The 288,358-nt window shown below is 42.6% G+C and overlaps 2 protein-coding genes across 12 annotated transcripts in view; one reads left to right on the plus strand and one right to left on the minus strand.

The window, feature by feature from the left end:
* The first annotated feature begins 20,729 nt into the window (after nt 1-20,729).
* On the plus strand, nt 20,730-205,128 carry LOC306806498 (uncharacterized protein). 5 transcript variants are annotated; one of them, XM_079315311.1, is made up of 36 exons: nt 20,730-20,944; nt 32,843-32,977; nt 33,564-33,673; nt 35,069-35,173; nt 120,294-120,416; nt 138,791-138,913; nt 145,643-145,768; nt 149,528-149,650; nt 152,254-152,376; nt 154,920-155,057; nt 158,208-158,330; nt 159,198-159,320; nt 160,261-160,419; nt 162,627-162,758; nt 165,259-165,387; nt 166,067-166,195; nt 167,163-167,297; nt 168,238-168,372; nt 168,816-168,941; nt 169,254-169,385; nt 174,826-174,954; nt 180,488-180,616; nt 186,181-186,309; nt 187,929-188,057; nt 188,550-188,675; nt 189,602-189,730; nt 190,659-190,787; nt 191,876-192,007; nt 196,857-196,985; nt 197,841-197,966; nt 198,380-198,508; nt 200,645-200,776; nt 201,056-201,184; nt 201,860-201,985; nt 204,488-204,616; nt 205,015-205,128. In XM_079315311.1, the coding sequence occupies exons 1-36, from the start codon at nt 20,802-20,804 to the stop codon at nt 205,092-205,094; spliced, it is 4,584 nt and encodes a 1,527-aa protein (XP_079171437.1). In that variant the 5' UTR covers nt 20,730-20,801; the 3' UTR covers nt 205,095-205,128. The 5 variants fall into 5 exon arrangements, 3 of the variants coding, with proteins under 3 accessions (XP_079171437.1, XP_079171436.1, XP_079171438.1); XM_079315310.1 differs by having other exon boundaries at nt 20,758-20,944; nt 200,648-200,776; XM_079315312.1 differs by lacking the exon at nt 204,488-204,616 and having other exon boundaries at nt 20,758-20,944.
* Nucleotides 205,129-242,422: 37,294 nt separating this feature from the next.
* The window catches only part of MECOM (MDS1 and EVI1 complex locus), a 321,765-nt gene continuing 275,829 nt past the window's right edge, over nt 242,423-288,358 (minus strand). For 2 of the 7 annotated variants that reach the window (XM_079315320.1, XM_079315324.1), the window contains 15 exons: nt 287,896-288,030; nt 277,752-277,854; nt 275,801-276,017; nt 273,513-273,660; nt 272,351-272,507; nt 266,049-267,408; nt 263,881-263,968; nt 261,146-261,172; nt 253,688-253,854; nt 251,396-251,473; nt 249,521-249,690; nt 248,308-248,452; nt 245,351-245,587; nt 244,633-244,819; nt 242,423-243,726 (listed from right to left, as the gene is read on the minus strand). In XM_079315320.1, the coding sequence (XP_079171446.1) occupies nt 243,595-243,726; nt 244,633-244,819; nt 245,351-245,587; nt 248,308-248,452; nt 249,521-249,690; nt 251,396-251,473; nt 253,688-253,854; nt 261,146-261,172; nt 263,881-263,968; nt 266,049-267,408; nt 272,351-272,507; nt 273,513-273,660; nt 275,801-276,017; nt 277,752-277,854; nt 287,896-288,030 (3,351 nt within the window). In that variant the 3' untranslated portion in view covers nt 242,423-243,594. The remainder of the gene's footprint in view (nt 243,727-244,632; nt 244,820-245,350; nt 245,588-248,307; nt 248,453-249,520; nt 249,691-251,395; nt 251,474-253,687; nt 253,855-261,145; nt 261,173-263,880; nt 263,969-266,048; nt 267,409-272,350; nt 272,508-273,512; nt 273,661-275,800; nt 276,018-277,751; nt 277,855-287,895; nt 288,031-288,358) is intronic. The other 5 variants (XM_079315321.1, XM_079315325.1, XM_079315326.1 and 2 more) reach the window with 5 other exon arrangements.

Here is a 288,358-nt window from a genome sequence, read left to right on the forward strand (position 1 = left end):
CAGGTTTATTCCCTTTTTTGAAGGGAAGAGCTAAACCCCTGACTTTAATGAGCCTCACACTGTTAGCATGTGCTTTTCAGAGCTCACTCCAAAGCCCATGCAGATATAACATGATATTTGATATATTCATGTGAATGCAGCACACATCTGAAAACTTCAGGGGTCTCAGGGGCTGGATGACACTCCTGAGTGTCCCTTCTTGAGAAAAAAATCATTCTAGAAGAGCAAGAGTTGGTTTACACTTGATGTTTGGCATATTAACCTCAGAGGATGCTCTACATCAGCCTCACTTGGGTTGAGGGTCCCTGCAAGTGTCCAAATCCAGTTTGGACAGGGCTTGGAGCAACCTGGGATAGTGGAAGGTGTCCCTGCCCATGGCAGGGGTGGAACTGGATGGGCTTTAAGGCATCTTCCAAACCAAACCATTTTAGGATTCTGTGATAAACCTGTAAGGGGCAGATGTTCAACACTTTGTTATGCAGGATTTCCTCTGGCAATAGCAACCACTCTTTAAGGTGCCAAGGCTGTTACCACTGGTCACAGCTTTTGCATGTAAACATAAAAAACTGCAGAGTGCAAAGCCACAGTCTAATGAGCATCTTTGGGTTTTTTTTCACTCATGAAACTCTGCAGTTCATCCAGGGTAGAGCAGTCCCATATAACAGGAACTTCACCCAAGGGATCTGGCCATAGGTCTTGAAATCCCTGGAAATCTTTGTACTGCCTGGGCCCCAGACCCTCTCATTATAAACCAGATCCAGAACATGCATCCAACCTTTCTATCCTGTTTCCATGCCACAGTGCTTTGTTGGCACACAATTTAAATCCCTTTCACCTCAAATTCTCCTTGACTAAAAGAAACATTGAACTGGGACCTTGTTTTTAAAAACAGCCAAGCAGAGGAGACTCTGTGCTCAGTCCCAGCCAGGCCTTTGTGACCTGAGCTGCTTTCCACACCAACATCTCCTATGGGAACAGTGCATGGATAACACCTTCCCCAGAGGTGACACATCCAAGTTACAGCCCTCTGAGTCTGCAGAGGGAGAGTTCAGCCATGGATTCTCCACTTTCTGGGCACAGGTTCCCAGATAAGCAATGGCTGCCCCATCCCTGGAAGTGTCCCAGGCCAGTCTGGATGGGATTTGGAGCAATCTGGGATGGTGGAAGGTGTCCCTGCCCATGGTAGGGGGTGGAACAACTCCAACTCAAACTATTCTGTGATCCTTTTCTATGGCTCTAAGACTAAAATATTCCACACTTTGGGACTGTTTTGAAAAGTCTTGTTGTCATCCCAAGCCAGGTGGGGACTGTACTGTAAATCTCCATTTCTTTGGAGATTGGGGGAAGAGTTTCTTCCTTTAAATAATGAGCTGCTATCACTGAAACAACCAACCAGGAATGTGCTCCTGCCAATTTAAGTTATTTTTCTTTGCACCTAAAGATTGAGTCTGGAAAAAATGGGATTTTTTTTATGTTTTACTTTGATCATGCTGCCTCTCTGTCCAATATCTTATAAATTCCTTTTGCCTTGAAGTTTATGTGGACTTTACTTTGAGACCATATTTACCCCTGAGATCACGACTCCGTAGTTGAATGGAACTTGGAAAAGGGATTAGAAAATACAGGGTATGAGCACATGTGTAAAATGTTCAGTAAAGAACTTTTAACTGGTGCTTCTCCATCCCTTAGAGCCTCTCCAGAAGTGGCCAACAATGCTGATACACTGAAGAGGATGATGAGGGAAACAAAGAGAGAAACAAAAGGAAGAGGCAAAGAGGTTGACTGATGATCCCCAGCTCATTAGTAAACTTTTTAAAAGGAGGGAAACACACCAAAAATTCCTCACTCCAAGCTCCCTGGTGTGTGCTATTTTTTAAGTTCCTCCTAGAATGCAGCTGCCTTTTGGACAAAGGCCACTTATGTTTTGCCACATTTTAGGATTCTGATTCCTATTCATCATCAGGAAGCTTGTCCAAGCTTTTTTAGGAACCTCCGTGGGGATTGAGGGCTGTGTGACCTTAAACTTCATCTCTCCATGACAATGAGCACCACAAAAGTAAACGGCTGGAGTACATTTGTGACAGTATTTGCACAAACAAATCCAGCAAATCCTTCTGGGGTTCTTAGTAACCTCTCAAATGCTGAATAATAAATAAGTCCTTTGAAGTGAGTACATAATCCTTTTTTGGGTTTTTTTTCAGTGAAATATGACTTCATGTTTTAGCCATGACAGGGAAGCCTCTGTATGTAAATCACCTTGTGCTGATGAGGTTTTGTTTTACTTTATAATGAGGAGAGAAATGCTGACTGAAGTGCAGCCGTGTTCTACATTAAAAAGGAGCAGTATATTTGTTAGCCAGATTTAACACCTTGTAACAAGAACACCCAGTGACAGAAATATTTCTTGCAAGTTCAGCCTGGTGGGAAAATGCTGAGGTGTTCTGGCTCTCGATTTGCACAGCACAGTTCTACTTTCTGCAGGTATGGGTACTGCTAAGATGGGGTGGTTGCTCCTAAAACTATTCAGGTGTGGTCCCAATGTTCATTTTACATTATTTTTATTCATTACAGCCTAGGGATGGCACTGACACTTGCACATCTCAGCAAATACAGGGGCTGGACCCGAGTGGGAGTTGGTTTCCCTTCCAGCAAGTGACAGGATGAGAGGAAACAGCCCCATGCTGCACAAGGGGAGGTTTAAACTCGATATTAGGGAACATTTCTTCATGGAAAGGGTTGCCAAGCAGTGGAGCAGGCTGCCCAGAGCAGTGGTGGAGTCATCATCCCTGGGAATGTTCAAAGACTGTGTGGATGTGGCACTCCAGGACAGGGTTTAATGGTGAACACTGTGGTGGTGCTGGCTTGGCACTGGATTTAATGACCTCAGAGATCTTTTCCAACCTCAAAGAGTCCATGGCTTAATGATCCCTGGCTGGAAAAAGCTTCTCCAGTCCATCTGGTGCTTCTCTCTGACACAAGGGGTTTTTTTACACAGTTCATCTCTTCTCTACCATTCAGGCAGGGTCAGTTCGAGATTTTTTTTCTTCCTGCTTATTCTTCTCCTTCGATGATCTTTAACCCGGAATTATTTAAATTTCTCTTCTATTTACACTCTAATATTCCTCAGCATCACCAGCCCTCGTTGGGTAACTCTGAGAATTTTGTTTTATGTGTCTGTTCAGTGACATTTCGGACTTAATGCAGGGCCAGGACCTTGGGTGTTGTTCCTGCGGGGAACAGGAGCCTCACAGACGCCCTTCAGTCCCGAATTCCAGTTCCAGAGGAGGAGGGAAGCTGGGACCTGGCGCTTTCCTGGGATCCCCGCGCCCGGTGCCTTTTCGGGATGCGACCGCCAGGTGCCACCAGATCCCTGATGCTGGGGGACATCCCGGCAATTCCCGCTTTTCCCGGCCATTCGCACTTTTCCGGCCATTCCCGCTTGGCCGAGGATTCCACATCACCCGAGCATCCCCGCACCTCCCGACATCCCCGCATTTCCCGACTATTCCCGCATTTCCCGACTATTCCCGCATCTCCCGACTATTCCCGCACCTCCCGATTATTCCTGCATCTCCCGACTATTCCCGCATCTCCCGACTATTCCCGCACCTCCCGACCATTCCCGCACCTCCTGGCTATTCCCGTTTTTCCGACCATTCCCGCACCTCCCGATTATTCCTGCATCTCCCGACTATTCCCGCATCTCCCGACTATTCCCGCATCTCCTGATTATTCCCGCATTTCCCGACTATTCCCGCATCTCCCGACTATTCCCGCACCTCCCGACTATTCCCGCATCTCCGGACTATTCCCGCACTTCCCGATCATCCCCGCACTTCCTGGCTATTCCCGTTTTCCCGAGCATCCCCGCCTCTCCCGGCCATCCCTGCTTTTCCAAGCATTCCTACATCTCCCGGCCATTCCCACATATCCCAGCCAAAGCAGCCTGGGAGAGCCGGGTCTGGCCCGGAGAGGGAATGCTGGGCTGAGCACGGAGAGCTTTGCCTCCGCCTTTGTCTCCTTTTTGCCTGGCCAAACCAAGCCCTGGGAAGGTAAAACCACCTTGGTTTCCATTTCAGACTTAATAAAATGAAAATTCCCCAGAATGTGACTACAGAGATTGAGCTAAACTCCAAATATTAAACTTACTTAAAAAAAAAAAAAAAAAAAAGACAAACTGCTGGTTTCTGTTCCTCTCTCCACACACCTCCTGCGCCATTCCAGGTGTTTGAGGAACATCTGGAATTTTACAGGGCATAAAGAATTTGGCTACCAATAAAACCAGTGTTTCCTCCACAGAATAGTAAATACTGCACTCTTCTTCCACTCTTCTGCTCTCTTCAGCGAGAGTAGAATCCATTCAAGGAAAAGTTAGTTGGGAACACTTGTGTTTTATTTCAAAGGGGTCTTTTTATTCACCAGTTTTATCTCACAGCCAAAAAAAAGAAATGGAAAATAGAAAATAGGGGAAAAAAATCCTTGCCCAGTTTGTGGTGATTTCTTCACTGAGCTCAGAGATGTTCATTATGTCACAAAACATAAAACTGTGTTTGATAATGTTCACCTGAGCTTCCCATCATCTGATGCATTGATGTGGCCCTCAAATTAAACTGCTCTGAGCATCCCATCTCTGCTTCACTTTGGACATGTCACAAATTGCCTTTTCCTCCCCTGGAAATGAGGGATGGGAATTTTCTTCTCCCAACGTGTGGTTTATTTAAATTATAAAAATGTAATCTCCCACTGTGTATTTGTTTACAGCTGATTTGATTTCAATGGACATCCCTCAACATTAATATAATGGAAAAATATTTTCTGGGACTTTTAAAAATTGATTTTTTTTTTTCTGTCTATCAATTGTTGATAACATTCAGGAAAACTTTTCCAGAACTTTCAGGCAGCCTTCGCCAGAGGTTTGTGAAGTGTTTTGAGATCTGCAGGATGAACACTCAAAAGTGCCAAGTGAGATGATTAACAGTGGATGTTTCTTACCTTGAAACAATTCAGAGTTTCATTGGAAAAAAGTGTTTGTACCAGCTGATGGAAACTGGGGGCTTAAAAAACATTTTAATTCCCTTCTTCCCCCCTGTGCAGCTCTCATCCTGTTTTTCCTTGACCTGCTGTTGTCAGGGTGCTGGTGAGTTGCTTATTTTCAGTGCAAATTTCATTCACACAGCCCAAAGTCTGCACTGGAAGTGAAGCACTTTGGCTCATGCAGCCTCATTATTTTTCTCCTGGCACAAGTGGGGTTTTGCAAAGCTTAAATGAAACCAACCTGTCTTGCCTGCACTTGTTAGAAATGCTTACCTGGTACTGAGTTTGTGTACTTGGACTTGTACAAAAATATTGATGGCAAATTGGTTTCAAACTTATTGTAGCAGGGTTGCTGTGGCATCATAGGATTGTTTATATCTCAGAATTTCGCCCCTTAAGGTCCAGGTTTTATTTTACAACTAAAAATGCATCTGTTCATCTCTGCTAAATGGACTTTTTACTACTGCACAGCCCCACAATCACTGGGAACTGCTTAAACTGGAGGCCTCAGCCAGGGCCAGAAGAGGAGAGGAAAATGGAAATTTGTGTAAATGGGATTCTTCAGGGCAGCTCCAAATGGGGCTTTGGGTCACTCACTTTTCTCAGGAACAGCTTTTATAGGAGATGTTCGTGGAGGGAAAATCCTGGCAATCTTAAAACCATTGGAAACATGTTTTTCTTTTCAATGGACATCTGTTGTGCTGAAGACAAAACAGGGTTAGAAAATACTGATGACTCTGTGGCTCCAGATGATCTTCACTGCTTGTCCATCCCCAGAACAAATGAGATTTGTCAAAAGTCTTGCTGAGCATTAGTTAAGTGTTGATGTAAGTACAACAATCTGGAGTGTGCTTGGAGAAATCCCATCACAGCTCAGGGAAACGTCAGCCAAGGGCAGAGCATCCCCAGCAGCTCACCCTGCTAGAGGGGAGCTCCAAATTCTTAGGAGAAATTATAAATGCTTCTGGAATGCAACTTCTGCAGCTTTAATTTGTCATCTCTGAGCACGTGGGGCTCTGCTTGATTGGCAATGAAAAGCGAGTCCAATGTGCTGGACAAGGTCAGAGCATTTTAAGGCAGCAATTTCTTTCCTTGGTAACATGAGGCAGAGATGTTTCACCAGCAAAGTGGAGGTCGGGATGATTCAGGGTCAGATTTAAAAGTGCCAGCCTTGAAAGAGTGATAAACACAGAATTTTCCACTGTTCAACTGCTTTTACAGCTGATTACTCCACAGTGAGCACAGGTAGTCAGTAATCATAAAAAACCCTGCTACTTTTACACCTGAGGGGAGGAGAATGAGCTGGAAGTTTCTGTGAACACCCATTTTTTTTGGTATGCTGTAAACATGTCAGGAAAGCTCTTTGCAGGGTGATATTTTCCCTCTGGGGTCCACAAGTTGAAAACTGGCTGGGCTAGGTAGTGACAGTCTTTTTAGAGCTTCAGCACAAGTTGGACACAGTCCCTTATTCCAGATAAGAGGATAAGATTGTGGGCATTTTGCTTGTTAGAAGCAGGAGATTCACTCAGTGAGAATAATTCATGTTTCCTAAGCATGCCACATTTCTTTAATATGCCTTTTCTACAGGCAAAATGTGTCTGTGTCCTGTCCATCATCTGTCCAAGAAATGGGAAAATGAGTGACAGAAACTATTTGTTAAAAATGGTCTAAATTGTTCCACAAATGCTACAGGAAAGAAACATTCTTTATGTAGTCACACTGTGATCTATGCTTAAAGTGAAATATACTGGGGAAAAAAAACGTGGTCAATGGGCTTAAACGTGTTAAAGGGCTTTTATTTGCATGGATGATTCACTTTGCCAGCTCTGATTTATAAATCTGTGGATTCTGACTAAATATCCATTTGAATAGCATTTTCCTCTCATAACCACATACTAGAGCTGGAGTTTGCTCAGCAAAACTGTCACCCCCCCAGCTCCAAAGATCAGATCTTTCTCTGCATCCTGATCTGTCTAGGGCTTAATGGGAAGAAATTTGTTTTACATATCTAGAGATAATAAAACAAAATCACTGCAGAAGGGAACAGGTGGAAACATTCATGTTCTCTGATGTTTAGACTTGTATATCACAACAGCTAGTGATTTCTAGAGACTGATGGTTTATTATTAGTTTATTTCTCATAATTAGGCTGTCTGTGTGCTCACACGGACTTTGTGAGTCACATCTCAGCTCATTATCTTGGGAAACAGACCTATTATTTTTGAAAGCCATCCAGTCAATAAATTAGCTTGGAAGAAATGATAGTCCAAAACACCTTTTCAATAGATTGCTGTCATGCTTGGTTCCTATCAAAGGGAAGGCTGGATTTTTTGTCATGACATATGGATTAACTGAGCCTTTCCTGCTGTGAGAAAACAAAAGGCAATTGGTGATGCATGGAGCAAAAAAGATCTTAAAACAGAGACATCAACAAAGAAACACGACAGCATGAAAAGACAGAGTACAGTCTGCTGTCCACATTTACAAAGTCATCCTGCCTGCATCTTTTGCCTGGTTTTGCCTCAAACTAAGTGACAGTGTTTCTTCACTCCAGCATCTCAAACCCTGCACCCAGACAGGAGGGGGGAGATGTTAACCAGAGTTTTTTTGGCCTTGATGGTGCTTTCATGCTTGCTGTCGAGCCACAAGCAGCTCACCCAGAGTCAACAAGGAATAATTCTAATTATTGCAGCTCCTTTCTTTGCTCTGCCTTCCATTTGTTCTTCCACACTGCTGGGGCCATATCGAAATTTTAGTGGGATACAACAGAACAAGCTGACTGCCATATTTCCCCTCATTATTTATGCATGAATATGGCTTTTACCTGATATAATTGTTTTCCTTGTGTTTTATGCAGTTCTGATGTATTTAAATAGCTCATTACATAATGTTTAATGTGACTTTGTAATTGCCAATTACATCTTGATGCTGGATGTAGATATAATGCAGAGATTTAACACAGCTGGTTCTCATCTGCTGTGAGACAAAGGCTCTGTGCTGGATCAGCTCACATCCTCAGCAGATCATAAAATCACAGAATATCCTGGGCTGGAAGGGACTCACAGGGATCATCCAGTCCAACTCCTGGCCCTGCACAGACACCCCAACAATCCCACCCTGAGCATTGTCCAAAAACTCCTGGAGCTCCCAGGGGCTGTGCTGATTTCCTGGGGATCCTGCTCAGTGCCCCATCACCCTCTGGGGGAAGAACCTTTCCCTAATTCCCAACCTCAACCTGTCCTGGCACAGCCTCATGCCAGATCCTGGAGTCAGGGGTTGTTATATCATGGGTGAAAGAAAGCCCTTGTTTGACAGCAGCCATGAGCATTTTCTTCCTGAGTGCAGCTTCAGGAATTTTGTATTTCCTGATGTGACATTTAAAATTGAATCAAGTGAATCTTGATCATTATCTCATGTCCTTGCTCAGGTGTTCTGAATTGGTATTTTGGCTTTTACCCCTTAAGGATCTGAGCATTTTTATTTCAGTGTCTTTAGAAATAAATGCTTAGTATTTTCTTGGTTTTCAGAGAGCCAGATATTTTATCTACTATCTCTTTAAAAGTGTGTCACTTCTCTGAAATTCGGGCTATTTGTGTGAAAAATTATTCATCTATTGTGCAGTTGCTGTTTTTTTGACTATTGCTTTTAAGTGTGATTGATTCTCAAAGAACAGCTAATAGAGCTCTTTGCCCACTCTCCTCTTGTCATTGCTGGAGATAGAAAGAACCCTTTCAGTGAGAGAAACTATTGATTTTATTACACCTTGTACAGGCTGCCATCAAAACACAACCAGGGAGCTTGATCCTCCCCTTTTTAATCCCTGTTTTACATTGATAATTCCTCCAGCTCGTTTCTGTAGAAATGAGAGAGACTCACTCAACCTCTGCAGATGGAAGGCTTGGAGCTGCCATCCCTTAAAACACTCAGAAGAAAAGCATAAGGACTGTGGGGCTTGCACAGAAACCCTGAGAAGGCAGAATAAAATGGTCACATCTCTACTTTACCCACAGAGCCTTTAATTATTGATGAGCTCTACCTGCTTACATAACTCCCATAATGTAAACAGACCTGCACATCACACAGATTAATGGATTTGTCCTCAGGCCACCTTGGCAAGGCAGGGAGACTTAAAGGGAAATTTGAAATTAAAGCACAACCCCCCTGTGCCTTAAGACACAGAGGTGAAATGCAAGTGCTTTAATCCTGGCAGTGCAGTGAGAATTGCCAGCCCAAAGCTCACAATGGCCATGATTTTGGTCGTGATGTTTCCCTGATGCTTTTAACAATCTGTTCCAGCTTGTGTTCAGAAGTGCCTCTGTCAGAGCAGGGCTTTGCCTGCCCCTTGCTGACACCCCTCTGTGCTGCCTGAGATAACCTCTGCAGAAGTCATGGAGCCACTATTTATCCTCAGCAGGAATTATGCTGGAGGACACAGGTCTCTATTCCTGCCCAACAGTTCAAAAGAAAATACCTTCCTTCAGTGTTTCCTCTACTTCTGCCAGTCTTCACCTTTGGAGGCACCTGACAAAGGAGAAATTGGGATGAGAGATTGCTTATTTCTGGAAAAATGCTGAGAGGAAGAGGAAGCCAAGACAGGGTGGAGGTGCTTAGAGCAGGAGCAGAAGGCACTGAGCTGAAACAGAGGTAACTTGGCTTTGACCCCTCACCTAAAGCTTGCTAAATTATCAGTGATCACTCAATATAAAGATCAGGGCAACCCCAGACTGCAGAGCCCAAACAGACAGGAATTTGTTCATAACCCAGGATTTAAGGCTAAAGGAAACTGAGATTTAGGTCACATCTTTGTCCCTTATGTTTTCCTATGGGATAATCTCCATGGCTTCCTGGTGGTGATGCTGTGGATCCATTTCTCCCCTGCTCCAAGTTTAGGAACTGCATCTCTACTTTAGGGGCTAAACAGCCTGAAGTTATCTTTTTCAAAAAACACTTTACAACTCTTCTCATGACTCATTTCAGGTCACCTATGGGCCTTGGGAGCAAGAAAATAAACTCAATTCCCATAAACTTTTAATTCCTAAGCTGTCAGATTCTGGTTCTTATGCTGCATTTGCTGACCTTTCAGTAAGTAAAACCAAGCCTTAAGGACAGAATGGTTTATCAGTAAATAATGCATACCTGAATGATATCACTGCTGTGCTCAACACTTAAACAGACAAAATAGAAAAAACACCTTAAGTTTTAAAATTTTGGCTGCAACAGCCAAAATACATCCCAGCAGTTGGGAAGCAAATCCCATTTTTCACTGAATATAATGTACACAAAGAGAAACTGCTTTCAAAGTGGGTTTCAGTGCATTGATGCAATTCCCAGTAATAGGAGCAGTGTCCTGGGGCTGCTGCTTAGTTCAACACACACAGAGTGAAGTGACAGGGGAGGAGCACCTCAGCCTCAGAGCCATCCCCTTTTACCCACAGGGCATCCCCTTTATCCATATCATGCCCACACCAAGCTCTGCCTGTCAATTTTATATTGCCCTGGCCCAAATTATCAGCTATAACACTAATTGATGTTAAGTGAATGTTGTCTACCACACCAGCTTTATGAATTAAATGGATTAACTGCTTCTGTTGAATTTTCCTCTCATGAGTTCAGTACCAAAGCAGGGGAAATGCTGTTGCACAAAATGTTCTGCAGTTGTTTAGATCCACAAAATCAACTTTGTAATTGCTGGTCAATCCACAGCCTTTTTTCCCTGCATGCATCGTTGCTGGGGATAAAGAAAATTTAGGAGGGAACTTGCTGATGTGATAAAGATGTGATAGAAGCCTCTGACAGCCCTGCAGTGATAACCTTGAGCAGTAAATATGTGGTTAAAAAAGAAGCTGCTGCTACACTGAAAAGAAAGTTGGCACTTATTATTTTCTAATTCTAACTAAATTATAAAAACTGATACATTCCCAATGTCAGGGACACTGCAAACAAGCTCAGCCAGCAGGTTTGGATTTCCTGGGCACCTCTGCTGCACTCACCTGTGCTATCATGTTATGGGTGCATGCAAATTGACCTTTGCATGCAGCTGGCCTTTACATTTATTCAGCCTCTGGGTGTTCTGCTGTGATCTAAAAGACAAACACATCTCTCTGCTTAGAGAAAACATCATGGCATGCTCTGATGTTAGGGTTAGTTGACTATTTTTTGGTTGTTATTTAGATTAGCACAAGGCTGACCATCCCCAGGCATGGTGCAGGATTCTCTTGCACCCAGCCACAAACCAAGAGCATTATTCCCATTTCAAGGAGAAAAAGGCTTAATTCCTGGTAATCACTAAAAGTTAGTTAAATTTGCCTCCTCCAAAGCTGTTCCCTTCAGTCACTTGAGGCACAGACCTGTTTTGAGCACAGGAGTTACCAGAAGATCAGTGTTGTTCTTGTACCTGAGGCTGCAGCACACTTTGGGGATGTTGATAGGTTCAAAACTAAACAGCTGAAACCCAGCAAGGTGGGAGGGCTTGAAAGGCACTGCCTGGTGACCAAATCCAGTTCCCTGTTATCACATAAAAACGTATTTTAGAATTCTTTTAATGAATTTACAATTTTCTTCCATGCTATTTCCCAATTTTGCTGCTATGGCTTGCATTAGGCTATCCCAGACACCCAGTGCTCAAACACCTGTGTGGCTGCTTTGGGCTGGCTTGTTCTCTTCCCAGCCTTGTCTTTTACTGTGCCAACATTCCTGGGTGTCCCTGAAATTCATCCCATCCCGCCTCTCCTTCAGTGTGCTTTAAGAAAGCAATTCCTCTTTCCTCCCTCACCTCCATCCTGCTAGTTTAAACAAACCTTAGTTTTGCTCTAAACAGATCAAATTCCTTCTCTTTTCCTGGATGTTTGGTTCATCCTAATAGTGCTGCTCCATGTCTGTATCGTGTTGAATTCTCTTCTCCAGCTCCTGATTCAAAATTGGATGAGGTAGCTCAGAAGACCCCCCAGTAGGAGAAATTATTATTAGTCCCCAAGTGTGTCATCCAGCTTTTCATGGCTTTAGATTCCATCCATGTTGTCCATAGAATTCAGCCTCGAAGTAATCTTATTTTTCCAGCAGGAGATTCTTTTCCACAGCAAACTCCACAAGGCTGGGCCTATCTCTTGTGCCAGGGGCAAAGATATTGCTAATTTTTGCCTTGAGTCTCATCACTGGATGTTCATTAATGAGCTTCCCACAAGTGAACAATTCCCCTTTTGACACAACTCACCATTATATCCTCCTTAGCTTTTCCTGCACAGAGAACTGCTCGAGGTTAAACAAGTAATTTTCCACATCTAAGAAATGCTTTGCTGAAGTCTGTGTAGATCAGAATTTGCATCTAAAAAGTCAATAATAGAAGAAAAATGTTGGGTTAGTTTGGCAAGGTTTAGCTACATAAACTTTTCAGAACTTCACAGCGTTTCTATTAATCTTTAATTGTAGTAAACTTTAGATATATTTTTGATTTTTTGCACAAATTAGGAGGTCAAGTCTAAAAGCCTGCAACTGCTGACATTGCCTTTTCCCCCTGTATATCTAGGTACTTAATTTATTATTGTCTTGATACTTGAATTAATAAAACATGCCCAGTTTGCAGTACTCAGCCCAGCCAATGCTGATTTTCTTGGAGGGCAGGCTGCTTTTTGCACTGCTGTATTTCTTTTTTTGTGTAATTCTTTACAGCAGCGTGGGTTTCTCAGACACTTCCTGTGTAAGCCTTTGTAGGAAATGGGTTTTCTCCAGGAGTTAATCACAGAATTATGAGTTGGGGATTCCATCCCAACACCATTAATTGTTGCTGGATGTGGCAGTGGTGCTGTAGATAAAGAGCCACGCAGGCATGTGTGAAATATTTAATTGCCACTTGCCTACTGCAGCCCTGTGCTCGCTGCTTCCTGGAGCATGGGCAGCACAATTCCCACATGCACCATGATTTTATTTGCATTTAGCAACAAATACTGCTGATGCTAATATCTGCCTCCCTGAAGAATTTTAAGAGAAAGCTTATTAAACCATTTTCGGTTCATCAGCTCCCTGTGGACAGCAGTGTTTAAATCCTGCTGTAGAATATGTAAATATCCCTCTCTGTGTGCATGGCAGTATGGGGTTAACTCTGTGGATTAAAAGAGCTGTTCCAGGGCATGTAGAATTCCTTGAGAATAAAGGAAATTAAATACCTTTTCACATATCAGAATATCAGAATACTCTATGCTTCTTAGACATTCAGGATGAGGAAAACAGGATCTGTGTGTACAGCTAACTTTTAAATTGTTCATCTATTCTTTAAGGAGAACTTGATCATTAACATTTGAATATTGATTTTTCTTTTAAATCATGGACCCTGATGAGTAATTTTGGAATATCTTTAGCATGAGGCATTCCAGAGAAGTTCTGGCTGCCCCATCCCTGGAAGTGCTCAAGGCCAGGTTGGATGGAGCTTGGAGCAACTTGGGATGGTGGAACTGGATGATCTTTAAAGTGCCTTTCATCCCAAACTATTCTGTGATTCCCTTTTCTCACATCCTTTGTCTCAGACTAAAGCCAAACTAACTGGTGGTGTTTAAACCATATGTTCAGGCACCTGAGCTTGACCCATTTTGGCCAGGAATGAATCTGGATAAATTTTGGGGGTTGAAGATCACACAGATCATTCTTGTCTATGGACAGCAGACCCAGCAGGAAAGAAAGAAAACAAAACCCTTCTTTTTCTTTAAGATATAACAAAGTCATCCTAATATTAAAACATCTGTTTAGTTCTAAAACCATCTGAAAATCTGGGTCAGGTCTTGCAGTTGCCACTCACTCCAAATACACACTGCAGTCTGTGAGTGTCAATAGGGGAAAAACAACTACAAAATCTTAGATTTCTTTTCTTCTTAGATTTCAGTATCACCATTCCCATGAAATTCTTCTGGTTTCTGTTAATAGCTGAGAAATAGATTTATAGTAGGTGAACTGACAGCAGGAAAAAGCACAGACAAATGCTCCTTTATGCTACAGATAAAGCACCTTTCAAAGGCAATAAAAACATCAAGAATAAGGGAAAAAAAATCTCCTTTTTCATTTCATCCTTCCCTCCAAGCCACTACATTAATTAGCTCTCTGACTGATTACTCAGTCAAGGACTTAAAAGATCAATGGTGACAGTAGCCAGGCAGGTAATTTGGAGGAAAAACCAGTAAAGTAATGCTGCAATGTCTTTGGGAGAATGAAGTGTGGTCTAGTTGTGTCAGCAGAACAGACAGAGAGGGAAGGTACACACAGGAACACACTATTGAGTTTCAGTTCTGTGACAAATCACCTGGAAGTGTGTTCCTGGGATTTCATTAGCTCCTAATTGGAAGCAAACAAACAAAGCATTTATTCCTTTGAATTTTAATATTTTAAATATGAGACAAAGGAGGAAGCTCAGGCAGCATCTGAATCCACGAGCAATTCCAAAGGGATGGGGAAACTCTGAGGAAAATCCAACTTCTGAGCCCTTTTTTTCTTTGATTTATTTTGTGACTGCATTTTCAGTGATGTAGATGAGAGTTACCAGCTTGAACATCTAAAACCCAAATTTTGAGGGGGCTGCCTACCCCAGAGGATAAATTAGAATGATTGAAGTATCAGTGCTGGTTGGGGCTGGAGTTTTGCAGCTGAGGTTGCTGGAGTGTTGTTACTGCCTGGTTTGTGTGATTGACTTCATCCTTTTAGTATTGCCCTGGCACTCACTGAACTGTGCTATGAACCAACTGAAAAATTCATCAGGGCCAGCAAACCTCTTTTATCACATATTTCAATGGGGTTTTTGTTGTGGCTTTTTTTTTTTTTTTTTAATTTTATTTATTTGTTTCAATTTTTTTTAAAGGATAACTCTTGCTAATTTCCTGTCCTCAGGATGGATCAGGAATATTTGATAATCAGATTGTGTTGCTTACCTCTCATTGGCCAAGTCTCCAAGGGCTCTCATATCTCCTGACTTGATGAGCCTTCAAACACTCCTAACATAAATACCCCCAATTTGATTTCTCTGAATGGACAAGCAAGAAGATATTCTGCTTAATTTTTGAATGAGTTGCTTGTTCAGCTGCTTGCAGGTGGTGCTTTTTGTGGCCAAAAGGAGACCACTGTGAAAAAAAAATTGTTAAATACCGAATAAAATAGTTCCTCCTAAAAATTATTTAGTAATACACTGCTCTGCCAAAAAAAAAAATGAATTGCTCTAAAGTTTCTAAATGCTAATTCTTTCCTTTGTGTTGAGATGAGGCTGGAATACCTGCATTAAATTTGGAGTTGCATCTGGCTGTCACCTGTGTAGGTCAGAGAAGATGTGACTTGCCCCCTAATGTGTGATGTTAATTTGAATGTACACAAGCACACCAGATTAGCCACTCACTGGAGTGTCGTTATCCCAAATCCAGAAATAGATGAAAGCACTCCCAGTTGGTATTGCCTGCCAACATAAAACTTATTTTAGGATTATATTGTCAAGAGCCTGCTCTTACCAGAATTTTGGTTAACTAATGCTAAAGAGAAAAGCTCAGGAATGAGATCAGTGGTCTTTATAGAAGTAATTGTGGATGTGGGTAACGTTTTATTTTCCCAATCAGATGTAATAGGTCCCTACAGAAATATCCTCCTGACTTGAATATCAATGGGCTTCTCCTAATCATGTCAAAAAGAAATACTTTGTTTGAACATTTCTGCTGTTTGGAGAGACTGAGAGGAGTGAGGGAACCCCTTATTTCCCTCCAAACCCACCTGAAGGGATTTCCTGGTGAGGTGGGAGTCAGGCAAGTCCCAGTGACAGGACAAGAGGAAAAGGTCTTTAGTTTTGCCAGGGGAGGTTTAGAGTTGATATTAAGGAAAAACTATTCATGGAAAGGTGTTGCAAGCATTGGGACAAACTTCCCAGGGCAGTGGTGGGGTCTTTGTCCCTGGAAATGCTCACAAAGCCTGAAGATGTGGCACCTGAGGGCATGGTTTAGTGGTGGATGGAGTGGTGGTTCACTGTTGATTTTGATGACCTTAAAGGACTTTTCCAACCTTACCAACCCCGTGATTCTCTGATTCTACTGCTCTGGAGCTGGACTGTTCAGACCTTTTCTATTTTCCCCCCCTTCCAACCCTTCTTTCCCTCTCCTCTTAAGGAACATGAATGAAAACCTGAATTCCTGTCACAGTGGGAGAGTGCAGCTGGTGACTTGGGTTGGCTGGGGAAGGAGCAGGATGCTGACAGAAGATTCCCAAAGAATGGAAACCTACTGAACAAACATCCCCTGTCCCTCCCCATCCCCTGTGCTGGTCCTGCCAGGCAGTGTCCCAGTCCCCAGCTTGCTCAGACCCAGTTTTTCCTTACTCCTGGTGTCTGTGGATGGATCTGCTGCTGCCAAGTAATGGGAGAGAGGGTCAGAGGGCAGAAATGCTCAAAAAGATAGAAATGAAGCAGGAATTTCAATTCAAAGCTAATGGATGGGGTTCGGAGGCTGCTATTAGCAGAAATTATCACTCTGTTAATGTACTCCAGGCAGCATTTTTTACAGTTGAATATGGTGTTATTTTCCTAGTTATCCATTCCCTGACAAGTGCTTATAATCAAAGCTGTCTGTGAGCACTATTATCAGAAACTTACTATTATGTGCTGGAGGAAAAAAAATATCACAGGACGCTGCAGTGCCAGGAAACTATTGTAGGTTTTAAAGATCTACTGCAACACCAAGTATTTATTTATGTACTGCTTTTACCTCCTGTGGAAGAAAATAATTTTAACTTAATTTTCTTGTCTCCCCCAACTACTTTATAAAATGCACCTCCCAAAAGAAGTCCATAATTATGATTAACAACGTGGGCTAGATCCTCAGTTGCTGTAAATTAGCATTACCCCATTCCTTGCAGTGGAGCAAAGCCAATTCCTTGCAGCAGAGAAAGCTTCCAGTGCCCTTGGAATGCTGCTTTAACACTTTTAAGGGTATTAACAAACCTTCTTTAATGTGGTATTGTGCAGAATTTGTTCTGGTCATAACCAACTTCAAAAAAACAAGGATAAATCTGGCATCATGGTCCTAAAAGTCTTTAAAATTATCTTGTAAACAAAATTAATTCTTTCAATATATTCTGTTGATGAATTAAATCAATGAAACTGCTACTGCTCTGTCATGTGATGTGGCTTCAGAGAACAACTTTATTTTCTTCTTAATTTTCAGGTTGGCCATATAGTTAATAATATTACTGTAATTCTGGCACAGCTCTGAGAAGGAAGGAGCTCCAGTGAGACAGCACAGAAAGGAAGCAATTAACAACAAATGTTTATATCCATATCATTGACTACAAAACATGAAGGAAAAAATCCCCTGCCATAGGGATTTTGAGGTTTAAGGATATGAATAGGCAATGAAAATTTCCGCACTTTTCATTTAATAAATCCTCAATAATGATCAGATTAATTTGAGCATTTGAGTAATCATTTCTGAAAACATTCTCTGTTTTAGGCTGTTCTGCCATGCTTGGTGCTGATGAAAATGATGGTCCAAGGCTAAGATTAGTGAAGAAAAATGCAGAATTCCTGAGGATACACTGATAGACACTTAATATCTGAAACAGGTACTATCCTTGCAACTTACTCTTCCCAAATCTTCTCTCCTCAGCCTCCCCTCTTTTTCATCTTACACCTGGGAATTGAAGAAACAGAGTCCAAAAAGGGTTTTGGAGCAATCCTAAATCAGGGATACTGTGAAGACAAATGGTAAATGTCTGTTACCCCAGCTGCTAAGTTAATTACTGTAATGGGAAACATCTTGACAGAAGCATTGCATATGGTTATTAGCAATTAACCCACCACTCCAAAAATCACAATTCTGCTAATAACAGAACAGAGCTCAGCCTTCCTAATTACAATCTCTGCACGAAAATTTCTTTATATCAGAAGGGACTGTTAAATCCTGTAACTAGCTACAATTTAAAAAGACTGGCAATGGAGATACTGAGAATCAGACAGAAAAATGAAAATAGAACAGGATGGTGTGACACTGACTCAAAGTTTTGGGCAACACTCGTTCATGCTTGGGGATACACAACAACTGTCACAGCCTGTTTGTAGGAAATTACACATCAAAATTAAAATGCTAATGAGGGGGGAAATATGCTTTAAAGTGGAGAGGATGGGATGGAACATTGTGAGAGATACCAAATCTTTTACAGAATTCGTGATCTGGACAGTGTTGTAAATAATGTGCTGAATTTGGATTGCACTGGAATCTGACAGAACAATTTTCTGATCAACAAGAGAGGAGAATAATGCAATTTCATCCCTTAGAAAGTCCTTCACAACTATATGGAGGGCATGAGCTGTTTTTTTTTTCCCTAACCACTTGTACTCCAGGCAATTGCATCCCATTATAACTGCACAAAGCCACCAAGGGGAATTGGCATTTTACCTACTCTGTTCAAAAGCTGGTTTAGCTGAGCAAGAAGCAATTTAATTTATTCCTTTTCCCAGTCAGGAAGGGAGCTCTGGTCAACATGTCCACTGACTGCTTTGGTAGTGGCCAGGGTGTTGTTTGTAGATGCCAAGGCCAAAGATGCAGAACTAATAGCAAATTAATTTCAGGACAGCAGGAGCATGTCTGGTTGGTCATAGCAAGGATGTGGAATATAAAAAACTCACTAATGCTGTTTCCAGGGCTTTTTTTACCAGAGCCCAGTGTAAGATCTGCAATAGATGAGTCAGCTTCTACCTCTGTGTCAGGTCTGCAGGTTTAACTGACTTGGGATCCCAGCAGATCAATTATCTCAGGAGGCTTTGAAACTCCTTCCACCAATGCTGCAACTCTTCTCATGGGAATCATCCCATTAAAGCCAACAGCTCTGCAGGATATTCTCAATTAAAACACAGCAGAAGAGGAGAAACATCAGATAATATTTGTAAGAAGAACACTTTGCACTGAGTGGGTTGGCTTTGGAGTTGAGGACAATGTCAAGGACACAGCAGTTGAAGCTCCTGCCCAGAAAACAGGGATGTTTTACTCCAGAGTTTGGCTGCAGCTGCATTTTGCTGTGTGGCCCCCAGGCAAAGGTCTCATCTCTTAAATGTCCTTCACTCTGCATTTCTGTACCTCCCAGTTTGCATGTTGCTGGTCCATTACTCTTAACAACTGGGTATAATAAACGTTGTGTATGGTTTATAATGATCACATAAAGCTTTGAGAAACAACATTGAATAGGTTAAGTTCCTTAAGATGGAAAAAATTAAAGTATTTTTAAAGACCAATTTACCTCTCCTGAGGTTACAACTGAGGAATGAGATCCTTTGCTATTTTGCCATGATGAGATCCTGAAAATAATCCAGGCTGGGATGACATCACAGGACATAATGAACACTCAGCCTTGACATAATGAACATCTATTATTTTATGAAGAAAGATTTTCTGGGGTTTAAGAAATAAAATGATTAAAAAGTATGTGCTCAGTGGGAGGTAATGAGATTAGCTCAACACAAGGTCCTGTGGAGTTAAAACTACTCCAGACACAAGAGAGACTCAGCCATTCATTGGAAATTTCAGGGTGCAATTATTCTGCTCTAAGGCCAGATAAGGGCTGTGTGTTTTCTTCCCCATGAAAAAGAAATCAGTTGATAAAATCTCAAAGGGATCATGTCCATTCAAGCTTCAAAGCAATGAACAATATAAAACCAGTTTTCTTGTTATGAATGGCAAATGTTTACCTACTTCAGCAAAGGCCTTGGAAAATAAAAACCATACAGGAAACCACTTGTAAAGCGTGTGTAAAATGAGAAGTGGGTGTATCGTGTTACAGGGCTGAAAGGGAGATAAATTAATGCTCTGTAAAACAGAGGCTGACTCCTGACTGGTGAGGATGCTGGTGTACCCATCCAGTTGTTTCTGTCACAAATTTGTGCAGGAGAGCAGAGCAAGTGGAGACCAAGCCCATGCCATGGGAGAGGAAAGGAATCGCTGGTTTTAGCTCTGGCTGGCTCAGGGCCCATCTGCTGTTCACAGCCCAGTGCCTGGTTAGTCACAGCCCTCTGGAGAGAGGGAAACCGTGCTGGAATGGACTCGGAGACCTGCATTAGCTCATAAAACGCTTAAGGTGTGTTTTTCTCATTTTTTTATTCGCTGCTATGCACAGTTCCCTTTCCAGGTCAGTTGGTCTCCCTTCTCTCAGCAGTAAAGAGGAAAGAGTTGTGTTTTGACAGCAGTAAAGGTCTGGAGAGATCATAAAGATGAGAGGATGGTCTGGAGGACGGCAGGCAGCTCTGGGATTTAAACACCGCTCCTCAGCTCCCGGTTTTATGCTCTTGCTGTCACTAACTCTCAGCAGTAGCGGTGTTATCCCTCCCCCAAGATGTTAAACGCGTTTATTTTCACGGTTACCTCTCGGAAGTGCTCATATATGATTGCAGTGGAACAAAGAAGGACCAGAGGAAATAAGGAGCAGCCAAGATACGTGTCTGTCAGCGCAGCAGAACGCGCTTGGCATCCCGGCAGGGAGGGGAGAGCAGGGCTGGGGCCGGAGGATGCACATCCCTGCGTACGGACATTGCAAACACCCTCCCGCCTATCCTCTCCGCCTGTCTCCCCCTGGAGCTGCTCCCAGCGGGGATGCGAGCAGGAGGAGCTCCGTGAGCAGCGGGAACACAGCGCTATTCCCGAGGGGAGCTCCCGGGACCGGCAGCGCCGTGCGCTCCCCGCTGCGGGCGGGGCGGGGCGGGGATGGGGCCGGGCCGGGGATGGGGCCGGGCAGCGCGGCTGTGCCGCCGCTTTAAATGATTTGGGGGGCTGCTGATGCTGCTGCTGGCGGTGTTGCTGCTGCTCCAGCCGGCTCTCCATCCTGCATCCCCCGGCAGCGCCATGCGAGCCGGCCCGGCGCTGCTCTCCGTGCTGCTGGGCTGCGCTCTGGCCGCGGAGCCGCGGCTGCAGCGGGGCATGTGAGTGAGTCTGCGGGGCTGGACGGGGACAGCACGGCCGGGACACACTGCCTGTGGCCCTATGGGGAGGGTTCTGTCCCCCTCGGGCCCTCCGGGTTGGCAGGGAAAGTTTGGGTGGATGCGCTGTAACTCCGCGCGTCCCGCAGCGCTGCCCTGGATGGAGCGCCCGGAGAGGAGGGAGCGCTCGGCTCGGCTCTGCCGCGGAGGGAAAGCAGCTCCAGGGCTGCTCTGCCTTCACCTTCAACCTGGGGAGCTGAGTTTGAGCAGGACAAAGCTGTGGGCAACGGCTGGGCACGCATGGGAAGGGCAGGCAGGGAGCGCGGAGCATCCTCCGGCCGGAGCGCACAAAGAGCCGCACGTGTGCGGAGCGCTGCCCGAGGGGCTCTGCACGGCACGAGCAGCGAACGCCTTTTGTTGGGAATGCGCTGGAGAGCTTGTGTCCGGAGGTAGTTTTCTGGTCGGTTTCTGAAAGAGGCTAGCTGGCCGCATGCTTAAAATCTGTGGTTAAAGTTTTCGCGTGTGGAAATGGAATGTTGCTGGAAGCTGTTTCCTGCCTTGTGTACCTTTCTCCTCTTGTGTTTTAAGGAATGTTGTGCACCCCTGCTCCCCCCTCTCAAGGCGACCAGGCAATAGCCTTTTCAAATGTCTGTATATATCCTAATTTCTAGCATCTCTTATCTTCCTGGGGTTTATCTTCATCAACTTCATCCCACTCTTTCATAATTAATGTCTTGTATTTGCTTTCAGTTTAGTTCTTTCTTCTGTCTAAAAATTGAGATTTCCAAGCCTATTGCTCCCTGTCTTTCTGTGCAATACATATTTACACGGTATTTACCAGAAGTGCTTTTAAGGTGGTTTATATTACTCCATTTTGCTGGAGCATGAAGTATCCATCACAGTGCTTAGAGAAGTTAAGCTCATTCTGTGGTAAACATTTTTCTTTGTTAAAAGTGCCCTGCGTTTCTTCCAGGCATGCTTGGTGCTCTCTTTCTGAGCAATTACTCTATCAGGAGGAGGAATAGCATTGGCCTACATTAATCTGTTTGCATTTCACATCAGTAATAACTATGATTCTGCACTTTTGAAGATGGAGGTGCTGTTAACTGTGAATTGCTTCCAAACAGTTTTTGGTTGCTTTTACCTTTTTAAAGATTGTGTTGTTGGCAAATCGAGGCAACATTTCCCTCTGGAAATGATGCTGTGTGAGGATGTTGCTGCTGGGCTGGAGTCACTGGGAGCAGCAGTGCACTGTCAGCCAGCAGCAATCAGGAGCAGCCACCCAAACCCCCAGCCCTGTGTCAAAGCCTTGAGTGCTTTTCCCAAGAGTCATATTCCTGAAATTGCTGCTGTTCTTCCTGATTTTCCCAAGCAAGCATGAGTATTACTCTAAACTTTCTTGCTGTTTAGGGACTTTGCCTTTGGTGTAAGCAAAAATGCAAGATGTTACCACCCTTTAGGAGTGAGTCTGCCACCTTTCACCATGAAACAGTGACATGTCCAGGAGGATTCTTTTCATTAATCACCTTTTTCTAACAATTCTGGTTTGTTCTTTTGGCATTGGTCATCTGCAGTCAATGAAATCAGAATAGCAAATGTATCCCTTGGAACACACCATGCTGAGTGTGTTCTTTGCTGTTGTTTTGATTGAGATCTTATGTGGCTGAGGCTATACAGGATATTCTTCATAATTGTTTTCATTCTGTTGCTAACTTGAGTGTTTGCTCCTAGCTAGAAATGCAAGGGTCTCTGTAGATGTTGGTGTTCTGCTTTCAAGTCCCCTGAGGAGATTTAATGTAGAACAGATTACAGAATGATGAGATACTTCTATCAGCTGCTTTTCCATACAATTAGCCCTTGATGATCCTCTAATAGAACTTCAGAGAGCTCTGCAATGACCAGAGAACAGATATGCCATTTCATTGTAAAGCTTACTTGGGCCTCCAAATGAGGAATTAACCATGTCTCATGATAAAAAGCACATTTTTTAACACTTTGTAGTGAGCTCTCTAGCCCAAAACTGGGGTTTGTAAGAGAATTCAGGTGTGATGTGTGGTTATCTAGCATTGGGTTCATGTTCACCACTAGGCTTCAGAGAAATCCAGGGGCAGCCATAGGACAGTGCAGAAAGGGAACTCAGAGAAGAGGATTTGGTTTGCTGTCAGGAGTGGTAAATCCTCTCCTAGAGGAACATTCCCCTGGGAGTTTGAGCAGTGCAGATGTCTGCTCATAGTGATGCAGGACAGAGCAGAGGCAGGAGTGGTTATGAGGTATGAGCTGGGAACCCCCTTTGTGCAATAAATATCACTGTCAGAGTCAGGACTGGGACAGGGCTCAGGAATGGATTCCTCTGTTCCCAGGTGAGATGAGTGAGGACTTCTCTGGAAGAGTCAGGAGATAAGTTTTGTTCCTGTCAGCATTAAGCCCCTTGACTCACTCTGTGGATTTGCAGGTCCAGGATGACATCTAAAGGGGTTGGTTTGCTTTTAGAGGATCCAGTCTCAATCTTGCAATAAAACTGTTTTGCTTAGGGTTTTTCTTTACTGCTCACATGTTGTATCTGCATATTTTCACTTTATCCATTAGCAATCTGGCCTCATTCCAAGGAACACCTGGATGCAGAGCTGGATTCCTGGCTGAGTAACTTTTCCAGCTTCTTCAATTCTATGGGGCACTATCAGCTTTCTTGTGCTCCTCCTGATAAATCACATTCCCAAAAGTGAAATTTAGCATCCTCATGTCATCTGCATTTGCAAACCTGGAGTAAATTTGGCCCTTCTGCTGCACCAGCTGTTGGGTACAATGGCACAGGACTGGTTTTGCACCACTGCAAACAGATGTGGCTACAGACACTATTTTCAGGTGTCATAAAGAAAAACTCCTTTAAAGGTATAATTTAAAAAGGCATAGTCCACTCTTTTTTTTCTTTTTTTTCTCTTTTTTTTTTTTTTTTTTTTTTTTTTTGATGGAATGCATTTCAAGAATTAACTGCTGTCATGCAAAGCATTTCCATATGAGGAGATGCCTCTGAGTTGTGATTGTTACAGTGGAACAAATTGCATGTCAATTTGAATACTTGGAATGCAATGCAGAAAACAAAATGAGAAGTGTTTCAAGAAAGTATAGGAAGACAGAACTTAACTTGGAGTTGGAATTTTGTTATAATACTATCCAAATGATGTGAAAAGTAGATTGTATAATCATTTCTTGGTGAGAAATTATCTCAATGTATTAGCTGTTTAGCCAATATCCTTTATTTTCACCTCCAGTGATGTCAATTTGCAGGTGTGAGGAAAGCTTGTCTTCCTAGCATTAAATAAGGGCTTAAAGTACATTTACTTCTTTGAGCTAAACTGAATAATGTAGTGGAATCCCCTTCCATTTCCTTGGATGGGTTATCTTACACTTGAAGGTTTTATAGTTAAAAATATTTGGAGATTTTTCTGGTGAAAATAAGGACTTGGTTTGCTAGTGGTGCATTTAAATTTGTACCATAGCTTAATTTTGTATTAAATTTGTGCATCAAGTGAGGTTAAGCATTTCTCTCTAACCTTTGTTGAAGTGATGCTGGCAACTGAGAGAGTCATTGACAAATTTTGGTTTAGGCTGCTGAATTTTACTTAACTTGTTTTCAGCTGAAACCTCAAGCTCTTCTTCCCACTCCTGTCTGCTCAGAATCTGTGGGGTTGCAGTAAACCCTCACTACCCCTCCAGCTACTCCAGCCTTTGAGGCTTGGATAATGTGATTTTAGCAAACATGGTTTAGGTTTGTGGTGATTTCATCCCCTCATTTCCCCATCCCTGCCCCTCCAATCCTTTAATTTGCAGTTGAAGGCTGAGATGTTTCTCATCTTTGTGAATGTGAGCATCACACTCACAAAAAAAGTCATTTTAGCCTGTGCACTACAGGATGTTGCCACCAGATAGAGCTCATGCTGGTCAGCATTACAGCACAGAATCCCATTCCTCAAGACTTTGCACTTAAAGCTTCTGTTTCACAGTTCCTAGAGGAATATTAATTTTGAATTTAGTCTTTTAACAGATGGCAAAGTGCTTTTTCCTCTTTTTCTGCCCCAGTATATTCACTGTCAGGAGACTTGAAGTTAATGAATGAGTGTCATGGTGGTACTGTACTTTTCCTGATTTATGACATTTTCCTGCTCTTCAGGAGAAAAATGAGATCAAGACTTTGTCCTAAACTCTGAAATAACTGTAGAGATAGGATAATAGAATCTGATAGCTTGAAGTTGTTGCATTTATCAAAGATGAACTGTAAATATTTTCCAGTTTTAGAAATTCCTGGGTTTATATCAGAGGCATCATAAAATGGTTCTAAATCTCACAAGAGGTTTAGAAATTTTCTGCTCATAACCACAGTAGCTTGCACATACTGTGTGATTCTTAAATCTTCACATTCAAAATAAGAAAGTGAAAGGATATGTCCCTTCACTTTTAATGGGATTTGACTTTTCACATTATTCTCCAAAAATACACTCTAAAAGGAAAAAAGTTGTCAGGTTTCTTTAGGTATAATTTTTATGGAAAGTTGCTGTAATTTAGTTATTGATGCAATAGTTTAATGTGCTTGAAATGTGTTTTTTGAAGTGTTTCTTGGGAAAATTGCCTGGTTTTTGCCTTGAATTTTATTCTGCATTGTTTATATCTAGCACTGCCTGTTTTTCCTAGTTCTAGGCATGCCATGATCTAGGTATGACAGACTGTGGAATATTTTTAATAAATTTGAAGAAACTCCCTGGTGAGGAGGGATGAGATGATCTGTGGTGGCAGACCTGGTGTGGTGCTGACTTTTCAGCAGAACTTTAATGAAAGTGGCACTTTGGCTCCCAGAGGGTTAAAAGCCCATATTGCAGACTTGTGTTATTCACCAATTAAATACCTTCTCTCTTTGAACACAGTTAATAGATTTCCTTCCTCTGAAATTCAAACCTGTTATTGCTTACGTTCCCTCTCAAATCTATTGCTTTTAATTTATTTCTGAGGAGAAAGAAATTTCCTTTCATTACTGCGAAATCAAAGCATTCTAAAATGATGGACTGAACATATGTAGCTTGTGCTTTGGATCCCAGGCTAGCCTTGGTTTAAAACTAATCATTAATTGTTCCAGAGGGGAACTTGATATTTCTGCCTTTGGTGTGAGATGGTGGGAGCTTTACTGTGTGCACTGAGCTCCATTTCAGTGCCTCTGACCTGGGGATGAATATTTGTGTGTGGACAGGAGAATGTTGTCTAAGTCAGAGTGCTGACCCTTGTTTTAAATTCTTTAGTAAAAGCACCTTGTCTTCCCTTTGTAAGTCAGAGCAGAACTTGGCACAAAATCTTCTTTAGAAGAGATTGCCATGCCCAGATCATGTTTTTTATGTACACAGCCTAATTCAATATTGAAAATTTAGCATTATATCTGAGGATGTGCCTGAGAAGAGGCTTTAGGGGTGCTCTGTACTGTTTTTTAACAAAGAAATTCCCATACATGATGAAACAATTGGGTGTTTTGGACCAGGTCTAATCAGATTGGAATATTCCTCCATAGGAAATGAGTTTTTACACCTCAACCATCAGGAGACTCTTCAGTGGTTCCCTTCTGTTTTTAATTGCTGATGCTCTCCTTGCCTGGTCATGCACCATCAATGGTGAAAAATACAGCTATATAAACATCATATCTCTCATCTTTCTATTGCTTTTATCTTATAATTCTAAGTCAAAGCCTGTCCATCTCTCTCTGTGGAGTAACACTAGGAGCTCTGGGTTATTTAGAACCTCGGCATAAGTTTCTAATCCAAAAGATATAAATTAAGATTTTTTTTTTTTCCCCTTCTAGTTTTCCACTGCTGAGCACTAATCCACTAATGCATACATGTTAGTTTTTCTGTGGTTAAAATCAATTAAATATTTAGCTTAACCAAATTTTTTTAATGTTAAAACAAACAAATGAAAACCCCAAACCAAACAAAAGCCCTCAAAAACCAGACACTGGTATCACTGGTTTCAAGCTGAGGATTTAAGGGAGTAAAAAACTTGGAATATTTTAACACCTAAAATGTTGTCATGTAGGGATTTTTCTTACATATATTGCATACATTAGATGTAATCCTGTTTGTTTCAGTTTGACTGGAAGTTATATATTGCATGTTATTTTAAAAGTAAGCTGTAAAAAAAAGAAAAAAAAGGTTCTGCTTTGGAGCTGTTAAAATCTGGCAAGCACCAAAAAAGCAGTTAACAATTCCTGGATATGGTTGCAGAAATAGAACTGAGGGTCTCAGTACCTTCTAACTCATTTAATTGTCAAACAGTGTGGCACTTGCTGTAAACCAGAGGGAGCTTTCTCTCCTTGTGACAAAGTGGTGTGACACTTGGAGTGATTTTTATGTAAATCTTTTCAGATTTCCTGCTGAAAGCAGCTCAGGTGTGTGCACCTGGCAGATTTACTGGGGTTCCTGAGCTACACCCTCCTCTGCAGGGCATGGCCATGGGTGCAGTTCATGTGAAATTACACCTGGGGGTGGCTGCTGCTGCTCAGGGCATTTCCTCTCTGGTTTCACACTTTTCCATCCTCAGTTTACTCTGAATTTTGGACCCTTATCTGCTTTGTCTTAGCAATGAGTGCATGCCAACTGTTTCTTAGCCTCCTTTGTGTGATATCCCATATGGTTTTCTAATTAAGAGAGAGATCCTTGGGACACTGGTCCTTAAGTTTGTAAAGCTAAATGTTTGTGCTGCTTGGGGCTTTGCAGGCCTGGTCACTGCAGTGATGCTGGTGCTCCTCTGGATGTAGTAGACAAAAATATAAAACTGGATGTTGCTGGGGATTTAATCAGCATGATGCTAAAAGAAAAAAGAACATCACTCCCTGATTTTTAAAATGGGGAAAAAAACGTGGCTTGGCCAATCATGGTTAAATGATCTGGATGTGCATGTTTATCTTGTGCTTTTCTTGCCAACCAAAATAGATTGTTGTGTCCTGTGGGAGGGAGGAGGATGGTTAAGTAGAAGGTAAACGACAGGCACTGCACTTTGATAGCAGCAAGAACTAAAAATCTTATTGTTGTTATAATAGCTGAGTGTGTAATTAATCATCTCCTATTGATTTGCTCTTCATCTGGATGCAGGGCACAAGGGCTGAAGGAGCTCTCATGTTATTTAGCTGCCCCATCTAATGAAAGGGAGGATGTGAGGAAGACACAGCAGTGCATTAGTCACCTGTGGGATGAGGGCAGCCTTGTGTGGTGGACCTTCATCCACAGAGCCAGGGAACAGCAGTGATAATGAGACCTAATCTAAATGAGCTTGGTGCTTACAGCCCACCTCCCAGAGGGGCTATAAACATCACAAATATTGATACAGGATCAGGAGAGAGCAGGGATTGATTAGTGGTCAAGGGAGCAGGATGTTCTAATTGTCTCTGGTAGTGCTGATTAATTTTATCAGGGAAATGAGCCTTAAAATAGATTAAGGGTAGAAAGGGGAGCTTGGCAGTTGAAAAAATAAAAGCCTTTTCTGTCATTGTGGCCTTTGTGAATTATTAAGCAATATGTATTGAGAGACAAAATTTATGTATGTAAGTAAATATATATAACTTGTTCTTTGTACCTTTTGTTTCTCTGGCCTATTTCTTGATTTGACTTTTCTTTTTCTGTGTTCATATAAAATTTGTTTGGTTTATTTTCTCCTTCCCTTGAGATCATATAGATTGAAAACTTTCAATCAACATCTCTTTTGCATACAGCACCATGCTGCTGGCTCTTTCTTTTCTACAGTTTCTGCAGGGTGCCACCTTATCTTTCCAGAAGTCTTTTTTATTGGACAATGGTGATGTTTTGCTGGGATGTTGGAGGTGTCAGGGTATTCAGACAATTAACCTGAAAAGTTTCTAACCAAATCCTTTGTAGCAGTGTACAACTATTTTCAGATCAACTTCAGTGTATCTCTAGTGCAAAACCAGTTATCATCACAGCAGTGGAGAGTTTAGCCCTGACTGTAATCTTGGTTCCCTTAAGAAAACTCCTATTTGATCTTTTCAAACCAAAACTGAAAAAGCAGACTGGGATTTTCTAAACTTTTAGTTACAGCATAAAGGGAAGGAGCAGCAACCAATTAGTGTTTTGAAAATACAGAATTCCAGCAAGTCGCTCCCTGTGACAGGTTTCATCTATTGACTGATTTATGGGAAGATCAATAGTGTTCAGGCTGCAATTTCATCAGCTGAGGCAACACAGGCTGCAACATCTCATTTTTAGGGGGATGTTAACAGCCATCTGACTTAGTGTAGAAGGTGGTGACATTCACAGAATCTCTGTGGAAAGACCTGAAATCAGACAGCCAAATTCGTATTTGTTAATGTTTTGATTTAAAGTTTGTGCTGTTTGAAAGAAATCTTTAGGGATATCTTGATGTGTGTTTGCTCTCTTGCTGCTGTTAAATCTGCCTACCTTTGGCTTCTTGTATTGAGCTGGGAGAAGGGAGATGGGTAGAATGAGAGATTTGCTTTGGCATTCCAGGTGATGGGCAGAAAAAGAAAGTACCCCTATCACAGAGATATGATGGATCTTCACAAATGGAAGTGTCCAAGAAGAGCCTGGGATATTGGAAGATGTCCCTGCCCATGGCAGGGGGTTGGAACAGATCTTTAAGGTCCTTTCCAACTCAAAGCATTCTGTGATTTTGTGGTAGATCTATTCCTTTTCTTTTTAAAATTCCAAACACAGGAATGAGCTACATCCCGCCTGGAGATGCTTTTAATTTTCTCTGAACTTTTCCTGTTGTGCAGTGGTTCACAGGCTCCACAGCCATATGATTAGCCCAGGCTGCTTCAGCTCCGTGTTGGTCTAATTATCTGTTCATTAGCATCTCAAGTCTTGAGCTGGAAGTGTGTAGGGTGTCTTTGTTTAAAGGGCAATCTCCTAATGCAAATATTAAGAGAGCTTTCTGCCTTGCCCGAGTCAGACTGACAAGCTAATAATAGCCTTGGTGTTAGCCTTGGCTGGCACAGAGCACCAGTGCAAAAAGGTTTTAAGGGACTGGTGCATCAATCAAATAGTGGCCCATAATATGCCTTTTGAATCTTTTGCTTGTTTTAACACTTAAACTCCCATTAAGAAATATCTTCTGAATGCAAAGGGCACGGCAGTAAAATAGGAGCTGGTCTCTAACACACCCCTGCATCCACTTGGGGCTTCAGCTTAGTCCTGGAGGGCCTCTAATGAGCAGAGTCCCACTGAATTGTACCTTTGTAGCTGTAGCCTTGTTCCAGAAGCTGTTCTGAAGTTTAGGGTAAGGTACCAAGTGAGTCAGATGGCTCAAAACCAGTGTTGACTGTGTGTGTGGGCAGCTGTGAAGATGCTGAATTGTTGGAGAGGGCATGTTTGATTCCCAGCTTTGCCAGCACAGGATTACATGTTATGCAATTGCTGCAATTTAATTATAGTGTTTCAGCAGTTTTGATATCTGCCTTTAAATTATCCCAAGGGCATCAAGGAGGAATGGCTTACTTTGAATAAATCTTCATAAACACACGACTCTGCTGCTGGCTTGTTTTGTTCTGTGAGCGTCATTTGTTCCCATTAACCATATCCTAGAAGTCAATACTGCTATTCCTGGAAACATGGCAATATCACATGAGGAGGAACTTGTGGGATGGGCTCAGTGTGTCATTACAACAATTGTCAGCTCCTCTCTTTTATTTATGGAAGAGCGATGCATATGAATGTACCTTTATCTGGAAAGTTTTAGGCAATTCTAATAAAAGGAGATATGCATGAATTATCAGAACATGATGTTCTATTCACTGGAGGGAGAATCATTTTAAAAAGCCTGCTAAGTGAGGCATGGTTGCTAAGTAAGGCAGGGGTTTTATTAGACCAACTGACGTAATGGAAAGGAAAAAAAAAACAGGCAAAATTTTGGGCACAGGATCATCTTTGGATGGGAAACAAATGGGAGACTTTGTGCTAAGGATGGCTTGGGAACAATGGCTCTGAACTTCAGCTAAATATGTTAAATGGGGAGGTAATTCTGGAGGGAAGAGGTAGCTGGGACACAGGGGAAGGATTGCTAAGTGATGGAGATGGCATTGGCAATGTGAGGGAAGGCTGCTTTCATGGGGAATTTAAGGCAATCTGAAACTGGGCTGGGGCCATCTCCTGTTCTGCTTTGAGAGCTGGCACCCAGGACAGAGCTGAGGAATGGAAATACAGAGCAATATTGAGCCTGGACTGTGGTTTAGGAGGCTGGAGCTGATTGCTCTAATTGCTCTAAAGCCTGGGTGGGAGGAGCAGATATTCTAGTGTAGGAAAATAACTTCTGTCAAGGTCTGGTGTTCCAGAACAAATGGATATTCTACTTTTTTTTTTCCCCATGGTGATATAGGACAACCAGAGCTTACAGCTGTGGCCTTTCCTCTCCTGACTTCCTCCACAAGGGCTGCCTGAATTCCTGAGGGCTGTTTGGGCTGTGTTTAAATCTGCTCTGTTCCTCCTCCCAAAGTGTCCTTGCTGGGCAAAGCTCCTCTTCACCCTGAGGTGATGGCCCAGGTATTCCCTTGGGATCTGTGGTGCCTTTGGGTGGATGGACATCCTGTTTGGATGGATATCCCATTCTCCACGGGGCAATGACAGTGTTTCCACAGCACTGGGACCATTGTGGGTTTGATCCAGGCAGGGCTTCTGCCAATTGTTCAGCTCAGCACTAAAGCAGATCATGATTATAGTATTTTCTTCTGCACAGGCTTAATTTAATGATATTTGTAAACTACTTGAAGACCTGGGGATTAAAGATGTTCTCTTGCAAGCAAGGCTACCTTGTGTGGGGTTCAGGCTTATTAGGGAGCCTGAGACATGAAAAGCACCATAAACTCTGAATGAGATATTAACAATATGCAGTCTCAGTGATGATGACCAGCTGCCAGGCAGCTCTTGGGCTACTTATTAAACCCTCAGGTTTTCTAGCACAGGTTTGTGTTTCTACCTGTGAGGAGTGACAGAGGAAACAAGTGTGACAGGTTATTTGGTCACTCTCTAGCTTGAAGAGGGCTCAGACTGAAATTTGGGGAAGGATTTGTCTGCTAAATGGTGGTGTTGCCAGGGTGGGTATAGAAGTTCCTGTTCCCCCCTGTGTTTGAGTTATTGAGGTTTGGCTTGCAAAGCCTCACCAGGCTGTCTTGGGGAATTGGTGATTAAATTATTGCACTAATGATCTATAAAATACTCAAAAAAAACCCCAACAGTGAATTAATTTCATTCATGTCACAACAGGTTCCTGCCTTAAAAGATGACAAAACCCCTCGTGCTTTATGGCTTTAGTTTAGACCCTGAATTTTTGGTGCTGTTGTTTTCTGTCATGCACAGTTTCCTGATTTATACCAGGGCAAAGAAATCAGGATAAGGCAGACAAAATCTCTGCAAAGCCATCAGCATGTAACCTTTTTTTTGACCCTCCATACCTCCTGCATTCCTGCTATTTTTGTAACTCTGGCTAGGTAGCAGGATGAAGATCACATATCATCCTCCAAAGCAGCGCTTTTATTTTGGTCTTGTTATTTTAGGAATAATCAGCAGAGAACAAGGATACTTCCTCTTATGAATTTTGTGTGTTTCCCTGAGGGGGCTGATAGGGAGGGAGATTCTTACAGAATATACAATTTCCTTAGAAATGGTTTAGATAAATCTCATCTACCCTTGAATCTGTGCTAAATCTTTGATTGACTTGTGTGGAGCTTGAATTTCAGCACATTGTTCACATGCTGCCTTCTAAGGCTTGGAGCTGCAGTGTGTTCAAACACCAGTAAAAATTCTGTTTCCAACTGTTACACACAGCACAGTTTCATGTCTATTTCTCTAGATGTCTAAATTTGGTGTTAGAAATAAAAATTATCTTTTTCTTTGCCCCCAGGCCAAATGTGTGCCCAGTGCTGGAGCTGGCACTGGTGGGACACCAGGAGCCCTGCATTCAGTCCTTCAGCAGGATGGTGAAGATGTGGAAACAAGGCTGCACGAAGAGGAGGTGGTGTGTGAGCTATGAGAGAAGGTAATCTGTTATCTGCTCTTATAAATGGGTTTTGTTGCTAATCTTTCTGCAAGTTCTTCAACTTTTTTTCATCTGAAATGTGTGGTTATGGACATGGTGTCCTCCTGAGATTTTACTTGAGGTCTGTTATTACTGAGTAGAAAATGTGGCTTAGAATTCTTAGATTCAGAATTTTACACTGTCAGAAAATGTTCCTGTCTTGTTCTGGTTCAGGTGAAGCCCAGCTGTCAAGTCATTGACTTTGAAAAATTGAACTTCTTTCTATTTCTGTCACATGCTTAGAACTGATGGGAGATCTGACTGCCCCAACAGCTAAACCCAAAATGGATTGGAAAAAAAAAAATTACTCACCTTTGCCTAGCCTGAATACAAATTCTTCAAAATAATATGTGGACATAGCATATCAGAGCTATTGGATGCTATCAGGATGCAGTTTGCTATATTTGCTTCGTTTTTAACGAGAACTCCTGATGGAGGCTGAAAAAATGTCTCATAAATATGAGATATGAGTGCAGTGTGCTGCTGGTGAGGGGGAGTGAGTGGAATAGGAGTTGTGATTGCTCTCTTCAACTCCCTTTCCCCACAGGTCTGGCTACTACACAGTTTACAAGCAGGTGTACAGGATGGAGCAGCAGACTGTCTACAAGTGCTGCCCTGGCTGGGCTCAGCAGGACAATGAACCTGGCTGTCTGCACTGTGAGTTGGGACAAAAACTGGGACAAACCAAGAGGTGACACCCAGCTCTTGCCTTCCTGCTCAATCCCCACTTCTGCAGGGGTGGATTTTGGTTTTCTGTGGTTTATAACTGGGATTCTCCAGCGATGGAGAGATAAATGTCTTTTAAAAGTACAAAGCACTCATGTAAAAGTAGCAAATAGCTCTAATGTGAATCCACATGGTGACACAGTTGAGATTAGCAGCCTAAACTCTAATTGCAGTTGTTACAGCATTTTTGTGCCAGCCTGGCTTTGACAGGCCAACCACATTTAATGCTGTTGCCCAAATTATGCAGAGAAATCTGCTGTGAGACACTCATTTCTTGGGTGTAGCACTTGCTGTGGAGTCTGACTGGTTTTGGCATTTTCACTTCTGCTGTTGCCATTGGATCAGTTGTTTTTTTGCCCTGTGGTGCTCCATCTGATGAGAACCTGTTTCTATCACTAATTTCTAATCATCATTGGATGTTTTCGTAAAAGATGGAATTTAATTTGAATGATAAGGCAGAAGATGGCAACCTACTCAGTGTTTAGTTTTGTTAGTCAGTAAATGCATTTTCTATATGAAGGTTAGCATCTGTTCTTATTTATTTTTTAATCTTCATACCAACTTCAGGGCTGCATTTCAGAGAGCGTGCTTTTATGGTTGTCTCTTTGTAGTTAAAAAAAACAAAACCAAGCCTGAGAGGTATTCCTGTTAGTTTCAGCCTGAATCTACATATTTAGTGTGCACCTGTTTAGTTGTAAGAAGTCAAAAATATGTTTACAATCTGTGTTTTAATCTCTGGTGAAAAGGAGTTTAAGGTATGTGGGCACCAGTGGCAAAATGAAATTTTCTTCCTGAAAGAGCAGTGCAGACTTGCTTTGAATTCTTTAAAGTACCAAAGTGGTTGAATTACTCTTTTATATTTGATAGTCTTTGCAAGTTTGGCTCAAGCATGTGGAATTTAAGTTACTGTAAATAAAACTCTTCTGTGTTAGAGGAAGGGGAGAATTGTAATTCCCTCCACATATGTAATATCTGCCAGTGCATCAGTGGTTTTTAACCATTCCTGCATTATTGTCTGGCAGTTTTTCTTATTTTATTTTGGACTCAGGCAGTGCTTTGAGTCCTGTCCTCTGCCTCTGAAGCACCTTCAAGTTAAACTGCAATATCTAAGTCTTATTTTTATTAAATTTCTTCATATCAACAAGGTAGTTCCACCTATAATACCAAGTCCTGCTGCAGTCCAACCTTTGCCCTTAAATAAAAATCTGGGTTTCTTCTCATTTTGAAATTCATATTGCAACAGGAGTCTGTCAGAAAGGCAGTTCTGGAGGATCCTGGGCACAAAATCAGCTGAAATACCCTGTCCCATTCTGTTTGTGTGTCTAGTGCTCTGCACTGCTGGCACTTGCTTCAATGGAGGGAGATGCTCTGGGGAAGGATCCCAGGTGTGCCAGTGCCCTGCAGGATTCCAGGGTCCACGCTGCCAGTATGGTGAGTCCACTGGAAATTCTCTCAAGTGCACCTGGGGTTCAGATAAAATGCATCTTCAACGTGAATTGTTAATACAAGAATATTTTATCAGTGTTGACTTAAAATTTAAGATGCCTTTCCTGTAATTTTAAGTGGTTATTTGATAATTCTCTGATTTTTCCCCCCTTTTTTTTTTTCTGGTTTTGAATTTTAACAAGGCAACATGAAAATCTAATTTGATTGCTATCAGATGAGTGAGTGTCTGTGGTGTTTAATACCTGAATATCAGCAGTGATGTCCAGTGGAATATCTGTCAATTGCTTCTCAACTTGAATGCTCCTGTGGTGCTCTTCCTTCATTTCTCAGCCTTGCTTTTACCTTTGTGAGAGGAAATTCTGAGTCAAAGCAGGTGGGCAGCAGGTGAAGAATGCAGTAAATCAACCACTGTATTTGCTCATGGGATATTTTTTTTCCTAGTGCATCTCAAAATAGGAAGGTTTTAGAGCTCACTACCAAATGTTTCATAGTATTCCTGGAATAATATATGCAGCAATCTTTCATTTCACTGTTCTAGCACACTGTAGACTGACTTCCGTGTGACTTAGACTATCACCCACTCTCAATGAGAATCTTTTTTGTCTCACACACTGGCTCACAATTTGATAAACCCACAATGGGTTGTCTTGTAATTTAACACACTGTGTAAAGCTCTCCAAAATTACAGAACTGCATCCATTTGGTTCCTTTAGGAAGGCAAGAAAGTCATTCCTTTAGAGTAGGCTGTGATTGGGACAAAGGATTTCTTTTGTATTAGGCAAATGATAATTTCCTTTTCAACTGAAGCATATTGTGCTTTGTTCAAAGGAAGGCAGATTTTTTAAGTGTTTCTTTTTTTCCCTTTTAAATTCTAATATGTTCTTGTCCTCACCTGGCTTGTCTGTCAGGCAATGTGAGTGAGAAGAGCTATAACAATAAATAAAATGCAGAGCTGTTTACAATGGAGCTGCTGCTGCCTGCAGACAATATTAGCTCAGTGAAGCTGTGATTGGGTATTTCTTTACTGCCCACAGAAACAAGTTTGTGTGGGTGAGTTGAGAGGAGCCAGAATGACACCAAGGCAGGTTGGTTGTGATTAACTTACAGAAGAGCTGCTGTTTCAAGGTAAGCAGGATCACAATCTCCAAAAAGGCTTTATAATAAGCTTTTACCAAATGGAATGGAGCTCAGCAAATTATAAATTGTCCTTGCCATTACAAATTGTCTTTTGAGACTCCTTTTTTTTTTTTTTTTTCTTGGAGATACCTGTGGAACTGAGGCATTCCCAGCAGGCAGATTTGGTGGGTGCAGCTGTGGATAGCACAGGTCAGATTTTCAGGCAGAAATGAGATTTGTGCAGTCTCTATTTCACAGGTTGGTGACTGCAGCCACTGTAAAAACAATGAGAGGTGTCCTGCAGTCCTTGCTCTTTGCACTTGGGTGGAACTTTTATCTTTGGTCGTTTGTCTGCTTTCTATTGATTCCTGAGCTTTGAATGGAATTCCAGTAGTCATCATTTTCAGCTTTATACAGCAGCTGCTATCACAGCCTGGCAGGAGGAAGTTTATAAATTGAATTCTGAAGGGAAAAACCTTCTTTCAGGAAGAATGCTATGGACCATTCACCTGCCTAACAAAAGCAAGGTAATTTAGAGTGTAAGGCCTCTTAACTGTTGCAGGTGCCTCCAGGCAGGTTCTTCTGAGGTTTGTATCATATTTGTGCAAGCAAAAGGAAGGAGAAATCTACTGTGGGACTAACAGCCTCTAGTTTTCCTGGCTGATATTGGAATATTGCTCTTAAAGTAGTTTGGACTTAATGTGCCAGCATTAGTCAATACATTCTGGGCTTAAATAATCATTAAGCTTAGTCTTTCCCCTCCTCCATACTTGTCTGTGGGACCTTACTGTAAATTGGACAGGTTTCCTTCCATAACCCAAAAGTAAAAATGGGATCTGTTCCAGCAGCAGCTTTTCCCTTGAGGGTTCAGGAGAAGGGAGGGATGCCAGTTTGGCTTTGGAGCCCATTCTGTGACAGTGATTGTCAAAGCTGGTCTCAGGTGTGGTGGTGCTGTGTCCCAGGGTGTTGTGTCCCTGTGCCTGGGGACTGTCCCCAGCAGTGCCCAGGTGTCCCTCTCAGGGGAGGGACCACCAGCTGCTGCAGAAAGGTGCCCCTGGGGTGTTCTTGGTTGTAATCTTGCTTTCTGTCACTTCTGGTATTGTGGCCCCCTGACAGAGGGGGAACCACAGGCATTTCATAGCTGCACTTCAACTCATTTGAGCAAAATTGCTTCATGCATCCCATTTTATATCTGCCCCTCCCTTTTGCTTTTCTTCTCTGTTTCTGTCATCAATGCTGACAGCTGATTCTGAAATTCCACTTGTGCAGCAGCTCTCATGATCTCCTCACTGGGTGCTGTGAACTACAAACAGCAGACAAGAAATTAATATAAAAATATTACTAAATTCAGTTACTCTGAGAAGTAAATGAGAACCTGCATCTCAAGAATCTTCTAATCATTCCTCTTTCTGGTGTTTATATTTGCCTTTGAGATGGGGGGTAGGTCAAAAGTGATAAAAGGAAGTTTTGACCTGCAGAAAGTTTGTGATGGATCCTCTGGAATGACTGGAGTCAGCCCAGGGCCTCAGAGCATCTCAGCAGAGATGATTATTCACAATTGGCATGATAGCAGCTAATGACTTTTTAAAGGAGTCATGGGGTGTTTTTACAGCCTGGGACACGATTTATTCCTGATGTGATGCTGAAAGGGTCAGGGCTCCTGTAACAAACTTGATATAATTGTGCTTAGAAATGTGTTACTGCATCCCTTGTACACGTCACTCCATAGTTTTATTATTTTACCCACAGAAGCAGCAATGAAAACTTAGGAGAAAGATTTATGAGTGAAATGGTCGAGTTCTTCATGCAGCCATTGCAGGGACTGGGTAACAGATTGAGCTGTCTCGTGCATTGTCTGCTGCAATTTGTCTTCTAATAATAGACTTATATCAATTACAATGTAAACTTGCAAGCTGCATTTCTTTCCATTTTTTTTTAACTTGTTTGGAAGTTGTGATCCCCATTTGTCCCAGTGTAAGGGAGGGAAAACCTGTAACAAAAAAAAGAGAAGGCAAAAGCCAGTGCCAAGAATAAATTCTGCTGCAGTGCTGGTGTCATTGATATTCACTAGTTGTCCTGGTAATCTTGTTCAAGGCCTGGTAACCACCTGAGCTGGACATGGAAGTAAATTAATTTCATTTAGCTTGTTTAATTTAGCCCTGGGACTTTTACTGGGACATGCAGCCAGTGAAAACATTCCAAATTCTATAAACAAGGATGTATTTATTTACTCTTCGTGTACATGGAATTGCTCAGTGGAAAATGAGGAGTTACTTTTGACTCTTAAGAGTTTTGTCATCAATCTCAAGTTGTTGCTGGTTTCACCAAATGCCTCCTGATGGGTTTTTAAAGCAAAGTAAAAATCCAGAGTGAGAACTGAGCAGGCTTTATAATTTCTTGACTGATGCAAAATCTGAGCATGAATAATGTTTTGTAAGAGGCTCCCATCATTAAGAAAGAATAAGTACAATTGAGTCCATCTGAGACAATGGGTATAATTGGAAAATGTTTAAAAATAGGTGAGGAATGACCAGGGAAGACTTGTCAGGAAAGTCATCTCATGGTGACGTGGTGTTTGATCTCTTTAAAGAAAGCTGAATACAATATTCCAGTGTTTAACAGATAGTGTCAATAAATTCAATTTTTGCACCAATATTTGCTGTCACACAAGTGGAATTTTAAGTTCTTTTGCAGTGCCTGGTGCAGATCATTAAAGACTGCAGAAAGGCTCTTGAGAGGCAGTGTGCTCACCTGAGAAAAACTTTCTTTTCCACCTGCCACTGACCTTGGATATTTAGTGCAGTAACTTTTAGCAAATTACCCCACTCTGCCTGGGCTTTGTTGTACATGAAATGTTGCTAATGGTGGCTCATTCCTTTGTCAGGTGCTTTGAGACCCAAGTAATTAAGTGTAAGATAATGGCATTGGAATGTGTGTATAAAGGCAAAATGCACACTGCATGGGCAGCTAAATGAAATGCTTATGAGGGAGATATCCATCAGTTCATTGACTTGCTGTCAATCTCTGCCTTCACTCTGGTCACACACTATTAAGATATTGAACTATATAAAGATTCTGGTAAACAAAAAATGTCAGCACCTCCTAGACCAGGTAGATCAGAGTTTACACTATAAAACTGCTAAAAACAAAGGTGTGATTTTTTTTTTTTTTATTTCTTTTTTAAGCCATTGATTAAAATGGCAGGAATTCTGATATATCTTCTTGTAAATAAGAATAGTCTTTTCTTTCACTGTGAAAAAGAATTTTCTTCCATTTTCCTCTAGGAAATATTTCTTCCTGCAAAAAGCTGTTTGATTCAACTTCTGATTCATGTCCTGCCTGCCATCCTGGTTTCTTGTAGAGATGAAATTTTTATTCTTTGAGGCTGAAGACCTACACAAGCCTCACAGAGCAGTGTAAATCCATAAACCAGTGCTACAAATTTTCCTTCTTTAAAACAGAATTAGCAAGCTAAAAGTTCCCATGGATCTACTGCCCATAAGGATGTCTTCAGTTTTCTTTCCCACTCAAACTATAAAATGTTTAAATATTTGTGGGGGTAAGCTAGTTCTGATAGCTGGGCCCTCATTGTGCCAGGGGTTTTGGCATTTTGTTTTCATTTTTTGGCTATGAGTCCCCTGAAGTGTGACCCAAGACAACCTTTTTAACTTGAAAATTTGCTCATAGGGAGAGTGGAAAAGGATGGCACAGAAGATAATTTATGCTCAAATTGTTCTAGTTTGGTGCCTATAATATTTAAAGATACCAGGATTGGGGTTTTTTCCTGCTTTGGCATAGTCATTCTCCTGCTCCAAATGACTCAGTCTCATTAGTAAAATGCCAACCTGTCATGGCAAGGGAAGCAGAGATGACTGATGAGGCTGCTCAGGGTAGGAAGGAACCTTGTGATCACCCCCTGTCCTAGTGGGACTCTCAGTTCTGTTCTTCCTTTCTGGCTCCCAGGAGCAGAGATCCACCAGTGCTGTAGCTATTTTTTGACTGCCACTCTCCTCCTGTGACAGAGAAGCTCTGGCAGGCAGCCCATGGAAGGTGGGGATGCTCTTGGACCTTCCTGCAGCACTGAGGGAGCCCCAGCGAGCTCTTGACAGCTTGAGAGCATCCTGTGGGCTGGGAATGTGCTGCAATCACTTGCTCCTGCATTAGGGACTGAGGTAATGAGCCCTTTCTTAGCACTTGTCAAGGTAATAACAGTGCTGGGTGCACTTAGAGCCACCAAACCCCTTCCAAGGAGTCACTTTTGAAAACATGAGTATGTTTTGAGCAGCCAGCAGAGCTAACAAGGTGTGTTGATGTGTTCCATCTCATCAGAAGCTCAGAGCAGACTGTGGTTCTTCCTTTCTGTCAGTCCTGTGTGGAGCACACAGGAAACACGAGCAGCACAAGGCAATTTTGGATGGTGGGGTTTAAATTTAAGTGTTCACTTTGTAGGTGGCAGGTGGGTTGTGGCCAGCAGGCAATGCTTGATCTTATGCTAAAGATGTAGCCACTGCTCTAAACTCAGCCAGTTCTAGAGCAAATTGGTTTAATTCACTGAAAGAATAGGCAGTGTAGGTTTTAAACCTTAATTTTAATTGGTCACACTGCAAATGCAGAAACCCTTGATCTTGATGAAGTGATCTGAGAGCCAAGTAAATATTTTTTTTTGCTATAATTCTTTCTTACACTGAAGATTTCAGACATTTAAAGCTGTTTCAGGTGATTTTTATTCAGTACTGTGTTCTACTGCCCAGCATGCATTTGAAAAATACCCCTTATATAACTTTAGGTGGTTTTGGACTTAAAGCCTGACTTCAGTTGTCTGCACAACTCTGCCCTTGCTAAAACCAGTGTAAAATAAGAATGACCTTTTCAAATTTCCCCTCTCAGTATCTCATTTCATATGGAAGCAGGGAAAACCTGATGTCTTTTTCTTTCAGTTTCTAAATAGTTTATCCAATTTAGTGAGAATTTAGATGCAGTAAAGTCTTCAACTGCAGCCCTTTAGCTGATTCTGCCCTCCCTGGAGAGTTGGTCCTTCAGCACTCCAGTGACCTAATTGCCTTGAAATCCTGAGACACAAAGAGACACTGCTTGATTTTTATTTTTTTCAACATCTAAACCTTAGTGAAATGTATAAATTTCACACTAGATTTTTAAATCATTTAAAGAGAAGAAAAAAAGATTTTGAGTATTAAGAAAAAAAACCTGTTTCTAATCTACAATGTCATCCCCATCATGCAGGTCTATCAAAACAGTCCTCTCCTGACAGGGTTTGGTCTCATGCTGACACACCTTTCTGTAATCTGTCTCCTGTATTCTGGTGACAACTGACAGCTGTCCTGACACTTAGAACATAATGGGATCTGTGTATTTAAATTATAGACACATATAGCTACAAATCAATAGGAAGGTAACATTGGACCTCAATATAAAGTGTCACAAGTCTGGAGCTGATTAGAAACCCATGAGGAAGGTGAGTTGGGATGTTCTTTTGGGCAGAGATTTGCAGAAGACAAATGCAGTGCACAGACCACTGCAGGAGGTCCAAGCTATCTGTGATCTCTCAAGGAAAAAAGTTATGGCTGAGATAAAATGACATTATCTGTTCTGGTGATAACAGTTGATTCAGAGATTAACTCCAGTTGTGAGCAAGGCAGGATTCAAAAAACCAGAGAGCATGGCTTCCTCCAAACTTTCCATTCTTTCTTCTTTGCTTCCCTCCTCACACCCACCTGCTCTTTGCCAATGTTGGCCATGGAAACACCTTTCATCACCAGCAAGACACGAACCTCTCCAGGTGAAAAGCCCTTTGAAGCAGCCACTGAAAAGCTGTGAGGAATAAAAGCTTTGCTGCTCTAAAACGGGCAGGTAGAAATGCTGATTGAAAAATCATGCCTGGCTCTCTCCTGGCTATGACAGGATATAATCATCAGCCCATCCTGCTGAAAGCTCTGCAGTGCTGGGCTCCACTTGCCATTAGCAGCAGAGACAGGTAGACAGACAGCAGAGCTGGAGCTGCAAACAAATGTGTCAGGAGGAAATGAACCTCGGAATCAGCACTCAAGAGAGAGCTCACCCCTCTTGTCTTTGCCACAAAAGGCTGTTTGCACTGTGCTTGCTGCAAAAGGGAAAAGTAAAAAATCAAGAGGAGAGCTGCTGTCAGGCTGCTGGTGTTTGTTTGCTGTTGGTTGCAAGTCACAGCAGAGCTGAGTGCTGTGCAGGTACATTCCTCCCCACACACACACAAAAGGTGAATGAGCAGGCTTGGAGTCTCCAGGAACATCTGGGTTCTGTTTTGTGACACCTGCATGGCCTCTGTGTGGCTGGGGGCAGGTTTATTTGGGGTCCCAGCATGCTTCAGGGATTTGAGCTGGGTCACAATGGGTTTGGTCAGGTAATGCAGATGGTTTTAATTAGCCCAAGGTACCATGGCTAAGCTCTGCCAGCACCCAGTTCATGCAGTGCTCATCTAGCTCTGGGTTCAACCCAGATAATTAATAAAACATCTAGACAGCATGGAATTTTAACTGATTTGGCAGAATATCCAGCAGATTGCTACGTCTTTAAGAATGTTTTTGTTGTGTTTTGGTAGCTTTTCAGAGTGAAGTTGGAGATGGTGCATTTCATTGTCCTGTCTGCAGAGAGCTCTGCCCTTTTCCAGCCTTCCTGTGCTCTAGGTCAAACACTTCTGCTGCACTTCCCTTCCCATCCTCAAAAATCTTTGGACTGGTGTGTGTTTCCAAAGAGGTACAAACAGCAGGAGAACCCTTCACAAACAAAGCTTGGCTGGCTGTTGTTTTTCTCCTTCAGTGGTGTTAGTGCAGTGTGTCAGGGCTGATTGCTGCTCCTGCCATGAGATGTTCTTGAGGCATTGTCACTGCACTGTGTCCTGTGAAGGGGAGGGAGAGCAGCACTGCAGGGACTGGGACTGACAAAGTCACATTTGGGTAGCTAATTATTTTTTGCTGACCTAAACCCATTGACACACAGATATGGACAGAAAAGGGATACCTCTAAGAATGTGTGTATTTAGCTGTTCAGCCAGGACTGTGCCATAGGTTTAGAAGGGAGAACATCTTTTTACCTTCCACTGCACCAGGCTGCTCCAAGCCCTGTCCTTGAACACTCCCAGGAAGGAGGATCCACAACTTCTCTGGTCTGGTACCTCTAAATCTATTTTAAGCCAGGAACAATGGCCTTTAAAAATTATTTTAGCATCAGAGGAAAGCCGGTGGTGCCTGTCCTGGTTCCTTTCCAGCCCTTGTCTGCAATTCTCTCAGGCTGAGTCTGGGTATGTGCTTTATACCAGAGGCTGTGTTTTAAGGCTTAAGGGTGGATGTGTTAATGTATATCCTGCCACTTTTCCTACAGCAGACTCCTTCCATCCTGTGCCTTGTGTCTCCTTGGGTGTCCTCCCAGTGCTTTTATGGAAACAGCTATTTGTTATCAGCCATCATCCACCTAGAAATTTGTTTTCTCAGGTGTAATGACTGCGGCAGAATTCTTCAGCATAAATACTATTTTACAGTCATTTAACAGCATTTTCAGTGCTGATGTTTATTTCATCTAAAAGGGGCAAAAGAGTTAATTACATTGTGTAGAAAGGGAAGGCAGAATCTTGCCAGCAACCACGAGGCACTGCTGCTCACTTCGATAGAACTGAACTCACAGTAGTGGCAGCTGGATTTAATTATAAGTTTGCAACCCTGTGGTTTCAGCAGCAGCTGCTGAAGAATGGATAATGCAAGTAGCCTTCAAAGCCATTCACATTAGAGATAAAACCTTGTCATTCACTGAGACAGCTGACTGAACAAGTATTAAAATGAATAAAGATTTCCCCAGGGAGGTTGCAGGATGAGGTTTGTGTTTTTGTCTCGCTGGCTCTTGCTCAGATGTGTCAGACATGCAGGGTTTTATTCTGCTTCCACCCAAAAATATAAGGCTACTCACAAATAAAAGTCTTAGATTATCTAATCTGAGCACTGGTTGTGTGATTAACCTCAACAAGTTAGGAAGGAAATATTACTTACTGGATTTTTTTGTATTTCTGTGGCAATCTTTAGAAAGGACCATCTCTGCCTGGAACAGAGAGAAGGCTAAACATGTCCAAAAGATACCTTTAAAATTCACTTTGTCGTTTTATTCAATGATACATTAGTAACAGACTGCAGTAACTGAAATGCTATACAAAAGTATGTGACTACTGAATTTACATTTTCATTATTTTGGTGTTGATCTATTTCAGTTTTTATAAAATGGAAAATCAAAAGTTTTAAAGTGAATTTGAGCCTTGTAAAACTAAAACTAATAGCTAGAACCTCCAAAGGCAAACTAAAATATTCTCCAAGTCAGGCTGGAACAAAAACTTGACCTAAATGATTTTTCCAGCATAATTGGTCAGTTACTTCCTGAAATGACTTCCCATGCTCTCTCAGGTTTTGAGGTGATTTGGAATACTGGAAACCCTTTTCTGTTTTGTCTGTCATAAGATTTGCTATCCTCTGAAAATAGGTCCTGTTTGAGATTTTTTTGGTCCCATAAAAAGCTATGAAGGTTGGGTAAATTTCAGATTTGACTGTTTGAAAATGGACTCTTTAAGTGTCCTCTTAGGTCCTTACTATTTTCCCCCATTATAATGAAAGCACTGACTGACTCTGCTTAAAGGAAGTGCAGCTTTTATTTGTCTAGGCAGATATTTAATTTCTGCTTTGTCACATCTCCTGTGGAAGGAGAGACAGCTATGGATGAAGTGGTCCCTGGAGTCACTGGCCCTGTGATTCTTATTTCTTTCTTTTATTTTTGAGTGTCTTTATAATTCTTTTTCCTTTCCCCTCTTCATTTTTTTTCCATTCTTGCTACTTTCCAAACCTCAAGTTGTGACTTTAAACTTAACAGGAACTAAAGTTTAAGAACTTTATTTCAAAATTGTTTTCTGTTTCTTCAGGTACTTTGTAATAATCTAAGTATGCCAGAAGTTGAAAAGGCCAAATCTATTTCGTGACCACTTGGAATAAAAGTGGCTGCTCCTGTTTTTCAGACATTTGAGAGATTCTCATGGTGGTTCTGAAGTGGGGGAATTGGTGTCTGTGCTATCCTTTTCAAGAAAACTTATTTCTCACTGTTTCCTTTTTTGTAAAATCTAATTGCTTTTGCTTCACCAAGAATTCACAGGCAATTGCTTTTCTCACTGTTATCCATGCTGCAAGGGGAGCTTTTGTGTGCAGGGTTGCTGACCTGAATCTGTTTTTTCTCTGTAATCTCACTGTTTGGGAGCTCAGAGAGCTGACAGGAGTTAGGGGAGGCTGATCTGCTGCATGTCTGACATCGTTTCCTTCACATGTGAATACTGGAAATCCTCTTAGTATTAACATAATGTAACATGAGGGGAGAAATAGCCCATTCCATGGAGATTTTTATGGCTAGATTTTCACTTGTCCTTCCATCTTTCTTCCTACAGCTGCTCCAATCTGAGATGTACCTGCAGTGTGACTTTGATCCTTCCCCACTGACCCTTTGCAGATCTTACTCAGTCCTCTAGACTCATGTGCTGCAATTTGTTGTAAATAACCTAGAAGCTGTAAATGTAACTTTTTGGGGGATGGAGGGAAAAAAACCAGCTCAAACTGATGTTAAACTTCCTGAACATATTCTCATTTTGGATCTTGGTATCCTATGGAACATAGTCTTGAAATTGTGTGGTGAGTCTTGTTTAACTGGATATCCTTGTTTGCTTGTTGTGCTGCTGCTATAAATAGGGGCTGTTTATGTAAGTGATGTTTGCCAAGCTGAATCTGCAGTGCATCATTTCTGGATCCTTGTACAGCCAAAGAAATCAAGAGTTCAGTTAAATTCTCTCTTCCCCAATTTCTGTGTTTTGTGGTTAAAATCTTTCATGCACTAGAAGGTGGTACTGTGTGAATAGACCTGGGGACTGAATTTGGAATTATTTTCACACAGTCTCCACTTGTAGCAATCTTTCTTTGGTTTTATGTGTTGTGGGAAGCAACAGGAGGGAGAATGTGCTAACAGAGCAGATAAGAGAGAGATGTTCATCAGAGGGCAGACTTAATAACTGTGAAATAAGTGAATGCATTACAATGCTTGCTAAATTCTTTGCATGGAGGGCAAATTCACCTGTGGCATGACTGTGCAATTATACATTGATTGCAGCAGAGTTGTGCTTCACATCTCCAGAGAATTTTGCCACAATTTGTTTCACGTTCCACCTTTGTTCCAGCCAAGTAAACTCGAGACAGAAGAAAATTGCACAATGCATGGGGAAAAATGGAAAAGGAGAAACTGTGGGTGTAGCTCTGAGCGTTGTTCTCAACATCATCTTTGTATTGCAGGGAGCTTTGTGTGAGGATCCATTTATCCTGGCAGTTGTTCATTATCCTGCCAGCCCCTTGGCATTATCATTCATCCTGACAGGCACATAATAAAGCCAGGAGTTTCAGAGCTGATGAACAACTGTATCTGTGAATAAATACTTCAGGATTTTTGGGTTGGGGCAACTCATTCAGTTTCGCTGAAAACATTCTCTTGGTTTTGTCTCATTGTCACATGGAAATGGGATGGCAAACAGGTTCACCAAAACCTGAAATGCCATCACTCCTCTCATGGACTCTGGACAGCTTGCTGGAGGTGAAGGATAAAGCTAACTAGCAATTTAGACAAGTGTTTGAAAAGTAGCATAATTCATTCAAATATCACAGAAAGTTACAGTTATCCATTCAGAGCAGATCAAAGTCAGGTTTGGATGGCACCTGCCTCGTCTCATTTTTCTCAAAATTCCTGTGCATTCTTAGATAAGTATTTGTAATGTAAGGGTGCTGCCTTTATTTAAAAAAAAAATCAAACTAAACTTAAAAAGAACCCCAAAACACCAAAAAGGTGGCATGCTACAAGACTGGTTGGGTAATTTGTGAGCTTAGCACTTCAGAATTGTTACTGCAACCCAGAAATGGTTGTTTTCAATTCCTTGAGTCTTAAATAAGGAAGACTGTTAAATAAAAACAATTTAACTACCCCAAAATATCCAGACACCCATATTTGTGAAGTTTTAGGTGTACCTAAACATTTAGAAAAGGGAGATGCACAGATTAGAGTGGGGGAGAATGCATGGGAGAAGAACTGAGTGAGGTTAAATGTGCTCTGGCAAGGTCTTGGTGAACCAGGACTATTCTCTTAGTGCAAGTTCTCCTTATTAATTGGTATATTGCTCTCATGGCCTCTTCTTAAATGTTCATTTACATAAGCTTTCAAAAATGCAAATTCAATGCCAGTATCTCTTTCTTTTATTTTTAATAGACATATCAATGCATCAAGATGAAAGTGTATGTAGCAACAGCACATTCTATCCTAAAAATATCAAAATAAATTTAAAATATGCTCTCTGGGTAGCACTGTGCCTTGGGATTCAGGAGCAGAACATGCCTGTAGGTGATCCCAGAGTGTGTTACCTTGCACCCCCAGCCCTGGCTGCACTGCAGTTCCTTCTGTCTCTACAGTGCTCTGGGTATAATGCTGTGAGTTTTCTTTGCCCTTTACCTTGACACAGGTACTTAGTAACTATCACCTGATTTATTTTATTGGGCTTGTTCCTGTCCAATATCAAATTTCCTGACTTAGGAGTTTTAAGCAGGCCATATTTTTTGCTCTGTTGGGAGGCCCATATTTCTGTCACCATTTCAAAGGTTTTCTGTGTGGTCATTATTAACCTTGTTCAGTGCTTACAGCAAACCTGGGAGATTTTTAACTAGTGATGGTGAGGATCTCTTGCCTGCATAACACACTGGCTTGACAGATGTGCCAGTCTCTTCCTAATGTTGCTCTGATGTCTGTGTATTATTTGGTACCTTCTTTTTCCCTCTGCCTTCACTCAGAGTTTGGATTGAAGCATGAGAGACAAATTTTTGTGTTCAGACTCAGTTGTTTATTAATTATTATCTATAGTAGAGGGAGTGCTACAGCACTTCCAGCTAACAAGCTAAAAGTGAAAAAATAGAGGTGTATTTCACTTGTTACAAGGTCTTTTAAGGCCTAACTGTCCAATTAAAAGCTAACACCTATATTATTTATACTTTTGACCCAATGACCAAACACTTGTGGCTCACAGTGCAGCACTAATTATCCAACCAAAAACTACTACTTAAAACTTAGAAGAAGGAACAAGAAGGAAGAAGCCAACACCCAAAACCTCCATCTTGTCCCATACCTATCACTATATTCTAAAACTCCAAATTCCAAACCCTTCACCATGTGTGAAATTACACACTTCTATTCTAACTCCACAGCAGTGATTCCAGCTCCATCACTCAAATTTGGAAGCCTTCTCCAAGGCTTCAAATCAAAAGCAGTGTTCTCCTGGGGTCAGTGCCAGAAAATACAGAATGCACAAACCTCCCAGGCTTCAGGGTTCCAACAGCTGTGGGCTAAATTAATTGGTGACTTGCACAGCTTTGCTGCACTGAAGCTGGAGGACAAAGGATGGGGGGGTTGTGTTTATCCAGAAACCACATCAGTATCCATGTCTGAGAGTGTACACAGTCCTGGGGAAAAGAAAATAAACCTGTTTGAGGGCAGAGTGACTGGAGGTTCCTCTAGTGCTGTGTGTTTTCATCCCCCTTGAGGGACAGAGGGGTTCTGCTTTAGGCAGCACCTTCCTCAAGTCCCTTCCTTTCAGTGCCATTCAGGCTCACACTTCATCCAGTGCAGAGCTGTTTCTCACTTTCCTTCTGTGTTTGGTGCTGCAGGGTGTCAGTGTGAGCTGTGAGGCTCAGGGTGGCTGGCTGTGTGTGGTAGTCCCTGGGACAAGTTTGTTTCAGTCTCCTGGAAAGAGTTCCTTGTGATTTATTTATTGCACTGGAGTGTGAGTGGAGTGGTGCAGAACTTCTGCAGAGTTTTGTGAAGCACCTGGTCTGCTCCCCAAGCCAGGGAGGATTTTTTGCCTTGCTCTAAATCCTAAAGATTATCCCCAGCCCTTGGGATGGCAGTGATGGCTTTGGGTTGTATCCTACACAGCCAGAGGTCTGTGTTCCAAGGAGCTCTTGCCCCATCCCTGCTCTTACCCAGCCCAGCAGGAGCTGCTTGTGCTGCCTTTGGCCTCTCACACCCTCTCTCTAAAGGTTTGGTGTGGCAGATTTAAACTCTGCATCAGGCTCATTTTGCTTTTGTAGAGAAAATGAACTCTTAACCCCACTACCATGGGTCTGTCCTTGGTTTGTTCTGTGTCTGGGGCAAGCAGCTTCCAGACTTTCTCATCTTGCCCAGCTGTGAAGTACATATAGGAAATGTGGATGGTTTATTTATCTTAATAATTGCAAAGTCTTTTGAAGCCCTTGTAGAGAATTTCATCTGTATGGAGAAATACTCATTAAAAGCCTATTCAGGTCACAATGAAGGAAGTGAGATTCTGTGGTTTAAAAAAATACTAATTTCAAAATTCTCTTTAATGTAGTTGCTGCAATACTTTAAAACTGAGGAGGGTTATTGATTTAATGCACACAATATGATATTGTGCTGTTAGGCTTTTCTTTTGGTAGAAATTTGCTATTGATTGTTTTCACTTTGACCAGATAGTAATGAATAGTGAAGTAAGTCTACAAAAGTTGCCAATATAAAAAAAGATTTGAAAAGTTTCTTCCCATTTTTGATGTAGTGTTCTTGTAATGATCTCATTCTTTCTCATACTTAAGTAAATCATTGTTTGCATTTTCTTGAGAATAGATTTAAGCTTAAAATGCGAGTTTATATAAATGACAGTGCTCTGTGACTTGCTGTTACAATTCAGAGGCAGGAAAATGTGAATGTTGCAGATACTTGAAGGGATTTTGGCTGAAATTACCCTGACTTAGACTCTTTTCAGCCCTGCTGACTTTGAGGGAGGGATATGAGGCAGCAGAAGACTTGATGCACCATTAACCACACTAAAATAGAGAACCTTCTTGACTTGGGTACTTGCAGCTCAGACTGAAATCACTGGAAAGTTTAAATGAGAAACAATGCAAGTTCAGGTTGAGATGGGTGAACCTGAAACAAACTGCCCCAGCAGAATCTGTGAGAGACCAGGGGCAAAATGTTAAAATAGCACTTTATATACAATGGCTTTGTCTGGCAGGGTGCCTCCTGACTGCACACACCCTAAGCATGTTTGGAAGCTTCAATATTAGTAAAAGATGTGCTGTCACCATGGAGCAAATGAGAAATGATCACCTCCTGCTAGAAGTGGTTGGAGACCTCACACACGAGTTGTGGCTGGATCTCTCTGTCCAGGGACTCCAAGCTGGTGCCAGTCAGCAAGACAGAGTAAAAGTACATCCCAGTTCAGGTGGAGAGGATAAAGCACAGTCAGAGAGAGGAGAGGAGTTCTGACTCAGTGGATAGCAGTGCTAAGTGATGTGGAGTGGCAGTTCTGCAATTACGTGGATCTGGGACTATGCAGGCAGAGGGAATAGTCCTGGAGCCAGAGGAGAAATTTAGGAATAGATGCCAGAAAAACGGATGATTGTTTCATTTTTAATTCTTATTATTTATACCATTAATTTTTTATAGATTTTCTTTCCCCCCTGTCTGATGCCTGAAAGTTAGTGGTTTCTGCTATAAACTGAGGTTCTGGTCTTGGCAGTGAAATGCAGCTAGAGGATTTTGGCCGGTTGGCTTGCTTAACTCTGCCCATCTGTCATCAGATCCTCTGTTCTGTGGCAGAGAGAAACGGGGAGTTTGACTTCAGAGAGGCTTGTTATGCCTGGCATGTCACTGCTCGTGACAGATCTGATGTACTCGTGTAGCAATTAATGGTGCTGCAGCTTTTCTTTTGGCACCATCGTGCTCTGTGAGTTTTCATCATCCTGCACTGAGTTTGAAGGGAACAAAACACTGAATATTGGAGACAGCAAAGGCTGGGGTTGCAGATGCCTTTGGAAATAGTGTGAGAGAAGATGTGCTGTGGTGTAAGGCTGGCTGTGCGTCAGGATTTCTGTTCTGAGCTTGTTTTCAAGATCAGAGAGATGTTTTGTCTTCATCTCACCCTGATTTGGAACAGAGCAACAAAATTCAAGTGTTTATGGAGCAGAAGATCTCCCTTATTCTGCTCCAGGTCGAGAACTCCTGCACCTTTAGCAGAGCCCTGCCCTGGCAGGTGCTGAATAAACCTGCACTGTGCCTCCTTTTGGAGCCCTCCCAGGAATGAGGAGCCCTTCACCCACACAGCATCCCTGGCTCTGGGCAAGCCCTGCATCCCCAGAACATCCCAGGGCTGTGACTGATGGAAACCCCTGGGCTTTGGGGTCCATGGCCCCTCCAGATGGGCTCTCAGGGATCTCCAGCTGCTCTCTGAGCAGCTCTGCTCTCCATGAGCATATTCCTCCTCCATGTCTCACCAGAGCTGCTTCCAGCCCGTGTTTGCTGTGAGATACTTCACTGAATGATCTAAAAACTAAACAAGCTTGTTTTTCTTGGAAAGGTCTCAACAGCCTTTATTGTAAATTTAATTCTGCTGGTGTTTCTGGAAGATCTGATTGGCACAATCCACTGTGTTGGGCCTCTTCTCAGAGATGGGTCACAGGATGGGTTTAGTGCAGCATTAAAATCTCCTCAGCTGAGAACGTGACTGATTCTATTCTATTGTAAAGCTAGTAAAATAAAACAATAAGTTTAAACTACTTTGCCTCAGAATGAAACTCAGTATAAATATTTAGGCTAAAATATGAAATGTTTTACAGCATGATACAGTTTTCTGCATCTACTCACATAAAAGAAGGTAATAAAACAAAGATAAAAGATTATCTTCACCAAATGAAAAAAAAAATCCACAACGCTGATCTCACTTAAGCCTGTATAAATAATTACTCTGAATTAATTTTGGGTTTATGTTTATTCTGCAATGTGATTGTCTGACAGCTGTTTATATGCAGTTGTAGCTTTATAGCCTAATTCTGCTGCTGCTGATGTGAATGTCAAACTCTGCTTCCTTCAGTGGGAGGACAAGTGGACTCATTTGAAGAGTGAAACTTCAAGTTGTTACTTTATAAAAGTAAATTGTTACAAAGCCCCTTCCTGTCTGGGTTTTCAGTGACTAGAATGCGTTTTCCACATTTAAACTGTAACAAGTTAAAACTTGCATTATTATCTGTGCTGGTTTTAGTGACTATTACAGCATCTTTCCAAAGTGTTTTACAGGCATAACATTTCAGGATGTTGCTTGTTGTAGTTTTTAAACTGAAAAATGGCCTTCTAGAGCTGAGCTGTCCAAGTGCAGCTTGGCAGATGCTCTGCTGCAGACTTGGACCCATCCCACTTCACATCTTGTCAGTGGAGTTATTCCATATTGTGTTACAGATTCCTCATATAAATAACTCCACATCTCAAAGGGGCTGAAACAACAATTCTGGGCTGTGACTTTTCTGGTCTTTTATGCCTCTGCTGGCAGTGATGTGTGTGTGGGTCCTGACTCAGCTACTGCACTCTTCTGCCTGTTTTTTTTTTTATTTTTTCCCCTTCTTTTCCATTATTAATACCAGAGGATCCCTTAGGCACCTTAGCCTTGGTCTGCACACCCCATTTCTGGCCAGTTTTGGTCTTTCAGCCTGCAAGGCCTGGATCATCTGTGCTTTAGAAAAAGAATTACAGTAAATCTTTCATATGGGAAAAAGAGCTGCTCAGAGCTTGCACTTTCTTATTTTACTCCCTTTGCCTGTATTATGTGTGACAACTAAAGTACCCAGTCATAATCATTCCAAACCATCATTATTTAGATTATTTTTCCCAAAGGCTGTGTAATTCTTTCTGTTTCTCTGCTGTTGATAGGGATGGAAGGGACAGATTTTAGATGTGGCTTAGTCACTTTATCATTTGCATACCAACAAAAAACATTTACCTCCATTTTACCTCACCTTAAAAATCACCTTCTGCTATACAATAATCTAATATACAAAAATAAATACCTTTAAAAGACCTTGAAAAGCTGTTTATCTCCAGAGGTCTTTAAAAGTTAATTTTAATTATCAGTGCTGCATGTATTTTTACAGTGAGTATCCTTTGTAGAAGAAATATTTCTTTTAATGCCTTCTTTTGTGGATGGGGGGTGGGGCTCAAGATATATTTGTACCCTCTCAAAAAAAGGGTTTTACTGAAGTATATCTGCAGAAAGGTGGTGATGCCTGTCATTGAACTGAGTGATTGGTTGATTGATGTCTGTGGTTTTCAAAATTCATTTGAGGATATTCCTGTTTTTAAATAAGTCTTTCTGGTTTCACTAAAGAAGGAATGAGCTGCTTTTGAATGCATTGAGAAATTCCAAACAGTTTCTTGATTTTTTCTTTTTCCCAGCCACCAGTGTTACAATGTGGGAATCCTGGTTTATTCCAGTTTTCAGGATAGCCCAAGCCACTTTAGTAAAGTCAGAATTGCTTGTTCATAAATCTGGTGTGGGTTATTCATTCTCTTAATGAATATATAATTTTGAGGGGTATTTGTGCATGTCTATGTACACAGGTTATCAAAGGGTAAAGGGAAAAAAGGTCAATTCTGTAAATTTGTAGAGATTTTTAGCCAATCTTGAAGGCAATAATGCTGTTTTTCTGCTTTGCTTAGAAATGTTGTTGACATACACATACAAATAAACTCCAAGTTCAGTGTCCCTGAATAGTCTGGGCATTGTGAACACACACAAAGATATTCTTTAGGGGGAGCTTCTTCCTGGCTATGCTCCTTACAAATGCTCACAAGAAGAGCAGAACCTTTCCAAGACAAGCTTTTTTTCTGAGGATCTGTGTCTCAGCTGAAAGTCCTTTAGGAGTAATGCCTCTGCACTAGCCTGGATATTGAAATCTCAGCACCATTAGCTGGAGTGTCCCAATTACTTTAATTGACACAGACATATTTGAGGAGAGAGGCTGTTTCCAAGGTTACCAGGATTTGAATTACAGCATCACTTTTTAAAAAGAAAAGAAAAAAAAAAAGATAGAAGAAAACACCTTCCTTCAAAACTCCAGTCCTATTAAAAATCAAATAAATTGTAGTAAGAGTGGAGTAAGCTCTTCCCAGCCCTAGTAAATATGGTCCTAAAGCAAAATTATTCAATGTGTTATCTAATGCTGAGGCCACTTTGATTTGATTTATTCAAAAAGTACCAGTGTTATGACTAAATGCTCTTAAAGGATCAGTTTCTGGATCTTAGCTGCAGCCACTGGGGAATACTGTGAAACACTTTCTTCAGTGTCAGGTCCATGTGCATGTCTGGCACTGAAAGAAAACACATCTTCTCTCATCACCTCTTTTCAAGAGAAATGTGTTACAGTCAATAGAAATGAGAGCTGAGCCTTCAGCTCTGTTCTATATTAATGCTAAAAATGTTCATCTTATTATAAGTTGGCCTAATTCTAGAAATATCATGTCTTCCAAACACTTTCAAGTAATTCTTAAAAGTCCTCCCTGCTCTGTGATGCAACTCCTAGTTCCACTGCTGATTTCCAACATCTGTTTCACTTTAGTGGGAATTTCAAACACTTACCCTCAGTGTGCTGTGTGAAAATCTGAGAGTGTGATTTTATCCAGGTTCTCAGGGCCTAACACTGGGAATGGCAGCAGGAGGGGTGTGGGGTTTAGGCTGTCCTGAAAGAGAAAAGAGGTACAGGAAATGTTGATGCCTCAATTGTTCTTCTGCCACTTTATGGTGAATATTGCACTGTAATAACACAGAGCAAGGCTGTGCTGTCACAGCTGGAGCTCCTTGTTGTGTTGGTGGCTTTCCTGGAGCCACCTTCCACTCTGCCCTGCAGACCCTTCCCTCTTGCCCAGCTCACTCTCAGGCTTGGAAACCTGCAGAGGCTGCCAATGGTGGCTGTAAATGAGGACAAAACACTGGAAGGATGGAGGGAGAATGCAGCAGGGGAGAATCCATAAAATATACATTATTCTTTTTCCTCTGGCAGCCAGTTTTGCTTTTAGCTTTGGAGATGAGCACTGGGAATTGACTCAGCCAGTGCTGGAGCTGAGCACTTGCTGTTGTCTCCCCTTCTGTTGTCTTGTGGACTAAGTTGTGCTCAAAAGTTCAGGGGATCATTTTGTTCTTAATTCTGTATTTTCTGGGATGGTCTAATGCAGAAAGTCTCCCTGCCTGTAAGTTCAGCCAATTAACTTTCTGTGAACTCTCCTGCTAAATTTTCCTCCATTTCCATCACTGTAAATCAGGAGCAGCTTTACTGGCCCCAGTCTGAAGTCTCTCTATGTAATTGGGAGTGGAGAGTTTGAAAAGCAGTCTGCAGAAGGTTTAGTGGCAGAAATTCTCTAAAGAAAAGGAGCTGTTAGTCCTCCTGTGCTGATGCTACATTGAGCAGTAGCCTGTGTGTGTGGAACACAGCAGGTACCCTTAATTTACACCTCAGAGCCTCCTGGGGATGAGATACCTCCCACTGGCTCAGCTTTCTGGTTGAGCAGCTCCAATACCACTTAAAACCCATTGTAAAGGATGCTCTGGCACACCTGCACTCCCCAAATCCTCCCTGCACTCCCCAAATCCCACCTGCACTCCCCAAATCCCTGCCTGCCTGCAGCACAAAGCAGAGAAGGCACTGAGAGCCCCAGCCTGGTGAAAATCCATTGATAAGCACTTGGACATGGAGCCAGAGGAGTTCCATGAGAGTTCCAGAGCAATTCTGTAGCTGTGGTGAGTTTAAATACAGTTCAGCAAGGCACTGGAATCTCAGATCATCAGTCATCTGTGTGGATGGGACTGCAGTTGTTACAGGCAGGCTGTCCAGGGTCTGGAATACTCTGCTAAGGAACCTTTCTCAAGGCAGGTTCATAATCAATTTTTTTTTTTTTTATTTGAGTGAAACCAATTTTTTCTTACTGGAACAGACTGTAAGATCTGTGAATCTTATCCAGCAGATTTATTCATTTCAAGCCATTCTGGATTATGTCAGCTTTATTGAACTATAACCATTAAAGAAAATAAAAAGCTGCTCTCAGAGCCCAAGATCTTTTCATTAGAGAATTGGAGAATGGGTAAGAAGAGCTTAGGATGAATTTCCCTTCCAGTCCAGGTGTTTGCAAGAAATGATTTGTGGATGAATCCAAATTTCTGACTGTGTTTGGCCAGGAGAAGAGGCAACAACACCCTCTGAACAGCATAATGAAAATAAGGCATTTAATTTTTCAGTATTTTCATTAAGCAAAGCCTGCCAGTTCTAGCCATATGTGCCATCACTGTTTTAATCATACAAATGATACATACACAGAAATGATACACAACTCACACACTTGGAATTACTGAGTGTTCTTTATGCCACTTCTGTGAAAAATGGCCTTTTATTATAATCTTTTAGAGCTCTGAGTAGAGAATTGCATTCCTCAGTGCTGAACTGGGGTTTTTAGTGGCTGTGGCTTGTAGCAGGAGGGTTGTGTTGAGTTCTGGACACATGATGAGCACAAAGTCTGCAGAGACAAGGCTAACAAAGAAAAAAACCCATTTTCTTTGTGAAACCAAATCTACCATTAACATCTTCTACTGTATTTTTTCTTAATTTTAAAATTCACTCACCTCTTTCATTCTGTACAGAATTGAACACTTGAAATAAATGCATTGTAGATAAGGCCAGTTCCTTTGAGTGCATAGGTGCAGTGTTCTCCCAGTGCCTTTATTCTGCACCAGTGCTGGTTTGTGTGTGCTGGGCTGGCACCAGTGCAGCTCCAGCAGCAAGGAGATGTTTTGGGGATTCTGGAGGGGTGGTGGGTGCAAACTGGCTGTGGCAGCCTCACAGAAATGCCAGGTAGGTGCAGGAACCCTTTGTAGTCTCATTAAGAGCTGGCACAAATCCCATCTATGGAACCATCCTGTGCAGAATTCATGTAGTTGTGACTTAAATTGCAGAGAGGCCAAAAGAAAAAAAAACAAAAACCACAGAGTAAAGTTGCATTTTTTTTTCCCCCAAAAATACTGTGTAGAGATCTAATAGTAGGAACTTAAAAAGTGGTAAATTCTCAATGAAGTGCTTAGTTTGACCTTTTATTTAAGTATTGCCTTCATTATTGCCTTTTTGTAATAAATGTGGTTCTGTGTAACACACACATGTGTGTTCACCTCACTTTATTATCAGATCCATTCAGTCACCCTTGAGACACCTCCCCATGCCCAGCCTTGATTTTCTAATTCCAGTTATGCTAAAACCATTTTGGGGCATGGAGTGAGAACACAAACTTTTGTTTTATTCCTACCCATTGAAGAATGCCTTTAACACACTTTTCATCATTTATCTCCTCATTTATATTCAGCTGCTGTTCCAGGATTTGCCAGACTCAAAGGTTTTTCATTTTACTGTTTCTCTCCTTGTTTAAAAGAAAAAAAAAGATGTAGTAGTTGGTTGCATTTAATAATTGTCTGAGGGTGAAGTCATGGCTCCCTTAAAATTGATAGAAGAGCACTCATTGACTGTAATTAAAGTGAAATTTCCTATTGAAATCTGTTTTTAATTATGAAAACAAACCTTTCCCTTTTCTTTTTTTCCTTTGCCTCTCCTCTCTACTCGATGCTGTATCCCTGCTCACTTGTTCAAAATGCTCTTAGTTGCAATTTGTAGTAACAATAAGAAACTTTATTTCTTTTAAATGACCAATTTACGGGACCCACAGGGATCATCCGGTGCAGCTCCTGTCCCTGCACAGACACCCCAAGAATCCCATTCAGGGCATCCCTGGGAGTGTTTTCCAAAAACCCCTGGAGCTCTGGCAGCCTGTTTCCATTCCCTGGGGAGCCTGGGCAGCGCCAGCACCTCTGGGGGAAGAACCTTTTCTGATATCCACCCAAACCTGCCTGACAGAGCTCCAGACACTCCTTTGGGTCCAGTCCCTTGTTCCCAGAGAGAAGAGGTCAGTGCTTTTCCCTTCTCCTCCTCAAAAAGTTGTGGGTCCCTCCAAACCCTTCACTGTTTCCATAGCCCCACATATTCATTCAACTTTCCTGACTAATTCTTGTGCCTTTTGAAGAGGAGAAATCACCCTTCAAAAGCAGTTTTTGTTGCTGGCAGCAAGCAGAACGTGCTCAATGTCTGTTAAATGGATGTAGGATGCCTGTTCATCCCTGGAGTTGCTCCTGAGAGGAGATGCAAGTCCTGGCTGAAGGTATTAGAGTGCATGGAAGACTTTAAGATCTCACCCTAAATGTCTCACTGAGCACTCAGTTGTCCCACTGAAATTAAAAAGGAACTTAGCATTATGAATTTAGCACATGCTGGAAGTTCTGAAGCAGTTGGTGGAGTCAAAGCCTGTTGTAGAAATGTCCTGTTCTGCTTCCCCAGCAAAACCCTTTTGCTGCTTTCTTTGAAGGGCTGATTGTGGCTCCTACAGCCACCAGGAACTTGCAGAAACCCAAGAGCAGGATTTCCTAAATCTGTGCCCTGTCACAAAACCCAGTGTCTGCTTTAGGCAGCACTGTTGTGTGGCAAGCCCTGGGTTTGTGGGGCTTTTGTGAGGAGGGAATTGGATGTACAAGTTCCCCCATTGTTAGGTAACCTCAGCAACCAGCTCCTCTGACAGGGAACATGAAAGGGGCTCGTGTCTCCAGACATTGCCTTGCTGCACTTGCGTTTCTATAACAACTTGAGGAATCATTAATAAATTTGAAACACAGCTTCTCCCCCAAAGCGTTTCCTGCAGCAGAATGGGGGCTTGTGCTGGATTTCAAAGACAGCATCATGTCTACAATTTATTTTCAGAGTAAAATATATTTCTTTTTGAATCAGAATTGAGGAGATACACTGAATTAGAAAATCCCTGATGGCTCTAAAATTTGTCCGGTGGGTAGCTTGCTTAAACAAGTAATTATTTCTAACATCCTGTAAATTATTAACTCCTTTAAGATATGAACACATTCATCAGTTGAACTGTTCTTGTAATGTTTTTCCTTCCTATGTTATTTTTCCGCTTCTCTTGTATCTGGAGATTCAAAAATAACTGAAGATCTTGCAGGTTTATGCCCACTTATTTTTATTTTTAGATTTTTGTATTGCTCACCTCTTAGGATTTTTCAAAGATTGCTTCTGAGAAAATTCATTAATGATGCTTTTTTGAGATATGTATTTCATGGGATTATAAAAAGCAGCTTCTGAGCCCATTTCTTATAACCAATTTGTTCTTGGGGCTGTCGGTTAATTTGTCTGTTCCTCAGTTTCTGAAATAAAACTGAGCTTATCTTGTAATGAGATGTTTGACAACTGTTACACAGCTAACGAGAAGGAGAAAGTGTAGTCACAGAAAGAGCTTTAGAAACTTTGCTAACCTTGTGCATAATATAAATATATTACTTTTTTCAGAGGTTGTACCTCTGTGACTGCCATCCTTGGGAGTAAAAAAACCAAAGCCAGCATGTAGAAAACTGTTTCTCCTAGGTTTTATTTGTTGCATTGCCACCTGTAATCTCCCCAGAAAAATTACATTAAGCTAAGTGCTCAAAGAATTTATGCATATTGCAGCATCTCCTAGTTTGTGGTTTGACCTAATAATGCTACATCTGGTCACTGGTTATCCTTTACAGGACCTGATTTAGGGCTCTAATAAATATTGGCCAGTGCTCATAAGAACCTGACTTCCAGTTAAAGTTATTCTTCCAATTTAATTTTTGAGATAGTAGATCTCATTGCAGGTGCACAGGCCTCCCCAGTAATGGTAAAAAAAACATCCTTGCTGCAAATGGAATGTTCTGAAGAGCCTGTAATTATGTCAGAGGCTTGATCAATATTTATTTGCTGGGAGATGTGCTGTGGCTTTCTTGGTGGAGGGCTGGTGAGGTGATTTACCTTCTGCCAGAACGCGCCGAGCGCCGCCTCGTAAAACCAGATAAGACAGTTAATCTAAAAGTCCATTGTGGAATAACAAATGTTATTATTATGGCCTGTGCAGAGCAGCCCAGTGTGTTCCTAGAGAGCAGCCTGGATGATTCATGTGGTCCTTGTTTCCATTCCAGCTGTCTGGGATGAGTAATGGTGTGCTGGCCAGAGCAAGGGATTTTCACAGCTCCTCCTCTTCGTGCAGATCTGGTGCTCCACACCAGCTCGATCTGCTGTTAGTTGAATGTCTCAAATCTCTCCTTTCAGAGGGCAGAAATGCACTCAGGCTCTGCTGAGTGGAGTTGAGAGGAACTCTGCTAATTCTTAGTTCATTCAGGCTCGTTACTGAAATCAGCTCAGGATGCAGAGCCCAGCTCAGTCCAGTTGCATCTCTGTTGAATATAAAACACCAACTTGGAGCTGTCTCTTGTTTGCCCTATAATTTTCAGCCATTGACTCTGTTCTATGATGCCCTCAGGAGGTTATTAAGAAAGTAACTCATTATGGGAATCCAAAGTGTAGCGATAATCACTCGCCGTAAACTGCGTAATGGAAGAATTTTATAGATTGTTAAAGCTCATTTTAACATTCTTTATTTCATCTTCTGCTTTGGGTTAATGCAAAGACATTGCAGACAAAGAAGGGATGATTGCTGCTGGATTTGTGATCTTGGATCAGGGTGGATAGGAGGCAATGAACAGAAGCAGATGGTTCCTATTGGGCAAACAGGGTCAGGGAAATCAAATTAGTGTGTATTTGTACTCATTTTCTTGCAAAAAGTAAGAGCACCAGTCGTGATTTCAAGGTCTCTAGTGTGCTTTTACCAGATGCTTTCAGTGAGAAATTCTTTCTTTTTCTGGCAGTAGGATTAATGCACAGTGCCTGCCCAGCCACACTCTGTGTACTCCACAGTTAAAAACATTGCAAGAATAGAAAATATTGGTGATAAAACCATTTTAGCATAAGTAAGTGCATTATTCCTCATTGTGATATTGAAAAGGCTTGAGGTGGTTCACTAGAAAATAGAATACTTGTGTACAAACATGCAAAGAACTGACAAACACAGGTTGGGTGGGGACCAGAAGGAGAATGAGAAGGATGTTCCTTGTGATATGGGGAAAAAATACAGGAGCCATCAAACTCTACTGAAAGATGTGATTCTATAGATTTACTTCTTGTAGGGATAAAAAGCATTTTATTTTTTTATGGTATTTCACTTAAATGTCATTACAAAGGAGTTCAATTAGGGGTGAGGTCCTGAGATTGATGAAAACACAAAAGAATTTTGCTTCTCACTGCTTAAATGTAAAAGATGGTGGACAGGTAGAAAACTAATGATAATTTAGTATATTTATTGGGTTAGGTTGTGAGTTTTATTCATATCCACATCCTAATCTTAGCAGAGCTTTGTAGCAATAAAGTTCTTACAGAGGTTTTGATTTGGCTTTACTGAGGGAGAGTTGAGTCTCTGGTCCTGCAAGGTGAGAGATAATGTAAGACAATATGCAAGGAGAGTTGTTTGCTTTTATTTTTATCTTATGGGTAATGTAGGCTGACATCTTGATTGATGGGACAGAGCTGTTGGGGACCTTGGAAGGAAGGAAAGGTAAAAAATTAAATACTTGATGTTGCAGAGATGAAGGAGCAGCAGCAGAAAGTGCTGAGATCTGGCTGCAAATTCCACTTAGCCAGACTGGGGCTTTCCCAAGTCTGTATGGATATGAGCAAGGGAAATTGCAACACTTGGATTAAAAATAAAACCATAAAAGTGATGAGCAGAGTTGGAGGTCACTTCCCAGGACAGCAAGGAGGTGCCTGGTAGGCAAAAGAAGATGTGGCAGGAGCTTTTATTCTCTCCAAATAATACCTAGAGAGAAAACATGCAGCCCTGTTCTCCCCAGTGCAGTTAAGCCCTCAAAGGAGTTGGAGTCTCATTAAAACATCAAAACAATTTGTTAATTAGCTCCTCCATTCAAAAGTGCATGCAAGGAAATAATTGGAATACCTGGAATTTGAGTTTCTGTCGAAAAGCAGATTTAGAATTTTGTGTCTGAGTAAGACCAAGCAGTAAACCAGTGGCTGTTTTGAGCAAAACCATGGGAGAACTAGGAAAATACAGATGGAGTTGATAAACCAATTATCAAGCAGTTCATTTAAGTGGAAAAGTTACCCCAGGGACTGGCTGGATGTTAGTTTTCCTGACTGTCAAGTGCAGGCTCCCTCTTGTTACCTTCAGTAGGGTCTGTCCTCAGATTATTTTTTGACTTTTTAATATTTAATTATTTGGTTGTTAACAATTATTTTGCTCTCAATTTTTTCCCACCTTGTCAGTTTGAGAAAATTAATCAAATGCCTGACTGACAGTGACCAGAGATATAAATCTTTTGTGCTTCACTGTGGACTTTCTTTTGTATCTTCTTTTCTGAAGCCAAAACATGTTTAGCTTCAGACCCGTGTGGATGACACATTCCCTCTCCATAAGGATTCTTTATTTTCTTTATTTTGGAAGTCCACTGAGACTTCCAAATAAATTGAGTTGACCTGTGCAGCTCTGTGTTTGTCTCCTGCCTGACCCTCCCCCTGTACAGCCAGCAGGCAGATTGGAGTGAATATGATTATGCAGGCAAGAAAATCCTCTGGTTATAATTGCTTTTAATTGCTGATGCTTGACACTGTAAAGTGCCAATTCTCTCTCTTTTTTTTCTTTTCTTTTCTTTTCTTTTTTTTTTTTTTTTCCCAGAAATATTTTTTCTACAGGAACTTTTGTTTGAAATGGAGATCTGGATTATTGAGTGACTATGCCATGACTAGATCCTGCCTGCTATAATTAGTATCTAATTACAGATTTTGACTGCATGTCTTACACCCCGTTTATTCAGAAACAAATGCACCTTTTCTCTGCCTCAGGTGGAATGACTATCAGTGTTTTGTTATTCTGCCCTGTGATCATGCCCCCTGCACCAGGAGCTTTCCCTTTCATGTGCTGTTGGTAGGAAATTTGTCTCTGTCAGCAGCATTCCCTGGCTCTGCATACCCAAGGATGTGTCTCTGTTTTATCAGGTGCCTCAGAGCTGTGCTGTGCAGTGGGGGAAGTCTCAGAGCAGGAATTTGTCCAGCCATTTGGGTCAGGAGTCTCTTCCCTGGGCAGGATTTTCAACCCAGCATTAATGCAAACACTTGCAGACTGGAAGTGTGCTGGAGACAAGGGGGATGTTTATTAAAATACTTTGCCTGTGCAAGCTGTAGATAACAAACAACAATAACAATGCCATGTCTGATATGCAGCTGCCAGTAAACTGCTTTTTGTTGTTTGAAAAAGATGATCTAGATAACTCCTCACAAAAAACAGCAAGGATTTTCAGTTTAAAATTTATGTGTGCCCTATCATCCTCAGATTTGAATCACTAGTTAAATACCTGTAATTCTTTTTTGTCTGTGTTACAAGTAGTGGTACTTGCAGGACAGTTTTAATATCTGAAACTTAGGAAACAGTAATTTTAATGAAAAAACTATTTTTTTCTATAATAAGATACAGTTTTGTTCTCTCTCTGCATAGGCAGTGCTGAATTATTTTTCCTTTCAAACAGCCTCCTCTGAAGTAGAAGAAAATGTTAAGTACTTCAGATAGCTGGAGCAGAGACAGAGGTTGGGTGGAAATCTCTGCCAGTGCTGCCAGTGTTTCTGATATTTCCCTGGCACTTTGTTTACTGGATGGAAATATTTCATCACTGATATCTTCTTTCCCTCTTAGTCACAAAGAGGAGAATTGGACTTCATCCCTTTTAATCATGGTTAGTAGAACTAATACAAGGAGAGTCATGCAGAAGGCTGGTAAAGTTAGCACTTATTTTTTGAAGAAAAATGAACTTACATGTGTGGAAATAAAACTTTTTTCTCACCTTATCTTAATGTTTAATCATAGGCATTGCAGCTCCTATTTTCCCTGCCTGGTGCTTAAGGTTTTGATATGATAGTTCACTCTGTTCTACAAACTTGAAAGCTCAAGGAAATGCCTGTAAGCACATATTAATGATCCAGTTTTTCTGGATTAAATTCACTTACATCGTTCCAAAAAGAGGAGATAAGTTTGAACTGCTAAATCTGCCCAGCTTCTCTCTGGTGCAATGTTTTTGTGTTTCAGAGAGAGGGAAAGGGGGAGATTTGGCTTTATTTGAAATAAAATTACTGTCTAGGAAAACAGGGGTGCTTGGAGTTTTCATGTGAGGAGGAGCAGACTATTTTACTGAAATACCTTTACTGTTACAGGGGACAAAGTTTGAAGACTTCAGTAGTTGAATGCTGAATTTACAATACTAATTTAACCTATGTTTTTGTGCTAAGTGTTGTCTTAAGTGCATTTTAAACATTTGCATCAAGAAAGTGCTCACCAGAACCTTTCCATCATCCTTCAGAGTGAGTGCATCCTCCTAATTACCACCAAGAGAACCCATCAGCAACATTCAGAGTGCTCACAGCACAAATCCCAGGGATGACTAAAGCCCTGACTCTGCTGGTTCCACATTTTATTTATATTCCTTGTAAGCATGTGAGAAGAGAAACAGAACCATGTGGAACATCAGCTCTGGACCCTCCCATGTGTCCCAGAATGGGATGTTCCCTTCCAAGCTGTTGGACCACCAAATGTGCCTCAGTTCCTGGTGGAAATGTTTCCCAGCAGGGAGCTGCCTTTGTTCCCACTTCAGGCTTCCAATTTGTGTAAATTGGGGTTATTTTCAGCCTGGTGAGGTATTAGCTGTAATCTGGGTAAAACCCATTTAACTTTGGAACCAGTATTGGGAGAACAGGATTTATTTGACTGGGAACCATCATTATGTTCAGCATTGTAGAGTAAAATAAACCTCACAAATACTGGTTATCTTTATTCCTTGCCACTCTGTTACAAACAGTGGTGCTCTCAACACTACAGGTATTCAAAAGTTCAAAGGCTGTTTCACATTAAGCAGCCTTATTCTCTGAAAATGTATTCTTGTGCCATTACTGGAATCTCAGACCTCCCTGCTTGGTCATAAGTCCTCTAAGCCTCCATCACCTCTTTGCAACGATGCTTTTAATGAGACTCTGCAGTTCACATCTGGCTTTTACTACTGTGGATGTGTGACAGAACACAAAGGGTTCCTTGTTTAAAAATGAAGTCCTGAGGCTTGTAAGAAAGCAGTAGGAGTTGAAAGTGACTCTAAACAAAACCCACTTTAAATGGATTCAAGCCTATAAGAGTGTTTCTTGTATATCAAAGGCCTTAATTTCTTGTTTATGATAGGCAAAAACCATAGAGACCATTGCTCAGTATTGTTTTGTCCTGATTTCCACTGTATTAATACTTGGTTACTTTAGGGCAGCATCTATATTCCATAAATCTATTTATCCACAGAGAGCCAGTGGATATACATTCTCTGTTCAGGGAAGCACCTCTGTGTTGACACAGCACCAGGTTATTGGTGTCCTTTGGTGACAGATGATGGAAAATATTTGCAGAGGGAGCAGAACAACCTCCAGGAAGAGGGGAAGCTCCCAGGCAGGGCCAGTGAGGAGCAGAGAGGGGCAGCTCCAGGAGGGGCTGATGGATCCAAGCCAAAACCTCTGGTGCTCTGGAAAAGGGGAGAGAGCAGGAATTTGAGGGAGCAGCTTTTCATCTGGGATGGTGCAATGATGCTCAGGAGATAGGAAGATGCTGCTCAGCAGAGAAGGTGCCTGCACAAATCCCCTCTTTCAAAGTGCAGAAATCCATCAGCTCCAGGCATGGTTGGTAATTTTTATAACTCTCTGATAACCTTGGTTGGTAATTTTTATAACTTTCTGATAACCTTGGTTGGTAATTTTTACAACTCTCTGATAACCTTGCAGGGTTCTGCTGCATCTCTGGGGCAGTCAGGGGGCTGTGGCTGTAGCATTGTTTTGTGTGTTCTGTTTTGGAGAGTTCTTTTGGCTTTGCTGTTGTTGTTTCTCACCTCCTGCCTCTCCTTTCTGGTTTGTTTGAATTAATTCAGGATGGGGATGGTTTCTCATTGCTGTGAGCTCTCAGCTGTGTTAACTTGGAATTTCCCCCAGACTCTGTTGCTATTTTATTTTAGCTAATTTTGCTACTCTGCTCCTGGTACCTGAGCTAACATAGCACAAAGTGTGTGGGAAGTGCTGGAAATGGCAATTTGCTGTGCCATGTGGGCACCTTGCTTTTGTACAGGTTCTTACAGCTGAGACCTCTAAATGATACCATATTTTTGCTGCTTTCATATAGGCTGATTAAGATAAAGTCAGGTTGTGTCTCTTTGTGCTTTCCTTTGTCACTAATTGGACTTACTTCTCATCATTACTTACTTGATACAAAGAAATAAAAAGTGATTTAAATTAATGGCATGTGTAAAGCTGTGAGAATATGGTATAAATTCAGGGAAAATATAAAATTTGTAATTGTGAAGTTGTGTACAGTCTTACTCAGAGCACACTGAAAAATACAAACGAGAAAGCAAATCCCAGCTCAAGATTCGAAGAAAGTAACTTAAAAATATATTTTAAGGAATACTGACGTTAACTTCCTCAAGGATTTTATAAAAAAGGTTCATCTCTGGAGTAGATAAGCTCTGGTAGCTGATTAAGAGATTAAGTAATCAGGGGGAAAAAAAACCTCTTGGTTGGGCCACATACACTAATTTTGGTTAAGTTAATTTTTGAAGCTGGAAACCTAAAAAACAGTGCAGGGGAGGAAATGCTGTGACAAAGTGTATTCCTCCCCAGGAGGTTCCAGTTCAAAGGAGATCTCCAGAGCTTTTCTGTGGCTGCTGTGGGTGCCTGGAGTCCTGGGTCTCTCTTGGCCTCTCTGCTTTGTTTGCAGTGTGGGGCTGATAAGGGCCACATCTGTGAACATCTGTGAGAGAGCTGAAGGGATTTCTGGGGCAGGTACAGTGCACAGACTGCAAAATTCATCTTCAGCACAACAAGCTGCTCTGCCTGGGATTCAGGGCAGAGAGATGGAGAAACAATTTGTCAACAGGCTTGAACAAAGCCTGAACAAGTGAGCATCAATGCAAAACCCCAGTGCTTGTTTTCCACCTGCAGACACTGATGGGCTGTTCCTGGAGTGCTTGGCTGGGCTGTGGCCCTGCCCTGCTGCCAGCCTGACCTTGGCAGGGCTGGCTGTCCCAGCCCAGCTCCATCTGTGACTGAAAGCTCTGGGAAGCCTCTCTGTGCCCACAAGTGCTTACTCTGCTCATCCTCACTTTTCTGGTGTTTAACAGATGAGGTCCTGCAATTTTGTTTTCTTGGAAATGACATCGTGTTTCCTTTTTATTCCTGATTTACTCCTTGTATTTCTTGCCAGGAGAGGAAATTCAGAAGACGTGGTTTTCTAGAGCCAAAGCAATCCCTGTGGTTTGGCATCTGAATCTGTTCCAAAGCAAGAAAGGTCTACCCTCCCCTTTGGGTTTGGTCAGAATATTAAAAGATCTTCCAATCCAGGCAGAGAGAAACATTGTGAGAACAGTTAATTTGAGCAGATTTTTACAAATGCAGCTTGCCTTACTCTTCTGGTGCAAGCATGGATTTTATTATGCAAAATCTTTTTGGGTAATAAATGTCAGAGACTTCCAGTATACATTAAATTTTGTACTTCATTGGTATATTTATCAGGCAGCACAAGGTGCCATGGAAACATTTCCATCCTTTGTGAATCTCTGCTCCTGTTGTGCCATATTCTGTACCACTGGTGTTTCAGGGACTTTGGTGGCACATACACTTTGTACAAAATACTGCTCAGTGTGAGTGAGGTTAGTGTAATCTGTCCTTAAAATTCAAGATAAGGAGTTTCAGCACCTCCAAGTCCTGAATAGTTGCTTTTGTGTCATGCAGCGTGATGAGAAATGGAGCCCAGCAATTGAATGAAGGAAAGATCACCAAGGTCTAAGGGAAACAAATACAAGAAAAAATACTGTGCTGAACAAGCAGAGGGCTTTGCATTGAACAGGCACTGGAAACTTTATCTTCTGGGGGCAGATTGTGTGATCCTTGGTTATCTGCTCCAGAAGCAGAGAATACTTGGTCCAGGAAGATTTCTTTCCCCTCCCTTCAGTCTCTCATTATGTCCCCTGAATTTTGCCTGTTTAACCTTTCATGCTCACACAAGGTTGGAGCTTTGAGGGTTTTTATTTTGCTGCTCCCACAGAAGCTGCAGCACGAGGGAGGTGCAGAATGCAGCTTCACCTGCTGCAGCTCCCTGCCTCACCCAAAGTGCTGCAGAGGCACCAGAACTGCAGGGCTGGGTGCCAAATTGTCTTTGTCTGCCTCTGCTCTCTCAGGAATGAGTTACAGACATCAATACACTCATGGATTTTAAATGACAGACCCTGAGCACCCCATCTGCACCCGGCTCTGTTGTATAAACTGGGTCATGAGTGGCAGAAACAGAGGCACGTTGCAGTTCAGTGTTTGGGGATGTATTTCTTGGTGAAAAGAGCAATAATTAAGCCAAATTTCCCTATCTTAAGTTATTTTTGTGGCTCCTACATGTTGCTCTATGCAGGGTTTAACCCTTGCCATCAGAGAATCTGTTTTGATGGTAACCTGCTCCCTTTTCTGAAGGACAGGTGGCTCCTGGAGCTTGGCTTTTCAGAAATGCTGGCACCAAAACCATCTGGCATCTCACTTTGGGGTGTGTGAGCTTTGAAAATTAGACTTTTGGGGTTGTAAAATGTTGTTCACAGCCTTCAAAGTGGATTCATAGAATGGGTCAGGCTGGGTGACTGGTCCCAGTCCCTGCCCAGCAGGGTTATCCCAGAGCACAGGGCTGTGTCCAGCTGGCTCTGGAATATCTACAGGGAAACTCCACACCCTCTCTGGGCAAACTGTTTTTCTCAGCTCCAGAAAAGTAGTTTTTCATTTGCTGTGTGGCAGTGGTAAATAAGTGTTCAGTTGGAGTCAAGTGTAGTGGGGCATAAATGAGACCTTAAACCAAACCTGTCCAAAGGTAAAAGCTGAAATACAGATCCTCCCCCTCCAGATGAATGACACCATAAATTGAAACAAACCTGCACATGTGAATCCAGGGCTTCTTTACCCCTCTGTCTTCAGTTGAGTCTTTCCATTGCTACTTTGGGAGTCGATCAGGCTCTAATTGTCCCTGTAATGGAAAGTTGACCTCTTGACTGATTATTTTTCTTTTACTGAATTAATTTCTTTTTGTGTTTGAACAGAGAAGAGACTTTGCATGCCACTGAAGTTGACTCTGTTAAATAAGGTGAACTGATATTTTAAAATAACAGTGATGATGCTTCTCTTGCACTGGGATTAGATGTCCCCTGTAGGAACATTCTGGAACCATCCTGAGTGGAAATCAGTAGAGTCTTTCCATTAGCCACTAACCAAGGTCATACAAAAAATAAATACAATAGAATATATTAGAAATAAGTAGAATTTTTTCATGAAGCTTAAAAAGGATCAGCTATATCTTCAGGTACTTTTCTTTTATCTGCTTCTATAGCAGCTTGATAGAACTATTGGCTACAAAGAAACTAAAATATTTCTGTCTGTTCCAGCCAAGTATTTTCCAAAACTGAAGCATCTTAGACTGCTGTGGTTTTTCTGTTGAACCCTGACAAGCATGAAATTCGTTTGTTCTGATGCATGTATAGTTTTTATAAATTAATAACATTTTTAGTAATTATAAGTTAGCATTAGAAAAACACTCAAGATGAAATATTTTATGAATAACAGACTTCTATTGTGACTGTGTGGCATCTTGATACTTTAGGTAATATTGTTTTTATTGGGAATTCCAAGAGGTTGGGACCCATCCTTGTCTTTTATGAATTTTTGTATCCAAGGAGGGTTTAGAGGTCACCCACATCCTTGGGATGTCTTCTCTTTAGCTAAATCACAAGCATTGTTCTTTGAAAAGACCAGGAGCAGTAATGAGATGCTGCCTTCTTTCCAAAGAAATATGGAGCCTGGAAAGAAACTCTGTGGGGAAACCAAATGCAACCATCTAATATTTTATGAAGAATTATTTTTCCTCCAGGGTTACTATTTCATGTTTTTATTCTAATAGATCTTGTTAAACAATGAGGCAGGTAACTCTGTCCTTACTTTTAATGACTGCTTTCAAAAAAGTGCAGCTGTTCATCAAGTTAACTGCTTAATTATAGTTCCCTAGGCCATTTACAAATCTGCCCAGAAACAGTCTATCAGAATAGAGATTAATTGAAGTATATTTTTTTTGTCTGGGGAAAATTTGAAGTAATTTTGTTGTCTATAGAGAGTTTCAGGAAGTTTTCTCGATTTTCCCCTGGTTTTATGAGTGAGCTCACAGGTGAGGTGTCAGGGACTTGTGTTGGGGTTGTCATGTGTGACAGTTTTTTCCTCCAGCTCCAGACAGTCTGTCACTGTTTCTAAAACTCTACCTTTGCTGAGGAGCTGCTCCAAAGCCTGTATCTCAGATTTTCAATCAGCTCATGGCTGTGTGTTGGCTTCCTGCTGTGACTCAGAGGACCAAAAGAGCTTCCACTTCACTGATCAACAGGCTCTGATAATAAGGCAGAATGAAGAGACAGTGATTTTTCTTTGAACACCTAGCAAAAGTTGCTTCATTAAACCATCACCAGCACAAAAAAATACCTGTTCAAATTGGCAGTGCCTACCTGCTAAGAGGTTGGCATCCTGAACAACGTTTTCTATTTGATGTATATTCTGCTTTTCATCAGTGCCTGTGGGCTTTATGAAGTGTTTATGAACTCCTTTGCTTCTCTCCTTGTGAAAGTGCATTAACCTGCAGGCTGGAGTTCCTCAGTCATTACATCACATGCCAGTAGCCTTAGAGAAAACTGAAAGAGAACTTAAAAGATATTTTTCTCCTCTTGTGGTAGTGTGTGAAAGTCCTAATCCTGCTCAGGCTCCTGTTTTGCTGAGCAGTGTAAAGCTGCATAACAGAAGATAATTTATTTCCCAGATACAATAATAAGATAAATATAAACTTAACAGTAACAGGTGGAGGCAGCAGATTGAGGGAGCACAAGTTAATGATGATGTGGCTATAATTAAAGTATTAGCAGTGGATATTTTACAACAGCTGCTTTGTTGTCTGGAACAACCTCTCCAGCTAAAGTAACAATGATATAGGTGAGAATGTAGATTCTAATTAAAAACCTCCAAAAGGCATTGCCATCTTGTCATTAGTGCCAACTCACCCTACCATTTCCATGCACTCATTACTGGTTTATAACAATTACTGGACCTCTTCAAAATCTGGTCCAGAAGATGGATCTTATCACAGTTGCAGAGCATTTAATGCTGTAGTGAGATGGGGATTTGTTTCTCACCCAGGTTACTTTTGGCATATAATTTTGAAAAATTATATTAAAAAATTAAATGTTTGTTCTTTGGAGAGAAATTTTATTAAGGTTTAAACAATTATTTTAAGAATTGTCCATTCTTAGCCACATTCTTAGAGTCTATAATTTTAAAAATTGATGGGGAGACCAGGGGAGCTCCCACATCTGTAGAACCCTCACAAACAAGTGAAGATGATGCTGAAAGACAGACATCCACTTCATTTCTTGAAAAGCTTGGATATATGAGGCCTGATGGGGAAGAAAACCAAGCTCAACAATGACAAATGTCCCTACAAGTACATTGCAGCGTCTCAGTTTTGGCCAGATCTATGTCACTTAAGTTGTTTTAAGTAAATCAGCCAAAGAAAGTTAAGGTGTTGTGGCCATAAAAACAGGAGCAGCTCTAAAGGCAGTTCCCCCTTTGACAGAGACTGGATTTTCTTTCTGGCCATGCAAAATCCACAGTGATATTTTAGTTTAGATTTTGAAAGGTAACAGTGTAGGCAGCTCAGGATGAGGAGCACAGGAATAAGGGAGGTGAGTTCTGTGGTGCTCTTCCACTGCTGTTCTTCTCTGTGAAAAAGGCTGGTATAAAATTATGACACATAACAGGTTCATTATTGTAGTCCTTGCCCTCATTAAAGTCATCCTGGGAAGCTGCTACCTTGCCATTAAGAAGACAAGGGATATTTCAGTGTGGAAAGCACAGAATCTTGGAAAAGCTGGGAGAGTCTGTTCCCACCAGGAGGGAAATGCTTCTGTCCTCAACCCATGGATTTGTGTGTAATTAATGATTGGGACAAACACATCATGAGTAACTGACATAGTCATCATATCCCATCCTAAAACAGTGCCAGCTGCCAACCTGAGCTGGTGGAAGATGTCCCTGAATGTGGCAGGGGTTGGATCTCACACTCCTCCCAACCCCAGCCATTGTGAGATTCCAGGATTATTCCTGGAGCAGTGTAGGGGAGGTAGAGCTGTGATATACCCACTCCTTAGATTTTGCCTTGCTTCCAAGCAGTGCTGCCACAGGGATCTGCTGAAGGTGAGCTGGAGAAGCTGCTGGCATCAGTCTGAGCCAGCAGAGTCAGCAGGTGCTCATTAATCATCCTGACCTGCTCAGTCCTTGCAGCTCTTCCGTGGTTTCCAGGGCTCTCTGAGCTGCACCTTGTCCCTCTGCAAACAGAATTAAAGAAGCAGCTGCTCACAGAGAGCAATTTCCTGGGAGAAGAAGTATCTTAAGTGTGGAAATATATATATATATGTTTTTTTTCAGCACACAGTAGAAAAATAGTGTATTCAGGTCAACAATTCATTTGGAGAAATTTCTTGAAAAGGCAGTCTCCTTGGCTTTGAGTGGTGCAGCTTTGCAAGCACCACATTGTGCAGGGTAAGCTTGCAAGACCTCAAACATGTTGTCTTTGCTCAGCACATCACATGTATTAATAATTAAAGTTGGATTTCAAGGGACAACTGGGCTTTGATATGCAGCTCCTCTGCCTCCTCCCTCTTGTGTTCATTAGGGACCTTTGGAGTGAGAGGAAAAGGGAGAGATTTTCATTCCACTTTTGCTCTGCACAGTGAAAGGGCAGTTTTTGAACTGCAGTAACAAATTTATTTTTTCATTGGTCTTGCTGATTGGATTAGCAATACTGCTGGCTTTATTACCCCTGATTAAAGTCAGGGCACTGGGGATCTGACAAATGAATTCTGTCTGTAGTTCACCCAGCACACACTGTTTAATCCTGTTGATTGCAAGGCTTACCAAAATTGTTTAGTCACAAAGCTGGCTCTGTAAGTCAGCAAGGAGAAAAAAAGGTAAATAAAAGATGACTCAGGAGGAAATGTGTTTGCAAATTATATAGACTTATATAAGCTCTACTGAAAGTCCAGAAAATCAGAGTGCTAAAAAGTTAGAGCTCTGGGAGACCTTTCAGTCCTCTGGTCCGTGCCTGTACTGATGCTGGATGATTTTCTGTGCTGTACATCTTTTAAACATTACAGAAGGGAGATGATGTCTGAGTACTCTGCTCATGAAAATTACTCAGTGGTAAAACAAAAATAAGAGCAGTGCATATTTCACTGCTTTCTGTGTTCCTTGGACCTCAGATTCTCTAAGTGTAGAGGAATGATTACATTATTTTGCTTCCATAAACATTTTTTTTTCCATAAGACTGAATACAGTAATGGCTCTTTACTAACAAACAGTATTAGTGGCAGAAAAAATAGTAAGCTCCTATTTTTGGTTATAATTATCTATGGGGTTTGTGGTTTTCATTGTTCTCTAAATTCCTTGTCTGCAGCCCTTAATTCCTGCCACAGTTTTCAGGCTGCAGCCCTGCTTGTGCTGTCAAGCAATTAGGCAGAACGTGCCCAGATTTTGTGGTGATCCTTGTGCACTGCCAAGGTTTCTGCAGGGCACTGTTCAGCCTGCTAGCCCCTGCTTCTGGCTTCTGCTCTTTCACTGCAAGAGAGTCTGGTTTGGTGGAGTTTTTCAGAGTTTTGTTCTGCCAGCTTCTGGGAATTGTGAGGAGGAGAGACAGCTCCAAGCAGGGGCAGAAGAATAAAAAGCTTCTGGAGCAGTTGGATGCTGAGAGTGCAAGTTGTACAGCAGGGATGATGTGTTCTGTGACCTCTTAAGAAAAAGCCCATCTTAAAATAGCTTGTCAAAGCCTAGAGGGATATGATGAGCTTCACCTGAAAAAGTGAAGTTTGGAGTCCCTGCCATTCTGCAAGGGAAGGTCCTGACTGGTCATTCCTGTGTGGAGTGTGTTTGTGCTCCTGGAGTGAAAAATGGGAGGTGCATGAGAGCTTTTAAAGATTTGGTTGTTGGCCCTGCTCAGGATTGAGAGCTGCTCCTGACTTTTCAGTGTTGCTGCTTAATTCAGTACAGTAACATTGGAAATCTTCTGTTAGAAAACACTAAATTAGATTTTGACTGTAAATGGAGGTTATGTAAATGAGATGTGATAAATCAAAGTTGTTTTTTTTTTTTTTTATGGGTGTAATTTGTACTGAATAATCTTGGAATGAGTTTTGTGGATTTGGAAGGCGAATATTACAATTTCAATGTGGCAGAAATATGTTTTGGTGGGAATTAATTCCTGAGTAACAGAATTATGTTTATCTGCTCAGCCTCTCTTCTCTCCAAGGCTTATTCTCCTTCCCAGTTTTACATTTGGATAAAGTCCAAATGAGAGAACTCTGGGCTGCACTGCAGATCCCCAAGTAACTCAGGGAACCCAGTCCTGCTGCAATCCTTCTCTCTGCTGGAGCAGCTCATGGAAGTCTCTGAGCACACAAATAGAAGGATGATTTTTTTTTTTCCTCTAATCCTGTGACCTTTGGTGAGAAAGGATTCACAGATTCACAGAAACATTAAGGTTGGCAAAGACATCCAAAAATCACTGATTCCAACCTTATGTATTTACAATTTATTGTGTAGCTTGACCAGATGTGCAGACCAGAATCCCAGAAGGGACCAAAAATGCAGGAGAGTTTTCAGTGGAGCAGCTTCTCTTGGTGTTTGGGTTTGGGTCATGCTGTGGGGACAGGCTCTTCTGCCCCTCACTGTGTCCTCCTTGTTATCCTTTTCCCATTGCTTCTCCCTGTCATGTTTGGGGGCTTGGCTTTTGTATTTTTGTTAATAAATTGAAAATACACATTGGCATTCAAATCTTGTTAAATGATGTTTGGGTTGCCTCATAAAACAAGATAATTGTGCAATCACAAAATGGTTTAAACATCTGATTTGGATTAGAAACAAAAATGCTGTGTAATTGCTCTCTGAAACATGTAACTCACATGAAATGGATGTTATCAGGCAGATGTTCTTTAATTCACCAGCACACTCAGCATCTCTGGCTCCTGAGTGCCAGGATGAGTGAAACCTGCTCAGTGAGCTCAGTAATCCTCCCAGGTACAGCTCTGCACTGGCTCCTGGCAATCTCCTCAGGCACCTGGTGGTGCTGAACCAGTGCTCTGAGCCTGGGCTGCAGGACAGGAAAATGGTAAAAGTTTGGGAGCAGCACCTCTTACAACAACCCCCTGAAAATGGAGGAATTTTAGGTGGTATTGATGTGCAAAACCACTCACACTTGCTATGGAGCAACTTAGATAGAAACCTCTCAGCAAGATTATAAAGATTTTTAAAATCTGAATACTTTCAGGAGTTAAACTTTAAAACCCAGCTTAAGCTTTTGCTGTCCCAAAACTAAAACCACCCATTTTTGTGCATGCTTTCTCCTAGCTTGCAGACCTGTTCTGAAGTAAATTAAGAAACATCTCCTAGGGAAGGGCCACAAACCTCCCAAGTGAATGCCACCTCTTCCACCAACCTGAGAGCAAATTCCAGAGAAACTTTAGCCTTTAAGTAGTGTGTGAGGGGGCTGTTGAGAGGTCTGAAAGGATCATCCTGATAAAGTACAGCTCCAGCAGTGCTGAGATCTCTCTCCTGAGAGACTCTCAAGTGCTTGGAAGTTCTCAGTGGAGTAGGAAGTTAAAGATGGAAAAAATCTTTGCTAATCACAGTGTGTTTTGGTATTTCTGCTGTAAGTGGCTTTCCCCTTGTCCTGTTATGTGTTCTGCTGTTGCCAGGCTTTCAAGTCTTTCTTTAAACCCAGGTTGAGGCAGAATTTGGTTTTTTAGGTGGTGTGAGCAGGGATTGTTTCTTTCTGCATTGAGCAAAGGCCAAACCCTGGATGTAAAATGATCGTGGTAGGTTCTAAATTCAAAACTTGGTTCTCGTTGCCCTTTAATGATGTGTTAACCAGCTAAAACTGGGATGTTTAATCCCAGTTTAATCCCTGGGATGTCTAATCCCTTGAGGATTCAAATTAGACCCTTCTCCCAGCTCTCTGTTGCTGATTACTGGCAGATTTTTCCTTCTATCCTTTTGCCACTAATGTAAGAAGAAATTAATATCCTCAAACATAAACTCTTTCTACTGCATGGATGGGACCATATTCCTTCATTTTCTTTGGGGTAGCTCAGCTCCTAAAGGCATCATGCATGAGTGTCCAAAAAAGAGAAAGGCAGAAATGGTGACTGAGGTTTGCATTCCTCAGCATTCTGAATAATAGAGCTGGAGATGCTCTGAAGCAGCACAAAGATGTAGACATCCCTGTCTTCTGCAGAGAAGCTTCCAAGAATCCTCCAGGAGAACTATAAAATCCTGTTGCTGAATTAATTAATTGCTAGGAAAAGGAAGTTTAGGTCATAAAAGCAAATTAAAACCATAACCACCATACCACAAAGCACCTTCTAATTTTATCAGAAGCACTGATCGTATTTAGAAGCATTTATGGGATCATTTTTCAAGTAAAACTATGACAAACAGAGAAAAGAAGCCATGTGCAAGCAAGGCTTCCAAACTAATTTTAGGAGAATATAACAATGAGCAGATCCCAAGGTGCAGCATGAGACTGCAAAGGGATTGTAACTTGTGTAGTTGACAGTCTGAGAATCCATGTGCAGCCATCCTGAAATATTGTTAAATTAACTTAAAGTTGCCTCATGACAAAAATTGATTTTTTTTCCTCCTTATCAGACTTATCTTTCCTAGAGGAGAAAAAAAGCCATTATCATATTTGTTGCATTTAAAGTGTGCCTAGGCATGTGAAATCTAGTCCTTGGTTTAAAATGATCTAGGGATGGACACAAGTTTATTTTTGGTCAAAACTGAATTTTCCAGCTGCAATTTTGGTGGTTTTTTAGGGGTCTGCTCTGGCTGTGCTGGACAGATCTATTGAGGACAGCTGGGGCAGGAATGTTGAACTCCTGATTCTCAATTAACCTGCACAGGATCTGTGACACAGACAGGAGATCATGGAAATATGGGATTGCCTTGCAGGACCTGTTTAATTAAAAAAAAAATAAAAATACCATGTGCATTTTACTGGGGTAAAAGGGGAATATGACCTTTCCAGCAAATTTGGCAGTGAAATTGGGCCAAATCTCAGAAATGCTCTGTTTTGTGCAGAGTCACAGCTCAGAGCACTGGAGGTGGGAGCTGCAGGTTCTGTCCCTGGGCATCAGGTTTGGGGCTCCTTTAACATTCCCCACTGGCACAAGGTGAATTTCCCGGGTGTGAATCCCACCTCTGGAATCAGGCTGCACAACAGGAAGGTGCTTATGAATCTGTAGCAGCTGGAGGACTCTGATAATTTTGCAGCTGATTTTTCTGAGCTTCTTAGTGCCTGATGGATTGCCTTAGAAAGAACTTAGAATGTAAAGTTTAGTTTAAGCCACTCTGCTGGTTCCTTTACATTGTCTTCCTCTGGGGTAGAACTGAATTTGAGCACAGATTTGATGCACTTAATTCATGTGAGTTGTTGTGAGATTTGTGCAGTAAACTGTAAGTTACATATCAGTATTTAAAACTGTTCTATCCAGAAGCTGTTTCTAATTTGTTATTAAGAGTAGGAAGGATTCAGGAAGTAATTTTGATAGTAATATTGTGTGCTGTGATAAGGGAGTTACACTAATGAGGGCTGACTGAGATTCACTGATCTTGGAAAAGGCAGAGTTGATAATTATTTCAGAGAGAAGATGAAACCACTGAGGGGAAAATGGTTGGTGTGGTGAGAGCAATGTTCATGGGATCACTTTATAGAGGACCTCAGCATCCCTGCTGGAGGGTGGAGGGCTGGAAATGTGCTAGTGGGACAGGGGAAGGACAAGCAGCTGGTATTTGCCAAAGTAAATAGTAACAGAAATGAAATAGGTTGAGAAATAGAAATGAGGTTGTAGAGCCTGGGAGGACTTGAAAGCACAAACTGTGTTTGGGGTTTCTCCACTTGGGGAGAGCAGGGAGAGCTCTGAATGCACACACTGTGCAGGTGTCTGGCAGCTGCCAGGGAAGGTGGAATTTGGGATTTCACTGCAGGTAAAACAATAAAGGGAGTGTTTCAGCAAGGAGACTTTGGGCAAGACTGAAATGGGGGAAGGAGCCATGGTGCCAAAGCTCTGCACACTGGGGCAGATAATTCTCCCCTGGGAGCCCAGAGAGGCCTCTCAAACTCCCCCTTTCCTGCTGAAATGGAAAGATTTGTGTTTCCTTACCTCACAGCAGAACCTTGGTTGGAAATTAAGAGATTCTCATGCAATAACACAAACCTAGGACTGGAAGAAACTCCTGAGCCACTGACAGAATTTCCAGCTAGAGTGAGCAGATGTGTCTTATTAATCCCTCTATAAACTTGTTAAGCAATTGCTTTAAAAACCTTATGTTCTAGTATTTGTGTCTTCCTTTCAGATTTTACTGTCATTAAATATTTTTTTCATTGCTGTTTCTGGTAAACCATCTGGCAGTGGATGCAGATTTTGAGTTTTTCTAAGGTTTTCTTCAATTTCTCCTGTTGGGTTTGGGGTTTCTGGTTCAGTATCAGAGGTAACTGCAAAGAAATGAAGAATTGAGGGACTAAAGCACTGTTAATGCTTTCATTTTATGACCCATGTGCAGGCAACACTTATTTGAAGCACAGACTGAACTTTGACTGTCAAGATGGAAATTTTGCATTTTCATATGTGTTTAGTAAAACACACAGTTCAGAGCACAAAATATTTATAGATCTTGGACTTGTTGAGTCAAGTCCCTGCTTTTGATTTTTTTTTTTTTTTGAGGAAATAAAGTCAGATAAATGTGGGAAAGGCAGCAATAGGAGAGGTGAATTAGGATATCAGATTGGAAGGAGACCTCAAGAACCTTGTGATCCAACCTTCCATGGCAAAAAAAAAGCAAAATGCTGTGGTGGTGATTAACAGGAATATCAAATATGAGCAACTACAACATAAAATAGGAAGGAAAAAAATAATGGAGAACAACGAGGAAATTATGTTTGAAGATGGTATTTTGGTTGCTATGACATTTCTTTTAAAGGATATTCTGCTGTAAGTGAAATGCAAGAGATTTTTTAAAACTCAGGCAGAACTCTGGATGCTTTTGCACAATATTTTAGGACACGAGGTAGAACTTTCCATGGTGTGTTTTGCTGTTTATTTACATGTAACTAAACCTCAGTGCATCAGTTCTGGTTTTCAGAAAACAGATTTGTGGCATTAATGGAACACTCCTTGGTGCTGTCTCACTTTGTTGTATCTTGAATCCAATGGAAAGAGGAGGAATTAGCTGTGGTAGAAGACCTTAGGTCACATTTTCCCCCCTACAGGTTTGAGTGCAGTTCTTTCCCCTCCTTTTCTCTTTCTGGTTCAAGAGGAAGCAGAAATGGCTGCTGGTCTCATCTCATTTCTCACCTCATCTTTTAAGTGGCTATTTTATATGAGTTCATTCTTACTTGGGTTGGTGAAGGTCACGCTCCTCTCTGATGTCATTAACTGTGTGACTCTTCTGATCAACCTTCATTTCTGTAATGAATCTCAAAAATGCCAGTTGGAATATGGGATAAAGTCCTTTTGCTGTCCTCCTGTGTTTGCATGTTTGTTTTGTGGGGACTGTAATTACTCTCTCTGCTTTCTTTGTTTACAAGGTCAAGGTATGACCCGTTTCCACCTTGCCATTCTGGCTGGAATTGCAGCTCCAGCAGTTAAGGTTGATATTAGATATATCTGCTTCCCCTCCAACAGCTCTGAGAGCAGAGAAGCCAACTGAACACTGATATCAAGTTCTGTTGATGCCATTCTTTCTTCAGGCCACTTTGAGTCACTCTCCAGATAAACATTTCCATCCCAATAATTTGTATGTGGTTTCTATCAGCACAGTAAATTTTTGATGTATTTGTATTCCACTTAGATACATTTATTTGAGGCAGAATTGGCTATTAAAAAAAAGTATTTTTGTGCTTCAGGCTGCATCAGTTTGTTAAGCATCCTGTCTGCCGCTTGGATTTTGGATCCTCTCATCCCAACTAACTTGCAGACTGACACCAGACTTCCAAGAAAACCTTGGTGTGAGCTGTGCTGCCTCCACCCTGGGGCTGTGAGTTGTGCAGCTGATCCTCTGTATTTACAAAATGATCAATGTGAAAGAAGAGACATCCCTGTGGCAGCTGCTGCTGTTCTGGGTTCCTGGCCAGGATGGCAGCAGATGAGCACATCAGCATCCTCGGTGCCATACGGCCTGAGACTGCTGTGTCACACACCATGTGCCAGATGAGAGAGAATCATTTCAGCTGGGTGCTTAGGGAAGGCTGCTGGGTATTTTAGGTGCCTCTGTGTCCTCATCTTGACCCTTTCTCTGCAGTGTGTGTGCTCAGTTAAATCTTGTCAGCAGGAAGGTTTGTGACACAAACCCTTCCTTATATCGGATAAATTATTCTTGTGAGAATATTGCTCCAAGGATTGATTTTACCCTGTGTCCCCCTCTCACCATCTCTCCTTCCTGCTGGGAGCAGACTTTACATCCTGACATCCCCTTGAAGAAATGGCTGAATTAACTTTCTTTTGTGAGTCTTATCCTGTGAGGTAGACAAGGCTGGTGTTGTTGGTGGAGCTGCTTTCTAGTTAAGCGCTCGCATTTGATATCAAATGCCCCTTTTTAAATGCAAACAAACACATTCTGCCAAAATGAAAACAAAGCCTGTTAAGCAAAGACCAGGCACACAGGGCTTGCCTGGTGTTCAGAAGTTACTTTTTTTTTTTCCCACTGTGAACTCCTGTCAAAGCCTGGAATCCATGAAAGTAAAAAAGAGCCTTGATTCACTTCTCGTGCCCTTGGGGAATATAGATGGCAAAAAGATTTAAAATTCTGATCCAGCTGCTTTGGAAACATGGCATCTGAGATAAATCATTCTCACTCCACAGCAGCAAGAGAACTTTTGCACTGAAGTTATTCCTTTTGAACTTTGAGGGGTGTGCAACACCAGTGTCTGGAGCCAGTGGCACCAAAACCGCTGTCGCCTTCCTGATCCCAGCAGCTGCCAGGCTGCTGCTGTCCTCAGCTATTGATCACTTGACTGGAAAATGAGAAGATAATTAAGAGTCTGCAGTTTAATAGGGCATTGTTTAAAAAACAAGGAGAGGGCCTAGATGGAAAGGGTTCCTGGTGGAAATCACCTGGAGATTGCATGTTGCACTTAACTGCAGATTTGCCTCATAAATCTGAACACTTCTGTTCTGTATTGAGTGAATTTAGTGTCAGCAAATTTTAAAACTCTGTCTTAAGTGTCTAATGAATTTATAAGCCACTAGAGAAGATAGGATGCTTTGCTTGCAGCGTGGAGCTTAATTTGATATTCAAGGTCAGCACATCAAATTTCTTAATCAGGACCATAATGAGGAGAACATTCCTGCTCAAGCAAAGGAGCAACAAACAGCATCAGTGCAAAAAGGAGCATTTGCACAGCTGATAAACATGTTCTTGTTTTAGTCTCCTGTCAAAGTGAAACCAAAATTCTTGCATGCTCTTCCATTTAACTGGTGCATTAAAAACTTTCCAAGGGATTGGTAAATGGCTCTGAAACCACATCATCCCATTTTATTAGCAAGGTGACAGTGTTCTGCTGCCCTACATTTCAAATGGAAAATCTGAAGCCTTCCAGTCTTAATGCATTAAATGCTCTCATAAATTGGGGCACAGTAGAAGGAACTTTGAGGAGAACTCTGCAAAGGAGCTGGGAGCAGCTTTGGGGAATTAGTGAAGGTATTCTGTTTATATTAGCAAATGAAGATAAGAACTCCTCAGTTCTTTCTCAGCAGAGTTAAAATCTCAGTCCTTAGGCACTCTTTTCAATGGAAAAACACTCTGATGCTTTAATAATTTTATTTGTACAGCTGATAACAGGAATTGCTTCTGTCTTCACAAGCTGATGTCCAGGGGTTGAAGCAATAGTGCTCAAGTACAGCTGTTTTCTCTGAGTGCTTCAGGCATTTGACCTTCACTTTGCCCTTCAGCTGGGTGTTTTTGGCTCTGCATCTGCAGACAACACAAGAGGAATGTCCAGAATTATTTCAGGCTGAGATACTGTCAATATGTCATCAACTACAGCCCTACTGGGGAGTTTTAAAATTCCTTCCAACACATAATGGATATATCTGTTTAAACACTTCTTAAAATTCTGAGGAGACAGACAAATCCGGCAGAAAATCAATAGGGTGTTGCTAGTGGCTCTATTATTTATTAATTTCAGCTCCATCCAGGACTGCTAGGTGAATACCAAAGGCCAGGATTTTATTTTTTTTTAGTACATTATAAAGATAATATCTTATGGGGGGTGGGAGGATAATTTGAAAGTCTTTTATCAGATAAATATCTCCAGAGGGTCCATCAACTCAACTCCATTCCTTTTGAAGTCTGGGGTTCATTTTAGAGTAAAACCTGGGTATATAGACTAATATTTGCATGGATTTCTGTACAGTTACTTTTCTTCATAATGTTTTATTTTCTTTGAAATTAGAATATGTAACCTTTGGTGTGATCCTTGTGTCCATGATATTCTGTAATCTTTCTAGGAAATGAAGTGAAAAGTCTGGCATATAGAAATACTTCCTTTCCTTCACTGGACTATCTGGTGTGCCTTATAAATAAAGATTTAAGAAAAGCTGCTGCAGTAAGTATATTTATATTGGCAATAAATCTATTTTATCACAGGACAAGCTATTATTGCTCATCGTGGGTGTCCACTATAAATTGGCAATAGCTTGGGGCAGCTTCTAAATGGCAAATTGTGATTATGAAGGTATTAAAGCCAGGCACTTTCCTCAGAGTAAGTAGGTAGTGATGACTCCATCTGACTTGCAGATCTGCTTCCTGCAGGTATTAATGATCCAACCTGCTGATGGAAGGAGCTGAAATAGGTTCTGTTTGCTGACTAGCTCCTGGAAATGGAGCTTTTCCCAGGGCTAAGCAAATCCACCCATCCTTCTTGGGAAAGCTCTGATAGCAGGATCTTTCAGGGCCAGTAATATATTCAGCATAAAGAAGAAAATTGATGATGCTCTTAGATTCAAAATGAAATTGCTATGCTGTTGAAAACCAGTGTGAGGAAGCCAATAAATTGATCCAGATAAACCTAAAGATCTGGGAATGGGACAATTCTCCAGGACCATTGAAAAAAGTGCTGGTAGGAGGGGAGTGCATTCCTTTGCTGCAAAAATGTGCCACTAGGGAAAAAATCTGACAGGTTTTGTGGTTTTATCTTTCATTTCATTTTCAAATCTGAATTCTCTGCAGAGCCTGGCCAGCAGAACCCAAGGCTAGGAAGGGAAACTAAGTCTAGAAGTAAAAGCTGATTCTTCTGCTGTACTCCTAGGGCCATGCTGAGGTTTGCACTTCCCAGGACCATGGTGGCCATGCAAGTGCCCATTTGGGGGGAATTTAGGGCAGCTGGATCAGTCTGGGCATAACCAGCTCCCATTTTCTGCTGCTGTGGACCAGCCATGCCACGTTAATCCTTACAGATTTTTGGTTTTTTAGACTGCTGTTGTGTTTTCATTTCATACTGCCCAGTGCCCAGCTTCCATCTCCCTGCTCTCATCCAGGGATGGAGCCCAGGTGGCTGAAATGAGCTCCAGGGGAGTGGATGTGGCTCGTGGCTGCTCTTTACCCCAGGGCTGTGGGATTGATTCCCTTGCCCATATTTAAGTCAGTGGTAGGTGCCTGTTTCTGCTCACAAAGTGGTGATTAGTTATCACACTGAATTTCTAAAATGCTTCTTTGAGAACTCCCCAATGAGAGGAGGGCAAAGGATCAGTTTTCAGAGCAGGTTTCACATCCCTGGAAGCAGCTGGGATCCAGAACTTACAGCTCATCCTCACCCTGTGTTAGGGAATCTTGTGCAGGTACAGAAGTGGTAACCTCCTTTCTAGCAGTAATCAGGCTGTTAATTAATTGTTTCTACAACTGGAATTATCCTCCTGTAGCCATCTTAGAACCTTTGGCTTACATCACCCTTTTCCTTTTGCACATTGAGAATGAAAACAACTTTTTAGAAAGTTTTTCTGTCATTATAATAGACTAAAACATTTTATGGTAAAACCATAGCACAATTTTTTAATATTGCAGTTTAGAAGAAAACTTCTTATGAGGTTTTTATATTGTATTATTTCAATATTATTTCATTCCTCTTGTTGGTAATGTGCCATTCCCATTTTGGCTTCCATGCTTGATCTGTTCTTTGTAATGGGGGAATAAATTCTGTTTAGACAGTTTTATGCTCGTTGTAGGTTCTGTGACTTAAGATATAGAAATAGTTCAAACTATCTAAAACTAGTGGAATCTGATCCTGAACTGTGGAGTCAAAGTCAACAGTAAAAATGGTTTTATTCTAATTTGAAATAAAATCATAAAAAGCACATGTGATAGTAGCTTTTAGAACCCTCTTTGGAGTTTGAATCTCAGAGATGTTTTCTAGTATAATGAATCTAAATACTTTACTTCTATTCATGTGTTTGTATACATAAAATCCCCTTTAAATCATGTATGGATTAGGTCAAGTTCAGTCAAGGAAGAATCTTGGCCAAACACAGTAAATCATGAAGTCACACATGAAAAATAAGCTTTAATCCACTTAGCAGGTTCTCTGTACAAGAGCTGTGAACCATTTTATGCACTGAGTGATGGGGAGTGGATGTAGGACTCCTGTGGGAAATTTATGAGGGGATATTTGGGAGAAGGTATGTGCTGCAAAGGCAGGAAATCTCATTCTAGTATTTCTTTGTGCTTTTAACAATAATGTGTATTTTTGGGAGGTTTTGTAGGGTTTTTTTTGTTTTGTTTTTTTATTAATTCTATAGGTGATTTCTCTTTGCCAAGTGGACTGTGTAGCTGTCTAAGTCTAGTGCAGCTTATTGTTTCATTTGGAATTCCAATTTGCAATAGAAAGTAATTTCTTAATGTCAGATTTGAATTAGCATATTTTTCTGTAATATATTTGAACATGCAAATATTGAATTCTAGTTTATGGTATCAGAATACCTGCTAAATACACTTTTATCTTCCCCTTCACTAGAAAAGTCATTGTTACCTGAGATATATTACTTTTGTTGGAGACAGATATTTTTCATTTTCAATAATTTATTACGTATAAATCTTTGCTTATAACTTCATGAAGCCTTCAGGCTGGAGGTATTGTTGAAGAAGAGTTATAGAAGGCAATAATTTTTTATATGTTCCTAATAAATGGAACTAGGCCAGGTAAGGGTATAAAAAAGTCAATCTGCAAGAAGCAAAGACGTGAAGCCAGTGGATTGCATTTGTGTTCTCATCTGAATAAGAAGTAGTGGAAATGCTACAGAGAGATCAAGTAAAGTTTGTTGTGCATGTGGGTACAGAAAAAAACTCAGTGAAAGGCAAATTCTTATTGTGGCTGTTATTTCTTTCTTCCAAGGAGCCCACAAAGGGGCTGTGTCAATGGTTCTGTCCCAATACAGTTTGGTTTTCTTGGATTTCAGATCCAGAACAACATCTTAGATCTAAATTTGCAGCAGAATTGTGGATGTCATTTTTCACCAAATGCACTTGAAATTATTTATCTCTTGACTGTGTGAAGCTGGTTTTCCTCATACAAACCCATGCACTGGGATGGTTTTCATGTCCAACCTCACCATGTGCTGCCAGTGCCACCATTAAACCTGAACAGTGGCAGGGATAGAGCAGCCAGCATTATGGAGATTTGGGGTATAAAAATCCTGGTTTGTTCTAAATGGGAACGCAAGGAGTTGAAAAATTCAGGATTCTTACTAGTGGAAACGATGGTTTTCAGGTCATTGGGAAAAATATGTTTGTGTTTGTGCTAAAGAGGGCACATCCAGGTCAGCCTTGGCACAAACACAATTGGGAGCTGTGGGAGAGTTCAAGGCTCCTGGTGCTCAGGCATGGAAACAACATCATGAAAGAGTGAAAATAAAACTCCATCTGGATAATATTTTAGAAAAAAATAAAAAATTGCTAACTCTTCCAGATCTAACAACTCTTAGACAGAACCAGGGTGAGTAGGAGTGTGACCTTTCCCAGTGTGGGGATGTCTCTGTCTGTGTCTCCCCCAGTCAGGGCTTTGCTGTTGGGAGCAATGCTCAGCCTGAGACACTACCTGAAGGGAAAGATTAATGTGTCAGTGCTGGCTTAAGCTGTCAAGCACGTAATATTTTTTTTTTTTCTAAAAAAGTAATTACTAGTGAAGTAAAGGATGGGTTTAGGCATCCAGAGGTTTGAACTGACATGAAGTATTTGGTGCTACTATTCTAAGAGGTGATTTATTCTGGTGGGTCCAGAAGGCTGGGGCAATGAAAATATTTCTGGTTGTTTTTACTGCTTACCATGCATAAAATCCCTGAAAGAAGAGTATCTGAGCCATCCTGAAGAGTAATACTGGAAAGAAACCCAGGATGTGTGTTCCTTGCAGTTTGTATTCATCATCTCACTCCCATTGTTTTCTTTTTGTTCCTGGAAAATTCCAGTATACCATGAATAATATTTACTGCTAAAACACCCCAACACTTCCCCTGTGTTTTTAAAACTAGAAGCTGCAGGTCTGTAAATGAAGTGAACACAAGATTATTTGGCTGATTACCCATTTTCACAATGATAGGTTTCCTTGTTGTGTGTGAAAACTGGATGATGATGTTTGAGTCACGACTGCACCTTGGCAGCCTTTGAATTTGGATGTGCAGAGCTTTCCTTGAGGTAATATCAGAGCCTCGTGGCACAGAGCAGGAATTGATGGGACTGATCAGCCAGTGAACCCTGGGAGCTGGGAGAGGAATAGCAATGCCTTGCAGGAGCTGCAGTAATGAGCCAGGCTGTGTTTTACTCTGCTCTCCCAGGTGTGTGCAGCTCCAGGTTGTACAGACCAACTCTGTGCTGCACAGCAAAGGCCATCCTCACCTAACCCCAGAATTTCAGTTTTCATTCATCTCAAAGAGATCTATAAATGGAGAGGTTTTATGGGAGGTATAAATTCTCTTATATATATATTTTTTTTTCATGAATCTTCCTTCTGAGCAAAATCCCTGTGGTATTTGGAGTGTTGCTTTTGTGTTATTCCATACCAAGTTACAGGATGGTTTCTTGTATGTAACAAAACATGTGGCTTAACTTATACAGGTGTTTAAAAGAAAGAAGAGTTTCCTTCTGCTACATAGTCCTTAAACTAATAAAGTATAACCTGTTATGTATGGTTTAGTATTAATATACTTGTTTCTGAATTTGGCCATAGTATTTATTCTACTGAAAGAACTCTCTGCAAATAGCTGGCATCCAACAAGGGCTGCAAAATTCTCTTATTTTATTCCCTGTATTTTAGATTTCAAATGGTGCCTTTGCTTGTTTCTTGATATAAAACAATTCACCTGAAAAGCACCAGTCACTGCTGAGGTGCTTCTGAGGACTGTGATGCTCCAGGAGGTGCCTTCCAGCAGGGCTCACCTGGGCAGTGCTGATGTTTAGCTGATGGTTTCAGTCTGCTGAATGTGGAGCTGTGCTGGGATATTTCAGAAAATATTTCAGGATAAAACACCAAGTCTCACAGACCACGTTGAATGAGATGTTTTCTCGTGGCTTTCTCAATTCTTGTCAGTGAAAGTGTTTGTGGAAGTTTGATGTGAAAGCAGAAAATGGAGGGGGATTAATGAGATTGGTAACAGTTAAACTGAACGAGCTCATCTCTCTGCATGTTGTGTGACACATCAGTGCTGGTTTGCACAGAGCTTTGGCAATATGAGAAAAGTGGATGTTTAATCCTTCATTTCCTTGGTTTTTTCCTGCCCTCTACATGGAACTCCAGCCCTGGCAGCACTGCTAAGTTTGAATTTTTGTTGGTTAGAGCTAAGGTGAGGGGAAGGCTCAATGGGGAAGATCAATGGCAGCACTTTCACTGACTTCCATGGGGTGAGAAAACAGCACCCAGCCATCAGGATGGGGGAAGGAGTGATGGGCCATTACTGTTTGGATCTGAGGGGAGGTGGGAGTTAAAAGGGCCATGAAGTTTATGCATTATTGACAGAATACCCATAATGACTCCTTAGGAGCTATTACACAGTGATATGTGAAGGCCTTAGTTGGGGATGGTTTAATTTATGAATCATTTCTGTGATGGATTGCCTGCTCTGTCAGCCTGGCTGCTGCACTAACTCCGGGTTCTTAATTCATTATGGGAGATTTTATGCAAAGTAATTGCTGTACAACACCACTCTTCAGAATGAAATAAGGTGGCTGCTTTCCCCCCTCCTGCTGGTGAAAGCTTTTGTTCACATTCTGAGCAATGCCCCGTTTGTGAAGTATCATCTGGAAAAGCTTTGCAAGGCAGCAGCTCTGCTGAAGAAAGGAGTTCCTGAAATGGATAATTTTTTTTTGCACTTACAGGTCTAATCTTTCAGATTTCGGCTTCACTTCTGTCTAATGAAGTTAATTCTGGCAGAAGGAACATATTGAAATTCTTCCTTCAGAAATCCTCCAGGGGAATTCAGGGCTTGGTTCTGAAATATCAGGGGTGAAATTTAAAAAGGTCTTTTTATTATTTTGGTGGTTTTCCTGGCTCGTAATCTTTCTCTGCCTTTCTCTTCTTACTGCAAAATGAAGTTGCTCATGTCTCCTTATTTTAGAGAAAATGAAAAATTATTTTTTCAAGCAACACAAACTGAGATTTACAGTGTGTGGAGCCCCAAAAAATGTACAAGTGAGTTCTGAAGAATTAGACAAATTCTGTTCCCACCTGTAACACTTGGATTCTGTGACCCACATGCAAGTTTTGTCTTGGCAAATCTCAAAATAAACACAAACAGAGTTTAGAAGGGTGGAGCACCCCTCCTACAAGGAAGGGCTGGAGAATTTGGATTGTTCAGCCTGGAAAAGAGAAGCTTTAGGGTGACCTCATGGTGGCTGTGAAGGGGCTGCAGGAAAGATGGAGAGAGACTCCAAGGGCCTGGAGGGACAGGGAATGGCTTCCAAATGAAGGAGGGCAGGGTTAGATGGATTTTGGGAAGGAATTGTTCCCTGGGAGGGTGGGAGGGCTGGCACAGAGAAGCTGTGGCTGCCCCTGGCAGTGCCCAAGGCCAGGCTGGAGCAGCCTGGGACAGTGAGAGGTGTCCCTGCCATGGCAGGGGTGGCACTGGATGGTTTTTACAGTCCCTTCCAAGCTGTATTTTATTTTATAAAATAGCCCTTCCCAGCTCCTGCCTTCCCTGCAGGGCAGGGCAGCAGGGTGAGCTCCAAGTCCTGCTCTCCAAGAAGAGCTCATCCTCTACACACAGTGCAGGGAGGTTGGAATCAGCCCCAGAATAAAAGCTGGTTAATATGGTACATGCTTAATTTATTCTGCTCCTCAGGGGGTGAGTGGGGATTCATTTACTGAGCAAGAGCACAAACACAGAAATCCAAGGCATGGTTTTGATAGTTATTTTAAAAATCTTAATTCCTTCATTCTGCTTTCCTAATTCAAAGCAGGGATGGAATTGTACTATATTCTTCTGGGAAACACAAAAACGGATTCCTCTGGGGGAAAAAAATTCAAATTTGAATGTAAAAATAACTTGAGTGATCCTTTTTCTTTCCATTAATATGTCCTATTTTTGAAGCCTAGAGATGAAATCTTGTAAGATTCTCTCTTTTTTTTTTTTTTTTTCTTTTCCTTTCAAATAAATGGATGAATAACTTAAAAGTGCAGTCCCAGAAATCTTGTAAGAGGGTACAAGCACAAGATGGATGAGGTTAGCCTGACTGGCAAGTGTGCAGTTTACATGCTAATAGCAAGTAGGTTGTCCTGCAGGGGGAAAACACATTGCAAAGTGAGTTTGGAATGTTTATTAGTCCCAGCAAAGTGCAACACAGACAGCACAGATGATGTCAGAGGAATACTGTGCAGGAAATATCAGCCACAAGATCAGGCAATGTGTCTCATGGCCAAACCCCTTTGTTTTACCTGGGTCTGCAGACAGACATCACCCTCCTCATCCTCACCCAGGCTGGGTGCAGCCTCTGCCCAGGCTGTCCCGTGGCTCCAGAAATCAAGGGTGGGTAAGACCTGGTGCACAAACTCTAAGGCGACCCATACTTGGTTTCAGGGGCTGTGGGGTCTCCTCTCCAGGTCTGGTGCTCACTCCAGAGGTTCTGCTGCTCCCAGCAAAGTCTGCCTCAAGGGAAAGCTGACTGGGCAGTGCTGAGAGCCTTTGCACTGGGGGATGGGATGCCAAGCTTTCCTTCTGCTGGTGGGATTGAAATCTCACTGTCCTTTTTGTCATTGCTGTCAATTTGAGGGAGATTTTAAGGGGCTGGAAACAGAATGAAATTTATCCTGTCCTGATGCCTCACTTTCTTTTGTGGAAAGCACCTTGGTGTCACTGGCTGCAGCTTCCTTGTTTCCTTCCCCATTTTACACAACCTACAACCTACTAAAATCAAAATGGGATGAATTTATATTAATGCAATTTTAGCATGTGGAAGGGGATCACATTTTTTTAATGCTGTACCTACTTTTCTCTAAATGTTCTTCTTGAAGAAGAGAAGATTCAATTAATCTTCCTTTCCTTGGTTTTATACAAGAAACCCATCAAAAATATCCTGTAGTAATAATATATAATCAATATATAATATATTAATATATAATCAATAATCAATAATATCCTTCCAGTACCCACACTTCATTTTTTCTGTTTGTTGGGCAAACCATTTGAGTTTTCATTCAGCTCATTTCATTTTATTCAGTTAAAGGCTTACTCACATTCCTATTTGCCAAATTAGAATGGAAATTTCCAACAAACTATTGTGGTGTTATCAGATAACCAAAGGAAAAGCTGCCAGGAAGCAGGAGGAGTCTGTGATACCTGGTATTGAAAAAGGTTATTTTTGTGGTTCTTATCCTTGTTAGTATTTCTTCTGGTTGTGGATCTGATCATATTTATTTATCAGTGCAGGTGTAGCTCTCTGCACTAATTATTCCAATAAATCTTGTGTTTTGAGTCCCTTGAAGCTGGTGACAAATGTGGTGGACCAAGGAATCAGCACTTTGCTAGAGAAAATCCACTCCATGTCTTTGTGTTTTTGGTTTTGCCTCTGGGTACAGACAGAACAATATAAATCAAGGAAGGATGGACAAATAAAACCATCTTTTATACGATCAGTTGTTGACAATAATCTCAAACAAAACAAGCCACCTGCTCCAAATATGCTCCAAAATTCACTATCAGGGGCTTTCCAAGCTCAAACACTTAGAAAATAAAGAAATAAGGAAAGCCTTAAATTGGTACTTCACTATAGAAACAGAAAGCTCAAAAATTGGAAGACTCTAGCAAGTTTTAAAAAATAAAGCAATAAAATCAGATCCCTGCATGCCATTTATCCACACCCTTCCTCATTTGCATACTGGCAATCAAAATCCTCTGGATAGATTCTTTTAGACTATTTTTAAAAATTATTATTATTTTTTTCTGTTTTCCTAATTGCTATGTTTCCTTCTGGCATGTAACACGGGGTATTGACTTTTTTCTTTCCTCATACTTGAGGTGTAATAGTTTTCAGAGACATGCTTTTCTAGAAATATAAAATTTTGGGTAGTATATTTTTAAAGCTGATTTACTGTTTTTCTTTTATTAGCTTAAGGGTTAGAAGCTTTGGATAGATTTTAAAGTGTTTGATCTTTTTTCTTTTTTTTTCTTTCCTGTGAAGATGATAGTTATGGCAATCAGTGAGCTTTATCTTTCTGGGTTTTCTGCAAAATAAATATTTCTTTATGTGAAAATACAGTTTCACATTTTAAACAGGAGCAATTTCAGACCATACTTTAAAAAGTTTTGTAACAATGGTAATGGTGAAAGATAATCCTTAAAAAAATAATGTAAACTTCATTCTGTCCTTTTTCTCAGTGCAGATTTTACAGTTTGTAAGGAGAGAGCCAGTGTAATATCTGGGATTTGTAAATCAAAGCAGAAATTTGGGCATGCTTAGAATTGTGAGTGGATGTTGGTCATGGAGAGGGCTCATAAGAAAGGAAAATATTCTATTTACAGAGGTTTCATTCCTGTTTTTTCCTTGGACACTCCTCTGTTTGTGTTTAGGGCACACACCTGCTTTCCAGTTTCCAGAGGTTCATTCTGGGCTGCAGCAGATCCTGCTCTGGGTGCAGCTTTAGTGATTCCAGAGCTGCTCCCAAACCTGCCCCTGCCCCACTCCAGCCCCAGGGACAGGCTTGGACAGTCCCAAGCTGAGCATCTGAAAGTTCACTGCTTCTAATTCAGCAAGGGAAAACTGCTCTTTTTTTCTACTTAAAAATCAATTTTCTCCAGTTCCCTGCTTTGTTTCAGCACTGTGCCTGCTGGGGCTTGTCCCTGACTGTCTTGAGCTTCCCTGTTGTAACTGGAACATTTCTTTGCTTAATATTGAGCCCCTTTTCCCTCTTTTTACACTTTTCTTCTTTTTGTTTTCTGTCTGCTCAGCCCTCCCTGAATGTTCTTGTTATCCCTCCCCCAGGATGGAAGGACCAGAGGAGTTGATCACTGTAACAAGGCAACACCTCTCATCTTTTGGGTGTGGATAAATGACATTATATCCACAGCTGCTGGTATCTGTGGAATCTAAGGGACATGGCTAATCTGGGACACATCTAAAAGTGGCAGAGGTATTGCTCTCTCTTAAAAAAATTTGACTGTGATGAAGAATTATTTGTAAGAATGAATCCCATTCCCTTTTCCCAGTGAAAATGGGGAGAGTTTCTGTCCTGCCTCTTTGGAGAACATTTAACCATTCAATTAGCAAGTTCATCTGGAAGCATGTGAAAAAAGACACAAGAATCCTCTGGGCATGCTGAATGAATACCAATGTATTAATTAAAATCCACCTAAATATGTCAGTATTGTGCAGTTAGAGCCATATCATGGGGCCATCTTTTATCATAAAGTTCCACTGTACACAGACAGCTTTAGGTGTTTATCTTCCAAAAAGCACTTTATTTCTGGGATATGTGTAAAATTCTGGAAGGCTCCTGGGTTTATAAAAATGTCTCATTTCTGCAAAGAACCATATTGTCATTCCAGCAGGGAGATCTGCTGGGATGCCCCACGCTGGGCCTGGGTCTGTTTGGGTTTGTCCCTCTGGTCTCCCTTCTTTGTTTAAACTATGAAACAAGACAATGTAAACACGTGGCTGAAATAGCCAAACCCAAATGTAATCTGTTAATTTTGCTGCTTTGGGCTTGGGTTTGTCAAAATGCTCTGGAGTGCACGTTCCCAGGCTCCTCAGACTTTGAATCAGCAGATCTGCCCCTTTCTCCTCCCTCAATGCTCTGTCCCACCAGGCTCAGGTCTTGTTGTCACCTTATCTGCTTCCCTTTCACTTTCTTTTACTTTCTCCTGTTCTTTTTAATTATCCTCCCTTTTTCTCTAGAGAACTTCCTACTCAGCTTTTAAAAAATTGCTATTTTGGGGCCCCAAATCTGTGTGAACTTACAGCTAGAACAGATGCTCGTGCTTTGAGTCCATATTTCCCCTGACCACTATTATGAAAAAAACTAAAAGATACTAAAACCCAGGATTTCCCTACTGGCTACTGGCAGGAATCCAGGAGAAGGATTTTTTTGGGGGGAAAATTAGCAATTACTGCAAAGCTCATGCAAAATTCCAAGGGTGGTAGACCTCATGTAATAACCTGAGTTGTGACTTACAGTAGGTAGGAGGGTGTCATTTAAGGTGAAATTTGGTGCTGTGCAGAAAAATATATAAAACATGTTGGATTTTATAATAATTTAATATGAATATGTGCTGAAGGTGTTTAAGAGGTGTCTGGACCTGGCATGTAGGGACATGGCTTGGCAGTGCTGGGTGAAAGGTTGGACTTGATGACCTGAGAGGTGTTTTCCAACCCCAAAAGTGATGATTCTGTGGAAATCCAGTGGATCCTATGGGCAGGAGCTCCAGGACACACATTGAGTCACCAGTGGTTGTAATTAGTGCCACATCCCTTTGCTCCTTTGTCCCTTTGGTTCATGGTTCATGGGATAGAGAGCAGGGCACAGCTACAGGTGTTTCACCTGCCAGGGATGATCCTGCCTTGTCCCCTCTCCCTTTAAGCCCTTTGTGCCTCCTCTGTTGCTTTTTAAAGTTCATAAAGTTTTCCCATTCCATTTGCTGTTGCTAGGTGCTGGATTTTTTTTTCTTTTTTTTCTTTTTTTTTTTTTTTTTCCATTGTGCTTGTTATGAAGAAACCTTCAGCAGGCTAAGAATATTTTATAAGGTTAGAAAATGGTGTTAAATGTTAATTAGCAGTTGCATAATCCCAGGTGGCATCCTTTCACATGCACTCGTCAATTTTTAATGAGTGTCACTCGTGCACATCAAACTCAAAATTAGCTTTCTTTCCCAAGTACTCTGTTTGATTTTCACACTCACTTCCCCTCCCCTTCTCCTTTGATGTTACTGACACAATATTTCATGCTGGCATTTGCTTTGGTTTCATCTCCAATGCATATTGTCATGTAGCTAGTTAGTTATCTGCAACAGAGACACACACTCCTACCCGCAGGAGCGCCCTTCACACTGGCACAGGATGAGGCTTGACTTTTATTTTTCCCTTCTTAGGCACAGCCTCTTGTAGCTGCAATAAGGAAAACCTTTTGCAGAGGCATTCCAGGTTTTGATCTGAGGATTCTGAGTGCTGGAGCTGCTCTCTGAGCTTAGCTGGAGGTGCCCCTCACTGATCTGTTGTATCTGGGGGTAGATCATCCAAATTAAAATTTGGAGCAAAAAAAATCTCTGTGTACACTGGGAATTTGCCACCAGCTAAACACTAAAAAAGTTTCATTTCCAATTTTCTGCTAACTGGTAGGATAATCTCCCACTTTATCAGTGGATTGTGCTGCTATAAAAGCAAGACTGCTCAGAGGTGGAAGGGAGATTTTTATCCCAAAACCACCCTCAGTGGGGTGGTTTGGTTTCTCAGAGGGGTCAGGAATGGCAGTGCCCAAGCCCAGTGCAGGTTTGCAGGTGGAATAACCTGGTTCTTGCTGCTCTCAGGGGCAGTGCTGCCCAAACAGCTGGGCTGGAGGGGTGCACAGCTGGGCAGGGTGCAGAGCAAAGGGCAGCCAGGCTGGGATGATCCAGCTCCTCTGGAGTCCTTCCTCAGTGTAGCAGAGCTGGAAACTCAAATCTGTTTGGTGGCTTCACTGTAAATAATGGGCCAGCAGAACAGAAGCCCAGATAACTGAATTTTCACTGCTGATCATTTCCATTAGTCTTCTTGCTTGTTAAAAGCAAAACTCCATCCCCCTCCCTTTCCCCCTACAGCACAGCTTGGCCCTTAGCTTCTGATTTGATCATGGAAGTAATTTCACTTTGGTCTGCATTTTGCTTTGATTTTTATTTGTTAAGGAAAGAGTTCTTCTAAGCATTGGGATGATTTTGTTTTGTTAAATGGAGTTGTTAGCTCACTTGGCAGGAGGCTCTGTACAGACTTTGCTTTGATTTCCCCCAAGAATACCATGTGTTTGTAAAATATTGGCTTCTTGACACCACAGTGCCAGTGACCTCTCTTTCCAATGAACAAACTCAGCTTTAAATTATTTTTATTAATCAAGATTTTATCTCTTACCAGAGATTGACAGCTTTCCAAAACCTTTTTGACAGCTACTGATACATGCAAGAGGTGAACCAGAATTAATGACCAAGGGTTGGGGGGGCCTGATTCCTGCTGTTACTTCCCAAAATGTAGATGGGGGGGAAAGCTTGCTGATCCTCCTGTGCTTACACCAGCACAAATGAGATTAGAGCCCAGTCGTGTATCCAGGAAAATGAAAATGTCACGGCCATGACTTGTGTCCAACTTGTGGAATAAACAGATCAAGCAGGAGTAATTGCCTTTCTCTTTCCCTTCCTCTGCACACAGATACTTTCCACTGTCCTTTGATGATCTCCACAGAAAATGTAGATGATAATAAATATTTCCACACCCTTTGCTAGTTTGCAAGAGTAATGTAGCCACTTAGAGAGAAGAAAGTGGCAAGATAATTCACAAGGTGTTGAAGTGCCAAAACACCAGTCTATTTTCTGAAAGTCTAAAGCTTAAAATGTGGGGTTTGCTGTTTGAGGGTTTTTTTAATTTACTGTAGCAAAGAGGAAAAAAAAAACCACAACAACACAGTTTGGTTTTTCTGGTTTGAGCTTTTGGTGTGGTTTTTATTTATCCCAGAAATAGAGAGAATCCACAGTGCTGGCACTGTCCAAGGAGGCAGCAGTGATAAATCAGATGCTGCCACTCTGCCAAGTCCCTCAGTGCCATCCTCCAGTGCAAGCAAAGATACAAAACACTCAGCTGTGCCCACTGAAACATATTGTGCTTTCATCTTAGAGCTCTTACTGCACACGAGTCTTAAAAGATGCCTCTAATATCAATTAACCTGCTTTTGATCCTTTGTGACAAAAGGCAAGCTGTTGTCATAGGAATCTAGCCTGGCACTTCCAGCTGCTCCAGACTCATCTGGAAACTCAAATGCAGAGGACAGAAATGATCACTGAAGTTTTTCCCCAGTCTGGATCCGAAGGTGAATGTTGGAAATGTAACAAGGTCATTTGCTGTGGTGGGATTTGGAACCCCAATGGAATTTCCTAAAAGCTCTGAGCAGGGCACGCATTTCTTAGAACTCATTTTGGTTTTGTTTTGACTCTCCTTGTCACCCTTCAGGTTTTCATCCTTTCTTTTCAAGCCCTTTGGACTGTCCACTGAATCTTTGAAGAGCTAGGTACCATTAAAGAAGATGTGGTTTTCAGGCTGTTTTTGTTGGCACACTATCAGACAAATTATCAGCTGCTTCTGGAAGATCTCCAGTCATTTCATGTGCATTTGTGACCAGGCATGCACTGCCAGGCATTTGCCTCCTGAAAGCAGCTTATTCTTCTGTGTGTGCTGAGCCTTGTGCATCAGCCTTAGAATGCTGCCTGAAGAGCCTGGGAGAAAGCAGCAGAAAGGTGCTCTCAGTGCATTACTTCATGTCCTGTTTCCTGACTCATAATTAGGTATTTTTCAACACACATGCTATAATAAGTGAAACCTATTCATTTGGAGGGCAGGGGTTTTTCTTTTCTCCCCCTCCTTGCTTTGGAATTGTGATTTACTTAATGCAAGATACTCTGCTTTCCAAGAGACAGAAAATTGGTTGCTTCTGCCAATATTTGGAGTTACAAACCATTGCTTAAACTTTATGATGGCATTAATCCCAGTGTATAGATTGTTACTGTGGTTAAGGACTGTCTTATCAGCTTTAACAGCCCTTGGAGTTGCTTCAGGCCATTAAGCAACAAATTGTCTGTGAGAAATAATTTGTTGCATTTCTCCTACCTTGTTTTATAATGAAAGGTATTATATTTAATGTTATGCTTGCCTGGGTTCAGTTGTCACCCCCAGACAAAGCCACCAGCTCTTCAGTCTGTGTAACTGGCCAGTTATTCCCTCTCTTGGGAATACACCTTGGAGAAGGTGACGTGGATTTTAAAGTATTTTGGAATAATGACAGAGTTTGCTTGTGGAAATTCTGAGTCCAGCAATCCCATGGAATCTCTGTTCTTGTGGTTTGGTTTGTTTTTTAGCCCATGACAGGCAAATGCAGACATTTGATTATCTATTGGCATGTCAGTATTGAGTTTTATAAATTCACATGCTGGCTTAAAGAAAGTTGTGACAGAAGCAGGATGTCAAAAGACAGAATTACTGCAGAAATTGAACTATGGAATCAAGTTATTAAGTAAAATTAGAGATGTGATAAAACTGGAGTATGATATGAATGAAGACTGCGGAGATGTTTCATCATCTCACTTGCATTGTGCTAAATCCTTTTAAATCAAACTCTAATTGACTCTAAGCTCGTTCTTGGTGGGTTTTGTTCTCCATATTTACAGCTTGTTTTGCCAAAGAGAGGAATAAGGGCTTTTTCAGCCTTGATAAGATTCATTGTAGTTTAAAGGAGGAAGAAGCAAAGGCACAAATTCTCAAGGCACAAGAGGATGAACAGAACTTGCTTAGCACAGTAATATTGGCTCCCTGTGTGTGCTATTGGCAGCAAGGTCCCTCCTGCCCATAAAAACATTCCTGTCTCCATCCAGGCACTGGTGGAGCAAACACACTTCCCTTTAGCCAGACCTCACTCACTTTTTCTCAATTCATTCTGTGGGTTCATTAGAAAGAATTCAGTATCTCTGGAAATGCCCCAGGTGCATCTCTGAGGAAGGGCTGGGAGTAATGAACAATTACTCTGCCTTGCATCAAGGATCCACCTGCAGCTGGGAGATCACAGGGGTGGAAAATGCTGTGAGAAAAGCTAGGAAATGTGTTTGATGGTTCTTTCCTTCTTCCTGGACTGTCTCCTAGTCTGGCTCACTTTGAAATAAAGTCTGGATTCCAGCTCTGCTCCAGACAGGTGTTAGCATTTCACAGTTACTGCTTTGGGCAGGGTGATTTAAAAACCTGTTAAAAGCCTTTTCCTTGGACTGGAGGAGCCAGCAAACCCAAGGACAGTGCTGTAGAGAAAGCTGTGCATGAGTGAACTCCATTGATTTTGATGGAGCCACAGTGACTGACACCACCCAAGGAATCTGCCTGAAGGGAGAGGTGGATTGGATTTTTTTTTTTTTCTTATTACTTAGAGAATTGGGAAGGTTTTACATTCCAGTTAGCCCAGAAATGTGCAAATTTGTTGAAAGCTTTTGGTGACAAAGGGAACAGCAAGGATGTAATTTGACTCTGTGGAACTTACAAGCAGGAAGGTGAAAAATGGAGGGGTTTGATTTTCCTTTTAGGGGAATGTAAATCAGAAATAAGCACTGAAATCAGTGAGCTACACAATTTCAAAAAAAAGGAGAAAGCAAAAAGCAAGCCTGTCCCATTAGCATTTTACTTGTAAACTCAATGCATCTGATAAAAAATCATTTAGAAATAATAAACATGCCATTTTTGCAGTCACATTTCAGAGCAGAACCACACTTTGAGGGCTATAATTGTGACCTACATTTTGAATTATTTGATAAGGCTGACCCCCCATGATGATCTCAAATTAAAATCTTATAAATTACCACTTTCTGGCAAATAGGCTTGCTGTTATCATTTCACTCTGACATTTATTCTTTGCTATGGGTCACTGCTTTATTACTGTAAGAGCTTTTGGCCAAGTGCTGTTCCCAAAGCATAGAAAAGACGTTAAAGGTTAATTTCTTGCAAACTGTGAGAAAATGTTATGTCTCATTCATTTAGACTTGCATTACTGAATTTGCATTCTTTTTATAGTATGTGTATTAGTATGTAGCTAAAATCCCTCACAGCAAATCAACCAATAAATTGCACTGAATTGCAGAGCAGTAATGAATTGCTTGTCATTTGGTTCCTAACAACAATAACAAGAAAGTTTTTTATGCTCTTGGCCAGACAATTGACATGTTCTCTGGTGGGGTAACTCTGGACTTTTTGGAGCTCTGCCTGCAGAGAGCTTGGCCCAAAAGTTGCAAGTGCCATAAAAGTCCAATATCATGTTTTCATCTGAGTGTGCCTGGGGCTGTAGCCTTGCTATAAAAAATTATGATGATGAGAGCTTGTGTTTGGTTCCACTCTTCACTGGGTATTCGAATGGACAGGCAATTCCCTGGAAATTAGCAGCTGTACCTCAAAGGTAAAACCATTCCTGGTCAGCCAACACAAGAGCAGATGGGCTAATTCCCCCCAGGAAGAGCCCTGTGAAGTGTTTGTCCTGCATGTAAACAAGATTCATGTGGGATTTGGCACGGGGACTGTGTGTGGAGGATTTTTGGGATTTATCAGACCTGCTTTTCAGGTGGTGACAAGGCCAGAAGGCAGCAGGAGTGATCTGAATGTGCAATTGCCTCCTGAGTACAGTGTGTTCTTTGTGAGGGTTTCTTTTCTAAGGTATTAATGTCTCCCTTCCCAAAGGGAAATGCTGTGCAGGGAGCTGTGAATTGTCTCCACACTCAGCTGGTACCAAGGAGGAGCTGAGTGACTGTGATACCCTCATGTTGCCTGTGCAAGGATTTCCCTGGGGGACTGAAATTGTCCTTGGAAAACAGGGGGTGCAGCACAGGGGTGATGGCAGTGAAGCACCCACACACACCTGGATCCTTCAGTGTTACTCAGAGGAGTTTGGCTCTGAAGAGGAGGAGGGAGGGAAACACTGACACAGCTTTTTACCAGACAGAAATGATTAAAAAATGAATCATGGTTCTGCACTGATCACTGGGAGTTCCATGAAGAAGTAGGTTAATTAAGGTGTGGCCTGATTAAGTTACAGAAACTTTTTTTTGTGTCCTTGCCCTTTGGAGTCTGACACCTGCCAGCCTTTCCCTGGTGCAGGACAGGTGAGGTGTTTTGCACTCTGAGTCACTGAATATTCCACTTTTGCCTTGGTTGTTGACTTGTGTTAGCCAGTTGATTGTTGATTTTTGGGTTTGCATGCAGTTTCTGCTCAACATCAGGAAACATCTGTGGGATATCTCCCAAGGCTTTTGCCATTACTGCACCGTCTAGTCCTAATTCTCCCCAATTATTTTGGCAATCATGCAGTCTCCCTCTGCTGCCAAGTTTGGAGGCTTCAGTTAATAGCAAATTGTGTAACCTGTGTGTGAAGGAAACCTACACATGATAAAGGCAGAGCTTCCCTTTGTGCTGCATGACTCACGGTGCAGTCAGGGGAGGATGAGCTGTGTTGGGATCATGCAGGGTTTGCTTCGTGCCAGCTCCCAGTTACTCATCATTTTGGGGTCTCAGGGAGGCTCTCCCTGTGCCTGATACCAGTGTTTGATCCTGGTGGTGCTGGGGTTGACTTCCAGTGTGTTTTGCAGCAGTTCAGTGCCAGAAATTGAATTATTGCCTTATTCCTGGCACTGAATGAGGCTGACATGCAGGATAAAACCAGTGAAATGTTCTCTCTCAAGCTGTATTGTGCTGTGCTGATACACAACAGGGAGAACATACACAATATGTCCCCACATTCTACTCTTTCATGGCTTCACTAGGGTTAAGGTAGGAATTGGAGCTTTGTGTACGTCCCTATTTAACCATAAAATAAATCTGACCTTCTGGGTTTTTATTTTCTTCAGTGTGTAAGCATATTGTGTCTATGCCTTTATTCTGAGTTGGAGTTTTGAGTTAAGCTCTCTGATAGCTGTCAGTGAAGGATGTAGAGCCATGGTTATGAAATTCAATAAGCCACTGATATGATTATAATAGCCTCAGCAAATAGCTGTGACACTCAGCCCTCACAGAGCTCATTTTTTCATTCTCATTCTTACCTAAAGAAGTGCTAATGAGAACATTTTGGAGTGACTTCTATAACTTTTCTTTTCTTTCTTGGAGGTTTAGTTTGGATTTGTAAGACAGCCTTTTTTATGATTTTTTTTTTTTTAACGGGAACATCAGGGACTGCAGGGAGAAAAATGATAGAAACATGTTGGAGATGAAAATAGATCAGTATTTGGCACTTCATGCTGCTTAATTAGGAAAACATTTAGTTCTCTTTAATTTAATTATTTGGTTGATGTAAAGAACTGTAAGGATTTTGCCATTAAAGATCTCATTGTACATCAATATTCTCATTGATTTTTGGTGTAGTTTGGGATCATGCATGTTTTCTCCAGTGTATTCCTGGTGCAGATCCACAAGGTGTTGTATCTGTGCCAGTCTAATTGACAAAGGGCTCACCTGGTGGGACCTCCTGACCCCAGGAGATCCAGCTTGTGTGGATCAGGTATTTCCTTAAACTGCCTTAAGAGCTCAGCAGCTGAGAAAGGAAATATATTTGGTGATGGATCACCCAGTCCTAGTGCCATACCACAAACTGTGTTAAAGAATAATCAAAGAAAGTGCCTTGAGCTTAGAATTTAATCACTTTGATGACAAAATTATCAGTGCATGCTGAGTTGCCCGTGTCAGTTGTGTCAACTCTAAATTTGGAACTCACTCTCTTTAAGTAGCAATAGCAAATAATCCTTTTCTTAACCTTAGTGGTAATTAAATTTATCTGATTTAATTCTGATTGTTTTAAAGCTTTATCATATAAGTATTAATGCTAATTAATCAATTCTTTCATTGCTAAGGGGATACACAGTCTTACATCTGGAAGAAGTTGGGTTTCCTCATCTCCCTGCAGTCCTCAGCCCAAACTTGCTATGAGAGAAAAACTGTCTGGATTTAATTTTAAAAACAAATAATGAATGGAAAACCCCATCCAGCTCCTTTAATAAGTAAAAATAACTGATAAAGGATACTGATTGAAAACTAGTTTGTCATGAAGTATGTGATGGGAAGAAATGACTTTTTTCCCTAGAAATTAAATGTTATCAAGACCTTAAGCCAGGAGAAAGAGGATTTCTCTGTGCTGTGCAAGTCAGGCTGGTGACAATTGTCAGTTGAGTGAATTAAGGGGAATAATGAGTGTTTCCCCTCACTCTGTTCTGCTGCCTTGCTCTGCAGCTGCTCTCAGCCCCTTGCTGGGGATGTCTATTACCTGTTTCATTGTATGAATTTGTCTTCTAGGTAAACACATTTCTATTTTAAAAGGTGCAGAAATTGTGCCAAGTTACAACTAAATGGTCAAAATGTGCTCCCAGCTCTTGGTGTAGCTTTTGGCTCCTTGATTTGGTCTGTGTTTGGCTGCAGTAGATTTAAAAACAAAGTGAGGCAGTGGAAAATTAGGGAATATCCTACAATGGCATGGGCTGACCAGATGATGCAACAGGTTTTTTCCTGCTGTAAATCCTGCAATTGTACAAGTTTAAATTAAAAGGGAGATTTCAATTTACATGTTAAGTAGTGAGGATATAATTTGTAATTTCAAAATAAAAAAGCAGAAATACAGTATTAAACATAAGTATTCAGTGTTAAGGCTCCTGAGATGTTTGCCTAGGTTATTATTCTTCTAAGTTTAAATACACAGTAGCACTTTTGGAAAATCACTTGTACAGACATGCTATTTCTCTTTGGGTAATGATGATTTACCACCTCTTATTTTATCTTTTGGATGTCCAGGATAGTAGCATTGGCACACTGAAACTAAATCACATTTCTTATAACCTGTTTCATTCTCTTTAACAGCATTTGACAAGACAAAGAACAGTACATTTCCAAACTACAAAATACCCATATGTCCTTAGGAGAATATTATGAAACTAATGAGGCACATTTCAATAACTTCAGTCACGTACTCAAAGGAGGCAGAAGCAATATATTGGCTGCTGAAGTACTTATATAAGGAAAAAAATGTCACTTATTGTGTTGCAAGGACTTCATGACCATTTTATGGAGATTTCTGGACCCTGAGATTTAATAATCTTTTTGATTTGTCACTCCAGCGGAATGACTGCGCTCGTGAATTTACTCTAAATAAAATTTTCTAATCATCCTTAGGAAAATTAGAAATATATGGCAGATTAAGGAACCAGCCATTCATCTGCTGGGTTAAACGTACTAACATGAACTTAACAAGGGATGTCGTCTTTTAACACATGCAAAGGACCAAATTATCTGCTGAAAGACTGACATTATGTAAATGTAACATTTGCTGGACCTCTAAACCCTGTGATTAAATTACTGTCTAAATTATTCTGCAATATGAATGTCGCCTAGAAAAAGAAAAGCTGTAAAAGAGACGGCTGTGACATCTTCAGGGTTTGCAGCATTTCCATAATGAGCGTTTGAGATGAAGGGTTTGTACGTACAGCTCAAAATCTTTAATGAAATAAGGAGAAAGAAGGGGGAGGGTGTGATGTGAGGAAAAGTTACTCTGTAAAGAGGTGAATTTATCCTGGGGTTTCCACAAGAATTTGGTAGCTGAAGGAGCATGGCTCAATTAAGAGGGGAATTTAATCCACAAATCAAAACTTGTCACTGGAGAGATGCTTCCCCCACCTTCCTCTGTGGATGTGTTGGGTGATCAGTGGCAGGTAATCTGTTTTCACTTAGTACTGTGAGAGTGACACTTCTGTAAAACAGCAAAAAATAAAAAAAAGGGAAGAGTGTGCTGAGACTGGTATTGCAAGTAATTACAGCCCTGAAAGGCTGCGTGCAAATTGTTCCCTGCAAAAAGCCAGAACAACCCATCAGTTAACTTGCACTGTATCATTAACTCACGTAAATTGTCTTAACTCCTATTCCACTCATTCAAAAAATTAAGATCTAGCAGAACAAATGTGCTTCAGCAAATGGAGGAATTGAATGTTCTGTTAATTGGCTACTTGGGAAGCTGTGACAGCAACAGAGAGGGGCTGCACTTCAGCTGGGAGGTGAAATTACTGACAGCTCTTTTTTGGGTTACCTGGCACCAGAGCCCACAGTGATGAGAGCCAGCACTCCCCTGAAAACCCATAAAGGCCAGGGGTTTGCTCCTTTAGCATCTCTATGAAACCCCAGGAGTCCAGCACAGATGGAAAGCTGCAAAACTGAGATGCTCAGAGGAAGCCCTTGATATCCACCTTCACTGGCAGCTCAGGATTTCTGTAAATTCAGCTTTTTTTCTTTGGTGTAGCTTCTGCTCTTTGGTGGGGATCTTGTTCTTTCTCCTCTCTGTGCCTCTTTATTTCTCAGGGGAAGGATTTGGGGAGGACAGATGATGCTGTGGGAGGTGAGGGCAGATCTGAGACCTGAGAGAACACTGCTGCTCCCCTCTAATTGATAAATATCTAATAATGATGAAAGGAGACAAATACATGTCCATTTATCCAATGTGGGCTGTTACATTTCAGGGTTTGGAGAGGTTGGTTTGGGCTGCACTAAGGAAGACTGACAGGACAGTGGGGGGAGAAAAGACAGAATATTAACAAACCAGCATCAAGCAGACACTGGTTTTGTGTGTTTTCAGGTTCTGCCAACCAACTGAAACATCCAGAACAGACTATCTCCACAGCACTGTCCTCTAGTTTGAAGACACCTTGTTTTATTGTGCTGCTAGCTTTTCTTAAAATAGGCACTGCAATTTTTTTTTTTTTTTACCCCATAACAGCATCACCTTCCTATGGAGAATTTATTTTTTAGTATTTATTCACAGATAGATGCCTTTTATCAGAAAAGACAGTCAGTATGAGCAGTGCTGATTAATGTCAGTGGCTCAGCAGATTGATCTGGGGGGGTCCTTTTTCACATGGATTTTCACACCACTTTAATTTCTGATCAGTTTTGCCTCAAGGTTTGCTGTTTTCCTGAGGGAAGCTGCTCCAGATCTCCATCATCCTTTGTGATATTTTATAATTGAGAAGGCAGGTTCCAACAAATTCATCCTTGTTTTCTCAGCAGCTTGATGGGATTTTTGATTCTTTTTATGAATATTTGTGGTTGTAATGAACAGAAAATGTAGTGTGATCATTTTACCTGCAATGTTGCCTTTTCTCAGATAGCAGCAAAGTTTCCTCTCAGTCTTGTTTTCCTGAGAGCCTTGTTCCCTTCTTCTTTAATGTACCAAGTCCTGTGACAGGAGCAGCAGTTCTGTGTTTCAGACAGGACCTTTTCATCCAGATTCTGGGGAAATCAGGTGTCATTCTGGATTAGTTCATGTTTCCACAAGCCAGGCAATCATGCTGCTATTTCCAGATGAAACAAATTTTTCTCATTCCCACAGACAAGAAAACTCTCCTCTTCTCTCCATCACCTCCATGTGATTTTGTGCAGTGAAATCAAGATGGAAAAGGGTTTAATTGTGTGACTGTGTGGTGATGGTACCTGTTTCAGTGTAAACTGCCTCTTAAGTATCTATCTCTTTTTGCTAGAAGAAGATTTTTATTTTTTTTTCCACAAAAGAAACCTGCAGTTGTCTTTCTGGTTTCTTCATCCAAACCTTCCTGATGTGTGGGAAGAAAAACAGAAAAAAAGAATAATAAATGTACCAATAATCATAATCATAGATGAAACAATCTCAACTGACCCACCTCCCCAAACTATTTACAGATTCAACCAAAATGACATCTTAATGTTCAAATTTTCTTTTTATTTATATCTCCACTGGCCCTTACTAATGTAGCCTGGCCAGCACACAGATGGGAGAATGCTCTGCTGAGGGACTTACTGGTTGTAGCTTTTCTTCTTTTGAAGTGGAAATATGATTTTCTGTGAAACTGTCCTGAAATTACCTGCAGGATTTGCTTCACCTTTTGTTTGAAAAGGAAATATTTTGGGTTTTCCTCTTTCTGTTCCCTGTTTTGTCAGTGTCAGATAAATACATCTGAAAGCAGCCCCTGATCTGAGCAGTTCAGTTTGCAATTGAAAATATGAGGAAAATAGGAAAGCACAGAAATCAATGGTATGTGTACTCCTTGATTTTTTTTTTTAGTTTATTCATATTCTGAAGGAAATGAGTTACAAAGGTGAATAGCTGAGTTTAAATTCTTTGGGGGTGAGGGCTAGTCCTATATTTGATTAGCTCTGAAATATGTATTGCTTTTATTTATCCCTTAATCCCTGGTACCTGAGAATTTTGGTCACATCTGGCACAAACATAAGCAGTGCTTCAATTTCTTGCCATCCACCTTAAATTACCCCAGATTTACACTTGTGTAACTATAAACTGAACTTTTTCATTAATTTTTCAGCATTAAAAAGAAAAAGTAGGCTAAACTTCAGCTGTTGTAGATGAAGTATTTAGAATAATTTCCCAAAGCCCTTCATAAATGTGACATTGATTCATTGATATACAGACCATTAGCAGTTAGTCTCCTCTGTTCATCTATCATTTCAATTATCTCCAGACTTCCCCAGGGTCTTTGACAAATGGGAGACAATTTGCATTTTGTACATTAATGACCTTGGTGGAATTTGTAATTTTATTCCCCCCATCTTATAATTATACTTTAGCATTGGAGGGGAAAATCCCACAAAACTACACTGGTCCAGTTTTTAATTTAATTGGGAACATGGGACTGTGGAGGTGAGGGGAAAGGAAGAAATAAGGAAAATTAAATGTTTAAAAGTATTTTGCAGCCTGTGAAGAACTTTCACCTGGAGATGAAACAGGTTGTTGTAAATTAAGCTTGAGGTCTGTTTTACAGGGAATTGCTGCCTCTCTGGGTCACAGGCTTGGGGAGCAGTTAAGAACACAGCCCAAATCTTGGCCTAAAGAGATTTGTTGATCTTCTCCCAAACCAAGTGATTTCTTTCTGGAAAAGTTGTCTCTTGGTTCCTTTGATAATGCACAAAAAGAAAGTGATCCCTAAAAAGAGTAGGATGTAAAGGAAAAGGAGCTGTGTTTTAAGATGTGCAGAGGTCTATGGCATGGGTGGATGCTCAAGAATTTTAAAAATTTCCACTAATAATTTTGGGTTGGCCAATACTAACAAATTATCCTTCTTAGCTTTATGTTCTGCAGAAGTTTGCCCATGAAGTTAAGCTATTAATTTCCTTCTTTCCCATCTTTGAGCCTCTGGTCTTTTGCTCTAGTGGTGAAATAACCAAGTTTTAGCATTATCTGTGTTGGCCAACGTTCCCACTTTTCCTGTGTGTAAAAAAACAAATATGGTGAAATATTCACACATTATCTTTTTCACTGTTTGCTAATGGTCATAATGCAGGTATCCTGCAGAAGAGATACAGGGATTTAGTAAAATTGGGAGGTATAAGTATCCAGTAAAATTAATAATTTTACACTCCTGGGTGGGCAAAAGAGGCAGTGCAGTGTGGGCAGAAAAAGTGAAATTGATAACTAAAGGATCCTGCAATTAAGGAATAGTTTATGGTCTTGCTGCACTCATTCCTTCAGCAGAAAACTTGAGGCCAGCCAGCTGTCAGGGTTTTGGGGTGGTTTGTTGCTTTTTGAGCACAGCAGCTCCATCCCACGTGGGGCAGGCGATCGCTGCCTCCTCCAGGAATATCCTCCAGGTGTTAAACTCCCCGTTGCCAGCAGTAACAGCAGCGTGGGATCTGAGATAGCAGAGGCTCTGCCTTTCCCTTTGAACACGAAATCACTGCAGTCTCTCAGACAACATTAGGTGGTAACTGTTGGCAACAGCGGCGATGTTGGGAGCGACGTCTGTTTCTGGCTGCATTTCCAGAACCATCCATAACGCTGGGGTGGATGTACTTTGCTCATAGATCACACTTCCCCTCTGTGCGTCACAGTGAATTTGGCTGCCTCTTCCATGCAAAAAAGTAATTAGCCTGGCATGGATGTGAGGAATTTATTTTTTGATTGGAACTGAAGGGTGGAATTCTGAACGCGGAAACCTGAGCTGTGAACTGGCGTCGACCTGCGGCTGCAGTCCTGCCTTGCTGCTCGGGTTTGGGGGGTTTTATTCATAGAGATGGAAAGATCTTGGTTTTAATCAATGCTCAGGCCAGGCTGGGATGTGCTCAGGCCAGGCTGTTCAGCCTTGGATTCTCTGACGTGTGTTGTAGGGCTGTTTTTTCTGCCAGCTGAAGAGCAGGCAGCGCTGGGTTTGAAGAGCTTTGGTTAAATGAGATGCTCTGAGTGGTCTGTAAGAGTTAGCTAAAGATCAAGGTAAACATATTTATTGATTTACCTCCTCACTCTTCTGAAAACAGGACTCAGACTCCAAACAATACATGTGTCTGTGGAATATACTTGTCTTTGCCTAGGTTACGTGTGCTGCACACAAGTGTGTTCTGGATATGTGTTTATTTTTACACAGCCTTCTGGCTCTGTGTGAATTTTTCTCTCCCTAGTAGTGTTTGGCCATGGCTGTCTGTTTTTAATTTTTTGAACATTTTCAATCGATCCTTAAAGCATTGGATTTATTTCTAATACACATTCTGTTTAAGTGATTTAAATTTAAAACTTTGACCTTACAGTTTCTCAAAAAACCCAGAGTTTGTTATCCTAAACCAAACAATCTAATAGGAGTGTGGTGTGATGTAATATTTTACTATAGTACACATTTTGTTAATAGTGAGGAACATGAAAATATATGTCAGCTGTTTGCAGGGAGAGAGGTAGAGGAACACATGTTTTAAGGTGTAAAATGATCATATATATAAAGACCAAATCATGTAGTAACTTTCAAGTTTTAAATTATTTAAGCTGACGAGACGCTGATGTCTCACTGAAAACATGAATGCAAATTTCTCTTTGGTTATACCCCCTGAAAAAACAGGGTATGGTTTTCCATCAAGACCAGATGTCTGACATCCAGAGAGATTTAAAAGGCAAATTTAGCTTGTGTTGAGAACCAGAATGAGAAGTTTGTGTTACATGAAACTGACTCCTCCTGCTCTGGTACGAATTAATTTCAGCCATGCAGAATTAACAATTTCAGCCCTCTAATTCCTGCCTGTGATCACCTTTGACACTGGTCCATTGGAAAAACCTTGGGATCTCATATTTTTATGAGCAGAATTCCCGGGGTGTGAGGCTGAGCCTGCTCCCTGTGCTCAGGCAGCAGCTGCACGTGGTGAACACGTGTGAGCAGGAGCAGGAAGGTCCCAGGTTCAAATTCTGGTGTCAGGCTGGGGGAACTGGCTGCCAAACTGTTCCTTCTGCAGAGTGTCTGCCTTACCCCACCACGCTGATTTATTTGTTTTAGAGGAGTGTTCTGTGCTGTTCTGGTCTGCTGGGGAAGGCCCTGAGAAATCACAGCTGTGCTCTGCTCCTCATTGCTAATTTAACTGGAAAGAGAAAATCCTATTTCAGTTCTGTGCTTCGAGCTTGTCACTGGTGAAATCTGCATGAAACTTAATGGTTTGTACATCTCTCTTTTTTTCAAGCTTGATGTAACCCCATATTCCAGTTTAAATGCCCTGGTTGGATTCCTTAGTGGGAATTCCCTTTCTGTTAAAGGATGCTCACCTGGCTGCTGTTGCTGGTGAGCAGGATTCAGACCTCTCTGCAATATTTAGCTCCTGTTCAGCAGTAAATTCCATCTCTGCCTTTTCCAGGGCCTCCCTTCCAGCAGGAACAGTAGCAGTAATCACAGTAAGAAATAGTTAACGAGCACCCATTGGTGTCTGAGAAGTTGGAAGAATTCATAAGACAAATCAGGCAGTGGAGCCTCTGGGAATAATGACTTCCCTTGTGTTTCTTTGCAAATTAAACTGATGAAGATTTAATTTTTTTTTCTTCCCATGGGTTGCTTTGCCCTTGACACACAAGACTAGTTACTGGAAGGCACAGTGACTGTGCCTACACTTCTGCCTGTGTAAACTGAATAACCAGTTCCCATTTGTATCCCTCAAAAATGAGGGACCTGGCTGTGTGATTGTGTTTCAGCCACTCAGGAAATGATGACAGAAATGTTATTTTCTGCAGTAGGAAGTGGAGTGAGTTTACATTTAAAGTTATCACAGGATTTTTGTCAGGGCAGTGAGTAATTCTGCCCACAGAACTGCTAGAAAGATCCTCTAGGAATGGAAAACAAAAGATGGGAGAGAATATTCAGGAGGGTATGGAAAGGAAGAGAAATTTAATCCATTTCAGGTCATAGCAGAGGTTTGATCTAATCCTAGGCAGAGTTGATGATGAGCAAAGTTTCAGATTAGACTGGCAAGGACAACTATTAAGAAAAACAAGAAAAGAAAATGGGAACTTCCATTTAAATCTCCATAATTAATTCCTATTCTAAACTAGAAGCCAGCACACATCATCCTTTCTTTGCTGAGAAATTTTTTATATTCATTTCTGTTCATAATGGTTTGGGAACAGAAAAGAGAAGAAAGAAAAAAAGGTTTTCATTATTCATGTGAAAAATGAACTCATTTGCTCACATGCTTGGTTCTGGGGTTAATTATATTATGAAAAAGCACAGTTTGTAAGGAACTGGCTTATTACAATAGGAATGCCCTGAAATTTAAGCTGCCTAATTTGTCAGCTTGCTCAGGCCCCATACTGCTGGAACACTCAGCCTGTTTGTAAATGAAGCAGCAACTTCTGGGTTTGGGGCTGTGGTCCTGCACTGGTGCCTATGGGCAGGACATTTGACAAATTCTGTTTTGGGGGTTCCCCCATGGCAGCACCCCATGGCAGTGCTGGCCACTGCTGCATCAGGGACTGCTTTGGACCAGGGAGAGCTGCCCTGGTGTGGATTGAAGCACCAGAATTGGTTGTGGAGTGCTTCAGGTGCTCCTTTCCCACAGTGTTGCAGTGGACACTCCAGGATTTGAGACATTTATTCCACAAAAGGAAACATTCTCTTGCTCAGATTGATGAGATCTTCTGAGGACAGATTAAAGACAGGGACAAAGGTGTTCATTCCACCATGAACACTTATTTTATTCTACACTTACAACAGGATTTTTCTTTGTTGTCTTTTCTGCAGCCAGAAGGTAAAGCTGTGTTTTCTGTCCTTTCCCTGAGTGCTTGGAAGCTGATTTACAGATAAGTTGTTCTTGCAGCTCTTGGTTCCCTGTTCCTGCATCCTGCTGTCTCAAGCTCATCCTCTCACACTCCTGCTGTCACAAACTCAGATTGCTGCTGTACACAGATTTCTGAGTAATATCATAGCAGAGCTTCTCAACAATTCTCAACACTCCACTCAACTCTTTAGTATGCCACCACTGAATTGGTAGAATCTGACCCATCCTTACAGGTTTTACCTGGAACAAGCATTTATTTCTGTTTGAAATTGTTCATTCACCTTTCATCCTGGGGAGCCTCAAAGGCATCACCAAGGTGCACATCTATCTTTATCTCTTGTTTTGTTATTGCTCTGTTGGATCATTGCCTGCTCTTCATCAGACCTGACCATAAATTCCTTAAAAGTGCAGGTTGAGCAGAGTACACAAAGTGCTGCCTTTGCTTCCTTGCTGTTCCTTTTTTGATGCCAGTGCTGTGGTCTCTGAGCTTGTGTTTGGTCCTGAGGATGTTGGCACTGGCTAACCCATGGGTATCTTCAGGTTATTCATATTTTTATATGACATTGGCTGCCACTCTCCAGCTGTCTTGGCCTGAAAACCTCCATACATTTACATAGCCTTGATTTATTTGTTTTTTGGTTTTTTTTGCTCATGGAGAGCTGTAAAAATTACTTTAAACGTTAAGCTTTCAGAAATGACCCAGCACATTAGGTTTTTTTCTATATCCTTTTCAATTCAGTTCTGCTGACCTGATTTATACATGTTTACAGAAAGTTGGAGAAAGGGCAGAAGTTCATGTAAATTTTCTTGAGATCAAGAAATGAGAGTTGGGGATAATAGAAAATATTAGCAAAGAGCCAGCCTTAGCTCATGACCAAGTGCTTTACTGACTTCCTCCCCCAGGAAAGCAGAAGGGTGCAAGGGTGTCTGGAGTTCAAGGTGCATTTTGTGAACTCTCCTTTGAGCACCAGGACTTGGCTTGGCTGCAGTCAACTGTGGGGCTTGTGCTTGGGGTTTAGCACTCAAAACATCAATCCAGTTGCTAAGAGTCCTGAAGCCTCACTGATAGTCACTGCCTTGGAAATTATGTTTGAAGAGTGTTTACCTGCCTGCAAAAGTACTAAGGGCTTACATTGTGGAATCAGACTTGGAAAGTTCAAAGCCTTTCTGTGTTTGTGTGTGTGCATAACCAGCACTTGTCGGTGCTGGAAGTCAGGTACACTGCAAAGAGACTGCATTTCTAGGGCAAAAGCACTTGTAGACAAAAGCAAGGGCTTTTAAGGATGTCACTGCAGAGCCCTGAATTCTTTCTAAAAGGGTTCCATTTTGTGGCACAAAAAGCCAAAGCAGAAAGAAACTCATCTCGGCAGAGCTCTGATGTGGGGAAGGTGCTGTACAGCCAGCCAGGCTTTCTTTTATGTTTTGCTCATAACCATCATAGCAGGGAAAGGCAAACACTTGTCTAATTGGATAAAATATCTTTAATTGCAGCAGCAGTACTTGAGGTTTGGGCTGGCTGCATCAGCTCTGTTTGTAATCACAGCTCCAGCCACACTCCACAATCAGCGCCAATTGCTGCCAATTAGCATCCTAGGCTGGTGCTGCTTTATTCACATCTTCTGGGCTGTTTGGTTGCATTATTCATACCTTGCCTGGGAAAACAGAGTTTAAAAATGAGCACCATTACAGGGTTTCATTGTACTGTGATAGACCTTCTCCCAGCTCCAGCTCTTGGTTTAATTCTAGTCAGTGAACAGAGGAAAAACTTCAGGCATCATGTAGGTCCTGCTTTTCACTTCCAGGATATAGTTCCTGCTTGAATTTTAAAGAGAGATCAAACAAAGTCAAAGCTGATGTATTTTCATGTAACAGTTTGGTTTTGGAAGTTGTTGCAAAATGTCATCAATGTGCAGGACATTAGGAAGAAAAATTTTTAAAAGTGATCAGGCATTTATATGGTTATGGAGGACTGCCTGACCTGGGACAGAGATTTAAAAAAGACTTTTAAGTGCCAATTTCAGAACTGAGTGTGGTCTGTGGTGTAGGAGAGTGTGGGATGGAAGGGGCCATTCTGTCCCTGCAGAAGGTACAGAGTGTTCTCTGTAGTGGCACAGGGTGAGCTGCAGGTCCAGTCTAACACAGCAGCATGTGCCAGCATCTTGGGCTTTTGTGCCAGGGCTTTAAGACCTTATGGTTTCACCTATTTATACTTTGAGCCTGCATTTTCCCCCTAAAGGATTTTATTCTGACTTCAAAGGAATTCTTCGTAATGTGAGCAAGTGCAAATGATTGATGAATGTGTTTGTTTTATTCTCTTCAGATGATGATTTTAATAAGGAGAAATGAATGCTGTCTTAGTATGTTAACAAGGAGCTTTGTTTGCTTTTGGTTTTGCATCTAAGTTGAATTAAATAAGATTTTTTAGTGCCACAGTAAGAAAAGAAAGCAAACCATGCAGAGCCCCACATCCCTGGGGAACAAGGGCCACTCATTACATCACAAAATGCTTTCCACATATGAGAATGTGACATGGGGATAAAGAGGAATGAGTGCAGCAGTAATTTCTTTAATTAAAAAAAAAAAAGGGAAAAAGGAGGTGATAACTTGTGGAAGCAGCAGGACCACAGCTGCCAGCCCAGACAGTGGCAGTGATGGGTGTTAGCTGGGAGGTGACACTCCAGGAGCCTGTGCCAAACTCCCCGGTGAGTTTGCTGCACTAATCAGGCTCTTGTTAATAATGACTCAGATTTACGATACTTCATAACAGCCTGAGAAGAAATATTCATCCTGCTATTGACTTTGTGGGGGAAGAAAACCTAATAAAGCACTGAGAGTGCTTAATCAATACCCGGGCAGGGCTGAGCTGACTATCAGAACCAGCAGCTTTGTTTGCTATTCAGGCAGATAATTTATGGTTAGTGCTGGAAGTGATGTATGTAATTTATGTTTTAGAGACAATTACTGCTCAAAGACAACTGCTGCAAAGCTTTTTGCAGGAAACCAAGAAGAAGACAAATGCAGTCTTTGGGGTGTGAGTGTTGTGCTTGGCAGCCTGTCCAGTGTATTTGTACATTACAATATATTTATGTGTAATGTTGATATATGTCCATGTGTGCTCGTGTGAGCTGTGTTGCGTTGTAGCAGTGAGTGGCCTTTAAAGTTCAAATCAACTTTTGCAGGTTTCAGAATTTCTTAGACACATGGTTTTGGTTGCAGACCATCCAAGCTGTAATTAAAGGGGGGAAAAAAAGCAGTGTGTAAATCCTAACTTAATTTTTGGATCCTCAGAATTTTTTGAAAGTTCATTCAAATTATTTAGATGAATTTATGGGAAGTTGTCAAATGGCCATTGTGATTTGCAGACACTTGCCTATAATACCTCCTTGTAAAGCAAATTGTAAGATTATTGCAGTTCTACACTTTTGTATGCCAGGCACTCAGATATATTAAAGTCCATATATAGGAACATTTCAGATGCATATGATAAACTATATTTAGACTTTGATCTGAACCATTATGAGAGTTTGGTTTGGTTTATTTTGCCCAACAGCATTTGTGCTTTCTGAGTTAGGAATTTACATCTCTAAATTGCTGTGAAAGTCAATATAAGCTGCCAGTGCCTGTTGAGACAGGAATCAAACTGCTTTCTTAAGATATTTAACATTTAGATTCCTAAAATCAACCCATCTTCATCACAGTCTTCAGGAGAAGGTCCCAAGTGTTATTAATGAAATGTTGTCTTCCCTCTAAATAAATATTTTGTGGTGTCTGTGACCCCTGATTGAAGCAGGGTGTGTTACCCTAATGCTTTTAAACTAATCAAAATCACCTCCTCACTCCGTGCTGGTGGGCTTTGTTCAGGCAGGATTGCAATAACAATGGGAATGATTTTACAGATTTGATTCCCCTTCAGTGATTTATTCCAAGCCCAGGGAGTTCTGACACATGCTGGAGTCAGCGGCTCAGGGGTCAGGGCACGGGTCAGCCCCAGAGCTGGGCACCCAAATGGCAACTCTGCATGGGGCTGCCTTAAATAAGGAAAGGTGCTGCTCATATGCAGCTGATAAATACAGAAAGTGGGTTTTAAATACTGGGTGGCAGCTATGAGATTCCTTTTGTTATCTTAAAATTTAGTCTTTGTGTTAATGAAGACGGCATAAACTTGTATGGGGAAAATGAAAATCCCTTAGCTTGTAGGCAATGAGTTAACTGCTGTGTTCCACTGATCTAAACACACAAACTGTTGCCAAAATTAGGTGGTTTTTCACTCCATGGCTTTCCTGCTGCAGAGCTGAGCCACTGCTCTGTGCAGGTGATTTCTCCTTCCCCAGCTCTGTGCTCAGGGCAGGTTAATCCCTCAGTGGATTTTAGAGATGCTGAATTGAGGTCCAGGTGGAGACCCTGCAGAGCTGCAGCCCTCACCAACAGCTCAGTGGAGAGGAGATTTCTACCCCAGTGCCAATATGTATTTCTGCTTTTCACACTGATTTTTCTTCATCCGATTCCTACTTTTGAGAGCTAGTGATAAAACAAATCGCTGTGGTTGGATTTCAAACTGGAATTACCAATGAAAACCTCTTAGTCCGGTGTCTGTTTTTACATAAAGCCTTAATTTATTTCTAGGAAATCTGAAATCACCTACATTTTCATAAAACCTTAGTGAAGGGTTGTTTTCTCTGGAGCTGAGAATGCGTGACATTTTCAGATGGAATAGCATTAACAAGAAGAGAGAAGTGAAGGGATTGGAGTTGTCCTTCTCCATTTTAGCTCCTAGGCAGGGTTAATTGGGCAAAGGTGGTCTGCTTCATGAAAAAAGGTATGTTCCCTTCCATATCAAGTGCTTTGTAAGATTTTTGGAGAAAAGACACTTTTTCAGGTAGTTCTGTTCTGTAATACCACTAGTGCAGGGAGTGTGGGACATGGGCACATGTCAACAATCCACATTTTAACATACTACTGACTTTAAAATATATTGTGGAATATTTTTCCCCTCACATGTATGCTAGACAGATCATATATAAAGTTAATATCAAGTTAATCTAGATTCAAGGTGTTTTCAATTATTTTTCCCATGGCAAGATTGAAGGCTCACATCTAGAGTGTACCATGGATAATGTTTTTGTGTTGCAACATTGGCTCTATAAATAAATATGAAACATTGCAGTAGCAAACATCACATTTTTATTTTTTTCTGAGTTGCCTACAGCATGTCATTACAGATGGATTGATAGGCTTGATAACATTGAACTTTTGTCAGACCTAACGTGGCAGACTTGTTACGTGTCAGAAATTTTCTGTCATTTTTCTCACTATTCAAAAGGCAAAATATATTTGCAACCTTGAGTGACATTGAATATGGAAAGCAGACAGAAATTTATCATTTGACAGAATTGTTTTTGTTGAGTTTATTTTAACTTCCCCTTTTTTTCAGTGGCAAAGCTGTAATCAGATTTTAAAATCCTGACTATTCTGTTTTAGGAATGTGGAACAGCTGATTGAGGCTTGTAAAAGCTCTATGACCCGGCCTTTTACAAATGTAAAACACATTCTTTATTACTTCACATTCAGATCATTTATTTTTGTGCTTCTTTGGACTGGGGCAACATCTGACCTTTATTATGGAGTTGCAGCAAACAGCTTGACAGGGAACAGGCAGTGGGGAAGGTCTTGAACAGGAGACAGGACAGCAAAGGATGCAGATGCTTAGAGAGCAAATTTTCATAGCATTAGGGCTAAAACTCATAAGACTTATTCCTACTCACTGTATTCCTTCAGATGTAATTGCTCTCTAATAAAGCTGTATCCAAAAAATTGTTTTTGGTGTCTTAACTCAGGAATTAAACAACAGTTTATTATATGATGATTAGCTTTAAATAAGGTGTTTGTTTTTAAAGACAGATGGAGTTGGAAAGTCAGGTTTTGCAAGTATAACAGAATAAGTGGTGGGTTTCTGGTGTAAAAAGCAGCAAAGAAATGCATGAAAATATTTCATCAAAAGATGAAAACAAATATTAAGGAAATCTTGAAAAGCATTAAGAAAATGGGGTTAGAAGAATAAGGAAATGAGGCTTTCAGTCATACAACACCAATAGCTGGACCACAGAATTTTATGCTGAACAAGGAAGGAAGAGATTTTTTAATTGCTAACAGGAACACTCTGCAATCAAAGGAGAAACTTCCTCTGTATTAGCATGTAACAGCACTGTAACTTCCGAACGGATTATACCCTGGTGAAATCAAGGGGGTTATGATGAGCTCCTCAGCTAGAAAGGTTTTGTTCCAATATTTTGCTTCAAAATACAGGCACAGGTGTTAATAAATCAGGCTGCATATCCTAGACCACCTCACCCAGTCAATATTTTATGCCAGGAGGCCACGTAGCATCGTGGGCGCTAAAGAATAACGCGGTCCTTCCCTTAATTTTGTTTAATAAAAAATAATATAAAGAGCAAGGACATTTTATTAGTTTTCAATCCTGCTAGTACAAACAGCAGTGGAAGCTGTGGAGCTGGGGTATCATCCATGTTTATCACCACGAGGTGCCTGTGAGCTGGGGGGTGAATCCCTCGGAAGGGGATGCTGAGCGCTCGCTCGCGTGCCTCCCCCCAGTGCTTGGAGGAACACGGCCAAAATCTGTCTCCTGTCATATGTTCTCCCTGTTTCTTGCTGAGGAGAAGCGAGCAGACGCACGTTGTTATTTTGGTTTGGTTTTGGAGGGGAGGGAAGGGAAGGGGGGGAGTGTTTTTCTCAGAAGTTTCTGTTCCAATTGCGCTCGCGTGAAATCGAGAGGAGCCGCGCCGGCTTCACGCGGGTTAGGATTTGGTTTGTTGTGCAGCTCTGAGAGAATGAATTTTTATTTTATTTCTTTATAGCCTGCCAGTGTTTTCCAGGAGCACTGAGGACAAAGAAATTTTCATTTTGTCGGGCATTGCGTTGAATCTAAAGCTGAGATGGTTTTAGTGGGTTTGTGCCTCTTCAGCTACACTTCAGCAAACGTTGGTGTTTCAGGATACACTTTTCTTATAGCTTTTTAATAGGCTGAAACCTCCTCAAAAATTTCTTTTAACCTGTGGCTTTTAGCCAGGATCAGAAATGAACCAGTCAAGTGAAGCTTGAGCTCATCAAAGAGCTAACAAACCTTGGTAAATCTTAGTCTTTAGCACAGAAATGTTGCAGTTGAAAGGCTCTCGCCTCTCTTGGATGAATGCAAAATTCTTTTTATTATTATTTTTCTTTAAAAACTAATTAAATGTTTTTTTTAAAAGCCTCACTTCCCCTTTGGGAATGAGGAGTGCCACTAATACGAAGTAACTGCCTGTGGTTTTTGCAGTCATCATGATGCTTATCTTCTGCTGCTTAATCCTCCTCCTCCTGATCTTCCTGCTGTCTCACCTGAAAGCAACATGAGCTCCCTCCCAGTGCCAAAGACCTGTCAGATCTGTCACCTGCACCTTCATCCCTGGCTCTGCCACCAAGGAAGATCAAGACATTTGCCCAAAATTTGAAGCCAAGTCCCCACAAGCCCATTATTCTCACATGGGTCCATCCCTGCTTGTCCTTGCACTGCTGGATTGGGTGTGTGTTGGACATGAACTCTTCAAAGTGAAGGAGAAGGAATTTCCCACATCATTGAATAAATCACTGCAGCAAATACCTGCTGGGCTTCTTACATTTGTCATCCCCTTTGAAGAAATTTTCTATTTTTTAAATCACCTCCATACTGTCTGTTGTCTTTGCTCCTGCTCAGCAGAGCAGCACTGCTGGTCTGGTGGTTTCTATCATATTTCTTTGGAATTTCTTATGTAGGTTTTTTAAGTAGATATGTACGTGAATGTCTTTGCTATTGATTTTTTCTCTGCCACTGGCTGCCTATTTACTTATTTATTTCTTTCATTTAGTTCTTTAATGTTCTTCATTTGTAATGTGTAAAGTTCTATTTTGCATGCAGGAAAACACCAGCTCACAAGGTGAATGAGTCAGGTGTGTAGATAACAGCACCTGACAGAAAGCAGGACCATAATTGATTTAAAATCCTACCATCTTTCAGAGGCTTCTCATCTCTGTTACTGCTTCTAGAAGCAACCTAATACCCAAGTGAGGCTGCTGGAAATGACTGTATAGAGGTTGTTCCAGAGCTGGAAGTTGTCAAGCTGGGTAGAGCCTTCAGCCAGAGCCAGGTGAACTCTGCACTCACCTTGTGCATAAAGGGAGGAGGAAAATCCCACAGTTGCAACTCTTACAATCAGAGAATCTTTCAGGTTGAAAAGACCTCTAAGACCATTGAGACCAACCATTAACCCAGCACTGCCAATCTCACCACTAAGCCATGACCCCCAGTGTCACAAGGCTGGGCTTCAGGGTCTTAGAGGTGTTTCCCAGCTGTAATGATTTTATGATATCTGTCTTTTAAATCCCCCTAGGGATGGTGACTCCACCAGAATCCTTTCAATGAAGAAATGTTTTGTGATGTCCAATCTAAACCTCCCCTGGCACAGCCTGGTTGGGTGGAGGGGCTCAGCAGCCGAGCTGGGAGTCTCTGCTCCTGGGGTTGCTTCAGGGCCCTGAGCTGTTTATCTCAAAAACTCCCTCATTTTTTCACATCAGTCAGACATGACTGCTGCCAGATCTTCAGGTGCTGTGGTCAGTGGCCTCTCTTCACTGTTTGCTTGTGCTTTCTCTGGCAGATGTCAACGAGTGCAGCACGGAGAACGGGGGCTGCCACCACCGCTGCTGCAACACCATCGGCAGCTACCACTGCAAGTGTCCAGCTGGCCAGAAGCTGGGGGAGGATGGCAAATCCTGTGCAGGTAATGCTTTGTGCCATGTCTCAGTGCCATTAAAGAATCAGCAGACTTAGGATGGGGAAGGGAACGCTGGCTTTCATGTGGAGCCAGCTGAAGAGCCTGTGCTCAGAGTTGTCGAGAGTGCAGGTCTTCTCACGCCTGGATTATGAAGATGTAACTGTAAGAACACTTCAAAGGGTTGGGGTTTTGTTTTATTTTGTTGAAAAAATTGTTATCACTTAACCTGGATTGGCTGTGCCATGTTCTGATTATGGGATTTTCGTCATCAGTTTAAAAACTTGAAGAAAGTGTACATGCTTGGTGATATTTCATCTGTCTCTAAAGCAAAATGGTTCTTATCAGAAAATACACATACATTTTCACATTTCAATCACAATTCCACAGCTAGAGATTAACTGAATAAAAAAGGATTTAAAACCACATGCTATGTAAACCCATTTGTCTTTTTCCTCAGGGAAATTTAAGTCTAGTTAGTGCATGATAGGATAAAATTCATTCTTATGCAAAAACTTCTGTTAGAACACATAATGTATTATGGTCAGACTTCCTAAAGGTGCCCTGACAAGCAGAGTGGCTGTAAACAAGCCCAGATGATGTGCTGACCTGCAGTCACTGCATTTTGTGCATCATCAGGGGCTGCAGAAGGTCAGGTGTTGGGTACCAGGGTGTGCTGTACTGCAGCCAGGGCTGCTCCTTCCTCCTGAGCTCTCCCCTGGCACAGGTAACAGGGATGTGCTGCCACATGGTCTGGTGTGCTCTGCTGTGTGCCTGCATTGCACCTCCCCTGCATCTCAATGCTGCAGGAAATGCATCAGAGATTATATTTTTTTAATCTCAGGGCAGTTTTTCATTAACTGTATTATAATCTTTTCACAAGAAACTGTGTTCTATGGCTTTTTCCATTGCATAGTATCTCACAAATTCCTTTCTTCCAAGATTTCATTTTACTATTGTTCAGCTCCTTTTTAAGGTTTGTATAAAGCATTGTATTTCTTGCCTGTGGTCATATGATTTATCCTAACTTTATAATTTATTTGGCTGCACTCCTTTTTTTCTCTAAAAGATGATGGAATTATTTTCTATGGCAACCTATCAGTTGAGATCCACCTTGACAATGTAAATAAGTTGTAGATGGTTCTTTTATATTGATTGAAATATTTCATTATGGTCTTCCATATTTTCATTTTGGCTTTTGGAGAGCTCAACCCAGGAATATAATTTATGATTCACAGATCTTTGCTACTTTACCTCTCTTACCTTTTTTGGGGACTGACTGGCAATGTGCCCATGAGCCAGTGCACAGGTCTGTGCTTTGATGACTACTTACTGCTTTCAGTGCAAAAAAGTTGTCCAAATCCCAAGTTTTTGAAAGCAGGAGTCCTACTCATCATAATCTTTAGCATGCAGGAGTAATTTTTCCTTTAGACTAGTAGTATTTTAATAAGTTGATCAAATTAGTGTTCCCTCTGCACAATTCAATTCTTACAACATGCTTTAAATTCCAGCATTTGGACAGTCTTTAAAACTCCAACAGAGCTTAAGGTATTTGATTTTTGCACTATATTTTATCTGACCAGGAATTGCAGGGGAATATATTATTAGCTGTTTTGAAGCCATTTTTTTTTTAAATCTTTAGGCAAAAATGGCAAAACACACAAACTGGAAACACTCAAGCCATAGAACAGAGTGAATGTGGTGGTGTCACTAAACACACCTGAACTTTTGCAGAGGTGACAGGGACAGAATTTGGTGTGCTGACCTGCAAGGAGGCCAATTTCAGCCAACTTCTGGCCACCAGGTGTTACAATATGAGTAACTTAGTGGTTGGTTACTACATGAGGGAAAAGTGAGCTCCCAAACAAAACTCTGTGTGCTGCTGTCAGATCTTCCAGGGCATGAACTGGGGTTTCATTGATGCCTCTGCATTGCTCAAAGGAGTAATTTTTGCAAATAGGAGTAAAACAGCTCCTCACTCAGGTTAACCAGTGGTTTTAGAGGAATAAAGTTTATTGTAGTTCTGGGTTGTTCCATTCTTTTTTTTTGCTTTTATAGCATCATTGTGCTTTATGTTACCCCTTAGTCTAAACTCAGGCATTAAATAGATGTGCACCATTGTTCTGCTGCCATTATTTGTCTCATGGTTGGTTTTATTTCACTGGTGCCTGCAATGATCGATCAGTGTAGGGTTTTTTTTTTTTATAAGCCAAGGTACAAATAAGGTGTATTGTTAGCAAAGCAGCATGGAAGTAGCACAGACTTTATTCAGCAAGTCATTACTGCTGGAAAGATTGATTGTGTTTTTCAGAAACAAAATAGAGCATCCTTCTGACAAAAGGGAAAGATGTCAGGAAAGAGCTGTTGGGTTTTTAAAAATAGTTTTTTAGCCATTTGTAGCTGTTTAATGCTAAGGAAGGGAAAGTGGATAAAAATTCACTAAAGTGAACTGCTCAAGCATTGATGGGGGGTTGTGAGCAAGTTTTTTTGGAGACCCAAAGGCCTAATTTCACAGCTTGAACAAGCTGACAGCGCTCAACATCTCCACCTCCTAGGGTGTCAGAGGTGTGTGCAAGACACAAAGCTCCATGAATATGCACAAGACAACTGCATAAAATAGGTGAGATCATTTTAAAATAGTTATTGCTTTGATTAAACCTTCTCCTTCTTGGGTGATTCTGTGGCTGGTTGGACCCAGATGGGGAAGGGGATTGAGCAGCACAGCCTGGGACACCCCATGCTGTGGGGTCTCTCCTCATCCCAAGGGATATTTCCTGGCTATTTGTAGGTTCTTTTCTGGCTGTTTGGAGGTTCTTAAGGCAGGATATGTCATTCAGAGTTACAGAGTTTGTAAAATCTCACTTCACTTTGGTGAGGGATGCTCGTACCAAGAGGCAAGACGTGGTGAGCTGAAGGCCTGTGCATCTCCATAGAAATGCCAGCCAGAGCAGTGACCTGATTAGCCTTTCAAAACTAATTATCTCCATGTTGTACTGCAGCTTTCACTCTCCAGCCTTCACGCTCAGAGCTTCAGTTTGCTTCTCTGACAGGGAAATATTTCCTGGCAGCTCCTTGCACAGGCATTTCAGCTTGTGACAGAAAGCTCCTGCTTCCCTCCCGCTCCTCGTGTGCCTGATGGAAATGAGTGATGAGACAGGATTTGGCTTTAAATCACTGCACAAATAATGTGACAAATTAATACTTGACATTTACCAGTGTAGGACTGTCAGGCTGATGCTGTGCCCTGGGAGGTGCTCCTGGGGCAGCCTGGGCAGGGGCTGTGGCTGGGTTTGCTTAGAAAGGTGTGACCTGGCCTGAGGAAGGGAGAAAAAATGGGTGTGTGTCCAGTCCCCCCTTGTTTGTGGAGCAGAGGTGCCATTGTGTGAAATCCAGAGAGATCCTCATTTTGGATTTTATTCTGATGCGAAACGGTTCTACTCAGGCATCGCAAAATGCAGCAATGGTATTTTCTGAACATAAATACCATCTAAAATGGTATTTTAAATGGTAATTTTAAAGCTCAGCTGCTGGCACAAGTCCAGATCTGTAAGGGATGCTAAGGCTACAGCTACAAAAGCGTGTTTTCACACATGAATAAGCTGCAGAAGTCAAGTAGAAAAAGGTCGTGCCCTTATGTTAACCTTCTTTGGTAAACTGTCATTTCTTATTTATATTATTGTGCTCTCATCTGTCAAGGCAACTGAAGGAACTTAGAGACAAGTGAAGTCCTGTGATTAAGTGTTGATGAAAAGGAGCTCCTATTTTGTTGATTAGAGTGATATTGCAATCACTGTAAGCCCATCCCTGGGGGTTTTGGTCAAACCTTGAGCTCTGGCAGGTCTCCTGACCTTTGCCAGGGGGAATTTGGGAGCAGATCCTGCAGAGCCAGAGTGTGACTGTGCAGGGCCACCACTGGTTACCCCAGTAATGGAAGAGTCACTGGGGTCACTGCTGGAGCCTGATTCCAGGGCAGGGGGGACACTCCAACACCGTGTATTGCCCTGGAAGAGTTAATGATGGGCTAAAAGGAATATTGAGGGACATGTCTGAGAGCAAGAAAGGGTTTATTAATATGGTGACAGCATTTATTCAGTTAATAAGATCTGAGATGCAACTTATTCTTGTCAGATTCTCATTTTGTTGAAGAGAACAAAGGGTGATTCTGCATTTGGGCTGTTTTCCCTGCCCAACAAATCAATGTACAGATGTCTGCCATGTCCTGTGATAAAAAAACTGGAGGATATAATACCATGCACTTCAAGGGAAATGCCAAGGCATTTTTATTATATTTATTTCGTTTTTATTAAATCAGGAGAAGTGAGTCTACTGGAAGGATTCAGGATGCTTTTGCATTACCTTAGCTGTAAAAGTTGCATTTGATTCAACACACAGTGTTGGCAGGCCATGACACTGAGGTACTTATTGCCAGGAACACTTCAACAGAAGGAGAACAAGGAGAATATATTTTACAAAATTCAAAAAGTTCTTATTCCAGGTGCAACAAGTACCACACCAACTGAACTCAAATCTTACAGCACTCAAGTGAAGACACTCTTAGATGAGGTGAAGCCACCCAACCCTCTTAATCTTTCTCCCTTTCAAGACCTTGTCTTGAGACAAGGAAATAAATCCATTTGCAGGAATTGTGCCACAATTATCTCATTATCTGTAACTGAATTAATCTGTCCACCTAATATGAGGGGAATGGACAACTCTACCTCATCACCTCAGCAGGTCCTGGGTGAACCATCTTTAACTGAGGCATTTCAGGGCATTGGAATTTTACAGCAATTCTAAAAAGGAGAGAAAAAGAATAGGCAAAAGAAAAAAGCTTGTGAGAGGAGAGAAGGTGAAAGCTAAATTCTGATTTTTCCAAACCTGTTGGTGGTGGCTCTCAGTATCCTGGGACTTTAGCTTGGGTTTTCAGAGCTAAGTCAGATAACTTAAAGTATTTGTGTTTCAAACTATAAAAAACCCACAGTAATCTGCCAGGGGGGTTGAAGAGTAAATATTTTCTTCTCCATTAGTTTGTACATCCAGAATACTGGTATATGTCTTATATTTGAAGTGAATTCAACAAGAAGCAATGTCTGTTTTTACATTTAAATATTAATTATGATTGCTCCTACCTGTCAAATAATTATTTTTAGTCATGAGTAAAAAGCTTAATAACTGCTTTTGATTTCAGATCCCAGTTGGAAATTAAAAAAAAAAAAAAAGTGTTCTCCGACATCTCTTATTGAGGGAACTGTATTTACTGAGATTAAGGATTAATTGTGCATTATAAACACTGTTTGGCATTGTGCACTCTGTGAGACTTCTGTGATTTTCTGGAGACACTTGGATTTGGGCAGGGAGACTGTGATTTTTGTGTATGGCTGCAGAGAAGCTCCAGGCAGAAACTGCTGGAGTTGTTCTACATTTGCAAGCTTGATGGGGAATCTAATTTTATTTATACTCTCAAGTGATTTTTTTTTGGAATTCTCAATTTCAAGCATTTCCCTGAGAAGGAATGACAGCTGGAGGTTTTTCCTCTGACCTCCCTCGTGCTCTCCCATGCCGTGTTGGATCCGGCTGGGATCAATAGTTACACTCTCTCAGGAAAATTGTCTGCATTTGTCTGTTCCTGGTAGTTCTACAGCAAGAAAGACTCTCCAAATAACTAGCAAAAATGACAACATATTCCTAGTGAGGGAAACACTACCTTCAGCTCATTGGACTTTTAAAATTAATTGCCTGAGTGCTGATTCCTGGCAAGCCAAAGCAGGCAGGAACCTGAGCTGAATTTTGGGGGCTCATTCCAGGTCTGGGTTGTCCTCTTGCTTTTTGTGAGCCCTCCCCACAAAAACCACTCAGCTGCAAGAACCTTCTCAATCTTATTAAAATACATCATATACTAAACTCAGCAAATCCCAGCGATTTTTGTGTGTTTCTCTTCAGTCAGGGAAGGACACGTTGTTGAACAGACACTTCCCACCTGGTCCAGAGCATTTCTCTGTCGGTCAGGGCTGAGAAGAGACTCTGATGCTCTGATAATTGATTTACTGTTGAATTTTAATTGCCCTGGTTTAGTTTGTTCCTGATTCCTGCCTGGCTGTTGCTGAAGCCTCCCTGCTCCTCCCTCAAAACCCAACAAAGGCTGTGAGCTGAGCCCCCCAGTTTCTCACATCTGCCATCCCTGGGGGTAGACAGGCTCACAGGTATGACAGCTCCATCCAAAGTGAGCACTGCCACTGAAGGCTGAGCTCCTTCATCCTGGGGAAGTGTTTTCATCCATGGGGCTGAGTCAGTCTGCAGTCACTTTTTAAATGAAAGTTTTATGCACATCAGTTGGGTCATGGATGTTATTATCCTAATCCAAGGCTCCAAAGCAACAGCTGAAGGAGTACTACTCAAAAGCCCTTGACTTTTGGGGAATACTGGAACCACTTATATTTCGATGATTCAGTGATAATTTCCAGATAAATCTTGGTAAAAATCTCCTTTTTTCTATGGAGCTTGTTTTTGGGTGTCTAGATTTTTGCCTTGGAACACTTAATTCAGCTGCAACGTTTTAAGAGCAGCCTTTTGCATAAACAGCCCGTGGAAGTGGCAGTTTAATTTTGAGGTGATGTCAGGATTACACAGGGTTGGGTGCAGTGCAGCTTGTCTCCGTGTCACGCATCCAACTGTTCCGAGGCAGCAGAGTATGTTAACAGAGCACAGCATTGCTCACACCCCACAGAAAGCTGGCACCTCTTCCCTTTGCATTTCAGTTATCAGATGAATTATTGATCACTGATCTGAAGGGGAAGGCTTGTTTGTGGGTGTCATGGGCAGCAGCAAACGCTGAGCCCCCATCTCCATATCCATACAGCACTGGTGGCTCCCTGTGCATCACAGCTGATTACAGACTCAGGGTTCCTTCCCCAGCCTTCCAGCCACCTTGTCTTCCTCCAGCTCCACCAGCTGGGAGCAAATACAGAGCAGGAACCTCAGTTTGTGATTGTCCTTGGAAAGGAGTTTGTGGGATGTGCAGGGTCAGCAACCGTCACCTTCTCTATCAGTGACTTCAGTTCTTGCAGTTTTGAGTTTGTGCTCACAACAAAGTTGGGCAAAAAACCCCCAAACAACTGGCCTGGAGAGTTTTCTTTGTCCAAAAACACTTGATGGATAAAGTTATTGTTGTAAGTTCAGAAATATTGCAGTATTTGCCACAGTACTCAGGGAGTTAATGCTTTTAATTAACGGAGGAGCTGTGAAGAGTTAGATGAAAAGCATTATAGAACTATATCAAAAGGCTGTTATTGTCCAGATGAAAGATAATATTTGGAAATAATGTGACAAAAAATGATAGACTGCAGTACAAATATGTTTTGAGATATTTCTAGGGCTCTGATTAGTTTATATTAGCTAGTTTTTTGCGTTTATGACTACGTCTGAAAAGCAGGTTATGGAGAATGTTAACATTCCAGTGGGCTGATTGACAATAATTAGTTTATTTTGAAGGAAAGGAAAGAAGCACGGCATTGTTGGAGCTGACTAATGTGAATTAAAAGCCAGGTAATCTTTTCTGCAATTACAGAGATACAATGATTGCTGTTGTCAGAGAAGAAAATCCACTAGTACTTTTAAGAATCATTGTGTAGGAAGAACTTTGCAAGCCTGAAATTGAAGCTCTGGTCATGATCTCCGAAATTACACTTAGTAGTAATTTTATGCAGAAGTAAGACTTTTGAATACTTAAATTACAGCTTGTTTGTAGCAAGGTATTTACCAGCAAATACAGGCATCTTATAAACAGCACATGAGTCATCTTGGTGTTCATTTCGAGCACATCGAAAATGCAAATTGCAGCTGAATGATTCTTGTGTGGAGAGACGAGGCTTAGAAAAACCTTAAATTCGTGCTTTAAATGGAAATTGTGAGAGGAAAAATGTGCACATTTGCCTTTCAGAGGAGGGTATTGTGCAGGGTGGCTACAGTTTTTTCCATAGCTTTGCCTACAGGCTGCATAAACAAGAACTAACAGCAGATATGGGGATGGGAAAGAGCACAGCTCCTGAGAGGTGTTTATGTTCCTCTTTGGGAGCATTTAATACTGTTCTTCAACAGGACAGCTAATAGAATTCCTTTTTTTTGTTGTTCTTTTTTTTCTTTCCTTTTTTATTATTGAAATGCCTGTGGATTTTATGAGCCATCTGATACAACCTTAAAAAAGCTTTAAAACAATTTGTGATAAAATCTAAAGCAAACAGAAACCCGTCAGCTTCTCTGTTCAAAGCCCTGGCCCAAAGGAAGCGATGCAGACATGACTGTCAGAGAGATAGCAACTGCTGGGAGAGCTACACTGCATTATTAAAAGATCAGTAGTTTGATCAACATCATATTGGATTACTCAAACTTCAATTACAGGAGTACCTGAGGGCTTTAGCTGGGATATATTAGAAGACCAACTCGAAGCAAACCTGCTGTTGTTGCAGGCTGGCTCTGTGAAAAGCCCACCTGAGAACCCTGTGAACAGCTCCTGTCCCAAAAGGGATTCAGTGTCAGCCAAGGAGTTCAGAATCTGCTAATAAAAATGGAGCAATCAACTGATTAATTCGATGTGAATTTTAATCTCAGGAAGAGGAAGAAAAAAGGAAGTAGAATAAATTCTTGCGTGCCTGGTGATATTATCCATACAAAGACAGGGTGAGAGAGTTAGAGAGGCTGGAGATGAGAAGTGTCTGGGGAGATCTCAGAGCCCCCTCCAGTGCCTAAAGGGGCTCCAAGAGACCTGGAGAGGAACTTTTAACAAAAGCAAGGAGTGATAAGAGAGAGGGAGATGGCTTCAAACTGACAGAGAGAGAGCAGGTTTAGATCAGATACTGAGAAGAAATTCTGCCCTGTGAGGATTGTGAGGCACTGGCACAGGTTTCCCAGAGAATTCATGGCTGTACCTGGGAGAGTTCAAGGTGTCAGGTTGGACAGGGCTGGGCTAGGGAAAGGTGTCCCTGCCCATGGCAGGGGAATTAGCACTGGTTGATATTCAAGGTCCCTTCCCACCCAAACCATTCTGTGGTTCGTGATGCTCTGGAAGTTGGCATGGATAGGTTTTGGATGTGTTAACGTCACTTTTCCTCATGTAGAATCTCTGCAGTGATTTATGTCATAAAGGAGGCAGAGCAAGACAATCTGTGTAAAATGCTGATCTTTGCGGGCAGTTTATTGTGTTAGATTGTCCTGGGGTTGGGATGGCTCCAGAGGGGGGATCAATGCTTGTTGTGGCACCTGGAGAGGCACCCTTGGACTGAAGGCTGTAGAGCAGTGCCAGCTGTGACAGAGGCAGAGGAGGCTGAGCTGTGGTCTCAGTTTTGGACTGGCACAGGTGGATTTTGGTGGCTGAATGGTGCCTGTGCCCTCCCTGCTCTCCTTGTCCTTGTCACAAATCACATTTGTATTTCCAGCCAGCACAACTCATGTACTGTAAGCTGGAAACACGAGATTATGAAGGTGTTTGCATGATTATAATTTTCTTGTGCATGTTTTACCTGCTGCTTGTGGAAAACACATTTCTCTGCGTTCTGCTCTAGCAGAGACACAGAGCTCAGCAAGTGTGCATTAATATTGCTGCTAGCAAAATCCAGGTGCTCTCATCACATCAGGCATTTCTCTTTTTATTCCATAACTACTCTTGGAAACTGCCACATCCTGCCGAGAGAAGATGCTGATGGCCCAACATAAAAACCTCCTTAATACAGCTCAGAACTGAGTCCACACGAGGAGTTTGGGCTGTGTCATGCTGTCACTTATTAAGTGCAGCTCCTTGTAGAGTTCCTCTCCTCCTTTGCCACCCCCCCATCTCACAGCAGGGCCCAACTGGGTTGTGCTGAGGAGCTGTATTTAAAAATTGATAGACCCATAACAAATATTCTCTCTGCTGTTCCACCCACATCAGAAAATCTTGCAGGAGTGTTGCAGTAGCTGATGATACTGGTGATCTCAAAGTCTTTCTCCTAAGCAGAAATCACCTAAAATTTTGATTGTTGTCTTTAAACTGTTCCCTTTCAATTTCCCTGTTTACAGCCTCATTTACCTCTTTTCTACTGGAAGCAGTGACATTAATGAAGCTGAGTTTTTTTGGTGTGTAAACGTTTTTTTAGGAGCCTAAGCTACCCTTTTATCTGGCTTGTCATTCTTCACCTTGCAGTCCCTTGCCATTTCATGTGGTCATTCACTTATTCTGGCACATTTCTCTGCTGAGAGTTTGTGTCCATCTGTGTGGGTTTCATGTTGATGGGAGTTGGAGTCAGCAAGGGGGTGCAGTTGCCAAAATATCTTTTAGTCTAACCCCACTGTGGAGGCTGCTAGCCCCACCACTCTTCCCTTTTGGCTTTTCTTTGCTGAGATGCTGTGTACTACACTGGGATCCCAAAAAGGATTTTTTTTTTTTTTTTAAGTACTTAGAGAGGAGAAAAACATGCAGAACTGCTTTGTGAAAAGATGGAAAAATCTATTTGTGAAAACATCACAGTGTTGTCTGAGGTCTGTCCATGAAATTGTCGTGTTCCTTGCTTTAATTCTATAGCCTGGTTTTCTTGCAAGTTGTCTGGTTTCAATAATTGCTTAAAATGTGTATATATATATGTGTGTGTCTCTGTGTGTGTATATTTAATGAAGAATTCCTTGAAACTCTAATTAGGGCTGCTTGACTCCAAAGCAGTTTACATATCACAGGCTTACACAGCTATCAAACAGATGCTTCTCCTTTTTTTTTCATTCAGCTGACATTTTCATTTTCTCTGCATATTTTGAGCACTGAGCAGTGATGTGTTTTGACTCCTGAGGCTACAGATGATATCAAAATGAGGATTAGAAATGAAGTTTACCTGTCAATTAAGTTGTTAAGCTTGTCCTCCACAGTGTCTACATTTTGAAATGGCCTGTTTATTGAATTTGAAATAGTTTTCATTCTTGACTTTGTTTAAATTGAATGGACAGTTCTAATTATAATCTTCAGGGTTTTCATCTGCAACATATGGTTTGCATTTCGAGCTGTGGATGAGGGGCTCTTGGATGTTTATTGAGCTAAACCACTGTTAAACATCTTCTGAGAGAGTGGCTTGTCAGGCATTGAGAGTAAGCAGAAATGGGCAGCACAGATATTGGCCAATTTTCTCTTTTCACATCACTCTGTCCAGGAGTGAGGGACAGCTGAGAAATGAGCCATGGTGGCAGGGTCCAGGCATTGGTGAGGAACCAGCCTCACTTTGAGTGGTTGCCTTGTGCCAGTCTTACCTTGAAAGCAATGTTGAAAGCAAGAAAGAAGTCCTAAAGCATCTTTGATATATTCCTCCCCCATCCCGAGTTCAAATTCAATTAATTCAAATTACCAGGATGGTTGTCTGGTCAATGTTGCTCTTTCCAACCACCTGTGGCCCCCATTAACAGGGTTCCAGGATATCTCATAGCAGTTTCTTCATCTAATTACTTTCCAGTAAAGCCAGTGACAGACCAGGAAATGAAATCCAGGTCTCAGATTTGATGGGTAGATTGTCCATTGCAGGTTGTGGGGCAGCTCCTGCCATTCCTGCTCCATGGATCTGTCAAAAATGCCATACCTTGGACATGCCTCTGCCCTTTTCCCTTGAAAACAGGCATCAGGAGATTAATCTCCTTTCAGATATGGAGATAAATATTTATTTCCCAACACAAGGTCCAGTTGATGACTCTGTTATTCAATGTTTCACAGCACAATTTCCATCCTTTGCATTTTTCTTTGTAGAGAGAGAAAAACCTGAAGGAGAAAAGTGAAACCTGACCTTGACACACCTGGAAGTCCTTAAAACTATGGGGAATGGGAAAACATTTGAGGTGTAGGGCAAGGTACCAGCTACAGGGTAGAAGATGCTTCTCCACAATGGCCCAAATCTCCAGAGAGGTCTGGAGGAAGGACTGACAGTGAACCTGGTACAAAGACCTGTGGTGCTTTAATGCCATTATTTACCTTCCCTTCCTCATTTTCAGGAGGAGGTAAATAATCATATTATTTCTAAAGCTTCTTTCTGTGCCTGCAAAATGGCTGCTGGCAAAAGTTGCTTTGTCCTTTATCCTGGGTGAAGAAATGCAGCAAAAACTGGCTGCTCCCACAAGGCTCCTCCTTTGTGAAATTGGTTTGCAGGGGCTAAATTGGGTGAGGAATCATTAACCTTGCCTTTTAACCAGTCTCTTACCAGCCAGGACGTGCTCCTTTTGGTTTGCTGGAGCCATTCCTGAACAAATCCTGTTGGACACCTGGGAGTGAGGAAGGTGAGGAAGCTGCAGCTGCAGTCCAGGGCTGACCTGGCTGGCTCAGCCAGCAGCTGACAATGGATGCTCATCTAATCCATGGCAGGGGCCAGCAAAGGGCAGAACAAATAGCTGAGGAGCAAAAATAAAAGCCTGGGAGCACTAACAGTTCAAAATGACCCAGCTGGCTCTGCAGGAGCACATTTATCTATGCTGAAAGCTGCTTCGTGGAGGTGTTTTAACACCAGCTTCTAGGAAACCACTCAAAGGAGCTTGTAGCATATTTGTGGTGTTTTGTGAAGCATTAAAAAAAAAAATAAAAAAAGCTCTAGACCAAGAGTTTTGCAGTTTAAAACCTCCCAGCCATCCAAAATTCCTCTTCTCAATCTGCTCACTTCAGTTCAATGAAAAAGAAATAAGTTTTTTATTAATATGAACTGATGTTTTTTTTTTTTTTAATGTTAGGCTTTGCTTTGGATCAGACTTTAAACTTTTATTTTTCTTTCCTAGAGTCAATACCAATGTAAAACTGCTTTCATTGTGTAAAAGATGGCCAAATATTTTTCTAGCAACAGGAGTTTCAAACCCCCTCCAATCAAAGTTTCAAACTCTGAAAATCATTTTAGTGGAGGACAGATCCTTTCTAAGCTTCTGCTGCAAGAGCAAATTATGTCATGCTTAGTAGCAAGAGCATTTGTGAGGGGATTCACACTGGTTGTCAAATTTTGGACATTTCCAAGCTTGAGATTCGAGCAGTTCTGTGATTTAAAGGAAGCTGTGAGTTGAATCTGTTATAAATTTACCTACTTACAGCAATAACAGGGATTTATTTTAAGCTTTACTTTATAGAATAATTTCTGACTTTTGGGATCAGCTTAAGAATGTCTGGGAACCAAGCCTGTTTCCCTTCTTCCCATGAGTACATAAATTATTTAATTGAAAAACACACTAAATAATGTGCAAAATCCACCATGTAATTAGTGGGGAAAGACCATATGATATTTTCACTTCATAACTTTTGTGAGGTTTAAACACCCTTTGGAATATAGAAAAGGGAGTAGTAACAGTGTAGTTACAAATAACAGAAGGCAAAGCACTGTCATGCATCTTTGTTGATTTAAAATACCACATTAAACAGCAAACAATCAGAGTTTTCTCATCAGATGTATGAAATGATCTGCAGCTGAAGAGACAGGGAGGTGGTTGGGGCAAGGGAGGGGTGAGCAGATTGTTGGAATTTATTTCCAAATCTCTGTTGGAGTTGAACAGTTTATCCACTTGTGATAATTTTAAATAGAGCCACTTAAGGTTTCTTGCTGTGGTACTTTACTTAAGATCCAATCTTCTCTTTTTTTCTATCACCATCATTCTGATCTTCACAATATTTTGTGGGGGCCACTAACCTCCCTGGGTAAAGAGGAGTCAGAAATCTTTCCATCCTTAGGAAATCTCTGGTGTTTGTGGGGTGGTTGATGCTCACAACCACTTGGTCTCTACCTCTCTGTGTTGTTCTCTGCTTGACAAAGTGAAGAGATTTTGCCCAAAACTAATTAATAAACAAATAATCCTGAAATCATACGACCATTGAGGTTGGAAAAGATCAAGTCCAGCAGCCATCCCAGTGCCACCACTGTGCTCACCATTAACCCATGTCCTCAAGTGCCACATCCACACTCCAGGGATGGGGACATTTCCATCACTACCCCACCAGCCTGTTCCAATACTTTAAAACCTCTTCCAGGGTGAAATTTTTCCCAATATCCATTCTAAATGGTGAGGTTGGTACTGTCCAGTTCTGGTTTCTCTCTCCATCAGTGCCTGGGCACAAGGAAGAGGAAGTTTTTTGTCTGCTTATCTCTCAGAAAATACTGACTCTGAATAGTTCTCAATCTAATTGAGAAATTTTAATATTTAAGGGAAATTAAAAATTTTAATAATCAAGGGAGAGAAATCCTGTTCATTTGTCACCCTCAAGAAATGCCACTGGCTGGGGGAAGCTCCTTGAGAGGCAAACCTTGTGAATTCCATCCCTGGGATACATTTGGCACATCATCCCTCCTCCAGTCAGAATTGTTAAATTGGAGGCTTGTTATCCTTCCGGTTTTTTTTTTTTTTTTTTTTTTTTTTTTTTGGAGTTCAGTTCTGTATCTTATTTGCATTTCTTAGTGGTCTAAAAAGCAAAGCTCTTCTGTTACTAGAGAATTGATCTGGCAGGATCTTGCTTTCTTTCTTCCTTGACAAAAACCATGATTGCAGGTTCACTAATTATCCATGTTTATTACTGCTCTCTGTGTATTTTTGAGGAACTGATTGATCATAGCTGTTCCTGAGTGTTTTAATAATGATATGAAAAAAGCTGCTGATGTGACTCCTGAATTCCAAACAAGCAGTCACACAGCAAATGGACTTTTGTCCATGTGGTTCATCAAATCAATTAGGGACCAAGCACCCTGGTGATTAGCAGGACCCTGAGTCAGGGCTATGGAGGATTTCAAAGCCTGGAACTTCCCCTGTAGGATCTGCCCTTGGAAAGGGGGTTGGGCATTTGTACATCACATCCTCTTTTATTGTGTTTGGAACCTCAGGTGTTGGGATGGAGGAAGGGTCAGTCCAAGTGCACAGCCCTAAGGAGCATGAAGAGTTAAAAAAGATAAATAACATGGTGACTAAAATATTTTACCTCTTGGGAACACACAGACTTTGGTTTGTGTGACTAAGTGTTAGGTGATTCCTGGTGAAAGGTGAGTAAACAAGGACACAGGAAGGTACCTTTAGTGAGAATCCCCCTGAAAAGCATCTCTGAAATCTTCTGAAGGTGAGAAGGAGAATATCCCCTCACCACCTCTGCTTTGTTCACCCAGCAGAGTAATCTTGGCAAGACAGCCTGGGGACAGCACACAGCTCCAATTTTCCCTCTTGGATTGCCCTCCCTCTGCCTTGTGGGGATGCAGTTGCTTTCATCACAGTCTGACTTGTGATAAGCAAGCCATAAGTGGCTTGAAATTCAGGTTATTCAGATAAGCATCCTGAGTTGTAACTATAGAAAGTCGAGCAGGAGGAGTTTCAGTTTGATCTGTGCTGGAAACTAATCCAAATTTAATCACAGATACAGATACAGTCTTCCATAATCCTGTGATGTTCTAGAATTGCAATGGAAGGGATTTATATTTCAAGAATACTTTTAAATATTTGTATACATCTGCTACTCTAGAATAATTTCATCTTTCTATAGCTATTTCCAAGTAGAAAAAAAAAGGCCACTTGTGTACCTACAACAGCAGAAGCTGTTGCTTTGCTGCTATATGTGCCCTTTACTAATACAGCAATTTGAATGTAAAAGTCCGAATAGTTTAGACTTCTAAAACTTTCAAATGCAGTTCAGGCCTTGAGATCAGTGTCTGCTTTGCAGACTGCTCCCCAGACAAAACAATTATGGAATTTTTCTGCTGTGATGGGGGTGAAGCTGTTTCCTGGCCTGGGGATGGAGGAGACGTGGAAAGGCGACTGCGCCTCGCATGTCTCCCGATTTTATCTGTAGGATGTGAAGGAATCTTTCAGCGTATAATCCTTAAAATATTGATCTAGCAGAGGAAGTCTGGGGCTGGAAGGGATCATCTGTCATCGGATTTGCTGGATGTGGCGTCGTGGAGCTGCTTTTCCAGCTCCTGGGTCTCTCCTCTGTTTGCAGCAGGGAGCCTCAGGCTGGGGCTGGGATAGCTCAGGCACAGAATCTTTTATTTTGCACTGAATTGTGCTGCCTTTCAGCACTATCACTGCTTTATAGCCCTCTGGGATGTGCCAGCACGAGGGAAATGCCACTGAGGGAAGAGCTGCTGCTGGGTGCAGAGCTCCCCCATAAACCAAATCACTCCTTTAAATCTCCAAATGGAGACTAACAAATACCACTAACTCCCAGCTCGCTTTTATTAGCTGGACTATTTTTTATCCTTTGTAAGTGCCAATATCCGAACTTAAACGGTGTTTGGTATATGAGAGAAATTCTCCAGCTGATCGTAGCCTATAAAATTAAAATATTGAAGCTCTCAGTGTTTGAGTTTATTGAGGTATAAATACTAGAACGTGGTGTACTATGTGGTTCAGCTGCTTCCTTGTTCTATTTTTCTGAGTCCTTTTTGCTTATTTTATTTCTCTGACACTCCACACAAAGAGTTTCCTGGGTTTGATTTTGTCCTGGCATTTTTCAGCCGTCTGGTTCTTAGCAGTATGGAATTCAACAAGGTGAATAACATTTTCTGTTTACTATTTACATTTTAAAAAGCAAAATTTCTGTTTAAAAAAGCATATTCCACATGTCCCCAGGCAGCAGGATGTGTATGTAGTATACAGTCTAATAAAACAACAAATACAGCAGAAGGATCAAAAAGTGGTGCATGTTAGCAAATGGTCTGAATTTAAACACCAGCCAACACCAGGGCTTCATTTTAGGTGAGGGAAATTCACCTGTGAAATATTAAAATTTAACTTCATAAATACATTTCCTCAGTAGCAGGATGTTGTGCATTTCCAAACCTTCTTTAAAACTTCCCCTTTCGGTTAATTTTGATTAGATTTTATAAAATGGAACAAACATAAAAGCATTAAAATATGTAAGCCATGAAAGTTAAATGCAAAACAGATACAGCCACAGCAAAGATATGAAAGCCAGACCCCTTGTTGCTCAATATGGAGGGGAAATTCCTTCACTGTGGACTCTCTTCCCCACGGGAGCAGTTGTGGACTTACCTCCCTTTAGATGATTTCAGAACATGATCTAAAAAGCAATTAAATCACCAGGAGGCTTCAGTGTTAAAAAGGGGGATGTTCAGAGATGATTGTTGCAGGAGGGAGGTTTGACTTGGGGAAGAAAATATCTTTGGTATTTGAGATAATTTGGGACCAGCATTGCCCCTGGGGGAGATGGTGGGAGGAGGAGTTGTTATCCCTTGGGACTGCTAAGGAGAGGACAGACAAAATCTAGGCAAACATCTGCCAGGTGAATTTTTTTTCAGGGAATGGCCTAATTGACCCTTATTTCAAATGACCCCTGTGCTGATTTTTAAGGTAATGGTGTCAACATGTCAATCAAATGCTATTTATAGTAGCCCAACATTGCTGAAGAGGTGCAAAAACTGCTTATGAGGTACTTCTGGAAATTCAGTTTTATGATTCTGTCTTAGACCTTCACCTGTTTACTTAAACTCTTCTTGATCTTTGTCCATCATTGTCCATCATTTTCAGATAAAACTTTACAGCAGAGTTCTCAAGCTGGCTTAATGTTTGTTTCCCTCTTCATTTGACTGACTGTAATCCTCTAAAATCCCTTGAAATATGGAATAATGCTTAGCTTTAGAAAAGGTATCAGCAGGAGCTCACATTGTTTTTCTGGGAGGTCATCTGTGAAGATGCTATGGAAAGTTTAGGTGAGCACAAGGAAGCACAAGGAACTTCCCTCCCTGGAAGTGTCCAAGGCCAAGATGGATGGGGCTTGGAGAAACCTGGGATGGTGGAAAGTGTCCCTGCACATGGTCAGGGGGTTGGAATGAGATGAGCCAACCCAAATCATTCTGTAATTCTATTATACTATGGTAAGAGACACAGAAAATGTAGCATAAATTCTTCACTTTTCTAAAATTTTCTCCTTAAACTCTGTGCTTTGCATGGTTGAAAATAATGGTGATGAAGGATGTGTCTGTTTTCCAGTCATGTTAGCTGCACCTGCTTGTAACCCCAAGAACAAATAGAATTAAAGGCCTGATGCAAAAGGAAGTGTTAATACAGCAAGTTTTTATAAAAGCCAAAGGTTTGACAATCACTTCCTACAGGTCAGATGTGTTATCTAACCCTAATTCTGCCCCTGTATTTTTCTCTTGGCCTCAATGAAAGAGCCATGTCACAAATCACTCTAATTAACAAGGCCTTCAGAAACAGAGACTACACAGGCAGTGCCTGCAGGAACTTGGAAAAATACCATAAAATCCCACTTTTCTCTGCTGCCAAAGTGAAGCAAACAGCAAAACCACCCAGCCGGAGCGCCCTGGCTGCATCATGGATGAGCCCTGCAGGAGAGCCAGGGTCTGTCTGCCTGTCCTGGGCTCTCCTGTAACCATTCCTCACCCTCTCCCTTCCCTCTGCAGACGTGGATGAGTGTGAGGTGCTGAACGGGGGCTGCCAGCAGGGCTGTGTCAACACCCACGGCTCCTTCCAGTGCCAGTGCCGGGCGGGATTTCGGCTCCACGCCGACGGGCGCACCTGCATCGGTAAGGAACCTTCCCCTCCTCCCAGCACTGCTTTTCTCTCAGTGCAAAACTTCTCCAGTCTGAGTTTGGACTAAATATCATTACTCATTCTGTGAGGATTCAGGTATTGCCAAACTCGCTCCTTTTTTTTTTTTTTTCTTTTTAATGGTGTTCTGGTTTGAGGGACAGGTGTCTGCCAATAAAGGCAGAATCTTCTCTTTGAAATGGAGAATGTAAACTCCCTATCTCCAAAGTATTATAATTTGTAAATTAAGGGGCTATCAGGAAAACATATGGGAATTAGGAATAACAGTTCTTTATCAGAAAAATTAAAATAGAAATACAGTATTACAAAGAACAATCCCAAACCCTGCCAGAGTCAGAATCCAAGCTGACACAGTCAGTCAGTCAGGGTGGTGGCACAGTCCCATTCCATGGTGCTGCATCCTCCTGCAGTGGCAGATGTGGCTCAGCTGGAGCAGTGCTCCTGGAGAAGGTGCAGTTTCCTCTGAAGCTCCAGGGATGATGTGGAAGGGTCTGGTTTTCCTCTGGAATCCAGTGGAAAGAAGGTATCTTGCTGTCCAAAATCTCAGTTTTTCTCTGGGTAGGAAAGGCTTGGCTCCTGCCCTGGCTGGAGCATCTCCCAGTGGGATGATGGAATTTTATCAGTCATGCACTGGGACTTAGTGGCCATGAACAGGAGATATCTCCTGGAGGGAGGATGGGCTGTGGGAAGATAAAGATGATTGCCCAGCTGGTTTTTAACAATGGCCCATTAACAGGAGATACCTCACACAGGGATAAGATTCACTGCCACACCCAGTTTTAAACAATGGCCCATTAACAGGAGATATCTCACACAGGGATAAGATTCAATGCCACACCCAGTTTTTAACAATGGCCCGTTAACAGGTGATATCTCATACAGGGATAAGTTTCACTGCCACACCCAGTTTTTAACAATGGCCCATTAACAGGTGATATCTCCTGGAGGGAGGATGGGGTGTGGAAAGATAAAGAAGGTTGCCCCAGCTGGTTTAAAGATGGCCCATTAGCAGATAATATGTGCCAGGAGATCAGGGGCACTTCCCCACCTGGTTTAAGAGATAAAATACACATTTCTGGCAACCCAAGGCATGTGGTGTCTCACATTGGTGAAAATTCTTTTGCACCAGGCATTAAAGAGCTTAGGGGGTCTTCGTTTCAATGACAACATTTTTTGAATTCTGAGTGCTTTTTCTTTGTGGCACGTCTCCCTGCAGTTTTCCAGCACTGCCCTGGGACTTAGTGATTTTAGAGGTTGTTTCCAGGCTAAATGATTGTCATTTACAGGGTGGAGTTACCCTGTGTGCTCATGTCAATGGGAGCTCCATGGAGCTCAGCCACAGCACATTGCCTGTTTATGTGGAGACAATTAGCAGCTCTGCCATTAGAAATCAACGCTGTGTTTCTTAGGTTGGACTCTAAAGCCTGAAACAGGGCATAGCAGAGTTAATTCTGTGTGTTGTTAAAAACAAAAAATATGAAATACACAGTTCTTGTATTGCATTTAATTCAGTACAAAAGTCGAATTTTTGAATTCTGCAGAAAGGATTAAGATGTTCTTTCATCTGGGAAGAAGGAAAGGGCACCTTTTGTTTAAATTTTTAAACCTGATTTGGGATAATATGGGAAGAATAGTCAAGTACAGTCAAACCACATCTGCAGAATAAGTTCACTCACAGTTTGGGCATTGTCTCAGTTCCTGCACAAAGTCCCTTGGTTGTGCTTAACTTCAGCCAGAGATGTCATCAGTCATTCCTGGAATTATCACAGCAATACATTCACTGATGTAACCAGGACACAGAAGGTACCAGTATCAAGCTGTGAGAATAATGGATTTTTTTATTTTAAAACTTATTTTTTTAGGCTTTTTGGGTTTATCACATACAGAGACTTTCAGAGTTTTGATAATTAACTGCAATTAAAAATGTGATGAAGTGTCAGCCTTTTCTTGATTATCTTAGTTGGTGAAGGACTGGACAAGGAAACACTGCAGTGAGAGGAGAAAAAATAATATAAAAGCAGAGTGATTCATAATTAACTAGAAGCAATTGTGGTTTTTTGTGAATTAAAAGAGAAATTAATCTCGCTCAGATCAGATCTGACCAGGGAAGACCCAGAAGTGAAAGATGTGATGTTTGAGCTAAGACTCCCTCAGAACAGTCTCATTTGTGGTGGAGTTTTATATGAAAAGAGGACTAAAGGGACTTTGGGGGGAAAAAAGAGAAAGAGAACTGTGTGATAAAGGCAAAAGGTGTTAATGGCAATTAAATTAATTTACTTGTGTAATGTGTAACAATTTCTGTGGACATAAAATAGGTTTCCTCTTTCCTCACATAATCAGAAAGCTCAACTTAGCATTGTCCAAGCTGTGAACAATACCAGAGAACAAGCTTTCATTTCATAAATGTAAATATTCTCAAGAAGTTATTCCAAATACTTCATACAATGATCAGTTTTGTTGGCATTATCTCAGAAATTATCAAGGAGAAACGAAAATAAATCCAAGATGAGAGACAGGAGTTTCAGAGAGCTCTGTTATCATGATAATGGATGTACACGATGCTGAGGGAGGATATTGAGTCCTGTTCCAGCTGTTTAGACAAGACACCAAAATAAATGGATATAATAAGCTCTCATACATTGGAGAACAAGACAGTTACTAATTGATGAGGTGGGGGAGAAGCATTTCATATAAATCAGGGGTGCCTGGGATCAGGATTTGGGCAGGGAGAGTTTGCCCCTTGCTTGGCACCAGGTTGTACATCCAGCTTTCATCACTCACCTGATGAGAAACAAACCACTAAAGCCCCTCTCCTTTGACCCAGTGCAGCTGAGCAGAGCAGCCAGCATTTCAAACAGACCTGGATTAGCAATGGTGTTTCTTCCATGGATACTTCAGAGGATGTAAGGAACTCTCCTGCATGCTGAGGATGAAAAGGGACCACATTCTGGCACTGAGCTGTTTATGAAAGGTGATTATCTCAGCTGCAGAAATAAGAAACAAGAGTCCCTTTAGACAGGCTCTTCAGAGAAGCCCAGCCCAGATTGCTGTTATGTTCATTCTTTCCACGTCTCTCTTTTCTTTTTTGGCAACCCTGTGTTTGTGGGAACAAAAGTGCCAAAATCATTTGAGGGGAAGCAGATTTTGCAGCCTGGATGGCTTGGAAATCTCCCATACATAAGGAAGTTGATCTATCATCTTAAATTCAGCTTACATCTGAGGACTCAAAAACCTGGGATATGATAGTTTCTGATGCAATTCATGGAATATTGCTGAACTTCTGCCATAAGTTTTCCAGTAAATCTGGTCCTCCTGCCACCTCACCACCTCATCACAAGGTGTTTGGGATCCTGAATAGTTGCTGGTGGTCCATCCCTTCACTGCCAGTATGAGCCTTAAAATAAGTGGAGAGAGGAAATCTGCTTTTGTCATTCTTCCTATTCTCACTGGAAACTTCTGCTCACACTCTAAGGCAGAGTAATCAGCTCATACTCTGCTCAGACCCAAAGAATCTCCAGTGGGTTGCCTTGTTCAGTGACCAGTGTGTGAAAGTAAATTACAGAATTCCTGAATCCTCTGATGTTATCCAATACTTTGTGCCATGATAAAATCCCATCTCTTTCAATGCTCCTTTTCTTTCTTTGGCTTTTTGGCCCCACAAATTTTGCTCAGCATTGAATTAATTTATAAATACACGTGCCAGACCAAATATTCACTGCAACCCTGTCCAATTTTTTTTTTTTCTATTTGTTTTGTTTGCAATGCCTTGATTATGTTAACGCAATGAATTTGACTTCACTGGAGTTTAACCAGCTGGTATCTGAAAAGCTGAAACTCAGAAAGAACGTGTTTATTGTAGTATCAGGCTGTGGGTTTGGATTGCTGTAGATTCATTGTCTTCAGTGGAATTTATTCCTGTTTGAACTCCTAGAAGTGAAAACAGGGCACAGCCGTTGGACCCTGATTCATCTCTGGTGCCAGCTGTTACCTTTGATGTCTGCTTTATGTGGAGAAGCTGTTGAGATGCTGGTTTTTTAATGGAGATTTTAGCACACTAAGGCTCTTAACAGAAAAAGTAACAAAGAAAATATCTCTACAACTCTATAATCTGTGTTTCCCAACATAAATATAAGCCCTGTATGTCTGAAGTTACATTGCTCAAGGTTGGAAAACATAGGTTGGAAGAGATTGCATGTTCTAACCCCATGGTATGTATCCAACCACTGCTTCAGACCCAGCTCTTTTTAATAACATCACCTTTATTATAAAAAATAATGGGCTGAGAAATGTGTATTTCTTAACTCTCACCAGATTGGGGGCCTACAGGAGAACTTTGGGGATTTTTACCAGGACTTGTTGTGACAGGACAATGCAGAATGGCTTTGAATTGACAGAAGGCAGGGTTGGATTGGATATTGGGATGGAATTGTTCCCTGTGAGGGTGGGGAGGGCTGCACAGGGTGCCCAGAGAAGCTGTGGCTGCCCCTGGATCCCTGGAAGGGTCCAAGGCTGGATGGGGCTTGGATCAGTCTGGGATAGTGGGAGATGCCCCTGCCCATGGCAGGGGTGGGATGAGATGATTTTTAAGATGAACCCAAACCATTCTGTGATCCTTGTGTCTCCCTTCACTGCTCCCCTTCCCAGGTGCCCCCTCCCTCTCTTGGCATCATCCCCAGCCTGTCTAGAATCCACATCAGGGCTGGGTTTCTACCAAGTTTCAGGAGTAAATGATTAAAAGTGAAAGTCAGGCCATATTTCTGCCTGTGGAGGTGCTCAGACCTCCAGCCACAAGCCCTTGGTGACAGATGGAGTCAGACCCACGAGCTGCCAAGTCTCTCCCTTTCTCTGATCAGAGATGTGCTGCTGGCCTGGCAGCCACGAGAAAATCCATCCTGTCCTGTCCCTGGGGGCTCTTCCCCTCCAGTCTGGCACCTGTCTCACAGATCCAGCCTGGTGCCTCAGCAGCAGCAGCCTTGACAAACCTGCCCTGGCTGCCCCAGAGCCACCCCTGGCTGCTGGCAGAGCCACACACACCAAACTGGGATGCACAGTCCCTCCAGCACACAGGATTTCACACCTGTCCCCTCCCACCTTCAAACCCTCCAAAATTTCTGTCACAACAGGTTGCTGCTTATCTCCCCTTGCATCCAAACTGGCTCGTGCCCAGCAACGGAGGCAGAAATTGGCACTTTTAAAAGCAGACATGTATATTCTGTCACTTGGATCTAAGATGTTTTTCATCTTCTGAAATATTTTCATCTTATTTGAATATTCTTGCTGAGAAACAGGTCTTTGGATACAAGTGTGCAGGGGGCTGGAAGCTCAGGGGTCTGCTGTGTGCTGTGCAGACACGAGGCTGCTCCCAGGTTGTGTCTCTGACAGGGCAGCAGGTTGGTGGGCACAGGTGGAGATCAGAAGCCAAGGTCAGGTTTCTGTGCAGTGAGGTGCCTCCTGCCTCCTGCTGTGTGTGCAGCCAGGAGAATGTAAGAATTTGCTTTTCTTTTCACCTTTTTAACACATACTTGACTGCACAAACTCAGCGTTTGCTAATTGGTGGCATAGGGTGAAAGGAATCCTGCAGCAGGTTATGCAGCTAACATTTACTAATGTATATTACAGATAAATGAAGAAACTTGAATATTGCTAAAATAAATGTGAAAAAAAAAATCAAAGCTCCTTTTCTGACTTCATTGGGTTCAGAGTTTGGTGCATTCCATGAAGGACCAAATAGAACACAGAATCCTAGAATGGTTTGTTAAATCTCATCCAGTCCCACCCCTGCCATGGGCAGGGACACCTTCCACTGTCCCAGGCTGCTCCAAGCCCTGTCTAGCCTGGCATTTCCAGGGATCCAGGGGCAGCCACAGCTTCTCTGGGCACCCTGTGCCAGGGCCTCACCACCCTCAGAGTCAAGAATTTCTCCCTACTATCTAATTTAAATGTCTCCATACTACATCCCTGCTGTGTAAGTACATCTCCATGCAGCCATGCACACACACCTCCATCAGCACAGCACAATAGCAGCCTCAAACCATCCCTCTTATTTTTACATGCAGCCTGTGAATAGGTGTGGGTGTGTGTTAACATGTTTTGTCAGGAGGAGAAATGTTTCTCCAGAGGCCAGGGATATGTGTTGAACAAAAAAGAATATTAATTTGCTTGGGTGAAAGAAGCAGCATCTCTAAAGATGTACAGAGTTGTAAAGATGTGAAGATGCCCTCTGTTCCTGTGGTTTGTTGTGTGAGTCTGTTCTGCAGAGCTTGTGGCTTCTGTTTTTTGAATTTTCTTTTTAATTTATGAGGCTGAGGAAATCAGCCTGAGACAATTACTATTTTTAATCAATGAAAGCAAGGACAGAAAAAGATAATCAATGGGCAAGTGCCAGCAGGGCTGTTCTTTTTCCCCCTCCTTGCCTTGGTGGATTGGCAGTGCTTTGGTGCTGTCAGATCAAAGGGGGCTGTGCTTCAGTCAGCATTACAGCCCTTAGATCTCACCTGCCTCTCCCTGGATCAGGATTGCAGTGCTGGGGGACACTGTGTCAGCCCAGCTCTGTGAGCACAGCCACTCAGGGGTGGGCACAGGCACATTTCTGAAAGCTGCTCAGCAAGGTTTGCCTGGCTTTGCTGTCATTTATGTATTTAAAATAGGAAATAGGTTCTCCCAGGTTGTTGACATGCATTCCTTCACTGCTTCCTTGGCTCCAGCTGTCAATTCCTGCAGCATTAACAACGGGGGCTGTGAGCAGGACTGTGTTCAGCTCAGTGAGGACCACTACAAGTGCCAGTGCCAGCCAGGCTACCAGCTGAGGACAGATGCCAAATCCTGTGAAGGTGAGTCCTGTGCTACCTGCCTGAGACACACAGTAAAGGCAATTTAAAAGACTCCAGGATGGTGTTTTGGGTAATTGTGTTCATTCCTATTTCTCCCTATGTGCCAAAAGCAGCTCTAGGAATTGCTTATTAACAGGATTTTATAATAGTACGTGTCTGAGGTGTGAAGTTCACTTTAAATCACAACTTTGAACAAGATTTTGGCCTCATAGATCCCTGGCTGCTCCTTGCACCATGATGGTGATGACATAGGTTAGGAACTTAATCATGAGTTAATTCTAATATTTTATTGCTCATCAAGTTGTATATAGAGTTGGCCTGCATTACATGTTTTATTCTACAAAAAGTCTTCTCTTTATCTCCTTTTGGCTTACCACAATCTGATTCATTCTTCCTGCCCTTCAGGTTTCTAAGCACCCTCTCAAGCAGAACAGCAATGCTACCTTTGGGTTTGATTGTTGCTTTTCTTTCCTTGTATATCTTAACATATTCATCAGTTTTGAAGGCAACCCCCCCACTCCCCAACACAATCACACACACACACACCCCTGAACACGCCAGAGAAAGATAGGGCCAAATTTATGGATTTATTGAGCTGAAATTCCTATCACAAAACCATTTCCATATGGCTCCTCTTCTGCTCTGAGATTTTACAGGCTGTGGATGAAGTGTAAGTAAATCCTGCTGTTCAGATGGCTCTCAGCTCCTGCTGGGTGCAGAGAACTCTTCCCTTTTGGTTTGGGTCCCCCTAGATCCTGCCCTCAGCTCAGGGAGCACCCACAGCCTGTCCCTCTCAGGATTTGTCCCTAAAATTTTCAGAAAGAGCCAGAAAAGGGGAGTTTAGGGAGAATGGAGTGTCAAAAACCTTCTTCCACTGCTCTCCATCCTGTTTCCAAGCATCTCAGGGTGTGTTTGGGCAGCTGGTTGTGCAGAGCCTGGAATTTTGGGTGGGTTTTATGGAGTGGTGGGGCAGAGGGGTCTGAGTGTGGCTGTGACAGGTGGGATGGGAGCTCTCCTGAGCACAGTTCAAGCTTCCTTGGAGCACTTCATGCTCTGCTCATCTGGGACCCCTCCAGGGGGAGGTTTTGCCATGATGGGGCTGAGGAGAGTTAGCCCCTCACAAAGGGGATTGTCACCAGCCTGAAATTCCTGAGCAGGAGAAGGGCAGGGTCAGCCCAGTCTGCAGGTGATTGCCTGGGTGCCTGATCACCCCTGGGTGCTCAGGGTGTCTGAATCAAAATAAATGAGGGCAGCCCTCCCCCAGAAGGATAGTTGTGCTGGGGAGAAGGAGGATCTGCCTTGTAAGCAGAGCTCAGCTTGCAAAGTGGACACTGAGTAGGATGTTTTTCTCCCCATAAATACCTCAGTGAATGAATGCCTGGGAGACAAAAGTGCTAGGTAAGCCCATGGACAAGATTTTTACAGGAGCAAATGAGGGTGAAGTGGTCATGAATGCATTTGGGTTGTCAGTTCAGAGATATTTTAAGTAGAAGAGGTGGGAGGAGGTGAGTCTGGCTGTTTTTCATTTTCCAACCAAAGTTGCAATGAAGGATTGGAAGGTCTGCCTGGATCCCTGGCAGTGTCCAAGGCCAGGCTGGATTGGGGCTTGGGATAGTGAAAGGAATCCCTGCCCATGGCAGAGGGTGGAGCTGGAGGAGCTTTAAGGTCCCTTCCAACCCAAATATTCTGGGATTCTGTGTCCTGAGACACCTGGGAAATGAAACCATGCCAGTAAATTTTTCACCATAGTGTTTAACAGCTTGGAGTAGAGCTTTGTAGGATGGAGTATGTTATCTACTAAAGTTATTAAATGAACCAGTAAGAGGCAAATGTGTGAAAAAGGAGAACCAATGAGTTATTTTTAGATTTTCCTGAAACCTGCTTCTAACAGGAACATATCACTGGAAAGCAAGTCAATCACTGATTGCCTAATGTCCTGAAGATCTTTCCTTTACAAACTTACCTCATCCTGGATTTCCAAGGCTGCTCCCTTTATTTGAATTACTATGTTTTACTAACATCTACCCTGTAATTTGTTGTTTGCCTGTTGTCATGTCACAGAGCATTACAAGCTTTACTCCTTGCTGTAATCATTCTCAAATTAAAGCTTTAGCTGCTCTGAAAACCTTCATAATATGCAGGTTTAACAGATGCTGTTTGATAGTGATTTCATTTAATTTACCCAAATAGAGAAGGAATCGGCAAATAACTCAATATTTCATATCAGCAAAGAGTGAGTTCTTGCTTGGAGCTAAATCCTTTGTAGGCTGCAAATTGTTGAGCTGCAGAGCCAAGTTGTCAGCCTTGGAAGTGTCATGCACGATGAAGAGCTGCTGTTCCTTGGAAACCTATTTGCAACCTATCGTGTCAGAAGTCCAATTTCAGTTCTACATCCCTAACCGTGCTTTTATTTTATTTCTTTTTCTCTTTTTTTATTTTTTTAATGCTGCCAGGTCAAGCTCAGCCCTGCAGACTGGAATGGTTTGTGTGCTCTGTGTTCTTGAGGAGGCAGGAGGTGACTTGATGGTTTCTGTGGCAGCTTCCTCCTTTACAAAATGATGGCACAAAATGCCACTTGGCTGCACAGAAAAGTGACAGAAAAAAAAAGCCCTGCCCCATATTTAAATCCACATGAAGTAGAGGTTTTTTTCTCTTCTATTCCCTTCTCTGTGGAAGAGCAAAGCAGCAAGATCCAGAGCAAAACTCCTTCAGCCCTTCCCCAGGGTTCCTCAAACCCTGATTCCAGTGTTGTTGAACTGATGAGTGACTTTCCTCTGGGGCTCTGAGAAAATCTGGCTTATAAAGAGCAAGGGAAGAAAATGTTAGGCTGGAGGCAAGTGAGGAAAATTGGTCATCTGCCTCAAATCAGTAATTAGTAAAGTGCTGAAACTGAATTAAGGGAACAGATAAAACTTTTAAGAAGTTTTATTCCAAGCTAAGCAGAACTGTAGAGGACACATTTTCAAGGTGTCCTCCAAATTAGCCTGTGGAATGTTAATCCACTGGAATTTTGGTGTAGTGAGTGCTCCAAAGCAAAACCTCAGCCTGGTGCAGAATGTCAGATCTCAACCCAAGTCAGACCTGTCTGAACAGTCGTGGTAGGTCTTTTTTGGGGTCTCTATTTGGGCATTATGTTCCAGAAATAAACCCATAAAACACAGTGAAATCTTCGAGATGGAGGCTCCTGTAGACTCTTCATAAAAGTTTTTCTAAGCACTTGCCACTTAAAGGAGCTTATCCTTGAAAAGGTATGTTATTGTTCAAGAAGAGGAAAAAGCCTTGATGTACAACATGAATGGCACATGTTTATAGACTGAAAGATGTCTTTGGGGGCTCTTCAGTGTTTATTTCCTCTTGAGCCTTTTAAATATTCATTGTTTTGTGGTGAACTCCATCATTGTGTGTGTTTATGGATTCACACATACTGGAGTGCTAATTGCTGTTGTTTAGAGAACTCTTGAAATCTGTTCAGGTACAGCAAAATAACAATAAAATGTACTTTTTTTTGTCCTACTTCCAATGTAACACAAGCTTGGCTTCCTGCTGTTTAAAACCTCGTTGCTGCTCTGTGAAAAATGTTGTCCAGCAACAAAGAGCATCCAGAAAAACAGCAGCTTCACTCACCAGATGCTGTCACATTTTTTTTCCCCAGTCTAATCTCTTACAGCTGCTTCGTCATTAGTTGTAACAATGGCAGGTAAGATCATTTTCAGGCAAAAAGTGACCTTTCAGTTGACAGTGTGCTCTAATTGGTTTCAGAGACAGACCCCTGCACAAGTGGGAATGGAGGATGCTCACAAATCTGTCAGAATGAGAGAGGAATTGCAAAATGCGAGTGTCATCCAGGGCATTCTCTTTCTGCAGACAAAAAGTCCTGTTTAGGTAAGAAACTCTGGAGTCTTTATTGTGAAGAAAGTTATTAATCAGTGCTCTGGCTTACTGAGCTGTGAGGGGGAAGGAATATGTTACACAAATATCTGTGTGCATTTTGGAGCAGCATTTCTCTCTGTGATGTTCACATCAGCTCTTAGTCTTGAAGGATTTTTTTTAGTGATGGAAATTCCTCTGTGGTCTCCTAGGTCATGCTTTCTAGAAACTGGGTTTATGAAAGCTGTAGTGTTATTCTTGTAGGGTCCCTTTAAAATAATGTCCCAAATACAGCTCCTGGAAAATTGGTTCAAGTAAAAATCTGAACCAGGTCACTGAAAACCTATTTAGAATTGAAAGGACTTTTTAGCTGGAGAACTGTTTCCATATTAATGGAGAAACTACTGTGAAGGAAGAAATCATGATATGTAAGATTTCCAAAGAGATGAGCTTAAAAAGTTGAATTCTAAACTCCTGTATTTAGTCTGGGGTTGTCAAAAGAATCTGTAGCATTCCTGACTCAAAATTTGGGAGTATTAGAGATCAAAACACCTGCTTTTGTCTTTCAGTGAAACTCTGGAAGATAGTTTAGCAGTTTTATGAAACAAAAACATTTGTGGACTGAAAGGTGCACAGATTTTTAACAATCAAGTCAGAAGCAGGGTGTTTATATAGATACAGATATATATATATGTATATATAGACACTAATTCTACGCTCCTCTTTTGAAAACTTACCCAAAATCTTGCCAATATTTAAATTATTGTCTCATATTAAGGGTGCAGGGTGCCTTTCAAAATATTTGCTTCCTACCCTGAGTATTTTACTCAGTTGCCTGTGAGCCCCTCTGTGAGTAGAATGGCAGATCTTAGTGATTCTCTCTTACTGGAATTACTGATGAGTAATTATTGAAAATAAGAACTACTCTTAACACTGATGATGAGTGGATGGAAACAACAGTGTGTTTAGCAGTAGGGTCAGCCTGTTGTTTGTTTTATTTCAGATACACATTGACATTTCCCTTGATTTATGTATAAACTGAATCACAGAGTTAACTTGCAGTGTTATATATTGGAACAAATTTTCTCCCCAGCCTCATGGCAACAATCTTTTGAATCATTAAGCAGCGTGTCTTACCATGGATATACAATTATTGGTTTTTTTCTCCTAGAAGTTACTCAATGCCTTTTGCAAAATTCAAGCTGTTTGACACTCTGCAAACTGAGCTGCAAGGAGACAGAGGGCAGCTGAGGTGTCATACTTCAGCTATTAGCTGTAGGAGAGGAAGAAACCTGTGCAGGATGGTGGCTGGGGTTCAACTTTTTATTTTTCTATTTAAAAAGAAGAAGAGAAAAGAGTATTTACAGCGCTGGCCAGCACAGTGTATTCACAAACTGACAATTAGAGAAAAAAGGAGAAATAACCCATTTTATCCTAAGCAGCAGCTGCTCCCATGGCTGCTTCAGAGAAGCTGTCATTTGTTCTGAAATTTTCATGAGCCAGTGTGTGGTGTTTGCACTGCCTGGGGCCTCTCTTTGCAAGGAGCCTGATTGCATCCATCAAACTCCTTGTGCTCCAGTGCAGGGCCACAAGCACAGCACTGGGCACAGCACATGTGGAGGGACAAAACTGTTAGAAAGTGATTTTTCTGGGGTAAAAAGTGAAAAGCTGCACATCAGATTGCTCCCTGCCGTTTCCAAGACACCGACCCAGCATTGGTGCAATAAATAATCTGTATTTTGGCAGAAAAGATGTCAGAATGGGAAGGAACAAGAGCTGGATCAGAGGTTTGGCATGTGTGATACCAGTCTTTGCACAGAGGTTGGTGTTCTGTGCAGCTGTATTTAGTGTAAATTTTTGTGGTTTTGTTTCTGGCTTTCTTTAAAACTAATTGCTCCTTAAAAGTATTTTTATGTTCCACTGAGATTTTAGGAAGATGGACACCTTTGGGGGAGTTGAACTCCCAAACACAGACCAGCAAGTGTGAAGCTTGAAGAGGAGCAGCCTGCTAGACAGAGGACTGGGGGAAGAGCAGCCTCCCCACTTCAGGCTCTGGATCTTTCCTTTCCTCAGGGCTGGTGAAGCTGCTGTGGTTGCAGCAGGAGCTTCCCCATGCACTGCTGCAGGAGCAGCTGCAGGATTCAGGGATTATCTGGCTCCATTGTCCCTGCTGAAACCCAGCCACCACTTAATCCAGATCATTTGACATTCAGAAAATAAGCAGCTATTTCCTGTTCCCTTAATTTAACTATAAATGGCTTGGAGGGTATGAGTCCTCCAATTTCAAAATTTTGGAAGTTTCTTTTGAGTTCTTCACACAAGATCTTCTTTTGCCATTGCCCTTTTTACAGGAATAATAAATAAGTTGCTTTGGCTGATACTGCAGATATAGTGTTTGATACTGTAAATGCTCACACTGAGAAATTCAAGGTCAATGGTGCTCAGAAAAAAAAATAAAAATATTGTTCTGGAGAACACAGTGAATACAACGCTCCTGGGTTCATGGGGCGCTGTCCTTTGCAGACGGGCACCAGCAGATATTTGCAAACCGTGTCCCTGTAGAGCAGTGTTGTTTTCCCATGCCAGTGTCCCCCTGAGGGAGTTTCTGTGTGTTGCAGACGTTGATGAGTGTGCAGAGGGCAGAGCCAGGTGTGCCCATCGCTGTGTGAACACCCCGGGCTCCTTCAGCTGTGCCTGCAGCCCCGGCTTCGAGCTGGGCGCGGACGGGCGCCAGTGCTACCGTGAGTGACCTGCTCCTCCTGCCCCCACCCCTCCCTGATACCCTCCCTGCCTGAGCATTCCCACCTGAAAAAATGTGTGCAAAAGCTCAAGCTTAATGCTGTTTTCTTCCTCTGCTGCTGCTGCTGGGATTGCAGGGTGACACGTTCCTAAGCCTGTGTTCACAGACCTTAATTACTGCCTCTCAAAGAGCAAATAGCCCTGTTGGTTTATCTTGAGTCTGGGAATTCTGCTGCAGAGCTACCAGAATGCTGCTGTTCTCTGAAATGTATTTATTCCTGCCCTCCTCCTCCCAGCTTCCTTACAGACCTGATGCAAGAGAAAACCAACATGATGTTCTGCTCTTGTCTTTACCTGTCTGGGTTTGCTTATGTTTCTCCTGAGGTTACTGACATTATTAAGAGGATGCATTTTTTAAAAAGGCAACAAAAAGGAAAGATTTGGGATGAAAAAATAGTTGAACAACTCCAACTTGCCAAGCTAAAGCTAGCCTTGTCTTTCCTCACATACTTACCTCTTGCCAGCGGGGTTTCTTAATCAACACAGCTTTTCTGGAGAGGGGGACTGACTCCCAGTGCTGTTAGCTGATAGGTGATCCTGGCCTGCCCTTGAGGGCAAATTTAGATTAATAAAGGAGGTGATGTGGAAGAGTTGGGGTTATTATGGACCTAACATAAGCTCCCTGGAATGCAGACAAAAGCATGACCTGTTTTAGCAAAGAGGTGGGCAAAGATCATTCAATCTAATAATACTGTGCAAGAGCTTTCAGCAGAGCTTCCTTAGGAAAATATGCTGCATGCCAGAGAATGAGGGCTTTATTTAAGAATGTGTGTGTAAGAAATAGTTATTAAGAATGAAATCCAGTTTCAAGGCATTAACATACATTAAAAACAAAACCCAATTATGTGAGAGACATCCTGGAGAGTTATTTCATAGGTGATGGGGAACTATGAGTGCTGCAATGGCAGAGGAAATGTGATTAATATACAGATATGAAATCTTCTGTCATAGGCATAAAAAAGAGGTTTAGACCACTTAGATTTCATTGTGCTTTTCTGATAATATTTTTCCTGGATGTTCAGCAGATCTCAGGGGATGGTGATTCTCTGTGCCTCATGTACAATATTGCAGAGCAAACAATAAAAATAAAAACATTCTGCATATATTTATGATCAGGATTATCCCAGTGTTTGAGCAATTTACAATCTTTGTTTATTCTTTCATTTCCCCAGTGGCTGGGGAAGAGCTGGTATTTCAGTTTTACTGATGAAGAACTGAGACAAAGTAAATGATGAAGATAATGTATGAAGTCAGATATTGCATTTAATCACTGGGTTTACTAAATCCCAGCTTAACACACTGGACTGGAGACACGATTTTTTCCTCACTGGTGCAAATAATCAGACTATGCATGAGATGCAGATATATTTATTCTCTTAATTTATGCCTGCTTCCAGCTGGAATTACATTTCTTGTTGGCAAGCAGGTTGCTCCCTGGGAGCACAAAGAGGGGTAGGACCAGAGCCCACCAGCACAGATGTGTCTGGGGAGATTCTGTGCCAGATCTGATGGCCACCACTCCCAGCTGGGGTGTTTCTGGAAGTACAGTGGCTCCTTTTAGGAAAGGTTTTTTTCAGTTCACTTATGTAGTAGGAGAAATTATTTCCTCTCTAAATAGCTCTGTAACAAGCTGGCTAATCCTTCATGAAAAACTTTATAACTGACCCCGTGGTTTCTTTTCATCCTGGAGAAATCATCTCATGGAGTATTTGGTGGGAAGGAGGTGGCCAGGTGTTCCTTTTTTATGTGAGAGTTCCCACTGGAAAGGGCCAGGATGTTCTGAGGACTGTCCAGTGCAGCCACAGGAGGAGGGCATGGAAGTGTGTCAGGGCAAAGGGGGCTGGCACTGGCACTGTACCCCCTGTCATAGCTGTAAAAGTCCCAGCAGAGCTGCTGTGTCCTCCTGGAAGGGACATCCAAGAGCCAGAACCTGGAGATTGTTTTGCATTGTGGTTGGGTGTCCCTTCCACCAGCAGGACTCTGCTGAGGAAGTCTCAATGCCTTTGTGTTTGGGGGATGTTTCAGAATCCAACTCTTTGCCATTCCCATGCACAACTCAAAGCTGCTCTTTGGGAAGTGTGTCAGGCTGGATTCAGGGGCACAACCTGGATTCCTCAGATAGTTTTGTTCCCCTTTGGGGCAAAGCACGAACCTGAGGAAACGTGGGAAGGCTCCTGTAGCAGGACCTTCTAAATGGTCAAATGTAGATTATTGCTAAACAGAACATTTTTGAGGGCTGGTGGGTCCTTGCTGTTGTCTTTTTCCACAGCTGCTGGAACATTGAAGCAGCTTCACATGGCTGCATTTGAGAGCATCCACTGGATGCAGCAGCTGGAGCTCAGCGACTCCACACCTGCCCTTCTGGGCAGGGGATGTGAGCTGATTACACTCACTGCTCCAACACTCACAGCTGCAAGCCTGATCCTCCAGCCCCTCCCGCACCTTGGGCTTGCTTTTTCCCACGCTGTGGTTTCTGTCCCCGCAGGCATCGAGATGGAGATCGTGGACAGCTGCGGGCGGGGGAACGGCGGCTGCTCGCACGGCTGCGAGCACACGGCGGCCGGTCCGCGCTGCTCCTGCGCCCGCGGGCAGCGCCTGGCTGCCGACGGCAAAACCTGCGCGGGTAAGCGGGCAGCTCTGCGGGCACGGGGAGCCTGCAGCAGAGCCCAGCGCCTCCCCTGCCTGCCTGCCTGCCCGCCCTCCTCCTGGTGCTGGTGATCTGGCTGCCCCTGGCTCGCTGGGAGTGACGCTGGTGCCGTGGCTGGGTGTCACTCTGAGAGCCTGATGGAGAGATGGGGACTTTAGATAGCTCTTAGGGTGCCATTTATTGCATAGACGAGGTTCCAGCAGTTGTCTGTAGTGGGTGAGTCTATAGCTGCTGGGTATAGGCAAGCTGTGTGTCCTAAAGCCCCTTTCTATTCATAATCTTCATATTCTATACTCCATTCCTTCCTATTCTATCCTATTCTAGTCTCTATCCTGTTCTATTCTATTCTGTTCTGTTCTATTCTATTCCCTATCCTGTTCTATTCTATTCTCTATCCTATTCTATTCTCTATCCTATTCTATTCTCTATTCTATTCTATCCCCTATCCCATCCTATTCTCTATTCTATTCTATTCTATTCTATTCTATTCTATTCTATTCTATTCTATTCTATTCTATTCTATTCTATTCTATTCTATTCTATTCTATTCTATTCTATTCTATTCTATTCTATTCTATCCCATTCTCTATCCCATTCTCTATCCCATTCTCTATCCCATTCTCTATCCCATTCTCTATCCCATTCTCTTCTATATCTTTCTCCACTCTACATCTTATTACATAACAACCAATCAGCACCATACACAATACTTTTTGCATTTACATATAATCTATCAAAACTGCTAAAATTACCATATTATGTTAATGACTAGCCAATCATCTGAGTTAGTAGTTATGTGTTAAACTTTGAGATTGGTTTTGCAGTGGAAATTTCTTCTAGCTTTGGTAAAAAACATCTTTTTGTCTGCCTATGCTTTTTTGCATGGTAGAAAACATGCTTTATTTGAAGAAGATTTAACTTTTCGTTTGAAGGTTGCTTAGTTTTTGGACTTTAGTCATAAAACTTTTGTCAACTCAAGTAAGCTTTTTGGTTTTTTAGCTGTTTCAGTAACAACTGGCCTTAAAAGCATTTTTTATATATCAAAACTTGCTTTTATTTCTATAAAACCTTCTGTATATTTGTAAAACTTTTCTGTTAAATTTTTGTCCTTCCCAACATCTCACCATGGGCAGCCCAAGCACTGCAGACCTGGCCTTGTTTCCCTTCCCTTCTCAGCTGGTGTTTCAGGGCAGCAGCACAACTGCTCCCAAGTGCTTCATGCACAAACTCCATTTTTTCTCCAGAAATGTTGCCATCAGATTTGCTCAGTGGTGAGGTTACACTTCTGCCTGTGAGAAGTCTCACATGGGAGGTGAAAGCAACAGAGTTAGATTTGGGTTTATTTCGAGACAAGAGCTTAAAAATCCATTCGTGTTTAAGCAATTCCACTATGAGATTTCTTTTGTGTGTGTTCATTTTATGTTTTGTTTGTGGCTTTTGACATGCAAACCGTATCTCATTCTGCTTTGGGCTTGCTGTCACTATGCCATTACAATTTTTAAGAATAGCCAGAAAGAGATGGGGGGTGGAAAAAGGAAGAGGCATCACAAAGCAGTGTAGTGAGATATGAGATGGTGAGAAGAGGTAGAGAGTGGGAGCACTGATGAGTGTGAGAGGCATTACAGACAAAAGGAGTCTTGCAAGGAAAAAAAGCCAAGTGCAGGAGAGAGGAGGAGCAGGGGAGGAGAAAAGCACTGAGGGCTGTAAGGGCAGGTGATGATGGAGCTTAAAAAGCAAAACAGAAAAATTTGGGAGGCAGATTTGGAGCCAGAACCTCACAGGGGTGGGTGGGTTACACAGTCTTGTCTGTACAGCTGACAGGAGGCAAAGCAGCCTCCTACCCAGCTCAGAGGGAAGCAGATACTCCAGACACAGCAAGGGAAGGGGGAGAACACAGAGAAAGACTGAGAACATGAAAAGTTGCTCTTGACAGCAAAAATCTCCTTTGTGTTGGATGCAGATTTTGCATTCCTGCACAAACAAGGGACTGTTTCTGGAGCCCAGAGCGAGGTGTCACCTGATGCACTGCAGAGCAGCTCAGCCTGTGACATTTCTGGCAAACACTGCCTCCAAATAACCTGCATTAATCATTTTCACACTGACCTCCTCACCTCGATTGATTAATTACATTTTCTTTCTCCTGTCCGTGTTTCCTCATAAAGTTGGTGCTCCTTCCAAGGTTAATTGAGACACTGACCTTTCCCATCTGCAGCTGCTCAGCCAGGCCACGTTCAGAAGCATTTTGCAGACTCAGCACTGACAAGGTGGCCCTTGGATGGCCACTGACCTGCTCAGCAGCCTGACAGCAGCCAGGAGCCTGCAGTGCACAGATAACAGCTCAGCTCTCCTATCTAATCACCAGAACAGTGGTGTCAATGATACCAATTTCTGAGTGGGCACAGAGCAGGAGGAGGTAACAGGAAATCAGTTCTCAAAAACTGCAATTGAACCTTCCAGGCTGCTGCTGTCCAGGAAGTGCTTGGTTGGATCTGAGCATTGTTAGTTTGCCTTGAATAATGTTGGATGCAAAGTCTAAATGGTCAAATGTAGGTTTCTGTTGAACAGAATGTTTTTGAGGGCTGATGAGTCCTGGCTTCATAGAACCATAGAATATTCTGAGTTGGAAGGGACACACAAGGATCATTGAGTCCCATTCCTGTCCTTGCACAGACACCCCAACAGTCCCACCCTGTGCAGCCCTGGGAGTGTTATCCAAACCCTCCTGGAGCTCTGGTAGCCTGTGCCCATTCCTTGGGGAGCCTGGGCAGTGCCCTGCACCCTCTGGGGGAAGAACCTTTTCTGATATCCAACCTAAACCTGCCTGACAGAGCTCCAGCCATTCCCTTGGGTCTGTCCTTGGTCACCTGTGAGACCAGCTGGTGTTTTGTAAATCCTCTCATGGCAGCTCAGACTTGTAGAGGAGATGCTTCTCCCAGGATGGGAGAAGGGTGGAGGGTTGTGGCTGCTGTGGGAGAAGGCAGAAGGCAGGATTCAGGAATTAGACAGTGTTTCTGTGGTTGAAGGAAGGTGCAAAGCAGTGAGTGCTGCAGCACAATAGCTCTGAGCAGAGCTGTGGCAGCAGCTGGGGCTGTCTCAGGGGCTGAACGTGCTGCCCTTTCCTTGCAGAGGTGGATGAGTGTGAGACTGGAGAGTCCTGCTGCTCCCAGTTCTGCATCAACTACTCGGGGGGCTACGAGTGTGCCTGCAGGGCGGGGTTCCAGCTCGGCGCCGACGGCTGCTCCTGCCACGGTGAGCACAGGGTCAGGGCATGGGCTGGGCTGGGCTGGCAGGGACTCAACAGCATCTCATCCCACCCCTGCCACGGCCAGGGACACCTTCCACTGTGCCAGACTGCTCCAAGTCCCATCCAGCCTAGCCTGGAACATATCCAGGGATGGGGCAGCCACAGCTTCCTTGGGCATCCAGAGCCTCACCACCCTCCCAGGGAGGAATTCCCTCCTAATATCCAGTCTAAACCTTCCCTCTGTTAGCCTAAAGCCATTCCCACTTGTCCTGCATCACTCCATGCCCTTGTCAAAAGTCCTTTGGTACCAGTGGCTCGGTCTGGCTAATCACAGCCCAGGGTAGAAGAAATGCTGTCCAAGCCCTTTGCAGGGCTTTGTGAGCACTGCCCTAATGAGAGTCACTGACCCCATGCCAGCTTTGCTGATAAGGTTTTACAAACATGTAATTTCCACTTTGTGAGGCTGGAATGCAGGAATAACCCAACATCCAGTGTGGGGAAGTGGGGATGTGGGAGATGAGCCAGCAGAGAAAAACTCCCTCCTCTCTCCATGGACACTGTATATTGATGTGTGTTGAAACACTCCTTCCACAAAAGAAGAGCCTTCAAAATAACTGAGAGATCAGTTGATCTTAACAGCTTAAAGCATCTGTTTTCACTCCAGACAAAAACATCAGTAAAATAATCTGCTCCCTGTTGCCCTGAAATGTTTTCATACCTCCAACAGCAGAGAGAAACAGAGCCCCAAAACACGTAAGAAAAATTGTGTTTTCGTATGTATAGAATAATTTGTCAGAGGCAGCTGGGCACAGCATGGGCTCCCCAAGCAGAAATGCCTGTTCCTAATCACCATTTATGTCTGGATTTTCTAGATGTGGATGAATGTGGCCTGGATAATGGCAACTGTGACCATTTCTGTGTGAATTCCCTGGGGTCGTACGAGTGTGCCTGTAAGGAGGGTTACAGGCTTGGGGATAGCAGATGGGCCTGCGTGGGTGAGTTCTCCTCAAAACTTGAGGGCCATTAAGCACTTCCCACTGATTTAAAAAGTGATTTTGGAATGGGGGTTTTCACAGATCCTGGGATTTTGGGAGCCCAACTTGAGCCATCTCTGAACGTGGCCAGGGTAAGGCAACATGCAGTGTGTGGATCCAAGTTCATCCTCCAGTAATGGGTTTTGCCAAAGATTAATGGCACATGAGCGCTTAAATCCCCTGGACATGTTTGAAAACCTAAAGCTCCTGGTTTAGAAATAAATACTATTTTGACACTTTTCTTGCACTATTTGATGAAGTTTAACATCCTGTGGAAAAAAAAAAAAGGTAGCCAGATTCTTCTTTGATCAACCATGGCAAGTTTTCCATTAGTCAGTGACGTTATTCTGGATTTCTGCCAGTGTAACCAGTCCAGAGTTTAGCACAGCAATTTTATAACCAAGTTTAGCAACTGCTAAACCTTAAACCAGAGTTTGATATTCTAACCAACACCAAAAAGAAAGCCAACTGATTTCCCGTCATTTTAAGGCTCAAATTTTAATGTTTCTGAAAATAAATTGCACAGCCGGCCTCACTTTCTATTTGTCATCTCCAAAACGAGCAAGAGTAATGACCTTCATTAACTAAAAATAATCTCAAACTTCAAGTGAGGAAAATGAATCTCCTCATTTAATTTTGATTCTATAGGAACAGAGGTTTGGTTTGTTTTTTTTATTTTTTTCCCAGAAGAAAGAAAAGGGAAAGATGGGGTGGGGAGGGTGTCTCCCCTTTTCTGTTTATTTGTATTTTTTGGGGTATCAGTAACTCTGTAAATACAGATGAGAAAATGCCTGGGCTAGGAGTGCTGAGCAGAGGTGTGACAGCCACATCATAATAATAAAAAAAGGTGTAAATGAGAGGCTGGGGGGCAGGCTGGGGAGCTGATGGGTGTGTTTGTCAGCCCTAGGTGTGGAGGAGGTGGATGCAGAGGAGGCAGCAGGGCTGGCTGGAGCCCCGGGGCTGCAGTTCCGAGGGCCCCCCCAGCTGCTCCACTATGCACTGGGATCCCTGGCTGAGGATGGAGACCCCCGAGGAGAGCTCACCCTGGTGCACAGGGTTGGTGAGTGACCAGCAGGGCCCTGAGCCAGCACAGCAGCCTGGGAGGATCATTCAGGGACAGGATTTTGGGGGGCTCGGTGTCAGGAGGAGGGATGAGCATTAATCCTGCATCCTGCCCATCTCCATGTGGCACATCCCAAATGGGGCATGTTTGAGGAGCCCAGGAGGCTGCTGGATGCTTTGGGAGGGATGCAGGGGGAAAGGGAACAGCACAGCAGGCAGTGCTTGGGAAACAGGGTGTCTGCACAGAGCCCCAGGGCCAGAGCTCACGGTGCCAGGGCTGACAGGATGGCGTGCCTTACTGCAGTGCCCTAAATCCTGGGGAAACAAAACACTCCCTTCCTCCTGCAGCTGGGAGCATGGCTCCCTGTTTACAAACCCTCTTATAACAACTGGAGGCTTTTTGTTTACGATATTTGCATTTTGCCTGTGTTAAAGGCAATCCTCTGAAGATCCAGGTTTCCCTTGACTCTCTGGAGAAAGCACCAACCCATCCACGTGCTGCTCAGCTCAAGTGGTGGCAAACAGCACAGGAGCACCCACTGCCACAGTAATGAGTGCAGAGCAGCTTTGCATGATTCGATCTTTCCACCCAAAGGTGGAAACTTCACAATTTTAAGAGTATTATGAGGTAAACCCCTGTTTTTGCTTTGTGCTGAGTGCTGGTGGATCACCAGGGAGGATTTATTGTTTTTTTCCTATTTGTGTCCTGTGATTTTTGTATAAACTTTATAATTACCCATCTGAGGACTGTGCCCTACAGGCAAAAATCAGGAGCTGGTCTTGACTTTAATAAAAAATTAACTTATTTTTATGAACAAAACTGTTAAGACCCTCCCAAATCACACAGCATCCAGCCGGACTCAATGACACCGATAACCAACAGGGAAACTTATAAATGAAATAACCACAGGCAAAATTATCAGGCCTAGAAACCACAATCAAATATTTATTGACCACTTTTTGCATGTTTTATTTATATTTAGCAACAGAAATTTGGGTGTTATCAGTCACAGCTGAGCAGCTGCAGTTTTTTCTCAGGCTCAGGCTTTGCAGCATGCGGTGGTTTGTGTGAAAAGGTGATGAAGAAAAGGAATTTTAAATGGTTCAATAAGTTCTTTTGCCTCCCAAATAGCAATTTATTCCTTGTATTTTCAGATATGGTTTTATGCTGCTATCTAAATTATAAAAAAGCTTGCTTTAACAGTAACCTGGTGCAAGTAATTATATGATTTCTATAACTTGAATGACTCTTTAAAGTGGAAGAATGATGTTTTTAATGATGGTGTGTATTTTCCTCCTGAAGTATGAATTTGTACCCTGTTCCAAGTGGGAGCAGTGGGATTCTGAGTATCCCTGAAAGCTTGGGCATTTGTTCAGCTACAGAAAAGGGAACAGTTGGGTGCTCAGACCTAGAGGAAATCTGGCCTCACACAGAAAACTGTTGGTGAAATGCAACCAGCCTGTGACTTACTGTAGGCTGAAATAAGCTGCCAGCTCACTTTCAGGTGCTGTTAAAAATCCCCTTCCAAAAAGCCTCCAGCCACAGCCATAAAGCTTTGAAGGCTCTGTACTGTGAGGATGGGATCTTCAATGCCACTGAAGTATTTTATCAGACAGTCACTTTATTTTGCATGTTTCAATAGACCCCACAAAGAGAACATGAGGGTGCAAGGTATAAAAGGAGGGTGGGGAAGGAGAGGGAAAAATGCATTTTCATATCAGATTTCCAGATAAAGCTCTACATATCCATGAAGAGAAGAGACATGATAAATGTGTATTTTGCTTTGTTTTCCTAGAACACTCAAATTATGTGGTTGAAAATATCACTGAACTATGTTTAAGTAGCACTACATTGACTTACTGCAGTAAAACAACAGGGATAGCCTAGCAAGGAGAGAAACAAAGTCCCAATAAATTCTTCTAGCTATATACGATGTTATCAAGCGTTAAGTGCAAATTCACTTTTTCTAAAGGCAAACTCTTGCTTTTAAAAAATAGCTCAAAGTGCTTTTTGCTGGAGAATTACAGCATTTAGGGGAGTCAATTCCAGCTGAACACCCAGCTTTCCTTTTACTTGGAGTCAGGAATGCCCATTCTGCCTTTTGTGCCGAACCAGCGGGGTTTGCAACCCAGGGGCAGGTAAGAGCTTGTGGAAGCATTTTTGTCTGTGTGCTCAGTCAGCCCTGTGTGTTTCTCTGCTGTCAGTGTGCCTGGGGGACACGTTTGGCCAGGACTGCAGCCTGAGGTGTGAGGATTGTCTGCACGGGGGCCGCTGCAACAGCGAGCGCAGCGGCTGCGTCTGCGCGCCCGGCTGGGCTGGTGTCATCTGCAATGAGAGTGAGTACGGGGCTTGGGAGGGGACTGATCCTCCTGCAGGGGCTCTGCAGCTGGGGAATGGGACTCACCTCTTGTGGTTTTGGTCTGAGAAGCTCCTGGAGGAGCACAGCTGTCTCATAATCACATTTATCGTGGTGGCACACATTAAATAGGAGCTGTGGGTGATGCCGCAGCACACAGAGCTCCCTGCACTCCAGTGAAGCTCAGGACAGAATCATCTCCCTCCTAAAGATTTGGTTGTTGTTCCTTCCCATTCACTCTGCTGATAAACACTGCTGAAGTTTGCTGGCCATGCTTCATCCCACAATCTACCTTGATGACTTCCAGAATTCTGTCCCAGAAATTGGTGTCACAGTCTGGTTGGACATGTATGCTACACTTGACTTTTTCCATTGTAGCACCCCAAGACACTTCCTTTTAAATTTTTTTCTTATGTTTTCTATTTCTTTTTCCTTATCGTTCTTTTTATTATCACTTTCTTGGAACAGTTAATTCTTCATATTGGAAATGGTATTTTTCAGAATTCTGTTGCCAAGTCAGTGCCCTTTATAATAGCTTTTCACTCTCCTTGCTCCTGTTTCCTGGCAGAAGATCTTTCTGATTCAGAAGCATGTGTCAAAACCCATTGGAAAGAGAGTGGTGATTTCTTGATGTGCTGTTCTTCATCTGCAGTTTGGCAAAACTTGTCTGCTGCTTGTCTGAGACATCACAGAGCAGATTTCCTGTTTGAGATGGGTCCCTCCGTTTCGTGGTGTGTGATATGATGGCCCATCATTCTCAGAAACTCTTTGCTGTCACTGGTGAGACAAAAAGTCGATGAAAATTTATTACTTGACATCAGTAGACAGCACTCTTCAGGTTAATTGCCATCAAGATTGTTTAGGGGACGTCATCACATGGACAGATATGTAGAAAAATCAAGTGAATGATTGAAACCAACAGTCTGCCCGTGATTATTTTGGGAGACTGATGGTGAGGTTGGTTAGTAAACACTGGGGGCAGCCAAGAGAATAGGAATGGGGAGGATTAAAATGATAATTTCCAGTCTGTCTAAGTTCAAGCTATCAAGTGAGGATATTCTTACTTCTATGCCCGGTGTGCTGGTAGTTCAGGATAGATTATAAAAATTTCAAGGCAGTATCCGAACTCTTTAGTTCATTTCATAAATAACAACATCTATGATGTATATTTGCACTTGATACCCATGCATGTAGTCTAATGGAATTCAGCTCTGAAATTTAAAGAACTTTAATTGGACTGTGTTATTGAGCTAAACCTGCTGCCTGAGGGAATCAGCAGGGACAGTGATAAATATCTAAATCTGTATGAATTAGTCATATGTGATTGCTTTCACTCTTTTCTCTTGCATTTTTTAATATATAGCACAATTCATGTGTTTAAGGTAAGCAGGTTTAGGGTAAGCTAAAAAACAGTGTAGAAAACTGGAACTAAATTTCTCTAATAATGCACCAAAGAAGCCGAATGGAAATTGATGTGAAATGTCAACTTTCTTAATGTACATTGATAAAATGTCAGTGAAGTCAGATGACTCCAGCAACTGTATTCACTCAGCCAGCTCAGGCTGCAAAAAGCAGACCAAGGCTTCATCTCACAGTTTGCTTTTGCTGTTGTGGATCCATTGCTGCCATGATTACCTGGGGAGTTTCAGAAACTAGGTTTGAAAAAACAAGATATTATTTTTGTGATAGCATTTGGGAGAGATAAAAGAAAGTTTAAAATATTTTTCTACAAGTATTCAAAGCTGTCCTCTGATGTTTAAGCTTCGGACTTGGCAGGCAATGGTTTTTGAGCCTGTGCTTTGGGGGAAGGAAGGCATGTGCAGGAGAGGGTTGGATACATGGCAGTACTTCCCAAAGCTTGGTTAATTCTGTGTCCTTTGAGATGTCCTAGTAATTATCAGGTGGTGCTTTATAGAAGAATATAACTTTTTTTAAAACCTGCTCAACTAAAAGGACTCTCTCTTTGCTCAGTTTTCACAGAATCAGTTAGGCTGGAGATGATGTTTGAGATCAGGTCCCACCTATGACCCAGCTTCTCAACCAGACCATGGCACAGACAGCCACAACCAGTCTTTCCTTAAACACCTCCAGGGACAGTGACTCCACTTCTCACCAGGGCAACCCACCCATTCCAATGCCCAATCTCCCTTTCTGTGAGGAAATGTCTCTGATGTCCAACCTGAACTTCCCCTGTGTAACTTAGGGCTGTGTCCTCTTGTCCTATTGCTGGTTACCTGAGAGAGGAGATTGACCCCCACCTGGCCACACCCCCTCCTCTCGGGGAGTTGTGGGGAGCAATGAGATCTCCCATGAGTTTTCCAGGCTGAACACCCCCACCTCCCCCAGTCACTCCTCACAGGACTCGTGTCCCAGACCCTTCACCAGCCTTGCTGCCCTTCTCAGTGACCAAAGCCTTGTTTTGTACTTTCCAGCAGGGGGAAGGCTGTCTCGTTGTGCTCACTCTGCTGCTCTCTCCACAGCCTGTCCCCCCGGGACGTTTGGCACGGGATGTGCCGGTGTCTGCCAGTGCCAGAACGGAGGCTCGTGTGACCCCAGCACAGGGCAGTGCCACTGTCCCCCCGGTGTGCTGGGACAGCTCTGCGAGGATGGTATGGCTCCAGCTCTGCCTCAGCCCCTCCTCTTCTCCCCCCGTGTACTGCTTTGAAAGCAAAACCAGTGAGAGGCTCCAGAAATACCATTTAATAGGGCAAAAAATAAAATACATTCAATAGTACAAAAGAAAACCACTGACAGAGTCAGAATACAACTTGACACCCCTCTACTTAGGGTAGTGGTACCAGCCCAGATGAAGTGGTCTTGTTAAAATAGTGATCCCCTAGAAAGGTCTGGTAGCTCTTGTCCTCTGGAAACCAGGTAAGGGTGTTCCAAAGCTCAGTTTTTATCTAGGTAGGAAATTCTTGGCTCCTCCCCCTGGGTGGAGCATCTTCCAATGGGTTGGTGTCATTTTATCAGTCATGCACTGGGAACTCAGTGGCCCATTAACAGGAGATATCTCCTGGAGGAAAGATGGATTCTGGGAAAGATAAAGAACATTGCCCCACCTGGTTTTTAACAGGTGGTGATAGAATACATACTTTAGAGCATATCTTTACATTGTAACCTAGGACACCGCCCTTGGTCCTTTATTTTAAATAATGAGCAGAACAGAGGATGAGGAATGCCGAGGCTGGTGAGGCTGCCAGGGCCCCAGCTTGGCTACAAACCACTTTGGGGCTGGAGCTTTGACCCAGAACCGCTGATGCCTTCCTGTGTTTGTGCACTCCAAAGGCTGCCCAAAAGGTTTCTTTGGGAAGAACTGCAACAAACCATGCAACTGTGCCAACAAGGGCCACTGCCACAGACTGTATGGAGCCTGCCTGTGTGACCCTGGGCTCTACGGCCGCTTCTGCCACCTCAGTAAGTCCCTGGTGTTTTTCAGATCTCTTTAGTGAGTGCACAACCTGTCTGTAAAAGATTCCACATCACATAAAGGGAGCTGACAGAAAGGAAAGAGAGTGACTTCTCACACAGTCAGGCAGTGCTAGGAGGAATGGATTTACTGAAAGAGTAGAGATTTAGCTTAGATGTTAGAAAAATGTTCTTTGCTGTGAGGGTGGGGAGGCCCTGGCACAGAGAAGCTGTGGCTGCCCCATCCCTGGGAGTGTCCAAGACCAGGCTGGATGGAGCTTTGGGCAGCCTGGGATAGTGAGAGGCATGGCAGGGGGATAGAATGAGATGAGTTTTATGGGACCTTCCAACCCAAAGCATTTTATGATAAAATGACCAACACTTTGAGTTCTGCAATGGGCTAGGAGTAGCAGGAGGGCAGGACTTTTCAGATGTGCCATGAAGCCCCAGAAGCTTCATTAATCTTCTCCTCCACTGATTAATCTTTGCCATAAAGATGGAGATTTACTGATGTTCAGAAGGAAAGGACTACAGGTGGGGTGGGCAGGTTAACATTAGGGTTATTGCTGAGGCTGGAATCTGTTTGGAGCTGGTTAGTGACTGCTGATGAGTTGGAGTGGGAGCTGGGGAGCAGGGCTGGCTGGGACAGGATAAGAATCAGACATTAGATGGAATAAAAAGAATTAAAACAAAAACATTGCAAAAAAGATGATGGAGTTTCTTTATACTTAAAATTTTTGTTTGTAAAATCTGTGCATGATCAAAAATCTTTTATGTTTTGTTTTCAGTTTTGTTATGAAAGCTCTTGTCTTGGAGTGCACCCAACTTTTTTTTTTTTTCATTTGGAGAATCAGCTGAGTTTGCTTTGAAATGTTTCTGGTTCTTGCATTCACCACATACTGCTTGACATGGAATGAATGACCTAACACAGGAATCATGTAAACTCTTTTTCTGCCTCCCTTTCTCGTGGCTGCAGCCTGTCCCCGGTGGGCGTTCGGCGCGGGCTGCTCTCACGAGTGCCAGTGTGTGAAGGAGCACACGCTGGAGTGCAGCCCCAGCAATGGCTCCTGCACCTGCCAGCCTGGCTACCACGGCAAAAAGTGTCAGAAAGGTACCACACACAGCCCCTGCCCCACCTCTGCTGCTTCCTTTCTCCTGCTAACACCTCGTTCTTCCCCCCGTCCGCTTTGTTTGGCTGCTGCCGCTCATGTGTTCACATCCTGCTAATGGTTTTGGGGGGTTTTAACCCTGCCAGGGGAATAGAGCTTAAGACTTGGAGGAATTTTAGCCAACAGAAATCCAGAACCCAAATAATGCAACCTTTAATTAAGATCATGAGAGTTTTCATTTCTGTGCTGTTTTGACACAGTCAATAAATAAGTGGCAAAATCTGTGTTGTCTGGCAGTGGGGTGATTTGTAAACAGGTTCAGTAATGCTGCTTTGCCTTCAGATTTGCAGCTCTTTGAATTCAACTTACTCTTTGTAGTTTTTGGGGGTAGTTCAAAGAGAATTGTATCCTATATTCATGTTTGCATGTCTCAGTAGCCCTTTCCAGACAGCACTGGAGTAACACAATAAAGACTCTCCTTTTAGATTTTTCTTTGGCCAGACAGAACTGTGTTGGATTTATAGAAGTAGTTCTGGTGGGTTTGGTGGAGAACAAAAATGACAATATCTAATATTTTTATCATTCTAGGTGATGGGCTCAGTTCTGACAGGGAATGTGCCTTGCCCAGCACTGGCTGTGCACCAAGAGTGTACACATATAAGAAGAGAATTCCATTATGTATTTAATTGAATACATCCTCAAGTATTCTAATTGAATAAATCTCTAAGCATTCTGCCACTCTGTTTCTGGGTTATATTTAAGCAGTAGCCTCTTTGAAGTGTAAGCATTTATTAAGTATTTACACTTTGTTAGCAACACCTCTAAAATGTACATTATAATATATTCTCTGCAGGTTTCTGCCAAATTATTTTCTGAGTTTTGTTCACTTTCCTTAACTTTTCCTTTTTCTTACACATGTTCTGTATCTACTTCTATTTCCAGAGTGCACCCCCGGGTTTTATGGGGCTGGTTGCAAACTGAAGTGCAGCTGTCCTCCTGATGTTCCATGTGATCCTGAGACAGGAGCCTGCAAACATCCCTGTCCAGCTGGGTTTCATGGAGAAAAATGCCATTTGTGTAGGTACCCACTGCACGTTTCCCAGGGAAACACACTTGGGGTGGGAAAGCTTATTGAGGAATCTTAGGTTTCAGATATAGAAGTTGCAGACAAATGGGTACATTTGTTGTTGATAGGAGTTGGCAGTTCCCCACTGAAACCAGACTGATATTTGGAGCTTGACAAAGGCTGGCTCTGTCTCTCCCTGCAAAGGTCAAGGCACAAGGCTGAGGCCAGTTACCCAAACTAACATTTGTCCAGATAACAACAGTTGCTTTTAAAAGCTTCAGGCACAGATTTTGCAGGGCTCTGCTGCAGTTGATTTCAGACCACCGGTTGCTCAGACACTAATGCTGACATTGATCACTTCTACCAGCACAGCTCAGTTTAAAATTGGTGACTGTAGTGCCTCCTAATGTCTTCAAAATACTCCTAACCATGACTTTGGGGTTTTTTTGTGCAGTCTGTCAGCCTGGCAGCTTCGGGGTGGGCTGCAGGCAGAGCTGCAGCTGTGGAGGAGCCCCGTGTGATCCGAAGACAGGGCAGTGTGTTTGCCCAGCTGGGAAGACTGGTGCCACGTGTGAGCAAGGTGTGTGAAGTGCTGGACCAAGGTAGGGAGTGCCTGGCTTTGGAAAATGTGATAAGAAGTAGAATTTTGCTTTTTTCCAAACCAATAAGTAGACAAACTGTGATGGAAATTTGTAGAGAGCCTTTGTTCTCTCTTTAGCTGTGTTCTTGTGTTGCAGTTTACTGGCAGGACTGACAGGGTCAGTAGAGGCAATTTAACAATTCAGATCAGTTTTACAATTATTTTTTAAATACTTCAGTGTAACAGCAGAAATATATAACTGTCCTGAAACAGAAAATGGCACTGGTTACACCTCATGTGCTTTTTCTCCAGATTGCCCAGATGGCCAGTGGGGACCAGACTGCCAGAACTCCTGTGAGCCCTGTGCCAACGGGGGACAGTGCAACAGGGAAACTGGAACCTGTGACTGTCCCCCTGGCTACACTGGGCCATCCTGCTCTGACAGTAAGTCCTTGCCTCAGCCTTCCCCATGAAAAGAAAGTCAGATTGAAAATTCAGGTTATGGTTTGATTTCTGCCCTCTTATTCTTCTGTGAGATAAAACACGCTGATCTGAGATTAAGTGCCCTTCATCTCCAGGAATTCCCCAGGTTGGATTTGACATTATTTGTGGGAGGGAGGTTGCAGATAAAGGCACGTGATCAGCCAAGCTGCATCCCAAATGGATGTTATCATTAGACCTAATTTATGGCAAGCTGCTCTTGGAAATGCAGTGTTTAACTGCCACAGCACTGGTGGTGTAATTCTGGCTGTTTGGCAAGAGGTGTGAGCAGCTGGCCCACAGGGCATCAATCTCGAGTTATGTTTGCAGCAGCCCTCCTTGGTGTAGATCATTTAGGATTAAATAATACTGAAGATGAGGGAGCAGTATCAGTATCCCTGCAGCCATGGGAATGCATTCAAGGAACAGTTCTGTGCTGCTCTTCAGCCTCTGGGTGTTAAAAAGCTGCTTGAGTGTGGCTGTAGAGCTGCACAGAGGCTCTCAGGACAGCTCTGCTTGGTGCAAGACCTTGGTGGTGACACATTTTTAATTCATTAGTCACAAAATGGCTTTTGGGGAAGGTTTTCCTCCATTGAGGAAACAGCTTGATGCACAGGAGTATCCAAAATCACTCAAGCTATTCCCACATTCCAGGACTCAGCCTCAGGCTGGACTGGCCACCACTACAGACAGAGTATGTCAGGAAACCTGGGGCTCCCCAGGGCTGCACCTGGAGGAACCAGCTCTGTTTGCTCTTAGTTTATTACAGTTTTTTAATATAGTTTTGCTAATCTTGCTGCTTCTGAAATGGTGTGTTTGTGGGTTTGCACAGCTTGGGTGGTTTTAATCCTTAATTATCCAGGTTCAAAGCATGAAATAGATGGCTGATGAAGCGCAAAGTATTGATATAAGCTCTTATTTCAACACTATGGATCCCTTTGCCCAATACCATCTGTCCCGTCAGCATTTTGACTGACAGACAGTTTTGTTTTTCATTTTCAGTGCAGATTAGTTTTGAGATTAATTCTCCATTTCTCATTTTGTTTGGGGGAGATTTATTCAACAAGTGAGTGGCATGTAGAGTCGTGTGTCTAAAGGTCACTTTTTAACTTGGGAATATAAATGCTGTGAAAAATTCTCTTCTCTGGAAGAGCAGAGCATCCTTCTGTTGACTTTAGCATCGCTCTCCATATTGGTGGCTGTGTGAGAGAGTAGATTTGCCCTTTTTGGATGGCACCATATAAATGTGAAGCCATCCTGCTTGATTCTTTTCCTTTCCTGTGACACATCTCTTCTGTTTGATTCATTGTGATGCCTCTTGCAAGAAGCCAACAGAAGACAAACCTTTTTCTAAACTTGGTCTTAAACACATGAAATCATTTAATTGGCAGTGTTGACAGCAGCAAATTTTGCACGTTATTTCTTAGGCTCTGTACTGAAGAAAAGGCTGGGAAAATCTGAAGTTTCCACCCGTATGCATATTTTAAAAATCAAGTTGGTAGCGTGTAGAGCCACTGAGATGGCTTTGCATGACTCCCTGGGCCATCTGGAGAATTGAGATACCATGACAAAGGAAAGCTTTTATTTCTATTCAGCATAAGATCTGAGAAAAATTGCTTTGCAGTGGTATGTCGGTAAGGCAGCTTCCAGCTATTGCAGACCAAGCATTAAACAGATTCCCAACTCCAAAACCAGGTTTCTGTTGCCCTAATTGGCACTTTCATCTTCATCCTTTACTTGAAAGAAAGGAGATGCTGTGGTACATTGTCGTAATTGTGTCAGTGCTATGTGATTTTAGGATGAAAGCAGTAAGTTGCTTTTAAAAACATTGTGAGATTTCCTTTGTGTCCGTGCTGCATTTCCCAGTATTTTGGGGAAAGCATGGAGACTGCTCCCAAACCTGTCTGGTTAAACCCATTAATATTATGCTTATGCAGATTTTTGTTGAGTAAGTCAATAGCTGATATTTTATTTCTATGAAATTATAGATTTGTGGCTGATGGGTGTGGATTCACAGAATCACCAGGTTGGAAGAGACCTTTAAGATCATAGAGTCCAACCCATGCCCTAACACCTCAACTAAACCATAGCACTGACTGCCACATCCAATTTTCCTTTAAACACATGCAGGGATGGTGATTCCACCACCTCCCCAGGCAGATGATTCCAGTACTTGATCACTCTTCCATTAAAAAACTTTTTCCTAACATCTAACCTATATTCCCCTTGGTCCAGCTTATGAATGATTAGTTTTATGACTATGAATTATTAGTTTTATGTGGATGGGATAATATCTGCCTGCGTCCAGCTTAAACAGACTCACAAAACTGATCTTTATTTCCACGATTCACGCTTATGCTGCAGCTGGGAGTTTAGTCCTGTACCACGTTGTGTATTCAGTGTTCTGCCACGTGGAAGTGCAGCAGGGTTCAGGATGTGACCCCTTTTCCCTGGGCAGCCTGCAAACTCCTAAAGTGACCCTGCCATGGGCAGCTGCTCCTGCCAGCCAGGATCCACCAGGCAGCACTGCCAGCTCCCTGAGTGCCCAGCTCCCAGCACGTGCAGTCCCATTCCCCAGCTCTGGAAGTTGTGTTTTCCTGGTCATTCCTTGCAGGAACTCTCCCAGGCTGTTCTGCCCCCGCGCTGTGCTCGCGTGTTTCACCAGTTAGATGCTTTCCCTAATGTGATTTCCAGAAAAGGTATTTTCAGCCTTGTTTTGGACCCAGCAGCTATTTTTAATGGTAGGATCTCGTGAGAGGGATAGGATTGATGTATATTTGGGTTGTGGCCTAAGAGTTTCCGTATTGGTTTGTTTTATTCAGTTTTAGGGCAGCGTTTACCCTTCATAAATCTCTATTTCAGGTCAGGCATAGAAATACTTCCCACATATATAACAGAAAAAAACCTAGGAATTTTTGGAGTCCTGTATTTATTAACAACAAAAATGTGCAATGGTCTTATCAGAAGCCCATGACCCTCACCTTAACACTCACTTCTAACTGAGGTCAGTAGCAGATGCTACATATGAAAACAGGCTCATAGTCACTTCCTCATATGTCTCCCCAGGTATCATCAATTTCTCATTCAGGAGCTTCTTGAGACAGAACCAATATCTCTATATTTAATATTATTTGATTTTTTTTCCCAATTAATGTGCCTATTTTCTTTTTCATTTCATGCAAGCATTTGGAATCCACTTCATCTTGTGGCAGTAAGTTGCGTAGTTAAGCTGCTATTACTATTATTATTGATTATATTGATGTTGTTAAATAAAATAAACATTTTATCTACTAGTTTAACCATCTTACAGTAGCACAGATGTAGCTACCAGAGTCTCAGTAGCGTGGGCAGGATTAACTGCTGGTGTCACACAGAAATGTCAGAACAATTAATCTGGAACCGTGACCTAAGACAAGAAAGCCTGGAAAGTTGATCTTGCAGCCCATGTTGCTGTTGGCACAGAGGGAATGGAAGGACACTGTGGGGAGGACCAGCTCCCAGAGAAGGAGCTGCCAGCTCTGCTTCTCTTTCTCTCTTGATCTCTCTCAAAATAGCATCTCTGCAGAGAGAGAGTGGCCAAAGTGCTGCTTGTAATCCTGGCTGGGAAGGGAATCAGTGAAACCATCATCTGACAAAACATCTTTCAGTCCCTAAAGGTCTTTCTGTGGGCTTTCTGTTCTATTTAGTCTGCTTTTTTTACTCTCTTTTGTGTGTGTCTGTATATATATGTTTAAAATTCCACATATCTGTGTGTGCGTGTGTGTGCATGCATGCAAGTTATGAAAACCATAATTCTCCCCATAATTTCATGCTGCCTTAGAGGTGAAATCTTCACTATCCCTGGATGTTTCCTCTGCTCCCCAGGCTTCCCTACCCTCTCCCTGCAGGTTGGGCTCCTTCCCCTGGCAGGAGCTCAGGTTCTCTGTCGGGGTGGCTGGATCCTGACACGCATCACAGCCGCCTGTGCCTGCTGGAGCAGGGACAGATTCCCTGTGCTGTGGACTGTGAAATCATTTGTGAAGTGCTCTGACCCTTTGCCATCACCTTGAAAAGCCTCAGCTCTGGGCTAAACACCGTGGCCCTGAAGGGAGCTCTGCTGAGAGCCTGCTGCACTGCAGCACCATTTCCCTTGCACAGATCCTCTGACTGAAATTTCACCTGAAAATGAAACATGGAGAAGCTTTTAAGACAGAAGTGCACCTCTGTGTTAAACAGTGATGTGCAGCTTTGGGAAGAGGAAGGGATTTCACCTGTAAGTGCAAGAAAATATATTCTAACACACTCATATTTAAACAACTTCCATTTTTTGACTCCTTGAAAGCAAAGAAATACTTAAAGCACCTTCCTCATCTCCTATCCCCATCCCCACTCCTCTGTAAGACACACAGTTGGCAGAGTCACCGAGCTGCAGGGGCACCTGAATCCATGCCAGCTCCAATCACTGCCCACCCATGGCACCAAACAAACAACACCAAACCCACCCCCCTACTCCAGACATGGGGATGTCTTCGAGGACTCTTCATTTTCTGTTCTCTCTGATTCCTTCCAGATAGCCTGAAAATCACTGTGTTGCTGTAAATGCTAAAATCATGGGCTTCTAGAAGAGGTCTGGCAATAATCTCCATAACTCATTTAGAGGGATGTTCACAAGGCCTTCAAACATAAGTAGAGGCCCTGTAATATTGTATTTAGCCAAGTCTATCTCTGTGTTTCAGCCTGTCCAAAATATCCAATGTGCATTAGGCAACTGGCCCTGTTCTTAATTGATTTTCCTATAATCCTGGAAGAAATTATTTTCATTCTCATATGTTTTCTTTCTTCTGATGGTGAGTACCATGCAAATCTTTTAAAACTCCTCACATTAACTGCTGTGGAAATGTAATTGTTAATCTGTCCCCCAGATGTAATGTTTTCACTTGAATTTTTCAAAGCATAGCATGAAAGCAAAGTGTGCAGCATTCAGTTTGGAGCTTTGTGAAGGCAACCAACACATTTTGTATTTTCTCCAGCTTTCTGGGGAAAGAAGATTTGCAGAAAAACAGAGGAGCTTCTCCCCTCCCAGCTGATGAAGTCCCAGTGGAGATGTGCACATAAGCAAGTCCAGACCAGCGGGCAAAGTGTCATCATGCAGAACTGAAGTCTCAGGCTTTGCAATAGGAGATGTTCATTTTCTGTACAGAATTTAGTCTTTCAGCACTCTGGAATTTTTTCTAAAATAGATCTTAAATGTAGCCCAACTGACCTGAACCTCAAGGGAAACACTCAAATCTTAGTTTTAAGCCGTTACCTTTACACCTTGATTTTTTGGGAAATTGTCAGATTTCCCACATCTGTCAAAATTCCCCATGGATCCCTGATGTGCTGTGGCATTAACCCATCTCCTGCTGTGATTCCTGTGCTGCAGGGTGTCCTGAGGGGAGCTTTGGCCCAGGCTGTGAGTCCAGCTGTCAGTGCCAGAATGGAGCTGCCTGTGACCACGTCAGTGGAGCCTGCACCTGCACGGCAGGATGGACAGGAACCTTTTGTGAAAGAGGTACTGCTGCTCCCCTGCTCCCTTCAGGATTCATGGAGAATTTGCTGGGGCTTTTATTCAGAGAGCAGGCTTTACAATTGACAGCATTGGATCTAAATGAACCATTGAACTTTATTGGAAGCTGATACTGAAATGTGAGCTCCCCTCCTAGCTCAGCAGAGCGTCGTGCTGGGTGCCAAATGTTGGGCACGTGTTTTCACATGGTTAAAATTAGATAAATGCTTAAGGCTTCTGTTGTATCACATCTTTATGAAGACTCTTTTCAAGCAGAGTCCCACTATTTGAGCACTGAGCAGGGAGATGCTTGTTCAGCCTTACACTTGCTTGTTTCTAGTGCCTCCCTGAAGCGATTCTGAGAAAAACATGGATGTGTGCATCATCCCCATGGAACTCTTTAAGAACAGATTCACTTCTAACTTCAGTATATCCAATTCCATTCTATCTAATCTTCTATTACCTAGTCATTTGGTAAAGTGTTGGGAAAGTTGGACTGGATTCTTTAGCTACATTATGGTGAGTCAGTCTGTGGCATTATCACAGGAGGTTGCTGTCGTGCTGCATCATTTTGCAGATTTTTTTTTTTGTATAAAAATACAAGAAAATCAATAGAAGGCCATTCAGGCACTGTGAAAGTTAAGTCTAGGTGATTGAATATTTTGCAAATTGTGGTACTTCAACCGAAGTCACAACTATTTTGCAAGGAAAGCAGCTTTATCAGCCAGTTTCAGCAGTGAGGATGGAGGGAAGTGGCAGCACTCACAGGCAGCTGCTGCCCTCTCATGGGAAGGAAGATGCTCCACAACCTGAACAGAAAAGTGGCAAGGCTCCCACTGGTAGGAGTTGATATTGTTTGTTGTTTTCCTCTCATTCTTACCAGGCACTCTTTTACAAAATAAATATTCTTTCCAAGGTTCTGCTGTGAATTGCACCTCATAATTTATGGTAACTTTACTATGTCCCTTTTTAATATAATTTAGCTGAAATTTGTTTTTCTAAATCCGCTATATTTATTAACTTACTGCATTTTTATTGGGAAAAAAAAAACCCAAGGCAATTATCTGTTTTGTTGTGTAAATCTCTTCATTCAAGCAGGAATTATAATGGGAACCAAGAGGCTAAATATCCTTTGCCAGAATAGGTGTGAGGAATATGGAGAAGACTGGGTGATACTACTGGTGGGGGAAAAAAAAAGCCAGAACAAATCTCAGCTTCCAAATCAATCATGTTGGACATTTTTATCTTTTTATTTTTAATTCCTGAAAGAAGATTGTGGAGGGAGAGTGAAATGTAGAGTTTTGTAAAACACTAATTTCCACGTGTTTTCTCCCAAGAAGGCAGAGTGTTTGCTCTCAGCTGACCTGGGTTACCTCTTAACTTAGGAAGTTTTAACCAGAACAGTTTGGCAGCTTCCAAAAGACACCGAGGGAGGAAAACATGTGGGTGGTTTGCCCTTGGTAGAACCTTCCTGGCACCTTCTCTCAGAGGAGCTGCAGCGCTTCTGTTTCGAGTGCCGGGGAGACTGGCAGGGTTTCCTTCTGGCAGGGATGTGCTTTTTGCTGTCCTCTTGGCAATCCACCCACGTTGGCCAGGCTCTGTGCCTTGCAGGCAGGAATTCACATCCAGCCCTGGCGCTGCAGAGTCGCCTTGGACTTCAAACATCCTGCTGATGCCTCAGCCCGTGGCTGGGAAGGACTTCTCCATCATCACAGAAATGTTGGGACTGAGAGTTTTGTAGCCTTCAGAGTCCTCAGAGAAGGCAGTCCCTTACAAAATCTGATTTGGATTGATATTAATAATTAATATCACCCCTGCACAGTGAGGGTGTTTGAACCTGCAGTTGTTGCTTTTGGTATTTTGCATTGTGGCAGGAGGATCTGGATTCAAGCTGAGACTGCAGAAATCCAAAAATTTGCCTTCCAATTTTTAGTTTTCATTTGGGGAAAGTTTTTTCCCATTTTGGTGGGAAGCTGCTGTTTCTTTTCATTAATTTGCTGCCCTCAGTATGAATTAAGGCTTCATAGGTTTAGGTACCAGCTTGTTTCAAAACATCACTTTGGGGGTTGTTTCCAAACTTATTTGCTGCAAATTTCCATAATGTCTTATTAATATTAATTAGAATTGTTAATGTAATCTTAGTCCTTGCTGAGTCTCAGTCTATATCATCTGTCAGTCACACAGATAACAACCAAAGCCCCACCACCATCATCATCATCATCACCCACCAGCACAGGACAGTTTCCAAGCTCACCCATAGCAGGAGACACTTTTGCTCCAGGGCTGCTGTTTCATGAGACCTTGCTGTGAATTATTCAGGAGCCAGCTGAACTTCTGTGCTCTGAGCCACAGGATGCTGACAAAAGACCTCACACTCTTCAAAGTACTTTTGTCTGTCCATCAGCATCTCAGTTCTGCTCTGCCCTGAGTCACCTTTGATCAGCTGCTCTTCATCTGGTACCACTCAGTGGTACTGCTGCCTCTGCACTTGTGCTGTGGTCACATGTAATAATGATGGGGAAGAATAAAGCTATCAAGACACCCTCTGAAAGAAAATTAGACGTTTTTTGAAAGTCATGCCTGCTCCATCTTTCAGCCCTGCTCAGTGCTTTGTGAAAATGAACCTTGTGAATCTTGTGACTCTTTCAAAGGAGTTTCAAAAGCAGCAAAACTGTTTCAGTTGCAGAGAAGATAACGATTGCAAATAAGGCTGAAAACAAAATAATCTACAAAGAAATGTTTTCAGTCTGTGAGAGCAATCTAGGAAAGGCTTCCTTTGAATTTTCTTGAAAGCAGCAAGTGATACAAGTGGAACACTGATGAAATAATGTGTGTTTCTTCACAAGGTCTTGCATTACCAAAGGAAAATGAATAATTTTTGGTGGATGCTGCTAGCAGTGCCACCAGCCAGCTTCCATATCTGAGTGGAGGATGTTATGTGCTTGGGCAGAGGGTGGCAGAGGGACACTGTGAGTTCTGTCTGTTCCTCAGCTGAAGCAGCAGTCAATGCCTCTGCATTCCTGGGCTCTGCAAGGGCAGGGATCACAGAAAAGGCTTTGTAAGTCCTTTCTGTCCTGTTTGAGCACAGACAACCTGAGTATCATCTTCTTCAGAAAAGATGCTTCTGTGTTCACCCACTGCTGCAGGGCTGGGGTTATAATGCAATTCCAGCTAAACAGGCAAGGTAAAAAAAACCCAACCAAAAAAAAAATCTCAAGCCCAAAGCCAGTCGTTATTGTGATAAAAAGGTATCAATGTTTCCCTAATTAAATGTAAGAATCTGCCATGCAGGAAGCCTGAGCTATGGGCTCCTGGCAAACCCAGAGGAATCCTGGTGTGCCTGATTCCCCAGCCACACTCACAACTCTTTTACAGATGTGCCAAGTGAGCTGGGACACCCTGCCCTGCACAGGGCTGCTCCACTCCTGTTTGGGAAGGCAATTGTTGTAATTGATTTAATTCTGTCGAGTGCTGAGCATCTGCTGCTCCCACTTTGAAGGCTGCAATTGCCTTCCCTGCACTGTAATTTTGTTTCATTCCCTTCCCCGCTGCTCTCTGGTATGTGTTGTATGACCCAAGGCTTGTGTCCAGTTTTGGGATTAGGCCAACAGAAGAATTATCCAGTTCATTGATTCATCTGTCTGAATATCCCAAAATGCCAGACAATTAGTGCACTAACTGGAGGCAGCAGACTCAGAGCATTCCTACAATAAATTTATTAATTGGTGCATTAATGACAACAACATATCACCCTTGTGGAGCACAGAACTTGGCTTCTGCATCTGAGCTGCAGTGGGATCAGCACTGCCAGAAGATGGACAGACTGGACCTTTCCCTTGGGATTTCAGCAGTTAATCATTACCATAGGAGAGCCCAGCAAGATTGCTGTTTTGCTGAGATAAAAGGGGAAATGAGCACAGAGCATGTTGAGGAATAGCTGACAAGGCTGTGCAGCCCCTGTGTTAAAGAAGAACTTTGTCAGCCTTTGAAGTCAGTGAGGATTCAGCAGGAGGAGCCCATCCTTGTGCTGTGCCATAGCTGCCACTGGAGCAGAGTAAGTGGGGAATAGCAGATTAAACCTCACCCTGGGGGCTCTTCCTTGCATGTTGGTGCCAGCTCTCTTCTGATGGGCACTGAGCAGAGGCTGGTGGATGCTCTATTGCCATGAAACCCTTTCCCTGTTTTCCTGAGGCAGCACAAACCTGGGAAGGGCAGCAGGTTTCCCTCTCATCTGCCAGGGAAGAAGCTGCAGCCTGGACAGGACAGAGAGAAGAGCAGCCTTTTGATTCTGGGTGGATGAAAAAACCATGTGTAGTCACAGGCTGAGCAGCAGAGCAGCCAAAGCAGATGTTCAGTCTTTTGCACTGTCACTGGATGATGGTCCAGATTTTCCTAAAGCTATGGATACAGAATTCCCTCCCCTTGTAGCCAAAGCAGCCAGCACTGCACAGGGCTGTAGAACTGAATTTCCATCTGTGGAAGAGGCACAGGCACAAAAAGCCTGGGAATGAAGAAGGCCCAGGGCAAAAAAAAAGGGACAGAAGAGTCCAACAGTGGAAGATGCACATGGAGAACTCACTGGAATGTTCAAGGCCAGGTTGGATGGGGCTTGGAAAGCAGCCTGGTCTGTGGAAGGTGTCCCTGGCCAGGGCAAGGGGATCAATGGCAGATGGTCTTTAAGGTCCCTTTCAACCTAAACCATCCTTTGATGACACCAGTGTTACTCTGACCTGGTAGAGAGCTGTGAATTTGTGTAGATTTCATGGTGAGAATGTGAGGATGGGATTTTAAATATAAGTTTATATTGAACAAGGAGGACAAAGAGATAAGTTTTGCTGAACTACTGCTTATTTCATGAGCATCATCACTCCTGAGATTGATTCAGGTGAAAATAATGATGTACAGTGTGTACCTATAGATTTGTTATTACTTAGTGTAAGATAATACACTGCACTGAGTGACATAATATATGCACTTATATAATCTTAACACACACAGAGAAGTTAACTCCTTCAGCCCCCTGGGGTTGTTTTGCTGTTTAATTTGTCTTGGTTTTCTCTACTTATTCACTTTGCCAATCTTTTGTTTCAGCACTGAACTGCACCACTGTGGTCTGGGTTCACTGTTAAAGAATCTTCAGAAAAGTGTCAGGACAGTAAATGGGAGCAGAAGTTTTGCATTTCCAGAGGGGAGGAGGTCAGCAGGGATGGCCCTGAAGTCTTGTATTATGTTGAATTATTTCCTCTGTCCATTACAGAGGCACAAGGAACAGCTTGTGTGAACCCAGCTCCATTCTCTCACTTATTTTATGGCTTTTAAATATTCTCAGTCCTGTTTTCCTGTGCAGAAATCTGTTGCTTATGTGAAAGGGTCACATTTTTCCAAGATACACCAAGCAGAACTGGGCAGGTTTAACCCTTGAATCAACTACAGCTCTTAAGCATCTGTGAAAAGACGAGATGGAGTTTATGCAGGAAAAAAAAAAAAAAAAAAAAAAGAAGCAGGAACTGTGCTAAAAAGGAATGTTTTGCATTTCCAGCTTGTCCAGACGGATTCTTTGGGATTGACTGCCACCAGGTGTGCAAGTGCAAGAATGCTGCTGGCTGTGACCACGTGCTGGGCTCCTGCCACTGCCTCCCAGGCTGGCTGGGGGAGAGCTGCGAGCAGCGTAGGTACCCCAAACCCCAAACTGGGGACAGTGCCTGACTGGGACACCCCCAAACCCCAAACTGCCCTGGGAATGGGGACAGTGCCTGACTGGGACACCCCCAAACCCCAAACTGCCCTGGGAATGGGGACAGTGCCTGACTGGGACACCCCCAAACCCCAAACTGCTCTGGGAATGGGGACAGTGCCTGACTGGGACACCCCCAAACCCCAAACTGCCCTGGGAATGGGGACAGTGCCTGACTGGGACACCCCCAAACCCCAAACTGCCCTGGGAATGGGGACAGTTCCTGACTGGGACACCCCCAAACCCCAAACTGCCCTGGGAATGGGGACAGTGCCTGACTGGGGCACCCCCCAAACCCCAAACTGCCCTGGGAATGGGGACAGTGCCTGACTGGGACACCCCCAAACCCCAAACTGCTCTGGGAATGGGGACAGTGCCTGACTGGGACACCACCCAAACCCGAAACTGCCCTGGGAATGGGGACAGTGCCTGACTGGGACACCCCCAAACCCCAAACTGCTCTGGGAATGGGGACAGTGCCCTGACAGGGTACACTCTCATACAGCTCACCTTACTTCCCAAAGTTGTCAAAAAACAAAATAATTTTTGATGGCTGAGCAAAATCATCAGCTCTTTCTAATTTATTTTTTTTTAAACTCATCAAACATTGTAAGCATCAGGTTTTAAATAGCAGAGCTGTCTCCTGCCATATGACAACTCCCTGCTTTTTTATTTTGGTGTGACATTAAGAGATTAAATGTTGTGTATCTGTTTCTGGTCTATCTCATCTAACTATCAATTATAAAGTGTCAGATTACAAATGCACAAGGTGGGAAAATCAGAGCTGAGACTATTTTGTTATTTCAGCATGACAAAATAGTTCCTAAAATAATTATTAGAAAAGTTACTTGTTTTAAAATAAATGTCTGCTTTCTAGATGTTCACAAGTATGGATTGTGCCACAATTTTTAAGCTTACAAGGTGCTTGTGAATATCTAGATATATAGAATTAGCTATTCAGGGAAATTTTTCATTGCATTTCATGGGAAATCAGTTTATTTGCTTTAGCTGCATGGCATTGCACATGGAGCATACTTGCAAAGTTTAGCAAATAAATGGGTTTTTTTAAAAGATCTTCAGGTTTTAGCTTCTCAACTTCGTTGTTTTCCTTTAGGATGATGTCATGGTCTAAGCTTCCCTTTGAAAATATGAGTGCTGTCTGCAGGACTGGGGAGTAGAGCTGAGCTCCAGGGCAGCTCCACAATGAGCCAGCTCTGTTATTCTGAAGGGAACACTTCTTTAATCCATAGGTCATGGCTTTCTGCAATAGAAAAGTGATTTAATTTAGAAAATAGAGAGAAATGTGCCTTGTATTGAGGCAATGCTGTTCTCCAGCCATACACTATTTTATCATCAGCCCTGTATGAAGGCAGTGCTTGCTCTTCATGATATTTTCCCCTCATTTTCCCCCCACACTCAACACATCCCATCTTCTGAGAAGGCTTTTCCTGCAGAATCCCCTGCTCTTTTGTTTACAGGTGGGTCAGGTCTGCTGGATCTTCCCAATTTCAGACACTTTTCCTAACATCCCACTGCAGTATTTTGCCTCCTCATGCCCTCCCACAGGAACACTTGTCCCTGCACCTCCCACCAGCTGAAGATGCTGGTGGTAGCACAGCCTTTGAGTGTAGATTAATGGAGTGAGCACAGAACAAAAGCAGACAGAGCCACTTACCCATCCCACAGATCAGAAGATGTGCTGCTGAACAGATACAGTGTTTGATTCTTGATTACAGCCTGTCCCCTTGCCCCCTCCCCAGTCCTTAGCATCAAGAATGGGAAGCTTTGCTACATATTTCATTAAATTCAATTAAGAAATGCAGCTCCTTCTCCACGGCCTCTGATACCCTGCTCTACTCACAGTAGGGAGAAATATTTATTATCTTGTTCCAGAGCCATTAGAGCTTTGTGCTGGTTTGATTTATTCCTCCTGCTGGTGAAGGTGCCAAAGCCCCCCGAGGCCTCTGAGAGTGAGAGAGGGGTCAGTTAACAGAGCAGGGTGTCTCCTCCTTTTCTCTTGGCTAAGTGAGGGATCTTCATTTTGATTTTACAACTGGACCTCATCCACACTGCTCCAGAGCAGCTCAGATCAAGGCAGCTTTGGGTGGGAGACAGCTCAGCACTCCCCATGCTCCCAGGGTGTTTAATATTCACCTTGCCTGTTCCTGGGACCCGCCAGCTCCAGCAGCTGGAAGGACAGCACTCGTGTGGAAGTAATCAGATTGCAGGCAATGTGCTGGAGGATATTGAGGAATAATTTTGGCATCATGGGATTTGAATTGATCCTAAGCCAGCCATGCAGTGAGTTTTATACTCTGCTATCTAATTACAGGCAATACGGACAGTGATGCCTTTTGTTGAAGCTGCCTAATGCTTTCCATTACCAGACTGTGAGTTTCAGTTGTTTGAAAATGGATTATGTTAATCTGGGGTGAAATCTGCCAAGCAAGCTCTGCCTCAGCTTCAGTTTGTGCTTGGAGATTTTATTTGGGGATTTTTTTTGAGCGTCCACCTGAGATATTTTAGGTTTCCAAGAAAGAGGCTTAGGAAAAGTATGTTGCCTAGTCTCTTTCTTTTTTGTTTTGTTTTGGGTTTTTTGTTTTGTTTTGTTTTAATGAACTGTTTCACTGACTGCTGTGATACATCAGTGACACAGGAGTGAGGACTTGACGTTTGTCATTTCTCTGTGATAGAGATGTAACCTTCCTTTCTGGAAGCTCCATCCCTGGAAATGTTCAAGGCCAGGCTGGATGGAAGGAGCAACCTGATCTAGTAGTGGCATCCCTGTTCATGACAGGGGGTTTGGAAAATGATGATCTTTAGGTTCTCTTCCAACCCTAACCATCCTGATTCACTGCAAATTCATCCAAAGTTTGCAAACTTCAAAAAAACCAACCAAAATCTCTAAAAATCTCATGCTGCATATGGTCTGTAGCAGATGTACACAATTCAACATCTGAATTTTGCCTTAATTCTGTCAATACTAAGCAGCCTCTTTCTGGAGCTGTTGGAGCTCAGCAGAATCTTCACTGAAGTGGCTCCTTGTGGTTAAAAAGAGACCATACTGGTTTGAAAAATAAATAACTACAGAAAAATTTGCTTGGCCAGAGGCACTGATAGCAGGGGTTTGACATTCCATGGTGCGTGAGCACTTGAATTTGCAAATTCCCTGTTCTTTTCAAGCTAAATCTTCATTTTGTGGAGAATAATCCATTGAAGTCACTTGAAATCAAAACTACTGGACACCCCATAGAACATCAGAGCCCATCATTTTCCTGTGCTCCTGGGCATTTTTGATGGCTGTTGATTGGAAGAAAAGTCTCCAGTTTCACGTGTTCCTTACTCTGCATGCAAAAAAGGGATTTTAAAGACTATAGACAAATAAATCCTCCTCTTGCAGAGGAAAGACACCAAGAGGAAAATTTTGAACCAGGAAGAAATCTTGTTAATGTAAACCTTTGGATTAAGTTATCCCTTTTCTCTCATCATGAAGATAGAAAAAGCCCAGGGACATTTGTACATTCAGCTGTGGAACTCCAAGAAATAGCTGCAATATATCACTTTTTTCCTTAATCTTCAGAAAAATGCTTTGAAAATCAGGACTGTCCCACCAGGAAGCAAAAAAAAATTGTGTCTGCCCAACAGAATAGATAAAACTTTCTTATCCAGAAATTTCTGCTTTCTTACCAGAATTTTCACTGAATTACTCTATTGTCTTTTTGGTAAGTGTAACAAGCTTTGCATGCATAATCCAAAAACCTCACACAAACAACTGGTGACCAGTCAGGGGATCTGGTGATGAGCTGGTTTTTCCTTTGGCTTGGTTGTGCTATAGTTCTGGTCTGTATTGTGGAAATATTTAGTTCTGCTCCCAAAGACCGAGCCAGGGCTCTGTAGATGTGCTGAACTTTTCACTTGGCAACCAAGCTTCATTTGCAGAACAAACTTTTAGCTGTGATGGGACTGAGCTCCTGCTCTTTCTTGTGGTTTCAACATGGATGGGATCCAAGTGATGACAAGAACGAGCAGTGTGGAAAAGAAGTCCTGGGAGAAATGGTGTCTGAGAACCAGGCTGGGAAGCTGGAAGCCCTCAGATGGGGAGAAAAGGGCTGAGAACGGGTCAGAAATTGTCAACCAAGTTCATCTCCAAGATCAAGGTGATTTCACACCTCCCTTCTGTCCCCAGATTTGCTCTCCCACAGCACTGCATCATGTTCACCCACACCCTGAAAGGCAGAGGGGTTTGGTGAAAATTCACTGTTTGGCTGTGAAACGTGGAAGATGTCACATCCAGTGAGTGCAGGACACTCTCTTGGATCAGGGTCCAGGCCTTTTTTGCCTCTCCAGAGATGCCAGAAGTGCTGCAGGGATGAGAGGCTCTGACAGGAGCCCCTGCAATGCAGAACAGAAACCATGCAAGGAGGTGATCCAGCTCCATCAACCCCCTCTGTATCATTTTGGATGCTATCTGAAGGAAACAGGCTAGCAGAACTGTCTGTTTTCCACCATCCAAAGCTATCCAAATCTCCAATGCAATGGAGACTGCAGGAATTTTATCATTGCCATTTTTTACAGGCAGCAGCACTGAAAGCAGAGCATTTTTTTGGAGATGACTGCGTTAAGTTTTCACCTGGGAGCCAGCTGCTTAACCAAACTCATTGAAAATATCACCCCTCTCTGACCAAAGAATGAGAGTCTGGGCGAGCAGAGGCACCCAGCTGTGAAAAATGAACACTGAAAACAATGAAGTTGTCAGTTCTCTTACCAGGATGCAAATAAATACCGGGGCTGTCAGGCTGGCAGTTCTGCTGGACCATTAGTTTAGCACAAAGACGTTCTGCAGAGCAGGAGATGACAGCTGATCCATCACCCCCAGTGATCCAGCCCCTTGGTAGAAACCTCTTCAGCAATGGCTGTGATACATATTTTTAACCCACATTATTATGTTAGGCTTTCATAAAACACATTTTCTCTAAACTACGAGTGTTGCGGAGCAGTTTCAGTTTATGTGATCCTAATTTGAAGATTTTTTTTTTTTAAATACCTCTTGCAGTTAATGTATTGGCTGCTATTGTGGACTTAGTGCTGAGTTAACAGTCAGACTTGATCTTAAAAGTCTTTTAAAACCTAAATGATTCTATTATAGTTTCTAGAGTAAGACATAGTTAGTTTATGAGGTTTTATGTATATATGTATATATTTCCAGGGATAGTGGAGTCACCATTCCTTGAAGTGTTCAAAAAACTAGTTAACACAGTGCTTTTTGGTTTAAGGATCATCATGGTATTTGGCCAAAGGTTGGACAGATGATCTTGAAGATCTTTTCCAACCTTAATGATTCTATGATTTTATATGGACTTAGGCACCCTTATGATGTGAAAAGTGTTATTGGAACAGAGCTCCAACCTGATTTCCCTGGCACTGCATTGTGTCTCACACTTGCTCTGTGCTCCCTTGGAAGCTTCCTGATGGGGTTTTATGGAATTCTGTCGTTGCAGCCTGCCAGGAGAGCAGCTATGGGCCGGGCTGCAGGAACACTTGTCACTGTCACAACGGAGCTCTCTGTCACCACGTAACCGGGACGTGCCTTTGTAGCCCAGGCTGGAGAGGAGCCACCTGCCAAGAAGGTACAGTTGGAAATTCCAACCCCTGCCTATGGATTATAGGAGGGGAAAATAAAACCTGTGTTTGGGAAAAGCTGACTGGTATTTTAGCTCTCAGCTCATTGCCCTGTGTTGTCATTGGGTTTGGATCCACAGTGACGTGAATTGGTCCATTAAATTAATCCATGGCACTGTGTTGTAAGATCCCAGTGTGCAAAGGGCAGAGGGGTGAAACACCCATAAACTGGAAAGAGAGCTGATTTTGAAGGCTGATGAAGGGAGAAAAGGTCCATAAAACTCCCAATTATGATGCAGAAATGAAGCTCTGTTTCTTTTCTATGGACTGCTTTACTGTCCCATGCACCAGACTGATCCTCGGCATTACCTTGTGCTGTTCCAGACAGAGCCTAAATCCAGAACATGTGAAAGGCATTGAGCCTTCCAGCCTTGGCAATCAGACCCATACATGAGGCTCAAACACAAGCCCAGCTCCACAGAGCCTTAAGAAGAGGCTGGCAAAGAAAGGCTGCACTGCTCATCCTAATCCATGCATCCCAGGCAGCTGGAAAAGTCTGTCCATCCCCATTGCAAAAGCTCTTTGTTCTGTGCCTTCCCCACAAGGTCCCTGGGGTGGCAGCAGTGCCTTGGAGCTGGGAATGCTGTTGTGGGTGCTCCAGGGTGAGCAGGGATTTGGAGTCACCACCTTCACTCAGACTCTGCCCTTCAGCATCCCAAGAGGACTGTTAGGGAAAGGGGATGAAAGCTGGCAGGGGTAGGGTGATATTTAAATTTAGCACATTTCTCTTTTAAAACCTGTTATGAAGAGGCCTTTCCATGAAGGATTTGAAAACTGGGAAGGCACCAAACTGTTTTTGATGACAAGTATGGCGTAATCTACATTTTTGTTTTGTCCAAAGGCCACAAATACAAAACCAAAATAAAGTTGCAAAAGATGTTTCAAACACGCCTTTTTAAATGCATGTTTGGACATTTCTTTTCTCTTTGAAGTGAGGAGGTAGAATAATTGTGTGAAACTTGGGGAGCCATCCTCTGGTACCTGTGCTTTTCCATAGTGAGAGCTTGCCCGTTTCCATCTTAAAGAGCTGTGACTCTGGCACGTGGCAGAGGTGTGTGTTTTTTTGCCAAAAAGCTAGGTTTTATCCATAGAAACTTGTTGTGATAGGAATTAATAGACTTGCCTAATTAAATGAGCTAAGTGGTGAAATGTCAGCAGCCAGCTGTGGGCAGCAGGATCAGTTAGAGAAGGAGCTGTGATTTTAAGAGGACTGTACAAATTCTGAGAACAGGGAAATCAAGAACTGCACTCCCCAGTGTTGAGAAAGCTGGAAGGAAACAAAAATTGGATTTTGTAGGTACAAACAAAAAGCTTCAAGGTTATTTGGTGAGTCACTAATTCACTTCATCACCTACTTTGTTCCAAGACCAGTTGTACAATGGTCAGAGTGATTCCCTATTGGTTGTGTCCCATTTCTGCTTGGTTGTACCTCCCACAACATCTCCCAGGGCCAGCATTTTCCAGGGCCTGATGTTTCCACCTTACAGAAGGGCTGTAAGGTGGGAGAGGTGGTGTTGAACCTGTGTCCTGCTTCCTGATGGAAGGTTTTCCCTGCCTCCCTTCACAGCCTGTCCCCCCGGGTGGTATGGAGCAAACTGCCAGCAGCGCTGCCTCTGCCACGGCCAGGCCACCTGTGACCCTGTGAGTGGCCAGTGCCAGTGTCCCCAGGGCTGGACAGGGACAGCCTGTGAGCTGGGTGAGTGTCACCACCTCCTCCACCCCTCCAGCACCTTCTCAGACACTCCGAAAGGAAGGTTAGTTGGGCTGGGGTCTCGTTTGAGACAGGAGGGAAAAGGAGACAAAAGGATGGAAAACACTAGCTGGGGAGAAGTTAAAAAAAAAACTGGGGTTGTTTAGTCAGAAATGAGAAGGCTGGGGGGAGACATGGTATTGGTACTTGGACATATTCATGGTGCTGGGAACTTGCTGGGCAAAGGAGAGGAATAAGCTATTCTTTGTCCCTTGGGAAATGGGAAGATAGGAATGAACTTGCTTTAAGGAGAAAGAAATGCTGAAAGAGGAAAATGGTATATTTCTAGACAATTTTGCCTAAAGAGGCTTCAAAATTTCCTTCACTGAAGGTTTTTAGGCCCAGTTTAGGTGGCTCATCATATTGCAGAGGCATGAGGGAGTTCCTGCTGGGGTTGCTCCAGCCTGGCCCCCCATCAGCCTCCCCATCCTGTTTCAGAGTGTGAGGATGGGCAGTTTGGAGAGGGCTGTGGGCAGAACTGCAGCTGCCACCACGGGGTGTGTGACCATCCCTCGGGGAGGTGCCTGTGCCGCGCCGGCTGGACCGGGGACCGCTGTGACATTGGTGAGGGCAGCTCCTGCTGCAAATCCTTCATTTCAACCATCTGCCATTTCTGCCAGCTTTCTGTTTTCTACCTTAAATTCCCAGTGTTCCGCAGGCCAGTCAGGATTTATGCCCTCTCACCCCATCTCAGACCCGCAGGCAGGTCACTGCCCAGCCATGCCCTTGTCCAAATCATTTTATCTCCTCCTACCTCTGCTCCCTGCCTGTTAAGGAAATTAAGGTATTGCTCTGCTATACACACACAAGGAGGAACACATGAAAGGGAGAGAGTTTTAAGGAGAATATGCCAGATCAGCCACCTGCTCTGAGTCTCTGTGGGTCATTGAGGGGAGCTCAGCAAGTTGGACTGTGATGGTTCAGATAGTTCAGATCTGGCACGTGACCCAAATTTGACACAGCTGTTTGGCACGCTTAGAGCCACCTGAATCCCTGAAATAGGGATTAAATCTCATACGCAGGTGACTTAAAACATGCTTTCAGCTCAGCCACTGAGGTGCTGTGCTTTTAGCAAGCCACAAGCAGCTTTCTGAGGTGTCTTGAGGTGCTGAGGACCCAAAGTCTCAGCCGCCACTGTGACCTGTCAAGTGATCACCTCCCTTTCTCTTTGGTCACTTTGCAGGGATCTGGGATACTCAGGGCACAGTTGCCAGTGCTCAAACAGCTGTTCCCACGTGCACAGTTGTGCCAAAGCAAACAGAATCACCCTCTCCATGGACCCCATCTGAACTTGCACTCCATGCTGTGACTCAATCTTTGCAAACTTTCCTGTGCACTCTCATTACCAGCCAGCATTAAATATTTCTAGTATTTATAACATCTTCACTGGTATTTTCTGACCGTTTTCTGCTGAATATTCTCCTGAACAGCAGCCAGCGAGGCTGCTCCCAGGGCAGCAGGTAGAACGTGGCTCTCTCTGTTTGCCCCAGCCTGTCCCCCGGGGTTTTTTGGCACACGCTGCGAGGAGCGGTGTGACTGCGCCCACGGCTGGTCCTGCCACCCCCGCACTGGAGCGTGTCACTGCCACAGCGGGTGGCGCGGGCGGCACTGTGACAAACGTGAGTGAGGGGGGCAGCGGGCCTTGGGCTGGGCATTCCCCCCAACCCTAAACCCCGAGCCCTGGGCCTTGGGCTGGGCATTCCCCCAAAACCCTGAGCCCTGAGCTTTGGGCTGGGCATTCCCCCAAACCCTAAACCCCGAGCCCTGAGCCTTGGGCTGGGCATTCCCCCAAAACCCTGGGATGGCTGTGTGGGTCAGGGATGGGTGTGGGTCAGGGATGGGTGTGTGTGTCAGGGCTGGGTGTGGGTCAGGGATGGCTGTGGGTCAGGGATGGCTGTGGGTCAGGGATGGGGTGTGGGTCAGGGATGGGTGTGGGTCAGGGATGGCTGTGTGTCAGGGATGGCTGTGTGGGTCAGGGATGGGTGTGGGTCAGGGATAGCTGTGTGTCAGGGATGGCTGTGGGTCAGGGATGGCTGTGGGTCAGGGATGGGGTGTGGGTCAGGGATGGGTGTGTGGGTCAGGGATAGCTGTGTGTCAGGGATGGCTGTGGGTCAGGGATGGCTGTGTGTGTCAGGGATGGGGTGTGTGTCAGGGATGGCTGTGTGGGTCAGGGATGGCTGTGGGTCAGGGATGGCTCTTTGGGTCAGGGCTGGGGTGTGTGTCAGGGATGGGTGTGGGTCAGGGATAGCTGTGTGTCAGGGATGGCTGTGTGTCAGGGATGGCTGTGGGTCAGGGATGGCTGTGGGTCAGGGATGGGGTGTGTGTCAGGGATGGCTGTGTGTGTCAGGGATGGCTGTGTGTCAGGGATGGCTGTGTGTCAGGGATGGCTGTGTGTCAGGGATGGCTGTGTGTGTCAGGGATGGCTGTGTGTCAGGGATGGCTGTGTGTCAGGGATGGCTGTGTGTGTCAGGGATGGCTGTGGGTCAGGGTGGCTGTGTGGGTTGGTGTTTGTCCCTCCTGCTGGCCTGACTGTTGCTGTCCCTGCAGCCTGCCTGCCGGGCCGCTATGGCGCGGGCTGTGCCCGGCGCTGCCGCTGTCCCCCGGGACGGCCCTGCCACCACCTGACGGGCGCCTGCAGCTGCCCCCCGGGATTCACCGGCCTCGGCTGCCACAAGAGTGAGTTTGTGACCACGGCACAAATGCTTCCCTTGTTAATTAACTAACACACTGGGGATGTGATGCCCAAAGAGAGAGGAGACAACCTGACAGGAGGAAGATGGCCAAGGGCTGCTTGTCCCTCGCCCCAGTGGTTTGGCCAGCTCTGAGCTCTGTGCCAGCACAGTTGGGCTGCTGGGGTTTGCCCTCTCTGTTTGCAGCTGTTGGGCTGCTGGGGTTTGCCCTCTCTTTTTGCAGCTGTTGGGCTGGCACGGAGCAGCACTGGACCCAAAGAGGCTGAGGATGTGCCAGTGGAGCCCAGCCACAGCCAGTGCTGTGCTGTCAGTAAAACAGCAGCTCAGCTTTTGTTGTCCCTGTGTGAGGGTTTCTGTTCCTGCTCTCAGAGCTCAAAGAACATTTTCTGGCTTTTATTAGCATGCAGTTTGGTCCCCACAGGTGTCTTTGGAAGCAGGCTCCTGCTCTGATCCCAGCTGCAACACCCTGATTTTGTTCCTCCCTACAAAACTTTACCTGAGCCCTCCTTTAGCCAAAGGAGAACCAGCAATAAATAAGAATTGAAAGGACTGACATCGGTGTCTCATATCCTCCACCAGAGGACTCTAAATGCTGACCCACAACCAGGGCAGCTTAATGGAAATGAGATGTAGGAATTAAATGTGGAAGGTCCAAAACCTCTAGGCAATGTGGCTGTCAGCAGGCAGAATGAAACCTATGGAGATGTTGATGTTGCAGCAGCTTTGCAAGTTTAAACTCTCTGCAAAACGTAAAATGTCTTTATCCACACGCCTGGTCCCTTGGGAATTATACTGTTATTTTAGTCAATTTTACCTGACATTTCCCTATGATTTTTTTTCTAGTGACAAGAAAATTGTATCTGGCCCTTGACAGTTGGGCACAAATTGACTGAACCAAACAAAATCAAGCAGTCAAGTAACCCCCAAGTAAATGTAATAAATCCAAAGTCCCGCAGGAGAGCGTCATTCCGTAGGCAGGGATTTTATTTAATAAATCTCAGCCCGCTCTTTGTTTGAGGGCTATATTTACCAAGACAAATTTAATTTATTGGTTTGCATTTCTTCTTCCCAAAGCTTGTCCACCGGGCACGTATGGGCAGGACTGTCACGGAGTGTGCCAGTGCTCTGCTGAGAATCAGGAATGTCACCCTGTCACTGGCCACTGCTCCTGCAGCCCGGGCTACCACGGGGCCCACTGCCACCTCCGTGAGTATTTTGGGGGGTTGCTGCTTTTCTGACAGAGGACTGAGTCTTGCAGGAGCATCTGCTGGTGCTTTGGGTTCATCTGTGTCAGTGCAGTGGTGGCTGAGAGAAGTGGAGGTTAATTATACTATAAGAGTTATAGTATTACAAATAAGTTATAGTATAGAAAGTAAGCATGGGGTGGGTTAATTTGCACTAAAAAAAGTAATTGTATTATTGCAGGAAATTAATTTTTAAAAGTGTTTTCTAGACAAATTAATTAACAATGTTAGTTCAAAAATGTAGCTAATTCAATCCTTCAAATTAATTTTTAAAACCACCAGATTTACCAGCTAAATTCTTTCCAATCCCATGACATGCTAAAGAATGTAAAGATCATTCTCTGCATTGCATCTCTCAGCTACACCTGGATATTGTGCAGCTCTCTCTTTTCTAAATACCAAGTCCAAAATACTTCCCGAAATCTCTGCATGCTCAAGTAAGGACAAATGGTTATGAGAAAACAACAAGCTGAAATTGGCAATAAATCCAAGTGATTCATAAAGTCCTTTCAGTTGCAGAGCCTTCTGAGGAACAATCAAATTAAACCAACTGTTACTCTGGATTGAAAAATGGTGACTAGTGTAGAGGACAAAATGCCAACTGGCCCAATGCTCCATCATAAAAAATATTCCCAGATCCACATGGCTCATGCTGGTATTTCAGGACATCTGTAAAGTTGTTTCTGGTGGAATGTGGCAACTGATAAGAAACATACACCAAAGCAGCCAATAAAGGAGACAGTTAATTACCTTTTTATTTACAACTTTAATTTTGGTTTTACTCCACGGCTTGTAATAGTCTCATTTAGAGGAGAAAAAAAGAGAAAAAAAAGCTGTTGTCTTTCTTGCTCAGTTTTTCTCTCTTTGGTGAGTGCTGATTTGCCTTTCTTGGGAATCCAGCACAGCTCTGTTTGGCTTAATTGTTTTTTGGGGTGACATTACAAGAGCCAGCTGTGACATGTGCAGCTCCAGTAAGAGTTAAACCACTGTTTTATTCCTTGACCAGAAATAGGAGAAAGATTCATTTTAGAGATGGGCCTTTGTATTGCCATCACGTCATCACAAGTTATTCTTTAAAATATAAATTATAGATAAAATACAAAGAATTGATTCTGTCCTCATTTGTGCATCAATTTTTGCTGTAAGTGAGATCGAAATCTGGCCTTGAGCACAGGGGCTGGAGCCATCTGGATCCATTATACATTAGATTATAATAAATGTTATAGTAGAGCAGCAGTGGAGATCAACTATTTAACAGGATCATTTTAAAAGACTTAATCATGGGCAGCCTATTACCTTTATGTAGCAATTTCTCAGTAGTCATTACCTGTGTGTGTAGCAGTAAATCTCTCATTACAGTAAATGTCCTCAAACTTACTTATATACTTCAGGTTTTATTTCAGAATTTTAAAATTTAAAGCATTAACAATTACACTGAAGTTCTGATAGAAGAGATATAAAAAGATTAATTGCAAAATAAAATTTGTGTTTTGCTGCATTCAGGGGGGATTTTTGTCATGGATTTCTGTGTAGCTCGGGTTAAACCTAAAGAGTATGAGATTTGAGATTTCATGGTGTTTTGTACTCTGAAATTCCAAAAATGTACAACAAATTCTTAAACACAGATTTATTGGATGTTTATTGGAGAAATAATGAAATGATGGAAGTTCACAGAAAAATACTCATCTATATTGGTATTGTTCCTGTTGCCCCCTGTGCCACTCATAGACAGACACTAAAAATGGAAGAAAAACAGTTGATTGTGAGTTATTTTAAGTTTAGTTCAGTGGAGGGAATGATTCTGGGCCTGATTCTGCAGAGACTGGCTGAAAAGCAAGGATGGTTTGCGTGACTTTGGTGGGAACACTCCAAGTTCCTGCTGTCCTCAGTGCAGGGAAAGCTGGGGCTGCTCCAGGGTGAAGAAGCTCTCCACAGAATATTAAAACCAGCACAGGGAGCCGCTCCCAAACGGGCTCTGGTCCAGTCAACATGTGGTTGGATGCTGCTGGAAACAGTTTCTGGCAACTGCTGCTGTATTTATAGTACAGTGAAAAAAAAAAAAAGTTCAAGAAAGTATCTATAAAAGGTGTAGTTGGCTGGGAAGTCAAATTTCCAGGAGCCAAGAGCAACGGGGCTTTCATGTTCTCAAATTTTGGAGTGAGGAGCTGAAAAAGTCTCTTGGCAGGGTCCAGAGGAAGCAGACAAACTAGCAGTAAGGTTCCCATCACTTGTCCATAGCTTGGTGGATGGGCAGATCTACTTGTTAAAAGCAGTAAAAAGCAATAAGTGGTGGTGAAATGATTTTTAAAAAATAAAGCTCGGTATGTTTCTGTGCCATTGACTGGGCTGGAAGCACCCAGAGGCAGAAAGATCTCACTAGCTTCACTTTTGAGCTGTAGGTGACAGGATGTGTCAAAAGGGATTATTTGACAGTGCCATTTAATAGCATTGGTCAGAAAAGCCTCAGTGTGTGCAATTGCTATGGAAAGATTTAGGAGCTCTTGGTCATGACAAACCCACTCAAAGCAGAAGGAAAAATCAGGAAATGAGGTGGAAATCTGGCTGCCACTCTTTTGTTCGCAGAAAAAAACCCTAAGTCAGAAGCACAGGAAACTGTTAAATTAGAAAATGTCTTTGTGAGATAACTGGTGGTGCAAGAATAACACCAGCCCTCTTTGCAAAGGCAGAGCCTACTGAAATGGTAAGACATGGTGCAAATTGCCCTCGTTATCTGCATCAAAATTCTTCTGCAAAGTACTAACAGATGAGGTGGCCTTGTTATTGAGCATGTGCATGTTGCAGCAGCTGAACATGCCCTGTGTGTGCTGCTCCTTCTTGAGCCAAAATACAGGAAATTCTGCAAGGACAAAGAATTTGGTAAGGAGGGAATTACTGCATCCCGTTCAGTAATGGAGCAACTACTGCTAGCCTTGAGCTAAGAAATAGCTCTGAAAGCTATGCAGCATCTTTGGGAGTCTGGGAGACAGAATTTTTTAAAAAAGGAGAAAATCCAAATGATGACCAAAAGGAAAATAAAGAGAAAAAGGGAAACTCAGAGTACTTAAATCATTGAATCTGGATGAGTCCTTAACGTCAAGTCTTGGTGGGAATGGAGGGGGTGCTGCAGGGCTCACTCCTTGATGCCAGGGCTTGCACATGAAACAGATTTTGCTTCCTGGCAGATGGAAGCACTGATGACAGAGTATTTATTGAGAAGAATCTGTATTTGAGAAGGGCTGGGGAGAATATCTGCATGTTATAAAAGCGTATATCTGTTTAGTCCTGATGATCTGCTATCCTGGTTTGAGCAGAAGCCAACGTTCAGTTTTATTTTAAAAGGCACCCCTTCCCCATAAGCTCTCCCTCACTATTGAATAGCTCAGAAAAGCCAGAGATTTCTCCAGCCACTCAGGTCACACTTTCAGTGCCTTTAGGAAAGACAAAATACATGAAGTTCTTTATGCACAGATTGCAAGGGATCTGTTGCTTGGAGACGTAAGCAAATATATTTTCAACCAGGTTTTCTAAAGTAGCCACAGACTTTCTTTCTGCCAGGGAGGAGAAGGAAGGGGTGAGCAAAGAAATGACATTTAGAGGTAGTAGCAGAAGTGGAACTGTTGGATGATGATCATGGTGCTCAAGCACCAACTACTCCTCCCCCCAGTACTAGAAAATTAGGAAGATAACCTGCATCTCCAGAGTTCAGAGGTGGCACACTGGAGGTTCACTGGTACCCATGCCCAGCAGCTCTGCCCAGCTCTTCCCCTCAGTTCCAACCTCCATCTCTCTAAAGATCATCCCAAAGATGTAAACTAAGCATGGCAAATGCATTTGCATCTTCTTGATCTTTTATTCAATTCTTCTTGAACATTAGCTGTCCAAAAAGAAACCAGAAATCCTCACTACCACCTGGGAAACCTCTCCATAGGCAGTTTGTTGCCATGTAGTGATTCTTGTGCTTCTTAAAAAATACAGCTGCTTTTTTTTCCATTTCTTGCTCAGAGAATATTCTGGCTTTGCATTTAAATAATGTTCCTCTTGTATCTATCTTCTCAGAAGGTATCTTCTGAAATTCTGTGTTGCTGTCATGTGCACATTTTCATGGTCTTCCATCCACAAGGTTGAAAGGAAACTTAAAACCCATCCAGTTCCAGCCACTTCCACTATTCCAGGTTTCTCCCAGCCATGTCCAACCTGACCTTGGACACCTCCAGGGATGGGGAATCCACAGCCTCTCAGGGCAGCCACTAACAATGCCAGCTCCAGTTTGCAGGGAAGGAGGAGATTATAAAGAAAACAAACTTTCTCCAACTTCCAGGTCTTTAGAAGATGTGACTACCCCATATCCATAAAACAGTGGCTAAAGAGGCTCACAGCTTCTCACTGAATCAGGCAAACCATGTGGCTGCTGCCCAAAGGAAGAGGGAGAATGTTCCCATCTCTCCTTTGTAGGAGGAAAAGAGGGAATATGTTCATTTGGAACAGAAATCTCAAGAGGAAAACCTCTGTGGGACAGGGCTTGCTTTTCTTGCTACTGTCACATGAGGAGAATGGGAGAGCCCAGAGCCAGGAGCAGCAGCACTCAGTCCAGCTCTCCAGGATCTGACATTACTTTCAGTGCTGTCCCAAAAGCATTTTGTCCAAAGCAGCCATCTGCTCCTCAGTGCATACTACCGGCCCTCTGGAAGTGAATAACATTAGAAAATGAAAATAAAACTTTGACTGAAAGCCACAAAATGCTTAAAACATGAAATGCAACAGGCCCAGTAGCAATCTAACCTACTTGCTGGGTATTTTTTCTTTTGAAACAGGGTGTCCAAAAGGTACTTATGGTTCAAGCTGCCAAAATCCCTGTGAATGCATGAACGGAGGCCACTGTGACCCTGTGTCGGGAACGTGCGATTGCGCTCCCGGATTCATCGGAGCCAACTGCAGCAAAAGTAAGCCAACATTCATGTTCTGCTTCTGTCAAAACACAACAGAGAGCATCATTTGCATAAGAGCTTGTCAGAAGAAAAACAGACAGATCCCAGCTACCTCTTCCTTGAATTGTAAATCAGGATTCCAGCTTTGTAAAAAATCTCTTGCAAAATATTTTTCCTCGCTCCTGCACGCATAGAAGCAAGGACACTTACCCCAGGATTGCAACCTGCTTGCCCGAATTTATTTCTAGAGCCAGCTCAGTATGAATTGCTCAAGTTCCTTCTTCCTGTCCAAAATTTCCAGATTGAGAAATTATCTCAATATTTTGCTTCACTCTATGGTGCCATTAGTTTCAATAAATGGGAGAGAGATCAAGTTTTGTCATGGCAAAACTGGTAAAGACTCCATGGAAACCTTACTGCTCTCTGTTTCAGAGCTAAATGGTGTGGCTGAATTTCTGTGCTGCTTCCAAAGGTCTGGTCTCTGTGAAGTTCTCTTCAGCTTATTCACAGAAAGGCAATGTTTGAATGTTTGGTTGGACATAGATTTGCTCTTTGCTGTTGGGCAGCATCAACATTAAGGAAGGAAAAGTGTTTTAAGCTGGAAGGATGAGCAGCTGATATTTCAGTTGTACACTCGCTCTTCTGATAGGAAAGACAATAAATATTCCTTGTGAAATCATGGATTATATTTATAATCACAAGTAGTCTCAGAAGGTAAAGCAGTCGTGTCTTTGGGTGGGTTTTGGCTTCATCGTTGATGCTTTGAAGTGCATTAGGTGGAATAAAAACAAAGCCAGCTCTTCCCCTAAGATTGTGGCTATGTTAAAAACGAAAACTGCTGGGTGTTAACAAATCCTGTGTTCCCTTCAGGCTGCCCTGAGAGCCACTATGGGAAGGACTGTGCCCAGTTGTGTGCCTGTGGCAAAGGCCAGTGTGACCCACGGACTGGCGAGTGCACCTGCACCCCTGGCCACACAGGACCTGCCTGTCAGCAAGGTAACAAAGCAGAACCCAGGTCACCTTGCCAGAGGGTGACACACTTCAGATACCCAGCAAATAAACTCAGTGCCAAACATTGTTCATAGCCACGTTCCCCTTTGCTGATAAGGCTGCAGTTTGGGGTGCTCAGCCTCTGTCCCTCCACGCTCCATCACCCAGGCTAATCCTGCCCACACCTCCCTGCCCACCCTCGTGCCAGGGTTCTGCAGGAAGCTGAGGGGATATGTCAGGACAGAGTGTTTGGCTGAAACTGATAATAGTCATGGAGTAGTGTCCCACCACCCTAGGGAGACCCTAATCCTTGGGATACACGTGGGGAGCATGTGTTTATATTTATCCCCTGTCACCTTCATCCTTTTCTTGGGGTGCTGATTTTTTGGGTTTTTTCAAACTTTGTTAATTCTCTGTAGTGTGTCCCCAGGGACAATATGGCCCCAACTGCCACCTGAAGTGTACCTGTCAGAATGGTGGCATCTGTGACTACGTGGATGGCAACTGCACCTGCGGGCTCGGCTGGACAGGAAGATCCTGTGAGAAAGGTGATTTCCTGCTTTGGTGGCAGTGCATCTGTACACTCAAGCTGGGGTTTGCTGTGTCCCCACACACCCACAGACAAGGACAAACAGTTTCAGAACTGCCTCTAGAGTTTCAGGTCTATTTTCAAAGTTTTCTATTGAGTCCCACTCTTGAATTGCCTTTTTTCTTCTTCACTCCATTCTTCTCCTGTCCATTTTTTGTGTTCTTTTATTCATAGGAAAGTTGGGTTTTGTCTTCTTCTATGAGATCCTCAGAAGCCTCCTCACTAGTTATGTTCTTCTCTTTCATTTGACTCTGGACTGGAGTTGAACTTCCGATGTATTGACTTCCCAGATGTTCTGACAACATCTGTCCAAAGCAATAGAGATTATCCTGTTCTCTCACCCTTCTCCATGACAGCTGTCCCTTGTGCAAGACAAAGCACAGAATAAGCTCATATCCTACTCCAGGATCTCTCCTGTCAGTTCACTCTTCCCACAACTGTCCTGTCCATCTCCCAAAACCCATTCTGCATTTCTGTTCTCTGTAGGTAAGAGATACCTGTATAGTTATGACTTTAATGTTTAGGAAACCACAATTTTACTGGTATGAAATATAAGTAAATAGTTCTGAGTACACATTCAAGAAAAATGTCATCATAAAATCATAACTGCCATGGTTCAAGCTCCCCAAGACCCTCCCAGACTCTTATTTACAGCATTTCTGTCCCTGACACCTGTAAAATATTCACCTCAAACTCCATATGTATCTACACCAAGGACTGGTTGTTACAGGGGAGTGTCCCTATAAAAAAGTGACATATAGAAATGACACTTTTTATCAGTTTTCTTAGCTGCAGTTGTTCCACTGTGCATCTGAGGAGACTCAGAATCCCACTGTGCATCTGTGTGCAGAGGAGGAGCAGGGAGGAAAGGAAAGATGCAGCTACTCACAGTGTGAACCCTGTGAGGATGCAGTGGGCAGTGAATGCTCTCTGTGGACAGGCTCTAAAACACTTGCAGTGTTTTAGTCAGCAATATCTGGGTGACCTAGAAAAGGCCACTGGTGTTCATCTCCATTTGTCTGTTCTGGAGAGCTCTGTAGTCACCCACAGGATGGGCTGGAGCTGCCAAGCCTCAGCAGGGTGGTGCAGGTGTCCCCATGGAGTAGTGGATTGTGGGTGTATCTCACAGATAAAACATCTCTAGAGTGGAGCACAGGGAACAGACATGCACACATTGTATAAAGAACTGTGTGTTGTGTCACTAGAGAGAGCTTCACTATTTGTCTTTTGACAGAGGGAGTGAAATTATTGGAAAATTGAGTCTTGATCTCCACAGCAGTGGAGTGGGTTTGAGTTGTGTTGTGGCTAGAAATCAAAGACAGCTAATCAGACATCCTTTTAATAGAGATTAGATATGATGTTCCTGGAAGATCCTGTCTGGCATTTGCTGAGTTCTCCATCTGATTATTTGGACGGCCACGCTCATTTAAGTTCGTCTGCCCAGATTCAAATTATCCCAGCAGTGGGAAGTTAACTTATTCAGAGATGATGCTGAGGTTAATTATATTGGCACAGTCCCTTCTGCATGACTTGGCTTTCAGTAATTTGAGACATGTTTAGTTTTGTAAAAGCAGATAGCTCATTATACATGGACAGACTGTTGCTATGTGTGAAAAAGATCCTCCTGGTTTTATTAGGAATTCAAATAGTGTGATCTCCAATGATAACACAGAGGAGGAAAAGCTTCATGTTTTCTTTCACACTTTTTAAGTGCCTAAAAGAAAATATTGCTGTAGATAAAGAAAAAAAAAGAGAAAATCTAATTTATGCCATTCACTACAAGGCTTTACAACACATGGTGCTGGTTCGGCATGGAGTCTGTGAATAGACAAATCAAAAAAAGCAGATTGTTAAAACTATGAGGAAATTGCTGTTCAAACATCTATACAACATAAAAGATTTCTCACCAATATATGTAAATGCATCATCATTGTGCAGAAATCCTGTGTCTTTATAACAAATATTTTTGAGTCTGCAAGTCATTCTCGGGGCATCATGTCTGGGCAATGCAATCTATCACATACAAGCTTTTCTGGGTGAGGGCAGTGATTAATGGTTTGATTGTTTGTCTGTTTTTGTGTCCATGTCCTGCCAGCAGAATGTCTCCCAGGAAAGTATGGGGCTGGCTGCTCCCTGGACTGCCCATGCCAGCACAATGGCACCTGTGACAGGTTCACAGGCTGCTGCAGGTGCCCCGAGGGTTTCTATGGCCACTCCTGTGAGCACAGTAAGTGGAGGCACTTGGGGTAATTGTCACAGCTTTGGGGCTTCAGAAACACCTCACTGGTTCAGTTAAAATTCTGGGAATGTCCCAGATCATCCAGCTCCTTCCAGAACTTGTATGTCTCTGATGCTGTGTGATACAAGTTTAAAAGTCCATGGCATTTTTAGAGTTAAGGATAAATATCATTTTTTGTTGGCTGCCAGGGACTGTCTCAGAGAAGACAGAGGATTTTAATGGTGTGTATGATTTTCTCCATGAATCTTCTTCATTTTAATTTTTCAGGGTGTCCCCTTGGATTTTATGGGCTGGGCTGTCTTCAGGCCTGTGCCTGTAAAAATGGAGCAACCTGTGATGCAGTGACAGGACAATGCCTTTGTCCTTTGGGTTATCATGGTGTCCACTGTGAAAAAGGTACTGGTACACCTCTGATGGGAAGGAAAAAAAGAAAAAGGGAAAAAAGGAAAAAAATAAAAAGCAGAACTCAAAAAACCTCATATAATTACTGAAATATTTGTTGGGAGCCACTTCTTCCATACTTTGAGCTTAATGAATATCCTGAAACACTGAATTTGGGACAGATTTTCAGTTATACAGCTGGGTGTTCCCATTCCCTTATAAATTAACTAATCTGGTTCCAATTAATACAGTGAAAGTCCTGGTCTCCATGATGTCTTGCAACAATGAGTTCCACATGCCATTTATTAAAAATGAGTCCCTTTTACTGATTCTAAATTTGCTTCTAAAATTCTAAATAAGATTATTAAATAGGTGCATGTCAGACCTGTTGAGTGTTATGGAGAGGTCTTCTAAAGAGTTCTAATTAAAAAGAAAAATAAGTGCCAGCTACATTTCTGGGACAGATTTACAGATACCTTTGAGAAGTTAGATTAGACAACCCCAACAGAAGGAGAGCTTATATAAATACTGTGCCCATTCCACTATGTTTGATTCCTCATTAAGCTTGACATTTACACTGACTTCAGCAGAGAGTTTATGAGCTTTCCTCTGAGACATCCTGGGAAAACTCTGGGTTTAATGTGCATTTTGCCACTCAAATGTGCCTCTAAAGAGTTCTGTTGCTGTCAGGCTGTGACAGGGGCTGGTTTGGTGAGAGGTGCCAGCATCAGTGTGACTGTGGAGATGCTCCTTGTGATCCAGAGACTGGGAAGTGCCTTTGCCCACCTGGGAAGACTGGAGACAAGTGTGACATTGGTAAGGACAATATTTTTAAAGGCTGGACTGTGTATAGTTAAACCACTCTGACATGTTGTTTTCAGAATAACTTTAAAAGGGCATTTGGTGGTGTTCAAGAATACATTGTTTGTAGAAAATTGCTCTTTGGGGTTATCAACACCTTTATCAGCAGGCTTGTACCTCTTGATTTAATCTATATTTGAATTGATATACTGATAGGAAAACTGTTCATGGGTCAGCTGTAAAATGTCATTTGCCTGGAATTTTGGAGAACACAGGCTGGGGAAAGAACAGATCAAGAAGTTTTGTAAATGTGTTGGGGAGAGATTCCAGAGTGTGCAGCTGGATACCAAGGGCTCCGTTTGCTGTGAGTTTTGTCACACTGATATTTGTGACACTTTTCAGACCAATGCAAAAGTATGTCCAGCTCTGGACTTGCTTCTCCTGGAAGCAGGATGGAATCCCCACAGATGAGGGTAATGGTGCTGCCCCAGCTGTGCTTGACCTTAGCCTCCAGCAACAGCCCAGGAGCTTTTAACCCAAACATAATTCCCTCCTTTGCAGCACTTGGGAGCAGAATTCTTCTGTAACAAGGATATAAAAATAGTTGAGAATTTTTTTCTGTAGGGAATACCAGCCCCACTGCTGTACCCTGATGGGGCTGGGTGCAGAGAGAGACAGAAGTGACAGATTCCTGAGCCAGTCTCTGGTCACAGCTGTGGCTCTGATCAGAGTTCAGGGCCAGGTTGGACAAGGCTCAGAGCAACCTGGTCTGGTGAAAAGTGTCCCATGCTCATGGCTGAAACCAGATGAGTTTAGAGGTCCCTTCTAACCCAGGCTATTCTAGGATTCTGTTATTATGATGGAGCAGTTTTAGGGTAAGCAGTTTTAGGGAGTAAAAGGAATTGCAGTGGTTTAACTGAGTGTCAGAAAACATTTTTGATCCCAAGATAAAAGGAGTGAACATCCATGTGCTACTGTGGAGCTTCACCTGGAACCAAAATCCTTCTGAGCCCTTAGAAAAGGGGGAGAAAATCTTTTCTCCTTTTCTTCTAGAATGGGACAGAAGTAGATTTAAGCAGGCTGTTATTAATACAAAATGCTGTGATCTTAAGCACTAGTGCAGCTTGCAAAACTAATTTGATTCCCTCTGTGCAGTGTCCTGTGGTCAGGAAATGAAGCTCCCAGTCTGCAGCACTGTTCCAGTGGAAACATGAGCCACCCTCACTGCCCACACAGCACTGGGCCCATGGGCCTTTCCAGTCAAATTTTAGCAGAAGTGGAACACAAGGGGGAAGCTCAGCACCAAAAATGGGAATCGAGGTTTTCCTCCTTGCAAACTCTGAGAATCATTTTTATTTTTCTTAAATCAGCTAGGGTAGCCCCCATCCATGAAAAGCTGTTATGGGGTAGGTTTTATTTGCATTTTTATTTTCAATTAGGCTCAGTTCATCTGTGATATAACTGTGAGCAGCTGTGACTCTGCAGCAGCCATAAAGATAAAAGGCCTGATTTTAATTTGAACTCTGGTAAAGCACCCATTAAACAGGCAAAATGTTAATTAAAAAAAAAAAAAAAAAAAGACAGAGAGAATATAACAGACTTTTATGGGCGTTCTTTTTCTGTAGTAAATTAACATTGCAGACTTTCAAACAGATGTCTTAAATACACATTGTTATTAACATGAAAATGTGGTATTACATAAATTAAAATCAGGTCCAGAGGTGTTTGGGGAGACCTTTTCTCATAACATTTCCTAATTGAAAAGGCCGAGCTCGGAGTGCATGGGGCGAGTTCTCCCACGTGCTGGGCTGCAGCTGATGCAGGGCTCAGCAGGACTATACTTACCTGAGGGTGCTCGTGGGAGAAGGAACATTCCCTGGTCACAGGGGTTTCCAGCAAGGTGAGGGAGAGAGGGCCATTGTTTGCTGTGTGTTTCACACCCTGCCTTGTGACCCTGCTGCTCACTTTCCATTCCTGCCTGTCCTCTGATGCATAAAAAATTGCAGTGAGGATTTACCAGCCTAGGTATGAAATGGATTTGCATCTGGATGTGAGATTATTTTTTTTTTTGTGAGTTTAATTTTCCAGGAGGCAGCAGAACTGTGCAATCAGAGTGAGACATGAGTATCTATAAAATGGATAGATTCTCAGTGTCACATTCTGCGAGGCAAGGCTCTTGGCCAGCACGCACTGACAGGAGAGACAGGGACAGGAGATAGTGTGGATCCAGGATGCTGACAGCAACTTTCCTGAGCAGATCCCAGGATGTTCTCTCTTGGGCTGTCAACCCCTGTTTTTACACCAGTAATATTTCCAGTCTGGGAACCTCTTCAGGACAGCTGGGCTGCAGCTTGTGCAGAGCATGCGGCAGACAAAACTTGACGACTGCCGCGCTTTCCCAAATATCGTGTTTCAATGTGAACAGCTGTAGGTGTCTAAGCAGCTTCCTGATCCCACAGAAGGGAGAGACTACCAGGAGTGTCCCAAACCCCCTCCCAACCCCTCCTGTCCTTGCAGGGTGCAGGCCAGGCAGGTATGGCCCTGGCTGCTCGCTGCGGTGCCAGTGCGCCGGCAGATCCCGCTGCAACCCGCGCAACGGGAGCTGCGCCTGCCCAAACTCCTGGATGGGGCCAACCTGCACACAAGGTAACCAGCCTGGGGCTGGGGCTGCAGCCTTTCCTGATGGGGTAAAACATGTGTGGCCCATGCTGGTGGTTGGTTTGGATGGGAGTGTCAACCCGCTGGGATGTTTGGATTTCTCTTCTTAATGAAATAGAGTACGGAGGGAAAGTTTCTTCTCACTTGTAGTCTAATCATAACTCCTCCTTTAGTTTAAGAAAAACTTTGGAAACCTTCTGATTTGGAGGTGTTCTACAGTTTTGCTTGCTCTCTGCCTCTGTGAGGAGGCCACTGTAACTCCCTCCTCTACCTTCTTTTCAAGGCAACCATTTATTGAATTATTTAAGTGTAAATTGTATAATCTATATAATATTTCAGTATTAGGTTATATGGACCTGAAACCGTGTTTCTACTTAATTCTCTAGGTGGCCCTCCAAAGCTTCCTTTTTATGAAGAACAAGCTCAAGAAAGAGGGAGTATTTTTCCAAGAGCTCTACAACAGTAACATTTGGACTAATAAATGAACTGTTTTATATGCACAGACGGTATTTGAATTTGGATATGAAAACAGTTATTCAATTCAGCTTGAATTGTACTGAAGTATTCACACTTCTTATGGAAGACTACAGAGGCCATTTAGTAGCTGGATCCTTTTAAGAAGTTGAATCTGTTTCATGTTCTCATTCCTAGCTTCTTGTCCCTCCATTAATCTACTCTGGACATTCTTTCTGATATTAATATAACTCAGTGCTTGGAAGCCTGGACATGTTTTTAATCAGACCAGCTCCAAAGAGTATCAGGATAAGCAGCATGTAACACATCACCATGGAATGAGCCATGCTCTGTATCAGGGACTTTCTAAACCCACTTGACAACCAGCACCACGTCTGAAGGGTGTTCCACAGATTATTTCTCTACAGATTCACTGCAAAATCACCTTGCACAGAAACTAGAGGGATCCATCAAGTTAATTCCACTTTGAATACATTGTGTGTTCTAGAGAAGCATGCTGTTGAATTTTGAACTTGCAGCTGAAGAAGAATCTGCCACGATCCTCAATGCATTGTTAATTTATTTAAGAGCATCTTCTGCATTTCTGGTGTGGTTTGACTGATTGGAAGGTCTCTGTCTGAGTCTGTCTTCCAGAGAGCGTGGTGTTATCTGCCAGACTCGCCTGGCATCCTGTGTTCTCACATCTTACCAGACAAGTTTCTCAGTGGGTTGTCAAACCAAACTGTGCAGCATTTCTCATCAGTGTCTGCTAATGCAGAAAAGGTTTCATCTTGAATGGAGAAAGCAGATAGTAAGCAAGGAGAGATGCTTAAAGATAATATCTATGGGGTTTGTGCTTTTATTGAGCAATTTTTTTTAATCATCTCACAACAGTCCTGATCCCATTCAACAGCTGCTGGTGGCCATCTCTTCAAATAGAGACATTTTGGTGCTATTTTGTCTGTTTAGACAGATTTTTGTTTGATATAGATCATTATAAAGAAATATACATTCTGTATTTTAATATTCTGAGTTAATCTGAGACTAAAACATTTCAGAGTGCCTCTTTGTAGTAACCACTTGATCCTGACTGTATCAAAAGTGCACTTAAGAAGGGGCATCAGAACTGTGGTAGACACAGAGTATGGGCAGTTCCAGCTCTTGTGCAGACACTCCATTCACCACCAGAACAAACTGCAGCTCTGCAAGAGCAGGTTTTTATTTTGCAAGGGACAAAATGACAGTCATTGATGGTAACTTGGGATTTTTGAAGAGATTTGTTGTTGTGGGAAGTGATGAGTTGATGAAGCAGGATCCATGAGGTTGGATGGGAAGGTGAGGTAACAATTTTCCCCTGTGGTTCACCCCAGAGCTTAAACACATCTGCAGTCAATGACTGTCCAGGCCAAAGCAAGTGGCACTTGTTCCCCTGGGAGTTTATTTCTAAGTGTGATCTATGGGAGGCAATACAGTTTTAGGAGGTGTTGTCCAAGCTTCATGGAAGTCTTATTGTTGTTATTCATTATTTTTTTAGGTATTGAAAGTAAAGGTATTTGTGAATGTGTCAAAGTTAATTAAATAACTGTGCTTTCAGCCAGAAAATCACTGGAGCTGATGCTGATCCCTTTTAATTTCTTTTGTAGAGCTCAAGGAATGCCACTGAAAAGCTCATTCAATGTAGATGTGGCAAAATTATAGTCCCAGAAGCGTGTGACTCTCAGCAAGGCAGTGACATTTTAAATGTTCTTTTGAAGGTGTGATGGCCTGGGTCTGATCTGACAATTATGTGAATTTGGGGCAATTTCACTGAACAGGAACCTGTAAGGTAAATCTCCTGTGAGACAATGAGATATAATTTTAGCAGCTGCTGGAGAAGAACAATTTAAGTTGAGTCAAACTACAGCAGCGTTGCAAGTGTCACACTGTACTCAAGAATTTTTTGTAGAATCATTAAGTGAGTAAAGCTGTAGAAAATCTCTGAACAACTGAGCGTCCTTTTAAAGCCTGGTCAACTTCAGAGTCAAATGGGTCAGAGATTCATCATTCAAGCCAAATTTCAGAGACTCATCCCACCTAGTTTTGAATATCTCCAAGGATGGAGATCTTTGAATCTGTGCTAGTGAAAATTTCATTTTCTTTCTATTTTTTCCTGGTTTCTAATCAGAATTTCTTGAGTTTCATCTTGGGTCCATGGTTTCTCTTCCTTTCAGTGTAGATCTCTGAGGAGCCTTTGGCTCCCTCTCCCCCACAGCCCCCATGGGGCACTTGGCTGCAGCCTCTCTTCTGAAAACACCCCATTACCTCAGTGACCCTCCACTGGCCACATTCCAGTACCTCAGACTTTCCAGTTAAATCCAGCTGCCCAGAGACTGGTGTGGTTACTCAGCAGTTCATGCATAAAACCCTTTACACTGTTGTCAGACAGCAGAATGGATCAAATGTACTGTTTTTCTCCTATTTTTGTAGCTTGATGTGTGATTTGAGCAGCTAATCAAAATGGAAACCTTTCTCAAGCCATATTATTTACACCTGTGTATACTTGTTTACATTTTCCACAGTACCTTGATAATGGAATTGTAAATATGTAGTATAAGGAAATAAAAGATTTTTGTATTAAGTGTTTTTAAAGGATGTCAAGATTTTAGGTACATGATGGAACACCTATTTCAAATGACTGACAGTGAGCCTGTGCCAATGAATTAAGAAGCCCAAGTAGATCTGCTTTGGGAAATATTTCAGCAAACTTTTTTAAAATCAAAAAATGCCAATTCATACAAACCACTCCCTATGCAATAGACTTTTTTAAATTCAAAATGCTTCTTGGCTCCTTTATGTTTCTACCTTGGGAAAAGAAGTTCACTTCAGTGCCATCAAACAGCATTCTGATTTGTGGCTCTGCATGGCTTCTTGTTCCAATACAAAGTACAGTCATATGCAGGCAAAAATCAGAATTAAATATTTCAAAAATGTTAAAAAAGGATTTTTGATTGGGGTAGTTGGAGTGCCTTTTTCATAAGACAATGTTTACAGGGTTTTGTGTTCTATAATAGCCACACTGTACATTATTAGCTTTTAATTAGGGAAGTTTACTTGCTTCTGATATTATTGTTCTGATTCTGCTCTTTACTACAGTTTAACACATTTACCTAATTCCTTGTCTAAAAAGTAGTCTTTATTAGACAGGGTGGAATTTTTAATGGAAAACTGACTAAATCAGCTTTTCCAGAGATTAATTTTGTGGCAAATGAGTGTAGTTGCTACTAAATTAACACAACTTCGCTTATTTGCTTCATCAGATTCCAGTAAAAGAGTATCAGGCTGATACAGCCCTGACCACAGCACTGGGACTTGCTGAAAATGAAAGTGAAAAATGCAGTGAAAATGGGGTTTGTAGTTAAATTGGTGTCCATCTTCCTCTTGGTTGGGGTGTTTGCTGGCTCCCCATTTCCCAGGAGGCTGAAGTTAATTACAGTTCCTTGAAGAGAGAGCTCTGTGTATTCCTCTGTAGCACACTTGCACATGCAGATAACTCCTTTCAGAAAGACATTGGAATTATTTCAGCCATGCAGTTCCTGTGCCAAATCCCCCTCTCTTACCTTGTGTGCTCCAGATAACTTCAGCTGGAGTGGGGAGCTGAGTGTAACTCAGTGGGCCCAGCAGAACCTTGCTCGCTGCAAATTCATGAAACCAGAACAACATGTTTTAAGTTAGACCTCACTAACACTATCCTCATAGGAAAACAATCAGAATTTTAAAAATTCCCCGCTTCCCCTTGCCAAAAATTATTATTCTACTTTTATCCTTTTTATGTTGAAGAACCATAGCTATTAAAGTTTGCCCAGATTCCTTGCCAACCATATTATTTTGATTGGCTGCAGGTTTCTGTTTGTGTAAGTAATAACCAGCATAGTGTCAGGAGTTGCCAACGGGACAAACATGGAAATAATACCTTCATGTCCTTCCCAGAAGAGGCAAAGACACATTTGGGAGCCATCGTGGCTTCACTGTGCAGATCAAACAGTGGCTGTTAGAATTTAGCTTCTTATCACAGCAAAGTAAAGCTAAGGAACAAACTTGGAGAGTGCTGGTGGACCAAGAAACCTCCATCCTCCCATCCTTGTGTTAATATTTTTATATTTAGGCTAGAAACCTTCTCATTCCCAGTTTTTGGAGGACTTTTCCTATGGGTTGACCTGTGACTGACTGAGCAGCTTCATGCATGAGCTGCAACTGTGCCCAGTAATACATTTGCAAGGTCACAGCTTTAAATTCTGACACTGTGTAAAGCAATTTCCAGCAGTAAACACCAAATCTCAGCCTTGTAGAACATAAGTTGTTCATTCTGTTCTTTTTATTTCTTTTAATAAGCACTTGCATAGCAATATTATGTCTCTGTGAATTTGTAACCCCTCTTCAAGGCATGTGTGGGATGTATCTCAGATTTGTACTGTCCTTTCTGTTGTAGACTTGTAGTGAAAGGATGCTGGTTTTTTATATAAACATGTCATTAAAACTTGGTTTGTTAGTCCCTTATTGCTAGTCTTGAAGCAACAGGCTTGTGTTGTGGATGAGACTTTATTCTGCTGAGCTAATTCACATTCAGAGCAGACAGGCTGAAATCACACCTGCTTTTAGTAGTTTGTATAGAATAAATAATGGCCTGTGCCCAAATGGGTTTGTATATGGGTTTGTCAGGGCAACCTGACAAACAGAGCTTTCTGGCACTCAGACTCCAGAGTATTAGAAATATTCAAAACACAGCATAAATCTTGTTGGAAGAGGATGGTTATGAAGTGTAACATTTTGGGAAGACTTGGGCACTTTGAAGGCATTTGAAACCACACACCTGCAGCCTCCCACCAGCCTGCTTGGGCACTTCCCAGAGCCCAGTTCTGCCAACAAATTGCCTGGTTCACCTTCAGGGTATTGTCCTCTCACATTGGCAGGAGCTGAAGGAACACGTGTGCCTGCTTAGTGCCAAATAATGCAGTAGGAGTGTGCTGGTTAATTGGAAGTAGCAGGCTAAATTGAATTCAAAATGTGTAACAAAGGGGGAACAGTAGATCAAGCTGTCAGAGAAAAAGTGGACAGCTCTGGCTTGCTGCTTTCTGGGAGAGCAGGCTTGGATTCCTTTTGAAATTTCAGGGCAAACGTTTTGGATTGAGCTGTGTAATACTGCAGGGTTCTGTCTTGTGTGATTTACTTCACTCTTCCTGCAGTTTTCAACAAGGAACAGAATAATTAAGTTCATTTGGTTTGTCATTTTTTTGACATATATTCTAAAAATAATTCTATAATCCCTGCAATTTATCCGGTAATTTCTTTATTGGAAGCCATATTTAAACTATTCCAAGAAGCTGTTGATGTTATTGCTATTAACCTCTCAGATTGCTGTTAAAAGCTGATCAAAAACTAGACATGGAATATTAAGCCAGAATATTCTCAATCTCTGCAGAGTTAGCACTGATGTGTGTTTTAAACCCTTAAAAAGCCATGCTCTGCAGCACTTGAAATGTTCATAAATCATGGAATGGTTTGGGTTGGAAGCGACTTTAAATTCCATCTAATTCTACATGTGGGGCAGCCACAACTTCTCTGGGCACCCTTTGTCAGTGCCTCACCACCTCACAGTAAAGGGGTTTTTTCCTGATATTTGAGATATGTGGGACCAGAGTGACCTTGTGACAGTATCCAGGGACCACTGTTCCATGGGATGGTCCCTCAGCACCCTCAGAAATCCTTATCCCAATCTGCAGCCAGCACTGCTTATCTCTTCTTTTAGTCAGCACTAAAAGTTCACAGGGTGCTCATAGAATATTCTGTATGCATGCAATAAAAACAACCATCCAAAGCCTGTGAATGGTTTAAAAATTACTTTAAAGTGCTGTATGATAAGCCACTGCTTTGCTGATTCCTTCAAGCATGGTAGTTAGAAAAAAAAAAAATAACACAACTCAGTTGTGTTGTTTTATATATGAATAAAGATGTCAGCAAGTAGTCATCTAACTGTCCGTGCCATTTGGCAGTATCTAGCTTCCTTTTCAGTAATAGCCCAATAAATCTTTATCTTTTACTAAGCTGATGACAGCAAAACATCTTGAGGAGCTGCATGTGGTGCAGATATTATAGTTAGTGCTTAAATGCTTCATGCCATCATCTACTGGGTGTTTTTTTTCCTGTCCAGATGTAACATCCTGGTTTAAGGCATGTGCTCACTTCTCCCTCTAGTGATTCCAAGAGGCCTAATGAGTATTAATTAATTAATTAATTAAGGTCTGTTATCCAAAATCACTGTGTTGGTCCACAGTAACTGAGATCCACCTGCTCAGGTGACCTCACTCACCTCCTACCAAAAGTAGCACCAAAGGAGCAGCTTTGCCATTTGCAGCAGGTTCTGTTCTTGGTGTTTTCTTTCTGCCTGCAAGTCCTTGGTTCATCCAGAAATCCAGGGGTTGTCTCAGCTCTGTCCCCTGCTTTGGTGGAGGCTTCCCAGTGGGAGCAGCACTGAGAACTGGGCTCATGTTGGCTGGGTAAGTGCAGCCACTTTTGGGTTGGAAATGCTCCGTGTCCCACTGATTCTGCCCTGATCCCAGTAAAACCAGCCTGTCATTTCTTTGTTATTTGGTAAGTCTTAAGGTGTCATAAATTACTTGCAAAGCAACTTACTGAAAATTCTCTAATTTTTGCAGCTGGAGGAGGCTTTTTTTATTCAACCAGAAATCCAGTTTTTAAATGATTTATTTCTCCTCTAAGAACCACATTAAAATTTCTTGCTGTACATCATCATCAAAGTGCAAGATCAGTGCAAGCAGAGACTGTGGTGTAATTCCTGCCTGTCCATTTGCTTTTTTTCCCTTTTCCCTGACATTTCAGCTGTGGTAGCTGTTGTGGATCTTGGCCTTGCACTACCAGGCACAGGGGAAGGCTGCTCTTAATTATTACTTTACATTAAAATATATAAGGATATATATGAAATACAAAGCAGCAAATAGCATCACATTAAATGTGGGCTGTGTCCCTGGGTAATGAGGGGTGGGAATGCTGCAGGAACAGCAGCCACTGATGGCATCACTCTGCTCAAGCCTTTTGAGGAGCCTCTCAAAAGTAAGAGGTTTGAACAGGCAGCTTGAAGGAATATTAGAACTGCTCACAGTCATAGTTAGCGTGTTAAAATATTTTACAAGAACCAGTGAATTTGATCAGAAAATAGTTATTTTTGGCTGCCAATGTGGCAAAACCACTTAAAATACAAACTCAAGAATGTGTTGAAAGGAGTCAGTTTGCCAGCACAGCTATTGTTGTAGCAAAGTCTCTCTTCTGATCCAACGGGAATCATCTCCTCAAGTTTTATTACTTAAAAAGTTAACGTGGATGTCAAGCACCTGGAAATCTTTATGTCTTTGAAAAGAGCAGTGGTAGGGGCTGGGTGAGTTTGGTTTCTTGTTGCAAACTCTTTTGGTGTGGGGTGTTAGCTGGTGATTTTCTTCCCTTGAGGATTGATTTGGTAGTTCAGTGTCACTGCTTTCATGATGTGTTCTCTACAAGGGATAACAAGTGTGTGATTTAATGCATAAGTATTTGAATTTGCAGTAGATTTTCTCTTCTTTTTAATTTCTAGCTTAAAAATAATAATGTTTTTTAAAAAGTGCCTTGGCTCTTTTTACCTTTAAAAATAAAAGTAAAGAACCCCAACCACCACAGAGGGGTCCTCTAGAGAGACAGGGCTGCCTCCTTTGAGAAAAATCAAAAAGTGCATGTAAGAACTGGAGACAGAATGATTTCAGTAGCAAAAATCCATTTTAATGCATGTCTCAGTGAGGGCTTGTGCAATCAGAAAACCTCTGGACCCCTCAGGAGCTGGAGAAGGGATGGATCTGGAGTCCTTGGTGTCTCCAATACACCAATGGTGCTGCAGCATCACGTGCCAAGGCAGGGGAGATGTGAAAAGCACTAAATTAATATTTTACTTTGAGTGGCCATGAAGGAGGATGTTGAAAACTGGGGTTTTTTTCCTGCCTCTACTGCCAGGAAAATCAGGCCCCACACAAGAGGGGTTTGAAGGTCCCTGTGGGAAAAAATACCATTGCCAAGAGTGCCTTGTCCAAGTTGCCCTGAAGGAACCTCTGCCAGAAATACCTGTTAACAATAAGGACCTGTTAATGTTTCACAATTATTTTCCCAAATATTTAATTGCTGCACCATTCCCCAACACAAGAAGCTGGCAGATATTAAATACACAATAACTGTGGAAACCTGTGGTCTGTCTGTGTGTGCCAGGACCAAGACAGAGCTGCACATCTGCAGGTCTGGTGAGGACTCTGTGTGCAATCAAGGAGAATAAAAAGCTGGGGCTGTGTCAGTCATAACTACAACTTTTCCAAAGAAAATCAATGTGATTTTCATCTTTTGTAGAAGGAAACTAAGCCACAGATTATTCATGGCAGGCACATCCCAACTTTTCTGCACAGAGGCTGATCTGGGGAATGAAGGAGAGCAGTGTTAGTGGCCAGTCAGGAGGGATTGTTTGGAATTCCCCATTCCCATAAAGGTGTTGCTTTGTCAGTGGCTTCTAACCTGATAAAAACTCATTATTTACCACAGACAGATATGATCTTCCTGCCTCAAGGTGTTCTTCCCCTTGTGGCAAAGCTGACCAGGCTGATTTTTACAAACCACAAATTTCAGCTTCTCTGCCTGATATCAAGGCACCATTAAATCTCATTTTGATAGTTTATCTCCCCCAAGTGAGGAAACAGCAGCACTGGCACAACACCTTCAATATTTCTGGCTCACTCTGCAGGACCTTAAAGACAAGGCTGTGCCTTGATGGATGTCAGAGAGGGACATTGGCTTTTGAAGTGGTGCTGAGAGCCTGTCTTCATTCTTGAGCCTTGATACACCTTTGCAGCTTGTAAATGCAGCTATCTGCCTAAATTTCATCTGCCTGATAGAGTTTATGGGCTACTTGACAGCAGATCTTCCCATTCCTGATGGATTGATCACTGACATGGACCCACGGGGCAGCTCCAGCAATGCTGCTGGATTCTCCTGTGTCGTGACATCCACTGCTTGCAAAAGATATTCATGGACTGCCACGACACAGACTGATTCATTTTGCCTGGGTTTTCCAGAGGAATAGGTGGATTCAAACCTGCTAGGAGTCAAGGAGTCTCCTACACCCTGCTAAGAGTTCCAGTCACTGAGTGATTTGATAACCACATCTCTCCCTATGGCTATCTTCCCACAGGCTTACAAATATAGCTGGAAGGTTTGTTTATTTTTAACTGGAATGAACATATTAGTAATTTGCATGATTTTTTTTGGCCTCCAAAAATGTTTGAGCGACTCAGTAGGTGGCACCCTTTCTATTCCTTTATTTTCCACCAAATGTCAAAAATAAGTTTGAGCTGGAGCCTGTGAGTATGTGTGTGTGAAACAAGTTCAGTAAAAATGTAAATGCATATTTGTCTCCCTAATTGAATATAGTATATTGTGAAATCATTACTGTCAGGGCACACTTGGGTTTATACAAACGCTTAAGTAAAGAAAATATATAAACCTGGATTGACTTGAACAATTTGAATGTGATAGTGGACATCTGTGTTCAATAACATCACTTTGCTAAGCAGTGTTTAATATTTCATGTCAAAGCAAGGAGGGTAATAGAACGGGGTATTTTCAGAATTCTTAGATTGCTGAAGTTTATGGCATGGCATAATATATAATCTGTCCTTTGTCAAGCTCACCAGAAAGAGCCCTACTGCAGCTGAAGAGGTAAAGTGCTCTAATATATATGTTTCTAGACCTCTCCCTGCTTGAGGAATTAATCTTGGAAGGTGCTGAGTGCCCTGAAGTGCCAGTGAAGTCAGTGGGATTTGAAGTTTCTTGCAGCTCAGAGAACAGGGATCCTTACTGGGGCTGCTCACTCTCCTCCAGTCCTGGCCAGGAAAACCCTTCAGAGCTCCTTAAATTCCAGTGTGTGAGGAGTCCTCTTCAAACTGGCATCAGGAACGCTGCTGGGACAGTGCCCAGAGGTCATTCCTCCATCATCTGATAAAATGAGAGCTGCTCCTTAGCCTTGGGAATACAAAATTTGGTGGAGAAGAGGTGAAAATGAGAAAGTTCCTTGCCCTTGTGCCAGCAAGGCTGAGCTCAGAGTGCCCCCAAGCAGATCAGAGCCTTATCTGCTGGATTTTGGGGGATGGAGGAGGAGGAAAGGGGCACCCCCTCATCCCAAGAGCAGTCCATGCACAAGTACATCACCAGCTCAGGGACTCTGTTTGGCTGCAGAAAGTTCAAAGGAAGAGAAACATTTTTAAGTATCTTCCAACTCTCATATTAATGAGCAATTGCACTGATGTTCTTGGATGAATTTCCACAGAGTAATTCATCTACAAACAAATCTTTCTTTTGTATTTCTCCCCCCACCAAAACCCCAATCTTTTGTATTTCATTTTTAGGTGAAATTCTGTACTGAAAGGGGCCAAAAGAAACATGCTTTCCTGAGCCTCATGCTGAATGTCTGTCTGGATAGTTTCATTTTAACTGCAGCTTGGGAAAAAAAAATGTAAACATGGTGTGAGTATCGTTTTTAAGCTGAAACTGTTTTTCCCCCGTGTTCAAATAGCATTATAAATGTTTGCTCAAAAGAGGCATATTTATTCATCTAGCCTCTGAGAGAGCTCTGTGTGCTTAGGTAGCAATAAAAATGTGTTAAGGGCTGAGAGAGATTCCCCTGGTAAATGGCTTTTCTCTTGACCTCCTCTTAAGCATCTTAGTGGGGTTCTGCTGCTGCCTCTCTGAGGAAGTATGTTTGCAGTGGGGAGGAAGAATTTTTAAAGTTGCAGAGTGTTACAAACAGTGAGCAAATAACTGTGAGGGTTTGGATGTTTGGTGGGTTTTTTTATAAAGCTGGGAAAAAAGTCTTATGAAAAAGACATGGGATGCAGAGCAGTCACACACATTGAAAGTTGTTCCCAACTTAATATATGATTTCTTGCAAGGAAGATGATCTATGCAATTTTTATTCTCTAAATTTTTTTCTGACTGATTTCTCAACAAATCTTTTTTTTTGGTGTGACTATTCATCACTCCTGTGTTTGATAGGGTTGTTTAGAAAAGGAGGATCAGGGGGATCTTATCTCTTTCTACAGCTCCCTGACAGGAGGTTGAACTCAGGTGGGGAGTGACCTTTTCTTCCAGGTAATGAGCAATATAGCAAGAGGAAATGCCCTCAAGTGTGCCCAGGACAGGTTTTGGTTGGATATTGGGGAAAATATCCTCTCTGAAAGGGTGGTCAGGCATTGGAACAAGCTGTGCAGGGCAGTGGTGGAATCCCCACATCTGGAATTGTTCAAATAACGTGTAAATGTGGTGCTTAGGGTCGTGGCTCGTGGTGGACTTGGCAGTGCTGGTTAATGGTTGTACTCAATGGCCTTAGAGGGTTTTCCAGCTAAAATGATTCTCTGATTCTGTGTATATTCAGATATAGATATAACCTCATCTCTGGCACACGAGGTTACTGTCCCCTGAGTACAAGCCCAAGTATTTTTGTGTGCAGAAATTATTTTTATTTTCCAGAAATTATTTCACATGAGACCATACTTATCCATGAATTTGGTTCACTCCAATGCAAAATAAGGAGGGGCTATAACAGAAAGAAGTTCATCAAGCTGTTTGCATGAGTAAGGGCAAGGCTTCCCTGCTTTGCTCACCCAAATCTCTGTCCTACCCTATTAAATGTGCCCTTGGCAGTTGTCAGAGTGAATAACTCGACTCGCCAAGGAAGCTGGAGATGGAAAACACCTGCTCAGACCATCCCTGTCCAGTGTAGAGCCATCTCCCTACAGGACATGGGTCATCCCCAAATCCTGCAGCTGACACTCAACACACAATCCCAACTGGCAGCATCCTGGCCACATTTTCACTTCATAAATCAGGGCCAGGCCCTGTTCATCAGCAAGGAAAAGCAGTTCACCAACGCTGTATCTCCCTGTTTTCAGTTCCCTTACATTCTGAGGAATCAGTGGCATGTCAGAAATGATTCTCTTGCCCAAGCACTGACCAGTATCTCACAGAGCTCTATCTTGCCAAGCAGGAACATAAGCAAACACTCAGGTCTGCACTGGGGGCTTGAGCAATCTCCCTGCACAGCCAACATTCCTCCAGCTGTGTCCATCACGGGTTCACTGCTGCTGCTATCCATAGCTGATGCTGCTGCTGCTGCAGCACTGTGTCATTTTATCGTTCCTGGGTGGGAGGATGAGTTAAATCTGTGCATATTTGTCACATTGGGAGCCTCCAGATCGCTGTGTTCCTATGGAAACCTGGCCCTGGTTTGGCTGAACTGGCCCCATCGTGGGTGCTGAGCGCTCGGAGCAGGAAAAAAAGCTGGAGCTGGGCTCAGCTTGGAAATCTGCTCCCAGATGTATGGATGGTTGTTTATTTTTGCATTTAAGAGATCTAGAGAACAGCACCAAGATGCAAAATAGCACGGAAGAAGCCTTTGCAAAGGCTAATCCTCACTGATTGGCATAAAGCGGGTGTGTATTCTTTTCCATAAATTTTGGGTAAGATTAAATTACAAGAGGCCTAAGAGGAGAGATTAAAAAAAAAAAAAAAAAAAGCCTAACTTGGCCAAGATTGTTAGTTTAGAATATATGTAGTGCCAAAACAATACAAGTTGCACAATTTCATGACACATACCCATTTCTTAACCCATTCTGGCTTCATCAAACTCTATAGAAGCTGGTGACTCCAGTAGACTGTGATGGGCTTCACATTGGGTTGATGTCCTGCTCCTGGTTGACCTCAATCAGGTAATATTGGCCATTGTAAGGTTATTTCTGCCTTACCTGGTGAGTATTTTGAGTACAGAAATGGTGCACTCTCCCCTCTGCTAGGGTTGGAAGCAAGCTCTGCTGTAAGGCTGCTGTTCCACTTTCTGAAAAAGCCCAGTGTTATTGTGTGTGCCTTGCCAGGCCTCGAGATGAAGTTTTTCCATGTGGTCTTGAGATATCTGTAACATATGGTGACATTTTCAAATCCTCACCACGCTGGAGAGTCTGTGCTGTAATGTCCCTGCCACGCCGCAGGGATGCTGGGGAAATGGCTGGTGGAGCAAAGATTGAATTACACTGCCCAAATTTTAACAAGTTATCACAGCAGCCCTGGGAAAACTTCAGCCATGTGGTTCTCTGAAGACTTTGAGGTATTGTTAATTAAATGACTGCTGTGCTTTTACCTCCTATAAAAAGAACTTTGCCTCCCATAAAGGGTTTTTAGCTTGACGATGCATCAGGCAGAACTCCTGCCCAGTGTCTGCCTTATATTGCTACTGGGGCTGTGCAAGCAACTCCAGTGCCAGCCCCCAACCCAACTCTGTGTGGCTGGAAGGCCCTGAAATGCCAGCCCTGCCTCCCTTTTGGTCACAGGGAAGACAGTGGCAGCAATTTTCTGGCTGATGAACGCGCCAGGCGAGATGGGAAGGGCATGAAAACATTCAGATTGCCATGAGTGAGAAGCAACACAACATCCATATTGCGACTCTTGTTCTTGGCATTGCAACAATGCATAGTTTTCTGTTGTCTCTGGAACCACTCAGGCCTGTAATGAATGGAGTACCAGTGATTGGAAACGGTCCTTTCCAGCGGATGTTTCCATTAATTTGCTTTCCTCCTTCAACCTTGTAATGTTTTTTTTCAAGTGTTGGCAGAAGGGCTGAAGCATCTCTTGATCTTGCAGATTGTGTGTCTGTGTGGACCAGTCCAGGCACTACGTGGGATTTCCAACACAATATCCACTTGTTCTCTGGGCTCTCCATGTTTTGATTAGTTCATTTCACTGGTACTGAAAAGGGAAGACATCCAAGGTCTACATTTTTAAAAGTGATCACAGACAGCAATTCTGTTCACAAACATGGTACACATACAGCTGATTTTCAGAAAAGGTGAGGTCACCTCCTTCCCCATGACTTCAGGCAAGGTTATGGTAGTTTGATGTCTCCAAAGAGCTGAAAAGAAAAAGACCACCCTTTAAAATATCAGTCAAATATTTAGAGTTGATGAGGACACTTCAATTAAAACAAATCTTTAGGAAATTGTTTGTCAACACTAAAACCTGTTAACAATCAGAAGAATTTAGACCATCCCACATACTGTCTCTCCTTCTCGCTCTGTGATTTACCCAAATCATAAGAACTCTGCTGGTTTGAACATCCCAGTGGTCAGGAGAGCTCACATTTGAGAATTGGGATTACAATCTTCAGCTGAACATGTCTGATTTAGTCCTGAATTTCCCATACCCAAAGGCCCAAATTCCAGGATATTAGCAAGATAGAAATAGTTGTCAGGTGTTTATCTTGTTCTGTTGGAGAGAAAAAGGTGGAAAAAGAGAGAAAGGGAGAGAAAAACCCCTTGGCTTCAACCTAGTGTGGAAACCTTTTCCCATCTCAATTTGGCTGAAAAAAAGAGCCAAGACTAACAGCCAATCCTTACTAACATAGGGACCCCATTCAGAAAACTGTTTAATCCCATGCTTAAGTGATGGGCTCTGTTCAAACATGCATGTTTTGCTGGATTTGGATGGGTTTAGATGGAAACTTGAAGATCTGGAGGAGCAAGTCTGTGTTAGGATGGTTGTTGAGGCCCTGGCACAGGCTGCCCAGAGAAGCTGCCCCAAGCCTGGGAATGTTCAAGGCCAGGTTGGATGGGGCTTGGAGGAATCTGGGACAGTGGAAGATGTTCCTGCCCATGGTGGAGGGCTGGAACAAGATGGTCTTTAAAAGCCCCCCTGCAATTCAAGCCACTCCAGGATTCTGTGATAAAAGAGGGATATCCTGGCTCTGATTTACTTTTGCACCACTTCAGCAGAGAAGCCCCACGTTCCCATGCTCCCAGACATGCTGGATGTGTTTAGATGAGCTCACAGAAATGTGGGCTTGGCTGGGACCTGGGAGGTCACTCAGCCAAGCTGCTGCACCGAGGCCAAGACCATCCCTGACGTGTGTTTGCTGCAGTTATTGCAAACCTCTCCCCAAGGGACCCGCTGAGTTCCCTCTTTGCATTTAGGGATTCACAAGGCCTGTGGTTGGGAAGTGCTGCCTGATGTCTGAGCCACACCACCCCTGCCACAAACCCTGTGGGATACAGAGCTGTCCGTGCCCTTTCCATAACCCTGGAGCTGTGCCCTCTGCCCCATCCCATCGTTGGGACACAACAATTCCTCTCGACCACTCTCACAGCTGCATATCAAGTGACTCTGAGCTATTTCCTCCAAGTCATTTTTCTAGATTTTGTCAGTTTGTGTTGAACAGGGACTCTCAAAATCCTCCCCAAAACCCCAAGGTCCAGCGTGGGGAGGTGCTGCAGGACCTGCAAATCCCACTGGCCATGTGGGGTGACCCATTTTCTGCAGGTTCTCATGCTGATATTATGGCATTGTTGTTAGTACAAGAAATATGCTGGGATTCAGGCATGACTCTGCCCCACAGGATCATAGAGTGATTTAATATTTTAAACTATGAAACTTGGCTTTTAACAGTTTCTGCAGGGTGCAAGGGGACTTACAAGATAGCACTGTATTATTCACTACCATGGGCCACCTTCTGAATATTATAAACCTTAATTTACTTTTTTTATAATCTGAATGGACTTTTTAAGTATATCTAAGGGAATTGGAGTGAGGAGAAACATTGCTTAATTCAGCCATTGCATCCTTAAAGCCAGATTGGAAACATGGAAACCATATGTGAGCTTTTAGCTAATAAAATAAAATGCCAAAATGTGGCGGCTGAAGCTATTGCACCCAAAATATAATTGCACATATGCTCATTTACTCACTTATAATCAAAACATTAAAAATAAAATTAAAAAAAAAATCTTTGATACTCAGACTAGGTGTAAGTGTTGGACTAAGTTATTTTACAAAATTATTTTACATGGAAAGAATGTGCACGGGTTTTTTCTAATGGCAATATGAAAAGCAAACTGTATAAATGCAGCCACACACAGCAGCAATTGATAATGTTTCACCTGAACACAAAAATGTCCTCAAAATCCTTTAGCAAGCCAAATTTATATTCATTTTACTATAAGGTAATCTTACTTTTAGATGACTCTAGACTACATATTAATGGTAAATGTGTGTTTTATGCTGAGTGTTGGTTTTCTTAGTGGAACATTCATTTTTTCATTACTATGAGTCCTGAAGAGATATTTAGCCTTGCCAAAGGTGCCAGAACTGAAATCATCTCTTTGCTTTAACACTTCATCCCTCATGTCCTGACTGTCTCTAAAACATTAGTTTTAGCTGGTTTTAGCCTTTCTTCAGTCCAAGTTTTACTGTCCCAGAACTGATTGGAAGCCTCATGGAGATGTTGAAAATGTTCTGTTTAAAAATCAGTCAGCGACGACCCTTCTTCTCATACAGAGGTTAAGGATCACATAATCCTTTTCCTCCTCCCATTTTTTGCTCTGGCATCACTTGCCTGAATAATCCAAGGAGCCTCAGCTCAGTTTGAGCAGCAGGAAGGGAATTTGCAGCGCGTGGTCCCTTGGGAGACGTTTGCTGAAGGCACGGAGGGATGGGCAAAGAACATTGGTGGCATTAATCAGGGCTGAACCACTGATGGGGCCACAATAAATTCCCTTTTCCTGTGGATTAGCTGTCAAGAGTGGGAAGCAGGAGGAGCAGCATTGCTCCCTGTGAGCGATAGACTGCACTAAAACTTGTCTGAGCATAAACCTCAGCCCAGTGTGCAGCGAGGTGCTGTTGTCTGGCTGGAAATAACAGGAACACTCTTTAGATTTGGCAGCTGTGACCTTCCTGGTGCTGCCCTCACCAGGGGCAACCCCCAAGCCTGATCCCAAGGCCAACAGAAAGTTCCTAGAAATTATCCAAAGTGACAGAGAAAACGCGTGACGCTCGTGAAGAATTTGATGTGTCGGTCGCCAGCACTTTGTTTTTTTTAGAAACAGCAGAGAAACGGGTAAAAATTATCATGTGCCTTCTGAAAGGATGAGAGAGGAAAATTAATTAGTAGGGAAGCAATTGGATGGGAATGTGGGTTAAGTGGCTGGCTCTGCCACTGGCTTCTTTCACAACCATGGCCAACATCCATAATTCTCCTCTCCAACCTCCATGTCCCTGCTGCCCCCATCCTCCATCTGTACAACAGCTCCCATCTGTAAAGTGTTTCCATTGTTTGTCTCAAGGGCTTGATGGCTTTTGACTCTGTGCAGCGCGTTGCACAACGGCCTCTGGATGCCATTTTATAAACAGCAAATATAAATAGAAGACTTTTAGGGGAGGCTAATGAAAAAACTTTAGGAATAATCTGTTTAGAGTGAATTTGAAAGTGAAAAGCTGACATGCAGATGCAGTGCTGGGATATCTTTAAGGCAGGCTAGCCAAGAAATTGGCCCTTGTTTATTTTCTTATGTGATAAGTTTGATAGCAAAAATGTTGGGGGTTTTTTTTATACAATTATAAAATCAGATGGAGCAGCCAAAGGAATGAGTGAAGTCAGATCAAAGATGATAAATTGAGTCTGATGAGATGAAGACTTTACCTATTTCAAATACCCAACTGAAAGTCTAATTTTGCAGAAAATTCTTTCTAAAAAAAAAAAAAAAAAAAAAAAAAGAGAGAGAGAGAAAGAGAGAGGAAGAAAAAAAAACACAAGAGAAATGAAAAGAAAAACATGCCATAGCCAATAAGTTGTGAAAAACTCTGGAGACTGGCACTTTCAGATGCTTGGCAGGTTTTTAAGCCAATTTTTATTTAGTCCACTATAACTGTTGGAGGGTCTGTGATTCCCAACTGTTTCACATCAGAGAATGAAAACAACTATAGCCCAGCCAAGACCACATTGGTGACTGCCAGCCCCTTTATGTGCCAAACATGAAAGCAACAAGTCCAGATGCTTTGATCCCAGCATTTTTGGATTTAGCCCAGAATGTTTTTAACTCATGTTAGGACAACATACATTATAACTGGAAATCAATCAATAGCACTGTGACCTTCAAACGCAGTAAATGTTTGGAGTTAGTTTCTGAGCGTGTAATCTAAATTGGGGATTGGAAGTTGGAAGCAATCCTAACCTAACAGAAAAAAAAAAAAAAAGTGTATAGTTTTAAAATCTGGAGTTGCAAGGAAGCAACAAATGAAGGTTTAATTGTCTAGGGAAAGATTATCAGGCACTGGAGATGCATCTGAAGTGGAGGTAGGGCTGGAAAAGCCCAAGGAGCAAAGCAATGCCATCCAGCCAAGCATGGTGGAGAAAAAATAAATGGGATAATGGGAGGAATAAAAATGGATAGATAGATAGATAGATAGATAGATAGATAGATAGATAGATAGATAGATAGATAGATAGATAGATAGATAGATAGATAGATAGATAGATAGATAGATATAGCCCTTATCCACTCTGGACATGGTTGGTGTTCACACTGAGGGTTTACAGGGCAGAGTGGCACAAAAGGGTGAGGAGATGCCTGTGAGGAACAGGCATGGAAAACCCATCCATGCATCCCAGGAAAATATCTGCACCCTGGACAATTTACATGAATCCTGAGTGACAGCCCCACGCTGGGGGACTCCTTGACAAAGTTTGTAGAAAAAAAAAAAAATAAACAGATAAATAAAGTTGTGTTACAGGCCAGGCTTTAGCCTGTCTTACAGACAAACATATGATCCCTCTGACCTTCACACTGCTGCTACATCAGTGGACCAACACCTGATGTGCACTGATTTAAATCAAGCTCTGACCTCTACAGGGAAGTAGTGGCTTCAAAAGGTAATTAAAATAATCTCTTTTTCATTTTTTCTTCTGCAATATGATTTAATTGTATTGCCACTAAATACCAGTCTAGACAAGGTCTTGTTAAAAGCTTTAAAATCCCTGAGTATTTTACCTATTAGTGATGGTGAGTAGCTGTTGGCATGTGGAGCAAGCTCACACAAAGCTCACTTATAGTAGTGCTCCCAAACCCTATCACCAGGAATTAAAACCACCCAAAAAGACAAAATTGTGAGGGGGAAAGCATTCTCCACCTAGAAAACCAAGTTACTTTTAGCAAATATTAAATCTGTAATAATGCAAATCACAAATTGCAAAACAGCTGTTCCAATAATATAAAAAATATCAACCCCATGCCCAGGCTGGTTGTGGGGACACAGGGACAGTGGTGATGGCAAAAAGGAGTCAATCCTTGTAATGAATTGAAGGGAAAGAGAGAGCCAGGTCATGGGCACATGGAAACCACTGGGAGTGACACACTGCCCACCTGCTGGTGGGAAAACCTTTATCCAGTGAACTGGGGAGTGTAGGAGGTGCTGAGAAGTGATTCTGGGGCAGGCAGGGGCAGCACCACCCTGGGCTGAGCCTGGGTGTGGATTTGGGAGCTCCAAACCCCTGGCAGGAGGGGCTGAGTGCAGAGGGACCATGTCCTTCATGGTTTTGCTTCTCACACCTGTGCTCCTCACACCTGCACCTATCACACCTGTGCTCCCTCTGCCCTCTAAGCACAGCCCATGCCCTCTCTCCTTTTCCAGTGCACCATATCCCCGTTTTTAAGAAAAGGGAAAATTCCCTTTGTGTCACAGGGCATCAAAAAATATTTTCACTAGTCTCCAGCCCTTCACTGCCAGAAAAAAAAATGGTTTTTGTCAATGCTAGGAGAAAATAACCTGGTGGTAGATAATTGCCCTCGTTTGTCAGTCTGAGCTGATGACTTTCCCATTTCATTTCCTCCTGTGTAATGTTACAGGGGACATATATGAGATATTCAGCAAGGACTGAAGCAGGGAAGTCTGCAGGAGTGTTTAGTGGGAGGTCAGGAATTTTTAAGAGGTATTATTACAAGGCAGTGTGGTTTGGGTCATGTTTCTTGTAGACATCTTGTCAGGAAACTTTTTGAATAATAAATTATAATCTTTTTATATATTGTACAAGCTTATTAAACTTAATCTTCAAACATAAAACTGAATTTTGAAAATATCATCAGACAAGCTCAGAAACTAAACAAATAACATAGAAACATTTAAAAAAAGAAGAGAAATAAAACATATGCTGGCCAGAGTTTTAGAGACAGTAGCCACAGCACAGCAGATTTTAATTAGCAGCTACCTGCAGTGGCAGTGACCTGGGATGAAATGTTTTGATGTGTGTAAATGTTTCTATAAAACAGTTGAAGCTTTCTAAGATCCTGTATCATTTTTTTCCTGAGCATTGTGGTTTTCCAGCATGGATATTTCACAGACTGGGATCTCAGGAAGATCTAAAGTCTTTGCTTTCTGTCTTTGTTTCTCCAATTGTAAATTGAGGATACTTTTATTTATTTACTATGAAAGGCTCTCAGTGCTTCCAAAAACCCAGTATTTAATGGCTGGGTAGGACCAGCAGTTGTGGTAGCAATCATTGAAGGCAGAATCTTGCCATAAATCCTGCTCACACTCAGACTTGAAAAATAACTCCATATTTAGTGATACAGAATTCCTCTTTGAAATATTTCTGCTGTTCCATCTTTTGTTAAAAATATTCTTGAGTTTAACCAGCACCATCCTTTCCAGAAGTTTAAAGCAAGCAATTTCTGTTCATTCTGCCAAATGCCTGCTGCAGGTGGCAGGGCTCTGCTGAATCTGACTTCACAAACTGAATCCTTGGAGGTGGCTGGGTGACCAAAGCTCCAGCTCTGCAGGGATTTCCTCATGGCACGACCTCAGCTCTGCTTTACCTGTGGAAAAATTAGCTTTATCATCACCTCTTCCCTTCCAGATGGGTCAGGACTGTCTGAAAACATGGTAAAAAGCAGTGATGGAACCACTGACATCATTTTGTGTCCCAAACAGACATGGAATGATGAGGTGGGTCTTGAAGAACTTTTGGAGAAGGAGAAGATGCCCAGCACCATGCTCATCCCTTGCTCATCCCCAGGTACTCACTTCAGGACCAATGCAGTCTGTGGGTCAGGATTTCATGGTAAGGGCAGATAATGTCTGATAAAGTCAGGAGAAAGTCCACCTTTCTGAGCACAGCCTGATTTATATAATTTATAAAGGCTGAGGTGTGCTTGGAGCTACATAAGCGCTGCCCCAAGTCAGGCAGGTGTCTGCTGATTCTTCTTAAAGGAATGCCTGCAAATTACTGGGATATCCCTTAATTCATATGCATTGTGGATCTAAGTGGGAGACACAATCTACTCAAGTGTGTACACCTGTGCCCCACCTTCTGTGCCCGTGATGCTCCTTTCTGGGCTCATATTTCTGCCAAAATGAAGGGTTTTGTCTTGCAGTCCACACCTCCACCCACACCCCCAGGGAGGTCACCCCATCCCTGGAGTCCTCAATGCAGAGGATGCACCATGTCCTGTCCTGGTATACACCCTGCAGAGTCCAGCCCTGCCCACAGCTGGCACCTGGTGAGCAGGTAATATTTATAGAGACATAAATCAGGGAGCCCCTTTCCAATGTAAATAATATCAAAAGGATTTGACCCCAGGTACTAATTTCCTGTCTTAATCCATTGTCTAATGGAGAGTTCTTGTAAAATCCAACTTTTCTTCAAAGGTGCCTTGGTGGAGGTTGGTGAAGTGATGGATTGTGAATTTCCAGCCTCAGAGTGAAGGTGAGAGTGGTTCATTAATTATGTTCTAGGCACTGTGACATATTAGAGATACCTGTAGATTTGTGTTATCTGCTGTGTCACATTTAATTGCTGGCTCTCAGTGTCATGTCAGAACTGAAGACACATGAAGCTTTTCATTGGGAAATTTGATCTCACCTGGGGGCATCTTCTGTCTGCAGCTCTTGATGAACAAGAACAATCTTCAAGTGGTCATGAGGAGGTGCTGGAAGGCCTAGGATGAATGGGGAGATGGACAGGACAGCATGGGGGATAGCAAGGAACTGGAGTTTATACTCTTCAAATGCTAATTACCTGTGTTTGAGTTTCTGTCCATTTCTGCCTATTTTTGTAAGTTCTCCAAGATAAGAAGAATTACACTATATTGGTACAGAGATGGCCATATTGGCTCTCATCTTATTTTTGGATTCTGTTGGTCCTCCTATAACACAAATAATAACTATGGAATACTACCAGACACTGGGGATTCTTTAAAAATTTTATTTCAACGTGAGATCCAGATCCAGGCTTAGAACAAGAATTTTTGGCACAGGCACAGAACAGGAAAGGGAATTGTATGATCCTTTAATTAACCATGGACCAGGCAAGGTAGGCTGGCAAATCCCACTGAGAAGCTGCTGATTCCAGCAATGCACTACAAGGGGACCTTGCATTCTCCTGGATGGAGCATCCTTCCAGCTGAACCACACAGCTCATCAGCCCCACACAACTGGCTGGATTTATCCTCTGCAAATTCTCATCCCCATGTACAGAGTCAGTCCAATGTTGTTAAGCTTGTGAAATTTGGTGGGCTCACAGCACGAGGCAGTTTAGCTGCTGCTATGTGAGCTCCCCATCTCTGTTCAGGTTTATTGAAAACCTCATGTCCCATCTGTTTCTAGATGCTCCTTTCATGTTCCTCATCTCTTTAGGCTGTGCTTTCCATAGAGCTCACTGGATCCATGTGGACTTAATAAGAGATTTTGGTGTGTGCATATAAGCACAAGGACCAAGATGTCTTATTTCATAAAAGTCTGCCACTGATTTATTCTTCCTTCTGCTGCCCTGCTTCCTGTTCATTTCTCCTCACACTTCCAGAGTGAGGGATGCTGTTTACATTAAGGATGTTTCTTGTGTTTACAGATGGGGCAGCATTTCTAAATGATTCCAAAGAGTTGTTGTTTCCAAGGAGCCTCTTCAGGCTTTCAAGAAGAGCTCTCACCACGTTAGTGCTTCGTGCTCACTGTTTGTTTAAAATTTGTTTTATATGTCCTAAAAATGTCCCATGGAACCAACCAACTCCTGATGCTGCTATAAGCTCCCTCCCCAGCATTTTCTGGTGGCTGGACAGCCAGGAATGTGTGTGGACACTGGATGCAGCAGAATTTGTCTTCTCCTTGAGTGGAATTGAGCGTGACAGTCAGAGGAGTTTATTTCACAAAGGCACCATTCCACCTCCTCTGTCCCCCATGGGTGTTGAGTCTCTGCATCATAACTGGGAGCACTGGAGTTTCATAAAAACACTGCTTTTTCTTTCAGGAGAAGGATCAAAACCACACTAGTTTTGTGTTTCTTTGCTTTGTGTTCTCTGTCATTTGAGCTCTGCTTGAAAGACACATTTGTTGTTTTGGATATTTTCAAGTTAATTAAAAATACAGTCCGGGAATAGATCAGCCAGAGGCATGGCTCCTCCTGGAAGTCCTTCTGCCACTCATGGTGGAGTTTGTCCTTCTCTTGACATCTCAACCATGGAGGGACACTGGAAATAAACACATTTATCAGCTAGATTGCATGCACTTGTCATGGAAGAGTGGACACAAATTTGAATCCTGCCATCTTTTTTATCCTGGGATGCAGGAGGATATATTTTCCCTACCATCTTGACACAGTTTTGCATAGCCTAAAATAAAAAGCACATGTTTGCATGAAGGCGAAGTGCACTGATATCTAAACTGTCAAAGAGGAACAGCGACCAAGCCAAATATCTTTGGCTAAGTGAGGCAGGAATTCAAAGCTGAGCACTGTTGATGAAGAAAATGCCAAATTCATTGTCATTGCTTGTAGTTTTTCATGAAAGAGGAGCGTTGTTGGCTGATCTCAGCAGGCAGATCTAACCTGGAACGTTGCTGAGCCAGTGAGACCTGCAAATGCAAGTGGCAGCTGATGGCTTTTGGAAAACCTCCCCTGAGCAGAAGCATTTCTGTGTCTTCTAAGTCAAGCATTCAGCTTCTACTTGTTGAACAACTTTATTTAAATTACACTAGACCCAGTTTCTTGGATGAGATGGAAAACTGAGGTCTTAACCTCCTGTTTTACGGATTTAATGTTTTTTAATCTGATTTTAAACTTCACGGTGTCCCAATGTTCTTACTAAACTGCTGACACTTATACTCAGTCAAGTCCTGGGGGGATTTTTTTTAACCCTATCTTCTCCAAAGTAAATTCTCCTGTAAGGAATTGAACTCAGCAGAAATATTTATCTGAACAAGCACAGTGGGAGAAGTTTTAAAAGATACTGCACTTGCTGGAGCTTCTTATGCTTGTGAGAGCTGTGGAAAATAACTAAAGTCACTAAACAGATATTTAAAACCTCAGTTTTGGCAAAAACCATCTGCATCTGGAGTGTGCAGAGAAACTGTTGCAGCCTGAAGCATGGGGAAGTTACCGAGTTTGTTTAGAGAAGAATTTAGAATTAAACACAGAAACCTGCCTAGGTATGGATTTAATACACACAATTTCAGTTTTAAACATAATCCATGAGCCAAATTTTAGGTAGAGCTGCTGCTGCTGAAATGTTATCCAGGAAAAGGTCTGAAAGGAGCTGATACTTCTGTGACAATGCAGCTCTGGGTACTTGATTATTCTTTCCATTTCTGTTTTTAATATGCTCCATTACCAGTAAAATATGCAATGTCAGTCCAGCTCTACCAGTTTTGAAGTGCTGCTTGAGAATTGTAGGAATCTTTTGGCAGGAAAAATGTATCTTTCATATGAAATTCTATAACTATCAAGATAAGTTTTAAAAATATTTTCTTTCTCAAAGAACTGCAGATCAAGCACTGCTCTGCAAACTGACACTCTTGATGAAGCAATGAGCCCGAGCTGCCCAAAAGCAAAGTGAAGAGGCTACAAGTCCATAAATTTGCTGTTATCTGAGTGCCTTTCCAAAAGGTACTTGAATTGATTTGTATTCCTGGAAATACCATTTTCTGTGTCAACACTGTGGGATGATGCTGCCAAAAAGCCCCTCATCTTTCTGGGGAAAGTGGCAGTTCAAATGTGGATGTGCCTGACTGACACAAGCTGTTATCCCCACTTTTGTGTGGCTGCATCTCCCCAGAAGCTGCCAGCCTTTGGGATCCAGTTCCTGCTGTAAGGGATTGGAGCAACAGAATCAGTTTTCAAGCCCCTTGACCATCCATGCCTTGAGTTTTAATATTATTCCTACAATCACCTCTGATGTAAATCACCTTTGATGTAAAGAGAAAGTTGGGCTCTCTCTCTGCCATCATGGGAAATATTATCTTTCAAAAGAAGGGCAGCATTTACATCTTTTAAAAAATCAATTCAAGATCTGAAGCAGTGACTTTCAATGCTATTTTTCTTTCAAGTTTTCAGTACCCTGAACCATCTGAGCTCACCCAATAATGGTGATCACTTCAGCTGATGAGTTCCTAGGTAGCCTCCACCAAGATGTATTTGGGTAAGGTGCCATAAAATATTGTTTTGGGGTGGAAAATTTTCTCATGTTTGATTGCCCTGGGTAAGACATTTTTGGTGAATCATTATACCAAAATGCAAAGAAGGTAACTTGAGAAAGATGCTTATGTTTCTGTAGCACTTTGCAGCAGATGTCTCCTATTTACTGCTTTATTTTATTGCTTAATGACTGGATCTCGAGTAATTGAGCGATTTGACAGATATTTATTTGTAAAACGTGATTCATTTAGTCAGACATTGTGAAACAGCTTCATGCCAGTTCTAGATATTTTGGTAGAACTTTCTAAAGATGCAAACATTCAAGTAAATTGCTCATGTCAGTAGCACATCCACTTTTTACTGTTCTTTACTGCACACAAATATTTGAGTTGACAAAAAAGCGCTGGTGAACAGACTACAGGGACTTCTGAACTTTAATCAACCACAAGCACTGGCAGGGTTCAGAAGTAATTTCCTAACTATGAATCACCTGCAGACAATGAATCACATTCTGGAGAAGACTGCCAAATAAAACAAGCCATCATGTATAGCTCGCATTGACTGGACTATGGAAAGGCCTTTGATTCACCTAGCTGAAAGAGAAGATGTGATGAAAGCACTGAAATAAAGGCATAAAAGAATGTAGGAATCCCAAACCACATCTGCTAGCAGTGAATGGCGACATTTAAGCTCGACAAGGAAGATAAAAGAAAGCGAGACTAAGCAAAATAGCAGGCAAGGAGACACTATCTTACTGGAAAAGACTTGCCTGGAGAAGAACTTCACAAAGCATTTCTGGGAAGAAGACCTTAGCTTAACTTCAACCATATGTGCGAGCTCAGATTTCGGCTGTGATGGAGCAGTTGTCTCTGCTGAACTGGCCAATGATCTCTAGGCGATTTTTAGGGGAATTGAAGTGCAGGGAGAGCAGGGAAGACAAATAGCAGGGGAAGGCTGAGGGGAGAAGATGCTCTCCCTGTCGGTCTGGAGCTTGCTGAGGTGAACAGAAAGCTTCTCCAGGGATTGCACTGACCCAACTCCTGCTGCTGGAGAAGATGTGTTAGGTTTCCACCTCAAACAGAAAGGGGCCAAGATTTTGGGTGCTAACAGTACAGAAAGGACAGGACCTTGTATAATGTTTTTCAGAGACAGCGCTGAATAAAGGGATAGTGAAACAGGAGAAGAAACTGAAAACTTCCCAGAGACTGTAAAGGATCACATATAAGAGTAAGTCCTACCACAAGGAAAAGAAATAGAAGAAGGGATAAAATTGACTTTTTTTTTTACTATTTTATTTCTTTTGAGAGGTCTTTGGCCATGCTCTCCCTAGCAGTGAGACAATAGCTGGTAAAGCAATGACAGCAGAAGCAACGAGAGCCCTGCAATTATCTCCACTTTGATGATTCCCCTCCAGTTGTGCCAGCATTCAATAAACCCTCAAATTGCATGCTGTAGCAGGAGAGTGAATTTACTGCAGCCAAAATCATATGAGTGCAATGAATCAAGACAGCCTTTCTGCACTGCTCAGGTCTGGCTCGTGCGTTCCGCTCCACAGACTGGCATATATTAAATTAAAAAAAAAAAAATTTAAAAAATAATTTAAAAAGAAATAGGAAATCTGAATTCCAAAATCCTAACAGCACCTACCAGCTAACAGAGCTAGCACAACGAGGTCAAAATTGCTACCTCTGCCTTGCTTTATCAGGTGAAAAACTGAATTTGCCTCCCAGAAAGGAGCTGCGGCAGTTTGGTGTCGAGGTGCTGGGATGTGCAGGGCACTTTACAGACATCCAGCGTTATTTCCAGCTGGAGACGGGCCCTTCGCTCGGGTTGGCTTGGAAGAAGCGCGTTCTGAGCGGAGGGAGCCGAGCATTTCCCCGCGCAGCCACGAGAGAGCAGCCGGCAATTAGCGCTGGAGCGCTCCGGCAGCATCCACCGCCCGCAGCGCTCCGGGAGCCGGCCCTGCCAGCACACCCCTGCCGCTCCTCGGGCAAAACCCCAGACAGAAATGCGACGAAATGTTAAATAAACCCGCGCTGCTGGTTTTGAGCCGCTGCGAGGTTTGGCCGTGGGTTGGCGGTGCGTGGATGGGCTGTGGATGCTGCCCCGGAGTTTGTCCCCTGGCTTTGGGTATTCTTCTTCAAAAGGCTCCCTAATGACTGCTGGCAACTTCGACAGCCCTTTCACTTTACCTAAAAGTCTAAAAGTTAAGTTGTCCATTTTCCTGTGTGCTGAATAATGTACTCAGGCATTGGCTGATCAAAGCGCCTTGCCCCGCGAAATGCAGCTGAAATAAGTTTTCCACACTTTATTTCTCACATGTTAGATACATTGATAGGGGCAAGAAATGTCGTGTGGACAAGCAGGAACAAGGGAGGGGGTCTGTGGGGGTCTCTTGCCTGCTGCTGTCCGTGCCAGGGCACATTCTATTGAGTTATAGAATCATTTAGGTTGGGAAAAGAATCTAAAATCATCGAGTCCAACCATTCCTGATGCTCCTGTGAAGAATTGCAGCACTCTCAGAATATATTAAACTCTTGGTTATAAACTCAAACATTTTTTTCAATGAGCTTCTGCCATGAGGTTTGGGGTGAGCTATCAAGAAAGGAACACAAATATTATAAATAATAGAAAAATTATTTGTGTTCCTGGACAATACTTTCAAACACGGCGAGTATTTTAAAAATGCAGAAATCCCCTGAAACCTCAGGTCACATATGAATCATGTAGTTCACAAGGCACATGTTTCCTCGTGTGGTTGCTGGGGTACATATTTTCACAGCAAAGCAGCTTTGGCTCTTTAGTTTCAGCTCTGGGGTGTCCCTGAGCTGGGGTTCCATCACCTGGGGGAGATACTTTGCTCCCAGGACTTTCTCTTGGGAGAAGGAGGAAGAGGAGGAGGAGGGACAGTGAGGCTGAGGAGTCTGCAAAGGGATTTTAGTGCTTTGCCCCACATCCTCAAAGGCACTGAGCTCCCAGTGAGGAGCCTCTGCAGCACCAGCTCTCTCCCAGGTACTGTCAAGTTCGAGCCTTACAACAGAAATAAAAAAAAAAACCCTAACAATAAACAAAAAAGTAAAGTTAAAAAACAACAAAGCAATCACCCACCAGTACAGCCCTGTGTGTTTTTTTCTCTTTGGCAGCCCCTTGCAGAGACGCTCTGGCTCCAGCCATTCAAGCAGTTTCCTATCACTTAACTTCAAAACCAAGCACCACCACCAATGACCAGCACTGCCATCTGTGACCTGCACTGACCCTAGGACACACACAGCCTGCCCAGGACAGGGGGTGAACCCCCTCACCTTTCAGCCAGGGGAGTTTGGAGCCACCTCCTCATTTCTCACAGCCATTGTGACTACCTCTGTCCCTTAGGTGAGCACTTTCTCCAAATTACATTAATATATATTCAATTAAATGCAATACTTGCATATAAGTACCTATTATTATAGGCAACATGTGAGTATTTTAAGTACATAAAATCAGGAAGGAGTGAGAAGCAGTAAAATTAGTTTGAAACCACTTTAACTCCAGGGATATTTCCAGACCTGCCTTAGGGAGAGTCAGCCTAATTCAGCAGAGGCTTCATTCAAGTTATCCTAGTGTTGTAGGAATAACACTAAATAAGTCCACACTTAAATATCAGAGAAATGGTAAGAAAACAAAGTTTTGCTTTATATTTAATAAACATTTAATATTTAGTACTTTATAAAAAGGTTTATGTCAATATACTCATCTGAGAGATCAGATAGTTAGTTCAATTGCTATGAAATGTAGCAGAAGGTGCTTTGAAGGACAAACACAGTGTTCAGTGGGGAAGTGAAGAAAATCCTCCAAGTGAAATACATAATGGATCTATTCCTCTAAAAAAATTTGGGGTTACTGCTGGGCAATAGCAGCCACTGTGTGGTGGCACCACGGGAAAAGCAGAGCCAAGCAGCCAGTGCTCAAGTTAAATTTTCACAAAGTTTTCTCAATCCCTTCATTTGATCATCCTAAAACGTTTTCAGAAGCTGAATTTTTTCCTCCTGATATATGTTGTACCCAGTAAATGTTGTTTATATCGACCACAAACAAATCTTAACTGAATCTCCAGGACTGGTGTCTAAGTTCAGCGAACAAAAATAATCATTCCAAAGAGTGTTTAAGGTGAAATCAAGCTAGGGTTGTAAAAGGCTGGTGGAAAACATATTGGATGGCATGGGCTGACATTCAGGCTGCTAAAGACACCTTCTGGATGAGTTTTAGGAATTGCTTATTAACCACTTCAATAATAAACACAGAGAGTAAGGGCATGCATAAAAGAAAATCCAGTGAATATTTCACTCAATATCCTCAAACACGACACATTTATTTCATTCAAAAATTCTTTGCTGTTGACTCTGTAACGTGATTCAATGTTTACTTCAGCTAATGATTTTTAGGGATCTTTCATTGGCCTTTTGGGGCTATAAATGAAGTGAAGATCTGTGAGACATGTAAGGGTTTTGAAATGTAAACCGTATCAAAGGAAGTTAAATTACTATTTAATCTTCACCAACAAGTTTCTGGAAGACCATACACCCTGCAAGCATCATACAGTGACACAGTGATGTGTCACAGAAATGGGCTCGATGCTGCAAGGCAAAAGAAGGGTTTTATTCCCATATCTGTCTTCATTTGTGTGCTTTGGGGTCAGCAGGAGTGGCCCCAGAGGTGGGTGCTGCTCGTGGAAGATGCTGAGCAATGAATTACTTTCAGGGCTCTTCTGCAATAGACACTGACTCCTAAATGGTTTCCAGTTCATCCCCTAATGTGTGGATTTAAAAGTAAATATGCCTATTTTCAGTTTATTTCTGTGGGAAATATTGTAGTGTATTTAAGGTTCAATTTGACTGCATTTCTGAAAGTCACATTCTGCTGAGGATGGGCTGCTGGGGAAAGACAGACTGAGAAGTTGGTCCTTAAAGAGATTCTCATTTCTGCTCTGAGCTAAAATTCATTTCTCACAGCAGTTTGAAGCCAGTGAATAAAATGCAAGCTGAGTTAGTTCTTCTGTCATCCTTAGGAAAAGAAGTTAGAGTGGGTCCTTGCAGTTTGCTGATCCAGGATTGTTTTAAGATACAATTGTTAGGCATGTTTTAAAAAGAAAAAAAAAAAAAGATCTTTCAAGAGTTCATTTCCCAGAACATTACCAGCCAACAGCCCTAATGGGCTCACGCCACACAACAATTGTTGACTAATACTGTGTGCTTTGCAAAGAAAAAAAAAAAAAAAAGAAGAAGAAACAAACTGTTATATGTTTTTTGTTGAGATATATTTAGAGAGCTTTCTTATTGTTAAGAGCTTTAGGAACAATAATCAGTGGTATGTCATTCTGGTATTGTTAGCAAAGTCCTTTCTATTGAATTTTCAAGATGTTGTAAAGTGAGATTATGTGAGTAGCACCTCTGGACACTTTTTCCCATCATTGTGTTGGTATCAATCGCTGACTTCCACTGTTTCTCCTGGTATTAAATGAAAATGTTGTTTCCCACTACGCTGATTGGAGGCTGTATAATGCATGACATAACTGATAACCCTACTGAGATTACACATTGTAAGATTCAAACTGCACGAGAAATTTGGACAACAAAGTAGGTGGCCACTTGGACTGGGAGACAAAGTTTAAAAGAAAATGTACTAGGATCATTGTTTCAGCTGAGATGAAGAAACATTACAAGTGGATAATTTACGAGGCTGGTTCCTCAGGTTTTGGGAAAATGCTTCTTTTTGATTTTTTCCTTGTTGTTCTGTGAGGACAGTAGCTGGAATATATTTTCCAAGGGCAAAGTGCTGCCCTAAGGCACCTCAGCCTCTCTCACCCCTGGCAGAGCTGTATTAGAGCAGAAACCCACACCCTGCTGAGACTCCTGACATTTTCCAAAGAGGAAATATTAAAAATTCAGTGGCAGAGTGGAGGAGGAATAAGTTATACTTTGGAATAGTGGCAATCTGAGAAAGCCAGATTTTTCAACTCTATAATAAAACCCCCTGAAAATAATGAAAGATTTTGGGCTGATTTCTGTTACACACTTCCAGTGTCTGGGCAGCATAAAGAGCAGCACAGGGAGTTCCCTTATAGCAGATTCTGGCTGCTGCCATTTCCCTTACACCATGTCAGGTTGTTTTGGTCTTCCACTTGTGCTTCAGAAGGAATTTTTTGAGAGATGGTTGAGCTGTCAATGCCTCTGTGCCATCCTGCTGGTTACCCACACCTGCTTCTTCTCCCCCAGCACCATGACAAGTTTAGGGTGGTTCAAGATTTTTTTTTAGAGTTTTTTTGGGTGGGATTTACCCCAGTCCCTGCTCTACTTTGTTCTTCCCACAGTGGCAGTATGTCCTGCTTTGCTGTTTCCTGAGCTAACAGAGGGTGGCATGTTCAGAGCTTGGCTTATGGCCAGCATGAGGGGAAGGAGAGGTCACTGCCATCCCAATCCCTGTCCATCCTTACAGGCAGCAAAGAAAAGCATGGGGGAAAGCTCAGCTGCAAGTCAAGCACCTCTCAGCCTGTCTCTGTGCTCAGCCAGGGCAGGGACAAATCCAGACCTGACTCTGGCACTCCTCAGCTGATGGGGGTGTTAGGTCCAAAAAGTAGTTCTTGATCTCTCATTCAGTTTTTATGGATGAGTGTAAAGCTGGAGTGAGCTGCTCCATGCAGTGGTTAAGGTTTTAATAGCTTTTAAGTAATAAAAACATCAGAAGTGCTTCCAGGGAGTACCAGGGAATCAAGTCTAAATGCAATAAAGGTCTCTCCTTCGTTATGGTGGATTGCAAAGTATTTTGTGGCTTGTGGTTGCACAGAGCAGAGGGGCTGTGGATCCCTCTGAACCAAACTTTTATTACACCAGTGTGATGGCAGCTGACTGGATTTCACACCTCTGGGAGAACCTCCTGAGGATGGGTAGATGTCTCAACTTACTAGGACCTCTCATTAGTCTGAGAATGGCAAAGATTTTCCTCCCTTAAGACCTAACCCCAGTGCTGGGTGCTGGAAAATATTCCTGGCCATGCTCAGGCTGAGGCTGAGGCCATTCAGAGATGAATTCAAGGGAAGATCCACCAGAGTGATGCCCAACAGGCCCTGCAGCCACAGACTCTAATGGAGTTTGTTCAATTGGACAGGGAGTGATGGTTTTAAACTAAAATATGACGGATTCATAATAGATATAAAGAAGAATTTTTTTACAATGTGGGTGGTGAGGCCCTCTGGATGCCCAGAAGAGCTGGGGCTGCCCTGGTCCTGAAAGTGTCCAAGGCCAGGTTGTGTCCCAGCCCATGGCAGAGGGGTTGGAGCTGGATGGCCTTCAAAGGCCCCTCTAATCCAAACTATGACTCTATGAAACAAATAGGTACAATAAAACAATTGGTTACTTAATTAGGAAGATCAGTATCCTTCAAATATTTGTAGGAATCAGTTTTGAATTAGACCATCAGGTTTAATCCTCCATTTTACTTTTACTTTCATTTGGATTATGGATGTCCTGATAATAAATCTGCTGGGATTTTCACATAAATGCCTCTGAAATTCAGGGGAGATTGGATGCCTAAATTAATTTCAACATCTCAGGTCATGCCTAAATTTTAATTTTTTTTTCCTAATGTATCAGCATATCAGATGTCAAAAAAAAATATTTTTATTTTCAGAGTGGAGAAAGATGTGTGATTGAGATTTGAGAGGATGCTGATATCAGGTTTGCATTCTGTGTGTGGAGAGGGCAGCTCACCACCCTTTTCATCTTTTGATGGCAATTTTACTGCAGAGGACCCCACAGTGAGCACCCCGAGCTCTCTTATCCACACCAAAATCTCTCGCACCACTTGTGGACTTTTCCAGGAGATTTTCCTCCACTGGCCACCCTGGGGAAGGCAGAAGGGCTGGTGTGGCCTGGACAAAGGGGCTGCTTTGCTGCAGGGCCTCGTTACACCCTGCACTGCTCCCCCCAATTAGCACCAGCCTTAATTGGGGCTGACACGCCGACAGAGATTCCCCAGCAATTAAAGCTCTGCTCCTCGAGTTTGAGTTGGCTGGTGATGTGAAACATGACATGGTCTTGGAGGATTTTCTGTGCTCACCATGAAAGGAGCCTGCCACAGGTATCAAGCAGGCTTTGTGCTGGGGCTGTAATCATATTGCAGATTGAATGCTTCCACATGTGTGTGCTGGCACACCCACCCCTGGCTATCTCACATCTATCTGCCCCAAGGTACAGATGCTGAGGTCTTGACGTAGCATAATATGGATTTAAATATATTTTCCAGATTGCCTTAGCACATGCTAATGAAAATGAGGAGTACAAGGCCCGAAAGAAGCAGCTGTTTAAAATTTTCTTCAATCCCCGAAAATCAACTTCTTAATTACTGATAATTTAAGCATCAAAATCCCCACTAACCCTCTTCTCCCACTAGACCCTCCCAAGCTGGGAGGCCTGCTTGAAGACTCTGGGGCAAGACTTTTTCTTAGCATTTCATCAAATTTCTGTAGCTTTTCTGGAATTAATTAGTATTAAAATAAAGCTGGGAAAAGTCGAGTGCCTGCTGGAGGTGCCTTCTCCCAGACCCCCCTCTTAGTCTGCTAAAGCTCATTCTACCACAACACTTGCATATTTCCATATTTACCTTTCATGATAAAAGGTTCCCCAAACTTCCCCCAAATGGATTTATAGATTTAAATACCTTCAATTTCCTTTAAAATGTGCACCTTCTTGGATCAAAAAAAGCAGGAATTGCTTCCACCATGCAAAGGATCTGTGTTCAGTCTGGTTTATGTTCATACCTAGGGGGAAAACCAGTCCCAAGCAAAGTTTAGGCAGCAGTTTTGGGATAAAGGCTTGCAAGATGTTCCATTATTTTGTGGATCACTGTATGGCAGTGGGGCCTCTTTCCAGGGATTATCTAAATGTTAGTCTTATTAAAAGCCAAATTCAGGGATAATTTTGCCAAAAATTGTTTACCTCTGGCAGCAAATGAGTCGGAATCAGGGGCAAAAAAAAAAAAAAAAAGGAAAAGAAGAGGGACACAGTGCTTATTTTTTTACTTTATATTCGGTGTTCACCATCTCCCCAGACTTCCCTAAATGACTCTGAACTGGAGTTGAGCCTTTCCTAAAGCTGGCACCATTTTTTGTACAGAAACAGAAGCTGAGTTAATTTGGCTCTTGCCAGCCCCAGACTAGGTGTACTCCCAGCCCAATAGAGCCAGTCAATGGATGGGAGAAAGTCTGGTTTTGGCCAGGCTGCACAAAACATTTTCCTGCTCACTGGAGTCCTGGCAGGGAACATGGGCTTTGACATGGAAAAAGGAGGTTTCTGTTTGCTGCTGGATACCTTTGTTTTGTTTAAATCATTACTGGAAGCATCTTTAAAACTGACTTTTCCACACCACTCTACGAGTGAGCAGCAAAACCACAGCTGGGATTAAATATAGCTGGAAGGCAGAGAGAGCAGTGGAGCCATCCAGGAGCTCACAGTGAGCTCTACATGTGAGAGACCTGACAGAAAGTTTTAAAGCTCAAGACACACATGGAGCAACGGGCCAAGCTGAATAGCTGAGCAAAAGCAGCCCTGGAAATGCTTTTATAATAACTTCCCCTCCCATTTCTCCACAAATGTACCCACTGGAAACAGCAGCTGACACGGGAATGGTGACTGAGACCCACAGGGGTATTGAGGAGCTGGGCCAGGGTGAAATATTGATTAATCATCTTGTCATGCTGGGGCTTTGTTCAGTTCTGTAGATAGGAATTGAGAGGGTAATGTGCAGCTCCTCCATCTAGGAAGGCTGCTGGATCACATGGGAATGATTTGTTGACTTGCAGAAAAGTACTGCAGTGAGGTGAACAGTAGGATGATGCTGAAATAAGCTGAAGCGATTTTTGAAAAGTATTGACTTTTTATTTTCCTTAAAAAAAAATTAAATCGCTGTAGCAGAAAGCCAGAAACATCAATCCTAACTCAGCATCTGTTTGCATCTGGACAATTGCACCTGTGTGGTCCATTGGGAAGGGTATGACACAAAGACAAAAATTATCCAGTCCTCTTTGCTTATTGGGGGATGAGATGAGAAATCAAATCTGGGTTTGCTTTTCAGCTACTCCTCTGGGTGAACAACTCTGGCAGTGAGACAAGGCAAGGAAAATCAAGGTCATGGTAAGGGACCTACATGGAGTTGAAGGACTCATTGTGATATTACAGAAATACACTTTGTCCCCTTAGCTCATCAAACCCCACAGGCAGAGCTGCTGGGTGGGATCTGAAGAAAATCCCAAATTCCAGACACCAATGGGAAAATCAGCCCAGGATTGGCAGCAGCACTCTCTAATGGTCACCAGACCTGGTTGTGGGCAGGTTGAGCTAACCCTGAGCTCAGCTCAAGCAGTGCTTTTATGGCAGGTCTATGATCCATGTGCTATGTAACACAGAGCATTAAACCCAGGGGACACTGTCCCACCCTTTCTCCACCTCCCCAACCCTCTTTCATCTAGAGCAGGTGAGGGCAGAGCTGATAACAGCTGTCATGGCATCAAATTAAAGGGGAAAACGATCTGGAAAGTTGTTTGCAGGTAAAACTTGACTTGATTAATCTATTTGTTCTCTGTATTTGGCAGAAACCTAAAACCAAGTTTCACAGTGACTTTAACTGCACTAAAAATAATAGCCTATTTATGCAATTATCTGCATCTACCTGGCCATTGCCTCAGGCCAATGCAGTACAAGAATATGCACACTGGATGTTTTGGGGTTTTGTCATCTATTTGCTTTTTCCAGGTGGGATTTAGGCTTCCTGCATGAAAACCATTGGGATGTAGGTCTCAACTTGTGCAGAAGGAGCTGAAGGAGCAAACTAAACAAGCCTGAAGGCAAGAATGGCACATACAGGTTATTCTGAAGTAAAACTTAAATATCTTATGAGCTACAAGAGGTCTTTGTGCACTGACACTGAGAGAGGAACATCTCAGCCTTTCCATCTCTGCTGATAAGAGCAGCAAGATGGGCATTCCCTGGGAAAATGCTGGCTTTTCCTGACCATCCCTTCTCCACAGGTTGCCCAGAAGCAGGAGTTTGGATCTGACTTCAAAGGGAACACAAATTAAAATGCTCTCTTTTTCCCCTCTTTTTAGACTCTAAAAGGTTCATTTTATGCAGCTGAAGGCTCATTTAGCTTCTCAGCCATGGATTTTGATCACTCTGGCAAATGAATATTTCACTATGCACCAGCCAAGCCCAACTGCTTCCCAACGTTGTCCCCACATGCAGCAGGCAGGAAAAACTCAAACTCAAGGCTCCACAAGCGCCTTTGAAGGTGACACTGCACCAACCTCCTCTGTGAAATGACCTAAATATCCCTCTTTTCCAAGGCAGTGTTTTGAAACTTAAAGGACTTAACAAAACCCCTCCAACAGTTGGTCTATTGAGAGGCTCTGGCTCGTGTCCCACACTTCATGGCCAAGTCCAAGACACCTCCCAGTGCCCCATCCTCTGGTTGCCCTCAGGACCCCACAGATCCATCTTTGCTGCAGAGGAAATGCTCCTTTTTTTTTTTTTTTTTGCCCCAACTCAGACAAAAACCAAGACAAAAAGGAAATAGATCCCTTCAGTTTTGTAGTCCTTTATTATTTTTTTTTTTAAGTTGATCCTCCCATAGTAATGTACTGAAATGCGTAACAGTTACATTGTACAAAGCATTTAAAGAAAGTACCTCAACTTGCCGATTATTTCAAAATGAGATTATAAACAAAAGGAAAAATAAATCTGGTCCCTCACTAAAGGCCAAAAAAACCCCCAAAAATAACTGAATACCTTCCATTATTTATTTATTTTTTTTAAAACATAAATTTGGAACACTTCATCTTACAAATAGGATTAACATGAACATAACATCACACAAGCTCGCAGACAACCAGCATAAAATATTGGGTACAGTTTTTTTTTTTAATCAGAAGAATCATGCTTTCATGAAGAAATTATAACTGTTTATACAATCGAATCAATTTACTGTATTACAAAAAAAAAAAAAAAAACAGAACAAAACTAAGTCGCATCTATTAGTTAAATAGTTCATTAAAAGGCAACAAAAAAAAAATAAAAGAGGAATGTAAGAAAATTTCAAACACTGTTTTGCACTCCCATATACACAGATCAGTTCACCTCACTTTTTTTTGGAAGTACATGGGTGCCTTACATCGTAACGCAGTGGGGGACTGGAGCAGTGCTGTTTGTTACAGGAACAGTGCTATTGTAATCAACAAACAATCGTTTGCCAACAAATAAATACACGGTACACACAACACAAAGGAGAAATTAAGAGGGTAGGGGGAAAGAAAAACAATACAACAAAATAGTGACATGATTGTCGAAAATTAAAAATCTCCTTACAATGATTGGAACTAGTGGTGTTGCCGATGAACGCGGTGCTTTCACGGAATTATCTGGATGATTTAGCTTCTTGGAGTAGTGAACATTCATAGTTTACAATATACACAAGCCTCTTATGTATTGTTTCTCAGAGTTCTTTCTTTTTCTGTCTTTTTTTTTTTTTTACTTGCTTTTCCTTTTTTTTTTAAACAATGCAGTTGAGAAGGCAAAAGAATTACGGAGAGAACAAAATATTCCCTGTTACTTCTTTCTACATTTACGATGGATAGTGTGCATTTGATAGAACTATTTTCATTTTTGGAAGGGCTAAAATGCATAGAGCTTTAATGAAGAGATTTGTACATAAAAGCAACTGTTCCCAATCCTGTGTCAAACTATCTTATACAAAAAGAAAACCAATTCAGTTCCTACTTTAAAGGAGTTTCCATGTGTGTATCAATGCAGTCTTAACCCTTCTGCCCCTGCCCCTCAAAGCCGGGTGAACTGGAAGACACATTTTCCCGGCCCCGTTTACATAATCCACTGAAACCATTTTTTATTTTATTTTTTTTTAAAGTCGCATTGATCCTCCAGAAGTCAGCAGCTGCCTTTGCTGTGCAAAACAAAATATCGAGAATAAATAGTTTCTTTCTTTTTTTTTTCTTTTTAAAATTATTCAGTTTAAGGTCACCGGACTTTAAATGAGTGACCCTGCAGATTTATAAGGCATTCTGCTCAGCAGTCTTTTAAATAGTCATATATGAAAGAGCCATGCTACTGGTTTGGACTTGGTCCCATCCTTGGAAAGACTCCTCAGTGTGTCATACGTGGCTGATGGACTGGATGGCGCTGGATTCCGCTGCTCTCGCCATGCTGTGCCACATGTTGGGAGAACTGTGGGATGCAGAATGAAGGGAGTCCTTGTCGGAGAGAGAGAGCATCATGGCATAGGCCTGGATGGGGACAGAAGGAGGACAGGGAGGTCACAATCCCGTGGTGGGGATCTGAGCCTGCGCGGGCAGGGCAGCAGGCAGCAGGCCACTCTCTTAGTTAAAAAAAAAAAAAAACAACAAAATGCTTTAGGTAAAACCACTGTCAGCCCTTTCACTGACACTTTTGACTCACTAATAGTAATAATAATTTCTGCTTTCATCTGGTTTCACAAAGCTCAGAGAAACCTTTGATAGTCGACAAGGTCCCAAAGTCTCCTTTGCCTTCAGATTCTTGGCACAGGAGGCTCCTTTCAAAAGGCTGAGGAATCACATTATCCCTTGTCCTGTATTTCACCAAATATAACAGTCTCCTTTGCTGACCTTTCCTACATGCATATTTTGCAGTTTTTAAAACAGGAATCTTTCAGAGGGGCTAAAACAAACCCATTTTAATTAACTGATGTTTAGAAAACTGCAAGAAATAGCACAAGGATACCATTTCAGTTATTGCTATTTGTAAAATATGCTGAGGACCTAGAGGTGGTACCACCAACAAGCTATAAAAAAATACCAAAATCCAAGTCAGCCAGAAAATCAAGTCACATCCCCGTGAGGCTGCAGCTGAATACCACAGCACCAGTGTCAGCAGAGTGGGGACTAGTTCTTACCATGGCATTTCTGTGGGCAGCAGGCAGAACTAAAATAGTAAAGAAAGTAAGAAAAAGTATGGGAATCCTCTGTTCTCAGGGAGCAGAGCACCCTGCCATGTCTCTGGGGCGCAGTGGGATGTTGGGTGAGCCTGAGGTTTGTGGACACAGAGCACAGCCCTATCTGACAAAGCTGGAACAAGCCTGCCTGCCACACACTAACAGCTTAATCCTGCAGGTATTTGGTGACAATAACATTTTAACTGAGTTAAGCTTTTACCTGGGATTTGGATTTCCTGTACAATGGTTGCTTGAGGTCCTCTGGCAGCTGGGAAGCATTGAAAGCTGCCAATTCAGCTTCACTGTATTGATTTTCTTCCATTTTCCTCATTTTGAGGCTATCTGTGAAGTGCCTTATGTGGTCCAGAGCCGAAAGTCCAGTCTTATTATACTCCTCTTCTTTATACCTACGAAAACACCACAGAGGTTTTAAATGTCAATTAAATGATCCTCTCTGCGTTCCCTCATCTTCTCAGATTTACACATCTGAGCAATTCCCCCCTTCTTCACGTTCATAATCCACCTTGCCTGATGGAATGGTGATCCTGAAATGGAAGGAATTCCCTTTTTTGTTCTACAGAAAGGGCACTTGATTGGGGGAGGGAGGGTTTGTCTCTCTCGTGGTGTCTCCAGTGCCTTTCCCAAGGCCATTAAGAGAGATCCAGGACAGCTCACGGAGCAGATAACGTCTCTCCCATGGAACTGCTTCCTGTCTCACCCAGAACCTCACAATAGCTCCCCAAGCACAGTCAATTTTCCTAACAAGGGCTCCAGCCTGCACGAAGGGGCTGAAGCAGGGCTGGTGCTGACCCAAACACGCGGTGCTATTGTGAGCTCCGCAGCGGTTCCCACGGCGGCCGGCTTGGTGCTGGCACTCTTGTATGGCTCATTGTTTTCATCCCGCCCATCGGGCACACCAATACTCGGAAGGAACCAACCTGCCAGGGGAAGCTTTGCAGTTCATGTCCAAAGTACTCGTTTCCTCATAATCCTCCTCGGGAGTGCCCTCGTGCATGTCACTCGTCACGGGCTCTTTGACTGCTTTCCCTGCCATTTCGCTCTCTTCATCCTCTTCATCCATCATTACTTCATCTTCTGCCTCCTCGTCATCCAGCAGATCCGAGTTCTGGCTGGCTATCATGGCTTTTTCATCCTTAAAGTGGCTGCCATTCATTCTGAAAGTACCAGAACAAATGCAAGCTATAAACACAGATCAGATATGAAAGCTCCTCATCGGCAGGCTCTTGGAGGCAGATCTGAAAAGCATCTGTCCCAGCAGAATAAAGTGATTTCTGTATTTTATATCTTGCTTAGCTTCAGACATTCAGGCAGCATTGGAAAAAATTCCACTCAGAAATCAGTGGGATGTTATAGCACCATCGTGGGATTTTCCTGCTATCCTGCTAAAACTACTGTTCTAACAGAGGCATGTTCAGATAACCATTCCAAATTTTCTCATGCATTATTTCATCTCAAATTTCCAATCATACATGTAGTCTGGGCAAAACAACTCACTTCCTTTTAACAGAAGCTGTAGGGGCCAAGAAACCGAAAATCAGATCTGGCATTTTTAACAAAAAATGGCATCCAGTATTGCATTCAGAGTTTTAAAGTCAAAATTTCATGCATAATTAATTTTGCATGCTACCACCCCTTTGGAAGCCATATTGCTTCAGTGAATGGATGGATTTCATACATGGGAACCTAGGAGACTTCAGCTGGAGACCTGAAGAGTGGCCTGCAATATTACCTCCGTGCTGAACTAGGTTATTGACTGATTTGAAGGGTAAAAAGCAATGAAAAGAAAGGTCATATGGCAATTTAAGTGCATTTATTCTTATTAAACGAGTAATTACAGCAATACACACATGGAAAACCATTTGGTCTACACGCTGTTATTACGCTGCCCTTTGCTCTCAGACAATGACTTCTCTTAACTACTTCCTACAGGATTTTTATCAAGGACATAATGCCCACAGTGGAGTAGGGGCTTGGTAATGGTCTCAACCCTGCAGGATTCAGAGCTGCCAGAGTTGCTCTGTGTCCATCACATCAAACAAGAGCTAAAGAAATTTGGCCCCAACGAACGCCCAAGCAGAGGCACAGCGATGTGAATGAGCTGCACCCAGTGGAGCCCCCCCAAAATTCATGCTACCACTGTATCTGCCCCCATCACGTCATGTAGCACAGAGGCCTTGATTCATCTATTGTTCTCATTGTGCAAAAGGTCCTTAACTCTTCCAGGAATACAGTTATAAAAATGGAAACCTTATTGTCCGCACGCAGTTTGCTTCAGACTCCGTGTGCTTCAAACTGTGCGCGACAATGTGGGACAGACCCAACGCTGGAGCAAGATAAGATGAACCCTCACAGCCTTGCTGGTGGTTAACATTTGACTTTCTGCTGTAGCAGATGGGCTTTCTGAGGAGCAAAGATGGTTTCTGCCACAGTAATAGCATCGTTTTCCTGAACATATTAGAGCTTCATTTGTGTTCAGAGCAAATTCCAGCTGACTGCCATGAGTTTAGGATTGCATTTAAAAAATGCTCTAGGGAACGGTCTGTCTTTAGAACAGTATCAAAAAAATCTGAGGTTGTGCAGAACAGGGAGAGCTGAAGCAGCCACCTCCCTCTAAGATCATCAGAGAAATATCTCTTTATCATCTTTTATTTAAATAGGCAGAAATAAGAAATTGCTGAGTGCAGTTTGGGCTGCCAACTTGCTTGTTATGCTCAATTGAGGCTGCTAGAAATGAAAGGGAGATGGACTACAACCAAAGTAACAAAAGCCATGTGATTAAGAAAACAGATTCTCTAATTATGCTTTCAAATGCAGCAATTTGCCAGGGATAAAATATCCGTCAAGAGCAGTCTGAAGTGCCAAATTTAGAAAGGAAACACTGTACAACCCAGCAACCTTTCCACTTTTCTGACTTCCTGTTGGAGGACATGTTGAGACCAGATGTGCAAGGAAAAAATCCCAAGCCCTCATTGCCAATCAAGATGGAATGAAATTTGAATATGCATGTAATCACTTAATCCAATACTTTTGTGGAAATTGTGTTGTGTCCACCCCTTTTATCCCTTCACAAAGGCATCTAGAAATTGAGGAGACAGCAGAGTTTGTCACCAACAGTAAGAATTTTTTGATGTTGATAATGCAATGCCAATTCAAAAGGGAAAATAATGCATAATGCAACACCAATCCCAAAGAAATATGTGGGGCTCCATCCCACAGCCTTTTCTGCTTAGCTGTACTTTTATTAACTGAAAATATTTAGAAGTGGTCTCTCTTCTGTTAGTTCAGAAGAATTCAAACACCCATATACTTAATAAATCTTAGTAGAAAAAGCTCTGTGACATGGTGGAGCTCTGTGGACTCCCACCCACAGCCTCACGGGCTTTTGGCTACTCAGCATCTTTCTTGGGATTGAATTACTTACGGGAAAGGACTTTCAGCTACAATCTTCCATTTGATCCAAGAATTTAGCTTGGTCTACTTTATTAATTACACATTGAAATTGCACTTAAATCCTGAGGCTCCATACATTCAGCCACAGGATGTAGAATTCACCTGTCCTGCCGTGAATGTAAAGAAAAGGAATTTTTCAGCAGATTTAAATCTGGGAGTCTGAAACAGAGAGCTCCAGATACAAGGAGAAATGTGTTCACAGATGGAATCTCTTGTCCAGCATCTCCCACTAGGAACATCTTCATACACAGTGGGGAGGAGGGAACCAACACATATCTTTTCCTAAGACACCAAGGTGGCCACTGAAGCAACCAGATTCTAAAATAACTCTGGCTCCAGACATCATCAAAAGTGAACAATCAGGTCTACAGAGCTGGGAAAGGAGCAGTGGGCACCTTCTGAAGGCAGAGCAGACACAACTCACCTCTCCTCTGAGTTTCGGGGGGATTGATTGTTGTGGTTGCTGTTTCCAATAAAATTCCTAATTTCTGTGAAGTAAGAGTCTTCCTTGTCATCTAGGATTGCCCCTGTGCTTTCCAGTTCTGAGTGAGGTGAAGATGTTGCAGTACCTTAAAGCAAAACATATGACATCTGTTGCTGCTCTTTTACATTTTCTATATTTAACCATTTAAATCAAAGTGAAATGGAAGCTGGTTAAAATGGGTGAGACCCAAAAGTTGATCAGTGTGAATTACCAGCTTTTGGCCATAAAACCAGTAATTAGTAATTATTCATGGGCAAAGGTGATTTCAAGCCAAAATTATTTGGCTGCATGCTAGGTACCATTTATCATCATGATTTATCATCACTTTTGCCACATCTCTATTTCAACATCTCCCTCCTGCTCCTCGTGATTCCAAGACTGTTTATTGATAACTGTCCTTAGACCAATGGCTCAACTGAGCAAATGGAGCTGAATTTTCAGCTATCAATTCTGCAGAATTGTTCAAAATATGGAGCAGCCATTGACATAATCACCCAGGTTCATTAGCACAGAGTGTCAGACACCTTTCTCTGAGCACTGAGGGACAGCTCTGCATTCACTGCAAGCCCCTGGTTTTCTCCCTTGAGGCAAAATGCAGACTGAAAGCACTACAGAAAGGGTTTTTATTAAACCCTGCAGATACCCAAACCAGCCCAATGACATCCCCTCCTGCCACTGCCCTTGCTGCTGCTGTGCAGTGACCAATTTGCTTTGGAGCTTGTGAGGCACCATTAGCTCCATAACAGCCAGTGCTTTTCAGCCCCTGACAGTGGGAATATTTCAGAAGGTGCCAGGAAAATCTGTAGAAGTGCCCCCTGAGACTCTAAATCTAGGACTCCTATTGAGAACCAAGTGATTGCAGAGATTGGATTAACCCAATTTTCCCAGTCTGTCCTCAAAACTCTATGGGTTGGCTTAATTAAAACCAAAAGAAAAGACATCATCCAGTGGTCTTAAGTTACACAAGGGGAGAGTTTATGCTGGGATTTTCAAAGCACTTTAAATGTCAGCAGAGCTCAGGCACTTACATATTTTGCAACCCCCCCCACCCTTTGAGCAGTGTGGACACTGGGCAGAGCTGACAGGGAATGGGCAATCCCTGCACAGGGCAGCCTGGGGAGGGAAGAGACAGGAGGGAAAAGACAGAACATACCAGACATGTTCCCATTCTCGTGCTTTTTTAGATGTCTGTCAAGATTGGTTTGTTGACCAAAGCACCTGTCACACAAGTGACACTTGAATGGCTTCTCTTTATTGTGGATGTTACGCACGTGTCTCTGCAGGTTAGAGGATATGCTAAAGGATCTGTCACAGTATTTGCATCTAAAAAAAAAAACAACAACAACAAAACAAGTGGGTAGGAAAGAGTTTGTTAGTAGCTGGAAATGTAAGATTTATCCTAAGATACATGAAGAGCCCTCAGCACCCAACCCCACCTCATTGTTCCTTACTGAGGCTCAATCCTCCCTGATATAAAGACAAATTTTGGCTAACTGGAGTGCTGTGCTCTTGGAATGGAGACATAACTTCTATGGTGGGTTTTCAGCTTTAATTCACATTAGACTTCATAGGTTAAATACTGCCTCTAGGAATGAGCATAATATTTCTGAGCTTATGGCATCAAATTAGCTATGGTAATTGAGTCCCATGTTTTTAAAACTGTTGCACGCAAAGTTGGGAAGTTTGAAAACAGTAGAGCAATAACTCTATTGTTTCATGTGCTGCCAATACAATACAATTAAACACTTTTGGAAAAAACATGAAACAGATCTCTTCTAATGCTCAAATAAGGTAAAAAGGGCTATTTCTTTTCCTATTCTCAATTATACTGTGTGATTAAATCTTTTCTTGAGGAATTAGCTTGCTTGATTGCTAATCCCAGAGGAAATTTGGTTATCTTGCAAAAACCAGCAATAAACAATCCCAACCTTTAATACTGTGCCAATGTGAGTAGTTTAGTCTATCACTCTGGTACCAGAGGCATCAATTTTCATACTCTGTAGTGATTTGGAGTCCCTAAAGCCTTTACTGTATTGCTCTTTAAGCCATTACTAAGTCATACTATAACTATTCCAAATTCTCTGAATGGCAACTAGCCAAGAGTCTTCACCACTTTAGTTTTTCAATCTTTCACTTCTCCCGTGCCTCTCTTACACTTGTCAGTGATGTCAATTTTTTTTTAGTGCTGAAATCACCCATTATGCTACTAATTGCTTGTGGCTTTTATGCAGTGAACGGGTATAATATGCATCAAGACCTTCCTTCAATAAAATTAGATGTGAATCTCATTTCCCAAAGAGACTAGATGCAAAAAACATTGTTTCCTCACAAACAATGAGCTTACTCCGCTCTTTACAGCTCGTAAAATGCAGAAATCTGTGCATTTGTTTTACTGGAACATGAACTGGCCTCTTTCCAGTTTAAATTAGCCTTTCATTTTCAATAAGGTGGAGCTTTATACACATTTCTGCATGTGACTGTCCTGTATTCAGTACCACACACATATAATCAACAGGAGAGTACACCCACATGGATTTTGGTTAAGCAGACCTCAGAAAGCATCTAGATTAGGCAGGAAACAAATAAATACAGTAACACCTTTGCAACCAGGACCTTTCAGCAATCAGATGACTGACAAATCACACAAATTTAGGCTGCAAATAACACCACATGACTCCAACAACAACAACAAAAAAAAAAAAATTGGAAGGGAAAAATACGTCCATGAGCCCTACTGAACATCACTTCAATCACTGGCTCAGCAAAGGCAGGAGTTGGGAACTGCATTGGGAAGCTGCCCCAGCCAAAAGAACTTCACTAACACCAAAGCTCTCTCCTTTTCTGCAGCTTCAACACCAAGGATCAGCACCAAATGCATAAAACTCCGAGACCAAAGCGCAATGGTGGGTCCAAAGCTAAGGAGGAAGGGCTGGAGCTGAATTCCCTGGCTTTATTCACAGAAAATATCTGCTGTGGAAGGGACCCCAAAGCTTGGGCACAGCTCAGGCAGGGGTGAGGGGGGTGGTACCTGTAGGGCTGCTCTCCAGTGTGCGTCCTCAGGTGACGGGTCAGGTTCGCAGATCTCGGGAAAATCTTGCCGCAGTATCTGTGATAAGAAAATCTTTGATAAGACAACACAACCTTCTGTGGCTCACGATTTGAGCTGCACTGGATGCACAGCCCAAATGGAATTATCACAATATGGTCCTACTGGCATGGCTTTGGTGCAAAAACATCTCAATAAAAGCATTCAGCAAATGTCACACACACAGGAGTGGGGCTGGAACTGCTGGCACCAACCAGCTTTATTTGGTTATATGAAAAACCTGTTTTAAAGATCACCCCAAGGTTCTAAGGCAACTGGGTGATTACCAGCCTCATTCAGATTTGGAATCAAGAGAATCTGTTATTGAAGCCTTGGATTTCTGCCTCTGTGTAAGCAAATTTCAAACCTTTCAACCAATTCTACATGTCAGCAAACGTGACACCGTTCTGTGCATTGAATAGGATCAGAGCAGACAAGACTCAAAGACCTAATCCATCAAGGTATGTTTCTATAACAACATGTCTTGAAAGAAGGTGACATGTTTTCAAAAAGATCAGATAAACTGATATGCCACTGTCAAATGCCTGCACGTTCTGGAGATGATATAGAGACCTAAACAGTGCAATTTAAAAACCATTCTCCAACCTCGATAATATGTCACAGGAAAAAAAAATGGCAAAAATAAAATTATCGTGAGTTCTCCCCCTTCCTTCAAGTAACATATTAATATTCAGTTTATAATTGGCCCATTCTGTTGAGGACATTGAGCCCATTTTTGCATGGGGGCAGAGCACATGCAGCACTCTCTTAAGTGAAGGAGGGTAGTGGCTGCTCCATGTGAAATCTTTGAAGATTGCATCCCTATACTTTTAACATCCCATTTATTTTTTCACAACGTGATGTATAAGCCTTCAAAATACCCACACAGCTAATTCCACTCTCCTTGACAAAGCCCCCATTCATTTTGGGTGCACATTCAAAGACTATCTTCATTGTGGTTTTTTTTTTTTTTTAAGTCTGTACACACAAGTCCTAATAAGTCATGTATTTTATCACTGATCCCTTTGGATATTAAAACCAGAAGCCCGAGAGAAAACACGTCTGTAGTTTATGATCAAAAAAATCAATAATGAAAGCACACTTTCATATATGAAAGTGATGAGAAAATTTGGGAAAAAAGGAATTGTTTATATAACAGTTTCCACCTCATTTATCAAACTGCTGGGATACAGGGTGATGCCTTAGGATTTAGCTTTTATATTTTTCAGATCCTGTACTGCTTTAGTGTATAACTCTAAAACTCCCTGTAGAGTGTTAGCTACTGTCTTCACAATTTGGTCAGACAAAATAATTCCTCCAGGCCTGAAACTCAAGGGCACCTCACTGTCTCAGGTGCTGAAAGACATAAACCACAGTGAAGTGGGAGGGGTGAAGTTGGAGTAAATTACTCCATTAGCTGGAACTGTAATTGGAGGATTAATCCCTGATATGTAAATGGACTTAAAATTATCTGAAAATCTTGTGACCATCGTTCATCTTGGGTAGCCTCTGGGAGGCTTCTGGCTGCCCAATGTGTACCTGTTGAAGGCCTTTAATAAATACCCACTTTATTCTCTGAATGTTGTCTAGCTTCTGTTCTAGGTATCCACTCGAAGGCATCAAGGGAGAGCTCTTTGTTTCGTAACACCAATAATTTAATAAATAGAATCACCAGGTTGGAAGATATCTTCAAGACCACCAAGTCCAACCCATGCCCTAACACCTCAACTGCACCATGGCACCGAGTGCCACATCCAGTCTGTTTGTAAATATATCCAGAGGAGGCGACTTCACTGCCTCCCCAGGCAGATCATACTTGATCACTCTTTCTGTAAAAAAGTTTTTCCTAATATCCAGCCTATATTTCCCTTGGAACAGCTTAAGGCTGTGTCCTCTCATTCTGTTAGTTCTGCCTGGAGAAAGAGACAAATCCCACCTGGCTACAATCACCTTTCAGGGAGCTGGAAGAGTGATAAGGTCACCCCTGAATCTCCTTTTCTCCAGGCTGAACAACACCAGCTGCCTCAGCTGTTCCTCACAGTGTTTGTGTTCCAGCCCCTCATCTCAAGCATCTCACCATCCCTGAACCGAGGGCACAGAACTGGGCACATCACTCAACCAGTGCCGAGCCCAGTGCTTGGCACAACCTCCCTGCTCCCTGCAGGGCATTGCTGATGGCAGGAGCCCACGGTGGGCAGGCAGAGGCTGTCAGAGGGGTGCCAGGAGGGTGGGTACCTGCAGGTGTAGCGCTCCTTGCCCTTGCGCAGCAGCGTCTCGGGCAGCGCGCTGGGCGGCGCGCGGAAGCTGAACACGGACGGCACCGCCGGCATCAGCTCGCTGCCCTCCGGCTTCAGGGCGCCGAAACCCTCCAGCTTCTCGGCCATGTTCTCTATAGCTGACACCTGCAGCAGGAGACACACACAGCCCACCATGGTGAACGGCCCCCTCGGCTTCCTGCCCCCACCGGGGACGCGGAATGCGGGGAACGTCGAATGACAAGGGAAAGAAGAAAAGGGGAAAAAAAAAAACAACAGTGTAGAGCTGCAGTCTTGAAAATTATGGGCCATGAGGGTAATGATAGCCAGTGTTTCTTCTTATTTTTCTCCTGTAAAATTCCAGGTTTTGCAGTCGTGCTCTGTGGTTGTGTGCCTACAAATCTGTGCATCCCATCTAAATCACTGAATATATATTACCAAAGGAACAGAAATAATAACTGCCATTTCTAATGTTATTTTTTGAGGACTTGCAGATGATGCACATTGCAGAGGAAACCTTATGAACACTCTAGCTCAACCAAGGGCTTGAATGGTTCCCTCGGCTTTCTGCCCCCCACCGGGGACACGGAATGCGGGGAACGTCGAATGACAAGGGAAAGAAGAAAAGGGAAAAAAAAAACCAGTGTAGAGCTGCAGTCTTGAAAATTATGGGCCATTGTGATAGCCAGTGTTTCTTATTTTTCTCCTGTAAAATTCCAGGTTTTGCAGTCGTGCTCTGTGGTTGTGTGCCTAAAAATCTGTGCATCCCATCTAAATCACTGAATATATATTACCAAATGAACAGAAATAATACTGCCATTTCTAATTTTACTTTTTGAGGACTTGCAGATGATGCATATTGCAGAGGAAACCTTATGAACACTAGCTCAACCAAGGGCTGCAACAATCCAGATCCAAAGAGGCTCCATCAATGTCCCAGACACATCCAGCCATCCAGTCCAATGTTCTAGTCCATCAGAACCAAAGACCATTCGATAAACACAGAAGAAATGAAGCTTTGGTGGGTTTGGTGTTCTGTATTCACATTATCTGTTAGATGTCTATGCTATTTTTCCACCTCTTAATAGTCTTGCTCTATCTTTAGCTGCTTGTAACTCCTATGTGCTTTGGGATGGCTCCACTCTTGATTAGCTGTCTGTAATTTGCAGGGAGAAGGGATTAAATAATTTCTGGAGAACAGTTTCCTTTAAGGTGTCTGGAACAGACCACGAAAAGCTCCTCCAAAATGTCAAGCATTACCACTTCAAGAGTTCAAGAATGCTGCTGAGCCTACTGAGAGGTGAGAATAACCATCCACCTCTTTATAACAGCATAAAAAAATGAAAAATAAGAAAGCCAGGCTCTCACCTACAGAGCACCAAACCCACAGCACGAACCCTGTGCAAGATCTTGCTAGTAACAAAGAAGGAAATTATATGAAAGACAAGATGTTGAACCCTTCTCAGCTGGAACATCTCCACAGACTGTTCTTCAAAATCTATAAAAGGTTCCTCTGATTGTTGGAAAACTGAAATTTTAATTGGAAGAACTGGACATTTTTGCAGGTTTCTTTAATTTTATTTTCATTGGCAGAATTACACGGTTGTCTCCTGGCATGACTATTTCCATGCTGGTTAGCTCTGCCTTTGGGTTGGGTTGTTTTTTTCCCTTTAGCCTGTAGCCTGCCCTCTCATTTCATGCTCAAATTCCTAATGCTGAGTACAAATTGCAACGTACAGGGTACCACTGCCAATTTGCCAAATGTCTTTCATCAAACACGGTGGAAAAAAATAAAAAATCTCAGAGGGAAGTCAAGATACATTTACTTGTCAGGCAACAAATGTGAAAGCATTGCGAGGCAGCAAGGGCTGTAAGCTCTGGGGTTTGATTCATAATCACTCAGCTGCTAAAACATTCTCCACAGATGCAAGTGGACAGCACATTTGTCAATATGAAGGATTTTGACATGTACTGATCACAGGCATGAGATATGTAATGATGATGCTGCTGGGAGAGGAGGTAATTCTATCTCAGCACTGAGATGTCATTATCAACCCATACACCTCAACATTATCATATATTTCTTTTTATACGACTTCATCTTCTCCTTTGGTTGGAATTGATTCCTAGAGCTTTTAAAACAGTCATTTCACTGCCTTTGATTCCTTCTAATTGTTCCCCACAAAAATTCACTCATCTATTTTACAACTGCTGAAAATAAATGGTTTGAATGAAAAATGCCCTTTGGCCTTCAGGCTGATTAGCAGTGACAAGACAGTGCATGGGTTATGATATCACATATTTATGGCGAAGAATAATAAGGGTACTGAGAAGTATAATAAATGTTTTATTTATGTATATTTAATATTCAAGTCCATTTCATTATCTAGTGGATTTAAATCACTTTTGGATCACAATTTCTCATGCACATGGTGCCCGTCAGTAATATATTAAAGCAACTATTTTCCCCTTTACATTTAAAATGGCTTAGTCATGCTGATTTTTGTTTTAGTTCTTATTTCCAGGATTTTGCAGAGTAGAAGCTGAGGTGGACTCTTGTTTCACGCACAGCAATGCAGATCAGCCCCACCACCAACACTGCCTCCAGGATTACATCAGTCCCAAAATAGGTATGAAATCAGCACCTAATCTCAAATCCCTCATCCAGAGGAAACATGAGCACTTCCAATTATTTTAAAGTATTACTCTTTCTAAAAATATGTTTCTCACCATAGGAATGACTATTGTGCTTGCTGTTCTGCTGTTTAGTTGTTGGTTTTTTTTTTTAAGCCTGACTTATGTGGTGACCTGGTATGATTTATGTTATTCAAGAACTGCACCAGCACCAATGGGAAGTGTTTGGCCCCACAGCTTTGCTGAGCCAAGGCACTGTCACTCCACTGCTATCAGGATAATTATAGCTGGTATTATCTGCTGTAGTTAGGGCTCCCAAGAACCAAAACTGGGGCATTTTCTTAAGAAGTCCTGTAGTGTGTTGGTGCTCAGAGCCTTCAAGATGCAAATCCCTGTGGTGAGATGGGTTCCTGGGCTGTGGGGGCATTTTACAGCTCATGAAATCCTGCAGCCCTGATCCACAACGTGCTGTCCATCACCTTCAGTGCAGGCAGGCAGCCCTGCTCACCAGTCTGTTTGCAAAACACCAGCTGAGCAGTAAGAAATCCAGAGGTTTTGCACTGAGGACTAATTCAGACACAAAACCAAGCAGGAATTCCAAACCTGTGATGTGAGGTTTTGGAAGCTGGTACTCAGTGCCAAGCAGTGGCTCCAGGGGACACACAGGAGGGTGGGCAAGGGACAGATGTCCCCACTGCCACACACCAGCACAGGGAGGTGCAAGAGCATTAACTGGAGGCTGCATCTCCATTGCAACATTGAACAGCCATTGCTGCTGCTCCCACTCACTTGGCTAAACCTTTTCAAACCCATTTATATTTCTGTCAAGGAGAGTTCACCAATTTAATTAGGTGCATATGAAAAGATACTGGCTTTTGTTCCTTCTAAGCCTTTTGCCTGATATTTTCTGTGGGTTTTTTTTTTTTTTTGGTATTGTTATCACTAATGAATAACCATTCCTCATTTAGGTTCTGTTCACACCATTGATGGGCTCAAGGGGTTGGGGCACAGCTCCCTCAAGCTTTTTTTTTTTTCCCAGCTGAAAAAATCAAAATCTATTTAGTCCCTTTTTGAATGGAAGCTGTTCCCTACCTGTCATCATCATTGTTGCACTTTTCTGTGTCTTTTTTAATTCTGCTATGGCCTTTTGAGAGGAACTTTAGCTGTATTCAAGACCTGAAAGCAGTATAACATAATAATGTTTTCAATTCCTTTCTGCTAAGCACTCAGGTGATATTTTCATAAGACTACCAACTTCAAGATCTTTTTCCTGAATGATGGGAGTTAAAAGTCACACTTTCCCCTTGGTATTACTGGGTATTTACTATATTGACTTTTATTGCTGTTTTAATCCTGGTAACTCAGCTTTCTCTGAATCTTCTGCAAAACCTTCATAGTCAGTTCTGGATTTGGCTACTCACAGTAAACAGTCACAAACTCTCAGCCTGCTCACCCTTCTTCCTATGGCATTTACAGACATAGGCCACACTTCAGGGCCCAGTGGCACCACTGGTAATCTTCAATGATTGTAAAAATCACTATTTTGTTCCTACTCTTTCCCTCACCACTTTTTTTTTAATGACTACATGTTAATCCAGGAGATGACCTTCCTTCCAAAATGAAACTCCCTCTTCCAGCTGAAACACAACTGAAGTAGCTCTTCATCCCTCCAAACACTGATGGCAAAGCAAAACCTGCCTCCATGAGTTGTGTTGGCCATGGAGATGCTGCTCAAGCCACCAAACTCCTGGAGAGAGGTGCTGCTGAGGGTGTCTGTCCTAGGGGGTTGGGTGGATGCCCATGGTCATCTCCCTTCTCCAGGGGACCACAGAGAGGCAGATGTGTGGCTAAAGCCACCAGCTGTTCTTTCAGGGGGTTCTGCAGCCCAACCCAACACCCAAGGGCTGTGGTGATCCCCAAATGGGGCACGGGGGGGAAAGCACTGCTTGACCTCAAGGATTGGATTAGAGGAATTGCCATGCCCATGGAGAAAGCTCTCCAAGGAGGCAGGAGAGGGAGGAGATCCTGTTACATATTTTACACAAAGCTATTGCCTCACGGACAAGTCAGGCGCTCCTAATCTGCCATCAGTGAATGACAGTGTTTTATATAGAACAGCAACTTTTGATTTACATATATAAGAGCTGTTGATTCTATCTGTGTCCAGATGTCTGGAAAAGGAAGCAGCTTTCCCCCACCTCCCTGAGAGGCCATTAACCTCCGACTGACGCAAACTAATGTGCAGTCACAATTCCCCAGCCCCAGCTCAAAAATGCAGACATTACCATAATCGGCTAAAACAAGTATTTATAAACATTTCAGCAGGCAAGATATCATCAGCAGGGGCCTTGGACATTTGTCTTAAAATTTATTAACCAGCCCAAGAAAAAGTGGCATAAATAAAGTGAAGGTTTGCTGTTGGTGCTTTTTAAGGATAACCTGATGATGTGAAATAATCTTGCAGACAATGTCATGAATTGCATGACCTCATATTTGACAAACGTGACTCCTTCATTGCTACTATCACAAAAACAACTGACTTTATGGCCGGACCTCATGGGAAAAGAACTGTTCAAGTGTTTGCTTTCTATTTTTACTACTGTTATTTGGGGAACTCTACAAAATCCAACTGCTAAAGCTCAGGATTTCTCCCTCCCCCAGCTGAAGTTATAATGTTGCCTCGAAAATCTGCAATTTGTGAATCATGTTGTCTTGAAACTGAGTGTATTTGGACAGCCAGCCCTGGAACTTGGCTGAGTTATATTCACGTTCAAGACACCAATCACGTGTGGCTGAATTTTATGAAGCAGTAGCAAGAAACTCCTGCTGATCTGCAGTATGGCTCCACAATAACTGGATTTGTATGAATGCAATTGGTGGGGATCAAGCTCAGTTAAAATTAGTCTAGTAAAACAAAAGTTTTGTTAAGGCAGTCACCAAATTCCTTTCCAATTATTTGCAAAGTTGTTTCAATTATTTGCAATGGTTCTTCATAAACCAAATATTGTCTGACTAAAATTACAGAACCTCCTTAAAGCAACCTTCTCCTGATGGGACCAAAATGGCATAAATAGATCAAATTAATCTTGATCTATTCAAGAGGGTGTTGCCTATTGATCTGCCCCATATGGCTCCAGCCAACAATAAAAAAAAAATCTCAAATAATCTTGAAATATGTGACCCATCCAACTGGAATTTAGGTGGAAAGGTTTGTGTGACATAAACCAAATCTCTCAAGATGAGATTCATCCATGAATCAGCATCCTGCTCAGTCACTCCACGTTTTAAACCTATTTCTGCTGGAGCTGCTCAAAGCGTGAGCATGGCCAGGAGACAAACACTCACAAAAGGAGCAGGATGATGGAAATGTGAGGACTAAGCCAAAGCCAAGGAAAGCAGACAGAAGAAACAGTCTGCACTGGGTTTTCCCACTTCCCAAACCTGCTGAAGCAGAGCCACTTTTCTGAGACAACAGGATTAAGCGTGCCTGGACCAAATCACAAATACTACTATGGCCCCTTCATGTCCTACAATGAGTTTCCAAAAAAATATATTTGGGAACTACCTCCTGCACTCTCCAAGTCTGGCATCTAACCTCACTCCTGCTTGCTGAGCTCCTGCAGCACCTCTGGGTGCTCTCAGGAATCCTTCAGTGCCTGCTCCACTCCTTCCAGCTCAGGCTCCCAGAGCATCTTTGCAGCTGTATAAAATAGCTCTTCCCAGGAAGAAAGTGGGATCAAAATCTACATGTGCACACAAAGCAAAGGCCAGCACTGCTCTGGAAGTGTGCCAAGGAGGGCATGGGGCAGAGGGCATGGCTCAGAGCCCATCTGCAGGGGCAGCACCTCCAGCAGCAGTGCAGGGACACACAGGCAGGAGATCCCAGCTCAGGGCAGAGTTCTGGCTTTGCCTGGTGCAATGAGTCCAGCTCACAGACAGAGCAATGAGCAGCACTGAGCCAGGACCCCAGCCCTGCCTCCTGGCTCCAGCTCTCCCCTCCAAAGCCCAAAGGCTGGGAAAATCTGGGACAAGTATTTATGGGCTGGGTGCTGCAGCTGAGGAGCCAGCAGTGAGAGCAGAACGTGGAGTTTTTGGAGTTGCATCTGCAAAAGCAGTTGCTGTGGCTTTTCTCTTTTTCTTCTTGTGAAGAGTTCAGATGCATTAAAAACAAGGTTTTACAAAAATAGAAGAGAAAGCCTAAATTTATCCCACAGTGCACTTAAAGCACAATTCCTGTTCATGTAAGGAGGGTGATCTAAGTATACACAGAGGACAAATTTGACCTAAATACAGCAAATAAATGGGTGTTTTATTTCTGCTTTAAGCACTGCAATGAGCAATTAGGCTAAAAATTTCAAAGCTTTTAAAGTGACTATTAAGTGACTAACTCCCACTGAAGTCAAGTGAGAGAGAAACATTAAATCCTCTGAGACTCTGTATTTTAATGTAGATTAAATATTTATTAACTATTGCAATCTAACAAGATTACAGCCTGAAAATCTCACTGCAATCTCTGAAGGAAAAAGGCCTGGAACTATTCCAGTCACATATAAACAAAAACTGTATTCTGCAATCCTCACTCAGGTAAAGCTCCCATTGCCTTCACCAAACCAAACCAGCAGGATCAGGTATACAAAAATAAAGCCAATTTGACATAAGAGAATATTTATCTGCTGAGCTGCAAGACCCTGTAGGAAAGAGTGGCATGCTCCATAATTGAGAGGTAAGTTATCTTTCATATTATATTTTTCTTATGCAATTTATTTCACAGTGATTAAATCAAAAATATAAGCAATGAACTTACCCAAATTCTTTGATCAGGCAATTGGAACTGGGAGCAAAATTGAAACAAAAACAACACATTATTCTTGCATTGGAATCTTTATTGCAATCAATCTACTTATTAAGATTTTATCTAAAGATACTAATAAAAATGTTTTTCTAAATGATTTGTTGGAGACGGGTGTTCTCTTCCTAAAAATATGATTCTTGTAATGGCAAATTATTCTGAAATGCCATTAAATTATCTAATTTTCATAACTTTTGGGCACCAGGGATAGGATATAGACTTCAGGGTTTATGTCTGTAACTTCTATATCAGAAACCTATTTGAGAGATCCATCTGTTTGCTCTCATATTATCCAGTTAAGAAATAATAAATTCTTAGTCCCTGAGATGGTAATTTTCAGGAATAAATTCAAGAGCAAAACCACAGCTTTTAGGAGATGCACAACTAGTTAGTAAATATTTTAAATCCTGCCATCAGAAAATGAAAACTTGTGGAGCACTCCCCACCTGTGCTTTTACAGGGGTGAACAGGACTATAAAGGAAAAACAGATTTTCTGGAAGCCTTCCCCAGCCCTCTATAAATACCAAGCCAGATTCTACCCTTGCAAACAGGAGGCTCCTTTCTGTTCTATTAAAGTTTGCAAGAAAACATTTTGACATTTGCTTTTTTGACAGGCCATGTGCTGGTGGTTTGGTTTTCTTTTACAATGTTCCTTAGTGCCTGTTACACTCCTGACCTCTGTATCCATCCAGCTCACACCAAGTTAAAGACCTTATCCCTCTCACTCAGGCAAGGGATAAAACCACAGCCATGGGCTCTCTATTCTCTCAGTGAGAAATTTGGGAGTAATCATCTCTGCCCCACCTGGGCTGGTCCTTGGTGACAGCCCTGGGACCTTCCTGGGCCACCAACAAGAGATTCAACAAAGATGGGGACAAAACCTGAAGGGTGGAAGCCTGACATCCCTCTAATTACCAGGGAAATGCCCAATGTCTCCATTTCACCCCCACATCCTCACCTGACTCCCAGGTAACTCAGTCACACAGTGCTACATGAAAGAATATCCAACTCCTTTCCTGCCCACCACAGCCAAACTCCAACGGTGAATTTTACCCCAGCAGCCCCTTTCCCACCCACTGATCACCCCAGCTACCCCTGGTGTCAGTCCAAAAACCTGCAGCAACACCTTCAGAACCCCCAAATCCAACAGCACTGAACCACCCTGAGTTACAGCATCTGAACAGCTCCAGAGCACTGAGCAAAACAATCCTGCTCTTTCCATCAATGCAGTATCTAAAATGCCCTCATTTAAATAATTTACTCATAATTTACAGCTCCTTAGCTGCTCTAACAGAATCATTGACTTGATGGAGAGGAACCAGTGAGGCCCTTTGTGTATTTGTGCATTAGCACTATCAGCTCCTAAAGTGGAATTTTCACTTGTTTTGCCAATTGGGCAGATTTACCTTATTTAAGGTAACCCAGCAGGATGTGTTAAGTTGCTATTAAACCTTGCACTTAAATTCTCAGTGATTTTAACACATCTTAAATTCTTATTTAATGCTTATAAATACTTACCTAATGCCATAAATACTTACAGCATGTAAATACTACTAAATACTTTAATACTTAGATCCAACACTTGTTCAGACATTGAAATTGGAAAGGGGTGTTTTTCTGTATCTGCAGCCATATATGCTACCAGCTGCTCTTCCCAGTTCTGCAGAAGTGCCATATTTCAGAATATATTCCATGCAAGTTAGGACATATCAAGTTAGGACTTCATTGGGGGGAAAAAAACCCAAACAATTGGTAGCAGATAACTGGGCTTGGAATTTTGCCTTGGAATTCAGAGGAACCTGAACCAGAGACAGCAGCTCAAGGTTGTGTGCTTAAAATACAGTTTGTGTAGAGGGTGTCATTACTAAGATGAAACAGCCCACAGTCAGCAAGGAGCTCAAATCTGTAAATACCACAGAGCATTTTATTTCAGGTGTAAGATTTAACTGAGATTTTCAGCAAAATGTCCTTGAGCAAGGAGGAGGAAGACAAAAGGAGAGTGCAGTGCTGGTGGAGAAAAGCAGTGTATAGTTTGCACACAGATCTTCTTGCTATACCACATACACATCACAGCTGTTAAACTGTTTTGGGACACACTCCTAAACATTTTTCATCCAGGATTGTGTTCTATGAACAATAAATATCTCTCATAACTCTCTCTTCAGGAATGGAGGTGCAGGGATTCCCCACACACTGCAGCCCACAGCTGCTACCAAAGAAACCATGGAGCTATGAGCCTTGGAAACATCAGGTGGAAACTTTTTTTATGAAAGTTCTTAAACAAAATAAAATCCCTTTTGAAGTGGGATGCTCAGCTTTGCTGTCCTTACTGTGAACCTGCACCAGCCCCTCATGGTCAGTACTGACCCTCCTTGCTCAGAGCACAGGAGAGTGCTCAAGACATGAGTGGCTGCAAATGTTGGTAGCTACAATATGGTTTTGGAGGAAAATGGTTCTAAAAGACACATTCAGTTCGAATCTGGCTTCCTCTATAATCAAAACATGTTGTTTCATCTGCAAAACATCAAGAAGCTCAGAACAATGCTTATGCTTTTCCACCACAATGGTCCAGCAAAAACTGTGTGTATTTAGGAAATCCAAAAATGACTAAGACTGCATTCATTTCTCTGCACCTGCTTTGAAGCATCAACAGGCTTGTTTACAACATCAAAATTCCCAAAATACTTACTTGTGGATGAAACAAGAATCCCGGGGAAGGTCTCAAGTATTTCTCTTTTAAAGCTTCCAGTGGGTCAGTTAGTTTTCTTTTTTCTACTCTGTAAATGTTAAAATTAGATTTGCTGGTGATGAATCAGTCTCAGATATTAATAATCATACAGCTACTCAGGTTTAAAACAGGCAATCACACATCAAGCAATTTGTTTCTAGGAGATACCAGTAAAAGATAAGGGAGGACACTCAAGTCTTAATTCCCACACACAGCTCATTACTGGCAGGGTGGGGCTGGGAATCACCTTTAAAGCTGATTATACCATTTATATAGGCAATTATCCCATTTAAAAGATTGGTAACCATTATAATTGGAACCAATGACTAACTACCAAGCACTTTTATAGAGAAATAAGGCACCTGAGTATGCTCAGCACTAAGAGGTGAGGAATTTAAGAGCCTTTAAGCAATGGGTCCCTTGCCATCTGTCCACACATAACATCACAGCCACCACCCTGGAAATCTCCCCTGTGCACAGCCAAGGTCAAGCAGGGCTTGTAGAAACACACTGAATCTGAGGTGCCAGCAATAAATCCTGCAACTCACTCATGGCAGCAAAACCCAGCATGGATAATTCAGACAGGCATTGAAATTTGAGGGATTTGCTTTTTCTGTTACTGCTGTGCATGGTCCACATGTAGAGGTGGCTCGTGGCAAAGGAAGGCTCAGCAATAACTGGCCTCACCCTGTGCTGCCAGAATTTGTACAGATTTCATTAAAATCACAGCAATGCAGGCTCACAGAATGGTTTGGGTTGGAAGAGACCCTAAAGATCATCTAGTTCCAACCCCTATGCCCTGGGCAGGGGAGTTTGCAGGGCAATTTAATTAGTTGGTAATGCAGGGCCATAAAGCACAGATCATTATTTCCACTGCTTCAGGCACTTTAAATGAATATGATGCAAAGAAAATGTATGGTCTTACACAGATATAAATCTGGCATGAATAAAACCATCTCAGTAAATAGCATCATATCCTGTTTCTTCATAATGCAGACTTGTTGTCTTATGCCCCAGCACTCTCCAAAAACTTTGCCCATAGCATTTCTTTTTCAAACAAAGTAATAAATTAACATAATTTACATGGCAATATCCTTTTTTTCTTAACAAGTGGTTGTAAAATCAGTCATTTATATTGCAGATAAATATTTTTATGGCTAATATTTCTCTAAACTAATTTAGATGCATGAGTTTGACTCATTACAGATATAAGAGAAGAAAGGGCAATGGGGGGCTGACACACACAGGGTGCAGGTGGAATTCACATCCCAGTGAGATCCATCTCAGTTCTGCTGGGAAACATCAGGAAGTCTGGGTTTTACCACTGTTTTTATAAATCTCAGCTCACTGACAGTGTGCACCTTTCAAAGCCAAGAGTGAGGCTCCTGTTGGTTTCCCAAGGATGGGGATCTGCACAGGCTGGTGGAGTGGAAGGTGTCCCTGCCCATGGCAGGGGGGTGGAATCAGGTGAGCTTTAAGGCCCCCCATCTAACCCAAGCCTTTCTGTGATAATTCTATGACTAAGGAACCCACTGGTGAGGCTTTGTACACACAAGGATGCTGTGCCTTCAATTCTATGAATGAAATGCCTGAAGAAATCAACTCAGTACTCAAATAATTGTAAAAAAGTGCAGAAATCATTCTCAATTTCTACACTTCTAGTACACCTTAGGGCCAATGCATTTCCTTGTTGTACTTGTGGGAAACTCCTCTTGATTTCAAGAGCAGCTGGCAGAGGGGAGTACAAGGAGTACCCTGGGGAGAGGCACTGTCATCTCCAGGGGAAGCCAGAGTAGGCAGAGTTTTGGAAGAAAATGAATTTCAGGCAAACCAACGACATAAAATAAAACATTCAATACTGATGCCAACTCATTGATGGGTAAGAGAATACATCCAACCCCTGCATGCCAAGCTATGCAGGTCAAACTCATGACTCCTGGCAATGAGGGCTTGCTAATTGCAGCACTGCCAGTCCTGTGGCTCACTTGGAGCACTGGGATGGGAGAAGGGCTGTACAGGTCAGCATGTGGCCTGTGTCCCCAAGCCCTGGCAATGCAATGGCACCTCCAGGGACACCGGGAGGGAGCCCTGCACCAAAGGATGCTGCAAGGCAGCAGAGGGTCCTTTACCTGTAGATGGGATCCATGAAGAATGGGGTGGGCCTGGCGTGCTGCAGGGAGGACTCTGAAGCTTTCCTTTGCTCCAGGTCTCCTCCTTTCTTCTCTCCAAAGACGTGGTTCTTGCGAGGCTCGGCGGGCTTGGTGCTGCTGGCTCGGCTCCGGCTGCCCATGCTGAGATCCAGGGGCTGGTCCTGGCTGGATGCAGAGGGGGCTGCTGGCTTTGAGGGGATGGGGGTAAGTGGCTTCTCCTCCTTACGTTTTATGGTGAGGTCAAAGGGAGACTCAGAGCTTCCCTTTGGGATCTTCTTAATTTCACTGGGTGATTGGGGCTCCACTTTCAAGGCTAACGGTCTCAAGTCTCTATCAGGAAATGGATACATTGATTGAGAGAATGCTGGAAAAAACGGGAGGGGAAACATGGAAGGGTAAGGTAAGGCTCCAACTTTTTTGTCTTGCAGCCCCACAAGTCCTGTTGAACCAAAGTACTTTTCAGCAATAGAAGCAATAGCCTTTATAGAATCATTCACCGCTCCCGACACCGCAGTCTGCTCCTCTAAGGATGGTGAGAAAATGGAATGATTGCTGTGGTCTTTCTTATTATTTATTGACGCCAGGCTCTGCAGAGAGCTTACTTTTTCTTTGAACATTTTACCATTTTCTTTAAATTTCTCTTTCTCACTTTCAATGTCACTTTCCAGATCAGAGCCCGAGGTGGTTTCCAGGTCACTGCCACTGGGGGTACTGACATCGTCAAGGTCAAGGTCACTACTCTCTGACTGGTCACTGAGTTTCTCATGCCTCTCTTCAGAGGACCCTTCTGGTTGAAGCTCCACTGGCTTATTCTCCCCTACTGATGGTGGTTTATTTAGTGCCTTCAAAATATCCTGGGTGGCTGGCAGTATCTGAGGATTTGTCATGAGGGGACTTTGGCTTTTGTTTGTCTGATCTGCGCTGGGAAGTCCTTTAACAGGAGAACTAGTAGGTAGCAAAGGTGGCCTGTGGTACAAGCCTGAAGGAAACAGACCAGGGAAGCTAAAAGAAAATCCAGGAGCTGTTGGAAAGGTAAGACCAGCAGGATGCCTATTGGCTCCAAAATAGTCAGCAAGGCCCGGATTTGCATGATTCATATTAACCATGGACGTTTTATCCATAGCTGGGGTTCCAGGAAGAGAAATGCCTTGGCCAAAAAATCCTCCTGCTGCAAAATGGTTCTTGCCCTCACAAAATCTCCTGTGTTTATTTAAGGAAGACGTAGTGCTGAACATTTGTCCACAGTCTTTGCACTTGATTTGGGTTCTGCAATCAGCATGCATGCGCTTATGACGACAAAGGTTTGAAAACTGAGTATAGGATTTATGGCAGACCTCACCTGTATGTAAACAACAACAACAACACATCTCAGGCTTTGTGGTAATCGCCCCCACCCTCAAAGTTGTGCAAATAACACCATTTTTTACCCTCCAAATATCAGTGAGGAAGCCGCAGGGAGAGGTCTGGGTGCACAAAGGTACAACTGTACCCTCCAAAGCAAGGCATCAGGGCAGACAAAGGTCAGAACACAGCACCAAAACCCACTCCAACATGCAGAAAAGGTCTGGAATCACTAAAGGACACACTCTCCTCGTTTGCTCTTTGTACTGCACATTCAGCACCATTACCCCACATTGCATTAGCCCCAGAGCCCCCCAGGAGCCACGACCCCACATGAACCCACAGTGCTCCTGTGTGAGAGCACAGGTGCCTTCAAATGGCATCCATTTGTGTCACTATTCCCACGTGGAAATGAATCATTAAAATAAATATTTGCAGGGCCAGACAGAGATGAAGCTGCCTCACAGAGCTTTCACTCTGCAAGAACAGGAAAGAAGTGAAGGAGGAGACAACCAGGTATTTCCTATTTCCAAGGATAATTGCAACAAACATTTTTTTTTTTTTCCCCACTTACAATGGAAAATTTAAACCCATGGAAATCCAGGCTGGAACCTGGAAAACCTCAGTACTCTTATATGTCCAATGCATTTCTATCCATGCAATGCATACAGTGCTTACAGGTGCCTGGAATGCTGTTACTGTAAATTCCACATCTTAACTCTCCTAATCTTGATATTCCTTATTTTCCTCACATGACAAGATAGACTGTATTTCAACAACAATTTCCTTTAAGAATGAAAATCCCTTTATTTGCATGTCTGATGCTCAGTAAGAGCCAGATGAATTTCCTTTTAAACACCTCTGGGATGAGAATGATTTCACAAATCAAAGCCTCACAAATGCAGCATTTGGGAGAAAGCCTGGGAACACACAGGGGAGCAGATCTACCTTGAGGTCAGGGCCTGATCAGCCCTGTGACACTCTGCATGTTGGAGCTCAGCTTCTAGCAGCTTTCCACATTGGCAGAGTCAATCACAACACTGAGGTAAACACTGATTTTGCAGGATCCTGATTTTCTGGCTGCTACAAACCTTAAGGAACAAGTTGGGGCAGCAACCAAGTTAAGAGTCTGTAAATACAGGTGGGGTTTGGAAGAGGGCAATGCTTAATTCCCCAGTACCTTTTTATGTCCCTTTTTGGCATCCTTTGGATGAGCAGGAGCACTGGGCAACTCCTAAGTCTGTGCTGTGTCTTGTGCTTTTCATTATGCCAAAATTTGTCTGTACCTCTGCACTACCTTGCTTCTAAAAGTTGTTTGAAAGCAAGGCAGCACCACTATCAGCTAGCACTGTTATCCCTCTGCAATAAATCCCTTTTCTTTTTTTTCCCCAGCCAGAAAAAAGCATGTGGCCACTTTATTTTTATTTAATTTGTGTTATATCATAGACTCTCATCTTTCACACATCAAAGCCGCACAACAATGCGCATTGTGTATTCCGAGGCCTTTTTAACAATCATTTTCAGGACTCGAGACAGTCTGACATAATTTACAATGGCTCTATTTTAAGCCTGAGGAGGAAACTGAATTGAATGTATCCCATCCTGCACTCTTGGTTCCCATGAGCTGCAATCACGTCCTCTGACTTCCACTCCACCGGGGCCAGCACTAACCTTCCTGCTCCTCCAAATCCCTGTCCTTGGGAAACTCCAGCGCCTGTTGTCCTCTCCTGACTGTTTACCTCTCCAGCAGCCTGCCCCAAGCCTCACCAACAATGCTCCCATTGTTCCTGGGCCTGATCCTGCCCCTTCCACCCGCTCCCATCCCACTGTGACACCCCCGGGACAATCCGTGGGGTGAACGCTGCAGGATCGGCCCCAAGCACAGGAAATCTGCAGTGCTGCAATTCAGGAAGGAGGCTCCTTCTGGGTATCAGTTACTGTTCCTGCTGGAAATCTTCATTCACAAGGAAAGGCAAGAAAGAAGAGAGAGAAAATCAAAAATAAAGCGAAAAATAGAGAGGAAAGAATAGAAATGTGAGAGACAAGAGGGATGAGATTATTCCAGTTTCTTGAAAATGCTTGATTTTCTGTCGTTAAGTAGTTTTTGTCCCTTTAAAAATAATTTACTTGCCTATTTAACATAGATCTATTTTTTATTCAATATAGAATTATTTATCACTCATTTTTTGCAGTTGAAACTGTCATTTTTCTGCAATTTTCTCCTATTTTAACCTAATTGCAGGCATAAGATTTCTGTTCCACGCTCCAGGATACAGAATCAGGCCCCTTACCCCACGTGTAAAGCAGCATAGACCATATGTATTTTTCCAGAAAAATAAGTATCTCAAATGCATGCATTTCAAAGGATAGGCTATTGTAGAATTAAAAAAAAAAAAAAAAATCATGTTTTATGAACTTTTGGTCTTCTACCAGGTTGTATTGAGGTCCTGATTCTTATTCATACGGCTTTATTAAAGGTAAGGCTGGCTAGAGTGGCAAAAGGACTGAAAAGAGGAGCATTGGCACAGATTGGGTCTTCCTAAAATCTGGGAAGTTCTCCCTTAGAGAACAGTGGTACATTATTAAATTATTATTTTCTGTTAATATATTCCAAAGTCAACAGAATCAAGAAATATCCTACTTTGCAGAAAAGCAAAAATATTAACTTAAAATTTTAAGATATCCTTATAGGCTATTTAAGGGAAATACAAATTAATAATTTGACTAAATGCATTTCATTTTATATTTTATTTTTAGACTAAATTTAATCAATAATAATAATACCATTAAACAGGTAAAGATACTTATTATTATAATCTCAGCAAACAAAACAATTAACAGCTGTACCAACAATTTACCTTTTTGAGCATTGAAGTTATTTAAGAATATTTAATGAGGTGCTGCTTGCTCAAGGTGCCTCTTGAATTCAAAAGGCAACATTCTATTTAATCCACATAGAAATTTTGTGCCCAGGTGGAAACCCTTGCTCCCTGGAGTGCTCTTCTTTTTGGGGACTGTCACCTGAAGCCTGGGTGTGTCCCAGCATCAGTGATGGGCACACCCAATTCTGGAGGAGACTCTGTGTCTAAACTGACTGTGACACCTCCATGGTCAAATTTGCTTTAGGATCTACATCCTTTTCACCACATGACTTAAACTTTAGTAGATGGGGGGTGGTTGTCAACTTTAATTGTTTCCATGTATGGAAGCAACAGAAGCTGGGTTTGATTTCTGCTGTTACCTTATTACACCCTTTAAATCTCACTGCCATACTTTTGAGCAACTAGAAGCTGTGAGAGAGGCTTCCCTCCTTGCAGCTTTTATTGCTGTATAGACCCCAGGTTTAACACAAACTTCAAAAACTGCAAAAAATCCATCTCGTGCCTGCACACACTCTGTAGGGTGATTGTCTCTGTGCCCCAAATTAGCCAGCAGTTAAGTTTGCATATTTTCTGCTTATTAAAAAAATTACTGTAAGTACTATTTAGAATATGTTCAGTCTATTATGGCATGTGGTTTCTATTTGGGGAGGCTGGAGATTTTGAAGGCAGTGAGTAATTACCTTAGTGTTGGTGAGTTTTCACTCAAGCTTGGGTGCACACTGTAATAAGAGACAGTTGCCATAAACAGACTGGTAGGAGTAAATCCTGGTGTGTGGCCTTCTGGTGGAAAGCAGATATCTGCTCTAGGTGACCCTACCTCCCTCTCAAAGCCAACCCAACATGTGGTCTCCAAACCCTTTTGTTCTGCAATCACAAGGCTGTTATCCATAGTTTGTTTCATGGGGCTTCATCCCTCACATTACATGTGAAGAATATCAGTTGTTTTGATTTATCAGGAAAAATAGGAACAAAAAGCATTTGAGAGATTATTTCATGCATGAGAGGTTCCACTTAGAGACTTCCATGCAGGATGTTGCAATAGTCCCTACCTAACACTTTCTAATTAATCATTTAATCTGCAATCAGCTTTAAAACTTAATATTGGATCTATTTATACATTTTATCATTGAAGGAATCCAAACCAAAAGTACTACTCACCCAATGGCAGGTCACAGATTTTGCACAAATGAGTTGTTTAAGCCAATACTCCTCCTCTTGAGGAAATATATGAGCTTGTGGCCAATGCCACATGGCCAATGGTAAATTATTGTTGAGAGCAGCAAAAGATGAAGAGGTTTAGCAGAGAAGTAGGGGAGATGGTCAAGGTACCTTTCAAGTCACAGCAGGTGCCTGAAAAGGCTGTGGTGGACAGCACCACTACCAAGAGCAATATTTTAAAATGTTTTCTGGCTCTGCTTCCCCAGTGAAAGGGAGGGAGAGCATCCTGCATCCTTCCCAAGCAGGTCTGGCTCAGCAGCAAAGACAACCTGTGAGATACTCAGAATCCCATTTAAGCCCAGCACAGAGCCAGGCTCACATCCAAGGCAGATGTTAGTGAAGATCTAACAGCTCAACTCATTCCTTAAACCTGGGGCAGGCAGAGGAGCCTCGAGGAAGGTGACAAGGTAAATCTGATTGCCTTTGAGATTTGTTTTCCAGCTCCAGCAAAAGTCATGGCATCTGCTGTGGAGACTCTGCAGCCCAAAATCTGCTCCTAAAGCAGGAGGAGAGCAGCCAGCCCAGCTCAGTGCAGAGCAATGAGGCTGCAGCCACCCAGCCTGGCATAAATCCCACTCCTCACTTTGTGCACAGAAAAACCTCCCTGGGACAACAGGTACATTTATACAGAACACAGTGTCTGTCTGAAAAGGAAAACCACATAAAAATAACTCCTTGCATTGAACCACAACTTAGCCAGAACTCATTCAGCAACTCCCAGCCCCTGTGCCACAGGGTGGGGAATTCAAAGGGAGCAGGACACAACCTCCTGCTCCAGACTGCGCTGCTTTACAGCAAGAGAAACAACACTTAATCAAAGAGGCTTAGTTGGAGACTTACATATGAAAGGTTTGACACTGCTGTGGATGTGTTTATGCTGTTTGAGGCCTGAAGAAGTGGCAAAGGTTTTGCCACACTCTGGACAAGCGTGAGCACGAGCCCCCACGTGCTGGGAACGGATGTGCCTCTGGAGGTTGCTGGGGTCCGTGAAAACCTGCTAGGAAATGAGTACTGATTAACCAAGAAACTTGGCTGCACAAGAAGCCAGTTATTACAACAGCCTTTTAAAATTCTAACCTTGGAGCTGGTTTTGGGAGTATTAAAACTCTTGCTAATGGCCAGCAATGGGAGCTGTGCCTGCAGGAAAGGGCATCAGTTTCCCAGGATCACCCAAGTATTGTCTGGGCCTTGTTAACCCCTTTGCAGAAGATGCATTTGACTTTGCCATTAGAAATTGCACATTTGAGGTCAGGGACTTCATGGGAAATGAGTGAAAATGTGGATGATTGAAGCCTCTAAGCATTGCTGCATTAGAAATACTTTGTACTGATACCTGAGTGTGTGACAAGAAGTAATCCTGTACACAACCCAGAGACAGAAACAAGGGCTTGGTTACATCTTATAAGTGTCAGCTCGATATGAAATTACCATAATTGCAGTAAATCTACCTAAAACCAAGTAAGTCCTCATGCAAAAGGGCCAAGCTTTGGGAATCTGATAAAAAGCAATGCAGAGTACATCTCAATACAAATAATTCCCATAGCAAGCCCAGTGCTGGGAGGTGATGGAGACGTTTTAGAGATAAGAGGTGTACTCAGTGCAGCTGGGGTGCATTGCTATTGCTTATTTTTGATTGATATTGCAGTAGTGTCCTGAAGTTTCTGGTCCCAGCAGCTGGCACACAGCCTAGAGAATCCTCTGCCCTGTGTTTCCAGGGGGTTCTTGCCCCTCACTGACCCTCTTACACCCCACCAATCCTCTTAAGGAGCCACTCCCTGAGCTCAAGGATGCTCAGCATCCTGCATCACTGCCCATTTCAGACTCCACAGCATTTCCAAACCAAAAGTATTTTCCAAGTAGAAGTGAAAACCCTTGAGAAACCATCTGGAGCACGGCAGAAGCTCTATGCCCTCCTCCATCCCAGCCTGGGGCAGCCCCATTTCCACATTCCCCTGCATCCAGCAGCACAAGAAGGGCCAGGCAGCCCCCAAATTCACTGTACCTTGGCACAGTTCTCACACTCATAGTGCTTCCCACTGTCGTGTGACATCTGGTGACGTATCAAGTTGGACTTCCAGTTAAAAGCTTTGGGGCACTGGTCACACTTGTACTCCCTCTCCTCACTGTGGGACAGCATGTGCTTCTCCAGGCTGTGGAAACAGGAACAGGGCTCAGTCAGATGTGGGTTTATAGGAAGAGGAGACAGCAGAGCATATAGTTACAGCCAAAAGAAAAAAAAAATTAAAAAGCCTCAAAGGCCCAATCCTGATAGGAATTAGTCCTGTGAGTTCCAGCTCACCCCAGCCAGGAGGCAGAATCTCCCTCTCCCCACCAGAATAACACATCCTCTCATGTTTTGCCAGGCCACTTGCAAATGCTCCAGGAGATGCTGCTGCCATCACTCCCCAAGGAGATTATTTCACACACCTCTCAGTATTTCACTCTGGTAATTCTTCCCTGCAGTCTGAATTATTTCTGCCTTATGACTTTCCCTCTGAACACACCTTGGATGCCACCACCTGCTATAAATCCACTCCTCTGATGGGAGTCAATTTTTCTTACAGCAGGAATAGATGAGGAATAGCTCCTCTGGAGTAGGACAGGATGAGTTTAAGAAGCCTGTAGATAAGGTACACCACAACTGAAGTTATTCTTAATGACTATTATTAACTGTGTGCAATTGTGTGGTTGTTTAGTCATTCATTTCTTAGTTGCTTATTCAGTCTATTATTAGGATATTCAATGTCCACCTAAATTCTGTTGAAAGTCTTTAAATTAATTTTTGTCTCTGAATTTTTATCATTCATTTGTAGCAAATGTGTATCTTTAACACCCGCATTGTTTGGTCACATACAGAGTCATAACTCACACCACTGCTTGAGGGAAGATCACTACATAATGCAAGAGTGGATTCACAGAAAACCCACTGGAAAGTGGCAATTTTAGCCTGGGATGCCCCAACTGTTTCCACATGAAGCTCCCAGTGATCTCTGCTGAATCAGTGACAAAACCTGCTGGGGTTACAGCCTTGTTTGTGCAGCCCAAACAGCCACCTCCATTCTCAGCCACAGGCAATGGAAATGCTTTCACACTTCTACCCCCTTCTTCTTCTGAGGAGGAAAAAATAATTCTGGCTTCTTCTCCTAATACTTTTATAACAATTCCCATAATTTAAACAAATTTTCCGTAAGACCTAGAGAGATTCTTGTCCCTGGCTGTGGCACCAGCTCCTGGACTCTGCTGTGCCATCAGCACTGGGCACTCCTGGAGCCAGCAGCCCCATCCTCCTGCTCAGCTCCATTTCTCCATGTCATTACTCAAACCCTCAAGCATGGCTCATTTGGGCCTTTTGTTTTATATAATCTATATAATAGCACATTTTGGCACTTTTTTGCAGTGAACTGTCTGTGTGCTGTATGAGCTGTTCAATAATTCAGAAGTTCAGAGCAGGTCTGCATTCACTCTCATTTTTCACTCTTTCTCACTGTACTGCCCATCGATTTATGATGACTCTTTCTTTGTTTTCTGCCCTTTCTCTTCAATATTTAATATTTTAAGCTAAATTTACATTTCCTCAATGATTCCCATATGTTAGATATCGTCCTCTTGTTCGCAGGGAGAAAAAACTTTAACACTGAATAACTCCCAACACGCAAAAACCTCACCCAGGCTGCTGGAAATTCTTCTGACTTGATCTGCCTCCATCAGCCACTTGAATCAACCCCTCAGACTGAAAATCAGGCAGATGGAGCCACACACTGCCCAACATCAGCCAGTGAGCAAGACCTTGTGTTTGCCCAAATTCCTGCTCAGAGAGGTGGCCAGCACTGGGCAGTGATGCTTGGCACATCATGTTAGAGCCCATCTCTAACTAAAAAACTACCAGTTTTGTTTGAAAAGACAAAACTGGTAACATCAGTGAACAACACTCAGAGATGTTTCAAATTATTTCTACCTAAGATTAAGGAACCCAGACCTCAGTTGATGTGAAGTAGAACCACTCCTGTGATTTCACTGTAATCAGCCCAATTCAGACCTGATTAGCAAAAGTTCCAGCTCTTAATCTAAGGTCCTCACTAAGCACTTCAAGCACAGGGACCAAATTTCTGACTTATTTAGATTCTATTGCTTTTTATACCATAAACCATCAGCTGGCATAGAAATCCTGCCCATCTTCATCTTTGCTTTCTGTAGAAGGTGAATTTATCAGGTTCTGATGCCTTGCATGATCCAGCTGAAGCCACCAGAGAATCTGCCCCACTCAATCACATTTTAGGCACCTTCTCCTACCTTTGTAAGTCTGGGAAGACTTGGTCACACTCTTTACACTCCTGGATTTCATGCACATCCTGAAGGTCACTCTCATTCTCGAGCTTCTTCTGGAAGTCCTCCTCCACCATGGAGAAGGCAGAGTGAGGAGTGCTGCAGGGGAACTTCTGGTGGTCCAGCAGCTCAGCCTTGGACTCAAAGAGCTGGTCACAGTCCTCACAGCGGTACTGGCGCTCCTCTGCAACACACAGAGGTGGCCACAGGGACACCACTTCAGTTTTCACTCCTTTTCAACCATCACCCCACCAGAAGCTGGGCAATGGTGTGGTTAACAAATTGCTCCTCAGTAAAAGGAGAGAAGAAGCTCAAAAGAAAGAAGGATTCTTAAGAATGCTTTGTAATAAAGCTTTGATTCCATGTTAACTGCCAGGGTGACATCAAGCAGGAATCCCTAACACTGGCTTAGGACAAAAGCTTAAATAGCAAGGACAAGTGTTTAAATGGAATTATACAGAGTCTAACATGGATATCCAGCAGAGACTGCCAGTCTCTGCATTTCTCAACGAAATGGACTGACTCAGTCACAAACAAACAGCAGCATCAAAAATAGTCAAAAGGGTGTTCAGAGTTTTTAAAAACCTCTTCTTTTCCATCACAGTCCTTCTGCAGCACCCAGCCCTGCTCAAAGTAAGACAGGGATGCATCAAGTTAAATTATTTGTCTTAAATTTCAAAAAATCAGACATAATTTCTTACTAAAAAGTGTAGAATATCAGTAAAGTGTTAGTTTGGAGTGAGTACTTCATTCCCTTAACTAGTAATTCCTGCAAAAGAATAGATTAGCTGAAGAAAATCCCCAAAAAACAAACTTGGAGAAGACCATTCCACAATGGTTTTATTTCTGCTACATTTTCTACTGTTGGTCCATACAAGGAGCCAGACACCCAGATATAAATGCCCTGAGGCTCTGAGTCAGAAAGGCACTGGCTGGAATCCCCAGTGAATGTTCTTGGTTGCTACTTGACAGCTGAGCTGATCCAGAGAAAGTGTCATGGGGCTCTGTTCTTGGCTGTCCATGAGCAGCACTTTGGCTCAGCCTGCTTCTAAATCAGCCCTGTGGGACATGATCCTGCATGTGACTGCAGAGATTTCCTCTGGTGTTATTTGTACAATAGCTGCTTGACTGTGGGGACTAGGCAAGGGGGACACCTTCAGCAATAGCTAAACCAAGTTACCACTGGGGAAAGAAACCCAGACACAAAACCAAATGGGAATGAATGTATAATCTACACTTTTTTTCTTAAGAAAACAAGAAATACTATTTTAAAAGTACAAGCAGTTACAGGAAAGTGGGGACTTTGATAATTCCTTCCCTGTGCACTGTCCCTGAATCCTTGAAAATTTTTAAAATGTCACTCTTGGCATAAACTGCAACATGCTGGGCATTAAGCAGATATCCCACACCCAGTTCCCCCTGTAGCTGATAAACCACTGCCCAACAGGCAGCACAGCTAAAGGAGATTTAGGAGATTAGAAGACAAATCTGAGCAACAACTCGGGAGTCTCACATGAAGAATCAGTGTGTGGGATGGGTAAAGGATAAGTGTGAGGAGAAAGAATGTCTGAGATGTCCTCACAAGTGACAGCAACATTGACAACCTCAGATTTCCTCTTTTTAAGGTTACAGTTGTTCAACTAAATGACAAAAAATAACCTATAACCAATGCCCATATGTGTCCTGCAGGAGCAGCACAGATAAGGACATGGGTGTTGTTCTTCTTTTGCAACCCCACAAAACCATCAAATTTCAACCAGTAACAGAAGGGCAGAAGATGGACAAATGCAACCACAGTCCAGCTCTCCTCCCTGGCTGCTGTGAAGCCATCCCAGATATCAAAAGAAGAGAAAATCTGCCTAAATGCTGGATTAATTTCAGTGATACTTTCTGTCAGATAAAAAGGTAAGAGGCTAACCGTGGATGTCCGGAGCCATTGTCTCATGTGAATAATCCTCACTCTTCATGAACAGTAAGAGCTCCTCTCCTGGTTCAATATCTGCTACCACTCTGTAGAATATCTGGGGGAAAAAAAATAAAAACAGGAAGAAAAAGCAAGGTAAGCACCAAAACAGGCAAAGAAGCATCAACCCCTGCTGGTGAGTGTGGCAGAGCTCATGATGTGCTGCTGGAGAGGAGCTGATTGACCATGGCAGGTCTGCTCTTTCCAGCCCAGAAATCGTTGTGTTTTGGGCTCTGGGAGGATAAAAAGGACTGCTTTCAACAGCCTCTGCTGCAAAATGAGCTCTGTGATGACTGCAGATATCACCAGCCACTTGTCAGCTGAGTTATACCAAACCCAAGTACAGAGCAGCCATGAAACACATCCCTGAGTGATCCTGGTAAGGGAAGGAACTCCTGTTGCACTGGGAAAAGGTACTAAAGTAACTTTAGTGCTTGGGCTCAATTATCTTAGATGACTTTTCCAGCTTTAATGTTTCTGTAATTCTAAAGCAGACATGAGGAGATGCTGCTGGTTAAGCCATAGACATTCAGCCCTCTGTTCCAGCCATCTACACAGTCCAAAAAGCTGTGAGGAGAGAAGCTTGTAAGAACCAGTGCACCTGGTTATTCCTTAGCTTCAAATGAAAACCAAGGGAAAAATCAGTCCTGGATGAAGAAACACCATGAGCATCCAAATCTGCTGGTGGTGGCCCTGGCTGTGACACCTTGTGCCCTCCCTCATACAGGTGATGCTGGGCTGTGGGAAGGAGCTTTGGGGAGGCAGGAGGAGGGGAGGGCAAAGGGAACACCCTCCCTTGGGTCCATGCACCAGAGGAAGCACACGCCAGCACCAGGAGACTCTGCTGAAAGGAAATTCCCAAAATCCATCTGGCTGCTTTCTGTCTCAGCAGGAAATGTGAAGAGCACTAAAAAGCTCCACAAAGCAGCTCAAATAAATATTAGCAACTTCCTCAGGCCTTGTTAAACAAAACCACATGACAGCTATGTTTCCTATGCTAAAAAATGATGCTTTGCTTTTTCTCAGACTGATGTATTTTTAAAGGGTTTGCTCCCAAACTCTTAACTCTCAATGCAGTGCACAGGGAGGGAGGCAGCAAATCACCTGAGGTGTTCAAAGGCAGACAGATGAGTTTGTCCCAGGTAGGGACAGGTGTCTGGGTGCCTCCCTGCCTGCTCACAGGTGGCTGGCAGCCCCGGTGGGTGCTGTCCTTGCCCAGGCACACACGGACCAGAGCTCACCAGCACATACCAGTGTCCTCCAGGAGGTGGCTGTACAGCCTAATCCTTCCTGCCTGCACAAGCTGTGCCCATGGATATGGAATAAATACCTAAAAATATCGGGGTTGGATGCATTTACTCAGATTTGGGTGGGTTTTTTTCTCTCCAGTTTGTCCCAGAAGCCACTCCAGAGAGCAGTGCAGGGAGGGAGTAGCAGCTCATCCCACACTCCAGTGCTTACCCCTCACCAGGTGATACAAGTGATGGCAAAACACATCAGGCACGAGGTACCAGTGCCACAACCCCCTACTTGTGGCCAATTTTCCCCATACAAACCAGGAGAAGCAGTTCATGGGAGTGTGATCCACCTCCCTCCTCATCCACACCACCCTCATTGAACCACCAGCCTGAGCTGCTTGGGCTTTGTGTCTCTTGTCGAGGGGATTTCAAACTCCACTGAGTGTTTTGGAGGCCAAGAGAGCCTGGCAGTGTCCTGTGTGTATCTCTTCATGCAGCCAGGCAAATATCTGGCACCACAGCCCCCTGTGGATCCAATGCTGCTGCTGGATTCCTGGTGGGATTCAGCATGCTGGGGCTGAACTGAGGCAGCACTGCTCATCCCATCAAAGGCCAAACCACATCTAAATAAAGCCAGATTTACCTCCTGCAAATAAACCTGGTGACAGTGCCACATCCAGTGAATATTTGCTGCAAGTAATGCTTGGTTTCCCATTTGTTGTGATGAATGTATTGAGAAGTGGATTTTTAATTCCAGAAGAATAATGGACTCTGCAGAGCTGAAAGGAAGCTGCAGTCAGATCTGTGGAAGACAGGCCCAATTGATGGCTGGTTTGGGGTGAAAATAATATGTGAAATAATGATATGTGCACTGAAGAGACTTCTGGAGATCTCCATCTTGGGGTGCAGGATCACCCCACAGACAGGAAGGAGTTCCACCATCCCAGAGGGACTGTGCCAAAGTTTCTGCTCTGCTTCTGCTCCCAGGGTTTGTTTCCCAGTCAGGTAAACGCCGCTGTTCTTCCTGGGCTGGTGCTGCATCCACACCAAGGAGTGAACAAAAACCTCACTGGAGCCTTCTCTGGTATTTTCCCTGTCCCATCAAAGGTGTTTGGCCAGACCTTTTCACCTCCCATCCCAGAGTGAGCACACATGGACTGGGGCATAAAGAGGGTCTTGTTCCCAAGTGCTGGGGAGCATGGCTTCTCTTGGGGGAGCCCAGGACAAGGCAGCATCTTTCCTGCAGCTGTGGGACACATCCCTGAGCAGGGAGCACACTCTGCAGACAGCTGTCTTGTCTGCTTTGCTATTTAAAAATCCAGAGATGATTTAAAAAACCTCGATTTTTTAAGTTGAGTGATATTTCTTTATTTTGCATCTCAGACCTAACATTCTCCAAAGCAACAGATTTCCAGTTCTGGCATTTTCACATTGTTAAAGTACTAACTTTAATTATTATTAAAAATAATTTTTAGAATTTCTGTATGTACAGAAAAAAATCACCTGCACTAACCGTTTACACATCACTTTGCATTGCAGTGAGAATCTAAAATAAAACACATTGAAGTTTAAACCAAAACGATCATGCAGGTAAATTTATTCTGATTTTCAGAGCTGCCGTTATTACTTCACATGAATAACTTTTTTTTTCTCACTCTTCCCACCTAAAACCTCCTGGAATTACCCTGTCTGGGAAAAAGTGAGAAGCCAACTGTTGAAATGAACCACACTGCCCGAATTTTGAGGCAGCAGCAGATGATTGAGGTCAGGCTGGGAGGGAAAGGGGGGTCCTGCAACCCCCAGATGGGGAACCTCAAAAATTCCCCCCAGCTCCACAGGTACCCCTTGGGCTGTTTTGTAAGAACAGCACCTCCACCACGGGCAGTATTTTTTGTCTTAGGAAATGTTATCATAAAATAAGTGGATTTTTCAATTGCAAAGCTGGAAGATTTCTGGAATATAGTCCTGACTCTACTGTAATTAATGAAAGGTTTCAATTTTCTGGCTGTCATTTCTCCAGCTGACTGAGCCTGCTCCATTAACCAACTTTTTTTTGGGTTAACCTGCACTGGTCTGCTTGAGAACAAGTAAAGGAAGAGCTTCTGCACAGGAGAGGAACAACCAGAGGAGGTAGGGGGAAAAAAAAATAAAAGCAAAGTCCAGATGCTCATTTCACATGCCCTGGGATCAACGGTGTGTGACTACAGTTTATGTAGGAAGAGCAAAATCGGATTCAGGTCTGGAAACACTTTCAAAGTTCGGGGATCTGAGGTGGGGAGAAGTTGGGGGGGGGCCCTGGCTCATCAGTTCTCTGTGCCTGCCCACACCACAGGTCAGAGATCTGTGCTACCGAGCAGAAATAAAAGCTCCCAAAGCCATCAAGGGAAAAGGGAGGGGGGCAAAAAAAAGAACACACACAATTCACTTTTAAATGGATGAAAAAAGCCTCATTGTTATGAATCCCAGTTTACTTTTCCTGGTCAGGCACTTGAAATTTTATTTATGCTTAATAGACTGCGTTTGGCATGTGTAAAGATGACAGAAGCGTGAATTATGAACGACCTTCGACCTATGCAGGAAGTTGTAATAATTGAAATAATAGCGAAACGCGCTCCCCGCGAGCTCGGCTGGGGCCAGCTCGGCCGCTGAGCCCGGGCTCTTTGAAGCACCCCAGCCATCCCCCTGCCCCTGCCAGCCCCTGCCTGGACCCCCCTCTGCTCCCTCCAGCATCCCAGAACCAGGAGGGGTTAATTGAAGTTAAGGTTTTTGGGGAAAAACAACAAGGCGGTCGCTGAGTGTGAGGGAAGGCAGGAACTGCCATGCACATGTTTGTTGTGTCCCAAAGAGGAGCTGTGTCTGGGGCACCAAATAAACCCTTCATTCCTGCCTACAGCTTTGGGAAACATTGCATGTGCCCCAGAGCTGCCTGGGAAATTTGGATTTTAGGGCAGGCTAGAGATGCCATTCCAAGTAATTGGAATAGTAGGATGGCTAACACAGGCAGGTTGCTAACACAAGTTGGTGCAATTTGTCCTTTAACCCCAGGCCACGTGCTGAACTTCCAGCTCCCACTACAGGGATCCTGTCCTGCCCCACACTGGTGCAAACAGGAGGACCCACTCTGCTTGGGATGGTGGGATGGAACAGGAGACCCCAAAATTGGATGACTCCCAGGTGAGCCCCAGGGTGGATACCCATCTCCCCATCTCCCCATCTCCCAGTTCCTTTGGAGAACCTGCCCCAAAAGGCAGCATGCATGCTGCCAGCTGGCACCCACCTCCACACTGCTTTGGAGCAAGAGTGGAACTTGCTTGAAAAGTAAAACAAATTAAATTTCCAAAACTACTAATGAGCGTTATGTTCAAGGAGCTCCATCAAAATCAGGAATTATGCCTGCCAGATAAATGAGAAGGATGAACAGATAGCTTCAAAACAAGCTGTAATTAAGAGTTTGAAGGGAAAAAACAAGAAAGAAAAAGGTCCAAAATAGTACAGCTTCAATTTGAGCTCCCGTGATGAACAACTTGTGCAGCTGGAGAGCTGTGTGATGAAACCCGAGACAGATTCTTTTTGCTATACTCAGGCAAATGATAAATTGAAATAAACTGAAGTTTTTTCAAGGGCCAAGGTAAAGGAATCCTGCCTGAGAGCTGTACTGGGCCCAAAGAAAACTTCAGCAAAAATCCAGAGGCAAAACTCAGAAAGTGTCTGCATGCAGGGGAACAAGTGGGAGCCCAGTGGGGAGAAGAGATCCTCCCCTCCCCACTGCAGAGAGGGCAGGGGAGCACCACAGTGCCTCAGCACCAGGGCTGTGAATCCTTCCCTTCTTCATTTCCAAAACCTCTATGCAGGAAGGACTGGAGGAAGGATGTTCCAGGAATCCCCATTTTTCCACCTTGTGAGGGAAAAGATGCCTCCTGTTCCTCAAAACAAGAAGGGAAATGCAGGATACCCCTCTGCAGGGCACCCTTTTTGGCATCTTGGGGGCTGCAGGCCACCTCCCTCCCCAGTACCCTCAGGTCTTCTTCCACTGTCTGTGCATTTTAGCTTCTGTGAAAACTTTGGTACATCCAACCTGCTCTGGTCCTGCAGAACCTCTTCCTTGGGGGTCAGGAACCACTGACACCAGACCCCAACTTCTGCCACCCACCTGCCCTCCTGAGCTGATCTAACCCATCACTTGTCCTCTAACACCCAAGAACCTCCATTAATGGGCCACACCAATATCAAGAAAGGTGCAGTCTTGTCCTGGCTCTGTGGTTGCCCATAATTCTCTACACTTTAACGAGCAGATGAGTAAGATTTGACAGCTCTCTACACAAAAAGTCCCTTATCACTTTTATGAAACATGAATCATCAAGAAAATCCTCATCACTTTGGAGAAATGGCGACAACAAGTTGCTAGGTTTGGTTCTAAACAGATTATTTTAGGTCACATCAGGACAGTCCAATGCTGAGAGCTGTAAGACCACGAGTGCATCAAATTCCAGATAACACAGGCAGTCATAAAGCCCAGGCAGGAATGTCACCCACAGCCTCAGCTCTAATGCAGCAAGTGGAAAATCACCACTGAGCAGCTCTTCATTCCACCAGCCCCAAGCTAAAACATCCCTGCTCCACTGGAGACAGATTTTCAGTGGGAGCTGGATTAAGCTTTATTTGATTAATAACCAACAACTCCTAGGAAGACTCATGGCAGAATAGGGCCCTGTACAAGCTCAGCGTGTGTGTGCCCTCCTGACCCACAACAGCCAAAACCTTAATTTCACTCTCTGACAACAAAGCCTCAAAACTATTACTTAAATACACAACTTTTGCAGGTGGCTGTGCAAGGAGCCCCTGCCCGCCACGGACGGGGGGCCACGGCTGTAAAACCTGAAACATGAAGCTGTGCCTGCAGATTAAAAAAGTTTGTAAAACGTGTAAGGTGGGATCAGATCTGGTAGAACCTACAGCAGTAGGTTCACTCCTGTAAGTTTATATCACTGACACTGGGCACATTGTTAAGAGTGTGATACTACTGGTTTTGCTCCCTTTGCAGCGGCACGTACTTGAGTGTAAGGCAGGGAAACAAAACACACACACAAAAACCCACCAAAAACCTATTTCAGCACGCACAGCAATCTAAAACCTCAGTAAAGTAATCTCCAGTAACTCTGAGTTTTCCATGGATAAACCAAGGGGACAGTTCAGGAGCTGCTTTGCCATGGGGAAAGAAACCTGGAAGCTCAGGGCAGCTTCACAGCACTATGTGTCTGCATCAGACACAAGCAATAAGCAAGATAAAAACAATATTCATGGGTTTTAACTTCAACAACTACTAACAATCTTTCTAAAAATAAAAAAGCTTAAAAAAAAAAAATTTGTAGTTTGAAGGTGACCATGATCTCAGCCTGGAATGTGCGGCAACCCCTGCCATGCAACTGTTTGATTTGCAACTGCATTTTCATTAACAGACATCTTTAAAAATAATGCTTCTGCTGGGCTGACAGTACTGCCAGAAAGCCTAATAGAACCAGTCATTCTGAAGTCATTAAAAAGATGAACTAATAGATATTTAATGATAACAGAGAGGAGTCGTCCAAGTTAGCAGAAACTGCTCTAGAATCCTGAACTGACTCCGAGCTGAAAAAACACATTCCAGGACAAGAACAGTGACAAGACTCTCTGCAGCTCTGCACACACTGTAGTCTCTTTGGGGAAAAGAAAAAATCTGAGTGCCCTGTTTGTGGAATTTCATGTTTGATATACACCTAAAATTACATATGTTCAGGTTAGATTGGGTATGACAGGAGATAATAGTGAGACAGCAAAAAGAAATCCTAGATCGACCTAATTTGAAATTTTTTTAAAAAAAAAGCAAAAAAATGCAGCTTTTAAGCTCTCCTCCAGCTGCAATCAAATGAAACATGAGTTGCATCCAGCGTGCATGTTTTGACTGCATCCCACCATTATCGAGCTGTTCATCTCAGCAAAGCTCATTTATACAGTCATAAGAAAGAGCCCAGGCCTTTTGTAAAGTTGATCCTAAGTGATGAAACCTAACCTCAGCCGTGAGTCAGGGGGTGGGGTGGTATGTCTGAAAAAAACTCTAAGAGAGAAAATGACAAAAAAATGTTTTTCTTGCCCTGTTTTTGTTAAATACAGCAGGTAGAACACAGCAGAGCGACCGGATTACACAGCGCCCTGAGCTCATCTCAATCCTGCCTCGGGCACTCTGGGATCCATACCTGTCTGCCAGTCAAGCTTGAATTTAGTAGTATAAACTTGTGGGCAGCATGAGGCTGGGAGCACTGGCAGGATCTTTTACCTTCTCAGGTACAGCCCAGTGTTTGCTTGTGAATTTTACAGATGAGTTGAAGCAATTAGAGGTGAACAATTACTGCTGATCGAGTGTCTGTGGCTTGGGAGCGAGCGGCGTCTCTGCACTGGGGATGCTCCCTGTGCAACCAGGGCTGCTGAGGTGCTTTGTGTCCCTGGGGTGAAGAACTGGGGTGTCCCCCACCCTTGCACCCAGCACTGGTTGTGGCTCCAGCTGAGCTGGGGTCTCCTGCACCAGCTGGGCTGCATCGTCTCTGCCCTCCAGCTCTAGCTACAACCACTGACACACATCCTCAGCTTCACCTTATTTTTATTTTCCCTTTTTATTCCCTTCTTTTTCTTTTTTCTCTCTTTTTGTTTTTCCAGGAGCTAGGGAGGCTGAGTGACCCCAGGCAGCCCCACACAGTCTATATGTGCACACTCAGCCCTGACTTGCATTTGTCACTCCTTGTGCACGCACACGTTTGGCCATGTAACGTCCATTTCCCAGTTTGCCTTCCCATTATATTTTATATTACCTCTGGTGAGCTTGTGCCAGAAGAAAGCAGAAGGAGGAGCTGTTAGAAAGACTTTCTTGCTTTAAGATTCGAGAGCACATTTTTAGCATTAACTTTTTAGGCTCTGGTCATAAAACGCTGGAGTACGCGGACGATTTTTGTGGGTAAATGTGCAGCGTTTCCAGAGGGCCAAATGAACAACAATCTCTTGCTGACAGCACCCAGATCACAACATGCTACTTGAAAGACAGCTAAATCTTAATTTGCAAATCTCAGCAACAAAGCGCTATAAAAATATGGAATTATGAACAGCACGATACTGTGCAAAATAAATAACAAGTCTCCAGTGAATGAAGGGAATTATTGGCAGCAGTACAGCCACCATTACCAAATGTCAGAAATGTAAACACTAAAAAAGGAGAAAGTTAAAAGTGCCATAACTTTCCTTCCAAAAACGTCAGAGCGCGGTGCGTGTGTGCATTCAGAGGAGATGCTGATGCTCCAGCCTCGCCTCCACCTTCAGCTGCAGATCCCCAACACCCACCCAAACACAGTCAGTCGCTTGGACCAATGCACGTGATTTCACTTCTGGTCTTTCCTACCTACCTACACCAGCTCCTGCTCAATGTAAAATACTTGAATTTGCTGTTTCAATTAATCTACATAGTTTCCTTTTCCTATGTTGTTACATAAATGCTCTGCATGGAGAGAATTCATTGTTTTTCAGGACAAAGCATTTTTCAGCTTGGAAAACGTAACTTGCTTTTACTAAACCCTTTATGGTTTCTTTAGTTAAACCAGCTGCTGTATAAAAAAGAAATTATCTCTCGGTCCGCTGGCTCGTTCTATGCTACATGTGCTCAGGGCTGAACTGTAAAAGTTGGAAATGAAAAAGATTTTCTCTCATAGTTTCTGAGAAAGTTATTTAACCCAGTTTTAATCAGCTATCTTGCATGAGTGAAATACGTAGCACTGGGCTGGAAATAGCAGACTCTCACATTCATTTCCTATACATAAGGAATTTGATTAGAAAGAATGATTTCTAATTGAAGCTTTGTGTCTGGTTGTGATTCTTCTTTCAATACTGTCAAGGCAATTAAATCAGCTAAAGATAATCTTTAACATTCACCTGATGCACTCAATTAAGTGGGGAAAAATGAAACACTGATTAAATGAGTCGAATCCTACGTTGCAGGTAACGAAGTTTAAATTGGAAACAAGAATTCACAATCAGTTGTTGCACTGCTGTTTTAGATATTTTACTTTAAAGAAGCAAAGCTTCCTCAGCCTAACTTTGCCCATTAAAATATTTCATAATGGCCTGTGTTATCCGCAGACAAAAGCAAACCCTGATTTAGGAAACACCTAATAACTCATCAGCATAATTGAAAACAAAATGCTTTACTGCATTCTTCCTCTGCCTTTCCCAGCCTTTTTTCCAACACACTAGGATAAATAACATTTCAGCCCTACAAAAAGTGGATTTAAGTGCAATAAAGGAAAAGAAAAAGAAAACCACCGAAGATCCTGATTCAGCACATAAGTACTACGAGTTCCAGCAAAGTGTATGGGAAGGCACAATATTATCCATGCAAGTGTGCATTCAAATCCAAAGCCCCACACATGCAAGTGCACTGTTAACATTGTCACTTTTGTGTCCTCCCCTCTTCCCACTAAATTCATTTTACAGCTTCTGACCAACTCAATGATTTAATATAGCAACACGAGCCAGAAAACATTCCTAATCCAAAATCAGCACATAATGGCATAATATCCCTTAGAAAGCAGTCCTGAATTTTATCAGATATAAGACCAAATAAAATCATTTATGAATTGAACAACAATATGGAAAATAAAAAATTCATATTTTCTGCCACCCGTAATCAAAATTTATCCATTCTGCATTTCCATCTGCACGTTATCTTTTGCTATAACAGCAAACAGGCCAAAAGCTGTTACTGTGAATTGCTGTATTGATTTTTTTTTCCCATTGACACCTGAAAGTTCCTTAAAAATTAAGTCCAGAAAGTGAATACCACGTACCTGATCACTTATTTGACATGCAACAAGGTTGTGCTGATTGTAGCATCCAGCAAACTTGATATATTTGAGCCAGTTTCCTACATCTGGTTGACTGGCATCTATGCAGAACTTCACATTGCAAAACTCATCCAAGATCTAAAAAGAAGAATATGAAAAAGTAAATCTTTCTGTCACAGGCTGAGTATTCTAATTGAAAGATAAATCACAGGTTTCCAGATAAACAAGTGAATAGCAATAATAATAATACTAATAATATTAATACTAATAATAATAACAACAACAATAATAATGGTGAGTTTATTCAGAAATATGTTTCCCTGCTGAAATTTTTTAGGAGCTGTCAGAATACATACATATTAATAAAAGGACAATAAATATTTTGAAAAAAGTTTACAAATTACAAATGTTTACATGTCAATTTTTTGCAATGAAACACTGTAATTTAAAAGGCACCTGATTTTCT

The sequence above is a fragment of the Erithacus rubecula genome, assembly GCF_903797595.1.
Source record: "Erithacus rubecula genome assembly, chromosome: 11".
NCBI classification, from domain to species: domain Eukaryota; kingdom Metazoa; phylum Chordata; class Aves; order Passeriformes; family Muscicapidae; genus Erithacus; species Erithacus rubecula.

What these genes read in the sequence shown, in the direction of transcription:
- LOC306806498 (XM_079315311.1), top strand. Translation starts at nt 20,802, where the DNA reads ATGCTGCTGCTGGCGGTGTTGCTGCTGCTCCAGCCGGCTCTCCATCCT. An exon ending in CGACGGGCGCACCTGCATCG is followed by an intron (nt 138,914 to 145,642) that starts GTAAGGAACCTT and finishes CCTTGGCTCCAG; the next exon opens with CTGTCAATTCCTGCAGCATT. An exon ending in AGGACCTGCCTGTCAGCAAG is followed by an intron (nt 197,967 to 198,379) that starts GTAACAAAGCAG and finishes AATTCTCTGTAG; the next exon opens with TGTGTCCCCAGGGACAATAT.